This window comes from Rhinoderma darwinii, chromosome 7 (genome assembly GCF_050947455.1).
Source record: "Rhinoderma darwinii isolate aRhiDar2 chromosome 7, aRhiDar2.hap1, whole genome shotgun sequence".
NCBI classification, from domain to species: domain Eukaryota; kingdom Metazoa; phylum Chordata; class Amphibia; order Anura; family Rhinodermatidae; genus Rhinoderma; species Rhinoderma darwinii.
Genome location: NC_134693.1, coordinates 136,651,656 through 136,909,832, shown reverse-complemented (window position 1 = coordinate 136,909,832; position 258,177 = coordinate 136,651,656). Strand labels below are relative to the sequence as shown.

Sequence of the window (258,177 nt, the reverse complement as noted above, 5' to 3'; positions counted from 1 at the left end):
TCACGTGAATGAGATGAGAAAACTCTGCAGGAAGATTATGTGATGTCAGAACGGAATGAAAAAGAGCTAATCTCTGAGAAAACATCATTTTCCCTCAAATGAATACAATCCCCTGGAAATATACGACCTTGACTCGTCCTCTTTTGACAACTTCTAATTAACGGTTTCTGGGAAAGCTGGGTGACAGCCAATATGGCCGCCATAGCAGTTCTCACTGGGGTTGCTATTTCACTTTCACTGACCCCTAAATGGCAAATATACTTTTCTAAACCCTCTAAAACATTTATTTTTTTTTCACAAAAATGTGCAATTCATTACTGTAGGAAAGTTGGGTGACAAACTTGTAGGAGTAGTTTAAAAGTTTTTCTCAACTGTGTTGTATCTGCTTCTGGGAAAGCTGGGTGGCAACTAATATGACTACTATTGTACCTCCTACTCGGGTTCTAACTATACCTGGATTTTCTGATAAAACTTCTAAGGGACTGTTTCTTAGTTCTATCTGCTTCTGGGAAAGCTGGGTGACCACCAATATGGCTGCTATTACCATCTGGAGAATGGGGTCCCCCTGTTCTCCTGGCATGAATAGACCATAAATGTGTAAGAAACATAACAAAAAATAAAATTCTAATATACTTTGTATTTCAATTCCTTGCTGTCAGTGAATTGAATCTTTCTTGCAAAGTCTAAAACCCTGTAAAGACCTAATACTTCGCAGCCACAGTATTATCCAAAGGGGGGCAAATGTGACCCATGTCCTCCTGTCCCTGGTGTGAATCTGTATGTAGACCCTCGTTTCGTGGGCCCCCTTTTCGGGTTATTTCAGGTTCTGCTTTGTATATTGTTGTAGCTGCTGCTGCAAAAAATCTGTAGTTTTTAGAAAGTAAAGATTTCGCATTGAAACACCATCATCAATTACCTGAGAGGGAACACGTCTCTCGTCTCGGCTGCTTCTCTGTTACTTTGTAACGCTCCCCTCATAGATTTTCTATTACTGTGTTCTGAACTGAAGTTGTTAAAACGTTTTTGATTCCTTATAATTAGTGAGTCCATGGGCTACGAGGATCATTTTCCTATAATCCAAGGGCAATGAAATATGTGTCCAGCGCTGGGGAGTCGATCGTAACGTCCCTGGCGAACCAACCGAGGAAAACAATTCCATTAATATTTCATGCCGCATTTGTGGGGCTGTCACAGGCGCCCGGGAGTCCACAAAATAATTCTATATAACGGTACATATTTTTCTGAAACATTTGGGTGGCAACCAGTAAGTCCGCTGGTACAGCTCCCGCAAAGGTTGTCACCCATATCCAAGGCCTAGTCCTGTAGTAATACTCCCCTTAATCCTATAAACGACATGAATGTCGGGTTGGGTCTGCCACAGCGGGAGCCACGGATACTTGAGGGTTCTCCGGCTCATAGAGGGAGGTGCCACGTGGGGGACCCCCCTCTATGATGTCCAGACGCCCTAATAGGGTTTCCCATTTTTTAGGTTCCATAATCACAGACTTCCCTTACCATCACCTGTTATTACCAATGGCAGCAATACATTTTTAATGTCCCCCTTTGAAATCATTGGGTCACCTGCTTCCCCCTATTTAGGTTTACACTGCCTATGAGGAGCAATGTTGGGGCCCCCATCCGTCCCATAGCGACTGCCTCGACAGAGATGGAAGAACAAAGGGATATTCGAATTAGACAACCCCTTGTTATCCCACCTTAAAGGTCACATTGAGCTAATAAAAAAGAGACCCCCACAGTAAGGGAACCCCTCTGAGACTCCTCCACAGCTGCTCTAGATTCCGGGGGACGCAGACTTCCATACAATCAGCATTTCTATTATGGTTCCCTGAGCCAAAATCTAAGGAGGACCCAAAATATGATCAAGGGTTGTCCAAAGCAGAAAACCACTTGACTAATGACTGGAAGTGTTATCATAGCTTTATTCTTCCCGCCAATCACAAGACCTTTTGGTCTTTAAGCACCTGGTATGTCAGACAGATGCCCGACAATCCTCGTGTACCAGGACACCTGAGGAATCCTCACTAGGATCTGTACCCTGTGTCCGTTAGTATCCCCCTTTCTTATTCGCTGACTAGTATGATACTTGACAATGAGCCAGTGTTGCTGTCGGGATGTACGGGGTTAATCTCTATTGTAAGCCCTTTTTCCTATAAATAACTACGTTCCCATTACCAATTAATTAGGTTGCGCCAGGACCGTCCGTATTAATCATGATGGATTTGTTTGGTTTTCATGAGGACGGGACATTTGAATTCGATAAGAACTTCATTATCATTTAACAGTTCATTATTCTGCCATTATGGCGATGACTTCCCCCCTCGTTCTGCCGCAGCTGCTGTGACACGGAAACGCAGTAAATCATACTTATTTGCTATACAAACACTGGCTGAATCCATGTGGCTGCCATATGCTGGCGACACGGAAGACGCTACCTGTTAGCGATGAAGAATTTGGGTAACGCAGCATATATAGGGCGACGGGTACTAATATCGGGCTTGATAAATAGGGGGCGATTCGCTAAGCAAATTGCACCAAAAAATGACGTGAATGTTGTGCGCCAATGTTATTTCGCTCAAAAAGTGAAAGGGCGTAGGTACTGGTTGTAAAGTTTGCTCATTTTAGTAAAGATGTGCACCAGTTTGTGGCACAATACATTGGTTGTCATGTGTGCCAGACATTAGGTGGCACAAGGAAAGGCGTCTAACATGTTTAGCACCAGATCTAAGATGTCGCATACACCATCTTGATTAGTTTGGGCCAAGTTTACCCTCTACACAAGTTTTTTTTAAATTTTTTTTATACTTTTTAAATAGCTGCTTTTATATTGTATTTCTATATTCTACCTGTGCTACAAAAATATCGGAACGCCCCATATAAAAAAAATAAAATTTGTTTTGGTCTCCCTATGATCCGGCCCAAAATTTCCTAAAATGTGTCAAATTTGCTGATTCTTTTATGCAGATCTTATTTTTTTTTTGTATGCCCCATGTTGTAATTATATTGGGTTGCACTTGGGGCCCCTTTACCTGTGAGGGCTCAATGCCCCCCGATACCACTATAAACGTGTATGTTATGGTAACTTCACGATAATGTATTACTGATACGTCACTATACTACAGCCATGAATTCTACACAGTGTGATGTCATAGCACGTGTCCGCAAGGGGGTGAGCCCTGGTACAGATCTTGCCCCAGGCCCAGGATCTTCAAGCTCCGCCTCCAAGAAGCTACAGATGTAATAACGCCTCTGTAACCTCAAAGCTGGCGTTAGGTCCGATGTATCCCTGTGCGGCATGATGTCCAACCACAGAACTATCTGTGGCACCACCGCTATCCCGTGCCAGTCACATAGGCTAAACATATTGGGAAGGGAAAAAGTTGTTCCTCGTGTAAAAATAACCTTAGAATAATTGTCACTACTATTTTTTTTCTGGTCCTTTTTTTTTTTTTCTTTTTAATGAAAATGTTCTTGAATAATTACGGTTTAGACATCATAAGAATAATCAAGGAAGAGAAATCTCATTACATCTTAAGGCATAGATAGGTTTAGATAATGAGTTTTGCAAATGAGGCTTTGCTACATATTTCTTGGGTCTCGTATAGCTGGGACCGCTGATTATCATTGCATTTTCCTGCCAAAACTCCCAAGAAATGGACGAGTGAAGCAAACGGTGGAACTTTAAAGTCTATGGCCACATTTGATTACTATTTTATATTTAGCCTATAGAATGAATCTACATAATAAATTCAGTCACTTTGTAAATACATGACATTACTTATCCTGTACTGATCCTGAGTTATATCCTGTATTATACTCCGGAGCTGCACTCACTATTCTGCTGGTGGAATCACTGTGTACATACATTACATTACTTATCCTGTACTGATCCTGAGTTATATCCTGTATTATACTCCAGACCTGCACTCACTATTGTGCAGGTGGAGTCACTGTGTACATACATTACATTACTTATCCTGTACTGATCCTGAGTTACATCCTGTATTATACTCCAGAGCTGCACTCACTATTCTGCTGGTGGAGTCACTGTGTACATACATTACATTACTTATCCTGTACTGATCCTGAGTTATATCCTGTATTATACTCCAGAGCTGCACTCACTATTCTGTAGGCTTCAGAACTGAAATCTTCCAGCATCCATGCTCATTTCTTGGTTGACGCTCAGAGCTTATTCTCGTGATCTACAGTCTTAAAGTTTTAACTAGGTTAAAGGAGCCCATATAAGCTGTTAGCGGTGTGTCTGTCATCAAGCTTGTTGATGGTTTCCAATAACAACCAGCAGAATTGTGGTATCAGAAAATAAAGCATATATAAAAATAGCCTTTAGATATATTGTTTTGGTAGTAATAATAGTGCAGTTGAAGGGTTTGTCCTAAGGGGATATGGAGGTGATAAATGTCGGTGGTTCACACGCCAGAGGACCAGTTGCATCCATGTATTACACATCCCTATAGATTAAACTTCTCTGCAGAGGCTGGTTCTCCACCCCACTAACTCCCCACCCTCCCTAAAGTCACCTCTTAACTAGGACCCTAATACTTAAACAGTGGTAGTCCCTTTATAGCAATTGCCACACTTGGCCCTCCCTTGAGCTACTTACCTATAATTCTAGACTCTCACCTTTGAACAAGAAATGTAAAAAGTAAGCAGCTGTCATATGACAGCCACTCCATTCTCTATAATCAGAAATAAACACTTACTATCTCGTGTTGGCAGTACTACTCAATAAATATGGAGGCAGAGGGGGCCTTGATGTCCTTACCTTGATGTCCACTATGTAGTATGTCCAGCGCTGAAAATTGCTATAAAAGACGGGAACGAGGAGGTTTCAGTGAGGGGGGCCCCGAACAAGCCATATGTCGTTTATCTTCTGTTAAACACTACATAAGCCCGGCATTGCTTTCACGGTATATGACAGCTGTCCGTTTTTATGGCCTTGCGGGGGATAATTGAGGCTTATTTGTATGAAGCCTTGGTTTTTTTTTTCTCAATTCTTCGCAAAGATAATATTTTTTTCCCTACCATCTGTAAAGCAACCCAAACTCCTGCGTTTTCAGATGCAAATCACTCCGTGTTATCCCCCGGTGGCAGGACTTTTATTTTTTTCTTGTAATATGGCGAGATCAATAGAAGATATTACCATGCGAATAAGTCACTCCTGACTGTGTGCATGACTTCAGGAGCGGGAAAGGCAGGATTAGCCTTGACACCAAGTCAGAGCGCGATTCAGATATGTTCTAGTATCACAGCGTGCGTTGGAGATCTATGTATAGATCTGTATAGGCAGGAGGCTAAGTCTGCACTCAATCCTCTAAATCCATCTGCGAGGCCGGTGCATACAGCCGCATCCATGACACAGAAGGCGGCGTAGGAGCTTTAAAATGGCTGCCTTTTAAAACCGTTCTCAAAGCGTTTTCTTTATTCATGATATCGTCCCGGCAAAGGGACACAATTAAGTCAGATCTTAAAAAGAAATGATATGTTAATGGGAAAGTGTTGGCTCACTGGAGCAAGCCATGACGGAGGTCTGCGAGACGAGCCAGCTTCAGTCATTTCAGCTCCGTATGATTGAGGCCTATGAGAAACCGCACAAGGTAGAAATGAGAGTCATTTCTGTAGGACGCTCGAGTGTCGGCGAGGGGTCTGTAAAGGATAAAAATTAGGAGCTTTTACTGAATTTTTTGGTTAGAGAGTTTATCATTTAAAAAAAAAAAAAAATGTAAGCAAAAGCGTAGACCTGAGCGTGACCTATATTATATCACAAAACATTGGCGTACATAGAATACAGGGTGCCCCATAGCAAAGATCAAAATGGGCCTCTTTTATGATGCCAGGTTTGTGTCGTCCCCCCCCCCCCCCTTTCCCCAGTAGCAAAATGGATGTGATGAACCAAGGTTGGGCCCTTCCGAAAGGGAGCTTATGTAAATGTACCCTAAGTGGGCATTTTTGGGATGTTTTGTGGGTGTTCTTGGGCGGATCTTGGGGGTGGTTTATGATGTCCCACGAATAGGGATTCAGAAGCTGGGATCTATGCCCAAAGCAGCCGCATGGTCATCCCCTATTTATGTACTGTATACGTCTTTGCCACAGAAAGACTGTTGTAGAGATCTATAAACCTACTTGGGTGAATGAGCATCTTAAGTAAAACTTTTAGAAGTGTTAAACTTTTTTCACGTTCACTAAATGTTCTTTTTTTTAACCGTTTACTTTCCCATGTTAAAGGGGTTTTCCACCTTCTGACAACTGATGACCTATCCACCGGACAGGTCATCAGTATATCATCGGTGCGGGTCCGAATCCTGGGCCCTGCACCGTTGAGCTGCTCCGTTGGCCTGCGGACACCGGATGTTATGGCACATAATGCTATGTACGGAGCCCGGAAGCAGTTGGCTTCGTACATAGTGTAGCGGCCGCGCAGCCGAACTGCAGGTCCGCTCCCATTCACTTGAACAGTACTGCAGCTCGGCCGCTATTCCGTGCCCGGAGCCAACTGCACGGCATTGAGGCACCTGACCAGCTGATCTGTGCAGGGTCCGGGTGTTTGACCCCCACCGATCATGTATTGATGACCTAACAGGTGGATAGGTCATCAGTTTTCAGAAGGTCGAAAACCCCTTTGATGCTTGAAGTCTGCTGCGCCTTTATTCCTGTGTCCCTATGATGCCACTTCTTGTCAAATCATCATCTACATGAATATCCACATTGCCTGCAGCTCCTCCTCTTCTATGTCCCCATGACAACACATCCTGTCCTGTGATCTGCTGATTTCGTTATATCAGAAGGACTTTGTGTATATGTAAATTGCCATCTACATGAATGTGCACACATGTATATAGATAAATTTAAAAAAATAAAATAAAAAATAAAAAAAAAAATATATATATATATATATATATATATATATATATGTATGTATGTATATATAACCATATCTCTGTATTTTCAAGCATTGTTATGGCAGCCTCAGAGAGCCATGCTATGTTATCAATGTCTGCAATTTATTTTTTTTACTCAGTGAAATATAGTAGTGTGCGGTCAATAGCTCTTAACTATAATTAATATATTCTGTATAATCAGATTCGATTTATAAACTGGGTATTCAACTAATAAAGGATAATGGGCCTCATTACACAATTATCTCAAGTGTCCTTGGTACCCATAGCAACCAATCAGAGACCACATTCCATTTTCACATTGCAGTATAGAAAATGAAAGCTGGACTGTGATTGGTTGCTATGGGCAACAAGGAGACTTCTTCTCTGAGGCCTATTATTATGTCTCATGTAAAATAGACATTTTATCTGTATTTGAGACACATTTTGGGGTGCGATACAACATCCAAAACCACCTGATACTGGCAGCGGAGTAGCGTGGATCTCCTGGGCCGTATCGCAAAATCTGTATTGGAGCCCCCACATGATATTTATAGTACCCTCATATGTGACAGAAGTGTCTTTGGGCACCTGGTTTGGGTACAACTGCAACCCCTGTACGCCCTATAGCGATGACACGGGACATTTTTGACTGGTTGTCATTGACAATGTGATTTTGCTATAGTTGAACAACCAATCAGATCACTGCTTTAATTTCTAGCTTGCCCCAGAAAACTGAGCACTGTAATCTGATTGGTCACTAATGGCAAACGCACTTTCAAAAAAATATATATATACGTAAACTCCACCCTTAAGTATAGGCTGCGCCCACATATTGACAGCTAAAGTGCCTCCATTGAGGGCATTATCAAAGTGACCCCATAAACAGACTAAGCAGAGTGCACCTCCCCCACAAACCGTGCTAGAAGAGCGCCCCCTCACAAAAGTGCAAGCAGCGTGTCTCCCATGACAGAGCCATATAAGTACATGTAAGATTTTTCAGGCTGCTGCATCCATTAGGGGGAGCCCACTGTATATATGTAGAGCTCCTGTTGGCATAAATATAAATACATATGCAGCAAGCTCCCCCTAGTGGCGACTGTGGTGGGATATTTTTGCTCTGCTGGGGGTCTGGGAGATCTCTGAAAGGAAGGTATATGCTACACATTGTTCTACATGAGGCTCCTAAACTGACTGACTCCTTCCTCAGGCCTCATAACCGTTTTGCAGTTAATGGCGCAGTAGAGATGACTTTACCTCCAGCGCTGTGTCCATACAACGCACTGTGCATCAATATGATTGAAGCTGCCCGATCACGGAGACAGCCAAGTGTCAATGTGGTTTATTGTGCTGGCGAGTGGCGGACCACTGAATAAGATCTCTATTAACCTTCACTGTCAAACCAAACTCCAAAATCCTTCACGATTCATCAAAGTACAAATTCAGAGCTGTCAAAATCGGAGACATTTCACCATTTTAAAATATGTCAAGGGATTTACAGAAATACAGGAAGAACAAGGGGGAAAGGATGCGACGGGCCGAGGTCACACATGGAAAAATAAAGAGGCCATTTTTTCATGCATATATATCGGGGGAGATTTACTATTCAAAATGCGCCAGAATTTTTTGCTGTGCGCCACATTTATTAACCATTTTAGACAGTTTTTGTGATGCGCTTGTCAAGAGGGTGTGACGTAGCGGGAAAGGGGATGTGGTCTAACAAAAGGGTGTGGCTTAAAGTCAACACTGTGCCCCAAATTGCGCCAAAAAAATGCAGTCTAGCTTCTCACTGTTTGTTCTGTAGTGAAATGCAATCTATTATTCTCTGTTATCAGCCATTTCTGGCTAGGGCGCGGCTGACTGTAGTGTTCTTCAATGAGATTAGTGATAAGAGGTGCAGAAAACCTCCTGACCCCCATGATCATTTCTTTGTCACATATCTCCATTACTGGGAGCCGTCAAACACATTTTATATCCATATGTGTGACTGATATCAACCACTTCTCATAATCTTGCACTTTTTCTAAGTTAACGATTTTAGGCGTACTGCCCCTTTAAATCCGGTCCAAAATCTTTTCCATTTGTTTAATTAGAGCAGTGGCTATAACATTGTTCTTTAGTTAAAATATGAAGTTCTTGATATTTGTTGCATCGTTTTTTAACCCCGTCCCTTACAAAGGATGTCGGATTACAGGGGGACACATATTCACCAGCTGTCCCTAACTTATGGCCAAGTCAACAGCATCTCTTGTGCGAAATCTTTTTCTGCTCCTAAATGGATGTCTGGACTTTAGGGGCCCCTTTGATAACCCCAAACGCCCTTATTATAGTCGGCTCAATGCATTTCATAACCGAATATATTCGCCCTCAGAGCCCCATTATGATGGCAGGAGCGGAGGACGCGTTTCCTCCAAGTCACTGACTTCACCAGTGGTTACGATGATGTGACATCCTGTCGTCGGTCTCTCGGGAGCCACTTATTTCTCTCCTATGGCCACAGGCATGTTCCGGGGCTTCCCTTAGGAGAGGACCCATGTGAAACTCCACCATCTACAACAAGCTACACGTATGGCCCCGTCCCTGTCCGCTCCAGAGGAAAAATCCAAACTTCCCTTGTTAAACTAATTGCCTGGAACATGTCATCCCGGTGATATCGGAACGAGGAGATATTTTTACAATAACCCTTAACACTTCCCCTGCTGTAAATAACTGAGAAGAGCTAATTCCACCCGCTCTCCAAACTTATTCTGACATTCGAGAAGTTTTGTGGCTAATGACACGATGTAATGGACCTAACATATGTTCTGCGCCGGTGCCAAACGCCGTCATTAGCTTATTCCATTGAGTAAAAAGAAGCAGTTCACTTAGGAAGGCCTCAACTCACAGGTTTCATAAATTAGACCGAAGCTGCAGGTGTCCTGAATGCAAAAATAATCCTTACAGGAAGGTTTTCATTTAATATCTGGGTAATAAGTAATATGGCCGCCATTACAGCTAGCGCAGGAGATGATTTACTTGCTTCTACTGCATTTACTCTCCTATGAGAATTTGTAACTTCTCTTGTGCTGCACCTGCTCTCTGGGATGCACTGCCGCTGACAGCCAAATCCATTCCAGTAAAACAGGGCCACTGAAAATGTCTATTCTAAGAAATGCTTCTAAGTTCCCATTAGAAACTTTTTCAGGTTGTTGGTCATCAATCAGCTGGTCCCCGGGGTTTTAGCTCCATCAGTATAGACGGGACGTATAGCTGCATAGTGAGACTGGGCATTCAGAAGTCAGGGAACACTGGGTGACATGTAATGGCGGCCATATTGGTTGTCACTCAAATTAAATTTTGGAGCCATCTAATAGTAAGGCTGGATTCACACGAGCACGTTACGTCCGTAATGGACGGAACGTATTTCGGCCGCAAGTCCCGGACCGAACACACTGCAGGGAGCCGGGCTCCTAGCATCATAGTTATGTACGATGCTAGGAGTCCCTGCCTCGCTGCCGGACAACTGTCCCGTACTGTAATCATGTTTTCAGTACGGGACAGTAGTTCCACGGAGAGGCAGGGACTCCTAGCATCGTACATAACTATGATGCTAGGAGCCCGGCTCCCTGCACTGTGTTCGGTCCGGGACTTGCGGCCGAAATACGTTCCGTCCATTACGGACGTAATGTGCTCGTGTGAATCCAGCCTAAGCAAGTGTCTGTGAAGAAATTGCTGATATTTGTAGTTCCAGCAATGTTTGGTTACGCCACTTTCTAATAAGCAAAAGAGCTGATCGGATGTGAGATGTGGTTTACATTTACCGTATGGGAAAGGGCAATTAATTGCTGGTAAATATATTTATCTGCATTTGACATGTTCTCCTCTTTAATGATTAGTAATTAGATGTAAATTAATTTGCCCATTGGGAAGAGAAACGCACCGAGCTCCGCGCCGATATTCCTACAAAAAAATCATAAATCCACGGGGAATTACCAGACATATGTGAAGATAATCAAGCACACATTATACTCTCCCGTGGCAAAACTGTGATTAATTTATTAAGTCGTTCCACCAGATATTAATATATTCGCTTTATTTATTTTTTCATTTTATAGTAAATATTTTTTCTTTCTATTTTCTTGATCTAATATGTAATTAATCGGAAAACTCCACCTGCGGAGTCACATGACCAAATGTGTAACAATCCATGGGCGCAGAAGGCTATTCGAGTATAAGCAGTAAGGAAAGACCATGGGCATCACAACAGACATGGAGGCTATGGGCATTGGGGCAGGCATGCCATGGGCCATGCAAGGAGAATATGGGCATCGGAGGAAGCATAGAGTCCATGGGCATTGGGGAATGCATGGAGACTGTGGGCACTGGACAGACATAAAGACCATGGGCATCTGGGCAGGCATTGAGGCTATCGATATGGCAACAGGAATGAGGACCGTAGGCATTGGGGCAATTGACAAGTGACCTAAGACCAACGTGTCCTGAAAGCAGGCATGGGAAACACGGAAATTGGGGCAGACATGGAGATAACGAGGTGACAACTAAATCAAATGAGATACAGCTTGGTATATATGCCCTGGCCCTCCATAAGCTCAGCCAATCAGCAGACGTGAGAGTGGTCATGTGACATACTTCCCTAATCTCCCTAAAGTCCTGATTCTAAGGCGTCAGGGGGTGGGTCTCACTACTTCTGACCCTGGGGGTTCGGCATTTAAAGGACTAGATTTATTGTTGTTTTTTTTTGTAATAAAGAGATTTTAGAGACCGATTTTTAATATTAAAAATGTTATACAATGGACTCTATGTAGGTTTTTGCATTTTGGAATAAGAATAAAGATCCTGGCACGTAGGTTACATATTGGCAGGGATGGGGTTTTTCGCTGCCCAAAGCAAACCTGGCAAAATGCAGCCTTCATTGGAGTGTCAGTCACTATGCCGCCATTGGAGTGCCAACCGCAGTGCCCCCATTTGGAGTAGCAAAGAAGTGCCTGCCGAACTATCCCTATAAATGCTACTTGCACATAGCGATCTGCTCCTGTATTATCCTCTGTGATCAGGACAGGACAGGGCTGCCATTAAGTGAGCTCACTCTGTTCTCGGAAGGATGTGGCTGTCTTATGACCGCTGCATGTAATTATGACCCCACATTCCTCGAGGCAGACAAGGTAGCTGTGCCCTAAGCAGTTGCCTGTTATGCCTACCCTGGGCCCCAGTGCTGTATATTGGGCAGCCTTAAACTATAAACGCCTATAGGCATGTAGCATATCAGACGTTTCTGAAGACGCTCAATATCAGTCTCCGAGTAAACCCTGCCCTGTCTCTTCACATTCCATCAACCTATGAATGCACCTTATATCCCTCGCTGTAAACACTGGCCGATTCAGGGGTCAAATAATATGTTCGATCAAGCTGTATACTGTCACACGATAACATCTACTCCGCACACATACGAGTTCTGTAGGTTTTTAATGTCACCGCGCGGCCACAGTGCCCCCACATACACAGCCGTTGTCAATCACCGTTAATATTCAAAAAGACAAAGTAGCGACGGGGCTGCTGTAAACAGGAAACGCTGAACCGGTTAATAGGATATAGATTTTTATGGTCAAAACAAACACATTTCTTACAGTCGGATTCATTGCTCTCGCACACATGACGACGCCTCATTTAACACCGAACGCACACGACGCAGTATTCAAATAACGTGGAAAGCTGATCATCGCAAAGCTTTACTACTCACTGCACGTTACATGGTGTTGGCTCCCACCCCACCTCTGGCTTAGATCTGCTCTAATATATATATTATTTGAGCACTGTATAACACTGTTATATGTTCACCCTCTGGCAGTATATTATATAAGCTGTTTTATTCCTGTTAAGATCTGTACGGTTATATTATTTAGGTGCAGTATGGCGGTATAGATAATATTTGAGCACTGTATGGCACTGTTATGTGTTCACCCTATGGCAGTATTATGTACGCACTGTTAGGGTATGTGCACACACACTAATTACGTCCTTAATTGACGGACGTATTTCGGCCGCAAGTCCCGGACCGAACACAGTGCAGGGAGCCGGGCTCCTAGCATCATAGTTATGTACGACGCTAGGAGTCCCTGCCTCGCTGCAGGACAACTGTCCCGTACTGTAATCATGTTTTCAGTACGTGACAGTGGTCCTGCAGCGAGGCAGGGACTCCTAGCATCGTACATAACTATGATGCTAGGACCCCGGCTCCCTGCACTGCGTTCGGTCCGGGACTTGCGGCCGAAATACGTCCGTCAATTACGGACGTAATTGGTGTGTGTGCACATACCCTTATAGTCCTGTTAAACATTGTACGGTTATATTATTTAGGTGCAGTATGGCGGTATAGATAATATTTGAGCACTGTATGGCACTGTTATGGGTTCACACTATTGCAGTATTATGTAAGTACTGTATGAGAGTGTGGGGCTATATTTGAATACTAATATAGGATTATTATTGGAGCGTTTTATGGCGCCGTTACGCGTTGACCATATTGCGGTATTATGTAGGCACTGTGTGGTACTGTTATTAAGCACTATATGGTGGTATTTTGTAGGCATATTATGATACTATTATTTGGATAATATTACTCTCGCCACATTCCTCATTTCAAAACAGGGAGTGAGCCCTCAATACACACTTTGCCCACAGGCCTCCACTTATCATGCACGAATATCCGTAAACTTCTTCATGTCTATTGCAACGCCTTTCAATTGTCTGTAGAACAATCACATTATTGAGGTTCCTGTGCCTTTAATGATCATTAGTAATCGATAATTCCCCCGTAAAAAGTAATTGTAATGATTAGAGCTGGCCGTCTTGTAACCATAGAAAAAAAGAGCGAAGATTCTGAATGGACTGACATACAGAACTGAAGGGGACAAGTTTCCCGAGCACCATTGCAGTGCCAGCAAGAGGAGTCCAGATTGCGCAAACATATGTCTTTATCGGGGCTCGGAGTGACAAGCCAACATGGATATTTGTTTTCACCAGCGAAATGCAAATGATTGAAGCCACGTGGCGTGTAACCTGCGCTGTTACAAGATGTAGGCAGCAGTCAGCTTGTCTTGTAAGATTCAAGTTAAGGGGGAGGGGAGGGGTGTCTGCAATTAGTGGTTCATCAGCCAAAATGACAGGTCCCTGCTGTAGCCTGGTTGGCCATCTGCTCCACATAAACGAAGTGTTGGCCCTGATCTGCTTGTATTGGGGTTAAAGAGACAACGGCAGGAGTTGTCTTACTTAGCGTGACTTAACCCTTACTGTACCGTAGTGTCGTCCAGTGTGGGCTACAAGGGCTATATGAGAAAAAAAACAAAAAACGGCATGAAGTACATCATTTATATATTATGAGATGCAAGTCCAGTTCTGTTGTAGTTCACCAAAGGGAGAGAGCTGTAAAGCATTGATGCTGCAATATACATCCCCAGTGAATTCCCTGGTGGCCTAGGGTAATAAAGGGGTTATTGGTAAAGTTCCTGGTGGTCTAGTGTGGTGAATGGATTAATGGAAAGGTCCCTATTGGCCTAGGGTAATGAAGGGGTATTGGTAAAATACCTGGTGGCCTAGGGCTCTGAAGGGTTAATGGTAAAATACCTGGTGGTCTAGGGGAGTGAAGGGATAATGGTAAAATACATGGTGTCCTGGGGTAGTGAAGGGGTAATAGTAAAGTCCCTGGTGGCCTGGGGTAGTGAAGGGGTAATGGTAAAATACCTGGTCATTTAGGGTAGTGAAGGGGTAATAGTAAAGTCCCTGGTGGCCTAGGGTAGTGAAGGGGTAATGGTAAAATACCTGGTCATTTAGGGTAGTGAAGGGGTAATAGTAAAGTCCCTGGTGGCCTAGGGTAGTGAAGGGGTAATGGTAAAAAAACATGGTAGTCCAAAGCGATGAAGGTATACATGCTCCACCCTCAGGCCTCCTAGGAAATAGGGATCCTGGGCAACTGCGCAGTTAATCACCCCCTAAAACTAGTCTTGGCCGGAAGATGCTGGTGTGTTTCCATCTCTCCTGCAGCAACATTGTTTAATTCAATAGGTGGTTATAAGACCCCCCTCTATGACATCCATATGTCTTAATAGGGTATACGGGAAGGGGGTTCTCCTGATCGGAAATTATGTAAGCCAGTTACCAGTCTAAATGGTTCATTCTAGTTTTTTCTCCATATTTCTCATAGGACCACACAAGGTCTGAGTCTAGCAGCCGTACTCTATAGACCCTCAAATGTGGCCATATTACATCCATCTGAAATGGGCCTTGGGGTGTTACATTCCATCCTCATCGCTATGTGGGAGAAGAGTGGTGTGAATCCTCTCATCTGCCGCTATACAGTCAGAGAATAAGAGTCTATCCTCAGCCGTGGCTTTCACCGCAGGGGGCACTCTGGGTGGGTACATGGAGGAGGAGAGGGTGATTACAAGATCTAATTTTTGAGACGCCAGACTGTACTTGAACGCACAGATTTCACTTGGTAATAATGGGATTTAGTGGTTAATGAAGATTTCAACCTCATCAGCAGCTAAATCCCATTATTGCCCTAGTAGCTCATCCTATTAAAGCATTATCCCTATAAAAAGAACATGGAATAAGCCAGTCTTTAGGAAGAACTCTGACTGTGTGTACATTCCAAGATCTGACTTTATTAACCTGAAGATACCCAGGTTATACCAGCATGCTCCATATCACTATATACAGAAGATGTGTAACTTATACCAGCTGTACATATATAATTATATACAGAAGATACCCAGGTTATACCAGCATGCTCCATATCACTATATACAAGAAGATGTATAACTTATACCAGCTGTACATATATAATTATATACAGAAGATACCCAGGTTATACCAGCATGCTCCATATCACTATATACAAGAAGATGTATAACTTATACCAGCTGTACATATATAATTATATACAGAAGATACCCAGGTTATACCAGCATGCTCCATATCACTATATACAAGAAGATGTATAACTTATACCAGCTATACATATATAATTATATACAGAAGATACCCAGGTTATACCAGCATGCTCCATATCACTATATACAAGAAGATGTATAACTTATACCAGCTGTACATATATAATTATATACAGAAGATGCCCAGGTTATACCAGCACGCTCCATATCACTATATACAAGAAGATGTATAACTTATACCAGCTGCACATATATAATTATATACAGGAGATACCCAGGATATACCAGCATGCTCCATATCACTATATACAAGAAGATGTATAACTTATACAAGCTGTACATATATAATTATATACAGAAGATGCCCAGGTTATACCAGCATGCTCCATATCACTATATACAAGAAGATGTATAACTTATACCAGCTGTACGTATATAATTATATACAGAAGATGCCCAGGTTATACCAGCATGCTCCATATCACTATATACAAGAAGATGTATAACTTATACCAGCTGTACGTATATAATTATATACAGGAGATACCCAGGTTATACCAGCATGCTCCATATCACTATATACAGGAAGATGTATAACTTATACCAGCTGTACATATATAATTATATACAGGAGATACCCAGGTTATACCAGCATGCTCCATATCACTATATACAGGAAGATGTATAACTTATACCAGCTGTACATATATAATTATATACAGAAGATACCCAGGTTATACCAGCGTGCTCCATATCACTATATACAGGAAGATGTATAACTTATACCAGCTGTACATATATAATTATATACAGAATATACCCAGGTTATACCAGCGTGCTCCATATCACTGTATACAAGAAGATGTATAACTTATACCAGCTGTACATATATAATTATATACAGAAGATACCCAGGTTATACCAGCATGCTCCATATCACTATATACAAGAAGATGTATAACTTATACCAGCTGTACATATATAATTATATACAGAAGATACCCAGGTTATACCAGCATGCTCCATATCACTATATACAAGAAGATGTATAACTTATACCAGCTGTACATATATAATTATATACAGAAGATACCCAGGTTATACCAGCATGCTCCATATCACTATATACAGGAAGATGTATAACTTATACCAGCTGTACATATATAATTATATACAGAAGATACCCAGGTTATACCAGCATGCTCCATATCATTATATACAAGAAGATGTATAACTTATACCAGCTGTACATATATAATTATATGCAGGAGATACCCAGGTTATACCAGCATGCTCCATATCACTATATACATGATGTATAACTTATACCAGCTGTACATATATAATTATATACAGAAGATGCCGAGGTTATACCAGCATGCTCCATATCACTATATACAAGATGTATAACTTATACCAGCTGTACATATATAATTATATACAGAAGATACCCAGGATATACCAGCATGCTCCATATCACTATATACAAGAAGATGTATAACTTATACCAGCTGTACATATATAATTATATACAGGAGATACCCAGGTTATACCAGCATGCTCCATATCACTATATACAGGAAGATGTATAACTTATACCAGCTGTACATATATAATTATATACAGAGGATACCCAGGTTATACCAGCATGCTCCATATCACTATATACAAGAAGATATATAACTTATACCAGCTGTACATATATAATTATATACAGAAGATACCCAGGTTATACCAGCATGCTCCATATCACTATATACAAGAAGATGTATAACTTTTACCAACTGTACATATATAATTATATACAGAAGATACCCAGGTTATACCAGCATGCTCCATATCACTATATACAAGAAGATGTATAACTTATACCAGCTGTACATATATAATTATATACAGAAGATACCCAGGTTATACCAGCATGATCCATATCACTATATACAAGAAGATGTAGAACTTATACCAGCTGTACATATATAATTATATACAGAATATACCCAGGTTATACCAGCATGCTCCACATCACTATATACAAGAAGATGTATAACTTATACCAGCTGTACATATATAATTATATACAGAAGATACCCAGATTATACCAGCATGCTCCATATCACTATATACAAGAAGGTGTATAACTTATACCAGCTGTACATATATAATTATATACAGAAGATGCCCAGGTTATACCGGCATGCTCCATATCACTATATACAAGAAGATGTATAACTTTTACCAACTGTACATATATAATTATATACAGAAGATACCCAGGTTATACCAGCATGCTCCATATCACTATATACAAGAAGATGTATAACTTATACCAGCTGTACATATATAATTATATACAGAAGATACCCAGGTTATACCAGCATGATCCATATCACTATATACAAGAAGATGTAGAACTTATACCAGCTGTACATATATAATTATATACAGAATATACCCAGGTTATACCAGCATGCTCCACATCACTATATACAAGAAGATGTATAACTTATACCAGCTGTACATATATAATTATATACAGAAGATACCCAGATTATACCAGCATGCTCCATATCACTATATACAAGAAGGTGTATAACTTATACCAGCTGTACATATATAATTATATACAGAAGATGCCCAGGTTATACCGGCATGCTCCATATCACTATATACAAGATGTATAACTTCTACCAGCTGTACATATATAATTATATACAGAAGATACCCAGGTTATACCAGCATGCTCCATATCACTATATACAAGAAGATGTATAACTTATACCAGCTGTACATATATAATTATATACAGAAGATACCCAGGTTATACCAGCATGCTCCATATCACTATATACAAGAAGATGTATAACTTATACCAGCTGTACATATATAATTATATACAGAAGATACCCAGGTTATACCAGCATGCTCCATATCACTATATACAAGAAGATGTATAACTTATACCAGCTGTACATATATAATTATATACAGAAGATACCCAGGTTATACCAGCATGCTCCATATCACTATATACAAGAAGATGTATAACTTATACCAGCTGTACATATATAATTATATACAGAAGATACCCAGGTTATACCAGCATGCTCCATATCACTATATACAGGAAGATGTATAACTTATACCAGCTGTACATATATAATTATATACAGAAGATACCCAGGTTATACAAGCCTGCTCCATATCACTATATACAAGAAGATGTATAACTTATACCAGCTGTACATATATAATTATATACAGGAGATACCCAGGTTATACCGGCATGCTTCATATCATTATATACAAGAAGATGTATAACTTATACCAGCTGTACATATATAATTATATACAGAAGATGCCCAGGTTATAACAGCATGCTCCATATCACTATATACAAGAAGATGTATAACTTATACCAGCTGTACATATATAATTATATACAGAAGATACCCAGGTTATACCAGCATGCTCCATATCACTATATACAAGAAGATGTATAACTTATACCAGCTGTACATATATAATTATATACAGAAGACGCCCAGGTTATACCAGCATGCTCCATATCACTATATACAAGAAGATGTATAACTTATACCAGCTGTACATATATAATTATATACAGGAGATACCCAGGTTATACCGGCATGCTTCATATCATTATATACAAGAAGATGTATAAGTAATACCAGCTGTACATATATAATTATATACAGAAGATACCCAGGTTATACCAGCATGGTCCATATCACTATATACAGGAAGATGTATAACTTATACCAGCTGTACATATATAATTATATACAGAAGATACCCAGGTTATACCAGCATGCTCCATATCACTATATACAAGAAGATGTATAACTTATACCAGCTGTACATATATAATTATATACAGAAGATACCCAGGTTATACCAGCATGCTCCATATCACTATATACAAGAAGATGTATAACTTATACCAGCTGTACATATATAATTATATACAGAAGATACCCAGGTTATACCAGCATGCTCCATATCACTATATACAAGAAGATGTATAACTTATACCAGCTGTACATATATAATTATATACAGGAGATACCCAGGTTATACGGGCATGCTTCATATCATTATATACAAGAAGATGTATAAGTAATACCAGCTGTACATATATAATTATATACAGAAGATACCCAGGTTATACCAGCATGGTCCATATCACTATATACAGGAAGATGTATAACTTATACCAGTGTACATATATAATTATATACAGAAGATACCCAGGTTATACCAGCATGCCCCATATCACTATATACAAGAAGATGTATAAGTAATACCAGCTGTACATATATAATTATATACAGAAGATTCCCAGGTTCTAGCAGGAAGCCGTCCAGGGTCTAGTATATTTCTGTTCTACGTTCTTTACCTGCTGGGAATTCATCTGTTTTTGCTTTCCGTATAATGTACAGTTCACTATTATGGAGTTAGGCCAAAATAAGTTTAATTGAGGATCTGATGACCGGTTCTTCTTGAGGTTTGTATCAATGATAAGTAATAGGATATATATATGCTGTAGATGTAGGGTCAGGTGGAGGAAACTATTTGCGGAAACAGAAATCCCTTATGAACCAATTCAAATTAAATGGAAATGCCAAATCACAGCTTTAGGGCTTGGGGTGTACCTCGTATTGAACATGTGGGATCCTCTGGAGAACATTTCTGAAATACATTGAAACGCAACAGCTGGACTTCTGGACGTCACCTGTGTATCTAGGATTAAGCAAATCTAGAAAGAAAATTGCATATGCAGGAATTCCCTAAAATGTATTAAATATTGTAATTGCTCCTGTCAGCGGTTTTATGATGCCAGTTTTGTGGGATACAGGCTGCCATAAACAGCTGCTTTTACAAAAGGAGTAAATCGGATGACAGGGCCGGCTCCAGGTAGTGCCACGCACACAGCCCCCTGTAGATAGCGCGCCACGCACACAGCCCCATGTAGATAGCGCGCCACGCACACAGCCCCCTGTAGATAGCGCGCCACGCACACATCCGCTACTGTAGATAGCGTGCCACGCACACATCCCCTCCTGTAGATAGCGCGCCGCGCACACATCCTCTACTGTAGATAGCGTGCCACGCATACATCCCCTCCTGTAGATAGCGCGCTGCCCACACATCCCCCTGTAGATAGAGCGCCACGCACACATCCCCCTGTAGATAGCGCGCCACGCACACACCCCCTGTAGATAGCGCGCCACGTACACATCCCCCTGTAGATAGCGCGCCACGCATACATCCCCCTGTAGATAGCGCCCCACGCACACACACCCCCTGTAGATAGCGCGTCACGCACACATCTCGCCCCTGTAGATAGCGCGTCTTGTACACATCCCCCTGTAGATAGCGCGCCACGCACACATCCCCTGTAGATAGCGCGCCACGCACACATCCCCCTGTAGATAGCGCGCCACGCACACACCCCCTGTAGATAGCGCGCCACGTACACATCCCCCTGTAGATAGCGCGCCACGCATACATCCCCCTGTAGATAGCGCCCCACGCACACACACCCCCTGTAGATAGCGCGTCACGCACACATCTCGCCCCTGTAGATAGCGCGTCTTGTACACATCCCCCTGTAGATAGCGCGCCACGCACACATCCCCCTGTAGACAGCGCGCCACGCACACATTCCCCTGTAGATAGCGCCCCACGCACACACACCCCCTGTAGATAGCGCGTCACGCACACATCTCGCCCCTGTAGATAGCGCGTCACGTACACATCCCCCTGTAGATATCGTGCCACGCACACATCCCCCCTGTAGACAGCGCGCCACGCACACATTCCCCTGTAGATAGCGGGCCACGCACACTCCCCCCTGTAGATAGCGCGCCACGCACACCACCCCTGTAGATAGCTCATCACGCACACATCCCCCCTGTAGATAGCGCACCACGCACATAGCCCCCTGTAGATATCGCCATTGGGGTTCCCTCTGGGAGTGGAATCCCCAGCCAGAGCCTCGGCAACGATCGGCCGGGTATTCCACTCCCGGAGAAACCATGCCGGCAGAGTAAAGCACGTCTGGTGCTGATGCGGACCCTGTCGAATGATGTAAGTATAAGATGGAATTGCTTTATAAGAAATTACCTCATATACAATTGGAAACTCATTGTATTCACCAAAAGGGGCCACCTACCTCCTCATCTGTGCTACAATACCCTGACTCCACCACGTATGACATATTAAAGGGGTTGTACAGGATTATCATGTCTGCCTTCTTCCTGAAACAGCACCACAACTGTTTACAGGTTATGTCTGGTATTGCAGCTCTGTTGAAGTGAATGGAGCCGAGCTGCAATACCACAGACAACCTGTGGACAGGTGTGGCGCTGTTTTGAAAAAGAAAGCAGCCATGATTTTATAACTCCTTTTAAGACAAATTTTATTTGTAATTCCCAAGAGCTTATGCGCCTTTATCTGCTGAATATCTTGCTTTGGCATTTTCCTGAAATATGTTTTTCATTAAATGAAAATGAGCATTTTTACTCCACCATGCATTTCAAACTAGTGGCAGCGCATCACATAAAGGAGGCGTCAGTGAGTATTCTACATTGAAAACTGCAGATTTTATTTTATGTCCCCCCCCCCCCTCCTTCCCATTTATGTGAATTGAAAAAGCTCCCACTGCCCAAAAACACACAAAGTGCTTATCTTTACCAATCAGTTTGTCGGCGCCATCTAGTGTCCACAGACGACAGCGCCACCTGTCACCCTTCAGATTGGATGTTTGATCTGGTTTCTATGGAAACTGATTTTTCAAAACCCCTTTTAGCACAAGAGACCCGAGAAGACACATTTTTATTATATTCTCTCCCTGCATAGAAATGAATAGCTCGGCTTTAACCCTCTCCTCCCTGGAGCGCTCCCTCGTAGCGCAGGATGCTGACAGTCACCTTGTTCGCCTTCTTCTTCTCATGCAAATGATCGACATTTTCCCACTGATTAGATTCGTATTTTTTATGTAGCTCTATAATAGATGAAGGGAGGCCCGGGCTCAATTATCCGCAGGACCAGCTGTGAGCGGAGGCCGCATTCTATTAAATATTTTTTGGTGCCAGCATACAGATCGCTGCATGAATTTTGGAAATATGTCTAAGTTATTACAGGCAACATTATCTTTCCTCAGCCAGCAGTGGACGCCTGACGATGACGCTGGGCACAAACCAAAACGATCCATATGTATCTTACCTGACGGGGAGAAGGTGCCGTCACTACACAAGCTGCAGCAAATTGTACTAACATAAGCCAAGTCCTGAAATAACCCTAAAACCATAGCCACTGTGCCCCCCTATCACAAACTCTGTGTTCCCTTAACAGTCCCTGTGCCTCCATAACAGTCCCTGTGCCTCCATAACGGTCCCTGTGCCTCCATAACAGTCCCTGTGCCTCCATAAAAGTCCCTGTGCCTCCATAACGGTCTCAGTGCCCCATAACAATCCATGTGTCCCATAAGTCTCTGTCCTTCCATAACAGTCCCTATGTGTCTATAACAACCCCTGTATCTCCATAACAGTCCCTGTGTCCTCATACCAGCCTTAGTGCCCCCATAATAATCCATGTGTCCCCATGAAAGTCGCTGTGGCTCCTATCACAACCTTTGTCCTTGTAACAGCCCTTATACCTCTGTTACAGTCCATGTGTCCCCATAAATGCCCCTGCCTCCATAACAACCCCTTGTGTCCCGATAACAGCCCCTGTGCCCGATCGTAGTCTCTGTGCCCCATAAAAGTCAATATACCACCATTATAGTCCATGCCTCATAACAGTCTCAGTGCCCTACAACAAATGTTACATGCTTACTGGACTGTCTAGAGGAATCTGGTCCAACAAATTCGGACTGGGCGACGGCGCCATTTTATTTATGTTGCAGATTGGTTATTCCGATGCCTAGGAAAGCAGGGTGACCCACCCCCCCCCCTGTGGGAACTGTAATGGAGACCATGTTGGTTGTCACCCACATCTCCCAGAATCCCATATAAGAGACAGCAGAGTGAGCGCATTGTCTGTCTCATTCTATATCCAGCAGTCTCTGGGTCTTGATCCGACGTCTCGCCAGGGGGGCTACACACGGGCTGCATCCCTTTATGAGATAAGCGGTGGTATATGTCACCGGAGCCTCAATCCTTGAAGTCAGAATTCTATCGAAATGTCATATTTTTCATTTATTTTTTTTTGCCCAAACCGAAAACATTGAAATCTCGTCGCTCTTGGATCCTCAGACCTTGACAGTTGTACGTGCAGAAGCTTCTTTAGAACAAGGAAGGAAAAGCTGAAGATGCTACAAAGGAAACAGATGCAGAGAGAATATATATGAAAATCAAGGTATCTCCTTCTCCAAGTCCACAGCTGCTTAACCCTTAATAACCCGCTCGTTACTACTCTCAACCTCCGCAACTGGTAGCAGTGATATCGTATACCGTGTGTACATAGCTAGATGGAGGGGGTGAGGGGTGGTCATGAAGAAAATGGTGCCAAATCTGAAGCCGTTAGTGGATCAGCCGAATATCTCCCATTAAAGGAATTTTAAGGCTGAGTTCACACGTTGCAGATTTTATGTTTTGCGGCTTTGACGCAGATTGCATCCTTTTATATAGCAAATCCGCAATGGAAATCTGCGACGTGTGAACTCTCCCATGTCAGTACGTCTTAATCATAAAGAAAAGTTCTGTATCGTTCTAATATACTTTGCGTTTTAATTCCTCACCAATTGTAATATCTCTGCTTGTTGTCCGTGAATGAGAACTATCTTGTCTATAACTAGAAACTAAAAAATCCCTAATACTTCACAGGTGAGCGTTTGCTGCAATTATACCCAGTCTAGACAATCTAGAGCTAAACCCATCAGCCCCACAATCTTTCTCCTGTCCTGATAGTTTGTTATATTTCACCTGCATTGATACATTGTATCAGTCTGGAGTCTAGATTTTTTATCTCAAAGAGGACTGGATACAATTGTAGCAGATCCTCAGCTGTTAGGTGGTCAGGATGGGTGTACAAAAAGAATACTCACAATCACAGATCTTGAAAATGGTGAGGAATTGAAACAAAGTATATTACAAAGTAGCAGAACTTTTCACTATACAATGATTAAGCTTAATTCACTTTAGACTAGACAACCCGTATACGGGACCTCTCTGCTCTGGATAGGTGACATTACTGGTCTTTAGGGTCATCACATCCTATGGATAGATAGAACCAGCGACCCTATGGTTATGTAGTGATATGGCTCATGATGTATGGGGCATTGCAGTGCAGCCGGACTTCAGGGAAGGGACACTTCTGTAAGTTAATTATGTAAAGAAAGTTACTTATGCAGCTGTCTCTTTTGAGTATTACAGATTTCAGCAATATACTCATCACTCAAACAGGTATCATAATCCATCACTCCATAGGTGGCACTTTGGGAAAGGGGGAGCAGCCCAAGGTCACCAGGAAGACAACATGGGAGTTAGAACCCACATTGTATAGAAGTGATTCCTGCACTCAACTCAGATCACGCAAGCTGTGAGCTAGCTGCACGGCAGCCTTACAAGGACACATTTTTCACCTCTTTTAAAAACGGATAATCGGACCTTCAAAAAGAAAAACTTTAGATCACATTGAGGAGGGGGGGGGGCAGTATGACAGCATGGTGGCTTGGGTCTTAAGTGCCTAGGCCTGGCTTGCTATGTAGTTAGCCCATGTCACTAGGTTCACGGCGTCCTGCATGCTGCTCGTGTGGTGGATGCTCCTCACTTATATGAGTTTGTTGCTTGTGCTAAGTGATGTTTTTCCAACAATTTTGGCAAGCGGCTGACGCTCTACAGGACAACGCATTTCTCCTTTAAAAGGATGCCTCGCCTTGTGAACCTGCACTGGTGAAAGACGTTCAAAACTGACACACAAGTAGGAGATCCTGGGAATAGAACCAACACATCCCTGACACTTCTAGTTTATCAGCAGAGAACATTACCAGTGCGCTACCTCTGCTGTCAAGAGCTGGCCACAAACTCTTCCAAAGATGACTTTTTTCTTATTCCTGCTGGAAGTAATGATTTAATTTGGTCTTATGGGGACAATAAGAAAGCTAAGATGCCAATGTGAGCTGGTGGTGTAGTGATTAAGTGGTGTCTAAACAGTGAGTGTCTTCTGTGCATCCCCTGGTTCAAATCCTGATGTGTGGATTGTCCAAAATGGTACTTTGCTGGGTGGTGTTTATAGTGGTGTGGAGGCAGCGCAGTGAGATTGTTGCTGCATAAGAAAGTTAATTATGTAAAGAAAGTTGGTTATGCAGCTGTCTCTTTTGAGACAGCTGTATTTATATAGTAGATTATTACAGATTTCAGCAATATACTCATTACTCAAACAGGTATCATAATCCATCGGTGGCACTTTGGGAAAGGGGGTGCAGACCAAAGTCACCAGGAGGACAACATGGGGGTTAGAACCCACATTGTACAGCAGTGATTCCTGCGCTCAACTCGGATCACGCAAGATGTGAGCTAGCTGCACGGCAGCCTTACAACATGGACGCATTTTTTTTTCACCTCTTTTAAAAACGGATAATCGGACCTTCAAGAAGAAAAACCTTGGATGACATTGGGACACAACAGCACGATGGCTTGCGGGTTAACTGCTTTTAAGGCTGGAGATCCTGGAGATAGAACCCACGTGGTCCTCACACCTCAAATTTATTAGCAGAGAACTTTACCAGTGCGCTACCTCTGCTGGCGAGAGCCAAATGCAAACTTTTCCAAAGATGACATGTTCTTATTCCTGCTGGAAGTGACGTTTACATTTGGTCTTATGGGGACAATAAGAAAGCTCAGCAATCAGCCTGAGCTGCTGGTCTGGTGCTTAAGCAGTGTCTTCTGTGTGGACCCTGGTTCAAATCCTGAAGTGTGGCCTTGTCTGAGAGGAGTCCTCACTGGGTGTAGTGAGGAGGTTGCTGCATAAGAAAGTTACTTATGAGGCTGAACCAGTTCTCTTTTACAGAACATTATTGCAGATTTCAGCAATATACTCATCACTCAATCAAATATCAAGTATCACGTTCCGTCACCCCATAGGTGTTGCTCTATGGGGAAGTGGGATAGCTGAATGTTGAGCACATAAGCTGTGAGCTCGCTGCTCCACCGGAACGCATCTCCACCTCATAAAAAAGTGCAGTAATCTGACATTTAACAGAAGTCACTTTGGACCAACGTGCGCTGTGCGCTGTGACTGGGGGGCTTAGGGTCAGGGCCGGTTTTAGACAGTGTGTTGCTGGGGCTTGTGTGCCAGAGCTGTTTTTTGTCTCAGGCTGACCCTGATCCAGGGGCACGTTTATTGGGAAATGGCATTACAGTCTTCTCTGCAGAAAGGTCACAGAGGAGCTGGTTAGAGCAGGTAAAGCAGAGGATAATTTGGGAATCACTATTACGAGTGCGGATATTAATGAATAGACCAAATGGCGTCTGACTCTGCTCCATCTGCTGTATTGTATGAGTGCTGGAAATCAAAGGCAAGAGCAGCAGAGATGAGGTTTTAGTACCTCGCGGGATGTGACAATATCTCCGGCTCAGACAGCAGCTGCACCCCACTGATGGCACCCCAGAGATGAAAGCATGTACATTATGTCTGTGTGCTGGCAGTCTTGAGTTGGCACAGTGCCCGGCTTGGCAGAAGCTGTACGCAGAACTGGCATTTAAATAGATTTTTATTATTTTTTTTACAAAATTTCTCATTTACATTTATGGCCAAAGTGTATCCTGGGAGTTGTAGTTCTAGAATGATTATGTTCCAGCAGTAAAAATGTAAAGTATTGTACTTCACTCCCTATGGATGGTGTCTAGAGGGCGAAATAAGCACAGGTGACCAGATACCATCTACTTCTATGTACAATCAAATATCTGTCCGTGTTTAACTTTTTCTACGCCCAACAACATAACTTAGAGCTGGAAGGAAAAGTGCGAGGGTCACCTGGCTGCTGAAAATCCTGCGAGGGTGCCTGCGCCTTCAGACGACTTTAACTATATCACTTTACCAACTATCTGATTTATACAACTATGATTTTCTTAGGGTGTTCCCTTTTTTCACAAAAAAGGAGGGGGCAACGAGTAGCAAAAAAAGGGGTACTGTGGGGCAGGATGGAGTTTTTGGGTGCAGCTTTCTTTCATTTCAATTCTCTAGCTAATATAGTAGCAGATACACTTCATCTTTTTATGTTCTCCCGTGGCTCAATCATTCATGAGTTTGTCTGATCGGCAGAACATTTATTTGTGTTGCTTTTAGACATTGGTGAGACTTAAAGAGGACCTGTCACTAGGATATATAAGTTGAACTGGTTAACTGACCTGAATAGCGCTGTCTCCCTGATTCCAGCGCTGTTTTTCTTTTTTTCCTGTACCCTTCCCTTCCAGAGATATGGCCTGCTGTTGTGTTGGCTCCCTATATGCTAATTTGTTTTAGTTAGCCGATGGGGTGGAGCTAGCTTCCCTGTCTCTGATACTATCCAATCAGCGCCAGACAGCTTGAGCGTAGTTCTCGCCCTGTTGGCGAACTACAGCAAATTAGTATAGTGGGAGCCAACACAACACTGGGCCATATCTCTGGAACGGGAGGGTCCAGGAAAAAAAGAAAAACAGCGCTGGAATCAGGAAGACATCGCTATTTTAGTCAGTAAACCAGTTCTACTTATATGTCCTAGTGACAGGTCCTCTTTAATTGCCAGATATTGCCCACTGTGGAGGAAGGGGCATATTTATGCCACATTGGGGATGCGGTGTGACATTGCAGAGGGTGTGGCCAGCTCTTGGAAGTCTCTTATGTCTAGAATGCCAATATCTAACGTCTTTGACGCTACTGTCCCTTTAAAATTAGTCAGGAACATTTTTGCAGTTCCCTCTTCATTTGTGCTGCCTGTCAGCCCGTCTCGCGCCTCCGTCACTCATCTGTTTTGCCAAACCATTGAATTCTATTACCATAAGTGAACGGAATAAGGTGTAGTACAGAAGGCCGCTCCTGATTGTGGCGCTGGCAGGGGAGCTGCAGTACATGGACCTGTCAGTGCAGTTCTTTATTACCACTTTGCCTCCCTGGTTCTCATGTGCAATGTGATTGATAAGACAAGGACATAGATCTGCGAACATCTAAGATCCCGTCTTCCAGTCATCACTTCCCACAGCTGCCATGTTGTGCTCGTGCCAAGGAGCAGCCCTTATGCCACCAGCCCTGAAATACCTTATAGAAACCGGTGACAAAGCCTTTTAATTCATTAAGGGGTTCAGCTACTGCTCTCTGTCATCAACCAGTCTGTCCTATAAAAAATCCAAGCACATAGGGAAGATGTAGAAGAATGAGTGCAACCAGACGTATTTCCCAAAGAAGCCAAAGAGATTGCAGCTCTGTTTTCATGCATCCGTTCTCCATCTAGGACGCCATAAATAGAAAAAGTTCAACCTTGAACATCATTTACCAGCAGAGCACGGTTTTTCTGATACAGAGCTCCAAATCCTCTGCAGAGATAGTTACATGATAATCTGTCTACCTGCAGCCACCACTAGGGGGAACTTACTGCATACTGATCATACATTGAACTCAATAATAACACAGTATGCAGTAAGCTCCCTCTAGTGGTGACTTCAGGCAGACAGAATTTTATCATGCAGGGGATTTGGAGATCTGTATCAGAAAAACTGAGCTAGGACCCGTAAAAAGATATATAAGAATGTTGGTGGTCAAAATGACATGGTGTTAAAAGGTGGGGATTCACTTTTATGTTGGCTGAGGAAGCTGTGAAACTACAGACTCCTCGTTTTATGAGGCATTTTTTTCCCTCCGTCTATGTGCTGCAATTACCTGATAAGTTTAGTTGCCTGTAGTGCATGATCATTTTGTCCTTGCTGCAATGGAAATCATCTCTCCTTGTACGGACTTCCTGCTGAGCTTGTGCTTATATAATGCAGCCAATCTGAACAAGCAAAGCTGTAGTGTAAAGCATGGGGTAGAGACAGCAGCTTGACCCTCAGACTCCAACAGACAAGGCAGCTAAGAAGTAACTGTGCCCTGATGGAAATCCTATCTATCTATCTATCTATCTATCTATCTATCTATCTATCTATCTATCTATCTATCTATCTATCTATCTATCTATCTATCTATCTATCATCTATCGGTGTATAAGTAGAAAGTCTTTAAGGTTTGGTCCACAGTCTTCGCTTCCAGACAAGTCTTATTTTTTTGCATAACGCTTCTCAGGGGAAATAGTTTTAAAGTTCAGTTTCCAGTTTTTGGATTCCTGTGGTAATTGTTTCTTTTGCTATTATCTTTGTACGCTGATTACTCTGACATCATTAACCGCACAAAACAACAAGGAAAATAAAGTTGATGAGAAATCTCAGGAGACTGAAGCTGTCCATATCCTGTATCCGCAGTCTTGTATTCCTCTGCTCTGAGTCTCCAGGATTTGGTCGGGATACGTCGCATTCATTTTTGTTGCAATGGCGCCATAGGTGAAATTTTAAAAATGCCTCAAATTTTTTTTCTCCCAGATCTGCCTGAAATGACTGACAAATTACAATTGATCAGTTAGGATTAGTTGGCAATGAATGTAGATTTGCCCAGAGGCCCTACAGGCAAGGTGGCCCACCACGACCACTAAACTGGCTTTCCAGGAATAAAAACAGCGCCACTCTTATACATGGGCTATATCTGGTACTGCAGCTCAATACCATTTGCATGTGGTGCTATGGGGCCCTTGGAGAAAGAGGTCCAGTCCTGGTATTTCCCATCCCCATTGCTACCGGTTGACGTAAACCTGCGAAGGACTCCCCTCTCCAGAGGAACTGCATTGTTAGCAAACCAGGAGAGAAAAATGTGTCCAAGAGTAATTTAAAGTGCGTGGAGAGGGAAATAAACATTAGGTCCTCCTGGCAAACCCGGCATCACAATGGTGGCCCGCTCTCTACTATGTGCACGAGGGCACGTATCCCATCTTTCAGTTCAGAGCCCCCCTTCTCCACAGGCGTCTAAACTTTAACACACAAGTCAGACGAGAATTGTCCCGAGGGTCAAATGCCCAACTAAAAATGAGGGTTGGAGAGGGTTAACACATCTGAAGCATCCACAATACTGGGCCGTATAGAAACTTGGTGCCTAAGGTTCCAATAGAAGTGAATCGGATACAAGGCGACTGGGGCCTCGTGAAATTCGGAAAGTGACCAAGAAAGTTGGCGTGTTCTCCAAGGAGTAGATGACCATTTAGCATATAGGTGACCAAATCCTGCTGACCATACAGAGTGGAGCGGCTGTCATGTGACACTCTACTCCTGGTTGAATAGAATAGAGGGGGAACAGCCCCATCAGATACACACCAGGCTGGAGAGTGATAGGAAGTGTGGGCCATAGTCTATCAGTGGCCTTAGATGACAAGTTAGCATATAGGTGACCAGATCCTCACAGAGTGATTCTGTGGAACATACAGAGTGGAGCGGCTGTCAAGTGACAGCCTCTTCTCCTGGTTGCACAGACTAGAGGGGGAACGGCACCATCGGACGCGCACACACACCAGGGGATTGGCACTCACAGGGATAGTAGTTTTGCTCGTCCTATCACTAAAGATGGACATCACGCTGGTCTTCTATAGAACTGTGGTTTTTGTTTTTATGTTTCCTGAATGAGATAATTCAGCGCATTGTGAAATAAAACGCGTGGGTCACATGAGGCGTGAGGGGGTCATAGGAAAGACGTACTGCTTCTCTGAGCATTTCTTGAGTGCACTAATTCGATGTTGCTTTGTACAGCGCTGGTTTTATGCCGCTCTCTCAAGCTTTTTACGACGGCTGCGATTTCTGCCGAGGCCGAAACGGCGGCGGGAAGCAAAAAGAAAATAAATGTAATGGAAGTCTTAACACGGGAGACTGTCAGTGGCTTTCTGGCTTTGCAGAATGAACAGAAGCTGAGACGCGACAACTACTCCCCACTTACAAAATGCTTCGCGCAGCGAGTGACCAGGAAAGAAATAGGGACGGCATTAACCCTTTCAGGAGCACGTCTGGTCATATTAAATGGAAACTGCTATAAAATATAGTTCCAATGTAGTTTTTCAGTAGAGATTCACTTTAACTATCGTAGGAGAGGGATATTATGATCTATACAAGGAGAGGGCAGTGCCTAGCAACAGACCCGGCCTCCATAGGTGACTACCTCAGATTCACATGCCTTTGTGGAGACCAATGTGGTCATCTACAGTATAACAGATGTTTCATTGGTCTGTATTGCGGTTATGGCACGAGCACTACTGCCCCCTCCATCTACAGGTAAAAGATGGCCGCTGGAATATTCGGTAAATACACGAGTATATTGTTTTTATGTATGGGAGAGGGCTTAGCGGGTGATTGGCTGGATAGACAGGGGGTCAGATTTAATAATAGGCGCGCTGCACGATCAATTTGGAACTTCTAACTAGACGTGTATGTCACTTTTCCCTTCCTTACGCCACGCCTTGACTGGCATATTCCACATTAATAATTTGCGCCATAAATTGGCCCACGCCGTTAATCAATCTGGCGCATTTGATGACCTCTTTTTCTAGAAACTTTTCTGAACGGTTGAGGAGATACAAAAAGAGTCTAAAACACATAATAAATTTGGTCCGTTGTCTTCCTTTAAGAAATGTAGGATTACTATGTAAGGGATTATGTGAAGAAATACGGCTCTGGTCCTATTACGCTTGAGCCCGACCCGAGAAAGCTCCCGGCACTTTTACGTCAAACTTACCCAGAGGGCCCTGTTCACGGGGTTGCCAACCGTCCATAAATTTACGGACAGTGCGCAAAAATGGGTGTTTTTTTCTGCCGTCTGTAGCGTCCGGCAGAAAAAAAACACTGTCTGGGATTTTACCGCATTCTCCTAGGAACTTTACACTGCGCATGCGCCAAAACTTCTGCGGAATCTGAAAATATACAGGCCGGCCGCTGCCAAGTGAGGTCGGTGCCGGGAGTGGACCAATCCAGTAACCTGACATTAGGTTAGGTGACTGGACCGGTCCACTCCCGAGCCCAGTCAGAAGTGAACCTCCGCCGCATGACCACCTCCTCCTAACGGTGAGTCACGTCAGGCGGAGCGGAGAGTGGTAGCGGTAGGCTACCACTACCTGCTCTGTTTTCACTAAGTACAGGGGGGGCCTGTGTGGCGCAAAGTACAAGAGGGGGGGCTATTTACAAGGGGGGCTGCGCGGCACTATTTACAAGGGGGAGCTGTGTGCGGCACTATTTACAAGGGGGGCTGTGCGGCACTATTTACAAGGGGGAGCTGTGTGCGGCACTATTTACAAGGGGGCACGGTTACCGATGGGGCACTTTTATTGTGTCGAGCACTGAGGGATCATTAGTAACATCTGGATCACTGGATTACGAGTTTGCTTAGAGGATGGGGTATAGGTGTGGAGAATGCTGGAAAAGCGAAAAACCACCATGTCCGTGCGTCACATTCTGCAGAGACGAGTCGCGGCTGGAATAAGTCGTCACAGCGGTCTGGGCCGGATGGAGAAAAAAAGGGAAAGTCAACGACTAATTAGAGAAAACATCACCTAAGTTAGCGGGGGAAAGCTACAAGCGGAGCTGTGATTGGTGAGTCACTCCTAGCACCCTGCACAGGAAACGGTTGTGTAAAGTGTCCGTAAAAATTTTGTTCTGTCCGTGATTTTTAGCTCCGTTGTCCAGAAATTTCTGAAGTAGAGGTTGGCAGCCTTGCCCGTTCACCGCCGGGACGGCTTACATGCCCATACCTCCTTTTCCAACTGTATAAAAAAGCGTAAACTACTATGCTTTCCTATGCATAGGTCATACGCAAATAACTTACATGACGCAGTATACGTTCTTCTACAACGGGAGCATTTGTGCGATACAGTGGCCTACGTTGTAGGCTTTTGTCAGAAGTATAAGAGTCAGGAGGATTTCCGCCATATATCTCTGACAGAAGGCTTAAACGTAATGGGAGCAGAACATAACCTGTGGTGTTATACGTGATAGATGAGGGGCAGGGCTGAGGTGTAGCTTGCTGCACCCCCGGGACATTGTTTTATGGGCCGGTTTCCTGTCACCGGGTCACCTTGCTCTGTCCTCCTTTAATTCCCTGTTGGGACCACGACTAAGTCTGTTCCGTTGATATGAGATGGATGAACCGTCTTTCCTTGTATACCACCTGCAGCTGCAGAGGTGAACGCTTTCGTCCTTCTCCAACTCATCGTGTCCTCCCACCATCTGGGGCCGTGAGACTACGAGACACCGTGTGCCCCTGACAATAGAAGGAGCTTCAGAGAGGACGAGGCTCCTCTTATCTACCTTACTTTAGTCCGTATTAAAATATAACTTTTTGTACTTTGTAGTCTGTAAGTATGATGACATATAGTTCTGCATAGGAGCTGCATACACAAAACGACTACTTGTAAATTAGCCTCATTTTTTATTTTAGATGCATCGGGGCAATAAAAAATGGTTGAAAAATGTTCATGGAAATCGTTCACAGTGAATTTTTTTCCGTCCATAACTTTTTATATTATTATTCTTTATTGCGCTGCGCCCGAGTGGAAGGGAACGCACCTGTGTTTTATCACAAGGACAACATGGAGCCTTCGCCAGCGACAAAAAAAAAGTCCTAAGAAAAAGAGGAAATTAAAAATTACTGATGCTTGGGAGAATCTTTCGTTAGTTGCGCTCGAGTAAACGCCTCTCCGCGCGCCCGTGTTGTTATTTTCCTTTGATTCTACTATATCCTTCCCTTAACAGATTTCACCCACCGCTGATTCTCATAAATAGGAAAGTATGCCGACCAGGTGATGACGCCGATATCTCGCAGGGGCTGCAAACTTTGAAGATTTCAAAGAGAAGACGCTCAAAAGAAAGAAAGAGAATAAAATCATGGATATCAACTTTTTACAAATTTTTTTAAAACAAGTTCTGAGTCTAAAAAAATAAAATTATTCAACTATTTTGAATGCGGTGGCAGCCATTTTGAGAGCGGAGTGTTCCTATTTGATCTTTCTTTAGGCTACATTCACACGAGTGAAAAAATGCCGCCCAATGGCCGTTTTCAGAACAATGAAATTCTATGGGTGTATTTACACGGCCGTTTTTTTTATCGGCCCGTGAATACCAGCCGTCAAAAAATAGGACATGTCCTATTTTTGCCCGTTTTCACGGCCAGACGGCTCCCATAGAAGTCAATGGACCATTTTTTACCGGCTGTTTTTCAGGAATCAATCCTTGTAATGGGCGGTAGAAACTGATCCTGGCCGAGGACTCCCCGCACCCAGCGCTACTTTAAGCTCTGAGCCCCGGGGAAGCCCCTGACAGCACTGTCCATAAATGGCAGTGATGTCGGTCTTTCAACTATGGAGTGCCTGGCCAGAGCATCGCAAGATCTCTGGCCGGGGACTCCTGTCTAGGGAAAGCCCTTGACGTCACTGTCCATATATGGACAGTGGCGTCCGGGGCTCCCTCTGACCCCCTCCCTATAGATAGCATGCCCATGTAGATAGTACCAACCCCCCCATAAGATTATATGTGGACACTATGGCACTATCTACAGTGAGCACTGTGGTACTATGTGGGCACTATCTACATGGGCAGGGAGTTGGGGCAAAAAAAAAACTGACAAATTAAATCCATCCTTTTTATTTTTAATTGTTTTAATGGCCATGAAATACGGATAACAAACGGCTATTAAAAATGGACAGGTGGACTGGAAATGGATGAAAATTTGGCGACGCACTGATGGTCGTGTGAATGTGGCCTTAAGCTGATCACAGGGAATCCAGGCGATCAACAGTAATCTGTGGCGAAAACTGACAGTAAGCGTTAAATTTCCCTGCAGCGCCACCACTGGAGAAATTAAGCATTACACATTCTCATTGAAATCAATCGACTGTCTGTGTATTGCATGTACGTGTCGGGTCCCCCAGAGATGCATTTTATAGCCAATATTCACCCCAGCTAATGGATGGAGGGTATAAATTGGGGACTCCCAGCTTCGAATTTCCTAAAACGTGCTTTCTAAACAAGACAACCCCTTTAAGTGATTCAAGTAACAGATGGAGAAACCGCAGAAAAGTCAAACCTGGTGAATTGATCGGACACATGAATCCTATTGTCAAATTAGAAACCTCGTGAAACAGTTCATCCATTTCTTGTCGTGATTGTCCCAGACACTTCCAGTACTTTACATTGTAACCCGTCAGGATGCTCCAGGTTGCCGCGTGCCGCAGAATTATGGTTTAAGAATACCGAATCATTGGGTGTCTAGAATAATACCGGATAGACGGAACAATATGCGCCGAATTTAACCAGGGTTATGAGATTATTCACTGACAGGAATCTAGTTGTTAAAGGGCCATACACAACAAGAAAAGAGAGATAGAGAGGGATAAATAGTAGAAAGGTAAATCCACACCTACGAGACAGACAAATAGATATGAGAGAAATATAGGAGATAATACAGAGATATATAGATAATAGAAAAAAGAGAGATAACGAAAGGTATTAGATAGATAGATATAGTTTGGCCCTCCGGATGAGCCCGCTCTTGGTCTGGTTGGGGTCACTATAGACCGCTCCTCCCTCTGCAGACTCTCATCTCTGATAATTCAGTATATTTCTCCATCGTCTTTGTATACAGTTGCGTCCTCCATTTTATATGGATATTTCTTTCCCTATTTTTTTTCCAGCGGTTTATGAAATTGAATCCACAGAGCAGGTCCCCCCGCCAGGCGTCCCCAATTATAGCTGCCTCCTGCTATACCATTCAGCTTGTTAGCGGTGCGGGCCGGGCAGAGCTATTGAACATTGATCGGCACTGGTTGGATGTGGAGCCTTGAATCTCTCGCTCAGGAGCCGGCGTGGGGCTTGTTTGATGTATCAGAGAAACGCACACAGAGAGAGAAGCCGCGTTCTTCATATCTGCCACATTCACTGCCGCCATTAACCCATCTGCTGCTGGACAGTCTGACAACCTTGTGCCATAGAAGTGTGCAGTGATGCCCGCCCACCAAGAATCCTGATTGTGCCATATAGAATCAGCTCAATAGACTAAAATACCTGACCGTCCAGATACCGAGACTCCCGAATACAGACGTAGCAGTGCTGAGTATGTAATGCGGCAAATCTTACTGCAATATCTGTCGTTTTATATGGGACAGCAGCTAAACCTACTATATAGCAGAGTTCAGTATGTCATTTACCACAAATCACTGCGTTATCTCTAGCTTTACATAGGACTTCAGGTAAAATTTATGCACTAATTTATAGAGTTATGACAATTTACAGAAGTTCTCTTCAGGAATTTCAAAGGAACCACCGAGTGAGAAAGTAGATCTTAATTCAACATATTTTTGTCCCATGAAGAATTTTTTAATAAAAATAGTTTGACTGTAGATATATTCTTAGATATAGAGGCAGTATTATAGTAGTTATATTCTTGTATATAGGGGCAGTATTATAGTAGTTATATTCTTGTATATAGAGGCAGTATTATAGTAGTTATATTCTTGTATATAGGAGCAGTATTATAGTAGTTATATTCTTGTATATAGGAGCAGTATTATAGTAGTTATATTCTTGTATATAGGGGCGGTATTATAGTAGTTATATTCTTGTATATAGGGGGCAGTATTATAGTAGTTATATTCTTGTACATAGGGGGCAGTATTATAGTAGTTATATTCTTAGATATAGAGGCAGTATTATAGTAGTTATATTCTTGTATATAGGGGCAGTATTATAGTAGTTATATTCTTGTATATAGGGGCAGTATTATAGTAGTTATATTCTTGTATATAGGAGCAGTATTATAGTAGTTATATTCTTGTATATAGGAGCAGTATTATAGTAGTTATATTCTTGTATATAGGGGCAGTATTATAGTAGTTATATTCTTGTATATAGGGGCAGTATTATAGTAGTTATATTCTTGTATATAGGAGCAGTATTATAGTAGTTATATTCTTGGATATAGAGGCAGTATTATAGTAGTTATATTCTTGTATATAGGAGCAGTATTATAGTAGTTATATTCTTGTATATAGGGGCAGTATTATAGTAGTTATATTCTTGTATATAGGAGCAGTATTATAGTAGTTATATTCTTGTATATAGGAGCAGTATTAGGGGGGATTCACACGAGCGTGTATTCGGTCCGTGCGGGCCGCGTGGTTTTCACGCGGCACGCATGGACCAATACAAGTCTATGGGGCAGTACAGACAGTCCGTGCTTTTTGCGCAGCGTTTGTCTGCTGCGCAAAAAGCGCGACAGGTTCAATAACTCTGCGTATTTCGCGCATCACGCACCCATTGAAGTCAATGGGTGCGTGAAAATCACGCGCACCACACGGAAGCACTTCCGTGGGACGAGCGTGATTCGCGCAACAGCAGTGAAAAGGATGAATGAAAACCGAAAAGCACCACGTGCTTTTCTGTTTCCGAACATCCAAACGGAGTGTCTTTGCGATGAGCGAAGCCGGACAAGCGTACCGAACTTCACCGGGTTCGGCCAAACTCGTTTTGGCCGATCCCGGCAAAAAAATTATCGGTACGCGACGTCGGGAGAGATTCACTGTGCATGGTGCTGAAAGAGTTAAACTGTTTCAGCACCATGGACAGTGACTTGCGATCCCAAAATACATGAACCTGTAAAAAAAAACGAAGTTCTAACTTACCGATTACTCCTGTCTCCTCCCTGCAGTCCGACCTCCCGGGATGACACTTCAGTTCAAGTGACAGCTCCAGCCAATCACAGGCCAAGCACAGGCTGCAGCCAATCACAGGCTGCAGCGGTCACTTGGACTGCCGCGTCATCCAGGGAGGTGGGGCCCGATGTCAAGAGAGGCGCGTCACCAAGGACGCGTCACCAAGGACGCGTCACCAAGGCAACGGCCGGGAAGTTCTCGGTAAGTAGGAACTTTATCTTTTTTTTTTACAGGTTTTTCGCTGTTGTGTTCGGCATTCACTGTCGAGGGTGCTGAAAGAGTTAGCTCTTTCAGCACCTTGGACAGTGACGGGCGTCGACAAGCCTCATCTCTATGATGCCGGCTGCGCGAAAATCACGCAGCCGCGCATCAGACACGCATGACACACGCAGCTGTCAAATGGTTTTTGCGCTCGCAAAACGCCGCGTTGTTTGCGCGCGCAAAAACGCAACGCTCGTGTGAATCTCCCCTTATAGTAGTTATATTCTTGGATATAGAGGCAGTATTATAGTAGTTATATTCTTGTATATAGGAGCAGTATTATAGTAGTTATATTCTTGTATATAGGGGCAGTATTATAGTAGTTATATTCTTGTATATAGGAGCAGTATTATAGTAGTTATATTCTTGTATATAGGAGCAGTATTATAGTAGTTATATTCTTGTATATAGGAGAAGTATTATAGTAGTTATATTCTTGGATATAGAGGCAGTATTATAGTAGTTATATTCTTGTATATAGGAGGCAGTACTATAGTAGTTATATTCTTGTATATAGGGGGCAGTATTATAGTAGTTATATTCTTGTATATAGGAGCAGTATTATAGTAGTTATATTCTTGTATATAGGAGCAGTATTATAGTAGTTATATTCTTGTATATAGGAGAAGTATTATAGTAGTTATATTCTTGGATATAGAGGCAGTATTATAGTAGTTATATTCTTGTATATAGGAGGCAGTACTATAGTAGTTATATTCTTGTATATAGGGGGCAGTATTATAGTAGTTATATTCTTGTATATAGGAGGCAGTATTATAGTAGTTATATTCTTGTGTATAGGGAGCAGTATTATAGTAGTTATATTCTTGTATATAGGGACAGTATTATACTAATTATATTCTTGTATATAGGGGCAGTATTATAGTAGTTATATTCTTGTATATAGGAGGCAGTATTATAGTAGTTATATTCTTGTATATAGGGGGCAGTATTATAGTAGTTATATTCTTGTATATAGGGGGCAGTATTATAGTAGTTATATTCTTGTATATAGAGGGCAGTATTATAGTAGTTACATTCTTGGATATAGAGGCAGTATTATAGTAGTTATATTCTTGGATATAGAGGCAGTATTATAGTAGTTATATTCTTGTATATAGGAGCAGTATTATAGTAGTTATATTATTGTATATAGGAGCAGTATTATAGTAGTTATATTTTTGTATATAGGGGCAGTATTATAGTAGTTATATTCTTGTATATAGGAGCAGTATTATAGTAGTTATATTCTTGTATATAGGAGCAGTATTATAGTAGTTATATTCTTACATAGGGGGCAGTATTAGAGTAGTTATATTCTTGTATATAGGAGGCAGTATTAGAGTAGTTATATTCTTGTATATAGGAGCAGTATTATAGTAGTTATATTCTTGTATATAGGAGCAGTATTATAGTAGTTATATTATTGTATATAGGAGCAGTATTATAGTAGTTATATTCTTGTATATAGGGGGCAGCATTATAGTAGTTATATTCTTGTATATAGGGGGCAGTATTAGAGTAGGTATATTCTTGTATATAGGGGTCAGTATTATAGTAGTTATATTCTTGTATATAGGGGGCAGTATTATAGTAATTATATTCTTATACATAGGGGGCAGTAGTATAGTAGTTATATTCTTGTATATAGGAGCAGTATTATAGTAGTTATATTCTTGTATATAGGAGCAGTATTATAGTAGTTATATTCTTGTCCATAGGGGGCAGTATTATAGTAGTTATAGTCTTGTATATAGGAGGCAGTATTATAGTAGTTATATTCTTGTATATAGGGGCAGTATTATAGTAGTTATATTCTTGTATATAGGAGCAGTATTATAGTAGTTATATTCTTGTATATAGGGGCAGTATTAGAGTAGGTATATTCTTGTATATAGGGGCAGTATTATAGTAGTTATATTCTTGTATATAGGGGGCAGTATTATAGTAGTTATATTCTTGTATATAGGAGCAGTATTATAGTAGTTATATTCTTGTATATAGGGGCAGTATTATAGTAGTTATATTCTTGTCCATAGGGGGCAGTATTATAGTAGTTATATTCTTGTCCATAGGGGGCAGTATTATAGTAGTTATATTCTTGTATATAGGAGCAGTATTATAGTAGTTATATTCTTGTATATAGGGGCAGTATTATAGCAGTTATATTCTTGTCCATAGGGGGCAGTATTATAGTAGTTATAGTCTTGTATATAGGGGAAGTATTATAGTAGTTATATTCTTGTATATAGGGGGCAGTATTATAGTAGTTATATTCTTGTATATAGGAGCAGTATTATAGTAGTTATATTCTTGTATATAGGAGCAGTATTATAGTAGTTATATTCTTGTATATAGGGGGCAGTATTAGAGTAGGTATATTCTTGTATATAGGGGCAGTATTATAGTAGTTATATTCTTGTATATAGGAGGCAGTATTATAGTAGTTATATTCTTGTATATAGGAGCAGTATTATAGTAGTTATATTCTTGTATATAGGGGCAGTATTATAGTAGTTATATTCTTGTCCATAGGGGGCAGTATTATAGTAGTTATAGTCTTGTATATAGGTGCAATATTATAGTAGTTATATTCTTGTATATAGGGGGCAGTATTATAGTAGTTATATTCTTGTATATAGGGGCAGTATTATAGTAGTTATATTCTTGTATATAGGAGCAGTGTTATAGTATTTATATTCTTGTATATAGGGGGCAGTATTAGAGTAGGTATATTCTTGTATATAGGGGCAGTATTATAGTAGTTATATTCTTGTATATAGGGGCAGTATTATAGTAGTTATATTCTTGTATATAGGAGCTGTATTATAGTAGTTATATTCTTGTATATAGGAGCAGTATTATAGTGGTTATATTCTTGTACATAGAGGGCAGTGTTATAGTAGTTATATTCTTGTATATAGGAGCAGTATTATAGTAGTTATATTCTTGTATATAGGAGCAGTATTATAGTAGTTATAGTCTTGTATATAGGGGCAGTATTATAGTAGTTATATTCTTGTATATAGGAGCAGTATTATAGTAGTTATAGTCTTGTATATAGGGGGCAGTATTATAGTAGTTATATTCTTGTATATAGGAGCAGTATTATAGTAGTTATATTCTTGTATATAGGGGGCAGTATTATAGTAGTTATATTCTTGTATACAGGAGGCAGTATTATAGTAGTTATATTCTTGTATATAGGGGGCAGTATTAGAGTAGGTATATTCTTGTATATAGGGGGGACAGTATTATAGTAGTTATATTCTTGTATATAGGGGGCAGTATTATAGTAATTATATTCTTATACATAGGGGGCAGTATTATAGTAGTTTTATTCTTGTATATAGGAGCAGTATTATAGTAGTTATATTCTTGTATATAGGGGCAGTATTATAGTAGTTATATTTTTGTCCATAGGGGGCAGTATTATAGTGGTTATAGTCTTGTATATAGGGGCAGTATTATAGTAGTTATATTCTTGTATATAGGGGGCAGAATTATAGTAGTTATATTCTTGTATATAGGGGCAGTATTATAGTAGTTATATTCTTGTATATAGGGGGCAGTATTATAGTAGTTATATTCTTGTATATAGGGAGCAGTATTATAGTAGTAATATTCTTGTATATAGGGGGCAGTATTATAGTAGTTATATTCTTGTATATAGGGGGCAGTATTATAGTAGTTATATTCTTGTATATAGGAGCAGTATTATAGTAGTTATATTCCTGTATATAGGGGGCAGTATTATAGTAGTTATATTCTTGTATATAGGAGCAGTATTATAGTAGTCATGTTCCTGTATATAGGGGCAGTATTATAGTAGTTATATTCTTGTATATAGGAGCAGTATTATAGTGGTTATATTCTTGTACATAGAGGGCAGTGTTATAGTAGTTATATTCTTGTATATAGGAGCAGTATTATAGTAGTTATATTCTTGTATATAGGAGCAGTATTAGGCCTCATTTACACGAGCGTGTGCGTTTTGCGCGCGCAAAAAACGCTGCGTTTTGCGCGCGCAAAAGGCACTTGGCAGCTCCGTGTGTCATCCGTGTATGATGCGCGGCTGCGTGATTTTCGCGCAGCCGCCATCATAGAGATGAGGCTAGTCGACGCCCGTCACTGTCCAAGGTGCTGAAAGAGCTAACTGATCAGCAGTAACTCTTTCAGCACCCGCGACAGTGAATGCCGATCACAATATACACCAACCTGTGAATAAAAAAAGATGTTCAAACTTACCATGAACTGCCTGCTTCCTCCAGTCCGGTCTCCCGGCCGTTGCCTTGGTGACGCGTCCCTCTCTCGTCATCCGGCCCCACCTCCCAGGATGACGCCGCAGTCCATGAGACCGCTGCAGCCTGTGATTGGCTGCAGCCTGTGCTTGGCCTGTGATTGGCTGCAGCTGTCACTTGGACTTAACTGTCATCCCGGGAGGTCGGACCGGAGTTATCGGTAAGTCAGAACGTCTTTTTTTTTTTACAGGTTCATGGATTTTCGGAGCGGAAGTCACTGTCCATGGTGCTGAACCAGTTTAACGCTTTCAGCACCGTGGACAGAGACTGTCTCCTGACGTCGCGTACCCGAACATTTTTTACCGGTTTCGGTCAAAACGAGTTTGGCCGAACCCGGTGAAGTTCGGTGCGCTCATCTCGAATTTGACACTCCGTTTGGATGTTTGTAAACAGAAAAGCACGTGGTGCTTTTCTGTTTACATTCAGGAGTTTGACAGCTCTTGCGCGAATCACGCAGTTCGCACGGAAGTGCTTCCGTGCGGCATGCGTGGTTTTCACGCACCCATTGACTTCAATGGGTGCGTGATGCGCGAAAAACGCACGATTTTAGAACATGTCGTGAGTTTTACGCAACGCACGCGCACTGCGCAAAATTCACGCATCGTCTAAACAGCCCCATAGACTATTATAGGTGCGTACGACACGCGTGAAAAGCACGCGCGTCGCACGCGCGTATAATACGCTCGTGTAAATGAGGCCTTATAGTAGTTATATTCTTGTATATAGGAGCAGTATTATAGTAGTTATATTCTTGTATATAGGAGCAGTATTATAGTAGTTATATTCTCGTATATAGGGGGCAGTATTATAGTAGTTATATTCTTGTATATAGGAGCAGTATTATAATAGTTATATTCTTGTATATAGGGGGCAGTATTATAGTAGTTATATTCTTGTATATAGGGGACAGTATTATAGTAGTTATATTCTTGTATATAGGAGCAGTATTACAGTAGTTATATTCTTGTATATAGGAGTAGTATTATAATAGTTATATTCTTGTATATAGGAGCAGTATTATAGTAGTTATATTCTTGTATATAGGGGCAGTATTATAGTAGTTATATTCTTGTATATAGAGGCAGTATTATAGTAGTTATATTCTTGTATATAGGAGCAGTATTATAGTAGTTATATTCTTGTATATAGGAGCAGTATTATAGTAGTTATATTCTTGTATATAGGGGCGGTATTATAGTAGTTATATTCTTGTATATAGGGGGCAGTATTATAGTAGTTATATTCTTGTACATAGGGGGCAGTATTATAGTAGTTATATTCTTAGATATAGAGGCAGTATTATAGTAGTTATATTCTTGTATATAGGGGCAGTATTATAGTAGTTATATTCTTGTATATAGGGGCAGTATTATAGTAGTTATATTCTTGTATATAGGAGCAGTATTATAGTAGTTATATTCTTGTATATAGGAGCAGTATTATAGTAGTTATATTCTTGTATATAGGAGCAGTATTATAGTAGTTATATTCTTGTATATAGGGGCGGTATTATAGTAGTTATATTCTTGTATATAGGGGGCAGTATTATAGTAGTTATATTCTTGTACATAGGGGGCAGTATTATAGTAGTTATATTCTTAGATATAGAGGCAGTATTATAGTAGTTATATTCTTGTATATAGGGGCAGTATTATAGTAGTTATATTCTTGTATATAGGGGCAGTATTATAGTAGTTATATTCTTGTATATAGGAGCAGTATTATAGTAGTTATATTCTTGTATATAGGAGCAGTATTATAGTAGTTATATTCTTGTATATAGGGGCAGTATTATAGTAGTTATATTCTTGTATATAGGGGCAGTATTATAGTAGTTATATTCTTGTATATAGGAGCAGTATTATAGTAGTTATATTCTTGGATATAGAGGCAGTATTATAGTAGTTATATTCTTGTATATAGGAGCAGTATTATAGTAGTTATATTCTTGTATATAGGGGCAGTATTATAGTAGTTATATTCTTGTATATAGGAGCAGTATTATAGTAGTTATATTCTTGTATATAGGAGCAGTATTAGGGGGGATTCACACGAGCGTGTATTCGGTCCGTGCGGGCCGCGTGGTTTTCACGCGGCACGCATGGACCAATACAAGTCTATGGGGCAGTACAGACAGTCCGTGCTTTTTGCGCAGCGTTTGTCTGCTGCGCAAAAAGCGCGACAGGTTCAATAACTCTGCGTATTTCGCGCATCACGCACCCATTGAAGTCAATGGGTGCGTGAAAATCACGCGCACCACACGGAAGCACTTCCGTGGGACGAGCGTGATTCGCGCAACAGCAGTGAAAAGGATGAATGAAAACCGAAAAGCACCACGTGCTTTTCTGTTTCCGAACATCCAAACGGAGTGTCTTTGCGATGAGCGAAGCCGGACAAGCGTACCGAACTTCACCGGGTTCGGCCAAACTCGTTTTGGCCGATCCCGGCAAAAAAATTATCGGTACGCGACGTCGGGAGAGATTCACTGTGCATGGTGCTGAAAGAGTTAAACTGTTTCAGCACCATGGACAGTGACTTGCGATCCCAAAATACATGAACCTGTAAAAAAAACCGAAGTTCTAACTTACCGATTACTCCTGTCTCCTCCCTGCAGTCCGACCTCCCGGGATGACACTTCAGTTCAAGTGACAGCTCCAGCCAATCACAGGCCAAGCACAGGCTGCAGCCAATCACAGGCTGCAGCGGTCACTTGGACTGCCGCGTCATCCAGGGAGGTGGGGCCCGATGTCAAGAGAGGCGCGTCACCAAGGACGCGTCACCAAGGACGCGTCACCAAGGCAACGGCCGGGAAGTTCTCGGTAAGTAGGAACTTTATCTTTTTTTTTTACAGGTTTTTCGCTGTTGTGTTCGGCATTCACTGTCGAGGGTGCTGAAAGAGTTAGCTCTTTCAGCACCTTGGACAGTGACGGGCGTCGACAAGCCTCATCTCTATGATGCCGGCTGCGCGAAAATCACGCAGCCGCGCATCAGACACGCATGACACACGCAGCTGTCAAATGGTTTTTGCGCTCGCAAAACGCCGCGTTGTTTGCGCGCGCAAAAACGCAACGCTCGTGTGAATCTCCCCTTATAGTAGTTATATTCTTGGATATAGAGGCAGTATTATAGTAGTTATATTCTTGTATATAGGAGCAGTATTATAGTAGTTATATTCTTGTATATAGGGGCAGTATTATAGTAGTTATATTCTTGTATATAGGAGCAGTATTATAGTAGTTATATTCTTGTATATAGGAGCAGTATTATAGTAGTTATATTCTTGTATATAGGAGAAGTATTATAGTAGTTATATTCTTGGATATAGAGGCAGTATTATAGTAGTTATATTCTTGTATATAGGAGGCAGTACTATAGTAGTTATATTCTTGTATATAGGGGGCAGTATTATAGTAGTTATATTCTTGTATATAGGAGGCAGTATTATAGTAGTTATATTCTTGTGTATAGGGAGCAGTATTATAGTAGTTATATTCTTGTATATAGGGACAGTATTATACTAATTATATTCTTGTATATAGGGGCAGTATTATAGTAGTTATATTCTTGTATATAGGAGGCAGTATTATAGTAGTTATATTCTTGTATATAGGGGGCAGTATTATAGTAGTTATATTCTTGTATATAGGGGGCAGTATTATAGTAGTTATATTCTTGTATATAGAGGGCAGTATTATAGTAGTTACATTCTTGGATATAGAGGCAGTATTATAGTAGTTATATTCTTGGATATAGAGGCAGTATTATAGTAGTTATATTCTTGTATATAGGAGCAGTATTATAGTAGTTATATTATTGTATATAGGAGCAGTATTATAGTAGTTATATTTTTGTATATAGGGGCAGTATTATAGTAGTTATATTCTTGTATATAGGAGCAGTATTATAGTAGTTATATTCTTGTATATAGGAGCAGTATTATAGTAGTTATATTCTTACATAGGGGGCAGTATTAGAGTAGTTATATTCTTGTATATAGGAGGCAGTATTAGAGTAGTTATATTCTTGTATATAGGAGCAGTATTATAGTAGTTATATTCTTGTATATAGGAGCAGTATTATAGTAGTTATATTATTGTATATAGGAGCAGTATTATAGTAGTTATATTCTTGTATATAGGGGGCAGCATTATAGTAGTTATATTCTTGTATATAGGGGGCAGTATTAGAGTAGGTATATTCTTGTATATAGGGGTCAGTATTATAGTAGTTATATTCTTGTATATAGGGGGCAGTATTATAGTAATTATATTCTTATACATAGGGGGCAGTAGTATAGTAGTTATATTCTTGTATATAGGAGCAGTATTATAGTAGTTATATTCTTGTATATAGGAGCAGTATTATAGTAGTTATATTCTTGTCCATAGGGGGCAGTATTATAGTAGTTATATTCTTGTCCATAGGGGGCAGTATTATAGTAGTTATATTCTTGTATATAGGAGCAGTATTATAGTAGTTATAGTCTTGTATATAGGAGGCAGTATTATAGTAGTTATATTCTTGTATATAGGGGCAGTATTATAGTAGTTATATTCTTGTATATAGGAGCAGTATTATAGTAGTTATATTCTTGTATATAGGGGGCAGTATTAGAGTAGGTATATTCTTGTATATAGGGGCAGTATTATAGTAGTTATATTCTTGTATATAGGGGGCAGTATTATAGTAGTTATATTCTTGTATATAGGAGCAGTATTATAGTAGTTATATTCTTGTATATAGGGGCAGTATTATAGTAGTTATATTCTTGTCCATAGGGGGCAGTATTATAGTAGTTATATTCTTGTCCATAGGGGGCAGTATTATAGTAGTTATATTCTTGTATATAGGAGCAGTATTATAGTAGTTATATTCTTGTATATAGGGGCAGTATTATAGCAGTTATATTCTTGTCCATAGGGGGCAGTATTATAGTAGTTATAGTCTTGTATATAGGGGAAGTATTATAGTAGTTATATTCTTGTATATAGGGGGCAGTATTATAGTAGTTATATTCTTGTATATAGGAGCAGTATTATAGTAGTTATATTCTTGTATATAGGAGCAGTATTATAGTAGTTATATTCTTGTATATAGGGGGCAGTATTAGAGTAGGTATATTCTTGTATATAGGGGCAGTATTATAGTAGTTATATTCTTGTATATAGGAGGCAGTATTATAGTAGTTATATTCTTGTATATAGGAGCAGTATTATAGTAGTTATATTCTTGTATATAGGGGCAGTATTATAGTAGTTATATTCTTGTCCATAGGGGGCAGTATTATAGTAGTTATAGTCTTGTATATAGGTGCAATATTATAGTAGTTATATTCTTGTATATAGGGGGCAGTATTATAGTAGTTATATTCTTGTATATAGGGGCAGTATTATAGTAGTTATATTCTTGTATATAGGAGCAGTGTTATAGTATTTATATTCTTGTATATAGGGGGCAGTATTAGAGTAGGTATATTCTTGTATATAGGGGCAGTATTATAGTAGTTATATTCTTGTATATAGGGGCAGTATTATAGTAGTTATATTCTTGTATATAGGAGCTGTATTATAGTAGTTATATTCTTGTATATAGGAGCAGTATTATAGTGGTTATATTCTTGTACATAGAGGGCAGTGTTATAGTAGTTATATTCTTGTATATAGGAGCAGTATTATAGTAGTTATATTCTTGTATATAGGAGCAGTATTATAGTAGTTATAGTCTTGTATATAGGGGCAGTATTATAGTAGTTATATTCTTGTATATAGGAGCAGTATTATAGTAGTTATAGTCTTGTATATAGGGGGCAGTATTATAGTAGTTATATTCTTGTATATAGGAGCAGTATTATAGTAGTTATATTCTTGTATATAGGGGGCAGTATTATAGTAGTTATATTCTTGTATACAGGAGGCAGTATTATAGTAGTTATATTCTTGTATATAGGGGGCAGTATTAGAGTAGGTATATTCTTGTATATAGGGGGGACAGTATTATAGTAGTTATATTCTTGTATATAGGGGGCAGTATTATAGTAATTATATTCTTATACATAGGGGGCAGTATTATAGTAGTTTTATTCTTGTATATAGGAGCAGTATTATAGTAGTTATATTCTTGTATATAGGGGCAGTATTATAGTAGTTATATTCTTGTCCATAGGGGGCAGTATTATAGTGGTTATAGTCTTGTATATAGGGGCAGTATTATAGTAGTTATATTCTTGTATATAGGGGGCAGAATTATAGTAGTTATATTCTTGTATATAGGGGCAGTATTATAGTAGTTATATTCTTGTATATAGGGGGCAGTATTATAGTAGTTATATTCTTGTATATAGGGAGCAGTATTATAGTAGTAATATTCTTGTATATAGGGGGCAGTATTATAGTAGTTATATTCTTGTATATAGGGGGCAGTATTATAGTAGTTATATTCTTGTATATAGGAGCAGTATTATAGTAGTTATATTCCTGTATATAGGGGGCAGTATTATAGTAGTTATATTCTTGTATATAGGAGCAGTATTATAGTAGTCATGTTCCTGTATATAGGGGCAGTATTATAGTAGTTATATTCTTGTATATAGGAGCAGTATTATAGTGGTTATATTCTTGTACATAGAGGGCAGTGTTATAGTAGTTATATTCTTGTATATAGGAGCAGTATTATAGTAGTTATATTCTTGTATATAGGAGCAGTATTAGGCCTCATTTACACGAGCGTGTGCGTTTTGCGCGCGCAAAAAACGCTGCGTTTTGCGCGCGCAAAAGGCACTTGGCAGCTCCGTGTGTCATCCGTGTATGATGCGCGGCTGCGTGATTTTCGCGCAGCCGCCATCATAGAGATGAGGCTAGTCGACGCCCGTCACTGTCCAAGGTGCTGAAAGAGCTAACTGATCAGCAGTAACTCTTTCAGCACCCGCGACAGTGAATGCCGATCACAATATACACCAACCTGTGAATAAAAAAAGATGTTCAAACTTACCATGAACTGCCTGCTTCCTCCAGTCCGGTCTCCCGGCCGTTGCCTTGGTGACGCGTCCCTCTCTCGTCATCCGGCCCCACCTCCCAGGATGACGCCGCAGTCCATGAGACCGCTGCAGCCTGTGATTGGCTGCAGCCTGTGCTTGGCCTGTGATTGGCTGCAGCTGTCACTTGGACTTAACTGTCATCCCGGGAGGTCGGACCGGAGTTATCGGTAAGTCAGAACGTCTTTTTTTTTTTACAGGTTCATGGATTTTCGGAGCGGAAGTCACTGTCCATGGTGCTGAACCAGTTTAACGCTTTCAGCACCGTGGACAGAGACTGTCTCCTGACGTCGCGTACCCGAACATTTTTTACCGGTTTCGGTCAAAACGAGTTTGGCCGAACCCGGTGAAGTTCGGTGCGCTCATCTCGAATTTGACACTCCGTTTGGATGTTTGTAAACAGAAAAGCACGTGGTGCTTTTCTGTTTACATTCAGGAGTTTGACAGCTCTTGCGCGAATCACGCAGTTCGCACGGAAGTGCTTCCGTGCGGCATGCGTGGTTTTCACGCACCCATTGACTTCAATGGGTGCGTGATGCGCGAAAAACGCACGATTTTAGAACATGTCGTGAGTTTTACGCAACGCACGCGCACTGCGCAAAATTCACGCATCGTCTAAACAGCCCCATAGACTATTATAGGTGCGTACGACACGCGTGAAAAGCACGCGCGTCGCACGCGCGTATAATACGCTCGTGTAAATGAGGCCTTATAGTAGTTATATTCTTGTATATAGGAGCAGTATTATAGTAGTTATATTCTTGTATATAGGAGCAGTATTATAGTAGTTATATTCTCGTATATAGGGGGCAGTATTATAGTAGTTATATTCTTGTATATAGGAGCAGTATTATAATAGTTATATTCTTGTATATAGGGGGCAGTATTATAGTAGTTATATTCTTGTATATAGGGGACAGTATTATAGTAGTTATATTCTTGTATATAGGAGCAGTATTACAGTAGTTATATTCTTGTATATAGGAGTAGTATTATAATAGTTATATTCTTGTATATAGGAGGCAGTATTATAGTAGTTATATTCTTGTATATAGGGGGCAGTATTATAGTAGTTATATTCTTGTATATAGAGGGCAGTATTATAGTAGTTATATTCTTGTATATAGGGGGCAGTATTATAGTAGTTATATTCTTGTATATAGGAGCAGTCTTATAGTAGTTATATCCTTGTATATAGGGGCAGTATTATAGTAGTTATATTCTTGTATATAGAGGGCAGTATTATAGTAGTTATATTCTTGTAAATAGGGGCAGTATTATAGTAGTTATATTCTTGTATATAGAGGGCAGTATTATATTAGTTATATTCTTGTATATAGGGGCAGTATTATAGTAGTTATATTCTTGTATATAGGAGCAGTCTTATAGTAGTTATATCCTTGTATATAGGGGCAGTATTATAGTAGTTATATTCTTGTATACAGAGGGCAGTATTATAGTAGTTATATTCTTGTATATAGGGGCAGTATTATACTAATTATATTCTTGTATATAGGGGCAGTATTATAGTAGTTATATTCTTGTATATAGAGGGCAGTCTTATAGTAGTTATATTCTTGTATATAGGGGCAGTATTATAGTAGTTATATTCTTGTATATAGAGGGCAGTATTATAGTAGTTATATTCTTGTATATAGGAGCAGTATTATAGTGGTTATATTCTTGTATATAGGGGGCAGTATTATAGTGGTTATATTCTTGTATATAGGGGCAGTATTATAGTAGTTATATTCTTGTATATAGGAGCAGTATTATAGTAGTTATATTCTTGTATATAGGGGCAGTATTATAGTAGTTATATTCTTGTATATAGGAGCAGTATTATAGTGGTTATATTCTTGTATATAGGAGCAGTATTATAGTGGTTATATTCTTGTATATAGGGAGCAGTATTATAGTAGTTATATTCTTGTATATAGGGGCAGTATTATAGTAGTTATATTCTTGTATGTAGGGGCAGTATTATAGTAGTTATATTCTTGTATATAGGAGCAGTATTATAGTAGTTATATTCTTGTATATAGGGGCAGTATTATAGTAGTTATATTCTTGTATATAGGGGCAGTATTATAGTAGTTATATTCTTGTATATAGGGGCAGTATTATAGTAGTTATATTCTTGTATATAGGGGCAGTATAAAGGTTAATTCACTAGCAGGCAAAACAATGAGTACAGTGAGAAAGATCCTCCCAGAGTAAAGTGAATCTGAAATTTGTGTCCTTCCTATGTTTAGCAAAAAAAAGTTGATAAAATGTCAGCACCAGTAAAGTTGATATCCACTGTGAGTAGAACAGCCGTGTAATATCACACAGTATATGTACATGATATTGTATAGTGATGTGTTTGCCTGCTTTTTGGTGTAGACCCTATTCAGGAATTGTTGATTCCGAGACTCCGTCTGTTAAATGCGTCTGGCTGATTGAGCTCACAACCATTAGTCCAGACACACATCTCTATGGTATAGGGGCTTCCAGTCATTGCACTCGGTCACAGCAGGTCACAAAGGTACAAATTAATAAGAGAGTTGCATTCAGCAGGGTTTAATGTGCTCGGCCCTTCTTAAAATAATTGCATTGATCTGGGGGGCCATTTACGGAGCGGTCTGTGGGGACTTGATCCTGGGAAGATATTGATTCCTAGTTGGAGGTTTGCAGTGAGTCACCGGTCTGAGAGCACAGTTTGGAAATGCACAGCTCAGGGGCAGACGGCAGTAGATGGACGGGAGCTGGAGAGTAAATGATTGTCACTGGCCCACATAGCAGGACGTCAATAGCCCTCACATGTCCTGTGTAACCAGCCGGAAACCTACACGTATGGTAAAGCCCCAAACACAACGGTACAAAGTCCACGACAAACGGGCTCAATTATCAGTGAACCGAGAGCATGGATTCAACCCACAAATTACTAATATAAAATGGGTCTCCCTGTATTAGGCCCCATGCACACGGCCATAAAAATTGCCCGCAATTACAGTCCCATTCAGTTCTATTGGCCGCAGACACCTTTCCGTATCGCTACGGAAGGGTGTCCGTGCCGTAGAAATGTTCCGAAAATTATGGAACATGTCCGTTCCTTTGCATTTTACGGGCCATGCTCGCAATCCGTGCCGGGCCGTGATTATGGGCACGTCCGTGTGCATGGGGCCTTCATGCAGATAATACATGTGGAATTGGGGTTACCAGAACAATGATGCACTTACTCTTGGGGTACAGGACAATGACACTTGGGGGACAGGATAATGACACTGACACTTGGGGTACAGGATATTGACACACTGACACTTGGGGTACAGGATATTGACACACTGACACTTGGGGTACAGGATATTGACACACTGACACTTTCAACTTTTCGATCCAGGAGTTCTTTTTGATATTTTTTTATGTTATTATGAATGGGGGGGTGTTTAGATGGTGGGTGTACAATCAATTTAAGAAGTATTTACAACATCGACTCGGGAAAAGAATTGAAAACATTTAGCCGTATCTACAAGAAAACACAAGCGCTTAAGAGACCTGGAAGTTTATTTATTTATTTTTTGTTTAATCAAAAAGCAGAGTAACAAACTGCAAGGAAAGCGTTAAATCCCAAAAAGTTAAATCCGTACAGGACAGAAATGCTGCAGACTCTACCCCTTCTACACTGAAAATGGTGAAATCCTCAGTGATTACCAGGGCATGCTCTGATATTCGTCCATAATGGCTGGGACTGTAATCTGCTGCATTTTCTGCATGGAAATTCTGCAGCATTTCCATCCCGTGTTAATCTAGTTTAATAATAGTAAGTGTAAGGCTTCGTTCACATCTGCGTTAGAGGCTCAGTGCAGCAGTTATAGATCTGGTAAAAAATGCCGGCCAAAATAGCGCATGGCGGAAACCTGATTAAAGTCAATGGGTTCCGTTGAGCGCCAATAATGTACATCATGTAGCGTATTCGGCGCTTCAATGTTTTTGTTCTTTTGCTCCTATGACTGTGAAGAGCAACAGAAACACTGAATGCAGATCTGAACGAAGCCTAACAACGCGTCTCACAATGGAAAGTCAGGCGTGGATCGGATAGGTCGAAGCTCCCATTGCTAGCCCAGGACATTCCCACACACCCTCAAGAAAGTCAACCCCAGCGTGTCATGACTGCAAGAGAGAAGCCAACTAAAAATCAATCAATAGCCATCCAGAAATCCCTCCTTTAACGAGGCTCTATCCTTATTTCCCCCGTGGGTGCTTGTAGCAGGTATAGGGAGGTGAAGATTAATGGCGGAGGTGCAGAACGGGCTGAGCTCAAGTCTACTCTAATTGCCAGTTGTTGTCTATGTTTACAGACACCTGTATACCCCAGCAGGCTCAAGAAGGGTTAAGGCCACAGTGCAGGCTCTGTACAGTGTGGGGGATATATGGGAACAGGGCAGCTTTATGGGAAAAGCTGTGTAGATCAATGTGATGTGGATCAATGCCAGGGATGGGACATTTCAGGAGTGGACTAACGCCATAGAGATACAGATGATTTATCCAACCGATAAACAGCAAAAGATCAAGTGTTGATGTAGAAAAGATGATCTGTCGGCTCTCCTGTGTGGTGTAGTATAGAGGATCTGTCAGCTCTCCTGTGTGTAGTATAGAGGATCTGTCAGCTCTCCTGTGTGGTGTAGTATAGAGGATCTGTCGGCTCTCCTGTGTGGTGTAGTATAGAGGATCTGTCAGCTCTCCTGTGTGGTGTAATATAGAGGAGCTGTCAGCTCTCCTGTGTGGTGTAGTATAGAGGATCTGTCAGCTCTCCTGTCTGGTGTAGTATAGAGGAGCTGTCAGCTCTCCTGTCTGGTGTAGTATAGAGGAGCTGTCAGGTCTCCTGTGTGGTGTAGTATAGAGGAGCTGTCAGGTCTCCTGTGTGGTGTAGTATAGAGGATCTGTCAGGTCTCCTGTGTGGTGTAGTATAGAGGATCTGTCAGCTCTACTGTGTGGAGTAGTAAAGAGGATCTATCAGCTCTCCTGTGTGGTGTAATATGGAGGATCGGTCAGCTCTCCTGTGTGGTGTAGTATAGAGGAGCAGTCAGCTCTCCTGTGTGGTGTAGTATAGAGGATCTGTCAGTTCTCCTGTGTGGTGTAGTATAAAGGAGCTGTCAGCTCTCCTGTGTGGTATAGTATAGAGGAGCTGTCAGCTCTCCTGTGTGGTGTAGTATAGAGGATCTGTCAGCTCTCCTGTGTGGTGTAGTATAGAGGAGCTGTCAGTTCTCCTGTGTGGTGTAGTATAGAGGATCTGTCAGCTCTCCTGTGTGGTGTAATATGGAGGATCTGTCAGCTCTCCTGTGTGGTGTAGTATAGAGGAGCTGTCAGCTCTCCTGTGTGGTGTAGTATAGAGGAACTGTCAGCTCTCCTGTATGGTGTAGTATAGCGGATCTGTCAGTTCTCCTGTGTGGTGTAGTATAGAGGATCTGTCAGCTCTCCCGTGTGGTGTAGTATAGAGGAGCAGTCAGCTCTCCTGTGTGGTGTAGTATAGAGGATCTGTCAGTTCTCCTGTGTGGTGTAGTATAAAGGAGCTGTCAGCTCTCCTGTGTGTTATAGTATAGAGGAGCTGTCAGCTCTCCTGTGTGGTGTAGTATAGAGGAGCTGTCAGTTCTCCTCTGTGGTGTAGTATAGAGGAGCTGTCAGTTCTCCTGTGTGGTGTAGTATAGAGGAGCTGTCAGCTCTCCTGTGTGGTGTAGTATAGAGGATCTGCCAGTTCTCCTGTGTGGTGTAGTATAGAGGATCTGTCAGCTCTCCTGTGTGGTGTAATATGGAGGATCTGTCAGCTCTCCTGTGTGGTGTGGTGTAGTATAGAGGAGCTGTCAGCTCTCCTGTGTGGTGTAGTATAGAGGAACTGTCAGCTCTCCTGTATGGTGTAGTATAGCGGATCTGTCAATTCTCCTGTGTGGTGTAGTATAGAGGATCTGTCAGCTCTCCTGTGTGGTGTAGTATAGAGGAGCGGTCAGCTCTCCTGGGTGGTGTAGTATAGAGGAGCGGTCAGCTCTCCTGTGTGATGTAGTATAGAGGAGCTGTCAGCTCTCCTGTGTGGTGTAGTATAGAGGAGCTGTCAGCTCTCCTGTGTGGTGTAGTATAGAGGAGCTGTCAGCTCTCCTGTGTGGTGTAGTATAGAGGAGCTGTCAGCTCTCCTGTGTGGTGTAATATAGAGGAGCTGTCAGCTCTCCTGTGTGGTGTAGTATAGAGGAGCTGTCAGCTCTCCTGTGTGGTGTAGTATAGAGGATCTGTCAGCTCTCCTGTGTGGTGTGGTATAGAGGAGCTGTCAGGTCTCCTGTGTGGTGTAGTATAGAGGATCTGTCAGCTCTCATGTGTGGTGTAGTATAGAGGAGCTTTCAGCTCTCCTGTGTGGTGTAGTATAGAGGATCTGTCAGCTCTCCTGTGTGATGTAGTATAGAGGATCTGTCAGCTCTCATTCGTGGTGTGGTATAGAGGAGCTGTCAGGTCTCCTGTGTGGTGTAGTATAGAGGATCTATCAACTCTCCTGTGTGGTGTAGTATAGAGGAGCTGTCAGGTCTCCTGTGTGGTGTAGTATAGAGGATCTGTCAACTCTCCTGTGTGGTGTAGTATAGAGGAGCTGTCAGCTCTCCTGTGTGGTGTAGTATAGAGGAGCTGTCAGGTCTCCTGTGTGGTGTAGTATAGAGGAGCTGTCAGCTCTCCATGCTTGGTCACAGTTTTACTCATCCACCGTGGATCCTGCAGTACCATGACTGACCACTAGGAGACTGGTGCATGAACAACACACAGACGTCAGATTTTGTCATTGTAAATTTTATTCACTTTTTGGCAGTTCTACAAACAAACAAGGACTGGACTGTATATTGCGCGTTATTACCGCTCGAGCAAGACATGGCCCATAACCTAAAAAACCCCCATCACCCAGTCTTGCAGGAGGCAGCCATATTGTGGCCTGAGCCAGTACAGATTGGAGCATTATAATCAGACACTACTACAATCCAAATTTCTTGGCACATGCAAAACCCATTAGAGACTGGTTAAGCTTCCTACACTTTATTCTAAGGGACTGCGTGGACGGGACCATAGTATAAAGAGATAAAGGACGGCAGCATTAACAGAATATGGCTGAGATATAAAGGAGTTCTCCCCAGGCTGGGGGTACCTACTGCACCAGGCAGGAAAATAATAAGGCAACATAAATGGAGGAGGGGGAGCAAAACAGTAGGTGGTTCCTTTAAAATTAGCGCCATTGAAAGAGTGCAGATGAATAGGCCGGGTCTGTTTTCTATGTTGCAGAATGTGTTACATGTAGATACAGGACGACGGGCACATATGGCACATGGACGTGGTTTCCGCAGCTATGGACGGTCATATATAGATTATATGGTGCGGGAAGGCAGATAATACCTGGGTGTGTCCGAAGGTGGAGAATGCCTGCATGTAATGTACAACTATTGGGATTGTCAGGGGATGGACTGCAGGGGGCGACACTGAACTTATCTATGATCCCAGCGAAGGACGGATCATGCCAGCGGCGGTACTTGGTGCATTTCCAAAATGGACAGATGCAACAAGTTTCTCTAGACATTTACTAAAATCAAGAAACCCCCCCAAGTCCTTGAGTCATTCTCCTCTTAAATTCTAAGGGTATGTGCACACGGCCTATTTACGGACGTAATTCGGGCGTTTTTGCCCCGAATCACGTCCGAAAATAGCGCCTCAATAGCGCTGACAAACATCTGCCCATTGAAAGCAATGGGCAGACGTTTGTCTGTTCACACGAGGCGTAATTTACGCGCCGCTGTCAAATGACGGCGCGTAAATAGACGCCCGCGTCAAAGAAGTGACCTGTCACTTCTTTGGCCGTAATTGGAGCCGTTATTCATTGACTCCAATGAATAGCAGCGCTAATTACGGCCGTAATGGACGCGGCGTTCAAGCGCCTGCACATGCCGGTACGGCTGAAATTACGGGGATGTTTTCAGGCTGAAACATCCCCGTAATTTCAGCCGTAACGAACACCCTCGTGTGAACATACCCTAATGTTTTCTCAGTTCTGTCTATTCCTGGGAAAGATGGATGACAACCAATATGGCCGCCACAACCGCTTCCACCCAGCTTTCTAAGGCTTCGTTCACATCTGCGTCTGGGCTCTGTCGGACCTTCCCATCAGGGGAGCCCATGAACGGAATCCAAACGGAAACCATTGGCTTCCGTTTGCATCACCATTGATTCCAATGGGGACGGGTCCGGTGCAAATAGTTTCCGTTTGTCACCGTTGTGCAAGAGTTCAGTAGACGGAATCAATACTGTAGTAGACCGCGCTATTCATTCCGTAAAACGACGGAACCCTTAAACAACGGTGACAAACAAACCATTTGCACCGGTCCGTCACCATTGAAATCAATAGTGATGCAAACGGAAACCTGTTTCCGCTTGGATTCCGTTCATGGGTTCCCCGGACAGAAAGGTCCGACGGAGCCCAGACGCAGATGTGAACGAAGCCTAAGAGTTGGTTCATGGAGTGATATGTAATCAGGGAATATATTAACTCTATAAGGCAGAATGGTCATTCAGGACATTGGAAAGCTGGGTGAGAATCAGGTGTGAGGCGAGGTCATACTGGTTGCCATTAGGAAAACAGAAATGTGGGATACAAGTTTTTAACAACATGACAAAAAGGGAAGACCAAGACTTTTTTTTTTTTTATTAGAATATCCACTCCAGATATAACTGATACAATGTGTTCTGCCTGAGGGGGGCGGAGCATGACTACTCTATTAAGTGCTCTCTGACTCCCTGTGTCATGCTCCGCCCTCTCAGGCTCTGCCCTAGGTATAACACCGCATCAGTTTTATGTGGCGAGTTCCTTAAAAGAGGACCCCGTCCACCCTCCGGACATGTATGTTTTAGTAAATACTTGTATTCCCTACGAAATAACAATTCTGGCGCATCTTTTCTTAGAACTTTACATTGCACCGTCCCTCTGTTATTCCTCCAAGAAGTTTAGGAATAAATTGAGAACTCTGTTACCAGTTGGGGGTGTGTCCCTACACAGACTGACACTGTCCAATCAGTGAGGACAGTGAGACTGTAGGGACACGCCCCTTTGACAAGGGGAACGGTTGTCAATTTATTAATACAATTTCTAGGAGGAATAAGAGGAACGGCACCACGTAGAGCGCATAGAAAATTTGTTCGACAATTATTACTACATGGGGAATACAAGTATTTACTAAAACATACATCTCAGGCGGGGTGACGGGTCCTCTTTAAAGGAACATTCCAGATAAAACGAATATGTTGTGCAATGATCTGATATAGAGGTAATCCCCTCCGCTTTATCTGCGCGCCAACTTCAATATTGCAACGAATGCCTAAGATACAGATACAGCAGAGCGGAGTTTGCATAACCCATGGAGTCATCAGAGTACGCTATAGAGCAGTTTTACATAGGACTGCAGGTACAACATCTACACGATGTCACGATGCAGGTCGAAATTGTTAAATAACTAATTCAGCTCTGCTACATCTCTAGATCTATATATATAGATTTTCTACAAAACAGCCGCCACCAGTATATAATTCATATAATACATTCAAACATTCCAGCTTTATCATCTAGATTAACTCTTCATTTGCCTGCAGTCAGTCTTCAGCGCACCAAAAATAAAGACGGTCAACTCTTAATTTTCTTTCCTCGCGCTCACAATGGGCGAATTAGCCGTGATTGAAGAGCAGGTTCTGTAAGAGACAAGAGACGGCAGAGAGTTCAGTCAGATTCGTAACATTTCCACGTTAACAAGAGTGTGATTACGGCAGCGAAGTCATTTCTCGGAATTGTTAATTTAGAAACTTTACTCCGGTGCTGATACATATAATCAGTGGTTGTGGATATACAGAGCAATTCACCGGCGAGCCGTGCTCAATGGCTTCTTGACAGGAACGAGTTTCTTACATTTGCCATGACAACCTAGCCGGCCTGTCGCTATATCGCTATCAGATCAGCTTTATCCAAAACCACAATGAAGATACATAAGGCGGCGGCTTTACTAATCAGAAAGCACGTAACCCTGCCGACCTGGATTCTCAGACTCGGCAAAAAGTCAAATAAAAAAAATGTAGCTGGGTTCAGTAAGCTACAGCAGCCATTTTTAGCAGCTACAGAGCCGACATTTAGTCATAGGGTCACCCAGCTCAAACTTCCTCTTGGTTACTCCTGAACATCAGTAGCATACAGGGGATAGATGGGCCCTAGGGTCAGACCCCCCTCTGCCTAAGCCTTCCTGATAGCTCTGTTATCCTGGGAATCTCTTTGCAGACTAACTTCTGAAGACTATTTTTGTCCTGCCATAAAGCAAACCCATTTATGAATAGTTGGTTATAGATGTAACGATTAATTCCCCAAAACAAATAGATATTACCCATTATATGTTTGGATTATCAGACATATTGTATCTTTACATTACACATATAATAGACCAGGGGTGCAGAGGTAGGAGGCGTAACTGGGCCTTGTTATCTGAAGGGGGACCAAAAGCCCCTCTGCCACATAAGAAGACACCGGTATTATAAATGTAACATAGTAGGTGAGGGGTCCTGTTCAAAATTTTTCCTCGGGGACCAGGAGCTTCAAGTTTCACCTCGGATATTGAGATGTCCCTGGACGTAGCCATGACGACCATTGTTTACTCTAGATTCAGACAACTGGAAAATGCTGCAAAACAGAAGCAAGGTTCATGGAACAAAGCGACGTAATAGCTTTATATAAGGAGCTTACATCTATTAAAGGGGTATTCCCAGAATTTACATTTATTCACAGGATAGGTGAGAAGTGATCGCTGGGACCCCTTCGATCGCTAGAACAGGCCCCTCACCCTGCAATGTCTATGGGACAGACAAACGGACGAGCTCCGTACTTGGCTGTCTCCTTCAGTCCTACAGACTAAAGTGTAACTAAACATTTAAAATACTTTTGACATGTCAGAAGTTTTGAACAGCGGGGGTCCGAGTACGGAGACCCCCCCCCACCAATCACTAAAACGAAGAGCAGGTACATCGCTTGCAAATCTTTCAGAGGAAAGCCGATCAGAAACAAAGCGGCACAGCGTCTCAGTGCTCGGACCCCCACTGTTCAAAACATCTGACATGTCACACTTTTAAAAAGTTGAGGGTTTATCTGCAGCAAGACAGGAGACTGAACCCATGGATATTAATAATGGTCCAACTACACGGGGCCTGGATGGGGCCACAAAACTAAGGCCTCTGATGCTGAATGATAAACAAGCCTATAGACACTGTATATACTGTATATATATATGAAGTCATGGTTTAAGTGGTGAAGCCACAACTCCCAGCAGGCATGTACAGCTGGGAGTTGCAATCTCCCAACTGTTGCATAACATTGATATAAAGTAATATCCTCACACTACCATATGGCAAGAAGCTTAGAAATAGTCTTGAATAAAAAATATCCTGCCGTTTTCTGCCTACAGCTCCTATGCAGACTAATGTGTCTACAAAAAAAGTCCTGCACAGTCTGATCTGTTACTCCACTCTTCTTCTACTGTCCGTAGGTTACCAAAAAGAGGCAGATGGAAAAGAGTAACATGACTGCAAGATCAGACTACACATGGTTCCTGGAGTCTGTAACCTTGGAAACACATAGGTCTGCACAGGAGCTGTATAGACAAAACGGTAGAAACTTTTTAATCAAACGCACAAAATTATATCAATCTGATCAAAGATGTAATATGTCTGCGCCTCCTTTAACACCAGGGTCTTTATACTGGTTCTTAGGAGAGGAGGACGTTCCACCAGCGGAGTGAATATAATACAGGATGCAGCAGTGCCGCTTGCGCTCAGAGAGCAGGTAACTGGTCACATGGTCACCGAGCGTGCGAAATCATACAATGTGTGCAATTATTAATGTCCCCAAGTGTTTTCTGAGCTTCTCTGGTATTGAAAAAAAATAAAAAAAATATATAATAAAAACCACTCAAGTAAATCCTCTCAGTAGAGCAAAACCGGAAAACAATAAACTAAATATTATGAGGATATTGTTCATACGTCAATACTGGATAAGGAAATTATTCTTGTTTATTTGATGTTTTTGTTGACATTTTTTTATTATTTTGTGAAAATCACAAATAGTATAAAAAAAAAAAAAAAAAAAATGAGGAAATTACGGAGGAAATGTATTGAGACTGCGCCTGTATTATAAAAAAAACAGGATCGAGTAAAATATGACTAATTTATTTGAGGCAGGAACCTCTTAAGAAGTTTGTCGCATCAAAGCGACGCCAGCCGGGAGTTGTGGATTTCCTCCAGTTTCTGGCATAAATTATAGTAAATGCGTCGGGCCGCAGCCCCTTCTGCTGCGCTTCACCCACTTTTTTTTTTTTTTTAAATACCTGGTCAAGAATGGGAGAAACGGCCAAAAAGTCATGATTTTTTCCAACTTTTGTGCAATTTGCGACGATCCTACTCCAGAAAACGGGCATGGGAACGTTGTTAACTTCCCCCTTTAGGTCTGAAACCATTTTACTGTCATTTTATAATTGCTTTATCGGTGGTTTCAACCTGTGACTCTAAAACTGTAGAAAAACTACAACTCCCATCTGCAGAGACCGATGAGAATCCACTGCTGTACATCATAAAAAAACAAAAAAAAACACCGTACCACAATTTTTACGCGTGCAAAAACCATAAGAAAGAAAAGACTTTGTATAAAATGTATACGGACATGAAGGCCTCCCTGGCACAAAACGGACCTTAAAAAGTTACGGCCATTGAGGCGGCCAGTAATAAAACTCTGCAACGTCCGACCAATAGGACGCGTCTAGTGGATGGTTATTGATCGGACCCGTACAACGTAATGGACATCACTAAGAATCCCTGTTTATACAACAAAATGACCACAAGACCATGAACCATAAACTCTATAAAAAAAAAAAAAGGGGGTTCAGCCGACATCAGATCAGGGGCCCAACAAAGTCACCAATGATAAAATAGATCACAATCATGAACAATACCACAGATATGTCAGTATCTATAAGCTACAACTCCAAGGGCCACGCTGGACAATACAGGGATCACTTTACAGATCCCGCCTGATGATGTCACGAAAGAGATGGCGGGCGTCCTTGGATCTTGTGCTTAACATCTACAATCTGCCGTAGAACCAAGGAAAGAGAATTAAAGGAATTGTCCAGTAGTGCAAAAACATGGCTGCTTTCTTCCCGAAACAGCGCCCCACCTGTCCATGGGTTGTACTTGGTATTGCAGCTCAGCTCCATTGAAGTGAATACCACACAAAGTCTGTGGCCTGTTTTTGGAAGAAATGCTATGTTTTTTACTCCTGGACATCCCCTTTAATGATCATATTAAGAAAAACCTGACCATTCTCTTTTCTCCGCGGGAAGAATAAGATGGTCAGGGATGATCAAGGTCTGTGGAGGCCTTTGCTAAATGTGTTGCCACCCTCTTCCCATTTTTTTGGAAGGGTAAAATGGAGAGTAACACTGGTAGAATATTGAGCAAATAATAGTGCCATACAATGCTTAAATAATACCTCCATATAGAGCTCACATAATACAGTGAACACAACAGTAGCATACAGTGCAGAAATACTATAATACCACCATATAAATGTAATCACAGTGCTCACATAATACAGTGAACACATAGTACACAACAGTGCCATACAGTGCAGAAATAATACATACCACCATATAGTGCAAAATATCATCATACAGTGCCCACAATATAGGGAACACATTGCTCAAATAACAGTAGCATGCAGTGCAGAAATAATACACTACCAGCATATAGTGCAAAACAATATTAGACAGTGCCCATATAACACAGGGAAAAGAACAGTACTTTTACAGTGCTCAAGTAACAGTACCATACAATACAGTGAATACATAATGCATTACCACCATATAGTGCTAAATAACATCATACGGTGCCCACATAATACAGTAAACACAAACCGTGCAGAAATACTATAACACCACCATATATTACTAAATATAATCACAGGGAACACATAATAGTACCTAAAAGCGCCCAAACAACAGTACCATACAGTGCAGAAATAATACACTACCACCATATAGTGCAAAACAATATCAGACAGTGCCCATATAACACAGGGAAAACATAACAGTACCATACAGTGCTCAAGTAACCGCACCATACAGTGCAGAAATAATACATACCACCATAAAGTACTAAATAACATTATTATACAGTACCCCCCTAATACCGTGAACAAACATACCAAACAGTGCAGAAACAAGGCGTTACCACCATATAGTCGTAAATGACATCATACAGTGCTCACATAATACAGTGAACATCACCGTTCCTTATAGTGCCCAATCAAGACCCCATTCACACGAGCGTGACTCTCGTCCATGCGCTGAGTGTTGAAACGCACGGCACACGGATCCATTGATATCAATGGGGCCGATCACACATGCAGGTGTTTTCACGCAGCGAGTCCGCTCTGTGAAACTCACTGCATGCCCTATATTGGTGCGTTATCGTGCACCTACGCGCCCATTGAAGTCAATAGGTGCGTGAAAACCACGCACCACACACGGATGCAAATGCGTGTGCGGTGCTTGATTTGCGCATCAATTCAGTTGAAAATAATTAAAAAAAAATGATGTGCTTTGCGAGTGCGTGACTAACGCAAGCCCTCACAAAGCACACTGATGCATAACGCAACGCACACGGACCCGATTCACGCGCGTGAATCGGATACACTGGTGTGAATGAGGCCTAACAGTACTACAGAGTGTATACACATCACCATACAGCGCTATATTACAGTACCATACCACAACCTATAAGACTGCCATACACGGTCTATATACTACAGTGAACATGTAATATCTTACCGTGCCCAAATAATAGAGCCATACAGGGCATAAATAGCACCAAGACACATGTACCAGCAGAGAAGAAAATGTAGAGCGCGCCAAGTGGGCGGAGGTGTTAAATGCTGGAGGCCGATGCTGTAAACCGGTTCTGCCATTTTTTACATTTGAGATCCTACTAGGGGCACACATGGCATATGAGAATGGGTGTCACATTAGCATTGCAGTGACATGCCAGTTTATGCCGCCCATATACACTGTTCATAATAAAACACAAAAACACAAAGCCCCCTAGGAAAAAAAAAAAAATAAAATTTGGATTAATTTGAGCCAATCCTCTATGATTCCCATCCATCATCCTCGATGATTCTGCAGCATTTTACATGGGATAAATGGTCTATCCTGTTGTGTGAAGCCTTTAAACCTGTGCCTGCAAAAATACAAATGAGCGCGATGTGGGCAAACACGAACCATTAAAAATAAACCTGATGTATACAAGTGAATGTACAAGTGGAATCTGTCACGCTTAAAATAGCAAAAACTGCCCCAGGGAAAAGTGCCATTGTAGTCCTAATGATAAACCGCACTGGCTGCAACCACAGACGAGCCCTGGTCCCTGCCGCAGGGTTTCCATACAATGTTCTGGTTCCGCTAACTCCCCCTGCACCCTTGACCCCAAATCTCAGCAGGGGGGACTTGGAACAGCGGTGGAAAACTTCCCCTACCACCTGTCACACACATAATGGCTGAATTACTGATTGTTCCTCTGCCAGGGAAAAATAAAAACCGAAAAATGTGAAAAATATCAACTCGTGCTCCCTTCTAGAAAACATCTCCAGTCTGAAGGACGTAGTTCGCCTGTGGATATGGGAGTTATTATTCTAACATGACAAGATGCCTAAATCATCCGGAATGTTTGTCACTTTTTTTTTTTTTAGATTGTGAATGGATCGGAAAAAATCAGCGCGGCGTCTTTCTCCCATTTAAATGCCCTTGTAATTGTTTTTTATTCTGATGTTATTAATACCTGCAGGTAGCCATTTGTGTTTGATAGCTGCGCCGCACAACAGCTGCACACAAAGCTCTGGTTGTGTTACCGGCTACCATACAGGTGGATTCAATTGCGAATGCAGCTCTATATACCACCTTTTAGGTTCAGATAAGAATATGGTCAAGAATATAGCTACTACAATACTGCCCCCTATGTACAAGAATATAGCTACTATAATACTGCCCCCTATGTACAAGAATATAACTACTATAATACTGCCCCCTATATATAAGAATATAACTACTATAATACTGCCCCTATATACAAGAATATAACTACTATAATACTGCTCCTATATACAAGAATATAACTACTATAATACTGCTCCTATATACAAGAATATAACTACTATAATACTGCTCCCTATATACAAGAATATAATTACTATAATACTGCCTCCTATATACAAGAATATAACTACTATAATACTGCTCCTATATACAAGAATATGACTACTATAATACTGCCCCCTATATACAAGAATATAACTACTACAATACTGCCCCCTATATATAAGAATATAACTACTATAATACTGCTCCTATATACAAGAATATAACTACTATAATACTGCCCCCTATATATAAGAATATAACTACTATAATACTGCCCCTATATACAAGAATATAACTACTATAATACTGCTCCTATATACAAGAATATAACTACTATAACACTGCCCCTATATACAAGAATATAACTACTATAATACTGCCCCCTATATACAAGAATATAACTACTTAAATACTGCCCCCTATATACAAGAATATAACTACTATAATACTGCTCCTATATACAAGAATATAACTACTATAATACTGCCCCCTATATACAAGAATATAACTACTTAAATACTGCCCCTATATACAAGAATATTACTACTATAATACTGCCCCTATATACAAGAATATTACTACTATAATACTGCCCTTATATACAAGAATATAACTACTATAATACTGCCCCTATATACAAGAATATAACTACTATAATACTGCCCCCTACATATAAGAATATAACTACTATAATACTGCTCCTATATACAAGAATATAACTACTATAATACTGCCCCTATATACAAGAATATAACTACTTAAATACTGCCCCCTATATACAAGAATATTACTACTATAATACTGCCCCCTATATACAAGAATATAACTACTTAAATACTGCCCCCTATATACAAGAATATAACTACTATAATACTGCCCCTATATACAAGAATATTACTACTATAATACTGCCCCTATATACAAGAATATAACTACTATAATACTGCCCCCTATATATAAGAATATAACTACTATAATACTGCCCCTATATACAAGAATATAACTACTATAATACTGCTCCTATATACAAGAATATAACTACTATAATACTGCTCCTATATACAAGAATATAACTACTATAATACTGCTCCTATATACAAGAATATAACTACTATAATACTGCTCCTATATACAAGAATATAACTACTATAATACTGCCTCCTATATACAAGAATATAACTACTATAATACTGCTCCCTATATACAAGAATATGACTACTATAATACTGCCCCCTATATACAAGAATATAACTACTACAATACTGCCCCTATATACAAGAATATAACTACTATAATACTGCCCCTATATACAAGAATATAACTACTATAATACTACCCCTATATACAAGAATATAACTACTATAATACTGCTCCCTATATACAAGAATATAACTACTATAATACTGCTCCTATATACAAGAATATATCTACTATAATACTGCCCCCTATATACAAGAATATAACTACTATAATACTGCCCCTATATACAAGAATATAACTACTATAATACTGCCCCTATATACAAGAATATAACTACTATAATACTGCTCCCCATTATAAAAGAATGTAACTACTATAATACTGCCCCTATATACAAGAATGTAACTACTATAATACTGCTCCTATATACAAGAATATAACTACTATAATACTGCCCCTATATACAAGAATATAACTACTATAATACTGCCCCTATATACAAGAATATAACTACTATAATACTGCTCCTATATACAAGAATATAACTACTATAATACTGCCCCTATATACAAGAATATAACTACTATAACACTGCCCCCTATACACAAGAATATAACTACTATAATACTGCCCCTATATACAAGAATATAACTACTATAGTACTGCCCCCTATATACAAGAAAATAACTACTATAATACTGCCCCTATATACAAGAATATAACTACTATACTACCCCCTATATACAAGAATTTAACTACTATAATAATGCCTCCTATATACAAGAATATAACAACTATAATACCGCCCCCTATATACAAGAATATAACTACTATAATACCGCCCCCTATATACAGGAATATAACTACTATAATACCGCTCCCTATATACAAGAATATAACTACTATAATACTGCTTCTACATACAAGAATATAACTACTATAATACTGCCCCTATATACAAGAATATAACTACTATAATACTGCCCCTATATACAAGAATATAACTACTATAATACTGCCCCTATATACAAGAATATAACTACTATAATACTGCCCCTATATACAAGAATATAATTACTATAATACTGCTCCTATATTCAAGAATAGAACTACTATAATACTGCCCACTATATACAAGAATATAACTGCTATAATACTGCTCCTATATACAAGAATATAACTACTATAATACTGCCCCCTATATACAAGAATATAACTACTATAATACTGCTTCTACATACAAGAATATAACTACTATAATACTGCCCCTATATACAAGAATATAACTACTATAATACTGCCCCTATATACAAGAATATAACTACTATAATACTGCCCCTATATACAAGAATATAACTACTATAATACTGCCCCTATATACAAGAATATAACTACTATAATACTGCCCCTATATACAAGAATATAACTACTATAATACTGCCCCCTATATACAAGAATATAACTGCTATAATACTGCTCCTATATACAAGAATATAACTACTATAATACTGCCCCCTATATACAAGAATATAACTACTATAATACTGCTCCTATATACAAGAATATAACTACTATAATACTGTCCCTATATACAAGAATATAACTACTATAATACTGCCCCCTATATACAAGACTATAACTACTATAATACTGCCCCTATGTACAAGAATATAACTACTATAATACTGCCCCCTATATACAAGAATATAACTACTATAATACTGCCCCCTATATACAAGAATATAACTACTATAATACTGCCCCTATATACAAGAATATAACTACTATAATACTGTCCCTATATACAAGAATATAACTACTATAATACTGCCCCCTATATACAAGACTATAACTACTATAATACTGCCCCTATATACAAGAATATAACTACTATAATACTGCCCCCTATATACAAGACTATAACTACTATAATACTGCCCCTATGTACAAGAATATAACTACTATAATACTGCTCCCTATATACAAGAATATAACTACTGTAATACTGCCCCTATATACAAGAATATAACTACTATAATACTGCCCCTATATACAAGAATATAACCACTATAATACTGCCCCCTATATACAAGAATATAACTACTATAATACTGCCCCCTATATACAATAATATAACTACTATAATACTGCTCCTATATGCAAGAATATAACTACTATAATACTGCCCCCTATATACAAGAATATAACTACTATAATACTGCTCCTATATACAAGAATATAACTACTATAATACTGCTCCTATATACAAGAATATAACTACTATAATACTGCCCCCAAGAGAAAAGAATAAGACCAGTGATCAAAATGAATTATCAGAACCCCTTTAATACCTCATGCAATAATCACTTAAAGGGAAGGTGTCATGAATTATTTTATTTTTTTATCATATTGTTTTTAATATAATATTTAAAAAATTTTTTATTTAATTGTGGTCTCATGTTTTACTTTTTAATGGTTTTCTGACTTTCACTTCTCTATGGGGGCTGGCATTTATTTTTTTCATCTCTGTATGTCTCGATTAACGACACATAGAGAGATGGAATACGGCACATACTACCCCATAGAGAATGTCCCGTTCCATTCTCAGTTGCGTGCGCCGTCTGTGTGGGAACGGCGCATGCGCCGCTCCCACACAGACCAAAACTAAGCTCGTTCGTAGAGCGAAATCCGGCGCCATTTTCATGTGGACTGGAAGCCGCTGCCGGACAGTAAGATGATGACTTACGGCCATATGTTAGACGAAGCGAAGGCGCAAGGAATAGGAGCGTAGACCAGCGGAGTCGGCAGGAGCAGGTAATTTATGTTCGTGGATGTGATGTGTGTGTTATGTTCGTGTGATACTGTCTGCTGAGCCCTGTATCTAATCCTCCTACACTGTGCAGTCGCTCAGAAAACGGCGGCACACAGTGTAGGAGGTTTTAAGACATTCAAACCCTTCCTTCTCCTGGCACCAGCCAGAATAAGGGAGGGGGGATTGTGTGAGGACACTAGAGCGAGTGTGTCTACCCCAAATTTGCAGCATAAATCAATGAGGTTGCTTTACCACAGTGACCATGCTGCAATTTTGGGAACTGCTCCCTCTAGTGGCCAGCGCATGGAAATGTTATAAATTAGAATCTAATTTATAATATTTCCTGACTTGTGAAAAAACTAAAACAATGTGTAATCACTCAAATACTAATTGTTTAACTGAAAAAAAAAAAATAATTCTAGCGACACATTCCCTTTAACTTCCATATCTTGGACTGGTAGTCCCTCCTTGATGGGAGAATATCTCTGTAGATATGAATGTGTGTGAAAAAGTCACACTTGACTGAAGGTTTGGTATTTCAGATTTCTATGGTCACCATATTAAGGATCTGTACATCAAGAGGTCTAAGGATGCGCAGTCCTGGCCTATCAGGACCCTCGTACAGTTGAGCATAATACGCAGACCAGAGACCCTCCGCAAGTATTGATACCAGGGGAGACATCTCTGTATACATCTATAACAGCAGAATAAGTACCTGCCAGTGAAAAGCTCCCACCGTGTAAATAATAGTCAATGGCTGGTGCCCCGCAGGGAGAACGGAGAGGTAAGATGTTGTGTTTATACCACAACAAAGGACACGGATGGAAAGCGATTCTTATGTATTCTGAGCCGGGTCTCCTTATTACTTGGAAGGTTTATTATTAGTATTTAGAAAAGGTTAGTGACTTAGGATCTCCCTGCAATGAGAAGAATACATTTACATTGGGGGGGCGATCAACTCGTCCCCGCTTCAGCCTGGCCTCCTATAGAAGGTATAATAGTAAATTTAACTTTGCTGGTAATTTGCAAAAAAAAACAAAAAAACTTTGATAAAACTGCGAGTTTGGCCTGATTTTTTCAATAGAAAGCCTTGAGTCGGCAGCGAGCGGTACGCCTGGTGGCATTTAATAAAAGAGGCTTTGTTCTTTGAGACCTGAGTACCGTACACTTAGCTTCTGCACAACGGGCCGCCATGTGTCACTCTCCGTGTACAAGACGTTTTCAAGTAAGAACACACAAAAAAAAGGAGTTGGACTCCATTGTCTTGCCGCAATACACCGTGGTTTTTAGTGGGGGCCGAACCGCTGCGAAGCACAAAAAGCGGGGAAAAGATTCAAAGAAGGAGCCCGATCCCGTCTGTCCTCGGCAATGATTAAGTGTTGCTACTATTAATTGCCTGGCCCCTGAGCCGGAGGGGGGGGGGGGTGAAAATGGACTCCAGAGACCCCGTTAATTGTTGTTAAAGGGAAAAGCACTAACGTGGCAGCAGGGGGGGGGGGGGGGGGGGTATTATACACATTGTAGGAAACTTGTAACTATATCCACAGCCAATATGGAAGCCAAGTCTTAAATAGTCTGAAAAGACTCTCAGTCCCCACGAGATGCGCAGGCCTATACTGATCACCATCGTTTTATTATCTTCTGTTCATTGGAGAGATTGAGCGTGGCCGTTCTATAAAGAAGATGGTGCTGAAAATTTTTCAAAAACATTTTCAATATAAATGATTTTTTGGACTATAAGACATATGGAATGATTTAAAGGAGACCTGTAGCGCAAACAGAACTTTCAATCACTGCAGATTGTATTTCCAGCTCTAGACTTTTTATGTATATTGTACTCCCGGCCCTGAAGTCCGACCTCTTGGCATCTATTCAGAAGTAGACATCTTGGATTTTAGATTTCGTCCTCTCTCTTCCTTTATGTTATCAATACCATGATACCTCAGTACTGCATTACAGGAGCAACTAGCGCCAGTACCCTCTCTGCCTGCTAGGGAGGACAGTGTCATTATGCTTTCTTCAATATTTCTCATTTATAAGCTAGAAGATTAGGGAGACTGATCTTCTCCACTATAACGGTGTGACAGGAACCTGTCAAATCATCCCCAGTAACGAAGATAGAAGTTTGTGTCCCCATTTGTGGAGAGCCGTGTGGAACAGTCCATCTCATGACATCATACAGGAGGTTCTGGTGCCTGTATCAGTGACACAGGCTTACCCAATAGATCCAAGTAGAAAAAGTGTGTCACCAAAACCAGATTCAGACATTTGCTATGTAACGGAACGGATTTTCAGTCGCAGAAATTCCTTCAACAAAATCTGCCGCGTGTGACGGCACCCTTATAGTTCCAGGCAGAAGTATGCGTACAGAATAGTTTCCAAAGATGTGAACTAAAATACCCTGGTTAAAAAAAAAAAAACAGCTCTTACCCTTCTTTTCATTCAGTTAGGGCCACATACTGAAGAGAAGTTAGCTACTTCCTGTTGGCCACCTTCTGATGTCACTACTAAAACAAACTTCCCAGCATTCCAAACTTCCCAGTACTTCAATGCCTGGGAAGATTCTGAGATTGGACTGAAATCTCTCTTAAATGGTGGCAAGTTCCCTTTAAGAGTCCCTTGGAGACTGGCTACATCTACACAGCTCGGTATACACTGTAATCGATGGCATGTTTGTGGTCACAGATCATCATTACAGTGTAGTCATGTGTTACAAGTCGTCTTTTAATGACACAATGTATATTGTCTAAAAGTAACACGTCCTTCATGCTCGGCCTGTGTACCCGTGTACTCATCTGTGACACTCATTCTATATTTATAGATACAAGACGCAGACAAAACAAACAGACAAACAAACCGCTGATAACGTTTCAATTATGTATAAAACCGGAGCCTCTTGACCTCTCATAAGTGAAACGCGAGATGAGATTCATTTAGAGGTCGTTGGCGCCTGTTTCTCCCCTCGCCTGAGCACGGTGATTGAGCTTAGGAAGGTGCTTATGAGTGATCCATAATGTTCGGGTTTTCATTAGAAAAACCGATGTTCCCCAATACATCTCCGTTTAACGACATCTGTGTGACCTACTGAATAATGCAGCGAGGCGGCTGAGAGTACCGCGGTTTATTTTTGATGATTTACAGAAAAGGTCGCTCGCCAGCTGTAGAAAAAAAAAAAAAAGTTGGTAATTGCGGTGGTCTCATTTTTATTGTGTTCCCCAACCTTTAAAGGGATATTCCCAGTCAAGGGGTGGGGCCTGGTAACAGCAGGAACAACATGTGATCATCCTGGTCAGCCAATCAAGAGACTCTGAATTATTGCGCTGCCCTGTGATTGGCTAACAAAGTATCTGTGTGTCTGTGCAGTCTACAGTCACAGATGGAGAAGCAAGGAGTAGTCTTACAGCCTTTAGTGTTAACCCCTTCACTACACTACGCTACGCTAGACCACCAGGGAGGTCATCACAAACCCCATTCACTGCCCGAGTTGTTCTAATTAACCTCTTCACTGCCGTAGACCACCAGGGATGATGTCATTAGCCCCCTTCAATGCCCTAGGCCACCGAGGAGGTCATCACTAACCCCATTCACTGCCCTAGACTGTCAGAGTTGTTCTAATTAAAGGGGTAGTCCGGCCACGGGACCATTTTTCATACTGATGACCTATTCACAGGATAGGTCATTAAGTATATGAGGGTCAGACACCCGTACCGATCCGTTGCTCCGGCTCCTGACGGGCACAAGTTATGCAGGGTATGCAGTGTTCGGTGCCGGAAGCAGAAGATTATGTTGTTTATTTTAAAAATGAGAAGATGTTTTTGGCGGGACGCTGGAAGAAGGGGCCCAACATGATTTTTTCCCAGGGGCCCTCAGTTGTCTGTGATCAGCCCTGGAAACAACCACTAGAGCGGTGGGGTTGTCACATTATAGCTCCCTCTCTATTAGAGGAGTGCTGCTCTGAAGCTCAGTCACTGCAGATCACCCAGTTTGAATTGTTCTTTAATAAAGTATGGACAGTAAAATGTTGTATATGGCATTTCTGTATTAAAAATATTTTTATTTTTTTTAACAAAGCCGCACTGATGCATTTGGCATAAACAGATGAAATGGTGCAGTGCGTCTCAGCACATCTTTGTCAGTGATCTGTGACTGATACACAAATAGTGGTGGAGATGGAATATGAATGAGACACTTTAAAAGGTGACTAACAGATAGGAGTGGAGAGATACACAACCGGCCTAAATGAAAAAAGCCTCGCGCGTTGCCAGGCAGCTTTATTCAATCTTATAAGTAAATGAGAGTTACGGTTTCGAGAACAAGGCAGTCCGGGTGCTTTATAAACACTCATTCAGCCTTCTGGGTAAACAGTCCGATATGATCCTTGGTTTCGATTGTCCCGCGGTGGCTTACCTCACACCTTGACACCCCCGCTGGTTCTGCTCCATCCAACTAATTGGGATTTTGTGACTAATCACCACATGTGAAGAGGTGCTATTTTCTGGCGGCATGATCGATCGATTGGGGATTGTGAAGCTATTGATCATGGTGTTTGCACCCGATAATTTGGAACAACATGTGAAAACTAAAAAAGGGCCGATAACAGGCGTTATATAAACTAGATAAATAAGCCATATAAACAGAAAGGAGAGAATTGCAGATAATGGATCTCATCAGTGATCTCTAGCCTGTGCAAAAACTACAACTTCCAGCATGCCCTAAATCTGTGGCTGTCAGACCATGCTGGAAGTTGTAGTTTTGGCACAGCCGGAGGCCACTGATCATAAAAGGGCCTTATGAGGGCGAACAACACACAAGGTCTAGCTATATTATTTTATGATTTTTTTACTTATATAGAAATAGGTTTAGCAGCTATATGGACTTCTACTAAAAGTTAGCTACTTCCTGCCTCACTGATGTCCCAACTAACAAACTTCTCAGTATTCCTTGTAATTCAAAGTCTTAAAAAAACAAAACAATCCCGGGTCATTTTATAAAAAATAGATAAAAGGTAAATGCTCTGTTGTGTCCAAAGAGTCCATGAAGTATGTCTCTGCATAATGAGGGGGATGTGAAGGGAAAAAGATAGTGAAAGACCCTATGAGTGACCGGGTGACAGATAAATTTGCCCCATGAGGCTGACAATGGTAGGCATCAGAGAGCTACTTCCTGTCACATCAATTAAATGTAGGAGAAGTCTGGAGAAGACTGCTGAAGCATCTTGGGGATTAATAAGCTATTGAAATATTGAGTAGAACATAATGTGCAACTCAATCTAATCCGACAGGAAATGCGATACAAAAATCATCATCTACCTCTACCGTGACACATCAATTCTGGTATTATTTAGTTATTTTTTTAACTTTTATTCTCTTCGTTCAAAACGGAGAAATAGCAGCTTGAAAACAAAAACAAAGCAAAACCGATAAATTGCTTGCAGATTGTTCTCGCTGCATAGGATTGTGGTACTCACTGTCTCCATTAAATAATTAGAAGCCATTATAAAAACCCTTGCAGGTCTAGTGATGTCATGCTGCAAATGGCGAAGGATGGTTATATTGTTACATGCGCAGAACCAGACACATCAGATGAGAACAAGAAGAATTTATTAGTTTTGGCAAAACAAATCTAATGACTCATTGTTTCCGAAAACTGCAAATCTACAGAAAAGAGACGTTCCTTGGCATACACACCTTTCAGCTCTGCAGTAAACAGATTTATTTTTATTTTTCCGGAAATAAAAAATAATGAGGATCAATTCCAAGAGCTGAATATTATGCAGGTCCTGGTGTGTTTAATGAGGAAGCCTATGCTATACGGTGACTTCAGAAACACGCAACCAATACCCGGTGCCTGCGGCTTAGGTGCCCCCACAATACGGTCATTCTGATAGAAGCTAATGGGGACAACTTTCTCCCAACTCTTCAATGACCCATAAGTGGGGGTTGTCCCATTAGGACAGCCTTGGTCTATATGCACAATTAAGGTCTATGGATGTCATAGACCGAAGTCCCCTACTAAGGACCCCCATCTAAAAGCCAGAGCTTCTGCGAAGAGCGGCTCCCACTCTGGAAGACTTCAGGCAACCAAGTATTACATGGCCACCAATTTAAATAGCTTCCATGTAATACCATATTTGTCCTGTAGTGGCCGCAACAGGCGAAAAGAGCAGCTCACAGCTTTCCGTGGTAGTAACCTCTGATCGCCCGGGTTTTAGCTATCCGTTCCAAAAGGTTCACCCTATGGGACAATCCCTTTAAAAGGGGGAAAGTGTCATACAAATGACATGACGCATTTCAGGTTGGGTGGCCTTCCTATGGTCAGGATTGTATGGTTAAACTAATTCTCATCTGCATTGTAAGCAGCAGTAATCTGCGTAAGCATTTATTAATGCCCTGTGGCTCTTTGGATTTTAAAGGAACACTCCAGACAGAGCGGATACGGTGTTCTGCCTAGTGCCAGGGCCTAAATGGGTGGGGCATGACACAGGGATTTTCTCTTTAGTGCTTTTTAAATCCCTGTGCCATGCCCTGCTGCTTCAGACTCTGTACTAGGCATAACACAATACCGGTTTTGCTTGGAGTCTTCCTGTAAGATAGACAGATGATTTATAAGCCTAAAAACGAGCAGCGTAGACGTTCATATCTAAAGCTTAAAGATCAAACTATGCTCCTCAGTTTTCAGAAACTCTGCTATTTTATGAACTGGTGCTTGGTGAACGCTGATAAAGACACATCTGCTCTGCCTTCCTTCCACTGTCCACCGCGCTGCGGTGCTATAATGGATATAACGATGCCTTTGGGAGCATTTGTCATAAAACTGACAAATTCTGACATGACTTTGGCACTCGAATAGCTGCAGATTTATGCCAAGGAATGGATAATACGCCGTTCTTCAGCGGGCGATGGGCACATTTTTCAGCAGGGCGTCCCTAATTAAAAGGAGGAAGAAAAAGGCGTCCGCAGATTGATAGCTTTTGTGGGACGGCTTTTCACGCTCAATTTACGGGAGTATAAATCGTTGCTGGAACTTCTTTAAACACAAGAAGGGAAGAAGAGAGGATGTGGAACGTCTAAAATAAAAAAAAAGGAGAGCCTTTGAAAGTTTCGCTCCCGTCAGCTGAGCGGTTTGGAACATCAAGGGCTCCGGCGTGATCACAGAACGGGTGTCAGGAGGAGCCATTCAACCGAGAGATGAAGAGAGAAGCAAAATTCTAGGTTACACAGTCAAAGACGAAACGGCTCACAGAGAACCGAGACAGGATCTAGAGCGCTCCTGTCAGAAACTCTATAAAAGCCCAACAAAGACGGCACTGTCCAAAAACTTTTTTTTAAAAAAAAGTTTGAAATAGAAAATAAAAGTTCCTCTATAAATGAACTGACTGCAGAAAAATACAGGTGAAGCTGGCGTAGAGCAGAACATTTCTGAGTATATTATAAAATTGCTTGGAAAGCATCTACCTCTACAATAAAAGAAAATCAATAATTGAAAGTAAAGGGAAATTCTGGTGAAAACCATAGGTGACTTCTCACCAGTAATGATGATGTGTAATGTCCCTACTGTCTCCTCTTGGTTTCTAAATAATAAAATATCCGGTAGAATGTGCCTAAGCCGCTCCTCCCTGCTGTAGGCTGGATTTTGCACACTGCCTGTGACATACAGCATGCTGCTGCGCAGGGCACAGTCCGCAGCCTCTCCTGTGCCATAGACATGCATCTGTGTCTAACGATTTGTAATAGATTTCTTATAGGTGTTATCTGGACACCGCTCCTTACGTGATGCCAAGGCATCCTGGGACATGTAGTTACCATCACTACTGCCTGCAAACCACAATTTCTACAATCAAGTGTTCGCTGCACAGCCGGTGGCGCCGATGTGTAAACTTTGAAGTGGACACAGCACTAAAGCAGCCTGCTTCTCAGGATTAGTGGGGGATCCCTGAACTCAAACCACCCACGATGGCATATCTTAGGTAAATGCCATCACTATATAAGAGAAATGACCCTTTAAGGCAGGGGTCTCATGTGCAGACATACAAGCCCCGTGCACACAGCTCAAATAACATTTTGTTAGGGAGTTGCCTTTTTAGCGCTTCCCGAATACATTCTACGAAGTCGTTTCAAAGTGGAGCCGCAATTTATTTCTATGGAGCCAACGTTCAATCAGATTGATATCAGAGTCTGATTGCGTTTATGGACAGAGGCAATTTTCATTGGAGATTTCAGTAAAGGACTGCTTTAAATTCTGTTTATGTGCACGTTATGTTTAGATACATTTTAAATAAGACAAATTGACACGAGCAGGTCTGCGCTGAAGCGGTTTTACTTTGCAGTTACGAGATAAGAATCATCATTAAGCTTTTCTTAAGTAATAAAAACTGATAAATTGTTAATGTGCACAACAAGGCCGGGAAATATCGACTTTCATCTGGAAAGTATTCTTCTTATTTAACCTGCTGCTAATCATCATGTCCCTACTTTACATGTGCACAAGGGGAGAAAGCCTAGCAGCCAATCAGATCATGAAAATGGTCACCGCAGCAGCAGAGGAGTGTGTTGATTTTGTGGGGGGCAGTGACCTGTCCACTCGTGATATTAGTGACTACAGGGCTGCATTTGCGAGGGGCAGTGTATTTGTGAACGTGAAAGGACACTTGTGAAGTGAAGGAACAAAAAGATGCTTAGAGGAAGATAGTAGAAAAAGTATTGTATCTAAGCAGCACAGAGTATTTCTGTGCTGAACTTATGGAAGGTGGTGACCTGCCCACATATGTGATGCTAGTGAGGACAGGACCACAAGTGACAGGACAAGTATCAATTATGTCAAGAGGGGGGTGGAGACAAATTGGAGGTCACTGACAGATATAAGGGAAAGAGAATGGTCCCCAGCAGCACAAAGTATTTCAGGACAGGAGAGTCCTGAAGATGTTGGTAGAAGTAGTGACTGTCCACTCATGTGATGATGTTAGTGAGGACAGGACTGCATGTAATAGGGGCAGTGTCATGATGTGAGGAGGGGAACAAAGAGAATTTGGAAGTCACAAACATATAGTGGAATGAGTAGGATGCTCCGAAGCACAGAGTATTTCAGCAGGAAATTGTTGATCTTGTGAAAAAAATTGACCTGCCCACTTATGTACTGATGCTAGTGAGGAGAGAATTGCATATGATAGGGCACTCCTGTAAAGCGAGAAAAGAAATAAAAGGAAGAGAGTCAGTATCTAGTGACGGGATAGGTGCCCACAGCAGCACAGTGTATTTCAGGAGCGGAGTGTGATCATCTTGATGTAGGCGGTGAACTTTCCACTCTTGTTAACATGTTAGTAGGGACAGGACAGCATAGCATCAGCAGTGCCATGATATAGGAAGAGAATTGAGACATATCGGAGGAAACCATCAGATGATGCGATCGTCAGAATCACATATCAGAAGGTGGATGTGCTAATATTGTGGGGGCAGCGGCCTGTCCACTCGTGATTTTAGTGAAGGCAGGACTGCATGGGCATAGTTATGATGTAAGGAGTGGAATAGAAACAGCCGATCCTCAGAAAAACTGAGTATTTCAGCAGCGAACTGATTGACCTTCCCACACACGTGAATATGTTTGCGAAGACAAGGTCAATGCCATGATGTGTGGAGTGAAGGACAAGTGGGAAATCACATATTGGACAGGTAGAGGAAGGAATAAGGCTCCAGCAGTACAGAGTATTTCAGAAGATATGACAATGTAAGATTAAGGAGGGAGCGTGCAGGGTTATAAAGATACAAGTCTCCTGTCAGACTAGTACGGAAAGTGATGTCGGCTGAACCAGGGTAATACATTCCACGTGTTCTAGATCAGTTTACACAATTAGAAGGAGATTCCTGGAGAGTAACATTTGTCATCAGAATGAAGATGTAGCCGTCAAATCACAAGCTGCAATTGTAATTCCCCAGGTCCGTAGTGAACGCCTGCCGAGCTCGTAATATCTCAGGTCTGAAGCCGGGAGATGAATCCTGGAAGGAGACAGTTTTGGCTAATCAGCTAAATTCTACAACAAGAGTGATACGGAGCCTTAAAGGGAAATGCCAGGCAAACAGATTTGGTCTAATTGCAATTATTTCTCTCAACACTTCAGAGAAACTTATTTCCATCGACTCTGAAAACTCGAGATCGGCCTAAATGTGCCGGCTAAATACGGAGTAACATTCTGAACTGCTCATTACCCTTCATTGCAACCGATCGCCCTGATCCTGCATCAAGACGGCCATACACACCTCCGCGCCACACCCACACACCTCCGCGCCACGCCCACACGCCTCCGCCGCGCCCACACGCCTCCGCCGCGCCCACACACCTCCGCGCCACGCCCACACACTTCCGCGCCACACCCACACCTCCGCGCCACACCCACACCTCCGCGCCACACACACGCACTCCGCCACACACACGCACTCCGCCACACACACGCACGCTCCGTTACCTGCCTGACTGTATTGTGCCAGCTGTAAAGTTTGGTGGCGGGGGGGATAATGCTATGAGGTTGTTTTTCAGGGGTCAGCCCCTTAGTTATAGCGAATGGAAATCTTAATTCTTCAGCAGACAAGACATTTTGGACAATTGTCGCTTCCAACTTCGTGGGAACAGTTTTGGGTTCGGCCGTTTTCTGTTCCGGCATGACTGCTCCCAGTGCACATGGTCCATAAAGACATCGGTGGGTGGCTTTGATGTAGAAAATCTTGACTGGCCGCACAGAGTCCTGACCTCAACCCCATCCAACACCTTTGGGATGAACTAGAACAGAGATTACGAGCCCGGCCCCCTCCCCCAACATCAGTGTCTGACCTCACAAATTCTCTGCTGGATGATGGGACAAAAATTCCCACAAATCTTATAGAAAGCCCCCAGAAGAGTAGACAATGGCTTTGCTGCAAAGGGGGGACCAACTCTATATTAATGCCTATGGATTTAGAATGGGATGTCAGGAAAGCTCCTGTAAGTGTAATGTGGAGTTGTCTCAATACTTTTGTCCATATAGTGTATAATAATGGGCTGTTCGTAAAAGGCAGATTTATTTATGCCACTGAAAATCAGTTCCCTGAATCTAAACGAGGTCGTTTCTGCAACCCAATTCAGATGAGAGACAATTTCTGCAACAACTCTGCCGCGTGTGAATTCACCCTTAAGACTTAACACCGGTAATTGTTGGGTATGGTCTTTCCCGGTCAGATTTCCAGGTGGTGGTCCCCAGAGTTGGCACCAATTGGTGACGGGTGCCCCGTAGGAGAGATATGGAATCAGAGTCTAAGTGATGCCAGGGGTCGACCGCGAGAGCAGTAAAGATGTGAAAAACCAGAGTAGAGGAAGACGTAGGCAGAGAACGGGCCAAGGGAAAACAGTCGGTTGGACTACGCCAACAGGGCCGGCAGCTACGAGCAGAACAGCCCTGGATCGGTGTGAGGTGAGTAACATAGGCAATGTTTTGGCCCGAAATGAACTGTGAAAAACCAAGACACATACTGGCAATAATAAAGGGTCCTCTATATATTTCAATTTTTTTTTCTTTTTAGCCAAAACCCATTAACCGATCCCAGCAGAGAGAAGGGAAAGAACCCAAACCTTTCACTTGTACAATTTTTTTCTTGTCTCTGCGGGATCCGTTCTTGTTTTTCATCAGTATTATGTTCATGTAAATGAGACCTAAATGGAATTAATTAGCATTAAGAGTGTAATTAGGTGACTGTTTCCGAAAGGTTATACTTTAATTTATTGAATTATTATTATACTTTAACCTTAAGGCTGCAAATACTTAAAGGGGTTTTCCAAGTTATTTAAAAAAAATTAGCCACGGTAGGAGGGATGCAAACCAAAAAAAAAAAACCCACAAAAACACCCATTGCTCAACTCACGCATCCCCGTCGTTCCAGCGCCACCGCTCCATTCTTTCCCGTCACTGCGTTTTGACATGGCTGTAGCGATGACTTGCCAATATACCCATCCTTCTACATTGGCCAATTTTTTAAATAACTCGGAAAACCCCATTAACGTAGGATTTTTGCTGATGTGTATAACAGCTCTTAAAATGATAATTTAGAGGATCCGTCGCTGAATTTTGCGTTCTAATCGGCTTATAATATACACGTGGGGTTATTCAATGGAATGAGGTCTCTTAGTTTGTGGTGTCTAGTTGTTTTTCAGGAGCGTTCAGCCAGCAGTGGTTTGCCTGTCTTTGGAGAAGTCTATGGGGTGGAGTTTGTACGACTTGTTCAGAGGGGATTTTGACCAATCATATCTCCCTGTTGAGATCACATGACAAGCCAATCAGCTGTCAGCATCTCCTGGGGTCTGGACAGTGGTGAAATCCACAATGACTATTCACGAGGGGATATTTACGATAAAAAGGTGTTGTCTAGTCTTATACGGCTACGTCACATTTTATTGAAAAGTTCTGCAATGTTCTAATAAATCTTGTTGCTCGATTTGTTATTCGAAAGAGATCCTGACCTAGTCCTGCTCACACAGCTGATGAGAAAAAGCAAAAAACACGGCGCCACATAGTGCAGGTTACCCAGGTATGGAGTGGTGTACAAGAAGAGTGGTACTCACCTGGTAACGGATGGTAGAAGGCAATAAAGGATAAAGGTACAGCTGCTGCCAGGACTCGGGACCGGTGATTCAAATGAACGACCGCGAAGTTTATGCTGGTATAGCAGGAAAAGGAGTCACCACGGGCGCTGCTGCACTTCAATGGAACCAAAATGCTTGGAAGGTTCAGATCGTTGGTAATAATGTACGGAGGATTGTAAGAATAAATGGAATTTATTAATAATAGGACTACGCGTTTCAATGCCGTACTGGCATCTTCATCAGGTCATGGATGAAAAAACAAAAAGTCACTGTTTAAATAGCCATGTTGATGTTGAAAAACCCGCCAATGTGAACGGGGTCAAGGTGTTTAAGTGACGTCACAGTTCAAAGTTCAAAATACACAGGACCGGAGAAACACACAAAAACAGTAAAATTATGTCATATAATAAAAACAATAAAAAATGAATAGAGAAAGAAGAGTTTAAAATGTATGAAAAGAGAACATAATGAAAACCATGTAATTGAGAAGGTTTGAAATGTAGTACGTAATGTGTGCCGAAGCGACACTGGAAAAATTGCTACCCGATAATATAGAATAAAAATGTAAGTAATTGAAAATATAGGTATGTGCTACAAAATCCAGTGTATAGTACAAAGGTACTAACCTTTATGTACCAGAATTTATATAATTAACAGAATGATAACCATAATGTCGGCAATGATTCAAAGCGGCGATATACATATAAAAAAATGGGAATAGAACAACCCACTAGTTGAGGCAGGCTAAATTTCAGAAATATTAAATAACCAAAATTGTATATTAAATTAGAATATAAAACATTATATATATATATATATATATATATATATAAATAATATATATATATATATAAAAGGTAAAGGTGGTAATACATCGGCAATAGGAAAAAAAGATTATAATAAATAATTATTTTCATAGAAAGAAATGTCCATATGAATAATACAACAGTAGAAAAAATTACAAAAATTAACAGAACTGTCGGAAAATGACAGAGAGGTAATGGTCTTATAAATTAAAACAAAGTCGGCAAAGCCGATAAATTGTAATAGATGACAAAACGAAATAAGGAGAAAGCAATGTGTCATGAATGAAATTCAAAAAGGGAACATAATGAATAATATATCTGAGGGGGGGAGCATCAAGAATGTATACGAAATTAACTGGTAACATGGTAAACGGGTTATGTATAAAAGTGATATATATGAGATACACTGAAATGTAAAGTCGGCAGGGCTAAAATGTATTAGGTGATACAGTGAAATCGATATCATAGGTACAAGAATTTATGATCATTAATAAGTAGAGGCATAAAGACAAAAATGGTAATAATGATAATGGAAAATGAATAAATAGATTGAAATATAAAATAATAATAATAAAATTAAAAAAAAAAAATAATAATTAAAAAAAAAAAAAAATTATTAATAAAAAACAAAAAATAACCGGAAAGTAGCATCATAATGTACAAAAAAAAAAAAAAAAAAAATTAATAAAATATATATAATGTAACTGTGAAAAATGAAAAAATATAAATATAATTGACAATAATAGTGAATTTAAAGAAAACAAAACAAAAACAAAAAAAAAAAATATGACAGAAGAAGTATCATCATAATGTACAAGAAAATCACCAGAATAAGAGTAATATACCTTCGTAAACACAATAATATAATGATAAGTTGATAATCAATGATGTTTTACCCGCTGAAAACACAAAGTTAAATGAATAATAAAGTGATATACTAATCAAGAGTGGATTCGGATATATCATTAAGGCCATCCGGTTGGAGGGTCTTCATTTTAAAGATCCAGTAATTTTCGCGCTGCTTAAGCTTACTAAACCGATTGTTGATGTTAAGTGGAATTTGTTCTATAGGCGTGATACGTATACTACTAAACTGGCTGTTGTGCATGATGGAAAAATGTCGAGAGACACTATGTTTCAAAAAACCAGTGTTTATATTGAATCTGTGATTGTTGATCCTTGTACGTAAACATTGTGTAGTGCGACCGATGTATTGGAGATGACATGGACACTCCAACATATAGATAACAAACGAACTTCCACAGTTGAGAAAGCCATTAATATTAAAAGATTCTTTAGTTACTGCAGATGTGTAGGTAGATGTTTTGTGGGTTATATTGGTACAACACATGCAACGCTGTCGACCACATTTGTAAGAACCAAGAGTCCTAGGGAGCAAGGTGGTGCAGAGTGCCATGGAATTTTTTATTTTACTGGGTGCTAAAATGTTTTTGAGGGATTTGGATCGTCTATAAGTGATGATAGGTCTATCGGGTAATTCTGTTTTTAAGAAAGGATCATTTTTCAGAATATGCCAGTGTTTGTCAAGAACCTCACGGATTTTTTTACTTCCACTATTAAATGATGTGATGAAATTGTTACTAAAATTTTGTTTATTTTTCATTACCTTCTCATGTCGGACGCATGAATCTTGCGAGAGTAGAGCAGCTTTCCGACGTGCCCCTTTAATGAGACTCAAAGGAAAGTTCTTTTCCCTGAACCTTTTTTCTAATATATTGCATTCCTCTATGAAGTCAGAGTCTGTTGTACAATTCTTTCTCACCCTTCTAAATTGACCAAATGGGACATTTTTTATCCATGGGGGATAATGGGCGCTGTTGAAGTTTAAATAGCTGTTGACGTCGACAGTTTTGAAGTGAGTCCTTGTAGTAAATTTGTTAATACTGGTATCAAAAGCAATAGTCAGATCTAGGAAATCAATGGACATTGTAGAAAAGGTATGTGTAAAGGATAATCCTAAACTATTCGTATTAAGGGACTCAATAAAGGATATAGCCTCAGTCTCATTGCCCAACCAGATGAAAAGAAGGTCGTCTATGTAACGCTTATAGAATAAAATTTTGCTTCTGAAGGGGTGATCATGATAAATATACTGGTCTTCGAAATGTCCCATATAAAGGTTGGCATAGGATGGTGCGAACCTCGAGCCCATGGCGCATCCTTTAATTTGACTATAAAATTTGTTATCAAAGCTAAATGAGTTATGATTTAAGATGAAATCAACACATTTGATTAAAAATTCGGTTTGTTTCCCAGACATACAGGTTTTGGTGGAAAGTGTCGTCCTAATGACCTCGAGACCTTTGGCATGGGGAATGTTACTATAAAGGGCCGTTACATCAGCAGTGAGAAAATTGATGGGGTACATAGAGTTAGTGACATTTATTGAGTGAAGTTCTCTTATTATTTGGGTGGAATCTCTGAGATATGAAGGTAGGCTGGTTACTAGAGGTTGAAGATGAATATCAATGAAGTGTGAGAGATTACTGGTTAGGGACCCAATGCCCGATATGATAGGACGTCCAGGGGGATTAGTGATGGACTTATGTATCTTGGGGAGATGATATAGAAATGGCATATTCGGAAAGAGCACATTGAGAAAACCTCTTTCCTTCTTGGTAATAACTCCTTCATGAAAGGCTGTGTCTATTAGGTGAGTGTATTTGGGTATATGAGTGGGTAAGGGGTTAGTTTCTAATCTGACATAAAAACTATTATCATCCAATATTCTATAGGATTCGCCCAAATATTTGTCTTTGTCCATAATTACAATACCCCCTCCCTTATCAGCGGAACGGATAACTATATTATTATTTTTGGCGAGTGTCTTGAGGGAATTTCTTTCCTGATAAGTCAGATTGTCAGGTGTGTTAATGGGTTTGTCAAGGGATCTAAATTCATTCCCTACGAGAGCAGAAAAGGTTTCTAAAAAAGAACCTTGGTGATGTAGAGGATAAAAGCTTGATTTAGGCTTTAAATCAGTGGTAATGATTACAGGGGGAACCGTTGTGATAGAGGGTTCTGAAACAGGAGTTGGTACTGGAGAAATGGGGATCAATTTGGTCATAGAAAAATGCCTAGTCAGGGTGAGCTTTCTGACAAAACGATTGAGGTCCATGAAAAGATCAAAGGTGTTGGGTTTAGAAACAGGGCAAAAGGAGAGACCCTTACTGAGGAGGCTGATCTCATGTATACCGAATTCATATGAGGATAGATTGAAAAGTTTGACCTTTAGTGATTGGTCCGATGTTTCTTTAGGTTGATTGGTGGAGTTCTTTCTGTTGGCATTGCGTTTGCGCCCGCCTCTTCTTCCTCTGAATCTAATTTTCTTTTTGTTGATATTTTTTGAACCAAGGGAAAGAATTGTGTGATTGTTTGGATCTTGGGACTTATGAGGTATGTTATGAGGTGGTCGTTGCTGTTGATAGTGGGTGTGACCGGTGGCATTGTTAGTTGGGAAGGAAGTCCTAAAAAAGAGGTGGTGGTGTCCAAGAATGATACAGGTACTGAAAATGGAGGTTCAGATGTGACACAAAGTGCATCATTAGAAAATGATGCCGAGGTGACATTCACTGTACTGGTGGGTGGAGATAATTCAAAATGGTTAGCTGAGGTATTATGAATGGATAATTGTAGTAGGGAATGAGATATATCCTGGTCAGAAAAGGATATAGAATCATTAGGTGTTGGGGATATTGAAATGGGGATTGAAGGATTTTCTAAAGAGGATTGGAATTGTAGAAGACGAACTTCCAATTCCGAAGATTTAAAAGCATTAATCGGCACTTTAGTAAGATAATTGGTAGGAGGTGCAGGGATGGTATTAGTGGAGACATGAGTAGGCTTGGGTAAAAAGGTAATAGTATTTGAGGTGGGTGCATGAACCGTATTACATCCTCCTGCTGGTGATTCAATATGGTGATCAGAATCAATATTGGGTTTTGGAAAGTTCTTATTCCTAAGGCTATTGGTGAAAAATCTGTTGCGGGGCGAGTAAATCCGTGATTCACTCACCAAGGAACCGTTGGTGTGGGAGTGTTTATACGGAAGAACTGCTGATGGGGGACGTGAAGCCTCGAGGAGAGGATGTTGAGTGTTATATTTATTTGCATTACTATTAGGATTGCGTTTAACTACTATAGTTATCCGTTCCGCTGATAAGGGAGGGGGTATTGTAATTATGGACAAAGACAAATATTTGGGCGAATCCTATAGAATATTGGATGATAATAGTTTTTATGTCAGATTAGAAACTAACCCCTTACCCACTCATATACCCAAATACACTCACCTAATAGACACAGCCTTTCATGAAGGAGTTATTACCAAGAAGGAAAGAGGTTTTCTCAATGTGCTCTTTCCGAATATGCCATTTCTATATCATCTCCCCAAGATACATAAGTCCATCACTAATCCCCCTGGACGTCCTATCATATCGGGCATTGGGTCCCTAACCAGTAATCTCTCACACTTCATTGATATTCATCTTCAACCTCTAGTAACCAGCCTACCTTCATATCTCAGAGATTCCACCCAAATAATAAGAGAACTTCACTCAATAAATGTCACTAACTCTATGTACCCCATCAATTTTCTCACTGCTGATGTAACGGCCCTTTATAGTAACATTCCCCATGCCAAAGGTCTCGAGGTCATTAGGACGACACTTTCCACCAAAACCTGTATGTCTGGGAAACAAACTGAATTTTTAATCAAATGTGTTGATTTCATCTTAAATCATAACTCATTTAGCTTTGATAACAAATTTTATAGTCAAATTAAAGGATGCGCCATGGGCTCGAGGTTCGCACCATCCTATGCCAACCTTTATATGGGACATTTCGAAGACCAGTATATTTATCATGATCACCCCTTCAGAAGCAAAATTTTATTCTATAAGCGTTACATAGACGACCTTCTTTTCATCTGGTTGGGCAATGAGACTGAGGCTATATCCTTTATTGAGTCCCTTAATACGAATAGTTTAGGATTATCCTTTACACATACCTTTTCTACAATGTCCATTGATTTCCTAGATCTGACTATTGCTTTTGATACCAGTATTAACAAATTTACTACAAGGACTCACTTCAAAACTGTCGACGTCAACAGCTATTTAAACTTCAACAGCGCCCATTATCCCCCATGGATAAAAAATGTCCCATTTGGTCAATTTAGAAGGGTGAGAAAGAATTGTACAACAGACTCTGACTTCATAGAGGAATGCAATATATTAGAAAAAAGGTTCAGGGAAAAGAACTTTCCTTTGAGTCTCATTAAAGGGGCACGTCGGAAAGCTGCTCTACTCTCGCAAGATTCATGCGTCCGACATGAGAAGGTAATGAAAAATAAACAAAATTTTAGTAACAATTTCATCACATCATTTAATAGTGGAAGTAAAAAAATCCGTGAGGTTCTTGACAAACACTGGCATATTCTGAAAAATTATCCTTTCTTAAAAACAGAATTACCCGATAGACCTATCATCACTTATAGACGATCCAAATCCCTCAAAAACATTTTAGCACCCAGTAAAATAAAAAATTCCATGGCACTCTGCACCACCTTGCTCCCTAGGACTCTTGGTTCTTACAAATGTGGTCGACAGCGTTGCATGTGTTGTACCAATATAACCCACAAAACATCTACCTACACATCTGCAGTAACTAAAGAATCTTTTAATATTAATGGCTTTCTCAACTGTGGAAGTTCGTTTGTTATCTATATGTTGGAGTGTCCATGTCATCTCCAATACATCGGTCGCACTACACAATGTTTACGTACAAGGATCAACAATCACAGATTCAATATAAACACTGGTTTTTTGAAACATAGTGTCTCTCGACATTTTTCCATCATGCACAACAGCCAGTTTAGTAGTATACGTATCACGCCTATAGAACAAATTCCACTTAACATCAACAATCGGTTTAGTAAGCTTAAGCAGCGCGAAAATTACTGGATCTTTAAAATGAAGACCCTCCAACCGGATGGCCTTAATGATATATCCGAATCCACTCTTGATTAGTATATCACTTTATTATTCATTTAACTTTGTGTTTTCAGCGGGTAAAACATCATTGATTATCAACTTATCATTATATTATTGTGTTTACGAAGGTATATTACTCTTATTCTGGTGATTTTCTTGTACATTATGATGATACTTCTTCTGTCATATTTTTTTTTTTTGTTTTTGTTTTGTTTTCTTTAAATTCACTATTATTGTCAATTATATTTATATTTTTTCATTTTTCACAGTTACATTATATATATTTTTTTAATTTTTTTTTTTTTTTTTTTTGTACATTATGATGCTACTTTCCGGTTATTTTTTGTTTTTTATTAATAATTTTTTTTTTTTTAAATTATTATTATTTTTTTTTAATTTTATTATTATTATTTTATATTTCAATCTATTTATTCATTTTCCATTATCATTATTACCATTTTTGTCTTTATGCCTCTACTTATTAATGATCATAAATTCTTGTACCTATGATATCGATTTCACTGTATCACCTAATACATTTTAGCCCTGCCGACTTTACATTTCAGTGTATCTCATATATATCACTTTTATACATAACCCGTTTACCATGTTACCAGTTAATTTCGTATACATTCTTGATGCTCCCCCCCTCAGATATATTATTCATTATGTTCCCTTTTTGAATTTCATTCATGACACATTGCTTTCTCCTTATTTCGTTTTGTCATCTATTACAATTTATCGGCTTTGCCGACTTTGTTTTAATTTATAAGACCATTACCTCTCTGTCATTTTCCGACAGTTCTGTTAATTTTTGTAATTTTTTCTACTGTTGTATTATTCATATGGACATTTCTTTCTATGAAAATAATTATTTATTATAATCTTTTTTCCTATTGCCGATGTATTACCACCTTTACCTTTTATATATATATATATATATTATTTATATATATATATATATATATATATATATATTATATATAATGTTTTATATTCTAATTTAATATACAATTTTGGTTATTTAATATTTCTGAAATTTAGCCTGCCTCAACTAGTGGGTTGTTCTATTCCCATTTTTTTATATGTATATCGCCGCTTTGAATCATTGCCGACATTATGGTTATCATTCTGTTAATTATATAAATTCTGGTACATAAAGGTTAGTACCTTTGTACTATACACTGGATTTTGTAGCACATACCTATATTTTCAATTACTTACATTTTTATTCTATATTATCGGGTAGCAATTTTTCCAGTGTCGCTTCGGCACACATTACGTACTACATTTCAAACCTTCTCAATTACATGGTTTTCATTATGTTCTCTTTTCATACATTTTAAACTCTTCTTTCTCTATTCATTTTTTATTGTTTTTATTATATGACATAATTTTACTGTTTTTGTGTGTTTCTCCGGTCCTGTGTATTTTGAACTTTGAACTGTGACGTCACTTAAACACCTTGACCCCGTTCACATTGGCGGGTTTTTCAACATCAACATGGCTATTTAAACAGTGACTTTTTGTTTTTTCATCCATGACCTGATGACGATGCCAGTACGGCATTGAAACGCGTAGTCCTATTATTAATAAATTCCATTTATTCTTACAATCCTCCGTACATTATTACCAACGATCTGAACCTTCCAAGCATTTTGGTTCCATTGAAGTGCAGCAGCGCCCGTGGTGACTCCTTTTCCTGCTATACCAGCATCACACAGCTGATGGGTTTGTTGCTCTATATGATTCTGACCAATCACCCGTCAGCTAAACGCAGCAGCACAAATCCTGTCCAGAAAATCTAGGTTGAGATTGCCGATGCAGATTCTACACAGATAGGTCTAGGTCAGGACAGGTTTTGAGCCTCTAAATGTCAAGAATGTTCCCATTCACAAACAGCAAGCAGAGATCTTGATAACGGTGAAGAATTAAAACACAAAGTATATTAGAAAGTTGCAGAACGTTACATTATACAATGATTGAGCCTACATAAAAAAGCAGAGATTAAATTCAAGGGGGATCCTACAATGTGTTAAGAAAATAACGCTCCTATAATGGAAATACATTAATCTATATGTTGCATTGAGCTCCGTTCTAAGTCTGCACGAGAGACAATGTATAGACGGCGCTAGTCGCCCCCGCATCACCCACTACGGATGTAGATCTGCTGTAACGCAGGTCTGATTCATACATACAGACTGTTAACCACCACTATAGCGGAGACATACCGTATATCTGCTGCTTGTGAGTTCCTGCCGGTGACATCATCACCTTAGAAGAAGAGTCATAAAATAACGCTACTCATTAACTAAGCGTCAATCGCACCATCCCGCCAATGCAATGTTAACCGGTCATATTGTTGTGGCGTGTCCCTATGGAGATCAGGGGCGACACTAGCGGCGCCTGCTCCCCTATTGGAAACATATCCAGGTGAATAACATTAACGTTGCGCTGTAAAGTTAAAACTACTGAGAACGAATCGTAATCGTAGTGGATGATTTACGGGGGTCACGGCGCCGCTTAAGTGTCTGACAGTCAGAGGTTTATTAATGCACAAGTGCCAGGCGACCAAAAAGGAGCGCGACAGGTATAACCCAGGGGCAAGGCGAAGGTCAAGGTGAATGCAAGAAACAACTAGACAGAATGCAGCTTATTCACAAGGCAACAATGCGCTGGCGGATCCTCCCTCTGGAACCACCCGCTAGGGTTCGGTTATCAAAGCGAACCTATCGTCATGGAGACCCAACATAGCGGAGCAGACGGCCAGGAACCGCGGGCAGGGGAGCGGCGCTGTATCAGGACATTCCAGCTGAGAAAGAATGAGACGCTGCAACATAACACTACAAAAAGGGATAAACTGAGGAAATCTGTACCTACGTAACGGACAGGGAGGCAGTACTATCTGAACCTACATCACTTACATGGTGAGACGGAGGCAGTACTATCGGTACCTGCATCATTTACATGGAGGCAGTACTATCTGTACATACATCATTTACAGGGAGGCAGTACTATCTATACCTACATCATTTACAGGGAGGCAGTACTATCTATACCTACATCACTTACATGGTGAGACTGGGAGACAGTACTATCTGTACCTACATCATTTACATGGAGGCAGTACTATCTGTACATACATCATTTACAAGGAGGCAGTACTATCTGTACCTACATCATTTACAGGGAGGCAGTACTATCTGTACCTACATCATTTACAGGGAGGCAGTACTATCTGTACCTACATCATTTACAGGGAGGCAGTACTATCTGTACCTACATCATTTACATGGCGAGGCTGGGAGGCAGTGACATCTGTACCTACATAATATACATTGAGAGAAAGGGAGTCCGTACTAAATATACCTACATCATTTACATAGTGAGACAGAGGCAGCACTATCTGTACCTACGTCATTTACTTGGAGGTAGTACTATCTGAAAGTCATTTACAGGGAGAGACAGGGAGGCAGTGCTATCTGTACCTACATCATTTAGGTGGAGACATAGGGAGGTAGTACTATCTTTATCTACGTCATTTACAGGAAAAAGACAGGGAAGACAGTGCTATCTATACCTAGATCATTGGAATGAAGTTTTGCTACCCTTAGAATGGGGGTTTAAGCCTGAAATGGTCTGTTAATCTGTAAGTGAAGGGATGTTACTTGGATTTTCTGATGAACAGAACTTTAATCAGAACGGTTACTCCCGAGGTCCTTCCTGGACAGCACTGGACGGTCTCAATGCTACATTTGCTGTGAATATTAGATATCCTTTGTGTCCCTTGTTACTGAGTTTTCAACGTAAGATTTCAGGAAGAAGTCGTCATTCAAATGTCCGTACAATTCAGAGCTGGGACTGCAAATCACATGAAATTGGGTCAAACAAGAATCAGGATTTCACAAGCAGGGTCTATGGATACCCCGGAGAACACCCCAGCAATAACGGAGAAGAAGCAGGAACAGCACATAATATAATAGTGGGATAATGAACAGCGCTTAAAATCAATTGCTATAAGCCGGCAGCCGTTATAACAGCGTTTCTATTAATATTGTGTCTGTTTTAGGGTGTTCTACCCAGGGATGAATCTTACAAGGATATGCCATCACTTCCTGATCGTTTAGGGTACAACCTCTGGGACCCCCACAATCCTGAGAATGAAGCGGATGCAGCGCTGCTTTAAAAGGAAACCATAATGCGACTCCCCGCATACCCAGTGGCGCCACAGTAGCCCCTTCATTCTCCGGATTTGTAGAGGTCGGACCCCCACTTTATAGAAAGTGATGGTGTATAACCCCTTGTATAGTGAGATGGGAATAACCCCTTATGATAACCAGGAAGGTGGTAAGTTTTGGCTGGATCTTCTCTACAGAGCTTGCACTCTACCAGCACTGTGTAATTCTCTGCTTGGCAGATGAATGTGATCAGCAATTAAATAATGTAAGAAAACTCCCAGATAATTAATTAGATAAAAACTGTTAATGGTTTACACCGGCTGAGAGCAGCTCACAGATGGCTAAACATTTGGCTGAAGAAAACGACATGAGATTATTGTTTCTGAACTTCTACTGAAATAGGCAAATGGTAACGCAAGGCTGAATCTGTCTGATCGAAATCTCAGAAGATCTGCAGGAGCCGAGGTCGCTGGAAAAGTCAAATGATACTTTCTTTTTCAGACAAGTCAGATAGAAATTTAGCAAAAGGATGGCGGGCATTTGCTCTTTGGCTGGTCATAACTGGCAACTCCCTAATTGTTGTGCAGCAAAGCGAAGATCTCTGTTAAAGAACCCCCTTTGATGGCCAACCATGTAGTACACAGATGGACAGGGTCTGCTAGAGTGAGCGACTCTTTCCAGTGACTCCACCAGCAGAATAGTGAGTGCAGCTCTGGAGTATAATACAGGATGTAACCCAGGATCAGTACAGGATAAGTAATGTATGTATGTACACAGTGACTCCACCAGCAGAATAGTGAGTGCAGCTCTGGAGTATAATACAGGATATAACTCTGGATCAGTACAGGATAAGTAATGTAATGTATGTACACAGTGACTCCACCAGCAGAATAGTGAGTGCAGCTCTGGAGTATAATACAGGATGTAACTCCGGATCAGTACAGGATAAGTAATGTATGTACACAGTGACTCCACCAGCAGAATAGTGAGTGCAGCTCTGGAGTATAATGCAGGATGTAACTCAGGATCAGTACAGGATAAGTAATGTAATGTATGTACACAGTGACTCCACCAGCAGAATAGTGAGTGCAGCTCTGGAGTATAATACAGGATGTAACCCAGGATCAGTACAGGATAAGTAATATAATGTATGTACACAGTGACTCCACCAGCAGAATAGTGAGTGCGGCTCTGGAGTATAATACAGGATGTAACCCAGGATCAGTACAGGATAAGTAATGTAATGTATGTACACAGTGACTCCACCAGCAGAATAGTGAGTACAGCTCTGGAGTATAATACAGGATGTAACCCAGGATCAGTACAGGATAAGTAATGTAATGTATGTACACAGTGACTCCACCAGCAGAATAGTGAGTGCGGCTCTGGAGTATAATACAGGATGTAACTCAGGATCAGTACAGGATAAGTAATGTAATGTAAGTACACAGTGACTCCACCAGTAGAATAGTGAGTGCAGCTCTGGAGTATAATACAGGATGTAACTCAGGATCAGTACAGGATAAGTAATGTAATGTATATACACAGTGACATCACTAGCAGAATAGTGAGTACAGCTCTGGAGTATAATACAGGATGTAACTCAGGATCAGTGCAGGATAAGTAATGTAATGTATGTACACTGTGACTCCACCAGCAGAATAGTGAGTGCAGCTCTGGAGTAAAATACAAAATGTAATTCAAAATTACAACAGGATAAGTAATGTATTTACAAAGTGACTCTTAAGGTGCCCATTTCTTAGTATACAAGAGGCAGATGGTCCAGATGTTTCTTCTGGATAACCAGAATGTTCATATAATAAAGTTCTTCCCATTCTGATAGACGGCACTTGTTGAATTAAATTTTTCAAAAACACCACTGCCTCTATGTCCATAGATTTCCTAACTCGCATTAGGGCCGGACATCACTTTGCCAGTTACTTCACTTAGATCCGGCAACCAAACAAAACTGGTTGCTCAGACAACAAAATGTCTTACATAACGGATAGGCAGCAGCCTCAAGTTTACGAGTAGGTCTTTTACGAAATGGTTACCTTCCAAACAAGAGAACAAAAATAAGCCGACGGCACCGATTTCACATTTATTGCAGCACACAAACAACGTAGGAGAACGCCCACCACTCCCGCGTCTCCCGGGGAGAACAATTTTTACATTTATATCAGATTGTGAATTTTTTTCTTTGCTGGATAAAAGAGCGTTGCGTCCTCCTGTTTGCCGCATGGTAAAAGGCCGGTTGTGCCGGTATTCAGCACAAAGTAGAAATATGTAGGGGGGCGTATGTGGTTCTTGCTTCCTTTCTGTGTGCTGGAGAGATTAACAACAAAGTTATTTACAAACCTGACCCCCTGCGGAAGATCGCAGCTACAACGCGAGCGAGGCTACAAAATTCATTTGGCAAGACGAGCGCAATCAGTATATTTGGAGGAAGAAAGGAGCAGAACACAAAGAATTGTTATTTTTTTTTCCATCTCCAAGAACATTCTATGATCAAAAACCCAGGGTGCAAACCTCAAGTAAAAAACAAAAAAACAAACAAAAAATAAAAAAGCGTCTAATCTTAACAGGATCTCCGGACGTAAATGCAAGTCCCCTGAGGAGTTCTGGGAAGAATGAATAAATAAGCAGGTACAGTCACAGCCGGCTCAGACTCAGTTACAACTTCAACATCGTAATCATCATTTCACTTTATGGAACGCTAATAATCTGAACAGAGAACAACAAGCAGAATAGAAATCTAGTTCACGTTTGGCACGGTAAAAATAAGTAAATGCCGTCTCCAAGGTGGCACGTTTGAGACGGAGACGCTCTAATTAAAGGAGTTGTCTATTTTAAAAAGAAAAACATTTCCATACACCCTATATGGGAACTCTAGATTAATATCGGGGGGTTCTCTGTTCAGGATCCTCATCCCTTAGAGCGTCTCTAGGGGACCCATCTTGTCCTGTATTACACAGACAACACATTGATATGAATGGACACGGTGTAATACTTAGTTTCTCCTGTGGTGGCATTGCAGGGAAATTAAACACTTCCTGCAAGGTTTCCCCACAGATCACAGGTGATCGCTGGGGGTTCCAACAGGAGACTTATCAGCTCATTGTCAAAGGACCGTTCTAATAAGTAGAAAATGTCCAAAAAAGGAGAATCTCTTTAATGACCAGGCAATTCACAGCCATGGCACACGCAATGCTTACAAGCTAAATCATGAAAAAAAGAGCGAATGTAATTGATTAAAACAGAGAACTTCAGTACCATTCAGGGAGATTCTACACAAGTAAAACAAAGCAGTTTTAAGATCACCGGTTATTACCCCTTTATCAGGTCGGTGACGTTTAAAAGGAGGGGAGGGGGGGATTAAAAACCAAAATGGCAGCTTTCTTCCAATAACAGCGCCACACATGCCCACAGGTTGTGTGTGTAGCAACTCTGTCTCCTTTACTTCAATGGAGCTGAACTGCAATACAAGACACAACCCACGAACAGGTGTGGCGCTGTTTCTGGGAGAAAGAAGCCATGTTTTTCTAATCCTGGGGTGCCCGTTTTATCACAGACTGCTCTATCTACATTACTGAAATCCATTCTATATTTCAATCGATTTCGCATGAGAACCACAGACAGATCATGGACAAGAGTGATGCAATTGTTGGGGGAAAAAAACGCTTGTTTTTCATATCTCGTGTGTCTTTAAGGAGTTATTCCAATTTTGTTTATTTTAACGCTCACAATCCCCTGAACTGAAGAAAAGTTTCAAACACTACAGTTGCCTTGTTCATCCTGAGCTCTCTATTTCATGACTAAATACTTGACTTACATTCAGGCTACACTCACATGACAGTGAAGATTAGCTGTGTGATGACTTTTTTAATGGCCATCACACGGCTGTTATCAGAACAATTGAGTTCTATGGGTGTATTGACACGGCCATATTTTTAACGGCCCGTGAATACTAGCCATAAAAACAACCAAACAAGAACACGTATTTTTGTCAGTTTTCAGGCCCCGACAGCCACCATAATAGTCAATGGATCAGTTTCTAATGGACGTTTGTCAGAAATCAATCCTTGTGACAGTAAAAACTGATCCTGGCCCTCACAAGAAGACTCCCTGGGCACATCGCTACTAAAAGTGCTGAACGTGGGGAAGCCCGACTTCACTGTCCATATATGGACAGTGATGTGAGGGCTTTCAACCATGTAGTCCCTGGCCAGAGCATCACAAGCTCTCTGGCTGGGGACTTTGGTCTTGGGAATGTCCTTGATGTCACTGTCCATATATGGACAGTGACATCAGGGCCTCCCTCCATAGCAGAATTCCCAGCCCGAGCTTTGCCAACGCCCTGGCTGGGGATTCAGTTTCTAGAGGGAGCCTCAGTGGCGCCATATACAAGGGTAGTGTGGCATTATATGGTCACTATCTACAGTGGGCACTGGTACTATTTTGAGTGGGCACTATGGCACTATTTACAGGGGCACTGTGGTGTTTTCAAGGGGTTGAGACAAAAATAAACAGACCGTGATAAATGAAATGCACACTTTTTTTTTTATGGCCATGAAAAACAGATTACTTATAGTCTATGGCTGTAAGTTACGGGGAAAAAAATTCACTTTTCCTGTGTTGGAAGCTGATCGAGTGGCATTTGGCTTCTATGTTCCCTTCCTTGAGTTCTGTCCAAGGATCTGCACTGGGAGCTTCAGGTATTAGAGATGCACAATGCAATGCAGGATTTTAACTGAACCTTAAGGGCCCGTCATCTGATCACGTGCATGTTAAGGAAAGTAATAGTTTTCACTTGTCACAGATCAGCGCTTTGAGTTGTCCTCCCCTCCAAACATCTGCCAAGCTTTCTAAGGAAATTAAACAAGACATACATGGGAATTGTATAGTGTCCGTCTAAAACTCTCCTGATTGCATTAGCGGTTGAGAGAGGATTGTAAATTACGTATGCAAGAAAGAATGATGTGTTATAATGACCAGCAAGACGGCCACAATGTAAGGAAGGATTTGTGGTCACTTAACAGCTAAATGGATAATATTCTATCAAAGAACTACGGTTAGATTATCTGTACAAATCCAAGATCTTATTTATAGGGGGCAGTATTATAGTAGTTATATTCTTGTATATAGGGGGCAGTATTATAGTAGTTATATTCTTGTATATAGGGAGCAGTATTATAGTAGTTATATTCTTGTATATAGGGGGCAGTATTATAGTAGTTATATTCTTGTGTATAGGGAGCAGTATTATAGTAGTTATATTCTTGTATATAGGAGCAGTATTATAGTAGTTATAGTCTTGTATATAGGGGCAGTATTATAGTAGTTATATTCTTGTATATAGGGGCAGTATTATAGTAGTTATATTCTTGTATATAGCGGGCAGTATTATAGTAGTTATATTCTTGTATATAGGGGGCAGTATTATAGTAGTTATATTCTTGTATATAGGGGGCAGTATTATAGTAGTTATATTCTTGTATATAGGGGCAGTATTATAGTAGTTATATTCTTGTATATAGGGGCAGTATATAGTAGATATATTCTTGTATATAGGGGCAGTATTATAGTAGTTATATTCTTGTATATAGGGGCAGTATTATAGTAGTTATATTCTTGTATATAGAGGCAGTATTATAGTAGTTATATTCTTGTAAATAGGGGCAGTATTATAGTAGATATATTCTTGTATATAGGAGCAGTATTATAGTAGTTATATTCTTGTATATAGGAGCAGTATTATAGTAGTTATATTCTTGTATATAGTGGGCAGTATTATAGTAGTTATATTCTTGTATATAGGAGGCAGTATTATAGTAGTTATATTCTTGTATATAGTGGGCAGTATTATAGTAGTTATATTCTTGTACATAGGGGCAGTATTACAGTAGTTATATTCTTGTATATAGTGGGCAGTATTATAGTCGTTATATTCTTGTACATAGGGGGCAGTATTATAGTAGTTATATTCTTGTATATAGTAGCAGTATTATAGTAGTTATATTCTTGTATATGGGGTCAGTATTATAGTAGTTATATTCTTGTATATAGGGGGCAGTATTATAGTAGTTATATTCTTGTATATAGGGGGCAGTATTATAATAGTTATATTCTTGTATATAGGGGCAGTATTATAGTAGTTATATTCTTGTATATAGGGGGCAGTATTATAGTAGTTATATTCTTGTATATAGGGGGCAGTATTATAGTAGTTATATTCTTGTATATAGAGGGCAGTATTATAGTAGTTATATTTTTGTATATAGGAGGCAGTATTATAGTGGTTATATTCTTGTATATAGGGGGCAGTATTATAGTAGTTATATTCTTGTATATAGGAGGCAGTATTATAGTAGTTATATTCTTGTATATAGGAGCAGTATTATAGTAGTTATATTCTTGTATATAGGAGCAGTATTATAGTAGTTATATTCTTGTATATACGGGGCAGTATTATAGTAGTTATATTCTTGTACATAGGGGGCAGTATTATAGTCGTTATATTCTTGTACATAGGGGGCAGTATTATAGTCGTTATATTCTTGTATATAGCGGCAGTATTATAGTAGTTATATTCTTGTATATACGGGGCAGTATTATAGTAGTTATATTCTTGTACATAGGGGGCAGTATTATAGTCGTTATATTCTTGTACATAGGGGGCAGTATTATAGTCGTTATATTCTTGTACATAGGGGGCAGTATTATAGTCGTTATATTCTTATATATTTTATTTGGTCTATAGAACAACTGAATAATGAGCTCAGAGCCGTTGTCACCACCATTCCCCACACTCCTCTTAGCATCTGATAAGAAACATACTCCACAGGGGGCAACAATGAGCATAGGATAAAATTCCTCCTAGTGTAAAGGGCGTATAAAATCTGCGCTCCATGTTGAGGCATGATCGGAGGGACGTTCAGAATATAAAAGTTGTTTTTTAGATTCTTAAAAACTCCAGATTCTATGTACATGATCTACCACTACGCACCCACATGTTGCTGCCCATGTGCTGCAGATTAGTTATATTTCTCCTATTTAGCGCTCACTGGTTTTATGTCCTCCCCTGAAGATTTTTTTTCCTTATGCGAATTCAAAGTTTAACGTATTTCTATAGTACTAGAAGTTCTGAGCAAAGTAGTAGAAGGTGATGGGAGAACATGGGATTTCCTGTGGTTGTTTAAACTTAGTTGATGCCCTTTTAATCCTGGCAGGCAGCAGCATTGGGCCAGATGGGTGGAGGTAATGAAAAGTGACAGCACGGCTCTGGGCAGGGAGCATGAAGGACACAGACAAAAAACATTTTACCGAATGGCAAGTGGAGAGGAGTGAACTCTATGTGGAACAGACAAAGACGGTAACAATGATGATTTTGCCTCAATCGGCTCAGGCACTTTTCCAACTGCACAGAGCATGCTGGGACTTGTAGTTGAACATTTTAAGAGACAGAAGTTTTTCTCGGCAGTGATAAAAAGTTTCTATAATTTATAGCCATAAGGGAAATCTTGGTCCAGACAGACTACAGTAACTATTTTTGTATCGTCCTCATTGATCACACTTGGCAATTTTTTTCTCTAATTTTAGCTTCTTTTCTCCGGCCGCCACCTGCTTTATCTTTGCTTTGTGAAACGGTCATATGGACTGAATTCTTATACAAGTTTTGGGGGGGGACATCTGTTGTGCCCTACAACAAACTTGGTCTACAAGCCTGACAATTAACTCATTGGTTTCCGCCACCTGAAGTTTGGCGCGACGTACTTTTTCCTTTAACTATTTGACCAACTAACCATCGGATTATAGGATGCAATGATTTGATTTGCCGTTACTAGTAGTCCCTTCTCTTTCTAGTACCCAATGGAATAAGGAAAAGTCAGAAAAATACTGGAGAAATTTAAGAAAAAGTTGCAAAAATATCAACACTTAATGATTATTTCTGATGGAAAAATGGAGTCATCTGCGAATAACGAACGTGGTCTTCTAGTGGGTGCAACTATTGGATATTAATGGCTATAAATCCGCGCCCTGTTGTAAAGATTAGACCATGTTCACACGACTGATTTTTCGGTCTGAAAAGTCTGTTGGGAACTTGGCCGAGAGTTGCAGTTTTATCTGCTGTGGATCCACTGGCTGATCAATGCCATCCAAAGTGGCTAATCTGTGTGTGGCTACCGGACGCGGTTTCCACATGGAACCCATGTCAAGAGGTGTCACGTCACTACTTATTTTTTTGCGACGTGGACATTATGATCCAATGTGATTTGGCGCAGGTTCTGCGTGAAAATCAGTGGCGTGAGCATGGCCTTAGAGCACAGTGTATCCAAGTTACTTTCTATTCTGTAGCATTTACTTATAACTAAGCCGTGTCCATCCTGAACCACCTGTTTCATGGACAGAATGTCAACAGTAAAAGTGAAGGCGGATACTTTGCAACTATCTTTCTTGTGAGAAGCAATGCTGCATACTAGTATAGATTTGTAGGTCTTTCAGGGTCTATGTACAGTAGAGTCCAGGTTGTAATGGGAGCCTTTAGTGGTAGTCACCGAGCATCTGTTACCTATGTAAAGCTTCAAAATGAGTCACTGGACCAGCTCAATAGCAGATTAAGGCCCCATGCACACGACCGGCCGGCCCGCAAAATGCGAAAGAACGGACATGTTCCATAATTCCCGGAACATTTCCACGGCACTGACACCCTTCCGTAGTGCTACGGAAAGGTGTCAGTGTTCAATGAAAGTGAATGGCTCCGTTTTTGCGGACCGCAGCTGCGGTCCGCAAAAACTGAGGTTTTTTGCTGTCGTGTGCATGGGGCCTAAAAGTTTCGAACTGGACGATTCAGGGACTTATGTCATTAGGTAATAATTAAACTTTCTATTTATAAATTAGCGCTGCGTCCATTTTACCATCCTCAAGGAAAAGGCGACTGAAGGCCGGAATACATGAGATTAACAATTAGTAATGTAACAATGTATCAGCACCTTAATTAGTATCGTTCTATAATAAGGTTTGGATTATGAATAGCACATTGACTTGGTTCAATTAGGTGTCCATTCTTTCATCCCAGCGATTAGTCAGAGGTAACGCAGTCCATCACCCCCCGAACGATATGACTGTACGAACGGGGTGCAGGTGGAGCAGACAGGGGCATACAAAATAAAATGCAAGCTCGGTGACCTGTGGACGGAGAGACTCTCGCTGCGGTACAACTCTCGTAACCTCAGTAAGAGCTGAGTGGTGCACTCATGGGCATCTATGGTTCCTCTCATGGAGAATGACCATAGATGCAAGGACACATCTCTGAAAAAGAAGTCCAGATGTCCCAGCCCCTCTATTCTCTGGATTACCGGGGGGTGCAACCACTGAGACCCCCTCCTGCCAGAGGAAAAGTGGCAATATATGCACTCCCTCTCCATTAAGGCTAATGACCAATACAGCCTGAAGAGCCATCAGGGAATACTCCTTTAAGAGAAGCACTCCAGCATTTTCTCCCCCCCCCCCCTACATAGTGCAGCATAGGTGATTATTGAAGAATAATGTAGCAGCTCCTGTGTATATCCGTTTTAGATGGTGTGTCATTTATGGGCTGTGTGCCATCTTGGTTCCTTCTTACTCCTCTAATATGATTCTTCTAATGCAGAATACATTTCCCATCATGCCTCCGGCTTTGCAGAGGGGGCGGAATCATCAGACTGCACTGTCTCTGCTCCGAGTCCTATCTAAGTGCAGTCAGTATTAGATCAGTAACATAGGAATACACAGAGACTGCAGTGTGAGAACAAAGTTCTATGTGATGCAGCTTTAGGTGGTCTCCTCAGCATCCTGTTAGTGACAGATTTCTCCTTGCAAGCAGGATGCAGGGGAGCAGTGAGAAGCTGCATCTCCTAGAAATATACTGAACTCCCTGCACTCACAGATAGTATGAACAGTTAGTGTTGGTCAGGGGAGGTGTATAACTCTGCAGCAAATCATTGTATGGACTCATCTATTATATCACTGCACACCTGGTGCCTTAGATAAGGCAGAAATCATCTCCTCAGCAGTACTATATGAATCGGGGGCATACAGAGGAACAAAAAGAGTGGGGCTTGGTGGGGTCTCAGAGCTGCCAGGAGGGATTTGATTGGTCATGGTGTAATCTTGTAGTTCACAGGAAGTCATCTACACAGGAGAGACATCCTGTCTACACATGAGAGCATGGTCTATTTGGGTGGTCAGACTGAGATAACATGACACAGTTGCCCATAATGCAATGGTTTAAAATGTACAGATGCAACCGAGTGTGGAACAAAACTACACTGCTAGAATGTTGTCGACGAGGTAAAATTATACGTGCAAATTTTATTAAATTTTTTGCCGGAGTGCTTCTTTAAATCAGATAAACAATCGCATTTGTCCTTGGTTCTAAATGTCCATGTGTTCCCTGTACAAGAAGTGCACATCCCCATACAGGCACAAGACGGAGCCTATTGTCATTTTAAGAAGTTGTTTCGGTCAATGCATCGGTACCTGTGACATGAACGGGCTTCGCAATACCGTATAGACTTAGTGGCACGAGTACAACATATTCAGCGCTTGGCACTTTCCTACCGCACTTTATTTTCATCTAAATTGACAACCGAGATGAAAACAAACTGAAAATAATTACTCAGCTATGTAAATATCAGGAGTCTTCATGCGCTCAGTCCCGTATGTTACACTTCTGCTTACAGTCGCTCATCGCTGGCACGGGGATGGGCATGGGACCAAATTACTTGTCGAAGCTTCTTGCTTCAAGCGCTAGGTAAAAAATACGGCGCTGGCTGTATGGTCGTCTGTGTCACGCACACAATGGCCAAGAGACATCATCGGACGGCTTTTCAGAGTTGTGTATGAAATGAGTTGGCACTTAGCGTCCACTCTCTAATACATAGGTGTCCTCATCACGCCGGGTGCAGAAAAAAGTATATATAATAATAATAAAAAAAATAAAAGTGGTCGCTATTGTCGGGGCCTGCCAAACTAATTGGCAGTCTCAGCAGAGAGTCAGAGAGAGAGAGCAGAAAAAAAATCCAGAGACGGCATTACCCTTTGTCACCTAGCAAGCTTACGGATGCCAGCGCCGCTCAATGCCAGTGCTTTGTGGGTAAGTGGAACACTTGCGTTTGGATCTGGCAGGCAGGTACCGCACAAAAGCCGTGATTACTGGAAACGAGACACCGAGGAATTGCAGGAAACTAATGATAGAGGGGGAGGGGGGAGAGTTCAGTCTTTAATAATATTGGATGCTAATTTACTTCTCAGTGATTGTTTTCAGGCCACCAATGCTCGAGCAGTCGCACAACAGGTGCGCAAGTGCTGGCGGCGGTATAGTTGGACATTGGGTTTAGCGTTCGGAAAAGGGCAGGACAGTTTAAAGCGGTTATCCGATATAAGAAAAAAGATCTGATTTTTTTCCCCCAAAAAAACAGCACCACTTATGTTTGCTGGTTGCATCTGGTATTGCAACTCAGACCCTAGTGGCGCAGTTTCTGGGTGAAAAAACATTGTTCACATCTAAAAGAAGAATTCATGATTCTGCTGGTTTCCTGTTAACTCCCAGGCTGCATTATCTGACATCTCCCTGATGCCCCTACTGGCTGCAGGTCTGTACAGATCACGCTCGGCTGTGTTTCATTCTGGAAAATGTAGTCGTGCATTTATAAAAATGCTAGTTTGTTTTTTTTCTAATTTAATGACAATCCGTTTGGATGTATCTGCAGCTTTGGGTGTGACTGGAGAACAAAACGTGTAATTGATAATGCAAAGTTTAAACTGTAATGCAGTGATCCCCATGTCTAAATGTTAGCACGCTGCACTCAGAGACGGTCCCTATAAAACAATCTCAGCACTGCTTGGGACTCTTCGGTAGGGACTTCCAGAATCACGAACCTCCAGTAATTACTATTAATTTACTTGCAGAAGCTATAGCAGCTCCTCTAAGGTCAGGGCACAAGGTAGCTGGCCAGTACGCGCCCCCTACCCCACAGTGCACATGCTCATCCCTAGAAAGAACTGCCCGTGCCTTCTGAATAGTCATATAGGAAAATTGCAGTTTAAGGTTGGCGTCGATGAGCTGAAAACAACCCCTTTGCCAACTTATTGGGCCAGATGGAAAATGTGGGTGCAGTGGAGCCTACAGAGCAAATCAGCTGCCAGATCTCTTCCCACATGGCCACCTAGGAGTTTGGTTGCATTTTAACCCTATCGTTCGGCATGGAGGGAGAATTGTTCTGCAGGTGTCAGTCTTCAGGAGCTGCACAAAGTTACGTTGGTCTGTAAACTTATATATGAAGGTTTATTAATAGTGTTGAGGGCAGGTAAAGACAAGGGGTTATCAATCTGGCCACCTTTTTACAACCAGAGCAACCATTATAAAGGAGGAGATTGGTCACCTGCAGAGCAGCATTCAAAATTCTGCCTCTTGGAATTCACTACCACTGTACCCCTAGCATACGTACCGAGATACCCATACACTGGAATACTCCATTTATCTACTATACCAGCCTGCTGTATTGTAAACATGAAAGTTCTCAGTAAAGCAAGCATAATGCAGACACTGAACAAGCAGGGGATGTAAAGAGATATAAAGCTGTGCAGCCCAATGGCTTGCAGGAAACCAGCAGAATCTTCAAGGCAGCTCTGGATGTGACAAGAGAAGAATAAGGGCTTATCCACATGTAACAGATTTGCTGCGTATTTTCCGTCTGGAATTGGGGATGGAAAATACACAGCAGAACACAGTAGCAGCAGCAAAGTGGGTGAGATTTAGCAAATGTCATCAACACGCTGCGGAAAAATTCAGTCCAGAAATTCACCTGCGGGGGGTATATTTAGTTCTGCAGCATGTCAATTATTGCTGCGGAAAGTGGACGGATTTTCTGCGTTTTTCTTACGTAGTACGGAATTTGCGGCGGAATTTTACAGGGGTTGGAAATGACATCACAGGATGAAGAAATCTCACCATCACACAGCCCTTTAAAAAACGCACCATAAAAACTGCACTATTTTCCGCAGTACCAAACGCATGAAATGGTGCGGATTTTTCACAGCGGACGGTCATCTAGCGGATAAGTAAATGCTGCGGAGATTTTCTGCAGCAAATCCGTTACGTTAAGTCCAAATAGCGCCGCAGTGTTATAAGAGGAGCGGCTGATATCAGTCACATATATGGATGTAAATGTCTCTGGGGGGGGGGGTAATCGGCACTGGAGATATGTGACAAAGTGGTGATCATAGGGGTAGGGAGTTTTTAATCGCACAACCTATCCTGTAATGGCCGATAACAGAGAGCAATAGATTTCATTTAGCCACACAATGGCGATAAGATTGACTTTAGGTTTAGTGTCCCTTTAACTATATTTCCCAGCGTCTTCCAGAACGTGCACATCACAAAATGCCTAATAATATACAATGGAGTTGAAAAAAAAAAGTAGGAGAAGCAAATCCACAAAAGTAAAGTATACAGCGCTGCCAGTAACGTTACAGTCCGCCAGGCCGCGTTACGAGCCGCTCCTTAGAATATTCACAACGGCAGACATCTTAAAAGTGCTGCGTAATATTTAGCATTATATGGCGGTTTTTATTTTTTTCCTCCAAACCTCAAAAGATTGCAACTAAAGGGACCGGAGGACGTGACCCAGAGAAGGAAGGAAAGGCGACGGCGGATCAGGACCAGGGGGTGGCACTGGGCAGCGCCACCATAATGCATCATCACAAGGAAAACGGGTGATCATTTACACGGTGCTCGATCTTCTTAACAGTAGCGGCCACTCTAATGTACAAGGACGGTGGCGTCTCTCCGGGATATTGATGCGTTTCCTCTCTTGTATCTCTCGCTTGTTCTCGGCGCGGTGAAGATTTGTAGACTCTTTCAGCTGCTTCCAGTTTTGCTTAACTAACGTGACATCTGTTATATATTAGCACCCCCTTCCCCCCGGCACCTTCTGCAGAAGATGAATTGCTCTCCATACATAGGTGAGGCGATACAGGTAATTGGAGCAGGGCTGGTAACGCTGGGGATCGAGGACACCCCCAGGACATCCCTGTAAGGTCCCTGCTCCACTCCGGTATTTCTGCAGCTGCAGATTGAAAGTCAACGGGTGAGAAGAACGGTTTTCGAGCTGGACGGTTCAGCGCCAGTGACATTTTCTAAAGCTCAGTGGGTTTTTTTTTTTCCCCCTTCGCTTCCCATATGGAAGGTCTTTGTCTTGTAACCGTAAAGAATTATCCAGGAGGTGACACATATTGTAGCTCGCTTTATAGTGATCTTGTAGAAATAATCTTACTGCTTACATTGCAATTTCCTTAATCTTTCTTTTGCTTAAACCGTATTAAACGATCTGCTGCTTTTTATCCTTTAATGAATGTAATGCTAGAATTAAAAGTAAAGACTGACACATGAATAGAATTCCAGAATTAAAGTGAAGACTGACACACGGGCTTAGCACTAGGAGAGAGAGAAGGGGGGGTGATGTAATTTAAAACAAAGATATAATAGAGATAGGGTACCCTAATTGTGATCCCCCTTTCTTAGAACACAGCATGTAACACCTGTACAGAACTAATAATTCTTACAGCTGAGGGTTTGCTACAATTGTATCTAGTCTAGACAATCCTATGACCTAAAAAGTGATCAGCAGATCTTTCCTGCCCTGATAATTTGCTTCAATGTATCGGTGGAGGTAAAATGTATCATCTTGGTGTCCAGACTGTTTAGCTCACAGAGTTTGGGAAAAAAGAAACAATTGTAGCAAATTTTCAGCTATGAGAAGTATCAGGTCAAGACAGGAGATAGAATTAAAGTAAAAGACCAACACATGAGCTGAGAAGTCAAAGTATTAGGTCTGTACAGGTTCAGACTACAGAGAATGTTCCCACTCACTGACATCAAGCAGAGATCTGGAAAATGATAAAAAATTGAAAAAGAGGAAGATTTACTAATCAAAATGCACCACAAATCTGGCACAACTTGCCACAAAGAACTGGTCTACAGGACGTCATCCGAATTTATTGTGTATACACTTTCTTCATTGACCGTTCTAAAACGTGTCTGGAAAAGGAGGCGTGGCTACAAAGTCCTAAAATGCGCCACATTTATTAACCGCGCGCTTCTTTTTCTTGCACAAAATACTAGTGTAGAGTAAACCAGCCAAGAGATGGCATAAGAGAGAAAAGCGTCATACATGTCTAGCAGGTTGTGCCAGATTTATAGTACAGCGCGCACCACTGTGATAAATTTGGCGTGGCTTCTGCCCATCTGGTCTAGTTTTATCCTGTCTTACGTAAGAACGCCATTAATAGAGAGTTGCAGAACTATTCAGTATATAATAAATAGGATTTATTTGCCACAATTGGGAACCTGTCCCAATCATTGCAGATCTAGTACAATGTATGGCCCATTAATGGGGCTAGGAGTGATGTCCGCTAACACTGCAGCTCTGGGTTCAAATCAGAAACAGGGCAACATCTATGTGGAAATGACACCGGGAGGTCAGATCTATATAAAGAGCGATAGATTAATGAACAGATAAGAATAGTCTGAGTATCCAATACACAAAGTATTCACAAGCAGACAACAGATTTGCATGTGTGGAGCAGCGGAGTGAAGATCCTAATAAATAACTGTAATTAGTGTCATTATAAAGCAGCGCCTGCTCTCCCCGACACTAGAGGTGAACTTCACAATGCAAACACAGTACCCGGGCTCTGCGCTGGGCCTGCATACTCAAAGCAATTTGTCTTGGGTAATCCCATTGTGGTAGAAAGAGAGAAAGTAATAAAGATATATGGGTCAAGGAAAGATGTACTGCTGAGAGAGCCACAATAACATTAAGAGACAAAGTAAACCTCCCTAATTGACATTGGCAAAGATCAAACCCTCCTCAATCAGATCACTCCACACATCACAGGATCCATCATGGCCTTCATGTTTAACACCTTGGTTACTGGATGACAGAGGACTCCTAGAGGATCCGCTCAGTATTAATAAATAATAATAGTTTGTTTTATTATCATTTATATAGCACAGACATGGGACATATCCAGTCCATTTTGCATTAGCTGGGAAAACATTTCAAGACCATAAAAGTGATTGTCACTATTCAAAAACAGATGCATACTTATACCACATTAGCAGTAGTTGTACACTGCCCCCTATGTACAAGAAAATAACAAATATAATACTGCCCCCTATATACAAGAATATAACTACTATAATACTGCTCCTATATACAAGAATATAACTACTATAATACTGCCCCCTATATACAAGAATATAACTACTATAATACTGCCCCCAATATACAAGAATATAACTACTATAATACTGCTCCTATATACAAGAATATGACTACTATAATACTGCCCCTATATACAAGACTATAACTACTATAATACTGCCCCCAATATACAAGAATATAACTACTATAATACTGCCCCCTATATACAAGAATATAACTACTTTAATACTGCCCCTATATACAAGAATATAACTACTATAATACTGCTCCTTATATACAAGAATATAACTACTATAATACTGCCCCCTATATACAAGAATATAACTACTTTAATACTGCCCCTATATACAAGAATATAACTACTATAATACTGCTCCTATATACAAGACTATAACTACTATAATACTGCCCCCAATATACAAGAATATAACTACTATAATACTGCCCCCTATATACAAGAATATAACTACTATAATACTGCCCCCTATATACAAGAATATAACTACTATAATACTGCTCCCTATATACAAGAATATAACTACTATAATACTGCTCCTATATACAAGAATATAACTACTATAATACTGCCCCTACATACAAGAATATAACTACTATAATACAGCTCCTATATACAGGAATATAACTACTATAATACTGCCACTATATACAAGAATATAACTACTATAATACTGCTCCCTATATACACAAGAATATAACTACTATAATACTGCTCCTATACACAAGAATATAACTACTATAATACTGCCCCTATATACAAGAATATAAGTACTATAATACTGCCCCTACATACAAGAATATAAGAACTATAATACTGCCCCTTATATACACACAAGAATATAACTACTATAATACTGCTCCTATATACAAGAATATTACTACTATAATAATGCCCCATTATACAAGAATATAACTACTATAATACTGCCCCTACATACAAGAATATAACTACTATAATACTGCCCCTATATACAAGAATATAACTACTAAAATACTGCCCCCTATATACAAGAATATAACTATTATAATACTGCCCCATTATACAAGAATATAACTACTATAATACTGCCCCTACATACAAGAATATAACTACTATAATACTGCCCCTATATACAAGAATATAACTATTATAATACTGCCCCCTATATACAAGAATATAACTACTATAATACTGCCCCTATATACAAGAATATAACTACTATAATACTGCCCCTATATACAAGAATATAACTACTATAATACTGCCCCTATATATAAGAATATAACTACTATAATACTGCCCCTATATACAAGAATATAACTACTATAATACTGCCTCCTATATACAATAATATAACTACTAAAATACTGCCCCTACATACAAGAATATAACTACTATAATACTGCCCCTATATACAAGAATATAACTACTATAATACTGCCCTTATATACAAGAATATAACTACAATAATACTGCCCCTATATACAAGAATATAACTACTATACTACTGCCCCTATATACAAGAATATAACTACTATAATACTGCCCTCTATGTACAAGAATATAACTACTAAAATACTGCCCCTACATACAAGAATATAACTACTATAATACTGCCCCCTATGTACAAGAATATAACTACTATAATACTGCCCCTATATACAACAATATAACTACTGTAATACTGCCTCCTATATACAAGAATATAACTACTAGAATACTGCCCCTATATACAAGAATATAACTACTAGAATACTGCCCCCTATATACAAGAATATAACTACTATAATACTGCCCCTATATACAAGAATATAACTACTGTAATAATGCCCCCTATATACAAGAATATAACTACTAGAATACTGCCCCTATATACAAGAATATAACTACTATAATACTGCCCCTACATACAAGAATATAACTACTATAATACTGCCCCCTATATACAAGAATATAACTACTATAATACTGCTCCTATATACAAAAATATAACTACTATAATACTGCCCCTATATACAACAATATAACTACTGTAATAATGCCCCCTATATACAAGAATATAACTACTATAATACTGCCCCCTATATACAAGAATATAACTACTATAATAATGCCCCCTATATACAAGAATATAACTACTATAATACTGCCCCTATATACAACAATATAACTACTGTAATAATGCCCCCTATATACAAGAATATAACTACTATAATACTGCCCCCTATATACAAGAATATAACTACTATAATAATGCCCCCTATATACAAGAATAGAACTACTATAATACTGCTCCTATATACAAGAATATAACTACTATAATACTGCCCCTATATACAAGAATATAACTACTATAATAATGCCCCCTATATACAAGAATATAACTACTATAATACTGCTCCCTATATACAAGAATATAACTACTATAATACTGCCCCTATATACAAAATATAACTACTATAATACTGCTCCCTATATACAAGAATATAACTACTATAATACTGCCTCCTATATACAAGAATATAACTACTATAATACTGCCCCTATATACAAGAATATAACTACTATAATACTACCCCTATATACAAGAATATAACTACTATAATACTGCCCCTATATACAAGAATATAACTACTATAATACTGCTCCTATATACAAGAATATAACTACTATAATACTGCCCCTATATACAAGAATATAACTACTATAATACTGCCCCTATATACAAGAATATAACTACTATAATAATGCCCCCTATATACAAGAATATAACTACTATAATACTGCCCCTATATACAAGAATATAACTACTATAATACTGTCTCCTATATACAAGAATATAACTACTATAATACTGCTCCCTATATACAAGAATATAACTTTTATATTATTCCTCCATTATTCTGCTGTAAAGCAAAGATTTGGTGGATAATTAAGAATAATTCAGGTAGTCAGTAAATACTGTATATGCTTTAATAAAGGGGTTGGCCACTGTTTATTTTCACATATGGTACTTACTAATACATAGTTATAAGATGATTGGCGCTGGTATCTTCCACCGTGAAAAACACTGTGCATGGGTTAGAATCCCTTGGCGTGATAGGTGTTTCTCAATGGAGGACGCGCCTGGTCACATGCCCCTCCATCAGCGGCCATGTTCAGAAGGGGAGCGCTACACAGAAGGCTGTACTAACAACGGGCGGCGTTTCACAGAGGAAGACATCGGCGCGGATCTTCCATTAACTATGTACTAGTACGTGGCACATATTGCGGTTTCCCGTATATTAGCAGAAATCAGCATTAGGTGGACGGCCCCTTTAAGGGTCTTTCATAAACTACATTTAGGACACTTTTGCTCTGGAATTGGTTCCTCTTATTTAGAATTTTTTTTTTGGGGGGGGGGGGACTCTTAAATTTGAATGCTAGAAATTACACATTGGAGGAGCATGAACGTTTTTAATCAACACTTCAGCACTGGAACACTTTGTGTGTGAATAAAGTTGTCTGACAATAAAATTTGGGAAAAAAACAACTTAAATATGATGAAGTAAACGTTCGCCTGACTTAATTACGGATGATCGCACATGAGGCAGAGATTGCGGCTTCACACGTTTCAGGGACAAGTTTATAATAACTTTATATTTAGTAATAAAACATTTTTGCAAGTATTTCCACAACTTTTTCATAGTCTATCACTTTCCTGTTCTCAGGGTGCGCACAATCAAAAAATGGGGACATTCAGCTTCCCATAATCCCTTAAAGGGAACCAGACAGCGACTTCATGCCGCCCTCTCAGAGTAGCATAAAGTAATGGCAGACATGCCGATTTCAGCGGTCTGTCTCCTACCTGTGAATGTGATGTTATTTTTCAGAACTTAAATCGTTGCAGCGCGATGCGAGGTAGGAGTCCGGCGTATTCATATAATGCCGCTCCGCCCGCCCGTTGCCGATTGACAGCATTCTCCCTATTACGGTGAATGAATGAACATTGAAGTAGAGAGCCGAGAGCGATCTAGAGAGAGCCTTAGCTCCTTAATTTTGCTGACTGGTGTAAGTCGCAGGGGGTCCAATCCCACCGATCACACATTGATCGACAGCTTTCTCTCTATTACTGTGGATGGCCTAACATTGAAGTGGAGCCCAGAGAGAGCCGTAGCTCCTTTATTCTGATGATTTGTGGTAGTCCCAGGGGTCGTACCCCACCGATCACACATTGATCGTCAGCTTTCTGCCTATTACTGTGGATGGCTGAATATTGAAGAGGCGCGCCGAGCTCGATCCAGAGCTAGCCGGGACTCCTTCATTCTGCTGATCGATAGGAGTCCCAAGGATCGAATCCCACTGATCACACATTAATTGACCATCCTAAAGGATAGGCGATCACAAATAGGCGATCACAACAACAGGGGTTATTTTGCCACGACAATTTTTTTCCTATTCGCTCATATGGGCATCAGGGTGGTACCCCATTCAGGAACCTATTTTTTGCCAGATGGCCCATGTACATATTACAAAGTCAGCCATTCATTTTAATGTCCGGCATGCAATACTACATTTTGGTTGTAGTATTATGGGGGGGGGGGGGGGGGGGGTCAGCAGCTGGATCCTCAGTGATCAACTGATCACTGGGTTGGCTACTTGATCGGACATTCCCTTTAACATATATAAATGATCTGCCCCAGAGAATACTTGGATGAGGGGGGTTCTAGTAAGATTCCCTGGACGGGGACGTTTTTCCCCCCGCAGTGTAGTCGAGATGTTTTTTGTAAACGGATGTTACAGTCGTCATGATTAAAAGACAAGCAGTGACCTTCTCAGTAAACAACAAATAGGGGAAAGAAAAGTAAGTTGCGTTCCCACGGGGCGTCCGCGAGCAGCGCTGCCGCTAACAGAAGCTGACAATTTTCTCATCTCATTTCATCTGAGCTTCTGTGGGGAACGTTGCTGGCAGCTGGTCTCACGCAAGACTTTAATCAGGAATACAGCTTCTCCGGACATGCTAATGGAAATGAGAGATCCTCTGCCTCAGACATCAGGCTCAATAAGCGCAGATGACTTCTAGTACACGCTGGCAAGACCCCTCCAGGGACACGCGGCCCCTTCCCCAGCGGCATCACTATGTGCTGTTTAACCGTACGCGGGCCGACCCGCTGGACTAACAGGCATCTTACACATCGACTATGACAGGCAGGAAGCTGGAACGTAAAACATGTCGGCAATTTGTCATCATTTACATTTCTTATCTTTAAAGGTTATTTGTAGGATAAAGCCCTCCGGGCTGGCACACCCTGCTGGCAGCCTCTGGTATAGCATCATCTGAAAAAAACAAAAACCCAAAAAAATAAATCTACAATTCAGCACTGGGTCCTGGGCGTCATCTTTCCCGACAATTACAGCGGACCGCGGGGTCACTTTGCAGGTATTGTCCAAATTGGATCATGTTGATTGATACAAAGTGATTTAATTCTTTCAACAATTGCCTAATCCACGTTGATTAATTTGGAAAAATTGGACCCCCCCCCCCCTCCGATCAATAATCAGTATCACAGGTCACTCGAATATCAGTAGATTCCTTTCTCGAGAATAAACAAATTCTTATTTGTTGCTGAAGTTTTTGATTGTCAGTGAATGGAACGGACAGAGTATAAGAGTCAGGGACTCTCGTGCGAGATATTTTTCAGAACAAATCTCCTTGAACGGGGGGTGCAGCATTGTAGTCGTCTGCTGTATGGAAAGGGCAAAGAAGGAGCAGAAAAATTATATCCGCTCAATTGCACATGAAAACAACTCAAACCGATCGAGTGATGTCTCCAACAGATGCACTCAGGGTGGAAATGAACTGCTGCCTATTGTATCTGAGCTACATGTCAGTGACCGGAACAAGTCAGGCCACCTCTCTGGCAGGTGGGAAATATTTGCAACTTTCTCTTTTCAGCAGTTTACTTTGCTGCAGGCCGTACAGCGATGCTGTAAAGCCGAGCATACACTTACGTTCTTGTCGGCGATTGCGGATCCTCGCAACTCCCGGCCGAGCGTACATGTATTCTCAATGGGAAGAGCGTAATAAGCCGCCGCCAAACCCTTTTAAGATCCAACATGCCGGATCATTCTTTCGGCAGATGTCGGAGGAAAGTCAGGATACCCCCATACAAATCAGATAGTCTGCCGATCCCGTCGACTTCCATCTATTGTGTATGGCAGGATAACGAGCTCTAATGGGGTAGGAGCGTATTTATAGAGGACTAATATTCTTCTGCGGAAACTATATCTTGGTTGTGCCAGGCTAGGACCTTCCAACCCCAATGACATCCCCACATAATTACATTACCCTGCATGACGGCACAGTGCGGGCTCTGCTGGGCTCTCACTTTGTACCTGTGCACTAGGACCCGGCGATTAGGACCTAAATCACGATTAAACATTTAAACCCTCGATTTTGATTACTCAACGATTATATAGGCCACACCCCTTTTTGCATGCTACGTCATTATATATTTATCCCCTGAGCCTGCTATATACTAATGTATATAATATACCCCGATACTGCCCCACACGGTATAATGCCCCATTGCTGCCCCTCCACAGTATAATGCCCCTAGATCTGCGCTCCACACAGTATAAAGCCTTTATAGCTGCCCTCCACACAATATAAAGCCCCCCATAGCGGCCCTCACACAGTATAATGCCCCCATAGCTGCCCTCCACACAGTATATCATACCCCATAGCTGCCCTCCACACAGTATATCATACCCCATAGCTGCCCTCCACACAGTATATCATACCCCATAGCTGCTCTCCACACAGTATATCATACCCCATAGCTGCCCTCCACACAGTATATCATACCCCATAGCTGCCCTCCACACAGTATATCATACCCCATAGCTGCCCTCCACACAGTATATCATACCCCATAGCTGCCCTCCACACAGTATATCATACCCCATAGCTGCCCTCCACACAGTATATCATACCCCATAGCTGCTCTCCACACAGTATATCATACCCCATAGCTGCCCCTCCACAGTATAATGCCCCTATATCTGCCCTCCACACAATATAAAGCCCCCCCATAGCTGCCCCTCCACAGTATAATGCCCCTATATCTGCCCTCCACACAGTATATCATACCCCATAGCGGCCCTCACACAGTAGAATGCCCCCATAGCTGCCCTCCACACAGTATATCATACCCCATAGCTGCTCTCCACACAGTATATCATACCCCATAGCTGCCCTCCACACAGTATATCATACCCCATAGCTGCCCTCCACACAGTATATCATACCCCATTGCTGCCCCTCCACAGTATAATGCCCCTATATCTGCCCTCCACACAATATAAAGCCCCCCATAGCTGCCCTCCACGCAGTATATCGTACCCCATTGCTGCCCCCTCACAGTATAATGCCCCATAGCTGCCCAAACGCTGTATAATTCCCCACATCTGCCCCCTCACACTATAATTCCCCACAGATGCCCCCACACAGCCCCAATAGTGCCTAATAAATAAAATACACACTCGCCTAACCCCATTCTAACAACGAGTGGAGGAGGTCCCTCTTCTTCTCTGGTCTGTGTGGCTCGACGCAGACTGGCGCGATGACGTCACTGCCTCAAGTCTGTCTGAGCCATGAGCGTCCGGCGATACCTTACGGCCCCCGGCTCGACCGTTGTATTCAACTGTATCAGAGACCGTTGAAATCAGGGGGAAAAAACGAAATGCGCAGGTTGACAATGGTTAATGGAGCCAAAATTCGTTTTTTTTCTTTGATTAATTTCCCAGTCCTACTCTGCACCCAATAGGAAGCAGAAGGGGCGACACAATTACTGATAGAGAAATAAGAGGATGAGGAGAGGGAACGTGCTGATGAAGTCCCGAGATGGAGGCCGGGAGACCAAAGCTCCAGCCCCATGAATATTTTGGGGACACATCCTAAAAATTATGGCGGCATCAATGTAATCAATTACTGTGAAATCTCTTAAATCCAGCAACTAATAATCCAGGGGGTTTGATAATCCGGCACCCGTATTCCAGCACAGAAGAGCAGAATAATGTGGCATTTCAGAGAGAAGACAGCGCAAAGACGACCAATCAGGAAATTGCTCTAATTATACCTCAGATTTCTGTGTTAACATCTCATCCTGAAGAAGGGAGTTTCAGAACTTTCTACGACCGTCCGATAATCCGGCACCAGTTAAACTCCATTGATGCCGGAGTGAAAACTTTGTTTTGGAATTAAGAAACACCCCCCTAATATCCCCCTCCACAGACAGGAATAACATGATCATCTCCATCCACGTTACCTTCTGAGCCTCCCGCACGCAGCTCCGATACTCTTTGGCGAGGTCGCCGCAGTTCAGAAGCTCCTGGCGATTTTCTGTATAACACTTGAGAATATTGGATTGAAGATTCAAGCAAACCGGGTCATAACTTCTCTTCCTAGAGGGAACAGAAAAGACTATTAGTACAAAAAGGTAAAAAAATTATACAAAATTCCTCCAGCACCACGGACAGCGCCCTGAACCCCGAGCGTCGATAATCCACAGCACAATCTATTACAGTAAGGCTCTGTTCACACGCTTAGCAAAAACCGTCTGAAAACACGGGAGCTGTTTTTCTAGAGAGTCAATGAAAAAACGGCTCCAAAAACAGCTCAAGAAGTGACATGTGCTTCTTTTTCGCAGGCGTTTTTTTTATGTAGCCATTTTTTTAAAAACGGTCACGTAAAAAAACGCCCCGTCTGAACAGAACGCCGTTTTTACCATTGAAATCAATGGGCAGATGTTTGGAGGCGTTCTGCTTCAGATTTCTCGGATGTTTGGAGGCCGTTTACTGCCCGGAAATAAGCCGTGTGAACATATCCTAAAACAACGGCATGCACGACACACGTCTGATTATTAACGTTCTGGATTATCAGACAGAAATATGGTGAATAAACGGAAAAATCGAGAGAAAAGACGTAGCAAAATCGAATAATCCTAACACACGTCATTCGACCATGCATACAGTGCCCTAATGAAAGCTGAATTTGTAGGCTCCTTAATTTGCCCCCTTTGTACTCCCCAAGTACCATTCAGGGGGCCGGAAGAGACAAGCCCTGACCCCGACTCATTAGCCACAGGACTCTTATAGTGAAGTGGATCCTGTGACTACTTCACCGCCGACTGGCTAAGAGCTCAGAGGGGAGGCAAATCTTATCACAATCCCCCATCCTATTTGCCCATTTCAGGGGTATTTATTGGGCACAAATATGGCCACTACCGGTAGTTGTACTTTGATAACGCTCGGATCTAAAAGGAGTGACGGGTTCTTTTTTAGGCCCTGTTCACACAGTTTTTTTTGCAGGCAGAAAAATAATTGCCTTGGGGCAGATTTTGCCCTGCCTGCACTTTCTTTGCTGCGTTTTTTGGCCGCGGCCATTGAGCAGCGCGGCAAAAGATACAGCGAAAAACGCTTTTCTCTGGCTCCTATTGATTTCAAAGGGAGATCAGAGACGGAACCGCGACAAGAAAAAGAGCATGCCACTTTTTCTTCCTGCAAGCGTCCTTTTCCGCTTGCGGAAAAAAACCTCTGCCGTCTCCCATTGAAATTAACGGGAGGCGATTTCGGACGTTTTTTTTTGGACCGTTATCCGATTCGGTTTCCACGTCAAAAACCGCACTAGGCTAAATACACACATTACGGAATTTGGTGCAGAAAACGTGTATCAAAATCACAGCTATACGCCGGTAGTTTCGCTGTTAAAAACGTTTCTTTATGCGTTTTTAGGTGCGGTTTTTACATTTTGATGCGGATATAGGTGCGTTTTTATGCTGCGTTTTCTTTTAAAACTGGTCAGATACAATTCGCACGTGGAAACGCAAGATTAATTGACACGCTGTGGATTTTAAAATAAGCAGTTCAATTTACCTGCAGAATAAAAAAAAATTGTAGATGCGATTTCTTGAAATCTCATTTCATTTGCTGGTACTATATTACGCCGATTTGCCACATCATGTGCATGTGGCCTGAACACTAATTGGATTACCGGACAGTGGTGGTATTGATGTGGGCGGGGCATTGACAACTATGCATTTAATAGAGGTTGCATAATATTAGAAAACATGGCGGCTTTCTTCCAGAAACAGCGCCACTCTTGTCCATAGGCTGTGTCTGGTATTGCAGCTATGAAGCCGAGCTGCAATACCTAACACAGCCAACGGCACACCAGTGGCGCTGTTTCCGAAAGAAAGCCGCCATGTTAGCCTAATGTCATTTAACCCCTTTAAAGATAAAGATGATGATTCTCACTCTTCCTGTAGTATCAGCGGCTTGTGAACACGTACCGAAAACCATATAAATGCTTCATAGTGAAAAGGGCCCCAAAAAGGACGATTTCTGGGGGTTTACCATGTGACTATCGTATGTTTGAGGAAATGCTGCTTGGATTTAAATGGTCTCTAAATTTAAGTCCTTTTTTTTCTCTCTAATTTCTCTTTAAAACTCTGCCACGCGAATAAATTGCTGGTTTTGTGTCGGTTTTAAAGCTCATTTTCCTCACAATGTGGATTGCCAGCGCACGGTGTAAATAAATCATGGTTCTCCTGCGGTTCTCTACTGCGAGAGAGAAATAGATTTGATTGTTCATTTATTTCCTTTCTCAATTTATCAGCCTAGACTCGGAGCGAAGTGCGAACCGGCAAACTGGGATCTCAAAGAATTTGCAAGGGTTTCTCTTTTTCAATTCCAGTAAATAAAAAAATAAAAAAATAACGATAAATAAAATACAGGGAGTTCAGCTCTTTGGGCCACAGCTTTATTTCTAGAGCGAAAGACTTTAACCTTTTGTAGGAAAATGACATTTATTAATTTACTAGGAACGCGCTCCATGGCCGCGCTCTGCTCCTCAGGTCTCAAAATGGTTATCGTGGATTTTACTTCGTTTATAGGGTACGTAGACTTGTCACTTCTGATTTTATTTCTCTAATGCATCTAAAATAAAAATTGAAACAACTTTGCAAACAGTCCTGATTTAAAAATCGATCGTTTTTCATATACAGCTCCTATGCAGAATATGTGTCTCCATGGTTACAGACTACAAGCAAACCCTGTGTAGTCTGATCCTGCAGTCATGTGTTACTCCACTCCAACTACCACCTCTTCTTGGTACCCCCGGACAGTAGATCACCATATAAACTCTGGCGGATTCCAACTTCTAACCATTGGAGGAAGCATCAAATCTCAATCCACCACCGATTTGGCATTTATCACCTACCTAGTGTATGGGTGATAAAGGTTATCCATTGGAATACCCCTTTAATATATCTGTATAACAGTCAGAGCTCTGTTTTTCTGATACAAAGTTCCAAATCCACTGCAAAGCCACAGAGTTGAGAGTTAAAATTCTGCATGCCTGCAGTCACCACTAGGGGGAGCTTACTGCATACTGTGTTATTATTAAGTTCAATGTATCATCAGTATACAGTCAGCTCTTTTATGCAGTATATCAACCTGTAAAGGTGGATGACGTCTTTGAGCGGTCGTTTAGCAGCTGTAGTTAACCCTAAAAGGCCTGGTTCCCACATAGTGTAAACACTGCGGAATTTCCACAACGGAATTCTGTGTGGAAATTCCGCCGCATTTACAGTGACCGCAGAGTGGATGAGATTGTGAGGATCTCAAGCCCTTGCTGCGGAACAAAATGTAGCAAAAACGGTAATAAATTGGCCTGCGGCGCAAAATTTCATTTTTGTATGAATATATTTTTTTCTTTGTCTTATTCAATGGAGAAAATTTGCAGGCGAATCTTGAGGAGTTTCCACCAACCCCGACCTAGAGAGACTCCGCAGAAGACACGTCCAGGAGAACACCCTCTTCTAAATGAAATCTCATCACCATATCCTTCTCTTATTATTACAGTCAACATCAATCAGGTCATTTGGTCTCGGTGTGGAATGGCGCGGTTTTCCGTTCTCCTTCTGCAGCAGGGTGAATATGAGAGGCGAGCGTTTTATTACTGGAAGCAGAACGCACGCTCTCAGTGAATTAGTCATTCATCTTAGTCACAGCCAATCTTGGGATTCCAGGAAGATGTATCATTAACTCACAAGTGGCTGGGGCGCACCGAGCCAACAATGCAAAATCATAGTAAGATTTAGGAGGCGCCAACCGGAGTGGGATCGTCAAGACGCTGGCAGGATGAACGGGGGAGCCACTCGCAGCTTTTACACCTGAATGTACAAGAGGAGGGATGTTTACTGAAATTATTCCAATAAAGTATCTGGTACGGTGTATAATCCTAAATCCCTGAATGCACTGGAGTTAAAACACCAAATAAAAGTGCAGCTCCGTCTGTGAACATCATTTATTAACCTCAAATTGACATTACAGTTGCATTATGATTTATGCACCATTCACATCTAAAGCTGCGTTTAAAATTCTGCTGGTTTCCTTTTAGTGGTGAGGTTAGGACATCTTATCCTGCTTTCACCCCCTGCTAGTTCAGTGTCTTTACACTGCTGAGGATCATTTTTAGGAAATGTTGTGTTTCCACATGAAGCAGTAAAGTCATTTGTTCCTATGAGGACATCCAAGGATTGGGAAAACCAGCAGGTTGTACGTGTGTTAGCAGATTTCCATGATAAGTTTACAGCCAGGGAAACACCCACATGTGAGCCAAGTGGAATTATTGAAGGGCAGGGTACCCAGTTATCATATAGGGCACTTCTTAGTATAGCCTACCCACTTGTTCCCAGTCTTTAAAGGCTATATACACCTTTGAAAGGGATTTTATTTTTTTATTAAGACCCTGTCCACACAGTTTTTTGGCGCTGATTTTAATGTGGAAACCGTGTCAGAATCCGCGCCAAAAAATTCCCACAACCACCTCCCATTTATGTCAATGAGAGGTGGAGGAGTTTTTTTCTCGCTCGCAGAAAAGCGACATGCTCTTTCTTCCCGTGGTTCCGTCTCTGACCTCCCATTGAAATCAATGTCAGGCAGAGAAAGTGTTTTTCGCCCGCGGCGCTCAATGGCCGAAGCCAAAAAACAGGCAGGTCAAAATCTAAAAGGAACTTTGAGGCAGATTTTTTCTGCCTGCAAATTACTCCGTGTGAACAGGGCCTAAAAAGGTCAGTGTGTTTGGAGCAACTTTATAATTAGTTTTTATTAAAAATATTTTTTACTTTTTGGAGATACAGCTGCTTTGTATTCCGTATAGAGAGCAGCTGTATCCAGCGCTGAATCCTGTACCCGTCAGGTCCACGGGACGAACTGGTTCATTGAAAGCGAAAGGAGCCACCTATTATCTATCACATCTAAGTTTTTATAACACGTCAGGACCGCAGGACTGACGGATAGAGGTCTGAGCGCACGATACAGATACTCTGTATACAAGATACAAAGCAGCTGTATCTCAAAAAAGTAAAAAGTGTTTTTAATAAAAACTAATTATAAAGTTGCACCAAACACACGGACTGAATTTTATTTTTAAAAAAAACTTCCCCAAAAAAAACAAACACCCTTTCAAATGTGTACAATCGCTTTTAAGGGGCTTTATGGTTTGTTGGGCACCAGAAAACTTAGCGCCCATGGCCATCGACTGGTTGGGTAGAGGGAACGTTGTAAGGAGGTGAGGACTACTACTCCTCGTGGGCTGTGGCCATTTGCTCCTTGAACTCCGCTGGGTGGGGTGAGCAGTGGGTAATAGAAGATCTTTCTCGCTCCTCCGACCTCTTGAAGGTTCTGGTCTCAGTCTACCCACTTTCCCTCCCTAGGAGAGTCGTTTTCTCTATCCTTGTACTTATTGTTTGTTTGTTTTTTTGCAGATGTCACAGCGGGCAGTCGGGGAGCCTTGATCAATAAGAAAATTCCATTTGGTTGAACATCGAAGAAATGGCCAGCGCGGGTGCGGGAGACTGGCATACAAGATGGTTGTTATTGTATTATAACCCAGCAGGAGACGGCAAGGCTCGCTTTACCCAATCAGGTCAATATTCTTGGTTACATCTAGATGCTGAAAACTTGTATAACCCTAGTCCTGTTCACATAGCTGAGGGTTTGTTACAAGTGTATCCAGTCTAGACAATCCTCTGTGAGCTACATACATCAGGACAAATCTGTCCTGATAATTTGCTGCAATGTATCAGTGTAGGTAAAACGTATCAGTCTGGACTTCAGATTGCTACAATGTATCAATGCAGATAAAATGTTTCTGCGTTTAACTCTGAGGATTGCGTGCGTGATACATTGTAGCAAACCGTAAAGTGAAAAATTGGAGCGGACAGCAAGCACAGATCTTGAATATGGAAAGCAAATTAAAAACAAAGTGTCACACAGATTAATGTATATGACAGAACACATTTACCATGGAACGTCGCAGTGGGGAACACTACTGATTTTATTTATATATAGCAGCAACATATTCTGCAGCGCAGTACAGAAGTTGCCATCACTTACTGTATCCAGTAGAACTTACAATCTAAATTCCTTATCGGTTTATTTTTTAGAGTGTGGGAGGAAACCGGAGAACCGAGAGGAAAACCACGCAACACCGGGCGCACATACAAACTCCATGCCCCTTAGTTCCTCTTACACCAGCCAATTTTGGACGGTGCAATGAGCGCCGATCAACGAGACAGATCGTTGATCGGCGCTCGTTTGCTCTGGTCACACGGAGCTATGGATGGGGACGAGCGGCTGTTACTCCGATCGCTCGTCCCTATACATTATCATGTCGGCAGCGCGTCTCCGATTACACAACAAGATGAGCTGCCGACAACGATATTTAACTTTTTTAAAACGATACGACCAGCGGATGATCGAGCGTTTCCTCGTTCATCTGCTGATCGCTGCGCGGTTTACACAGGGCAATTATATGGAACGGCTTTCTATGTAGCCTTGTTTGCCCGATAATTGGCCAGTGTAAAAGGGCCTTGTGTCGGACTCGAACCCGGGACCCCAGCATTGTACAGCGCTAACAATCGAGCCGCCGTGCTGTCCCACTAGGATTCAGCGATTGCCTTTCCGCTCTGCACATTTGTGAACTGGGATTTTTTTTGCCAAGATAATATTCAGAACGATTATAAAGTTTAATGGAGTCTTCGTGCATTTCTCCGGGATCCGTCTCCACTGCTTATCTCGGCGAGTGTCTCATTTACCGCCTTATCTCTCCTGGCCACGGCCTATCTTTTCTTGTTAGTCTGTAATCAAGGAAGATATAGCATATCTCTTGCAGATTGATTCTTCAATTATTTAGATATTTAGCAGGGATCCTACATCTCTGGAGCACAGAACTCGCACGGACTGCACGGCTACAACCGCCGTCTAACAGTTTTCATACCTTTCCCTTTCCTGCTTACTTTAAATGTAAAAGAAGTTTTTAGGTAAAAGAATAAATAGTAAAATGTAGAAATGTATTAGGGAATTGCATGAGTGGTGCAGCGTCCGCAGGCACGGACCGTCGATATTACTCACCCCCCCCCCCCCTCCCGACGGCCACAGCCATGGATCTGTGAGCAATCCTCCCTAGGAGACGCCAGCGCTCACTTCCACTTTCCATTCTGCTGTGTCCCGTAGAGGGTCACAGCAGAAAATCAGCTATTAGCCCATGATCACCCTAGACTATAAGAAGGGCCCTGCCCCTTTACTCATTGCCTGAACGTTGTTGTGTTTACCCGTGTTAGTCTTGCAAACGGTCCCTTAGTGTTATCCTGTTCCCAGTGTTCCCGTACCTGCTACCTGTATCCTGTATCCCATGCTACCTTGTTCCTGTGCCTTAGAAAGTTGGAGTCATGTTGTGTCACCGGTCACGCCTGCTGTGTTACACCACGCCTGGTGTCTGCCGCCAAGTTCCCATCTGAGCCTAGCCCTTGCTACTGTCTGAACTTCTACAGGTACCCTTGTGCTTGGACTATATATACATGGACTTGGTAACTGTTCGGCCAGCTGCTATCCCGCTACAGCGGTACGGCCCAGTGGGTCCACATACCCACAGATCGCGACAAGTGGTAAATCCTCAATATGTTTGGCTACAATGAAAAAACGGCACAGTCTGCTGCTCTACAGAGAAAATAGCGGTTTCTATTAATTGCGACCTGTATTTCAAATGATAGATTTGCAGTGCCACAGCAGGCATCGACAGGGCAAGTTCTCTTGCGGCAGAACGACCCGAGGCAGAATGACCCGAGGCAGAACGACCCACTGCCACCCAACACTCACTCATCACTTGGCCGCTTCTCTCTATTGTTAAGTTCTGATTGGCTACAATGGACCCATGTCTAAGGCCTTGTTCACACAGTGCAGATTTGCTGTAAATTTTGCATGCGTTTTAAGCTGAAACCAAAATTGGATCCAGGAGGATAGACCTATAAGGACTTCCTTTATAGATTTCTTCTGTTTAGGTTCGGTTCCAGATTTTGGCTTAAAAAAAATACAAGCAAAATCCGCACTGTGTAAACAAGGCCATACAGTAAAAGTCTATTCCTGTGCGTCAGGCACCGTTCATTTATCAAGACACTAAAGGAAAGCACTGGTCATACCCCGGGAACCTAAAGAATCATAACAGTGCCTTTAAATTTCTTTATACAAAAATTGGACAGAGTGTTTAAACCATAATCGCCTCCTAAGTGACCGCCTTCTCCACCAACCCCCAGTACCGGTCCCGGCAGTAGGGACTATAACTTGCCCTGATCCCTTATTAACAGATTGCTTGTGCCCAGATTTGCAATCTTCGGTTTCCTAATTTGTTTATGGCGTTTCCTACAAGGTGAAATCTTTTGCCTATGAAATAATCCCAATAGTAAAACAGGTAACACAATAGTAAGATCATTAGTCGTAATGTCACATCTGACCTCCTGCATGTTCTTCTCGCAATTTGCTATGGATTAAAATATGGTTTTTCTTCTGGTTTCCTTAAAGGGGGAAGTGCCATATAATAGACTAGATTTGTTTGTGGCTTTGCTGTGAACGCCGTTGCAGGTTGTGTCAAATTTAGTCAACGCTTAAAACCAAGAAAGCAGAACCTGATACGGCTTGCAGAATTCAATGCGACACGATCTTGTCTGAATTTGGAAACAGGACTTTCATCTCATTAATCTTGTTACCGATTCAGGACAGTCCCCAGGGCAGATGGAATCGGAGAAAGTTCTTCGCTCAACCTGATTGTGTCACTTTGCACAAAAGAATGGGAGGTGGAGAAAACAGATGGCGTTCTATAGCAGCGGTAAAGGTGAGTGGAGTAAAACATCTCCAAAACCGAAAAGGAAATGACGCTGCTCTCCACAATCCCGAGCGTGCGCCAATGTCATTACAGGGACCCTACTGTTCGGAGCAGGGCAAGAATGAATATTTTATTCATATAGATATCAAAGATAGGAGGAGCAATTTCGGACCAGAAAACCAGTTAGGCAAACACATCTGCTTTCTTCCAGAAACAGCGCCACACCGACCCATGGGTTGTGTCTGGTATTGCAGCTTAGCTCCATTGAAGTGGGGCCAGACACAATTTATGGACAGGCGAAGTGCTGGTCTTGCAAGAAAGAAGCTGTGTTTTTCTAATCCTGGACACCCCTTTTTAAATGAGCAAAAATGCAGTAAATTAAAAGAAATTATAATCTGGAGAAAGATGAGATGTACGTAGAACTGAGATACAGTGAAAGTCCTTTGAGCTTCAATAGAACCTGGATAGGTGCCGGATTATCAAATATTCATCAGACAAATCTAGAATCATAGAAAATTATATATAAAAATACTTACCTGCAAGGAGAACAAAAGCCAAAATTCATGCTAATGAGCATATCAGTGTCCGGGGATGTTTCCTGTATATTTGATGGCAAGAACAGTGAAATCTGCAGCTGCTTCCAAGCTGTGAAAAATACCAGAACCCCAAATAGACCCCAATAAAGTAACTCAGGATCAGTACAGGATAAGTAATGTATGTACACAGTGACTCCACCAGCAGAATAGTGATTGCAGCTCTGGAGAATAATACAGGATGTAACTCAGGATCAGTACAGGATAAGTAATGTATGTACACAGTGACTCCACCAGCAGAATAGTGAGAGCAGCTCTGGAGTATAATACAGGATGTAACTCCGGATCAGTACAGGATAAGTAATGTAATGTATGTACACAGTGACTCCACCAGCAGAATAGTGAGTGCAGCTCTGGAGAATAATACAGGATGTAACTCAGGATCAGTACAGGATAAGTAATGTATGTACACAGTGACTCCACCAGCAGAATAGTGAGAGCAGCTCTGGAGTATAATACAGGATGTAACTCCGGATCAGTACAGGATAAGTAATGTAATGTATGCACACAGTGACTCCACCAGCAGAATAGTGAGTGCAGCTCTGGAGTGTAATACAGGATGTAACTCAGGATCAGTACAGGATAAGTAATGTAATATATGTACACAGTGACTCCACCAGCAGAATAGTGAGTGCAGCTCTGGAGTATAATACAGGATGTAACTCAGGATCAGTACAGGATAAGTAATGTTATGTATGTACACAGTGACTCCACCAGCAGAATAGTGAGTGCAGCTCTGGAGTATAATACAGGATGTAACTCCGGATCAGTACAGGATAAGTAATGTAATGTATGTACACAGTGACTCCACCAGCAGAATAGTGAGTGCAGCTCTGGAGTATAATACAGGATGTAACTCCGGATCAGTACAGGATAAGTAATGTAATGTATGTACACAGTGACTCCACCAGCAGAATAGTGAGTGCAGCTCTGGAGTATAATACAGGATGTAACTCAGGATCAGTACAGGATAAGTAATGTAATGTATGTACACAGTGACTCCACCAGCAGAATAGTGAGTGCAGCTCTGGAGTATAATACAGGATGTAACTCAGGATCAGTACAGGATAAGTAATGTATGTACACAGTGACTCCACCAGCAGAATAGTGAGTGCAGCTCTGGAGTATAATACAGGATGTAACTCAGGATCAGTACAGGATAAGTAATGTATGTGCACAGTGACTCAACTTTTCATATAGATTTATTCTATATGCAAACTGTAACATGGGAATAGTTGTACAAAGGACAACTCAAAGCAATAGTGGACTGTTCTTCCTGCACGGCAGTTTTGGCTAATATCTCTTGATGCATCTCTAATGGGGCTAGTACAGCAAAACCACCACATAGCCCTAGTGTAATAACCTATAGTAAAGCAATGTGTTTTGTTTTTTTTTACCATAACAAGAACACTTTCTAACCCCCCCCCTCCTTAATTGCAATCATTTCCTATTAGTAACTCCGCAATCTTTCTTTTCAGTAACAGTCTCCTTTAAACATGCAAACGAGCGCGGCTTATTTCGTTGCAAAAATTCACGGTGGATAAATAGGAACAAATTAGGTAGAGTTGGGCCGGGTACTTTTCACTTTCCTATTGCTTATTCCATCTACAAAACGGGGACAAAGGATTTAATGAGCCTGAATGCAATTGACTAATTCTTTTCCTCATTTTATATGCATAAAGGGAACGTGAAGTGAGGTTAATAATCAACTTCTAGTCCACAGAGTGGGTGGTTCGCACTTAATTAAGTGTCTTCTGCTCCCAGTCCAATAAAACAAACCAGATCGGAGAGTAAACATCACTCAGAAGTGCGACACGTATGGCGGAATAAGAGTCACGCACCTACAAACCGCCTACTACAGCAGAACCACAGTGATGGGGGCTGTAGATCAGACGGGGTCCCTATGCCGGAGGAGCCCCCTGCCACCTATAAGTGGGTATGGCACAGGCATGTCAGGCTTATTACATAGTGATGTAACCATGCTATATACTAATGAATTATACTGCACTGTATATAGGTCCTACTGCAAAAGATGCTGGACCCCCTCAAAGATAATAGGACCCCCCAATCTCCCCTTATAAACATGTATATGTATATCTCCTAATTATTGTCTGTTAAACTATATGCGTGGCACGTCCTTTCTTGCCGCGGTTCCGTCTCTGACCTCCCATTGTAATCAAAAGCGTTCATTGCGGCAAAAAAGAGCAGGCAGGTCAATTCCTGAAGGAATTTTGAGGCAGATTTTTTATACCTGCAAAAAAAAACTCAGTGTGAACTGGGCCTTAGGGCATATTCACACGGCGCTCAAAAAAAACACAAAAAAAAAACACGTGTAAACGTGTCAAATACACTACAGTTTTTGTGAAGCGCTGTTTAAAATACAGGCGTGTTTTTGACGCTTTTTGTATACCGGTGTTTTGGCGCGTAGTTAAAACTCCAATTTGCTATGGGAACATTTGACACAATTTTTTTCCGCGACGCGTAATTGAATAGTCTCGCATAAAAAAAAAAACTTGTATGTACTAACAGTGCGCTTTCCCATATATGTCAATGGGAAGTTTATTTCGGCGTATAAAACGTGCCAAAATACGCCTAAAATACACGCCGTATGAACAGGGCCATATGGGAGCTGCCATATTTGTCCACACAGCTTTACCAGTACCTGAGAAAAAAGTCTGAATGGAATTCTTAACTTCAGTAACACCGCATTCAGACAGCCAAAAAGTGGCTGCATTTTTGCGTCCGTAATAAAGCCGCTAGACCCGAACTAAACGAAGATCACCATACAACACGGACTTCACGTCAGAGTTGCACCCGTGCGGGTCCCTCTTTCACGGATCCCCATAGAATGGAGTCTATGGAGGGATCCGTGAAGAAGGAACAAAATATGACATGTTCTATTTTTCAATGGACCCTTCACACGGCCCTTGAAACAACGGGCGTGTGAACGGCCCCATTGAAATACAGCACACAAGAAAATGGTGACCGCGCACTGCGAACACTGATGTCACCTAAGCCGCTAAATATAAATAAATCTGCATTACTGCTAAATCTTCTTACAATAGGGAGGTTCTTAGCGCACATTTTGATCAAATTGTGTAAGCCCACCTGCCACGACAAGGCGACCTCTATGAGGTGGGAACCTACAGTGCACATACACCCAGAACTGGGGCTAAACCTACATATTCTTGGGGATGGCAGGAACCAGCGTTAAACAAATTAAAATCACCCAGGGCAGAATGGGAGGAGTGCAAGATCAAAAATGGAGGCAATCACTAACCCCACATGAGTCACAAACAATAAAAAAAAGTTTGAACAGCGCATTCCAACAAAATGAATCGGTAAGTAGATTTAGCAGTAATGCACGTTTATTTATAATTTAGTGGCTTAGGTGACATTAGTGTTCGCAGTTTGCGGTCGCCATTGTCTTGCACCTGTCTACACGGAGACATCTGCCTGTAATACTCTCTACTCCATATTGTTTGCAACGCGATTCCCTAATGACAAGTCTCGATCATTCCTGACCGCTCGGCAATTTTACCTTTAAGAAACCAACGAGGAATAAGCCTGAACCCGATTAGTACTGCATAACGTTGGCCAAATCAGAGTGGGATCCCGCTAAGCTGCCATTAACCTGAAAAGCAGTAACGGGCGCCGAGCACTTTTATGTTTTACATTTAAAGAAGGGGCCATTTGGATCAGAGGTGTAATAAAGGGCTTATGGAAACTCCAATCTCTGGGACGGGCAACGAGGGCTTTAAGTTGAGTCAAATACTGGAATCAGACGCACTTGTTGGAGGGACAAGACCGGGCCAGTTAATGAAACCTCTATTAACGCGAGAAGCTCTCAGCATTTAATCATCCGGCCGAGGCAACGGGGACTTGTAGAGCCAGACAGCCCATTAAATCGGCGGATGGGAAGTGGAAACGTGCTGAAGGTTGGCTGCGGCGCCAGTTTTTCTTTGACACCGTTGAGCATCTGCTGGGTTAGTGAACGATATGACAGATACAAAAAGGGAAGGAATGGCTGCTGTCCAGGGTTCTGGAGAAGGGATAATAACAAGCGCTACAGTCATAAGATACAATGGGATATGGAGGGAGGGGGAGAAGAATAGGGAAACTCATTAAGGATGCCTGTGAGGCCGCACGTACTGCTGCAGTGTTTGGCCGCTGTGCGTCACCTGTAAGCCACGTGGCAAAAAAAACGCATCACAAAGCTGCGGCTGTGTGTACGAGGATCCCAACACTGATATTCTGCAAATATATGGTGGACTCATGATGTAGCCAATGAGATAAAACACAAACAAGTATATAAGACGCTCCTACCCTTGATCAAATGTAAACCGGTCCCGGAGTTGTAGTCGGCTTCTCATCAGGGGTCGTTCAATATTCTCTTTAACCATTTCCAAGTTATTTCTGTTTTCTAAATGGATGACCACGACTATGCTGGCTTTAAAGGGTTTACCCGGTGACAAAGTTGATGGCCGTACCTCAGCATAAGCCAGGGGTCCGGACCAGTGGCACTGTCGGGCGGCTGTCACATTCAATTGCATCTGTGTCCTCAGGATGCAGATACAATTGAATAATATGGCGAAGCAGCGAGCGATCGGCTCCCTGCTCCACCGTCCACTAGACTACAGGCAACGTTATGCCTGCAGCCTATAAGACGCTGGGACAGGATCCGTGCACAGGCCGGCTTGATGACATCACTGCATCGCGCCGGCCTACGCAAGTGTCCCGTCATGTGATAGGCTGCAGGCCTAACGTGGCCGAGGAGGCTGCGCAGCTGGTTTGTTGTGGGAATGGGGCTAGAGGAGTATATGGTTTTTTTTTTATTTGTTTGGGGGGCACTATCTACAGGAGAGGGTGTGTGGGGCACGATCTACAGAGGGAACTGTAGGGCACTATCTACAAAGGGCATTGTGTGGCATGGTCTACAAGGGGCACTGTGTGGCAACTATCTACAAAGGGCACTGTGTGTGGCACTATCTACAGTGGGAACGGTGTTGCACTATCTACGAGGGGCAATGTGGCAGATAAGCTTTGGATTTCTGCCGCAGATCCACAGGTCAGGTTGCCTATGGCAAATCCGAACAGTGGGAATATAGCCCTACTGTTGGTGTTCAGCTCGGACAGTCACCTGATGGCAAACCTAGGTAAATGGACCTCCAATAAAGGCAATCAATATCTGATCGGGTGAGGGGAGCCGACTCCCGGCACCCCCAATGATCAGCTGCTGTTTGAAGTGCCCGCGGTGATACGGCGGGCGCTGCTTCCCCTTCATTTGGTACACAGCTTAGCACTGCTCAACATCGTCACATTCGTAGCGGCTGTGCACTCCGTTACAGCTTCCTTCCATTCAAGTGACAGAGGCTGCTATACCAAGTCACTACCCTCTGCTGCATACACTGAATAGAAATCACACGTTACAGACCAAATCCCAGAAAACGATTTCAAATGCTCACAACCAGCAAGAGAAACCTGACCAAGAACAGTCAGCAATTATTATTCCAGAGAGAAGGACACCGCTGAATTAATGGCCTGATTGCTTGGAGAAGGTCCCCGGCCTCGCCTGGGGCGGGTAATTACCAATCAGGTCACTGCAGTCCATTGTAAACAAGTGATTTCTCAAGTGCCGTTTCGGATGGAGCTGTCGTACAAGCCTCTCATGTTGTTTTTCCGTCTGTTCGGTTTCTGGGTCTTTTCAAGAAAAGCGCATCAGTGACCACTCTGTGTCCTATACCCGGGCCGACGGGGGTAAATACCAAGAGGACACGTTTGTGATTCATCTCTGCGCTGATACGATCGGCTGCCCATGATACAACTACAAAATAATAGAGTTGTATTTCTAGGGTGGCATTGGGAGATCCAGTATCCCACTCTTCGGGTATATTAACATGGTGCAATTAAATTGCGATTACCGCAAAACGAAGAATTTTTCCATTTAGCAGCGACTTTGCTGTAATTGTGGCAAATAAACCACGATTTGACCCTTCGGTCTCCTTAACACGGGGCTTTTGTCTGGCGTTTTGAACTGCATGATGAAACATGTAAAAATGGCAACGTTTTTTTTTAAATGTAACATGCAATTTTTTCATGCCATTTTTATGGTGTTTTTTTTTATTTAAAGTGTCATTTTGTACTCGCGTTTTTAAAGTCCTATAAAGAAGCCTATAAGAAAGACGGCAGAAAAAAAAACCCGCCAGAGCATGCTGCATTTTGGGGAGAAAAGAAACCCGCCATTTCCAATAAAAGCACCACTTAAAAACGCTGCAAAACAAATGCTTTGCACGTAGACTTTTCAATATTTCACTCTGGATCTAACATCTCGCGGCAAAAACAAAAAATTAAAGACCCCAACGAAAGCGCCATAAAATATGCAGCAAAAAATTGTGAGTTCAGACGTAAGCCTTTTTCTCTTACTATTGGATCCGAGCAGGAATAAGTAGCATTAGATTTGTTTTAGGAACGTTAAGGCCATGTTCACACAGAGTTTTTTTACGAGTTTTTTGGCGCGGAAACTGCTCCGCAAAACTCGTCAAAAACCGCCTGAAACCCTCATCCCCACCTTTTGGTCTTGTCCGCTGCTCGCAGAATTCTGGGAAGGAGTGAAGAGAGTGATCTCCGAGGTAACAGATACCAGTTCTCGTTTGGACGCGGCCTTCTTCCTCCTACATCATTGTGACATCCCAACAAATATCTACAAAAGCTCGCTGCTTCACTTTTTAGTGACGGCCGCTAGACATTGCATTCCATTAAGATGGAAAAACGTCTCCCCACCTACTCTGTCCCTCTGGGTTTCGAAGGTCAACGACCTAATGCACATGGAGGATCTGACCTCAAGCATTCATGATACTAACGCTAGGTTTTGCCTAACGTGGTCCCCTTGGATAGTGTTCCAGGACACTGACACCTATAAAGACATTCTGGGTGGGTTGGAAGTTGGTTGATAACCCGCAATGGATCTTCTTGGGTGCTGCAGGATCTCCTCGGTGGGGAGTGGTGCCCCTTCCTCCTCCCTCTACCCTTCTCATTTATCTTTCTTTATCTCGCTTAGTCTCTCTTGCTCCTTTCAGATCACGTGGGAGATGTCACATGTGGTTATACCTCCCTTGAGGTTTTCAGTATGTGGTTAAACACTTTGTATCTTCATTATTGGTTATGTGCTTCATTTTCCTTTCTGTATTTGCTGTAATCTTGTTTTTTATTATGTAAAAATATGGTTGTCGGCCATGAAAATAAAGAATTAAAAAAAAAAAAAAAAACGCCTGAAAATGCCTCCCATTGATTTCAATGGTAGGCGGACAAGGTTTTTTTTTACCGCGAGTGGAAAAACCGCGTTGTGGTAAAAAGAAGCGACATGACCCATCTTGAGGCGGTTTCCGCCTCCAAAACCCCATTTCAATCAGTCAGAAACGGGAAAAAAACGCCTCGACGAGTGTTTTGACAAGTTTTTGTCAAACCACTGTGCAAAAAAAGTCTGGAGCAGTTTTTGCAGGAGGAATTTTCCTCCTGCAAAAAACTGTGTGAACACAGCCTAAGGCTATGTTCACACGGAGTATTTTGCAGGAGGAATATCTGCCTCAAAATTCCGTTTGGAAGTTTGAGGCAGATTTTCCTCTCCCTGCACACCGATTTTCGCGGCGTTTTTCGCCCGCGGCCATTGAGCGCCGCGGGCATAAAACACAGCGAAATACGCTTTCTCTGCCTCCCATTGAAGTCAATGGGAGGTCAGAGGCGTAAACGCCCGAAGATAGGGCATGTCGCTTCTTTTTCCCGCGAGGCAGTTTTACTGCTCACGGGAAAAAGACGCCGACGCCTCCCATTGAAATCAATGGGAGGCATTTTAGGGCCGTTTTTGCGACGCGGTTTCCGCGTCAAAAAACTCGGCAAAATACTCTGTGTGAACGTAGCCTAAGGCCTCATGCCCACTTCAGTTTTTTCCTTCAGGGTGCTATCAGTTGTGGTCACAGATAGCACCCTGAACCCATGCACCCTTCCGTTGTTTTAACGGAACCGTGCGGCCGTTCTGTCAAAAGTAGGGCATGTCCTACTCCTGCCCGTTTTTGACCGAACAGTCTCAGCCTTTGGATGGAATTTGGTCCGTGAAACGGGCTGCACGCGGAAGCGATCCGTGTGCAGCCCGTGTGTGACGGGACAGTCATTAACAGCTGTATAACGGCCGACGGAAGTGTGCATGAGGCCTAAGGGAAAGTATGAACTAGGGCCGCATGTATGACCGTGTAAACACATTTGGGTGGTAGGTACCCCCCCCCCCCCCCCGCTGATTGGTGGGGGGGTCTGGCTGCTGGAACCCCAAAGATAAACTATAAAGCTTTATTCAGGCGAACGTGTGTGAAATCGGCCGTGAAAAATTGCAGTTTTTTACAGTCCGATTAGCACGAATCCCTCAGACTTGAGTCTATTGAGGGATCCATGAAAACTGACAAAAATAGGACATGTTCTATTTTTTCACGGGGACAGGGTCCGTTAAAACATCCGTGTGAATAGCCCCATAGAATTACTTGCAGCCGCGTGACCGACGTTAAATAACATGGCCGTCTCACAGCCGATTTATACGTTAGTCTGAATAAAGCTTTATCCTTAGAGGAATCTGCAGGCGTGTCTACATCTTCCCTGTAGCAAAAATGTATGATCACACTCGCCCAATGAGATAAATGGGCTACCACGTGCACCGATCCCCCGATGCTGGAGGATAGCTTTAAAAATTGTAAACACAAAAACTGTCCCATATATTAAATACGTAAATATGTAATGTGCCTGGTATCTACTCGCAGACTCACCAAGTTTTTATTTTACCAGAGGTTTAGTATAACCTTGTGGGGTTTCTAGAGCAGCTGTGGATAAGACTAGACTGGGGATGGGCAGTTCTGTCTGCCTCTCTCCCAGCAGGAAGTCCCAGCATTTTATCAAGAACTAATCTTGCAGCTAAATTACATACAGCTCTAGTCTCTGTTCTAGTCATCACCTCCCACACTAAACAAGAATTCACACATCTCCCCAAAAACCCTGGCAACAGAGTCCCAACAAAAGAAATCTACAGTACACAAAAGTAGCCCACATTTACGAAGGGTACATTTACACGGCCCAACGTGGATCGGCGCTCATTTGCTCCTTTCACATGGAACTATTTATGTGGAGGAGCGCTTGTTACTCTGATCGCTCATGTCGGCAGCGCGTCTCCTGTTAACACACCAGCATGTGCTGCCGACAACGATAATATTTAAGGCATTTAATGTGACTCAAATCAGCCAATGAAAGAGAATTTGCCCTTTCATTGGCTAATCGTTGCCCTGTTTGCACGGGGCAATTATCAGGAACGAGCGTTCTGTGAGCGCTCGTTTACCCAATAATTGGCAAGTGTAAAAGGGCTGATTTGGGACATATTTCTTCAATGCTGCACGAATCTTTATGATTGATCTAGTCTTTAAAAAAAATATATATTTCAAAAATTTCCAAAAACAATTGAAAAAAATATTCCCTTGAATCTCCATTGGTCCCTCTTTACCTATAAAGCAAACCCCAGGAACGTTTTTTTCTTCCGTATTAGTTTCGTAGCGCTGTAGCGGACAGCCTTCACCCTACATGGAGGAATTTTCTATATGCTCTAAGCTCTGCACACAATTAAAGGCAAAAAATAAATAAATTAGAGGGAAAAACGCCGCCTCTCGAAAGGAGATTCATCCATCCATTCATAATGAGGCGCGAGGATAGAAAAACATAATTTAGCTCTGAATAATTTTATCGCTTAACAACTTCTTAATCCTCTCTCTACAGCGCTTACCTTTCAAAAGTAATAATGAAAGCATGCCTACCAACACGCACACGGCGAGCCGCGCAAGCCCGGTGCAAGACGTAAAAAAAAGATAAGACGCGGAAGAAGAAAAAAAAATTGAGTGGGGGTGGGGGGCGGCGGTAAAAAGCAAGAGAGCACTTTAAGGGTAGTTTTTGTAGCGTCTGCAATATCCTCCAACCTCTTCGCTGATTTTATTTTACCGATTCAGCAGCAGTAATAAGGTTTAATCCGTGGCAAACTAATCTAAATGTAACACTCAAAAGGAGACAAAGGCGACGCAAAACATTTGGCCGGAGTCTTTTGGGAGCCATGCTTTATCCTCGGATCCAGCACATTAATAGAGCTGGAAATGAAATGGCATTTTATTCCCTGTGGCTGGGGGGGGGGGGGATTAAAGAACTGTCCTTTCTAAAGCAGGGACTGAGTCATGGATCCCTGAGCACTGAGAATAGGCAAAGTGCAGAGAGTCTTCGTGCACTTAAGGAGGGGGGGGGGACGACTCTGTTTATTGTCTGGATGGTTTTAACGGCGCCAAAAAGAGGGACACGAAAAAGGAATATACTAAACGAGGGTGTAACAAGAGTCGCAAGACGTAAAATCAGTCGTTGCTGGTGGTAAATCTCTCTCAGTGCAATATATTGAGGAAGCCCCTCCCACAAGACCCTTTACATTTCAAGGGATTGTCCATTCTGAACAACCCTGCTTCATATTAACATAAGCTGAAGGTGGTGAGTCCAGCTGTAGTGGTCAGTCAAAAGATTTAAATATTAACAAAAAAATTTCTGTGATAATTTATCCCTGCTTTACCCTGTCCCATCAATGAGCACCGATTTATAAATGATGATCCTTTTACAATGTCACATGATTAAAAAAAGCAAAGAGAACGAATTCTGCCACATCCAAAAATCTGCATGCCTATTTATTATTTGTCACCGTGGAAACAGACTACAGACAGACCCCGTGTAGTCTGATCCTCCAGGTCATGTGTTACTCCCCCCCCCCCCCCCCACCCCCTCTGCCTCCTTTTTTCTGGTTTCCTACAGAGAAGATAGATGGAAGAGCTAGGGTATGTTCACACACAAAATCAAAAACAGCAGAAAAAGACGGAGCGGTTTTCAAGGGAAACCAGCCTCTGATCTTCAGCCATTTTTGTACCCGAAAACGTTTTTTTTGGAGCCGTTTTTCCATTGACCATGAAAAACCGCTCCAAAAACGGCACAATAAGTTTTTTAAAACCGCACTGTAAAAATAACAAAAAAAACTCCGTCTGAACTAAACGCCGTTTTCCCATTGAATTCAATGGGCAGATGTTTGCAGGCGTTTAGCTAGCGTTTTTTCAAAGCGTATTTCGAGGCGTTTACGCCGCAAAATACTCCTGAAAACACTGTGTGAACATACCCTAACACACGACTGCAGGATCAGACTACACATGGTTTGTTTGTAGTCTGTAACCATGGAGACTCATAGGCCTGCATAGGGTTTGTATACACAAAGCAGTAGTATGTTTGATATTTGCAAAGTTGCTTCATTTTTTTTTTTTTTATCTTAGATGCAACCTTAGTTTTTAAGTAGTATAACTAGCGGGAGCATTCCAACCCCCCCCCCCCCCCCCCCCCCCCGACGTTCCCAGACTGTACTTAATCTCTAACCTCACGCTCGCCAACGATGTCTTAAGAAAAAGTTGCTGCTTTGGCTGTGCTTCTCCAGTAAACCGAAACAGAAAAACAGCGCCACACCTATCTATGGGTTGAGTCTGTTATTGCAGCTCAACTCCATTAAAGTGAATGACGTTGAACTGCAATACCACACACAACCTGTGGACAGGTGTGGCGCTGTTTTTGAATGAAAGCGGCCATCTTTCTATTCCTGGACGACCCGTGTACCCTGGACTATTACTGCAGCCACAAAGTCTCAATACTTTACTACATTTCAGATACGATTATCCGAATTGGCCGCTACAGTTCCAGCCCCACAGTGTTTGTCTAGTCTGACTTTTCTATCAATCAGCTTATCTGCGTTTTAACCTTTCCTTCTAGGAAACGCTCTGCCCTTTCGAACGTGTGATGCTTTTGCTGCATTTATTTGGCCTTTTTGCTTATAATGTTAAGCGCAAATTATCAGAACAAATGAAAATTCGGGTTTATCGCTTGGATGTGAAGCGTTGCTGCCGCCGTGCACGCCTCTAGGTCATAGCAGGATGGAAATGACAGTGCAGACAACACCTACAACAGAAGCACATCAGTGGCCTACACTGTTCACTCAGCTTTCCACAGACTCTGAACGGCACACTGATCTGTAATGTACCTCATCATCTCATTCAATCCCATACAATAAATATCCATCATCGAAGACCATTTGGGTTTTTTCTAGCTTTAAAGAGATCCAAAATTCTTTGCCAATTACTTTTTTCATACATCTTTCTAGCGGTTTTAGGCCGAGTTCACAAGTTGCGTAAATACTGCGTTTTTTTCCGCAACGTATTTCGTTGTGGGAAATCCGCAGCATAAAACAGTAGCAGCGTGGAGGACATTTGAACAAATCTCCTCCACATTCTGCGTAAATGAAAAGTTCAAAAAAATGCTCAGAAATTGTCTTGCGGTGCGTTTTTTTTTATTCCGCAGCATGTCAATTGTAATTGCTGCTTTTATTGTTGCGGGTTTTCCCCCATTGTATTCAATGGGGAGCGAAAACCCGCAACAAATAGCAGGCAGGCGTTGCGTTTTTTGCAGCGGAAAAGCTGTGATTCCGCCGTAAAAAACGCAACTCAGGAAAAAAAAAATCTTATACTTACCCAGAATTCTGTGCATCTTCGTCCGGGCCGGCCTCATGGGATGACGTTTCATCCCATGTGACTGCTGCAGCGGTCACATGGGATCGAACGTAATCCCAGGAGGCCGGTGTGCAGGATGTCTGAGGGTAGGTACTGCATTTGGTTGTTTTTTTTGTTACATGCAGTTTTCCGCAGTGGACATTTCGGCCAAAAAAACTAAACAATTTGGTGCTGTTTTTCGTCCGGAACTCCCTGCGGCCACCAGGGAGGATACGTTGTGCATCTTTATGCAGCGTACTCGCCCTGTGTGAACATACCCTTAGAGTTCCAAATCCGCTGCATAGCCATAGAGATAATTGAATTTGAAATGATGCCACCACTAGGGGGAGCATACTGCATACGGTTTATACATTGAACTCAGTAATAAAAAAGTATGCGGTGAGCTCCACCTAGTGGTAGCAGAATTTTGTCATTTAACTGATGTCTATGCAGGAGATTTGATGCTTTGCAACAAACGAAAAAACAAAACAAAAAAAAAATAATTCTCCGACCGCAATCAAGAATGAAGAAATTCTGCACATAAAAACCACAATGTTAGAAAGGTGGTCATTGGTTGTTTTAGGTCGTTGCAGAAGGTAATTTCCATGATAACCATGTTATCCGCTGCCACGATCCCGACAGAAATCACGGCAACGGAAGTCACGGAGACTTTCAGACTACCGCTTTCCTGCCAGAGGCAATATGGGGGTAGCGGCAATTTAAGATTGTAGCGACACTTGTACTAGACGTCAGCAGTGATGAAGCAGACGGGCACAGCTGGTGACGTCACTCCCCAGCGCCTGCCCGCCCGCCTGCCCATTCTGTGGGGGTACGGAGGAGAGGCGAGTACAAGTCAAGCCTCCGGGAAAAAGATGCGCAAAATTAATGCCTGGAATAGAGGAGAACTAGACACCAAAAGTAACGTATAAAACACATACCGTTACAATGTGCAAGTTTACGGCATCGGATAAACAAGTGACTTTAATGGCTGGTTCATGAAAAGTAGAAAAAAAAGGGGAGAAAATAAAAAAACACGTCAGGAAGCAACCTAGCAACGAGCGCCTCCTCCGATCTGACCGCCGGGAGACGTGGGCTCCAAAATAAGGATCCCTGAGACATATTCAACGAGACTTCTTCTATCAAATGACTTTCGAGCACCTCTCGTCAGGCGCTGCCGCACAGGGGTTAAGATACAATTAACCACTAGCGGGGACAGAAGTCTAGAAGCGTCTCTTCATTTGCTTCTACGACTACCGGTGTAACTTAGTTGCCTGGCAACCACCTCTCCCGACGCTTTTTTTTTTTTTGTGCAATGCGGTGGTACCGTAGGCATGGAGGGGGTCAAATATGCTGGTGGGTGCACAAGGGGTTAATTTGCCGAAGCAACGGTCCAGTCTTAAAAGGAAAAAGGTTTTTGCTTTGAGGCTGGCGGATTCTTCACTCGGCGCATCTACTGGTGTTTGTGGCTTTTTATGATCAAGCTCTTGGCTGGGGTCAAGGCTTCTTAAGGGCAGCGCTGGTCAGCAGATGCACAGACTTGGTGTGAAAGGTCCCTGCGTACAAAAACAACAATCCGCATTTCTTCCCATACGTAAAAAAAACTTACAGTAGTGGTGTGGTAAGCAGTAAAGTTTAATATACGTAATCCCAGCAACGGTACATACATTATATTGATGACATAGGTGAGAAAACCTGTACAAGAAAGGGGGTTGTGATGTCACCGCTGATAGTTTGTGAAGTCATCAATATAATGTATAATAGGAAGACGTTCTAATAATATAAAACTACTAACTCTACATTATCACACACACACACACACACACACGCGCACACACACGCACACGCACGCACACACGCACACACGCCCACAATTCCCTTTTCTGTTGAAGGAATAGTTCTGAGTTAATAGAGGGGGGTCCTCTGCTCAGGGTCCTCATCTCTTAGCCAGAGTGGAGAGCGGTTATGAAGAGCGTCTCTCTCTCTCTGTCTGGAGGACCTGTCCTGTATTACACAGACAAAACTTTGATATGAATAGACACTGCGTAATACTTCATTTCACCTGTGGTGGCGCTGCAGGGAAATTAAGTACTTACTGCCAGGTTAGCCCACAGATTACAGCTGATCGCTGGGGGTCCCAGCAGGGGGGAGACTGTGATCAAGTTATGGTCAAGGGATTCTTATAACAAATAGGAATTGTCCAAAGCGGAGAACCCCTTTAATACAAGAGACCTCACTAAAGATATAAGGCGTCTTTGCTTCCTGACTCCGTAACAGTCAAAAATCCCCAAACTCCTGACAACGTGGCAGCTCCACTCCTCTAATAAAGTCTTCTTGGCCATTAAACAGAACTAAGAGGGCCCACGTGTTCCAGCATTCCCATATAGGGCTACTCTTTCTCTTCCCAAAAAATCATAGGAGACATGGAAGCCTGGACCCCGGGGGCACAGATGTCCCAAAGGTAGAACAAATCATCACATCATTAACCACCTCACCCACAGGCGTAGCTATAGGGAGCGCAGGGGTAGCAGCCTCATCCAAAACTTTATGTTTGAGGGGCCCAAAGGCCCCTCTGTAACATAAGACACCAGTATTATAAAAGGCACATGGTAGGCGGGGGTCCGGTTACAGATTTTGCATTGGGGGCTTGGAGCCTCACGTTACGCCTCTGCCACCCAGCCCAAAACCATTCAGCAATTTGGAGGGTCATTAGGGGAGTGCAATCCCACTCACCAGCTTAGAAAGTCTTTTAGCGGGTTCCTCAATAAGGACAACCCCTTTTTATATGCTTTTTTTTTTTTAGGAATAGCGGGTGCCCCTCCCATTAGTCCACTGTAACCGCTCACCGGTAGGGTCTGTTTTGTCTCCTTAAAAATACCTGAACCCAAATGGATCATGCCCAGCGTCAAGTCCCCTTTAAACAAGCTTCCCATATAATGATTCTTCCTCACGGCTGGGGATGTAGGTTATGAATAGAAAGGAAGACGTCTGGATGTATCACGCTCACCAACGTCGGCCTCTACATTTATTACCTTTGATGGCGACTGCGGGCGAGTACCACAGGAGAGTAATTAAACGTGTTACTGTAGATATCCTTTCATTATTATAAATAGGCAGAACACCTGAAGTGCAGAAGCGACACATCTAGAAAGCATTGCGAATATCTATACCAGAGACGGGCGGGGAGGGGGGGGGGGGGCGCGCGCCATCAAATACTGCAAGTTGTCGCTGATTACATGGGGATGGTGCAGGATTCTTAATCAAGGGAGAAGTCAATTATTACAGACACACAATTATCTATGTTGCAAAGTTACTTTCTGAGGAAACGGTCCATTATGACGTATGGTATTGGTATGGCCTAAGCAGAGCAATGGAGGTCCCAGCCTTTGGGCCCCAGATATACCTCTGACTGGGGCACTTGATCGGTATTTAAGCTCATTTGGCATCTTATAAGAGTTGGTCGAGCTTAATATATTCTATACAGAGTGGCCTTTACACTTTTACCAGTGTACTGTAGCTTTAAGACCGATGTAAAATATTCCTTAAAGGGGTTGTCTACTTTTGGACATCTTCTCAAGTAAAAGGGCCCTTGATAGATGAGCTGGGAGACATACCCACACCTGCTTTAATCTTGGCAGCGATTGTACGGATTATATTCTTACTAAAAAAGTTATTTTTAAGACCATCTAAACAGAAAAATAGAATTGTAGGAAAAAAAACTTAAAAAAGGAGTCGTACAGGATTATTCCAACAGTTGCATTTTTTTTACAGAAACAGCACCACACCTGTCCACAGGTTGTGTCTGGTACTGCAGTTAGGCTTCGTTGAGGTGAAAAGGGATAAGATGTAATACCACACACAACCTCTGGACAGGTGTGGTGCAGTTTTTGAAAAAAAACATCAGCTGTGGTTTATTTTCCTAATACCGTACAACCCCTTTAAGGAATATTATTAAGTAAAAAAAAATCACGTACTTTACTCGGAACTCTGCATTGGTCGCTGCAGTGTGGAATTGTTCAGCCGTCAGTTTGTAGATTTCCAGGTTCTAGAAAAGATCAAAATAATGAAAAAGTAAATGTTTATTCTTTAATTCTATTGAGAAAACTACTGTAAAGTCTATGTCTCATTTCATCATTACTTTAACATTATCCTAAAAGGGTATTTCCATATTCCAACACAAGTTTACATATAGAATGAATCGACATAAAAAGCGGAGTCACTTTTTTAATACATTACTTATCCTGCACTAACTCTGTATTATACTCCAGAGCTGTACTCACTATTCTGCTGGTGGAGTCACTGTGTACATACATTACATTACTTATCCTGTACTGATCCTGAGTTACATCCTGTATTATACTCCAGAGCTGCACTCACTGTTCTGCTGGTGGAGTCACTGTGTACATACATTACATTACTTATCCTGTACTGATCCTGTGTTACATCCTGTATTATACTCCAGAGCTGCACTCACTATTCTGCTGGAGGAGTCACTGTGTACATACATTACATTACTTATCCTGTACTGATCCTGTGTTACATCCTGTATTATACTCCAGAGCTGCACTCACTATTCTGCTGGTGGAGTCACTGTGTACATACATTACATTACTTATCCTGTACTGATCCAGAGTTACATCCTGTATTATACTCCAGAGCTGTACTCACTATTCTGCTGGTGGAGTCACTGTGTACATACATTACATTACTTATCCTGTACTGATCCTGAGTTACATCCTGTATTATACTCCAGAGCTGCACTCACTATTCTGCTGGTGGAGTCACTGTGTACATACATTACATTACTTATCCTGTACTGATCCAGAGTTACATCCTGTATTATACTCCAGAGCTGCACTCACTATTCTGCTGGTGGAGTCACTGTGTACATACATTACATTACATAACAACTAGCAGAATTATGATTGCAGCTCTCTATGATACAGGCTGTAACTCAGGATCAGTATAAGTTACAAAGCTGCTCATCTTCTTACATATCGGATATCAGTATACAAGCCGTAAAATAATGCTCAAAAGGTAGTTTTACTATTTCGACAATACATGGCAGTAAATGCTTGAAGTGCGTCCGTACAGAAGTAGTCGTGTCTCTGGCCGGCTTAACTACTTGTAACAATGCTGCGGATGCCGGGCTTGCAGCACAGGAGATTACAATGTGACGCCCCATTTCCTGCGCAGTGCACACTGTCAGCTGTCACTCAGTCACTGTCACTGTCACCGCGGGACACATACAAGCGCCAGGAATCAAGCGAGGCTTCCATAACCTGTTCTTACTATTTATAGACGATAAAAACGAGTGAGGGATGAGTGAGGCAGCAGGTCCTCTACAAGGGGCTTATCAGCAGGGGGCAATAACATCCCCAGAATGATAAGAACGACACTGGTTTCATTCCTTTCTCATCTCAATGACTGGTATCAGCATGGATCACATGGCTGATAACAGAGAGCAACTAATTGCATTCAACTGTACAGCAAACAGAAGACGGATTTTAGGTTTCGTTTTCTCTAAATGATCGCGTTGCACATGCAGATCCACTTAGGCCCCACGCACACGACTATTTTTCATCCATCCGTAAATACGGATCCGTAATCATTTATAGTCATCCGTAAATCATCCGCATATACGGAAGGGTGTCCGTAAATACGGTGCGTATTGCATCCGTAATTATGGATCCACTAAAAAACAGGGAGGAATCTCGGGTAAACCCCTGGCGGTGCATAGAAATGCTTCCCTAATGGACGGCTACAGATGCACATACGTGGCCGTCCGTAATTAAGGAAGCGCCCATAGACTTCTATGTGGTGGGGCCCGTGCCGTAATTACGGACAAAAAAAAAACATGTTCTATCATTTCTACGACACGGATGCCCATCCATAAAAATACAGAAAGGTGACCGTAGCCCATAAAAATTAATGGGTCCGTAATTACGGATGAGAAATACGGTCCCCTGCATAGGGCCTGAGCCTAAGACAACGGTGTTACGACCAGCATAGACCTTCAAGAATGAGAAAAGGGCTCAAGTTACGGAGGCAAACCTCGTGGGTGGAACGCGCTTTTCCTTGGCGGAAGCGGCTGACTTGCAGGGAAAATATTACTACACGGAGTCAACGGGCGACCATGCAATATAGGATGAGACTAAGTCTCTGTTCACATCCGCGTCACAGATTCCATCAGATCTGATGGGAAGAACATCCCTATTATTCTGTCAAAGCTTCATCGTGATGCGGCGCAGACAAACAAGGTCCAATGACAAAACTGCTGTACTAGCGCTATTCATCTCCGTAGGCCATGGAATATAAAAAACAGTCAATGGCCACATTCATTATACAGTATACAGTATTTGTCGTAAATTGCGCCACAAATGATTGTAAACTGTGACGTGCAACAAATTTGCTGTAAGTGCGATGCGAAAAACGAGCGTGGTTTCCAAGAAGACGTAGTTTAGGCCACATTTATTAAGAAAAGTAGGTGAAAATAGCGCAAATTTGGTGAAAGCAGGTGTCGATTTTATTCTCTGTCAAACAGTTCAAAATGCGCCAAATTTAGGGGCAAGCGGGTGAAACGGTCCTAAGCTCAGAACTCATTTGTTCTTAAAGGGGTTGTCTGAATTTCTGTAAATGATGCGTAACCCCTTCCTGTCCTGTGACGTACTGTTACGTCATGGAACTATGCAGGTCCCGCGAACTAACGTAATACGTCACAGTGATGGCGCGAGCAGGGGAGCTGTGCCAACGCCATCACTAGCGGGTGCCAGCTGTGTTATACAGCCAACACCCCACTATAACAGCCGGGTTTGGGGAGAACTCCGGCCCTTTGACCCCTTAGATGCCACCTTCTGCATCCGAGTGGTTAGACAGCGATTGCGGACTCCGGATGGGATGCCATGCGTCTATGTACATGGCATAGGCTGTGGTGTTAGGAAATGACAACTTGGCACTAAACGGGTCCGGTCCCTCCAGACCCTTTACACTGTTAATTAAATTTGTCATTAAAAATTAAATAAATCGGAATAAGTAGGTGCGAGAATCTCTCGTCTCTGGGAGCGCCATAAATCAAATTGTTGTTTGTTTTTTTTTCTGTTGCTACCACAGGAGGGGTTTTCATCTTTCATACGGTCGGATTTCTCAAAGGAACTGAATCCAGGAAAAAAAAAAAGGCAAGAAGAGAAGAATTAATTCATTTCAGAAAAGTATTTTAAGTCTTTGGTTTGCAAAAAAGGCAGAAAAATCTGCAACAAATCCGACACAGATACCGCAGGGAACACCGGTCGAAATTCCGCACCAAATCGTGTTCCATTCCGTGTAGATTTTCGGCCATATTTGCCGTTGCAGAGAAAGAAAAAAAAAAAAAAAAAAGGACCACTCACCTCCCCTATCATTACTATAGCGACACATCCCCGATCCCCCATCTGGTCTATTTTGGGCCGCCCTCCTGGGATGACATTACATCCCATGTGGCCGCTCCAGCCTGTGAAACGTCATCCCAGGAGAGCAGCAGCACTGACCAGACGGGGCAGCAGTGAGGCATCGCTAGGGGAGGGGAGTATCAGCTTTTTTTAAGTTATTTTAACCTTGAAAAAGGGCTTTTTTAAATTATTTTCTTACTTGTGATTTTTGCTGAATGAATTGGGAAAAATTTGCAAACAAACATGCAACCATTCCCCAGCATAAACAGCCATGCTGCAGAATAAAAAACAAAAAAAAACTACCTACATGTCAATTTCTGCAGGTGTGGAGGATATTTGTCAAATCTCGTATAGTTTGCTGCTACTGTAACACGCTGAAAATTATCCAGCCGCAGATCTGGACAAGAATCCTCAGCAATTCTGCGAATAGTGATGGAGAACAAGCAGAGCTGCAGTATAAAGCATGGGGTAATGTAATGACACGGGATGAGGATTGACTCCTAAAAGATAATTCAGCTCCGCTGGAGACACTGCAGTCTATTCAACCCTAATGCTCAGCTAAAAGTTCTCAAGGAGGGGAGGGGAGCACAACCTATGGTATTTTAAATGGTTATTCCCATCTTGGACATTTAAGGCATATTCACGGGATATAGGGAATCCACATGGGACCACCCACAGATCCAGATAATGGAGGTCCCATGTCCCTTGTTTGCAGAAGAGATGCACACGCATGCACACTTCATTATACTCCGCAGAGATCTGGGAATAGCAGAGAGGGAGCGCGCGCTCGGCTGTTTCCGTATCCTCCTAAAGCTGGCCATACACTAGCGATTTCATATGGCCGATTTCTGTAGGACTTGTCGTCCAAACCGACCATCACTGGTCAACCACGAACGACAACTCCATAAAGTTAAAACAACAAATCGCCGATTGATCTCTGGCTCGATCTGAGCTTCTATAGATGGGATGAAGATCTGCGCCAGAAAACGACCGGAAAAGTCCAACCCTGCAGATCAACTTTCCCACATGTATCAGTCTCTGTTTTTCACACAGGTCACAAAAATGCACCTACAGTCGGCAGAAACCTGCCTGTCTGCCATCCAAAATCTCTAGGGTATGGCCAACTTTAGAGTATATAGCGTATGCCTGTGCATGCACGGACATCTCTGCTCCGCAGACGGGGACCCCTGTTATAAAGATGGGTGGGGCTCCCACTTTTTAGACCTCCAATCAATCAAACACTTACGACAAGGGACAAACTAAGGATAGCGCGGTCCTGACAGCCCAACATCTATTTCCATGCATTGCATCGTATACCGGTCCTTCTCAATGAATTAGAACAACAAAAAGTTAATTTCAGTAATTCAATTCAAAAAGGGTTACACAGAGGGATCTATTTCCAGCATTTTTTTTCTTTTAATGTTGATAATTATGGTAACAGTTAATGAAAACCCCAAATTTTGTGTCTCAGAAAATTAGAATATTATATGAGCCCAATTTCAAAAGTTATAATTATAAAAAAACTTTTAATACCGAAATGTCGTCCTCCTGAAAAGTCGGTCCAGTATCTGCCCTCAATACTTGGTCGTGGCTCCGACTCTGCATGAATTACTGCATCAATGCGGCGTGGCATGGAGGCGATCAGCCTGTGGCACTGCTGAGGTGATATCAATGCGGCGTGGCATGGAGGCGATCAGCCTGTGGCACTGCTGAGGTGATATCAATGCGGCGTGGCATGGAGGCGATCAGCCTGTGGTACTGCTGAGGTGTTATGGAAGCCCAGGTTGTATAAGATCGGCCTTCAGCTCATCTGCATTGTTGGGTCTGGCGTCTCCTCTTCCTCTTGACAATACCCTATAGATTTTCTATGGGGTTTAGGTCGGGTGAGTTTGCTGGCCAGTCAAGCACAGCGTTACTATGGTGATTACACCAGGTATTGGTACTTTTGGCAGTGTGGGCACGTGCCAAGTCCTGGTGGAAAATTAAATCAGCATCTCCATAAAGCTGTCAGCAGAGGGAAGCATGAAGTGCTGGGAAATGTCCTGCTAGACGCTGCGCTGACTCCGGACTTGATATAACACAGTGGACCAACACTGCTGCTCAGTGTCCAAAGTCCTGTTTTCAGATGAAAGTAAATTTTGCATTTCATTTGTAAATCTCGGTCCCAGAGTCTGGAGGAGGAGTGCAGTCCAGTGTGAAGTTTCCGCAGTCAGTGATGGTTTGGGGGCCGTGTCATCTGCTGGTGCCGGTCACCGTGTTATATCAAGTCCGGAGTCAGCGCAGCGTCTAGCAGGACATTTCCCAGCACTTCATGCTTCCCTCTGCTGACAGCTTTATGGAGATGTGGATTTCATTTTCCACCAGCACTTGGCACCTGCCCACACTGCCAAAAGTACCAATACCTGGTGTAATAACCACAGTATCACTGCGCCTGATTGGCCAGCAAACCCACCGGACCTAAACCCCATAGAGAATCTATAGGATATGGTCAAGAGGAAGATGAGAGACACCAGACCCAACAATGCAGACGAGCTAAAGACGGATATCAAAGCAACCTGGGCTTCCATAACACCTCAGCAGTGCCACAGGCTGACCGCCTCCATGCCACGCCGCATTGATACCACCTCAGCAGTTCCACAGGCTGATCGCCTCCATGCCACGCCGCATTGATAACACCTCAGCAGTGCCACAGGCTGATCGCCTCCATGCCACGCCGCATTGATAACACCTCAGCAGTGCCACAGGTGGATCGCCTCCATGCCACGCCGCATTGATAACACCTCAGCAGTGCCACAGGGTGATCGCCTCCATGCCACGCCGCATTGATACCACCTCAGCAGTGCCACAGGCTGATCGCCTCCATGCCACGCCGCATTGATGCAGTAATTCATGCAGAGTCGGAGCCCCGACCAAGTATTGGGGGCAGATACTGGACAGACTTCTCAGTAGGACAACATTTTGGTATTAAAAAACAGTTTTAAAATTGGGCTTATATAATATTCTAATTTTCTGAGACACTAAATTTTGGGTTTTCAGTAACTGTTCCCATAATCATCAACATTAAAAGAAAAAAATGCTGGAAATAGGTCCCTCTGTGTGTAATGAATCTATAGAATATGTGAGAGACACTTTTTGAATTAAATGACTGAAATAAATTCACTTTTTGATGATCTTCTAATTCATTGAGCAGGACTGGTATACCGCGCTTCTATAAATTCACTGAAGCACCAGAGACATGACACAAATGTGCACAACAGGTCAGACCGGCCAAGTATGAGCTCCTCGCACAAGTTTGCCTTTCACGATTACGGACGCACTGTTGTGCGAGCAATGTAGTGTGACAGGTACAGGTACACCGCCCTCCGCCAGGCAGACGAGCACCCGGCCTCCCTGCAAACAGCTCTGGATAATTCAGAGCATCAGGACGTAGCCCGAGGCGCAGGGAGAAAACCTTTTCATAATCTGACGTTTCTTCTCTACCCTTTATTTTATCAGGTCCTGCGTTTACAGAAAATACTCATTGCGAGGGGGACTGGTGTTAACCACTTCATGACTGGGTGGACTTTTTCGGAGCAATTGAAAGTGCAGAAATTGAAGGATTGTTACACATCAGGGACTGTACTGGGATGTCATTACGCCCTCTCCTGTCCAGTAGTTAAATATTCTATTCAGGAGCTTCTATCCGTGTCTAGTAAAGCTGGGTGGCAGCCAATATGGCTAATCTAACAGCTTCTATAAGCATTGCCTGTCCTGAATAGTAAATCTCCCACTCAAATGCTCCACCTCTGCCCTGCAGACGCCATCTGCAGAATACCGGACGTGCCATCCAGCTTTCTGAGCCCTAGATGGCAAATCGATATACTCACCCTTATATAACTAGGCAGCTCTGCAGATCAGAAGTCTAAGAAAGTTGCATGAGAACTTTTGGTGTGGTATAATTGTGGCAATATTAGTGGTCAGTCAGCTTTCAATATATATATTCAAGTGCAAGCGTTACACTGGCTGCATGCCATGGCGCACTCATGCTTTGCAAATGGTCCAACTAGTCAGAATGTCCCCCTGAAGGTAAGATCGATGCAGACAAAACCGTATATGCCCCAGGAAATTGCACTTTAGCAGCCCTCGATATGTAACCAATTGTTGGCACAGCTACCCCGAGGCATGGATTATAAAACAGGTACCCACCCGCCCCTTACCAGGGGTCTACACAAAGGAGTTAGTTTGGTTGGGTGTCACCTACAGCCTAGTCACTATTCTGCTGGTGGAGTCACTGTGTACATACATTACTTATCCTGTACTCATCCTGAGTTACATCCTGTATTATACTCTAGAGCTGCACTCACTATTCTGCTGGTGGAGTCACTGTACATACATACATTACTTATCCTGTACTGATCCTGAGTTATATCCTGTGTTATACTCCAGAGCTGCACTCACTATTCTGCTGGTGGAGTCACTGTACATACATACATTACTTATCCTGTACTGATCCTGAGTTATACTCCAGAGCTGCACTCACTATTCTGCTGGTGGAGTCACTGTGTACATACATTACATTACTTATCCTGTACTGATCCAGAGTTATATCCTGTGTTATACTCCAGAGCTGCACTCACTATTCTGCTGGTGGAGTCACTGTACATACATACATTACTTATCCTGTACTGATCCCGAGTTATATCCTGTGTTATACTCCAGAGCTGCACTCACTATTCTGCTGGTGGAGTCACTGTTTACATACATACATTACTTATCCTGTACTGATCCGGAGTTATATCCTGTGTTATACTCAAGAGCTGCACTCACTATTCTGCTGGTGGAGTCACTGTGTAAATACATTACTTATCCTGTACTGATCCTGAGTTACATCCTGTATTATACTCCAGAGCGGCACTCACTATTCTGCTGGTGGAGTCACTGTACATACATACATTACTTATCCTGTACTGATCCTGAGTTACATCCTGTATTATACTCCAGAGCTGCACTTACTATTCTGCTGGTGGAGTCACTGTGTACATACATTACTTATCCTGTACTGATCCTGAGTTACATTCTGTATTATACTCCAGAGCTGCACTCACTATTCTGCTTGTGGAGTCACTGTGTACATACATTACATTACTTATCCTAATAATAATAATCTTTATTTATATAGCGCCAACATATTACGCAGCACTTTACAATTTTGAGGGAACATGAAACAAACAATATCAGACATTACATAGTGACAAAGTTAATTTACAATTCAAACCAGAGGAATGAGGACCCTGCTCGCAAGAGCTTACAATCTATGAGGAAATAATGGAGACACAAAGTGTAACAGTGTTTGTTCTGTACAATGGTCCGGCCATTTTTATACACATCGGGTGGTACACAAAGCTGCACGAGCCGGTCACCAGCCAGTATCCGTGTATGACGGACATGAAGAGAAGGAGTGTGAGGGAATCTTATTCTGATGACTAATCTAAAAGGAGGGCCATGGAAAGGAGTCAGATTAGGGAATGTTATAGGCCGGTCTAAATAGATGAGTTTTCTGGGCACGTTGTGGATATTGGGAATTAATCAGATTGTCTGGGGTAGCGCATTCCAGAGAACTGTGCGGATCCTGAGTTACACTACCGTTCAAAAGTTTGGGGTCACCCAGACAATTTTGTGTTTTCCATGAAAACTCACACTTATATTTATCAAATGAGTTGCAAAATGACTAGAAAATATAGTCAAGACATTGACAAGGTTAGAAATAATGATTTTTATTTCAAATAATAATTGTCTCCTTCAGACTTTGCTTTGGTCTTGGAATTCTCCATTTGCAGCAATTCCAGCATTGCAGACCTTTGGCATTCTAGCTGTTAATTTGCTGAGGTAATCGGGAGGAATTTCACCCCATGCTTCCAGAAGCCCCTCCCACAAGTTGGATTGGCTTGATGGGCACTTCTTGCGTACCATACGGTCAAGCTGCTCCCACAACAGTTCTATGGGGTTGAGATCTGGTGACTGCGCTGGCCACTCCATTACAGATAGAATACCAGCTGCCGGCTTCTTCCCTAAATAGTTCTTACATAATTTGGAGGTGCTTTGGGTCATTGTCCTGTTGTAGGATGAAATTGGCTCCAATCAAGCGCTGTCCACAGGGTATGGCATGGCGTTGCAAAATGGAGTGATAGCCTTCCTTATTCAAAATCCCTTTTACCTTGTACAAATCTCCCACTTTACCAGCACCAAAGCAACCCCAGACCATCACATTACCTCCACCATGCTTGACAGATGGCGTCAGGCGCTCTTCCAGCATCTTTTCAGTTGTTCTGTATCTCACAAATGTTCTTCTGTGTAATCCAAACACCTCAAACTTCGATTCGTCTGTCCATAACAATCTTCCTCTGTCCAATGTCTGTGTGCTTTTGCCCATATTAATCTTTTCCTTTTATTAGCCAGTCTCAGATATGGCTTTTTCTTTGCCACTCTGCCCTGAAGGCCAGCATCCCGGAGTCGCCTCTTCACTGTAGACGTTGACACTGGCGTTTTGCGGGTACTATTTAATGAAGCTGCCAGTTGAGGATCTGTGAAGCGTCTATTTCTCAAACTAGAGACTCTAATGTACTTGTCTTGTTGCTCAGTTGTGCAGCGGGACCTCCCACTTTTCTTTCTACTCTGGTTAGAGCCTGTTTGTGCTGTCCTCTGAAGGGAGTAGTACACACCGTTGTAGGAAATCTTCAGTTTCTTGGCAATTTCTCGCATGGAATAGCCTTCATTTCTAAGAACAAGAATAGACTGTCGAGTTTCACATGAAAGCTCTCTTTTTCTAGCCATTTTGAGAGTTTAATCGAACCCACAAATGTAATGCTCCAGATTCTCAACTAGCTCAAAGGAAGGTCAGTTTTATAGCTCCTCTAAACAGCAAAACTGTTTACAGCGGTGCTAACATAATTGCACAAGGGTTTTCAAGTGTTTTCTAATCATCCATTAGCCTTCTAACACAGTTAGCAAACACAATGTACCATTAGAACACTGGAGTGATGGTTGCTGGAAATGGGCCTCTATACACCTATGTAGATATTGCATTAAAAACCAGACGTTTGCAGCTAGAATAGTCATTTAGCACATTAACAATGTATAGAGTGTATTTCTGATTAATTTAATGTTATCTTCATTGAAAAAAACTGTGCTTTTCTTGCAAAAATAAGGAAATTTCTAAGTGACCCTAAACTTTTGAACGGTAGTGTACATCCTGTAATATACTCCAGAGCTGCACTCACGATTTTGCTGGTGGAGTCACTGTGTACATACATTACATTACTTATCCTGTACTGATCCGGAGTTACATCCTGTATTATAACTCAGGATCAGTACAGGATAAGTTATACATGTACACAGTGACTCCACCAGCAGAATAGTGAGTGCAGCTCTGGAGTATAATACAGGATGTAACTCAGGATCAGTACAGGATAAGTAATGTAATGTATGTACAGTGATTCCACCAGCAGAATAGTGAGTGCAGCTCTGGAGTATAATACAGGCTATAACTCCGAATCAGTACAGGATAAGTAATGTAATGTATGTACACAGTGACTCCACCAGCAGAATAGTGAGTGCAGCTCTGGAGTATAATACAGGATGTAACACAGGATAAGTAATGTAATGTATGTACACAGTGACTCCACCAGCAGAATAGTGAGTGCAGCTCTGGAGTGTAATACAGGATATAACTCAGGATCAGTACAGGATAAGTAATGTATGTACAGTGATTCCACCAGCAGAATAGTGAGTGCAGCTCTGGAGTATAATACAGGCTATAACTCCGAATCAGTACAGGATAAGTAATGTAATGTATGTACACAGTGACACCACCAGCAGAATAGTGAGTGCAGCTCTGGAGTATAATACAGGATGTAACTCAGGATCAGTACAGGATAAGTAATGCAATGTATGTACACAGTGACTCCACCAGCAGAATAGTGAGTGCAGCTCTGGAGTATAATACAGGATGTAACTCAGGATCAGTACAGGATAAGTAATGTAATGTATGTACAGTGATTCCACCAGCAGAATAGTGAGTGCAGCTCTGGAGTATAATACAGGCTATAACTCCGAATCAGTACAGGATAAGTAATGTAATGTATGTACACAGTGACTCCACCAGCAGAATAGTGAGTGCAGCTCTGGAGTATAATACAGGATGTAACACAGGATCAGTACAGGATAAGTAATGTATGTACACAGTGACTCCACCAGCAGAATAGTGAGTGCAGCTCTGGAGTGTAATACAGGATATAACTCAGGATCAGTACAGGATAAGTAATGTATGTACAGTGATTCCACCAGCAGAATAGTGAGTGCAGCTCTGGAGTATAATACAGGCTATAACTCCGAATCAGTACAGGATAAGTAATGTAATGTATGTACACAGTAACTCCACCAGCAGAACAGTGAGTGCAGCTCTGGAGTATAATACAGGATGTAACACAGGATCAGTACAGGATAAGTAATGTAATGTATGTACACAGTGACTCCACCAGCAGAATAGTGAGTGCAGCTCTGGAGTATAATACAGAATATAACTCAGGATCAGTACAGGATAAGTAATGTATGTACACAGTGACTCCACCAGCAGTATAGTGAGTGCAGCTCTGGAGTATAATACAGAATATAACTCAGGATCAGTACAGGATAAGTAATGTATGTACAGTGATTCCACCAGCAGAATAGTGAGTGCAGCTCTGTAAGAAACCTGCACCAATGGTGTTATGTTGGACCTCACAATACTCTAAACCAAAATGCATAGCCAGTGGTAGAGGGCAGTACTGGATTGAGGATTGTAACATATGAAATTACATATATATGCTCAATCCATCCATAAATGTAATATTATTTGCCAACAAAGTAAAAAAAATGTAAAAAAATTACGTTTCATGCCCTTCTAGCAGGACAGATCCTCAAACAGTTAACAGGAGCCCGACAGAAAGGTATAAACGGCCGATTCCTCACACACGGCTCTTCCTGCTCCCTTGGGCTCTAAACAGAGGCAGGAGCCCACGCTGACTGCAGTTCGCTCGCTGCTGTTAATTAGGGTGCTTAAACTCCTCGTATTGGTGAAGTGATGGCTTTATGGGAAGGCTGTAAAAAAAGAAGCCATAAAGGAGATGGGGGGGGGGATCTTAAGGAATGTATTTTACTCCAAGGACACAATTTAAAATAAAATAAAGAGGAAATACGGAGAATAAAGAGGCAGATACTTAGTAGTTATTTGCATGCGAGCGCCATGTAATTTGATGTAATGTACTGTACATCAGTCAAGCAGGCACTTAGATGGGCATCGACAGGCACGACCATCTGACATCTGCTACATTTTATTTATCCTAATAGAAATGTTTCTCGAGTTCATCGAATTACCAGCCATTTTCTCTGCTAATGCTTTGAAAGCAAAACATGCCGCTCGCTCTTCCCACTTCCACCGAAGTTTATGGGATTCAGAAAATATTTGTTAATGGCGGAATTAGTGAGATGGCGCCCTAAGCCGGCTTTTTATTCCGACCAATCATCACCGGCCCCCTTGGCGGCTGATGAGATGCACATAAAATAACATAAAAAAAAAAAAAGTGAAAAAAAAAAAAAAGTTATGACAGTAGAATTGAAAAAAAAAAAAAAAAAAAAAAAAAGTTATTCCACGATGATTAGAAACGCCAGAATATGGAGATCGAGGAGGAGAGGATTTTGTGGTAAAAGCAAAACGGTGTTAAAGGGCCATTGACAGGAAGAGGATCAGTGACCTCAAATAGGTGAACTTCCAAAAAGGACAATCCAAATATTTTTTCCCTGTACATGGGGCCTGAGAAATTCGTTTCAGAAGATTCAGGCCAAAAGCAGAGGTGCGTCTCTACTCCTGGTCCTGAAGAGAACACTTTGAGCTCTTGCCAGTCAGTGTTGTCACAGGGAACACTATGGATAATAAATCCCAATTTACATTAATGTTCCTAGTCCGCTAGATATGACCTTCATGTGGATCACAACTCTGATATGTGCAGAAAAAAAACGGACCCGTTACACGTAATGCATATATGATACAAACGGATGGCATATCAGTTTGTATTCGTCATCCATTGACTTCAATGTTAAAAAAACGGAAAGCTCCTTTCCGTCAGGTTTCCGTCATTTTTTATGGAAACAGTAGCGCAGCAGACTACGGTATTTCTGCTGTCAAAAAAAACGGAAACCTGACGGAACGGAGCCTAACTGAGCACAACTAAGGCTGCGTTCACATCTGCGTTGTGGCTTTCGTTTTAGCGTATCCGTAAGAGAAGCACAAGAACGGATGTTAACGTTTCCGTAAAAAAAAACATTGATTTCTATAGGTTTAATTTTTGCATCAGTCGTGCTCAGTTAGGCTCCGTTCCGTCAGGTTTCTGTTTTTTTTTGACAGAGGAAATACCGTAGTCTGCTGCGCTATTGTTCGCGTCAAAAATGACGGAAACCTGACGGAAAGGAGCTTTCCGTTTTTGTTTTTTTAACATTGAAGTCAATGGATGATCAACGGATACGATGTCCATTGTTTCCGTTTGTCTCGGTTGTGCCGAATTTGCTTCCGGCAAAACAACGGAGCACAACAGAGAAACGGAAACCATGGGCATCAGATCCGTCACCATTGAAATCAATGGTGATGGAAATGGAAACCCCTGGTTTCTGTCTTGTCAGTTTGTGTCTGTTCAGGGTCCCGTACTGACGGAAAGCTCCGACAGAACGTCAGAACGGGACCCCAACGCAGATGTGAACAGAGCCTAAAAATGAAAGCAAGAAAGATGCAAAGATAAAAACTGAGTATATAGGACCTGTTCACATCACCGTTCGTTTTCCGTTCCGGGGTTCTGTCAGAGGTTTCCGTCGGGTGAACACCCGCAACGGAAAGTGAAACTGAAACCTGTTTCCGTTACCATTGATATCAATCGTGACTGAAACGGAAGCTGTGGTTTCAGTTTCACTTTCCGTTGCGGGGTTCACCCGAAGAAAACCTCTGACGGAACCCTGGAACGGAAACGCTAACGCTGATGTGAACAGGCCCTTACTGATGACAAACTGAAAGAAGAGTCCGTTTTTTTGAGGGATCCGGTAAACTGATCCGTCAAAAACTAACATATTTTACCTTCTGTTGCATTCAGTCTGGCATCAGTCAGTCGGTCAGTTTTTTTTTTATTTCATCGGATCCGCTATAACGGATGCCACAATGCAGATGTGAACGAAGCCCAATGCAAAAACAAAAACCCATTGAAATCAATGGGTTTTTTGATGAAAACATTAACATCCGTTCTTGTGGCGCTCTGACGGATACGCTAGAACGGAAGTCACAATGCAGATGTGAACGCAGCCGAAGATGAGCTCAGCTCCAGACGTTTCGTTTTCAGGACCAGAAGGAGAGAAACACAAAAAAAAAACATTTGGAAACCCCCCCCCCCCTAACAGGCTTCTACAGGGTGGGCCATTTATATGGATACACCTAAATAAAATGGGAATGGTTGGTGATATTAACTTCCTGTTTGTGGCACATTAGTATATGGGAGGGGGGAAACTTTTCAAGCTGGGTGTTGACCATGGCGGCCATTTTGAAGTCGGCCATTTTGTATCCAACTTTAGTTTTTTCAATGGGAAGAGGGTCATGTGACACATCAAACTTATCAAGAATTTCACAAGAGAAACAATGGTGTGCTTGGTTTTAACGTTACTTTATTCTTTCATGAGTTATTTACAAGTTTCTGATCACTTATAAAATGTGTTCTAAGTGCTGCCCATTGCGTTGGATTGTCAATGCAACCCTCTTCTCCCACTCTTCACACACTGATAGCAACACCGCAGAAGAAATGCTAGCACAGGCTTCCAGTATCCGTAGTTTCAGTTGCTGCACATCTCGTATCTTCACAGCATAGACAATTGCCTTCAGATGACCCCAAAGATAAAAGTCTAAGGGGGGTCAGATCGGGAGGCATTTCTTCTGCGGTGTTGCTATCAGTGTGTGAAGAGTGGGAGAAGAGGGTTGCATTGACAATCCAACACAATGGGCAGCACTTTGAACACATTTTATAAGTGGTCAGAAACTTGTAAATAACTCATGAAAGAATAAAGTAACGTTAAAACCAAGCACACCATTGTTTCTCTTGTGAAATGCTCGATAAGTTTGATGTGTCACATGACCCTCTTCCCATTGAAAGAACTAAAGTTGGATACAAAATGGCCGACTTCAAAATGGCCGCCATGGTCAACACCCAGCTTGAAAAGTTTCCCCCCTCCCATATAGTAATGTGCCACAAACAGGAAGTTAATATCTCCAACCATTCCCATTTTATTTAGGTGTATCCATATAAATGGCCCACCCTGTACATTAACTCCTTTGGAATCAATCTATAAAAAGAGAGATTGTCATTTAGAAAGACTGACTACTTGTGACATGAACATTTTAGTTTCCATTCGATCCAAAGATATAATCTCCAGATATTTTGTCAGAATGTTTAAATTACAAGATTATAAAATTGAAGTAATTTCAGTAAAATCTGTATACCATGTAAGTCAGCACATAAAGAGCCAGTCATTTAACTCTTATAGGGAGGCTTGTGTCACCCGGTCACCCTCCCTCTCTCAGTTCTCCCTGGCAATCAATCATCCCACTGTGCAGAGACCTCCCTAATTACCAGTCAAGTGTGCGACATGATCCGGCGTTAGTTACCAAATGTTAATTTCTCCATCACTGATGTGTCATAGACCAGAGCCTTCACTCATTTATAGTCTATAGTTTAGTCTTTTTCTTTAGTTTTTTGTTCTTTAAAGCAGTGTTTCTCTAAACTCGAGATAAATGGCAACCTCAGTGACAGAGGAAGTAGCTAGCTTCTCCTCCTACTTGCGTTTCTATAGAGATCAATACAGTTGAAAGCCAGGTACATCTGAGAAAAGTTTACATTTCTGGACCTATGCCTCCTTTTACCCTAAATATAAAACAAACTAAAAGAAAGGTAAAAGGGTTTCACAAACACCCGTAAAGGGGTTTTCCCAGAAACAAATGATCACCTATCCACTGGATAGGTGATAATTTTCTAAATCGCTGGGGGCCTCCACCACTAATCCCAAACCACCAGATCCTTCTCACTGCACCCCTTGCAATGAGGAGCTTGAATGGAGCGGAGAGTAGCGCTGTACTTGGCTGCTTCCGTCATTACCATAGACTCTGAATGAAGGGGCGGCGCACGTGCTCGACTGCCGCTCCATTTAATGTTCTCCCCACTGATCGGTCAATCAGTGGAGAAGGATCTGGGGGTTTGGAATCCATGTTCTCACGATCGGTGGGGGTTACCAGCGGTGGAGCTTCCATTGATCAGAAAATGATCACCTATCCTGTGATTTAGGGAGAACCCATCCCAACCCAAGCTATCCCAACAGTTAATTTCCCGGACCTCTCTGCTAAAGCCAGGCTTCCTGCGCCTAATTGCCAATGAGTTTGTGGTGCATGCTATATATGTTTTCAATAAAAAAGTACTCACAATGCTGGCAACATATGGGCAAATACCAATGGGCAATCCGATGGAAAACGAGCACCAGATCCTTAGGATCAGGGTCGGAGTTCTTGCAGTCGGAGATGGTGCCGTAGTCTTCATCCAATACTTCTATAGCTCAATGCTCTCATAGAGGAATGCTTTGCCTCTGGCGTAACGTTTGGTTATCTATGGAGAGGTGGCCGTGTCTCGGAGATCCGATACGATGTATACATGTACGGTAAGTGCATGTAAACCGCCCGCTTATAGCGCCACGTTTTTCTTTAGTACCAGGGAGAAAAATTCAATTCTCTTTTTATTGCTGTTGATCTATGTAGACTTTTCTCAAACCCTTATGGATCATCTCTATATCAGATTGATATCCACAGATGGAAGTCTTTTTTTTTTTTTTTCCGAACAGACGTGAAGGACATAAGCACGAGCGCTCTAATAGCCGACGTATTCGGCAGAGGGTCTAGGGAGCACCACATGTATTTTCAATTAAGAATTTTCGATGACCAAGTGGCAAGTCTCTGTGTGAATCTCTTCTAGCAGGATAATGATATCTCGATAGGAGGGGAACAAACGCGAATCCTAATGTTACCCTCCCCCAGAGACGGGAAAAGAAATTATCATATCATTTCATCCCAAGGACAGGCCGCCAAGATGATTACCACTCGTATCCCTGAAGGAAATCGGCAAAGTCTACAATCAGTCTCCATTTCGACCACAATGTGGAAAAAAAAAAAGAATCGTAAAACCAAAAGGCAACAAGACGAGGACCCGGCTCACTCCTGTCCCCCAGAGTCATCACTTATTATATGAACCCAGTAATGGCTGCGGCCTCCAAAAGGATCGGAGAGGAAATGAAGGAATTGCTTAATTTATTGAAATTTGACATCCATTGAGAGTTTTCAATTACGGTCGGACTGTTCTGTATCATTTCCTGTAAAGGAAACGTCTCGGGTTATTTCCTCTATAAATATATATGCCGCAATCCTCCATCTATAGAGTCCTTCAGGGAAATATGAAAAGTTCTGAACGCTGTTAATCCAGGTGACAGGAACCTTAAAGGGACCGAGAAGCTTTAGAAAAAATAGGATTTCGCAATGTGAAATTACAATAAAACGGAGGCGGGTCGGCGAATCGGGCTCGGTTCCTCACTGTACGGTAACAGCTTGTTGATCCTGATCCTAAAGGGAAACTCTTATAAAAGGGGAGTCTGTTAGACTTGGCAAATAGAATAGAATTGGCCACTTGCTTAGTAGCCAGAGATGCGGCTGCAGAGTCACAGCGCAGAAGCAAAGGAAAAACTGGAATCCGATCTGGTCGCTGTCCCTCATCTATAGCCGTGTTTGCTTGAAATAATCGAGTGGTAGAAATCCCATGGACAAGATCGGATACTACAATTTTGTTTACTGGTCCAAGAATTTATTACAATGCTCAGATAGCAACGCGTTTCGAGACGGGACGGGTCTCTTCCGCAGGCTAAAAATATACGAGCAGTGCACTGTCCTCAGTGGTTCTTATAGCTAGATAGATCTCCATATGGGGGCTCTACGTCATAGCTCCCACTGTGCTACGATCTGAACTTAAAAAAATACCAACGAACTATAATTGGTTGGTGGTTACAAAGTTATAAAATGGTAAAATCAATATATAAAAACAGACATGTTGTACTCTATCCGCAACGCTGAACGAAAAACTCAATGGAAAAAAAAAAACACATTTAACCCCTTCCCGCCGCATCCATTTTTCAGATTTTCAATTTAATTTTTTTCTTCCCCACCTTCCTAAAGCAATCATTTTTTATTTTTTTTCCTGTAGATATAGTCCTATGAGGGATTGGATTTTTGCGGGACGAGCTGTAGTTTTTCATGGCACCATTTGTTGTACCATATAAAGTACTAGGAAACGGGGGGAAAATTATTTGTGGGGTAGAAAATGAAACAAAACAGCGATTCCTCCATTGTTTTTCGCTCTTTGTTTTTACAGAATTCACAGCGCAATTAAAACGACAGGTTAACTGTGGTCAATACGATTACGGCGATACCAAATTTATATCGTTTTTCTGTATATTTTACAAGTAAAAAGACTGATTGTTTTTCCGTCGATTAAGCGGTATGAGGGCATATTTTTTTTAAGGGATAAGCAGGCGTTTTTAATGGTACAATTTTAGGGTACATGCGAGGTTTTGATCACTTTTTATTCCATTTTTTGTGGGAGATGAGGTGACCACAAAACAGAGATTCTGGCGTTTTACTTTTTCCTTACGGCGTACACCTAGCGGGTTAAGTAATGATATATTGTAAAAGTTCAGAATTTTACGGACGTGGCAATACCAATTCTTTTTATTTCATTTTATTTACAATGCTTCAGGGGGAAAATGGGAAAAGTTGTTTTTTTTTACTTTTAACGGATTTTTTTTTTTTTATCAGTCCCCCTAGGGGACTTGAACCAGCGATCGTTGTATTGCAGTATATCGTCTTTCTGACAGGCTTCTATTGAGTCCTGAGGCTTGATAGGAGCACAAAGATGGCAGACCTGGGAGCGATGAGCTGTTAGAGGTGGTCGGCCCCCTTTTTCGAATGATTTAACTGCTGCAGTCGCTATTGACCGCAGCATTTAATGGGTTAAGCGAGCGTTACTTTGAGGTGCCGAAGATTCAGCCGATCTCTTTATATCTTATTTTAAACATTGCAGCACCAGGTAGATCAGGAAAGTAGAGACAAAGGCGATGATCTCCATTCAAAAGCTTCTATGGTCAAATTCAAGCCTAAGCCCTTCAATCCCCCAAGCCACAACACTGCCTCACGGCAGTACAGGGGACTCCAACCTGGAAGAAGAGTCCAGTCCCAAAAACATCAGGTGAGAACTTTCCTCCGGGGAAGAACAAACCAATGAAAACCAAAGTTGTGATAACACTTTCAAAAATGTGCACCAATAATTCCAAAGATGTAACAAGGTTGGATAATGGGACTACACATTGGAATGTCTTGAAGCAAAATTTGCACCAGGTTGCTACTGACGGTCACTCATAAGGCCATGTTCACACAGGGCGGATACGCTGCGTAAAAACACACAACGTATCCACCCTGGCGGCTGCAGAGAATTTCGGCCGGAAAACTGCATGCAAAAAAAAAAAGTTCATACTTAGCTGTTTCAATAGCGACGCGTCCCCCTGCCATCCTGCAGCCCGGCCTCCTGGGATGACGTGTCATCCCATGGGACTGCTGCAGCGGTCCCGTGGGATGAAACGTCATGCCAGGAGGCCGGCTTGGACAAACAAGAATTCTGGGTAAGTATAAGATTTATATTTTTTCTGAGTTGCGATTTTCGCGGGGGAAATCGCAGCTTTTCCGACACAAAAATTGCAACATCTGCTATTTGTCTTTACCTCCGCATTGAAATCAGTAAGGAAAATCCACAACAAAAAAAAGCAGAGATTACGCAAATACAATGGACATGCTGCGAACTAAAAAAAAACGCACTGCGAGTCAATTTCTGAGCGTTTCTTTCCGCAACGTGTGGAGATTTGTTCAAACCTCATCCACTCTGCTGGTGTATTATGCTGCGGATCTTCCGCAAATCAATCAGTTGCGGAAAATCTGAAGTATTTACGCTACGTGTGAACCCGGCCTCGGCTTTTGGACCTCCAACCGAACCACAACCTGGATGCATCTGCAGCCGGTGCACATCGCGGGTACAGCCTTGAGTTCTGCAGCAGTTACAGGGCCCGTTACTCACAATGACTCAAAAACACTGAAAAACTCGACTTGCCGCCTAATTACTGCTCTTGCATAAAGAATTCTTGAGCAGGAGACGTATATCTGTCAGTCACAGCCGCACCGCGCAGAACCGCGGATGAAGCCAAGCCGGCTGTATGCTTGTGATGATAAGCAGAACGCGGTGCCGCAGCCAATGCCAACTGTCTATATCTGCAACTGCGCCTCTCGAATTGTTGGAAATGCAGGAGAGACAAGTCCCCCATCCCCCATATTCATACTGTAACATTATAAACTCAAGAAGTTTCAGTTTTATGTTCTTTATTATTAGAAATTAGTAAATCAATCTGGTTTTGCTCCATTATGGGTCCTGGTGACGTGCGACGTGGTGTCCCTTGAGTCGGTCAGCATTCTCTGGTCCTTGGGGAGGCGAGGGAGATCTCCAGTCAAAATTAAAGGGGTTCTGCGCTTTGGACAATCCTTGTTAGAAGGGCCCCTTGATCATAAAGTGCCTGAAAGTAGGTGCTCAGTTTTCCTGCAGCTCCACCACAGGAGAAATGAAGTATTACACAGTGTCCATTCATATCAATGTGTTGTCTGTGTAATACAAGACAGGACAGGTCCTCCAGAGAGAGACGATCTATGTAACCGCTCTCCACTCTGCCCAAGAGATGAGGATCCTGGTCAGAGGAACCCCCCCCCCCCCCCCCGACATTAACTCAGAATTCCCTAATAGGGTGTACAGAAATGGGTTTTCTAAACTGGACAATCCCTTTAATTCACTGGAGAACGATGCCAGTATGTTACACGTTACCTAGGTGTTACAATACTGCTATTTCTTGGTTTATTTTTTATATTGCAACCTCAACCACCAGCCCCAAAAGCGTGCTCGCACTGCCCTCGGAAAAACTAACTCTTATGGCAGCAGGTTGCTATATACCATGGGCACAGCCTAGAAGATGCCTCAACAGCACCTTTGCAGTGGCCATCAGCAGTATACTTACGCCATTTAGAGCAGCCTGTATTCTTCAAACAACGGCACCACAGCAAGCTGTCCCCCAATGGAATATGCATTTACTTTACAGATGGCAATTTAATGGGGATCAACCAGAGGAACATTCACCATTTATTCACGTATTTATACATGAATTTATATCTGTAGATCGATATTACACGCGGAGTAGCCGGAAGTGTTGCGTTAACCTGCAGATTCAGAGTTTTTCCTTCCCTCTGCTGCTTTCTGTGTATACACATTTATTTACATTGCTTATACAGCACAGACCTATTCTGCAGTGCTGTACTGGGATTGTGGCCAATCACATCATACCCTGTCCACAACGGGGCTCACAATCTAATTTCCCTATATCAGACACACACTTTTTGGAGTGTGGGCGGAAACTGTAGTATGTGGCGGAAACCCATGAAGACACGGGGTGAACATACCAACCCAGGACCCTAGCGCTACAGGGCAATAGTGCTAACAACTCAGCCACCGTGCTACCCTCCGTGGCTACTGAGTGGGCGGGCTCTGCCTGGCGTGATGTCAGGGGTGTGCTTTGGGATCTGATCCAATCAGATGTCTCCCGCTGCTGTTCCCCTCCACTCATAGCACACAGTCTCGCCTACAAACTGAGGGAGAAATACTGCAGCTGCATCCCCCTCCTCCCTGTTTTCGATTTACCGTTTCACACTAGATGGATTTTTGGCGACCGAGAAGGTTTGTGAACATTTACAGAAAGTCGGCATGGAACGTAAAATGACCTGTACTAACGACGCATGCAAAAATAAACCAATCATACCGAAAGTTACGCTTCAACTCCCCCCCCCCCCCCCCCCACAGCTGAGATCTTATGATATTTCTCACTTCTGTAAAAGCAAACAATCGGGTCGTAAAATTGGGGGAATTGCTTTCTACGCAATTTCCTAATACACTTTTTAAAGTCGCTGCAATGCAAGATCAATTATTATTCAAGGGAGGATTTATTTTAGCGATTTTCTGCATTGCTACAAATGGACTACTGCTCTTTATTCCACCACTTGACGGGACATGATGCACTTTTTGGACGCCTTATCAATCGCTCTTTCTGAATAACACGCTGGTGACGGTAAAGAATGGCTGCCAGCTGCTACAAGGAACCAAAAGCTTAATTACGCATTGAAAAAATTAAACTACTAGAATGAACCATCAATACTTATTGCGGTGTTATTGGACCGGAAAAACGTTACACGCGATAATAATGTGATATCTCAAAGAACTGTGCGGTTACTGATGATAATCACTCAGTAATGGCAAAAGTAAAGGAACCAGGGGGAAACCTAGCGAACAGGGTGTCTACACCCCCTAAATCATAACAGGGGAGAGCATAGAAGTCTTTTTTAAATTAATGGGCATCTTAAAAAAGGTTGTATAAAATTGGGAAAAAAATTAATAAAAATGGGAAAAAATGATGAGTGCCCTTTAAATCCCACCCATCATTAGGTTATAAAAGTCCATTATGTCTTTCAATAAACTTTATTAAAGTTTTCAAAACATGACAAATTGCAGAATCATTACCGGTAAAGGGAACTAGACGCCATAAGGAAGAATATTTTTCCGAATATATATGAACCGATTAAATCCTTAAATGCCCTTTCAAATCGACTGTGCCTCATTCCTCCCACTTAGAAGAGCGAAAGAACAAAATCTAAATTAACATGCCAAAATGTATAGCATAACAGCATTAACTGCGAGCCAGGGCGTTAATTAACAGCAAGCCGTCCACAAAGCTTTTATTTTTCCACTTTCCCTGAAAACGGTGAGAATATTAGACTTAACCCAATCTCTCCTCTGTCTACCACCACCAGCCAAGTGCTCGGAAAACAGGGACGAGGACGCGGCGTGAAAGAGGGAGGGGGGAAAACACAATAAGTATTAGAAGCTGTATGGTCGTGACTATAGAAACGGAAAATGTCAAGGTCTGTGTACATTCCGTATATGAAAGTGAAATTATATAAAAGCAGTAGCTAATAAAAGAGAATAAGTGTTCTGTGTCTCTGGCTCTTATTTATAAAAATAACCACTAAAAAGCAAGAAGGTTGTTGTTTCCTTTCGCTTTTTGACAGAATTAAGCTTTATTGCGGGATTATGAGAACCGCTGTCTGGATTTTTCTTTTTCCATTGCTGCCAAATAGGCCCTTTCTACTGTTTACAGACCTAATAAACACACTCAGAACCAAGTTAGAGGATGAACCGGAAGGCATTCAATGTGTGACTCTGGGGTGGTCACACTACAAGTCACAGGATCACTGTAAAGGGAGGGACATGGGAGATTTCTCCAGAGCTCATTGTCGCCACCTGCAGGGGGTAATACACCATATACGAGCTGCCAAGAAGAGTGGGGAAGGGAAGTGACAACTGCTCTGTGCAAAGGTAATAGGTCTGTTGCCCTGAAATTAAATGCTCATTATATTATTTATAGACTGCCCCTATACACAATATAACTACTATAATACTGACCCTATATACAAGAATATAACTACTATAATACTTCCTCCTATATACAAGAATATAACTACTATAATACTTCCTCCTATATACAAGAATATAACTACTATAATACTGCTCCTATATACAAGAATATAACTACTATAATACTTCCTCCTATATACAAGAATATAACTACTATAATACTGCTCCTATATACAAGAATATAACTACTATAATACTGTCCCTATATACAAGAATATAACTATTATAATACTGTCCCTATATACAAGAATATAACTACTATAATACTGCCCCCTATATACAAGAATATAACTACTATAATACTGCTCCCTATATACAAGAATATAACTACTATAATACTTCCTCCTATATACAAGAATATAACTACTATAATACTGCTCCTATATACAAGAATATAACTACTATAATACTGTCCCTATATACAAGAATATAACTACTATAATACTGCCCCCTATATACAAGAATATAACTACTATAATACTGCCCCCTATATACAAGAATATAACTACTATAATACTGCTCCTATATACAAGAATATAACTACTATAATACTGCCCCTATATACAAGAATATATCTACTATAATACTGCTCCCTATATACAAGAATATAACTACTATAATACTGCCTCTATATACAAGAATATAACTACTATGTTACTGCCGCTATGTACAAGAATATAACTACTATAATACTGCCTCCTATATACAAGAATATAACTACTATAATACTGCCCCCTATATACAAGAATATAACGACTATAATACTGCCCCTATATACAAGAATATAATTACTATAATACTGCCCCTATATACAAGAATCTAACTACTATAATACTGCCCCTATATACAAGAATATAACTACTATAATACTGCCTCCTATATATATACAAGAATATAACTACTATAATACTGCCCCTATATACAAGAATATAACTACTATAATACTGCCACCTATATACAAGAATATAACTACTATAATACTGCCCCCTATATACAAGAATATAACTACTATAATACTGCCCCTATATACAAGAATATAACTATTATAATACTGCCTCCTATATATATACAAGAATATAACTACTATAATACTGCCCCCTATATACAAGAATATAACTACTATAATACTGCCCCTATATACAAGAATATAACTACTATAATACTGCCTCCTATATACAAGAATATAACTACTATAATACTGCCCGTATATACAAGAATATAACTACTATAATACTGCCCCTATATACAAGAATATAACTACTATAATACTGCCACCTATATACAAGAATATAACTACTATAATACTGCCCCCTATATACAAGAATATAACTACTATAATACTGCCTCCTATATATATACAAGAATATAACTACTATAATACTGCCCCCTATATACAAGAATATAACTACTATAATACTGCCCCAATATACAAGAATATAACTACTATAATACTGCCCCTATATACAAGAATATAACTACTATAATACTGCTCCTATATACAAGAATATAACTACTATAATACTGCCCCCTATATACAAGAATAGAACTACTATGCTCCTATATACAAGAATATAACTACTATAATACTGCCCCCTATAAACAAGAATATAACTACTATAATACTGCCCCCTATATACAAGAATATAACTACTATAATACTGCCCCCTATATACAAGAATATAACTACTATAATACTGCCCCCTATATACAAGAATATAACTACTATAATACTGCCCCTATATACAAGAATATAACTACTATAATACTGCTCCTATATACAAGAATATAACTACTATAATACTGCCCCCTATATACAAGAATAGAACTACTATGCTCCTATATACAAGAATATAACTACTATAATACTGCCCCCTATAAACAAGAATATAACTACTATAATACTGCCCCTATATACAAGAATCTAACTACTATAATACTGCCCCCTATATACAAGAATATAACTACTATAATACTGCCCCCTATATACAAGAATATAACTACTATAATACTGCCCCCTATATACAAGAATATAACTACTATAATACTGCCCCCTATATACAAGAATATAACCACTGTAATACTGCCGCCTATATACAGGAATATTACTATAATACTGCCCTTATATACAATATAACTACTATAATACTGCTCCTATATACAAGAATATAACTACTATAATACTGCTCCTATATACAAGAATATAACTACTATAATACTGCCCCCTATATACAAGAATATAACTACTATAATACTGCTCCTATATACAAGAATATAACTACTATAATACTGCTCCTATATACAAGAATATAACTAATATAATACTGCTCCTATATACAGGAATATAACTACTATAATACTGCTCCTATATACAGGAATATAACTACTATAATACTGCTCCTATATACAAGAATATAACTACTATAATACTACTCCCTATATACAAGAATATAACTACTATAATACTGCTCCTATATGCAAGAATATAACTACTATAATACTGCCCCCTATATACAAGAATATAACTACTATAATACTGCCCCCTATATACAAGAATATAACTACTATAATACTGCCCCTATATACAAGAATATAACTACTATAATACTACCCCTATATACAAGAATATAACTACTATAATACTGCCCCTATATACAAGAATATAACTACTATAATACTGCCCCTATATACAAGAATATAACTACTATAATACTGCCCCCTATATACAAGAATATAACTACTATAATACTGCCCCTATATACAAGAATATAACTACTATAATACTGCCCCTATATACAAGAATATAACTATTATAATACTGCCCCCTATATACAAGAATATAACTACTATAATACTGCCCACTATATACAAGAATATAACTACTATAATACTGCTCCTATATACAAGAATATAACTACTATAATACTGCCCCCTATATACAAGAATATAACTACTATAATACTGCCCCCTATGTACAAGAATATAACTACTATAATACTGCTCCCTATATACAAGAATATAACTACTATAATACTGCCCCTATATACAAGAATATAACTACTATAATACTGCCCACTATGGTTATTTACAACAACAAGTTCTCCATAACATTGCACGTGACAGAAGTCAGAAGGAGAGATGTTCTATGAATTTCAGAGCAGCCTCAGGCTTTGGCACTCATGTGAGCATCTCTCAGTGTAAATCTATGTAAAAACAGTTTTCACAATTTTGATTGTTTTCTTCTGGATAATCTCCTTTAATACATTACATAATAATGCGAAGTAAAAAAAGAAAAACGGAGAAAGATGACATACTTAATCACTATAATCCTGACTTGTGGAGAATTCTTACAATGTGATGTATAAAACATAACCGCCGTATCCGGCTTACAAGCTGCGCTATTGTGTTCCCCAAACAGCAGCTCCAGTTTTTCGATCCATTTCACTCTTTACACAAAATAATCAGCCAAGTTCTGAAGTCAAATAACGGCGTGTAGGTGTCACGGCCGCCGTTCAACTTTGATGCATTTTTTATCATGCAAGGAAAATGCAGAAAACAATGGGGAGGAGGGGGCACAAAAAGAGCAGAATGCATGTGTTCATGAGTGTGGAAGTTTATATGTATGATATTTATGTTGATTATGTTATTAAATGACAGCAGACAATTTGGAGACTTAAAGGGGTTGTCCACTACTGGATAGGTCATCAGTATATGATCGGTTCGGGTCCGACACCCAGATCCTGCATCGGTCAGCTGCTCCGGCTGCCTCCGGGCACCGGTCGTCCATGCCGGCAGCAGAGCTATGCTAGGTACAGAGCCAACCGCTTCCAGCTCCGTACATTCCATAATGTGGAATAACTTTCCGGTGCCCGCAGGCAGCAGGAGCAGCTGATCGGGGCGGGTTCCGGGTGTCGGACCCGCACCGATCATATACGGATGACTAATCAAGTGGATATGTCATTAGTTGTCCGGCAGTGGACTACCCCTTTAAAGCGTCTCTCCAGTGAAACATAAAAACTTCACATTGCTCTTAGATCTTCATTTAAAATAACTCTGTAAAAGTGGTTTCCTTCAAAGCTCAGCAGTTTAAGTTACAGACCTCTCTCCGTTTTCCTAACGGTCTGTCATGTTACAGTAGAGCTGCAGCCCGGTCCCGGTCACCGTCTCTACAAGCCAGCCACCTCTCCCACAGCAGAGACTACTTGCTTGAACCAGTGTAATCACATCACTTTATTAACTAGCAAGTTGTGTCTTCAGCTAATACTGAGCGCTTGAGATGGATCACCCTTTCCGACCTCCGGACCATCAAAGCTGGAAGGGCCACTTCAAGAAGATCTAATCTAAAGGGGCCTGTAGTGACATATTACATCTCTTCTCAAATGGAGTCCAAATATTTCTGGGTTCTGTATGGTTTATTTACGGTGTGTGTTGAGCACTTACCTTCTTCTCAATGCTTGTCAGTTGCTCCTTGTGGAAAGAATCCAGTTTTTTAAGCTCTTCTTCTTTGCGTTGGAGTTCCTTGGCCTATTAAAGCAGAAAACAAAATCAGTCATATGAGGAACATGAAGTTGCTCTCCAAGAGGACACCATGTGGATAAACACAAGAAAAATGGAATGACAAGCCTATTCGTGGTTTTTTAATTACCCTTTATATTATTGGTTCCTGATAAATTGTCTTTCAGTCTTTATACATTCTGCATTGCGCACTATGTAACGGCCAATATAAAAGCATCTGAATTCTCTTTTTGCCTCCTTTGGTTGAAGAGAACCAGTGAAAGTAGACTTTCAAAGGCGATGTCCAAAATGAGAAAAATATGGCTGCGTTCATCCAAAAACAGCGCCATACCTGTTCACAGGTTGTTTGTGGCATTACAGCTCAGCCCCATTCGCTTCAATAGAGCTGATCTGCAAAACCAGACAAGTCCTGGACAGGTGCGGCGCCGTCTTCGGAAGAAAGCAGCCATGTTTTTCTAGTCATGGAAAAATCTTTTAACCTCAGCTGGTCACACTGCCTGGACTATTTTGTGGCCTCTTCAGTGATTGTCCAATTTTTTTTCTACTCGTATTCAGTTACTATCTGCTACAATGTAGAAACCATACTGTTGTCTTCATGATAGTAAATGTGTCAGGCTCCACCCCCTTAATTTATTTGCCTTTTGCTACATTAACTCCATATAGCAGGTATACAGAGCTATGCAAATAATTTTTTATAGATTGCCATTATACAATTTGCAGGACTTTGATAGATGTCGTGGGTCACCAACGTAGCATTATCTGATGACTTTAGTTCGCTGAATTTTAAGGGGTATACATTGAGACGGCACCACAAGGATGCTTTATGGGAAGACCTAAATAGTGAGATTGAACTTTTAAAAACTAAGAAGACGTTAGGGTGAAAATGACATTGTAAAGTGATAAAGGGGCCTGGGCGCAAGTGATCCCCGAGGTCGGGAGCTGTCTTTCGGAGGCTGGCAGGGGTCGTTAGGAAGAAAGATTGTATCTGAAGGCTGACTGCTTCCTGTATTCTTCCCAAGAGCAGCGTGCAATGGGTAGACTGGGACACTTCATGAAGTTTAGGCTGAACGTATCTGGCAAGGAAAAAAGCCCTGTCTGGCTTGCCGTATTTTAAATGTCAGCTTCATCTGACGCTCAATGAGCCTGACAGGCTCCTGCAGAAGACCTGGAGGGGAGGCAAGCTTCACTGGGAAGAGACCGGAGTAGAGATCACGTAGGCTATGCGATGCCTTTTCCAATTCAGATCAGGACGTGGGGGGACTCGGGACATCCCAAAATTACGAGGTCTCAAGCGTGAGTCTTGCAGCTATTCAAATGAGTGATGAGAATAGGTCGTATTATTTGCCATGACGGCGGTGACGGGAGAGACACTCGGCAGACACAGTCTTATTATGGAGAACATTTTCGAAACATTTTTTTTTTTAATGCTCACCTACTTTAACCCCTTAACGCACCATGACGTAACTGTACGTCATGGTGAGCAGTAAGTTCGCGCACCTTGACGTACAGTTACGGCAGTGCTTTGACAGTTAACCGCCGCGCGGCGCTACACCGCAGCGGCGGTTAACTGTGCAGGGTGTCAGCCCTGCTCTCCCCGTTGCCGATCAGCGGCCTGTCGCCGCTGATATCGGCAGTTAACCCCTTAATTGCGGCGCTCGATTTTGAACGCCACAATTAAGGTCTTTAGCGCCGATCGGCAGCCCCCATGTGAAATCACGAGGGCTGGCGATGGTACCCATGGCAACCGGACGCCAGACAATGGCTTCCGGGTTCGCCATGTACAGAAGCCTATGAGGACCACCCCGAGGGTGGTCGTCGTAGGCTTCCTGTCAGTGTGACAGTCACGTCACAATGACAGTTGAAATGCATTACACTACGTGTGTAGTGTAATGTATTCCAGCAGCGATCAGAGCTGCAAGTCTAAGTGTCCCCTAGTGGGACAAGTGAAAAAAGTTAAAAAAAGAATAAAAATGTTTTAAAAAAAGTGTAAAAATAAAAGTTATAAGTGATATAAACAAGAACTGCTTTTTTTCCTATAAGTCTTTCATTATAGGAAAATAAATGAACACGTAAAAAAAAATTACACATATTTGGTATCACTGCGTTCGTAACGACCCCAACTATAAAACTATAATATTATTTTTCCCGCGCAGTGAACCACGCAAAAAAAAAAAACGAAAAACAATGCCAGAATCACTATTTTTTGGTCACCACACCTCACAAAATATGTAATAAAAAGTGATCAAAAAGTCGCATGTACGCCAAAATAGTACCCATACAAACTACAACCCGTCCCGCAAAAAAACAAGCCATTACACAGCTTTTTTGACTGAAAAATAAAAAAGTTATGGCTCTCAGAATATGGTGACACAGAAAATACATTTATTTTCTAAATAAGTTATTTTATTGCTCAAACGCTGCAAAACATAAAAAACCTATATACATATGGTATCGCCGTAATCGTACCGACCCGCAGAATAAAGTATAATAGTCATTTATAGCCCAGGGTGAACGCCGTAAAAATAAATAAAAATCATTGTCAGAATTGATGGTTTTTGGTCACCTGGCTTGCCGAAAAATTGAATAAAAAGTGATCAACAAAATCGCATGTACCCCAAAATGGTACCAATGAAAATTACAGATTGTCCCGCAACAAATAAGCCCTCACACGGCTCCGGTGGTGAAAAAATAAAAAAAGTTCCGGCTCCCAGATTATGGCGATGCAAAATGTACAGAGTGTTCCAAAAGTGGATAAGATCGGGCACCATTTATCAGTGCGACACTGGCCACATATCTGTGGGTTATTATTTATTTACAACCATTATTATACCCTCTTATTATGTCCTGATGTACTTTGCCCAGCCTACATGTGCCCCAACATTATAAACTGAAATACCAGCAAAACGCCAGAGCTACTACCAAGCAAAATATGCGCTCCAAAAGCCAAATGGCGTCCCTCCCTTCTGAGCCCTACAGCGTGCCCAAACAGCCGTTTATGTCCACCGATAAGGCATCGTACCAAAAAATGGTACCAATAAAAACGACATCTCGTCCCGCAAAAAAATAAGCCCCCACACCGCTCTATTGACAGAAAAATAAAAAAGTAGTGGCTCTTGGAAAGCGGGGAGGAAAAACTAAAACGCAAAACATGAATCAGTTCGTAAAGGGTTAATTACTTTCTAATGAAAAAACATTTATGACCACATGTGGGGTATTGTCGTACTCGGGATAAATTGCTTTACAAACGTTGGGGTGCTTTTTCTCGTTTATCCTTTGTGAAATTGAAAAAATTAAACATTTTAGTGGAAATAATGTTGATATTAATTTTCACGCCCTAATTCTAATAAATTCTGCAAAAGACGTGTGGGGCCTAAATGCTCACTATACCCCTAGATAGATTCCTTAAGTGGTGTAGTTTCCCAAATGGGGTTACTTTTGGGGGGCTTCCACTGTTTCGGTCTCTCAGGGGCTTTGCAAATTCGACATGACACCCAAAAACATTCCAGCTAAATTTGAGCTCCAAAAGCCAAATAGCGCTCCTTCCCTTCTAAGCCCCGGTGTGGGTCCAAACAGTAGTTTATTACCACATATGGGGTATTTACGTAATCAGGAGAAATTGTTTTACAAATGTTGGGGCGCTTTTTCTCCTTTATTCCTTGTAAAAATTAAAAATGGCTACCTTTTTTCAGAAAAAAAGTAGATTTTCATCTTCACATACTAATTCAAATAAATTTAGCAAAAAAACTGTGGGTTCAAAATGCTAACTATACCCATAGATAAATTCCTTGACGGGTATAGTTTCCAAAATGGGGTCACTATTGGGGGGTTTCCATGGTTTTCTTCCCTCCAGTGCATTGCAAACGCGACACGGCACTGAAAACTATTCCAGCAAAATCAGAAATCCAAAATCCAAATGGTGCTCCTTCTCTTCTGAGGCCTGCTGTGGGTCCAAACAGCAATTTATTACCACATATGGGGTATTGCTATAATCGGAAGACATTGCTTTACATATGTTGGGGTGTTTTTTCTACTTTATTCCTTCTAAAAATTTAAAATTTCCTAATTTTTTCACAAAAAAGTAGATTTTCACCTTCACATACTAATTCAAATAAATTTAGCAAAAAAACTGTGGGTTCAAAATGCTAACTATACCCATAGATAAATTCCTTGAGGGGTATAGTTTCCAAAATGGGGTCACTTTTGGGGTGTTTCCACTGTTTTGGCAGCACAAGGCCTCCTCACACCTGACATGGTACCTAAAATATAGCCTAATAAAATAGAGGCCCAAAATCCACTAGGTGCTCCTTTGCTTCTGAGGCTTGTGTTTCAGTCCATGACCGCGCTAGGGCCACATGTGGGGTATTTCTAAAAACTGCAGAATCTGGGCAATAAATATTGAGTTGCATTTCTTGGGTAAAACCTTCTGTGGTACAGAAAAAATTTATTACAAATGAATTTTTGAAGAAAAGAAATGAAATTTGTAAATTTCACCTCTACTTTGCTTTAATTCCTGTGAAACGCCTAAAGGGCTAAAATACTTTCTGAATGCTGTTTTGAATACTTTGATGGGTGCAGTTTTCAAAATGGGGTGATTTATGGTGACTTTCTAATATATAAGGCCCGCAAAGCCATTTCAGAACTGAACTGGTCCCTGAAAAAATAGCCTTTTGAAATTTTCTTGAAAATATGAGAAATTGCTGCTAAAGTTCTAAGCGTTGTAACGTCCTAGAAAAATAAAAGAATGTTCAAAAAATGACGCAAACATAAAGTAGACATATGGGAAATATAAACTAGTATGTATTTTGTGTGGTATTACTATCTGTTTTACAAGTAAATACATAAAAATTTAGAAAAATGCTAATTTTTGCTAATTTTCTCTAAATCTTGGCGTTTCTTACAAATAAATATTGAATTTAATGACAAAATTTTTTTAGTATCATAAAGTACAACATGTCACGAGAAAACAATCCCAGAATCGCTTGGATAGGTAAAAGCATTCTGGAGTTATTACCACATAAAGTGACACGTCAGATTTGCAAAAATGGGGCTGGTCCCGAAGGCCAAAACAGGCTTAGACTCTAAGGGGTTAATTTACTAACTTTACCCCCTGCCGCCCTGGAATTAGAACATCTTACAGAGTTTTAGGTTAGGGGATATTCGAGCAAACAGTTCATCCTATTCTCCCTGCTGCAGGTTGTGTAAATCTGCACAGAGCATCAATTTCTCACAACTGCAGTGTCGTTCCTGTGTCATTACTCTAAATCTATGTATGAATTCACCTCTGTTTACCATTCCCCTATTTCAATAGGGAGTGTCCCTACACACCGACACCTAGCACTGGTTGGACAGTGTCAGACAGTGCAAGGACATGCCCTACTGAGAAGAGGAATGTTAACATTTATGCACTCATTTACAGGAGGAATGATAGAGGAACAGCACAACCTAGAGTTCTAAAAAAAAAAAAAAGTTGCTATATCAGGAATGAACGTATTTACTAAACCAGACATGTCACAGGAGATCTGACAGCTCCTCTATACTACACCACACAGGAGAGCCGACAGCTCCTCTATACTACACCACACAGGAGAGCCGACAGCTCCTCTATACTACACCACACAGGAGAGCCGACAGCTCCTCTATACTACACCACACAGGAGAGCCGACAGCTCCTCTATACTACACCACACAGGAGAGCTGACAGCTCCTCTATACTACACCACACAGGAGAGCCGACAGCTCCTCTATACTACACCACACAGGAGAGCCGACAGCTCCTCTATACTACACCACACAGGAGAGCCGACAGCTCCTCTATACTACACCACACAGGAGAGCCGACAGCTCCTCTATACTACACCACACAGGAGAGCCGACAGCTCCTCTATACTACACCACACAGGAGAGCCGACAGCTCCTCTATACTACACCACACAGGAGAGCCGACAGCTCCTCTATACTACACCACACAGGAGAGCCGACAGCTCCTCTATACTACACCACACAGGAGAGCCGACAGCTCCTCTATACTACACCACACAGGAGAGCCGACAGCTCCTCTATACTACACCACACAGGAGAGCCGACAGCTCCTCTATACTACACCACACAGGAGAGCCGACAGCTCCTCTATACTACACCACACAGGAGAGCCGACAGCTCCTCTATACTACACCACACAGGAGAGCCGACAGCTCCTCTATACTACACCACACAGGAGAGCTGACAGCTCCTCTATACTACACCACACAGGAGAGCTGACAGCTCCTCTATACTACACCACACAGGAGAGCTGACAGCTCGCCTATACTACACCACACAGGAGAGCTGACAGCTCCTCTATACTGCACCACACAGGAGCTGACAGATCCTCTATACTACACCACACAGGAGAGCTGACAGCTCCTCTATACTACACCACACAGGAGAACTGACAGCTCCTCTATACTACACCACACAGGGGAACTGACAGCTCCTCTATACTACACCACACAGGAGAGCTGACAGATCCTCTATACTACACCACACAGGAGAGCTGACAGCGCCTCTATACTACCACACCACACAAGAGAGCTGACAGCTCCTCTATACTACACCATACAGGAGAGCTGACCGCTCCTCTATACTACACCACACAGGAGAGCCGACAGCTCCTCTATACTACACCACACAGGAGAACTGAGAGATCCTCTATACTACACCATACAGGAGAACTGACAGCTCCTCTATACTACACCACACAGGAGAGCTGACAGCTCCTCTATACTACACCACACAGGAGAGCTGACAGCTCCTCTATACTACACCACACAGGAGACCTAACAGCTCCTCTATACTACACCACACAGGAGACCTGACAGCTCCTCTATACTACACCACACAGGAGAGCTGACAGATCCTCTATACTACACCACACAGGAGAGCTGACAGCTCCTCTATACTATACCACACAGGAGAACCGATAGATCCTCTATACTACACCACACAGGAGAGCTGACAGCACCTCTATACTACACCACACAGGAGAGCTGACAGCTCCTCTATACTACACCACATAGGAGAGCGGATATGTGCTCTCATCACATTCTTCAACTTGGCCTCGTGATGTACATGCAAGCTGCAGCCAGTGATTAACTGCAGTGTTCATGTGGCTGCACCGCACGTCATCGCTGACAGCAAAGTAAACCAAGAACGGAGTGGACCACCTGAGCCTCGGCCCTGGAGCGGCGGGGAATTTAAAGCTGTGCGCACATCTGAGTCGGAGGATCAGTTAGGATCCTTCTTTACGGATTTAGTCATATTTGCCGGACAAAAATACTTTATTCTGGCAAAATGACGGAAACCTGACCTTACTCAAAGTCAATGGGTTATGTTGGGCGAAGTTGGTGTCTGTCATTTGACCGATCCAGCCCCTCCGTAATATTCGTTATTCTGTTCCTATGACAACATAATAACGGAAATACAAGCACAGAGCCAATAGGAGAGTAATGGTTGTTTTTGGGGTTTTTTCTTATTTTATCAGATTTCCTGCTTTTTAGACTATTTTTTTAAACTCAAGGACAACCCCATAATTAGCCTGATTTGCCATTCAGAGTCTTGGAAAGTTGTATAACAGCCATATCAGTTGTCAGCAATCTAACCAAGAAGGGTGAACAGAAGAAACGACTCCCGGACTTATAGGTGATTTTATTTTAGGAGAAAATGATTAATTTATACGACTTTCCATTTGATCGCCCATCTAGATCTCCTTGACAAAGAAGAATAAACAAAAGCAGGACTTCCAATTTGTATGTTCCCCTGTATTGTCACTAATGAGATTGGACAGTTGGCAACCCACTTGCCTATTGTTTCCCCCATGTGGCCTGCAATACAGCCCCTCTGGCGCACAAAGGGTTCAGTCCAAATAGTTGGAGTCGCTGCTAATAATTAAGCCGCACGTGCGCATCTGCATACGGTTTTCCAGCATGTCGCACGTTTATCACGGGGAAGGGTGTAAATATTTCCCTCTGCCAATGATTAATAATAGGCACATGGGGCTTTCTTTTTGCCTGAATTCCCGTGTAATTTGTATGTATATTTTTACTTGTGCCAACAACTAATCTGCCGCAACAATGGGCGGAATTATTCGAATCCCCTTTTAAACAAACAATAATGGGTTCAGAATTGCGTTCTCACGGTAAATGAGAAGCTGCGACCACGCGTATTGCATGGTAAACGGATTTATAGCGAAATCGACTGAGCCGACGAGGGAATCTGGGCCGTTCTGCGGCTGACCCAGCTACTTACACGCTCAGCGACAAACGAAGCCAGACGGTGCTTAACCTTTCCTGCTACCATGAGCCTTGATTGGGAAGAAAAGCAAAAATGCTGCCGGATTTAATGAAGATTATGTATGCAAAAACTCATTAGGGAAAGTGACCTGTGATCCGCAGCTTGCAGACTCCATCCAATAGGAAGGTTTTTCTTGGTAATCACCGTCCGATGCCAAAAAGGTGTTGGAGGGTGTGAAGCCGGCACCGGCAATTAACAACCTTTTATTTATGAAACGCTAATTTCCCTTTCATTATTCTCTCTCAACCATTTTACCCATGAGAAGGTTTTATAAATTATCAGGCTGCGTATATCTGCAGAGGAGTCCGTTCTATAACATATATTATTTTTCATATATGTTTAATGATCCATAGAGTCATCCGATGAATGTACAGCCATTATACCGGGTACCTAATTATTTGCGCCACACGCCATAGTATGGGCTCTTTCGCACAATGAGTTCACGGGGTCCATGATGGAAGCGGTGATGGTGGCGGCATGCATCAACTTTTGCTAAAAATATAGGTTATGTCCTGCTTTGTAACCATTTTTAGGTCTCCTACGCATCTAAGGCCGGGTTCCCACGTAGCGTAAACGCTGCGGAATTTCCACCACGGAATTCTTTGTGGAAATTCCGCAGCATTTACATTAGCAGCAACGTAGAGTAGATTTAGAAAGTCTTCAGCCCACGCTGCGGAAAAAACCCGCTGTGTAAACGTTAATAAATTGACCTGCGGTGCAGAATTCAAATCCTCAGCATGTCAATTTATGCTGCTTTTTTGTTGATTGATTTTCTGCTGCGGTTTTTCCCCTATTGAATTCAACGGAGATGAAACTTGACTTGAGGCGGAATCACAGCGAAAAAAAACGCAACTCTGGAAAAAAAAAAAATCATACATACCCAGAACTCTCCTCTCCTTCCTGTAGTCCGGCCTCCTGGGATGAGGTTTCATCCCATGTGACCGCTGCAGCCAATCACAGGCTGCAGCGTCACATGGCCTGCTACGTCATCATGGGAGGCCGGACTATGCGCGGAGAAGAGGGAGGGGGTAAATATGAACAGCTTTTATTTTCCCACAGTGCTGCTTTCAGAGTGGAAATTCTGTTTGAAAAACTGCACCACAATGTGGTGCGATTTTTCGGACGGAATGTACTGCAGTTTCCAGGTCGGATTCGAAGCGTGATTTTTACTTTGCGTATCTGACCCGTGGGAACCCGGCCTAAAATGAGAAATTAAGCAACTTTGCAAATAGCTTGGTTTCATAGTGTTGTGTCTACAGCTGCCATGCAGACCTATGCGTCTCCATGGTAACAGACAACAAATGTGTGGTCTGATCCTGCAGTCATACTTTCTTCTATCTGTCCTTTACTTCCTGGTAATATACCAAATGCATGTTAAGAAGAAGTAGAGGACAAATGGGAGGGGGTGTATGACTGCAGGATCAGAGCACACAGGGTTTGACATGTTGTCTGTTACCATGGAGAAACATAGATCGGCATTGTAGCTGTAGATACAAAACTCTAAGTAATTTTTGATGCCAACTATTTGCAAATTTGCCTCACTTTTCATTTTGAATACATGAAACAATAAAAAAAAAAAATGGTGGACAGACTTTAAATCGGATTTTTGTTTATATTTTATGTTACTTTTTACATAGGCCTACAAAAAACGGAAATGGATAAAAACCATAGCCTCCCATGTGAATTTCTCGCCTGTAATAACAATATCTGATGTCGCTGCTTTTTTTAAATAAAAAAATATATCAGGCAGAATGTGCCTGGGCTGTTGGGGTGAGAACTGCAACACTTCTTAGCCCTGTGTATTTTTCGCTCACTGAATCCACTCCAGATTTTTCCCGTTTCCTATAGATGATGTAAGGCTATTGCCAACCAGTCCTCTCGGTGCCTTCCTGCAGTGGGATAGTTTTCGCACTGCCTGTGACATGCTGCTGCGCAGGGCACAGTCTGCAGCCTCTCCTGTGACTTTTTCCTGGTGATGTGAACGATTTCATGTGACTGCTGGAGTTTCTCGGATTCTCTTGCCTATATATCTTTTGTCATAATTTTGCCTCAACTCAACTCTGTACAAACACCCCTGTTGCTTGACGTGCCCTCTTTGTAATGTGGGATGGTACATTATTAAAATTGCCATAGCCGACTGGCAGAAGCTGCTCAAGACCATAGAAATCGCCCGTAATTGCGGACCGCAATTACGGACGCATTCACTTCTATTGTTCACGGACACCTTCCCGTTTTACGGGAAGGTCTCCGAGCTGTAGAAGTGTACTGCAAAAGATAGGACATGTCCTATCTATTGCTTTTTACGGTCCGTGCTCCCATATTTTGCATGGGAGCATGGGCCGAAAATGCGGGCGTCTGTCTGCGGCCAGCCGTGCCTGCAATCGTGGCCTGTGGTTACGGGCACGGCCGTGTGCATGGGGCCTTACAGAGGATTGTCCATCTGAGGTTTGTGTCTAGAACCAGATTTAATGAGCTCCCAAGGCTCAGCCCTCAAAATTGGTCACCACCATTACATCTATTCCACCCGTCCAAACAAAAATTATAAAGTAAATGAAGTGGGAGAGCACAGAAAGAAATTAAATAGACTACAATCCCCACACAGTGACAATCTGACGAGTTAAATAAGCAGGAACACAAGCCAAACAGTGCTTACCCAATCATCCAAATCCGCAGGCTTGCAAAATGAAAAAAAGGGGAGAGGGAAAGAAGAAAAGGAGAAAAAGAGAAAAAGAAAAAAAAAAAGGAAAAATGTCAGTGATTTATTGAGCCAGAGATTCTACGGCACAAAGCCTGGTGTTCAACCAATGTAAAGGGAGCTTAAGGAACAGAGAAGAGAGAAGCAGTGAGCAGCGATTATTCCATAAAGCTTCCTATTCCGGCAACATGGCCGAACACACGGCTTCTACAAAGCCTCCAAACGCACCGCCTGGGAAGCCGCGCTGCCGGTGCTGGACGAGGCCAGACACAAACCCCTTACACACCTGAGACCCGCATTTATTTGATTGCCACATTCTTATTTTATGTTCCCTTTTTGAATGAGAGATAAAAATACAAAATGTAAAAACCTTGAACTTGGTATAAAAAAATAAAAATAAATCTTTTATGAAATTTTTTTTGAAATTTAAAAAGAAAAAGCAGGGAGGGGGTGTAGGGAGTAATGTATTCATAACCCGACCTAGAAAAGATAGAAAGGGCCAAAAATATCAGCCGGAGAAGCGCAGCAGTTAAGGCTTCTGACAGAGTTTGCTGTGGAAGATTTGTACAGTGGTTAGACCTTTCATATGAGGTTAGACGTCTAGCTCTCCATGAGCGCGGATGTCCAAAATTGCCAATTGAAGCGCAAGGAAGAAATGAGGGGGGGGGGGGGGTTATAAAAAAAAATAAAAAATACGAATGAACGAACTACAAAAAGACATTTAACAAAAATGTAAAAGAAAAACGAAACTTACAATCTTTACAGGAACGTAAATCTAACCTTTTAACACCGTATCAATTTTAGGTCCAACATTCTGTGCTGAATAATTTCTAAATATAGGAAGTCGGAGCTCGATTTTTCTGATACAGAGCTTCAAATCCTCAACATAGAAAGTTAAAATGATAATATTCTAGCTACCTGCAGCCACCACTAGGGGGAGTTTAGGAGCTGCATACGGCTTTACTATTAAGTTTGGCGTATGAACACTATGTAGTAAGCTCATGAGCTCCCCCTAGTGGTGGCTGCAGGCAGAAAGAATTTTAACATTTAACTTGTTATCTATGCAGGGTATTCTCAGAATAATGGTGACCTGACTGCGATAAAAGATAGATTATAAAATCAGTATAGAATTAGGGACTCATTTAAAAAAAAAAAAAAAAAAACTGTGTTCAACGGTGGACATTCACTTAATGAAGACCTCCAGTCACACAGCTTTCCATGTCTGCACCCCCCACCTGACTGTATACCACTCTACACCTTTTATATATACTGTACTTACTTTTTGAACTGCTGCCTTGTCTGTGCATTAATAAAGCCTCTATCTTGATACTTACATTTCCCCAGCTTTCTCTTCCTCTCGGCTTTGCTATCAATGTCATGATGCTTCAGCACAGCATCACGTGATCAGCTAAGGACCATACCATTTCTGCATGCTGGGGGACACTGTGATTATCATTCTCTCTATATTCTCCTAAATACGCTGAGAAACCATAAGTATACGGACAGGGAGGCTGCACTAGATTATTCTACATTATACCTGTGTGATAGGAACCTAAGTATCAGTAGCTGCTGATGATAGAAGTTTCTGCCCCCCCCCCCCCTGCGGGGTACAGGAAATGATGAAGCCTGTGATGGGTGACACAAAGATCTCCATAGACTCAAGTAGAGAAAGTAGTCACCGAGCCGGAGTCATACTGCTGCTAAGCAACCAACCCAGTCTGATATATAGAGATAAATAATAGGTGAGAGACCGACACATGGAATACCAGAATGGTGCACATGGGAAAGTTTTGTTTTGGCCGGAGTGTCCTTTTAAAACAGTGCAAAAAGTTCTCTCCCAACTTTTATTTTTAGCAAGTTGGAGCTACCCATATTCCGCCAACACAACAGTTTATCATCACTCCTGGATTAAATGACCCGTTTATATCTTCTACGTAGACTACATGACCTGATCGTGCTCAATCCCAGGTGAGAACCCTAAATATAGAGATTATGACCGCATGGTCTTCCTTCTGTGACATCATCCAGTCACACGCTTAGGTCAGAGGAAGCACAATGAGGTCATAAAACGCAAGTTCCCATCAACCTGGCCAGACACATGAGATTTCATCAGTAGAATCCACCACCAATCCCATATCTATGGGGACAGACTGTCCTCCAACATCGACCTGTTCAATCCGATTGTTTTTCCGGACATAAGTTGCATATGACAATGGCTCATCTTCTCCCCCACCAACAAAAACGTCCTTTATAGCAGAGCAGGTTTATGGGGAGTTAGGGAAGGTAGCTGCTGGCCGCACATAAAATTATCTATGTTTAACTCTGGTCTTGCAGAACCCCCCCCCCCCCCCCAGGTCATCTAGCAAACAATTGATTTCCGCTCAGAATTTCTATCTGCTATACAGTGGACTGCCTCTCCATGCTGCACAGACCTGTTCCTATTTAAGGTGACAACCATGAGATTTCTTTTCAACTTGGTTAATTATGTTACATGCTACCTGTAAAGAGGGGGAGGCATTTTAGGGAGATGGATTTTAACCAACCCTATAATCACAACGCATCAGAAATGATTATTCTAAACAATATATTGATCAGGTCGCAATGACCCGCAGCAGAGATTACTTATAACTTCAGTCAGCAGAAGACATTTATGATCAGTAAAACAGAAAATTCTTAATCCTTTCTTTCAAATAAATCACATATATTTAAGAAAATAAAACGGAATTGAAATTACTTTCATAAATCAGCACAAAAATACATAAAAGGGAAGACGGAAAGAGCATCGCAACGTTCTTCTGAAAAAGTAGGAGAAATAACGGAAATCTACATAAATCGTCTGCTACCTAGCCGGGATTTGCTAACCCAGTAAATCAATCCTTAAATTTAAAAGCCACATTTATCAGAATCTGCCAGACGCGGGGGAGGGGCAGATGCTCAAGAAGAGAAATCGCGGATTTTTTTTTTTGCAATTACGGAAATGGTATCCGGTGTGAAGTTCAGAACAAATGACGACATTAAGTCTATGAGAATACACGAGCGTGGTAAATCATGGCACCATTATGCTTGACTAAGTCAATGCACCACGCCACCGACTAATTACCCCCCCCTAGCGACGTCCTGCAGAATGGGTGAAAAACCATGGCCACTTATTTGCAGCGCCTTTCCCGAATTACTGTTGAGTTCCTGGTCATCAAAATTCTTAATTCTTCACACCTTTACACTCCACTGAGGCAATCTGCGGTGACAGGAGACTCCTCACCCCCCACCCACCTCCCACCCAGACGTCTCGGTCTCCCTCGCTAATTCTCTGCTCAAGTCCATGAAGCGCAAAATTACAGACATTTCAAATTAAAGAGGGAGAAAAAGCAAAGGAACCTTATCAAATCAACATTAGCATCATCGGAGTCTTTAACGGAAATAAGGCAGTGAAATATTACAAGCTAGGTGAAGCAAGGCGATGATTATCCAAGACTGAAGGTAAATATGCAGAAGGTGTAGGGCCCCATGCACACGAACGTTTTACTTTTTCCAGTCCGTAAATACAGGTCCTTTGTCACCCGTTTTCTCTGCTATATTGCACTGCACTAAATCGGCAGCCCCTTCTCTCTATCAGTGCTGGATAGAGAGAAGGGGCAGCCCTTTCGAGCAGAGTTTCTGCAGCGGAACACAGCGATTGAAAGTAAAAGAAGTTCATACGTACCCCAGCCGTTGTCTTGGTGACACGTCTCTATTTTGACATTCAGTCCGACCTCCCTGGATGACGCGGCAGTCCATGTGACCGCTGCCGCCTGTGATTGGCTGCAGCGGTCACATGGGATGAAACGTTATCCCAGGAGGCCAGACTGAAGGAAGATGCAGGGAGTTCTGGGTAAGTATTAACTTTGCTTTGTTACGGGTCTATATTGTGAGCGCCGCGCATGGTACTCACGGTCCAGGGTGCTGAAAGAGTTACTGCCGATCATTGCAGCCCCTTCCCTCTATCCCGCACTGATCGTTTAACGCTTTCAGCACCCTGGACAGTGACTATCCCGACGTTGCCTAGCAACGCTCCCGTAATTACAGGCACACACACATAGACTTCTATGGGCCTACTGTGCCGTAATTAGGGCCTGAAATAGGACATGTTCTATATTTGTCAACGGTCCGGACAACTTCACGTAAGCAAACGGCAAGGTACCCGTGGCCAATAGAAGTCTATGGGCCCGTACGCGTTTTAACATTCGTGTGCATGGGGCCTCAGACTGTAGAAGACCCGCACATCTCAAGGAGATATCCAAGTCCATCGTGCTGGTGATTAACCGGACAATTGGTCAGTGGTGACCAAAATGAGCAAAACGCATCCAATGTTTATGGCCAAGTAGCCGGATAAACTCTTTTACTACAGAACAATTTTTTTGAAAAAAAAATGAAACATTGCAAAACATCTGGTTTTAAAACCTCCTACCATTTGGTGTATACAGCTCCCATACTGACCTATTGTCTCCATGGTGACAGACTACAAACAACCCTGTGTGTAGTCTGATCCTGCAGTCATGTGTTACTTTATCATCTACCCCCTCTGCCTTGACGGTCTATATGAAAGCCGGGTGCAACCAATAAAAACCTGCTTCATCAGTCAAAAACCTTTTTTAACTGCTACCTTTCCCCCATAACGAAGCCAATCACATTGACTCCATAACAGAGCCAGACTGCAACAGTGCCCCACGTAACTGGGCAGGATTATTATGTTTTCCCCATAACAGAGCCAGCCTGAAAGTGTTACCCAAAAGTCATTCTACAATAGCGCCCCCATAAGACACAGACCACAAGGCTGCCTCACTGATAGAGCAACAGGCAGCTGTACGGGTTTGTCCACACGTAACGGAATTGCTGCAGAACATTTCTGTAGCAATTCCGCAGAAAGTAGCAGAAATTCTGCTGTGAAAAAACTTCATACTTTCCAGCGTTTTTTACTGCAGAAAATGGTGCGTACTTTGCTGCGTTCTTCTCAATGCCGGGGGATGGTGAAAACGCAGCAATTCTGTCCACTTTCCGCAGCAGAAATCGACATGCTGAGAGCCGAAAATTATGCACCGCAGGTGAATTTACGCAACGTGTGGATGACGTTTGTTAAATCGTACTCATTTTTCTGCTATTCTGCTGCGTATTTTCCGTCCGCGATTCCGGACAGAGTTGGCTTACAGCAGTGGAGGAGGAAGAAGTCCGAGCCAAGAGTCCGTCCTGGGGAAGCCACACATCCTAGCCAGGCGGAGGGTCTTCCTAGGGTACAATATAAGAGGTCGGAAAACTATACAGTAGACACTGGCGTATGGACTTCCATACAATGAACAGCCCCCTATACGGCACAATGGGAATGTAGAGACCACTATATGTAATAAATACACGTCACCTGCCACAGAGTCCTCCCGGGCACCAGGCGTGCACCCTTCTCAGTCCTTGTGACTGGCAAACATGGCACAGGCGATTTATATATAGGGCATGCTACGTTCCAGGGAGGAGGTGTGGTGGGGGCAGCTCTTCTCTATAAGGGCACCTTGTACATGCCCTATTGAAACATAGTTCAGTATTGGCAGGACAGAGGGTTATACATCAGCCACATTGTAAGCCGGAGTCACGATGATCTGTGTGTTCCGAGGATCTATCCGCTCATGTGACAGATACAGATGTACAGATAATAGCTGTTTATCTTCTCCCGATCATTATACATGGATGCTCTAAACTGTAATAGTCCTGGGTAATGAATGAGGCATTTCAGCAAATAGCTCACGGGGTCATTACAGAAGCTTTCCCTAGATTCACACACTAGAGCAAACTGAATGATTACTAGTGAGGAGTCGTTCTGAAAATGTTCTATTATTTTCGACAATTGTTCCCCTTGATATCACTGCAGACATAACAGGGGCCGCATAGAAGACAACCAAGCTGCCGGCATGCGCATGACTAGCAGCGATATAAAAGTGTCCCTTCACCCTCCCCCCACACTGCCAAGGAAAGCGCATGAAGACCAGAGTGGTCAGATAATCACTTACATCTCAGGGGCGCACAGCCTGCCCAGTCCTTAAAACAGAAGGACGCAATATCAAAATATCCATCACCTGACATACTCTGTGCTGCTGGAGAACCCTGCTCTTTTGCCTACCTAGCATTTCAGTGTGATCTCTCATGGTATCCATTACACTGCCCCCCCCCGCCACAATGTCAGTAAATCCATGAGCTGAAATACTCTGTGCTGCTGGGGACCCTACCCAGTTCATGATCTAGCTCCTCAGCCTTTGATCAACCACTTGTCTCCGTTTCGCTATGCACCTCCACCCCAGATCAGCACATCCATATCCTCAAATACTCTGTGCTGCTGGGGGACCTAGCTCATTTAATGGTCTAGCTCCTCAGTATGATTTCCCATTTGTCTCCTTGCATTTGGCATTGCCCCTGTCACGTGCAACCGTCCTCTAACAATTATTGCAACCAGGGCCAGTTCTATTAGCCAGAGAAGAAAGTTGCTGCAGCTCAGGCCCTAGCCGACCTGGCATGAAGATGTATTACATGGTCACCCATTCATTTGAATTGGCGTCATGTAAAACCTCATTTCCCCTGTGCCGTTTTTGCAGCTTCCTTTTGAGAAGGGGCTAAAGGGCCCTTTAAATGGACACTGCCTCCGTCAAAACCAGTAATTTCGCTCCTGAAATACTCTGTGGTGCTGAGCCCTCTGCTCGTTGTACTTTGTAACAGAGTTTGTGATCTCCTGCAGGTCCGTACTCTCCTCCTCACACCATCTCCATCATATCTAGCCCCTGCCCTCACCACATGAGCGGACAGGTCACCCTAATGTGCCCGGTCGCGTGTTCTCCCAGATATGTCGAATATGCACCCTTAAAAAGTAGAGTCAAAAATGACATTCTATGCAAAAAAAAAACGCAACGCCAGTCCAGGTCGCCATACAGGTCTATCAGGTCCTCCACGGTAAAGAGGGGGTTAAACAAGCCGTGGCCGTTCTCGCAGTTCAACATAAAGGAATAGAAAGCGGGCGCAGCAACTGAAAGAGCGCCTTATGATTAATTGGCCTTTTTAAATTGCAATTATGTCATTCAACAGAATCCATGAACATTCATTTACAATTTTCTGAGTGAATAATTGAATAATTACCGGCTCCCTGAATACAGTCCACACGCCGAGCGGTAAAACCGAACACAAAGAAAAAGGTTTAAAATTATCCTGTAAAAAAAATAGGCAAAAAAAACAAGTGCTGCTGGTTCAGTCGGCTGCGCCGGGTACGGATTCTTCACACACACACAACGGCTCAGGAGCAGACCGCGCGCACACAACCATGTATTATTCGTCCGCATACGATACACAATTGCGGATAGTATAGGGCACAATATATCCTATGGGCCAATGGACACGACCGTGGTTTCCACAGTCCGTGCATTGCCCAGAGTGCAGACTGCAAAATAGGACAAGTCATTTTACGGGCCGCATTTGGGAACCGGGCTCATTAAACTCAATGCACGGTCCATGATTGGCCCACACACTCCTCGGGCCATCCGTGCCGTGATCACAGACCGTGCATTTGTTTAAAAAATACAAATGCATCCGAAAATTAGGAATAGGCTTCACTGGGGTTCACACAGGTGCCAGGTTTCCGTTGTTCTGCTCCGTCAGAGGATCTGTGTCTTCTGCCGGTACGTTATACGACGGACACCACCGGCGGCCGACAAAACCCATTGACTTCAATCTGGTCTGTTGGATTTCCGTGGTTTTACCGGAAACAATAGTGAAGCACGCTGTGCTATTGCTTCCGGTATTTCGGCCAAATCTGCAAAGGACGCTCCTAACGCAGATGTGAATGAGGCCTTAGGCTTCATTCACGCAGACTTTGTTTGGCTTTTTTTGGACCCAAAAAAAAAAAAAAATGCATGTCCAAATACAGAAAGTTTTTTAGTAAAATGGTACATGCGTTTTTGGTGGCGTTTTTTTCTAACACTGTATTTCACTACGTGCGATTATCTTAGGTGACGTTTTTTACATTGCAAATCATGTGATAAGATTACGTGAAGATTCCTCTTTGCAGCACATTATTTATTCTGAAAAACACAATAAAAAATACGCAACACAAATTGACACTTGTGTTTTATTTGAAGAGGAAGAACCGATACTATACAAAGCCAAATACTCGGATTCACTGGCCAACGTTTATTATGCAGTTTACACCAGGAAAACTGCAACCAAAAAAGACAAATCGCAACATGCAACAAATTTGCAAAAAAATTGGCAACTTTTCTAGTCACTTGCCAAAATTGCACATAGTTTTATCCAAAATGCATATAGTAGTAATAAAAATGGCGCAATTTTTACACACATCTACACCTCCTCATAGAAGACAGATTCATTTTTCTGCCTCAGCACAAAAGGTGCCGGATTTCTTAAGGGTGCGCCTTTTATTAAATTTGGCGCAAAGGCTCCTAACTGTATAATTTACTAAGACGGACACTAGATACGCGAGTCTTTGCGTTTCAATTTCTCACCTTTTTCAAATACTCAGCTAGACGTCTGTAAATGGGACCAACTCCGGCTCAAGCAGCTGATGAGTTAGTTACAGTGTCAGTCTAGGCACTTCGTGAGCTCGCTTCCCCACAAATCTCTCCCCTGTCCTGGACTCCAGGCTCAAAGCTCTTAACTACACTGATACATTGTAACAAACCCTGCTGAGCAGTGGCAGAACTCGCTTGGAGAAAGCGTGCAGAACTCTCTGAAAACCCGTCTAGCTGGTGCCAGTGCTTTTTATTTGAAGTTTCGTGACAGTGGCGCTTTAATAGGTCAGCACTAACCTGATGAAGACAGTCACCCACACTGAAGAGGAATTCATGTAGGAGAAAAATAAAAATTCTAAAAATACATCACCAAATGCAGAAAAAATATAAATAAAACTTGTCACAATCTCAGCGGGAAAAAAAAGCAAGAAACTTTATCTTACCAGCAACGAGGCATCATTAGCAAGATGGAGACAAAGGAAAAAAATATAAAAAAAAATAAATGTAAAAAAAGATAAAAAATAAAAATCTGCCTATCCCTGGAATCTAGCCGGAGATGACAATCATAACGAATACGATTAAGTGACACATTAGTGGACTAATTATTATGAATGTATTAGAGATCCTTCTGGGAGATGCCAAGTGTGTTTTACACTTTTTCCCTTGGGGACGGCTGATGTCTGACGGCGTGCGCTGCTTTACCAGGATGATCTCTGAGGAGACGCGCGGACTGTCTGAGGAATCATTAGCAGATCAGCCACCGGGGGAGAAACAAGAGGTAAAGTTAGAGGAGTATATAAAAAGTCTATATATAGGCAGTGGCGAGAGGAAGGCCGAGGCGACATTAAAGAAGACAAAACTATCGCCAACGAAAAAAAATTGTCATAAAAAAACGTTGCCAACAAATATTTAAAAAAAAAGTGTTTGAGACAACTATCGCGTCATTGTAAACTTATATTCAACAGTTTCTCCGCTGTATCTGATCCTGGGAAATCTGAGTGACAGCGAGTATGTCCGCCATTACAGGTACATTGAAGTGCATATTCTTCTACATAGGAGGAGTATTATAGTAGTTATATTCTTGTATATAGGGGCAGTATTATAGTTGTTATATTCTTGTATAATGGGAGTAGTATTATAGTAGTTATATTCTTGTATATAGGGAGCAGTATTATAGTAGTTATATTCTTGTATATAGGAGCAGTATTATAGTAGTTATATTCTTGTATATAGGAGCAGTATTGTAGTAGTTATATTCTTGTATATAGGAGCAGTATTATAGTAGTTATATTCTTGTATATAGGGGGCAGTATTATAGTAGTTATATTCTTGTATATAGGGGGCAGTATTATAGTAGTTATATTCTTGTATATAGGGGCAGTATTATAGTAGTTATATTCTTGTATATAGGAGCAGTATTATAGTAGTTATATTCTTGTATATAGGGGGTAGTATTATAGTAGTTATATTCTTGTATATAGGAGCAGTATTATAGTAGTTATATTCTTGTATATAGGGGGCAGTATTATAGTAGTTATACTCTTGTATATAGGGGCAGTATTATAGTAGTTATATTCTTGTATATAGGGGGCAGTATTATAGTAGTTATATTCTTGTATATAGGGGCAGTATTATAGTAGTTATATTCTTGTATATAGGGTGTAGTATTATAGTAGTTATATTCTTGTATATAGGGTCAGTATTCTAGTAGTTATATTCTTGTATATAGGAGCAGTATTATAGTAGTTATATTCTTGTATATAGGGGCAGTATTATAGTAGTTATATTCTTGTATATAGGAGGTAGTATTATAGTAGTTCTATTCCTGTATATAGGGGGCAGTATTATAGTAGTTATATTCTTGTATATAGGAGCAGTATTATAGTAGTTATATTCTTGTATATAGGGGGCAGTATTATAGTAGTTATATTCTTGTATATAGGGGGCAGTATTATAGTAGTTATATTCTTGTATATAGGAGCAGTATTATAGTAGTTCTATTCCTGTATATAGGGGGCAGTATTATAGTAGTTATATTCTTGTATATAGGGGTAGTATTATAGTAGTTATAGTCTTGTATATAGGGGCAGTATTATAGTAGTTATATTCTTGTATATAGGGGCAGTATTATAGTAGTTATATTCTTGTATATAGGGGCAGTATTATAGTAGTTATATTCTTGTATATAGGGGCAGTATTGTAGTAGTTATATTCTTGTATATAGGAGCAGTATTATAGTAGTTATATTCTTGTATATAGGGGCAGTATTATAGTAGTTATATTATTGTATATAGGGGCAGTATTATAGTAGTTATATTCTTGTATATAGGAGCAGTATTATAGTAGTTATATTCTTGTATATAGGAGCAGTATTATAGTAGTTATATTCTTGTATATAGAGGGCAGTATTATAGTAGTTATATTATTGTATATAGGGGCGGTATTATAGTAGTTATATTCTTGTATATAGGGGCAGTATTATAGTAGTTATATTCTTGTATATAGGGGCGGTATTATAGTAGTTATATTCTTGTATATAGGGGGCGGTATTATAGTAATTATATTCTTGTATATAGGAGCAGTATTATAGTAGTTATATTCTTGTATATAGGGGCAGTATTATAGTAGTTATATTCTTGTGTATAGGGGCAGTATTATAGTAGTTATATTCTTGTATATAGGGGCAGTATTATAGTAGTTATATTCTTGTATATAGGGGCAGTATTATAGTAGTTATATTCTTGTATATAGGAGCAGTATTATAGTAGATATATTCTTGTATATAGGAGGCAGTATTAGAGTAGTTATATTCTTGTATATAGGGAGCAGTATTATAGTAGTTATATTCTTGTATATAGAAGCAGTATTATAGTAGTTATATCCTTGTATATAGAAGCAGTAATATAGTAGTTATATTCTTGTATATAGGAGCAGTATTATAGTAGTTATATTCTTGTATATAGGAGGCAGTATTATAGTAGTTGTATTCTTGTATATAGGGGGCAGTATTATAGTAGTTATATCCTTGTATATAGGGAGCAGTATTATAGTAGTTATATTCTTGTATATAGGGAGCAGTATTATAGTAGTTATATTCTTGTATATAGGGGGCAGTATTATAGTAGTTATAGTCTTATCCACAAGTGGGCAGTATTATAGTCAGTCTCAATTTGTCAGGCCAACAGGCTAAATGCATAAGTGACAATCACTTTTACGTGGCGAATAGCCTCATAGCAGTTGTCAGTTGTCGTCCCGCCCACCCCCCTCCTCCCAACGCCTTTGGTAGCTTATAAAAAAGTACATTACTCAGCAGGGGGAGACAATGAGCACAGGATAAATCTCCTCCCATAATAAAGAATATATGAAATCTGGGTTTTACCTCGATGTTTGGTGGAAGGGATATAAAAGTTTGGAGCAATATGATTATTTTTAGATGTCTATAGCATGTAACTTCGGAATGGATGATATTAATTGTGACTGCGGTGGAATGTCGAGGTAACTGTACAATATGTTTTTACCTTCATCTCTTCACAGATCAATTCTAGGGTTCCTGCGCTCCTTTATGGTAACAATCAGACGACCAGCACTTGTTTTAGCCAGAGCGGCGCCGCTACTCTCCCTTCTCTGTGTAGAATACTGGTCTTTGAAGTTGACATTCAGCTGAAAGGAATTCACCTTAATCTTCCCACTGAGCAAACCGGCCGATTATTAGCGGCAGCTCATGAATAAAAATACATTATTATTAAGAAAAGATTAATTACATTTTTAAAACTTCCCTAATGTGAATGCTGAAGAATTCAGACAATATCTCGTTAATGAATGGGGAACGAAAACGACAAAAATATCCCGGCTTATCTGATGGGTGGCGGGCGGGCGGGTACAGCCGCAGGAATCATTACTTGGCAGTGGGGTTTTGCTTCCATTCAAAGCATTTTCTGCATGTGATGATGCCACTTAGACACCTACATGCAGCCTGGCACGGCCGGGATGGTGGGCAGAGCTGTGCGCTCACAGAGAACATTTCTGCCAAATACGTCTGCCCATTTATAGAAAGAACGGGCAAGAACCGTGTAATAATCAGCACATTCATGCCACAATGACCTGGCAGAGCAGAGAGATAAAAATTATATATATACACACACACACACACACACACACACACACACACACACACACACACACACACACACACACACGCGCGTGTTCTGATAATTCATCCTCCAGGGAGGAGGGGAGTATTTACTCCTGCAGGGGGGGGACGGGGGACGCTGGCGCTGCTACTGGTATTATGGCCGGCAGCGTAGCCGAAGTTCATAATAATCAATTAGTGATTGACCTGGAGCTTACGCTTTCTCTTTATGAAGAGGTTCCTCAGCAGGTGTGACTTCATACTTTTAGGTTCAGTTCACACAGAGTCCTCTGTGCTGATTTTGGACGTGGAAACGGAGTCGTAATCGGCGCCAAAAAAAAAAAAAACAGCCCAAATCACCCCTCATTGATTTCACTGGGAGGCAGAGGCGCTTACTTTCCCGGGCGGGTTTTGGCTGCTCGCGGAAAAAACAAAAATCGCCATGCTCTCTCTTTGAAATCAATAAGAGGCAGAATAAAACCCGGCAAGCGATTTTGAGCCTTTTTCTTCAGCGTTTTTTAGTCCGGGTTCTTGCATTACATTCAACGGCCGCAGGCAAAGAATGCTGAAAAAAAAGCGCAGGAAAAAAATAATAATTGAGGCATATTTTATTCTACCTGCAAAAAAATGTGTGTGAACTAGGCCTTACATGGTCACTGAATTCCTCAGCTACGTCTAATATTGGAATTATTTACAGCAAGTTCTACATTATCCCAGACGCACCGACAGATAAGGGCCTGTTCACATCTGCGTTGGAGGCTCCGTTACAAATTGGTCCGAAAAAAAAAACCACTAAAACAATAGCGCCGCATTCTGCACAATTTTTTCCGGTAAAACCACAGACATGAAGGAAACCTGACGGAACTCATTAAACTCAATGGGTTACAACGGGCGCTGATGTGTCTGTCATGCAACGGAACCGGCACTCGAGGTTTTACTCGTTCTGCTCCTCTGACCGAACAGAACAGAAACACAGACATAGGTGTGAACAAGCCCTAGGTTTTACACACTTTATTCAATATTCCAGATACACCAGAACCCAATCGATGGATAATTTTATTGTACTATAAAACATTATTGGGCTGTGTTCACACGGGGCGGATATGCTGCGTAATAGCATGCAGCGTCTCCGCCCTGTGCACCGCAGGGAATTCTGGGCGAAAAACCGCACCAGACTATGGTGCAGTTTTTCGCCCGAAATGTCTGCACGCGGAAAACTGCAGTACTTTTAACCGGCCTGCTAGCAGGCCGGCCTCCTGGGATGACGTTCCATCCCAGGGGACTGCTGCATCCTGTGATTGGCTGCAGCGGCGGTCAAATGGGATGAAGAGTCATCCCAAGAGGCCGGCCCCCTGAGGTCAGCCAGGCCGGCCCCCTGAGGTCAGCCAGGCCGGCCCCCTGAAGTCATCCAGGCCGGCCCCCTGAAGTCATCCAGGCCGGCCCCCTGGGATGATGTTTCATCCCATGTGACTGCCGCTACAGCCTGTGATTGGCTGCAGCGGTCACATGGGATAAAAAGTCATCCCAGGAGGCCGTGCTGGAGCGAGAAACAGACTTCTGGGTAAGTATGAGATTTTAATTTTTTCCTTAGTTGCTATTTGTTGCGGGATTTAATTTCCCATTGAATCCAATGGGGAAACCCACAACAAATAAGCAGCGTTTATGCAAATACAATGGAAATGCTGCGGAATAAAACTCTGCACCGCAGATTAATTTTAGCGTTTTTACGCTCCGTATTTACGCAATGGGTGGATGAGATTTGTCGCTACTGTATTTGCTGCAGATTTTTCGCAACTAATTCCGTTGCGGAAAAAACGCAGTATTTACGGAACGTGTGAACAGACCCTTACAGTAGCCAGTAGTTCATGATTTCTGCTCATCAACAAATCTACGGGAAATCACTTAATAGGTCAACATGTCCGGATAAGAAAACTTCAGGTCAGCGGTAGGAAGTGTTGGGATCGCGCAGAACGCCAGAGGTTGGTTTAGAATGACATAAAACATCCACAGACCGGATACTCTGGAACACTATTTGCCGGGGGATCGGAGTTTACGGAAGGTGTTCGTACGATGACAGATGGAGGCCCAGCCGGAGATGAAGGTTATGGGTAATGGGGGACATCGTATACAGCAACGCCGCTCTGTATTCTGGATAAGGCTTTATTGATCTGATCATTTATTCTGTTTTACACCAGTAACGATGCAGCATTTAGGGTTCCTAGAAATGTTAAAAAATCGCTGTGTGGAACCAGTCTGGGACATCCACTCTATGGACAAAAGTACTGGGACACCTCCAGGTTCCACCTGCAGAAGCCTTTATGACGTCCCATTCTAAATCCATAGACATTAATATGGTGCTGGTTCCCCCTTTGCAGTAAAACATCTTTCACTCTTTCTGGGAAGACTTTCTACAAGACTTTGGGGTGTCTGTGGGAATTTTTGCCCATTTATCCAGATCATCATTTGTGGGGTCAGACACTGATGTTGGGGGAGGGGGCCGGGCTCAATCTCCGTCCTAGTTCCTCCCAAGGTGTTGGATGGGGATGAGATCAGGACTCTGTGTGGCCAGTCCAGTTCTTCCACCCCAAACTCCCCCAACAACCCATGTCTTTATGGACCTTGTGCACATGAAGGAACAGAAAGGGCCGAACCCCAAACTATTCCCACAAATATGGAAGCCACAATTGTCCACAATGTCTTGTATGTTGAAGAATTAAGATTTCCCTTCACAGGAACTGAAAATCATCCCCATACATTACCCTCCCCCACCAAACGTAACAGCTGGCACAATGCAGTCAGACAGGTAACGTTCTCCTGGCATTCACCAAACCAAGACTCGTCATCAGACCGCCAGATAGAGAAGCGTCACTCCACAGAACACGTTTCCCCTGATCCAGAGTCCAGTGGCGGCAGCTTTACACGCCTCCATCTGACGCTTGGCATTGTGCTTGGTGATGTAATCCTGGCATGCAGCTGCTCGGCCCCCATGCCATGAAGCTCCCGGGCACAGTTTAAAGCCAGGGGAGGTCTGTACTCTGAAGTGGAGTCAGCAGAGCGTTGGCGACTTTTCTGCACTTGTTCCCCAGCACTCGGCCCCCCACTCTGTAACTTTAGGTGGTCTGCACTTTATGGCTGAGTTGCTGCGGTTCCTCTTCCACTTTACAATATCACTCGCAGGTGATGGTGGAATATCTAGGAGTGAAGAATTTTCTGGAACCGACTTGTTACACCGATGAGGTCCTATTACAGGACCGCACTGGAGGTCAGTGATCTGTTTACAACGACCCATTCTATCACGAATGTCTGTAGAGACGACCACATGGCGAGTGCTGGATGTCATACACGTGTGGCAAGGAGACTAAAAGAAACACCTGGAATCAATAGTTAAGAGGTGTGTCCTAATACTTTTGTCCATTTAGTGTACCCGCCACCAGGCGCTCTGAGGCTCCGGCCATGGTAGACTTCAGCCAACAAACTAGTCTGCAGAATCTTGCAGATCTCCTCTACATGATTCTTCAACTTACAGCCCTCCAGCTGCTATGAAACTACAACTCCCAGCATGCCCAGGACATAGGGAGACTAGGTTTCCAGTGCAAGTTTCTGCAGCCGAGACACATTTGCAGCTGTTATTTTAGGTTACACAATATTGGTGACCCTTGGTTTGGACCTTTAAAGTGGCCGCTTTATGGCATGCAGGGGTCAAGTGCTCTTCAAGGGATAAAGAGATATTACTAGCACGGTAAGTGGAATCGTTTATAAAGAAGAGGCTTGCCGGATTGCGCAGTACTACCTGCATTGACGTGACAATACACAGAAAACATTCTCGGATGCAAAAATAAATAAATAAAGAATACCTGCAAATGTATATACTCTGCGGACCTCACAAACAGCCAAATGGTTAAGTGTCTCATGGAACAAAGCAGCTGTTTGAAGCCTTTGAAGTCAGGCGTGTAAATAGCAGAAGCCAGAGTCAACATTTCTGGGTCTCTCCCAGTTATTACTCTCCTTGAAATTAAAGCAGAAATTGTCAGTCCGGCTGTGTCCTGTGACTGCCATCTAGTGGTGAGAAGGGGGAAGTGCAGAAAAGAGCATCGGAATGCGTTCTCTACCCGTCAATGTCACGATTCCCCAAATTTTATTTCAAGGTTACGGATGTTGGAAAGTGGCTTCTTCCCGAGTCCCTAGAAGCGGATTTGTTTATCGGAGATTTTACAACATGGGATGATGAAATGAATCCACTACATTAGCAAAACGTTAGGACAAATTGAACGTACACCAAAGATAATTGCCCTATGAAAATGATCAAAACAATCAACGATTACAAAACTGATCATTCACACACAAAATCTAGTGAAAACTCCATCATTCCCTCTCGTTCGGTGTATACAGCTACTCAACTGTGTCAGTTATTGGGGAGCAATTTGTGTAAACGGGGTTGTAGTCTTTGGGCAGCTTTAGGCTGAATGCACACGTTGCGTATTACGTGCGGATTTGCCACGTGGATTTTCATGCGGCAAATCCGAAGCGTAATATAGTACCTACCAGCAAAGTAAATGAGATTTCAAGAAATCTCATCTAAACGGTGCAGATTTTTCCTGCACGTAAATGGACCTGTAGTGCGGATTTTAACGTCAATTTATCTTGCGTTTCCGCTTGCGAATTGTATCTGCCTAGTGTTAAAGAAAACGCACCAAAATACGCAGCATAAAAACGCACCTATAGCCGCATCAAAATATAAAAACCGCACTTAAAAACGCATCAAATAGCATCATTAGCTGCAGAATTACGTGCGTATAGCTGCGGTTTTGATGCGGATATTCCACATCAAATTACGCAACGTGTGCATGCAGCCTTATACTTCAGGAACTAGCATTTGAGGTGACTATATGACCGCTGAATATTCTACCTGTTCACAACCATTGCAGAAGCAACACCCCGAGGCACGAGGCAATGGTGTCATGTCCCAGCAACACCACTAGAGTCTTTTTAGACAAGTCCAAGAGAACAATGAAATAGTCTCCGCCGTTGCAACCCATCAGATAAAGTGACGTGACCTCTTCGGTGCCACTTGGATATTGTAAAACATTTGTGCCAGATTTCCAGCTCAGAGAATTGACCGATGTGTTCTTCTATGACATAGCAGTAGATCACCTTTGGGTGGATTCCCCTTTAAATCTGGGACTACAGGTAGATCTTTACTTCATTGGGGTACAGAATGAGGCCTCTACTCGCTCCCATCTTTTGGGCCATTGACCTACCTCGGCTGAGATACCTGCCGCACAGATATAACATCCACCAAAAATCTGCAGCCCGTAGTTTCTTGGCGGTTGAACAACCATAAGATATTGCACTTTGGTGGGTGCCTGACTATGGCTGCTATTCATAGACATCAAATGAAAAGGGGGAGGGGGGATGTCTGGCCCAATGGTTGTCCACCCTTGGCCGTAAAAGTTCCATTGTAATAGCGGTCAGCAACTGAATAAAAGGAGGAGTCAACACAAAACGGTTATTGCTTTTCATTGGCTGAGAAGTGATCGGTGTACGAGGCTCATGTAAGACATTGTGATATCTCATCTATGGGAACGGAGCCTAAACCACGGGGGATGGGGCGGAACACCGTGGTCCCTTCTGTCTGGAGTTACTATGTTGCTAAGAGACGCCGGTCCCCCAAGAGCTTGCCACTTTAAGAGAATGGGGGCTGATGAACAAGATGCAAAAACGAAAGGGCACATTTTATTGTTTCGGGTGGGGGTTGTAGTTTAGATTAAATGCATTGCCAGAAACACACAGTGGTGGTCATTTGTCAAGTGCGACACTTGGGGAATTCTGATACAATTTACGTGAATCGCAGAGTTGACTGATACAATGTAACAAGAGACATATGGACAGTGGGACCGAGTCTGACGCCGGGATTACAGCCGGCGCTGGGGAGGAGGATGAGCGCCATATAAATGATGATAAAATGCGTGGGATCAGATTTAATATTCACATGTTATGAGGAGAGTCCATATAAATAATTCAACACGGAGAAACGCATTTCAGGTGAAAGGCTCTGGATTCCGAGAACAATTAGAAGAGATTTTTAGATTCCTATATTCAAAGAGGAGCTAATAAACAGATAAAGTATTCATGTGCAGAAAGAGGGACCCTGACCGGACCTCCCCTACATTAACCCCTCAATACCAGGGGCCTAATGAGCCATAATTCCCAGGTACGGCTGATCGATTGTTACCATTGATGGGCTTAATGGCTTTCACTTTTAAGGCCAAGTTATTTTTTTGGGGGGCTTTATACCATATACAATTGGTTTTAGGGTTAGAATTGGGGCTATACTGGCCTCTATTGAAGCCTACGAGTCCCCTCCCCCACTAGAAGAAATGAAATAACCTAATATTTATCACCCCAATGCATTGTCAAAAGAAAGGAAAAAAATAAAAAAAACTCTTCTACGGTTTAAGAATGGCTTATCCTCACATAGGACGCCAGCACTAGAAGACACAGGATGGACACAGTGATGTCATCCGAGAACAGGGGGAAGCGTCGCAGACTCCCAAAGAACAATGTGTATAGGATAGATGGAGAGAAACCGGGAATCAGCGGTAGAAACACTAAATAGTAGGGACCGGGTACTTTAACTATACATTTTCCATATTGTGTAGAATTTTTAGGGAGAACCGGAGGGTCGCTTTAATGTACGCTGGCAGCTTTATATATTTGGGGACGTGACGGGTGTTCTTTAAAACAGGAGGGTTTTAAAGTGTTTTTCTGACCTGTAAGAATATGTTCTCCAGACTCGCAATATAAAAAAAAAAAAACATAAAACTTTATAAAATACTTTTACAATTCAGCAGGATTCCCACGTGGCGCATTATACAGCATGTACCGATGTGTGACCGCTGCAAGATTAATGGCACATGATTAATCACACACAGGAAATGTGAGGATTTCAGGTGAAAAGAAAAAAAAAAGGACTAAAAATCTCATAAACGTGGGATTAATATTCCGGCCAAGAGAAATCTGTGCAAGTGATAAATCATTAAAGTTTTCACAATGAGATTAAATTGTGACATTGTGTGACTTTACATGATAATCACACTCCAAGGAGATTAAAGAGCTATTCTGTGTCAAATCCTATAGAAATCTGCCAGTAGACACAGTAATGCAACCCGGGGTCAAGGTGGCCGCAGAACTCAGGTGCTGTACATTACCGGATCTGATCAGGCGCAGAGCTGCGGGGTGGGATCAGGCGCAGAGCTGCGGGGTGGGATCAGGCGCAGAGCTGCGGGGTGGGATCAGGCGCAGAGCTGCGGGGTGGGATCAGGCGCAGAGCTGCGGGGTGGGATCAGGCGCAGAGCTGCGGGGTGGGATCAGGCGCAGAGCTGCGGGGTGGGATCAGGCGCAGAGCTGCGGGGTGGGATCAGGCGCAGAGCTGCGGGGTGGGATCAGGCGCAGAGCTGCGGGGTGGGATCAGGCGCAGAGCTGCGGGGTGGGATCAGGCGCAGAGCTGCGGGGTGGGATCAGGCGCAGAGCTGCGGGGTGGGATCAGGCGCAGAGCTGCGGGGTGGGATCAGGCGCAGAGCTGCGGGGTGGGATCAGGCGCAGAGCTGCGGGGTGGGATCAGGCGCAGAGCTGCGGGGTGGGATCAGGCGCAGAGCTGCGGGGTGGGATCAGGCGCAGAGCTGCGGGGTGGGATCAGGCGCAGAGCTGCGGGGTGGGATCAGGCGCAGAGCTGCGGGGTGGGATCAGGCGCAGAGCTGCGGGGTGGGATCAGGCGCAGAGCTGCGGGGTGGGATCAGGCGCAGAGCTGCGGGGTGGGATCAGGCGCAGAGCTGCGGGGTGGGATCAGGCGCAGAGCTGCGGGGTGGGATCAGGCGCAGAGCTGCGGGGTGGGATCAGGCGCAGAGCTGCGGGGTGGGATCAGGCGCAGAGCTGCGGGGTGGGATCAGGCGCAGAGCTGCGGGGTGGGATCAGGCGCAGAGCTGCGGGGTGGGATCAGGCGCAGAGCTGCGGGGTGGGATCAGGCGCAGAGCTGCGGGGTGGGATCAGGCGCAGAGCTGCGGGGTGGGATCAGGCGCAGAGCTGCGGGGTGGGATCAGGCGCAGAGCTGCGGGGTGGGATCAGGCGCAGAGCTGCGGGGTGGGATCAGGCGCAGAGCTGCGGGGTGGGATCAGGCGCAGAGCTGCGGGGTGGGATCAGGCGCAGAGCTGCGGGGTGGGATCAGGCGCAGAGCTGCGGGGTGGGATCAGGCGCAGAGCTGCGGGGTGGGATCAGGCGCAGAGCTGCGGGGTGGGATCAGGCGCAGAGCTGCGGGGTGGGATCAGGCGCAGAGCTGCGGGGTGGGATCAGGCGCAGAGCTGCGGGGTGGGATCAGGCGCAGAGCTGCGGGGTGGGATCAGGCGCAGAGCTGCGGGGTGGGATCAGGCGCAGAGCTGCGGGGTGGGATCAGGCGCAGAGCTGCGGGGTGGGATCAGGCGCAGAGCTGCGGGGTGGGATCAGGCGCAGAGCTGCGGGGTGGGATCAGGCGCAGAGCTGCGGGGTGGGATCAGGCGCAGAGCTGCGGGGTGGGATCAGGCGCAGAGCTGCGGGGTGGGATCAGGCGCAGAGCTGCGGGGTGGGATCAGGCGCAGAGCTGCGGGGTGGGATCAGGCGCAGAGCTGCGGGGACATCTGGGGGGGGAGGGAATCAGGCGCAGAGCTGCTGTAAGTCACAGGTCGGATGAGACATAAAGCTCTGGGACATGCCACAAGACTCATACTTGCGCAAATTTTAGAGGATGCCAATTGACAAGTGTATTCGCGTGTGTCGCAGATGGGGAAATTAGATTGCAAGCCCCACTGGGGAGGATGGACTGATGTGAGCGACTTCTTTGCACAGAACTACAGAACAAGTTAGCGCTTTATAATAAATGGGATATGGGCTTTACACACACGAGAATCACTTGTGTGCAGCGTAACATGGAATCATTCACTTCATAAGGGCCTGCGCCATCGTAGTAACCATTGCCTATTTTTTCATTTAATTCTGTATACATTGTGAAAACCTCTTGAATGGTTCCACTTGACTTAGAAGAGACATCATCACTCTGCTCTGACAGGAAACCTCTCTCAAGTGTTTTTAATTAGAACGTATACAAGCCGGGTGTCAGGGTGTTGTGATCATCTATCAGAAAGAATTCACAGACAGATCATATTTATAGACATATTGCTTTATTAGCAGTCAATCAGCGGGGAGGTGATATTTAGGGAGACAGGACACCTCCTCTGCTGATCTCTGTACCCAAAGATGGAGATCATAAGCAGGTAATGGTAAAGTTAAGACCATCTAATAAACATAACGTGATCATAATACTCGAATACAAGTAAGAACCTCCAAAATACACATCAAAAGAACACGGGAAAGTATAAATATTATAAATCCCTAAGAGTTACAAACTATTTAGGGTATTCTTGTATATAGGGGGCAGTATTATAGTAGTTATATTCTTGTATATAGGGGGCAGTATTATAGTAGTTATATTCTTGTATATAGGGGGCAGTATTATAGTAGTTATATTCTTGTATATAGGGGGCAGTATTATAGTAGTTATATTCTTGTATATAGGAGCAGTATTATAGTAGTTATATTCTTGTATATAGGGGGCAGTATTATAGTAGTTATATTCTTGTATATAGGGGCAGTATTATAGTAGTTATATTCTTGTATATAGGAGCAGTATTATAGTAGTTATATTCTTGTATATAGGAGCAGTATTATAGTAGTTATATTCTTGTATATAGGAGCAGTATTATAGTAGTTATATTCTTGTATATAGGAGTAGTATTATAGTAGTTATATTCTTGTATATAGGGGGCAGTATTCTAGTAGTTATATTCTTGTATATAGGAGCAGTATTATAGTAGTTATATTCTTGTATATAGGAGGCAGTATTATAGTAGTTATATTCTTGTATATAGGGGCAGTATTATAGTAGTTATATTCTTGTACATAGGAGCAGTATTATAGTAGTTATATTCTTGTATATAGGGACAGTATTATAGTAGTTATATTCTTGTATATAGGGGCAGCATTATAGTAGTTATATTCTTGTATATGGGGGCAGTATTATAGTAGTTATATTCTTGTATATAGGAGCAGTATTATAGTAGTTATATTCTTGTATATAGGAGCAGTATTATAGTAGTTATATTCTTGTATATAGGAGCAGTATTATAGTAGTTATATTCTTGTATATAGGAGTAGTATTATAGTAGTTATATTCTTATATATAGGGGGCAGTATTATAGTAGTTATATTCTTGTATATAGGGGCAGTATTATAGTAGTTATATTCTTGTATATAGGGGGCAGTATTATAGTAGTTATATTCTTGTATATAGGAGCAGTATTATAGTAGTTATATTCCTGTATATAGGGAGCAGTATTATAGTAGTTATATTCTTGTATATAGGGGGCAGTATTATAGTAGTTATATTCTTGTATATAGGAGCAGTATTATAGTAGTTATATTCTTGTATATAGGGAGCAGTATTATAGTAGTTATATTCTTGTATATAGGGGGCAGTATTATAGTAGTTATATTCTTGTATATAGGGGCAGTATTATAGTAGTTATATTCTTGTATATAGGGGGCAGTATTATAGTAGTTATATTCTTGTATATAGGAGCAGTATTATAGTAGTTATATTCCTGTATATAGGGGCAGTATTATAGTAGATATATTCTTGTATATAGGGGGCAGTATTATAGTAGTCATATTCTTGTATATAGGGGCAGTATTATAGTAGTTATATTCTTGTATATGGGGCAGTATTATAGTAGATATATTCTTGTATATAGGGGCAGTATTATAGTAGTTATATTCCTGTATATAGGGGGCAGTATTATAGTAGTTATATTCTTGTATATAGGGGGCAGTATTATAGTAGTTATATTCCTGTATATAGGAGCAGTATTATAGTAGTTATATTCTTGTATATAGGAGCAGTATTATAGTAGTTATATTCTTGTATATAGGGGCAGTGTTATAATAGTTATATACTTGTATATAGGGGCAGTGTTATAATAGTTATATACTTGTATATAGAGGACAGTATTATAGTAGTTATATTCTTGTATTTAGGAGCAGTATTATAGTAGTTATATTCTTGTATATAGGAGCAGTATTATAGTAGTTATATTCTTGTATATAGGGGCAGTATTATAGTAGTTATATTCTTGTATATAGGGAGCAGTATTATAGTAGTTATATTCTTGTATATAGGAGGCAGTATTATAGTAGTTATATTCTTGTATATAGGAGGCAGTATTATAGTAGTTATATTCTTGTATATAGGAGGCAGTATTATAGTAGTTATATTCTTGTATATAGGGGGCAGTATTATAGTAGTTATATTCTTGTATATAGGGGGCAGTATTATAGTAGTTATATTCTTGTACATAGGGGGCAGTATTATAGTAGTTATATTCTTGTATATAGGGGCAGTATTATAGTAGTTATATTCTTGTATACAGGGGCAGTATTATAGTAGTTATATTCTTGTACATATGAGGCAGTATTATAGTAGTTATATTCTTGTATATAGGGGCAGTATTATAGTAGTTATATTCTTATATATAGGGGGCAGTATTATAGTAGTTATATTCTTGTATATAGGGGCAGTATTCTAGTAGTTATATTCTTGTATATAGGGGCAGTATTATAGTAGTTATATTCTTGTATATAGGGCAGTATTATAGTAGTTATATTCCTGTATATAGGGGACAGTATTATAGTAGTTATATTCTTGTACAGAAGCATAAACACAAGCAGCATAGGAAAATCAACAGAATCTGAAATCTGTACTTCATCCAGAGACATGACACAAATGCATGCATTTAGCAAAACGAAGTAAAAAAAAATCTAAACTTGTCTTCATCTGGGTATTAGGGGAATACTAGAACTACAGCCAGTGGCAGGAACACACTGAAGGCAGCACTTGACTGATCCAGCCTGTGGAAGAGAGCGAACGAGGCCCAGAAACCTCATTGAGATTCTGCACATACCGCGGACACATGTTTTTCTATTAATGTCCAATGTGTGTCAGCCTAAAGATAAGGCTTCCTACATCATGTCCGAGCAGTCACCTAGAGAATGGGACTCTGTGTAAGCTATTGCCCAGTACTTAAATCCCAAGGAAGAAGTCACTGAGCTATCTCCCCGACACACGTTCAGGCGTCCCTAGATAAGACCTATGAAGAGTGTAACGAGGGGGAAGGGGGCTGGGGACGGCACCAAAATTAATGATGTGACTGTTTTGGGAGAGGTAGAGGCGAGAGACACAAATCAATGTCATAGCCGGGTGCCCTTACAAATCGGCAAGTCGGTGCCGTATGCCATGAAGGTCCTGGTCGAAATTGCACGAAACAGATGCCGGATAGTTCAGGTGTAATCTTCATATTAATCTTTGTCATTGTGAACAGCCCGGGGCATAATCAAGACAGACAAAGGCCGGCCATGAATCTGGATGATGATTATTATTATTCAGGCCATTCTCCCTTTTCAGATGCGTCATAGTCAGACTGGGTTATTAAGCCACTAAGGGGCACGAGCGTCGTAGTCGATGGAGGGGGCATAGTTATCATTGATTATATATCATCTATTTTACATGTGTTAAGGCGAGGCAGGGAGAAATGGCAAAAAGTAATGAAGTGACACAGATCAGCTATGGATCCGGCTTTAAAAAGAACTATGAAGCGGAGGTTTTCTTGTGGCGATCGGTCATGGTGGACTGGCACAGTTAGAATACCCTGCAAACTGAAGTATTGTTCACTGGCACTCCAGTAGAGATCTAAAAATGCAATTCATAAAAATAAAAAAAAGGACTATACTGTTCCCTAGAGCTGCATTCTTAATAAGCAGTGCAGACCGATGATGTCATCAGGCTCCAAGTCCCACACCTCTCCCCGTTTTAGTGTTGAGCCTGCCTTTATCCCCCTACAGAAGTCTGATGATATCATGGCACCAGGGTATCTACGTTTATCTCAAGCTACTATGTTGTTCAAACCCAACTCCAGCTTTACGTCATGTACTGCTCTCAGGTTTACGGCTCCGTCACTCACTCTTCTTGCTCACGCGTTTCGCTAATTATCTGGTGTGACTCAGGATTACATTCTTTGGTTTCAAGTCAGCCATTGGATTAGCTTCTGGTCATAACTTTGTCTTATTTATTTGGTCTCTGCTCTTGTCTGCTACATTTTACCCACTGGCGTTCTACTAGGTAACGATTCCGCCACCTACTGTAAGATATACAGAGGAGATATCGGTATATGCTGCATTGTGTATAAGGTGAATGTAATTAGATGTATACAAATGAAGAGTCAATGATATAGCCAAGGGTCTGAATACGGTCCTAAACCCCGTGTACTGGCAGATGCCACTGATCCAATACTATTCCAAAAAGGTGCCCATACACATTAGATGACATTCAGGCAAACCAGCCGATATCAATAGGACGGGCTGACTAATGTGTATGGTGAGGTCTCGACTTGGTTTTTAACACACTATTCTTTATTCCCGTGGGGGATAAGCCGCTGCCAGAATAGTCTGGCACCAGCTTATTCTTCTCTCCCTACTGAAAACACGCAAGCACATGGGGGTAGTCAGGAGGAATAGCGGTCAGGACGATCAGGTTGATTTTGCACCATAAATCTGCTCTTACTGAACTGGATGCCTATTCAATGCAGAGCACAATTGAAAGCTCTGGTTCTGAAAGTTAAACAGTTCAGCCCCCTCATACCCCTCTGTTCTGCAGATGACCTGAAACCATCAACTTGCTTTAATCAAAATAGTAAACTTTACTTCAAGACTTCTCCTGTGCTGCACCTGTTCTCTGGATGGGGCTTCCCGAAACTAATCTCTAACAATCACTCTTCTATCAAACAAAGAAATACAGAAAATAGGTCGACGGAGAAACTCTACAAACACTCGATGGATATTCATAAGGGGAGAGGAAAAAAAAACCTGGACTAGGGCTGGGCGATGACATCAATCAAAATCACGAGTAAATGAACATGTAAGCTCGATTAAGAATAATGATGAACGATCATTTAGGCCACACCCCTTTTTGCATGCTACGCCATTGAATTAATATTTATCCCCTGAGCCTGCTGTAAACTTGTGTATAATAAACCCCGACATTGCGCCCACACGGTATAATGCCCCTATATCTGCACGCACAGTATAATGCCCCCTGACACTGCCCCCCCACGGTATAATGCCCCTATATCTGCTCGCACAGTATAATGCCCCCCTAACTGCCCTCCATGCAGTATAAGGCCTAGTTCACACAGTTTTTTGGCGCGGTTTTTGACCAAGAAACCACGTCAGAAACTGGGCAAAAAAAACTGCTGAAATCGCCTCCCATTGAAATCAAGCGAGCGGAAAAAAAATGCTTCACGCTCTTTTTTCAGGCGTTTCCGTCTCTGAACACATGATCGGAATCCGAACGGAAACCTTAAACAACGGTGAGAAACGGAAACCATTTGCACCGGATCAGTCACCATTGAAAATCAATGGTGATGCAAACGGAAACCTATGGTTTCCATTTGTTTCAGTCGGGGTTCCCCTGATGGAAAGCTCCGAAGGAATCAATGAACTGAGCCCCGACGCAGAGGTGAACGAAGCCGAATATATACATCGGTTCATTGTCTAGTAATGCGAAGAGCAATAAAGTTGCCCATAGACAAACCAATAACTCAACAGAATCCATAAAGAGCGCTCACACCAGTAACCAGCGTCTATTGCGACAGAATGATCGTTTACAACCAATTAATTTATTACCTCGTCATTACATAGTTACAATTGTTTATTGGCTGCTCACGGTCATCGTTGCGATCATAGAGGATAACATCATCTTATATAGGGCAAGGATTCAAGAATACAGATTTCTGCTATGATCAAGAACGCTACGTTTCTAGAGATCTGTATTTGCGATTTTTGGATGGAAGAATATTTCGAATAATGAGACTAAAGTTTGCGGAGAGTTGATAATTGACATCTTAAAGGTTGAAGAATCATTTATTACCAGCTCAGAATCTGCTTACGGTAAAGAGAGTGACATTACCATTTTACGAGGTTACAACTACGTTCAATGCTTCGGCTTTGAAAAATAGGGATCTGAGCAGACAGAACAAATTTGTGACTTCAAAAGAAATATAAAAGCTTTATTTTCACAGAAAGTGCAGGATTGAAAACAGTGAACGTGACAGTAGGGGGGGATGGGGAGGGGAGGGGGTACCGGAGTACAATAACTTCACCAGCCATTAAAGTCACTGCAAGAACATCAGCTGCTGAAATCTGCACAAACCCTCCGAACGCAAATTAAACTTCAGAGCGACGAGATAAGAGTCTGAGCAGAGCAGGAACGGGTACAGCGAGATTGTTGTAAATGCCTTTGACAAATCAACTGAACCGGGATAGAAGAGAAAGGGGGGAGGGTGGGGCGGCGAGAGCGGAAAAAAAAAAACACAAGACAAACTCAGCTCTTCGAACGCTACACTGGTTCGGCATTAGGTCCTCAGCAAAAAGAAGAATATTCTAATATTCGGAGACAACCTTGGGGAAATGATTAGCGATCCATGCACCTGCACCTTCTTAGGGGGGTTGTCCCGTGTGGACGTAATGTGGCGCTGCAGAGCATAAGCCACTGTGAAGACCCAATCCTGCTCTGCCGGACTCAACGTGGCCAAAATATGGCACGCTTGCAGACACTTTTTAGACTCAGACACACTAGTAAATCTGCGCCTTCGTGTTCGGACGCCTTTCTATCACAACCAGCAGTAACTTTTTCAGCAATTTACGATAGAGTAGATCTGTGGGATCGGAGCAGAAGCGCTAGATTTCGCTCCTCGCCCGCATCAATCAGCCGGTCGTGGGTTTCCTGGGTGAACTTTTTTGGACGTCCATCTGCACCAGATACAACTTAAATATGGCAGAATAGTTTGTATAACAGTTGACAGAAGAGACTCAAGAATTTATAATACAGGGAATATTTTTTGCACATTGCTTAATACTTTTTGGAAAACAAAAATGCTTTCAATATCAAGCACTGGCGCGACCGCAGCAGTCTGGACGGTTGTCCTTCCTTGGAGCACTTTTGATAGGGATTAACCACTGCAGGCCAAGAACACCACACAAAACAAGGACCACCCCACAAAACCGGCTGTTTCGTTGAAATTTGGAGACAGACACACACACACAAAATTTTAGGGTCACTTAGAAAAGCACAGGTTTTTTTTCAATGAAGATAAAATTAATCAGAAATACACTCTATACATTGTTAATGTGCTAAATGACTATTCTAGCTGCAAACGTCTGGTTTTTAATGCAATATCTACATAGGTGTATAGAGGTCCATTTCCAGCAACCATCACTCCAGTGTTCTAATGGTACATTGTGTTTGCTAACTGTGTTAGAAGGCTAATGGATGATTAGAAAACACTTGAAAACCCTTGTGCAATGATGTTAGCACCGCTGTAAACAGTTTTGCTGTTTAGAGGAGCTATAAAACTGACCTTCCTTTGAGCTAGTTGAGAATCTGGAGCATTACATTTGTGGGTTCAATTAAACTCTCAAAATGGCTAGAAAAAGAGAGCTTTCATGTGAAACAGTCTATTCTTGTTCTTAGAAATGAAGGCTATTCCATGCGAGAAATTGCCAAGAAACTGAAGATTTCCTACAACGGTGTGTACTACTCCCTTCAGAGGACAACACAAACAGGCTCTAACCAGAGTAGAAAGAGAAGTGGGAGGCCCCGCTGCACAACTGAGCAACAAGACAAGTACATTAGAGTCTCTAGTTTGAGAAATAGACGCCTCACAGGTCCTCAACTGGCAGCTTCATTAAATAGTACCCGCAAAACGCCACTATCAACATCTGCAGTGAAGAGGCGACTCCGGGATGCTGACCTTCAGGGCAGATTGGCAAAGAAAAAGCCATATCTGAGACTGGCTAATAAAAGGAAAAGATTAATATGGGCAAAGGTCTGCAATGCTGAAATTGCTGCAAATGGAGCATTCCAAGACGAAAGCAAAGTTTGAAGGAGAAAATTATTATTTCAAATAAAAATCATTATTTCTAACCTTGTCAATGTCTTGACTATATTTTCTAGTCATTTTGCAACTCATTTGATAAATATAAGTGTGAGTTTTCATGGAAAACACAAAATTGTCTGGGTGACCCCAAACTTTTGAACGGTAGTGTACATATATATATATTTTGATAGCTGCTGGTGGCCAAATCCGGAGGTCCAGAAAGATTCATTAGATCCCACTCGCAATCTGCCAAGTTCTGCCGGATACAGCCTCATAAATGTATCAGCGGTGGACGTTTTTTTTTTTTTTTTAGTACGCTGGATGCTCTTGATTCCAGAGCAGTAAATCTACTTCTTCAAACATCTACTTTTTAGCCAGCAGGATTTAAAGCACAAAAAATTAGATTGACATTATTATTTTATATTATCATAGTTTCTGATAGAGCAGTCAGTCTAACCTACCTGTGAATTTATCCCCATCAGCTATTTAACGCCCCAAATAGAAAGAACAGGGTTTGCTGCTAATATACAAGCCGATAATTAGTGTTTTTACTTGCGGTGTTATTGTTCACCTGTACAATTACACAGTGAGCAAAGGACTCCATGAAAGCTGCATGTAATACATTACTTATCCTGTACTGATCCTGAGTTACATGCTGTATTACACTCCAGAGCTGCACTCACTATTCTGCTGGTGGAGTCACTGCACATACATTACATTACTTATCCTGTACTGATCCAGAGTTACATCCTGTATTATACTCCAGAGCTGCACTCACTATTCTGCTGGTGGAGTCACTGTGTACATACATTACATTACTTAGCCTGTACTGATCCTGAGTTACATCCTGTATTATACTCCAGAGCTGCACTCACTATTCTGCTGGGAGTCTCTGTGTACATACATTACATTACTTATCCTGTACTGATCCGGAGTTATATCCTGTATTATACTCCAGAGCTGCACTCACTATTCTGCTGGTGGAGTCACTGTGTACATACATTACATTACTTATCCTGTACTGATCCTGAGTTATATCCTGTATTATACTCCAGAGCTGCACTCACTATTCTGCTGGTGGAGTCACTGTGTACATACATTACATTACTTATCCTGTACTGATCCTGAGTTACAACCTGTATTATGCTCCAGAGCTGCACTCACTATTCTGCCTGTTGTCAGATACTCGCCTAACAGTTTAGCAGAGATACAGTGAAATTCTTTATTGAAAGCTTACAGCCTGTATTCTTGTAACAATCATTTCCCATCATGCAATTGAAATGACATCCTAGAAGTTTTCGTCTCAAGCGCTCGTATCTCGCTGCCTCGCACAGTAGCCTACATCTACACTCTACAAACCCTTATGCTTCTTGTAATCTCCTCAACAATCGTACCGTTCGATAATCCCTGAAGTTTGACTTATTCATTAAAATATTAAAAAAGTTTTTAAAAAAATTAAGTTTTTATAGAATTTTATTTATTTTCAAACGTAAACCTAAGAAAGCGTTTATCCGTTTCGGGATTAAACTCCTAGAGATAACCACCCAGTGCTGGTCTACAATCCTATTAGCTCCTCGGCAAATCCCACACGAGGCCTCATCTCACGGAATTAATTTCATTGTTCTATTAGGTAGATACATTTCCGGATAAGATCTATCTTCAAAAGGGAAAGCACCGTCAGCACAACCAGCTGGAAATACATTACTGAGCCCGATTTCAAAGGGTCTAATCCTCCCTCTCTGAACATCTCAGGACCTCCCTGATTAGTCTCGCTCGCAGCTTCTTTTTAATCATGATGCACTTCAAGAGCGCGGTTACCGTCCATAGCGCTGGTACCGATGGTAAGCCGTCGCTGCAATTAAAAAACTGGGTTTTAAGCAACTCAACGTTTGCAAAAATAACTTCCAAAATTTTAAAAGCAGCATAAAAATAAAGACTGCTGCGGTACAAGTGATGTAATGTGGAAATCCAGTATTGACTGGAGCGGAAAGCATATTTATATCAGACGACGCAAAAGGAAACCTCCATGCTTTACACTGCTGACTGCATTGAGAGAAATACTGCAAAATAGAAAGGGAAAGTCTCTGGACGTATAGGTTTGTTGTTTTTTTTTGCGTGTCACCAGGCTTTTCAATACAGTTGAGAAAAAGAGAGCGAGAGAGAGAGAAAGAGAGAAAGAGAGAAAAAAAGAAAGAGAAAGAGAGAGAAAAAGAAAGAGAGAGCGAGAGAAAAAGAAAGAGAGAGCGAGAGAAAAAGAGAGAGAGCGAGAGAAAAAGAGAGAGAGCGAGAGAAAAAGAGAGAGAGCGAGAGAAAAAGAGAGAGAGCGAGAGAAAAAGAGAGAGAGCGAGAGAAAAAGAGAGAGAGCGAGAGAAAAAGAGAGCGAGAGAAAAAGAGAGCGAGAGAAAAAGAGAGAGAGAGAGAGAGAAAAAGAGAGAGAGAGAGAGAGAGAGAAAAAGAGAGAGAGAGAAAGAGAAAAAGAAGAGAGAAAGAGAGAGAGCGAGAGAAAAAGAGAGAGAGAGAAAGAGAAAAAGAGAGAGAGAAAGAGAGAGAGCGAGAGAAAAAGAGAGAGAGAGAGAGCGAAAGAGAGAGAGAGAGCGAGAGAGAGAGAGAAAAGAGAGAGAGAGAGAGAGAAAAAGAGAGAGAGAGAAAGAGAGAGAGAGAGAAAAGAGAGAGAGAGAGAGAGAAAAAGAGAGGAGAGAGAGAAAGGGAGAGAGAGAAAAAGGGAGAGAGAGAGAGAAAAAGAGAGAGAGAAGAAAAAGAGAGAGAGAGAGAAAAGAGAGAGAGAGAGAAAAGGGAGAGAGAAGAAAAAGAGAGAGAGAGAGAAAAAGAGAGAGGAGAGAGAGAGAGAAAAAGGGAGAGAGAGAGAGAGAAAGAGAGAGAAAAGAGAGAGAAGAGAGAAAAAGAGAGAGAGAGAGAGAGAGAAAAAAAGAGAGAGAGAGAGAAAAAAGAGAGAAAAAAGAGAGAGAGAGAAAAAGAAGAAAAAGAAAGGAGAGAAAAAGAGAGGAAAAAGAAAGGGAGAGAAAAAGAGAGAAAAAAAAGAGAAAAAAGGATGGGAATAAATAGATACCAAATGCTATAATCTGCTCTCTAAAAAACCAGTGCGGTTAATAGAAAAATAAAACTAGCCTCACATCACATCGCACTATTTCTAGCTCTGGAGATGATGCCGCCACGACTCACCGCCGCTCATCCATCTAAATATTAATCATGTCAAAGGAAAAGAGAAAAAAAAAAAGTTGCATTGTTCAGCCAATTTCATCCAGCTGCTTCTACAATCCGGGTCACTGAGACAAGACAGGTGAGAAATCCGTAGAACAGCCAGCGCCGCCATCCAGCCACCTGACGCTGTATAATTCCAGCCAGTCGAGCGAGGGGAAGTGATAATTACATGTAAGCTAATAACATTTAAGAAAGGAATAAGATTATCTCTACAAGCGGCAATTAATTTTTCAGATCAGGGTTGGAGGGGGGGGGGGGACGCGCTGTCACGCAGGAAGCACTGGACGTCCTTAGTGAAGCTCTGGGTGTCCCCGTCCTGACTGTTTACTAGTGACAACTTGTGTCAGGTGAAATGAATAAATGACGTGTGGTCCTGTTACTGTAAGTGCGTCGTACACCGCACTCCGAGGCAACCGCGTCCCATCAATAGGGGACGACGGGCAAATTTTATCAGTGAAAATTGTGCGTGACGTTACTGCCACTAGGTGTAATCTGTAATCCCTCCCTGTAATCTGCTGTCCACCCCGTTGTCAAGCAAAATGTATCTCAAATTACAGAGCAAAATTGATGGACTGCAGAAAGTGGGGAGTGACTCTTTGCAGCCTGCCTATACAAGTCCACAGAGAAGGGAGGGGGGAGCAGGAGCAGAGTGAGAAAGAGACACACACCGACGTGCTGCAGCTTCCTGGTAAGTGTTATCCCTCAACCCAGTGCTGGATTCTCAGCTACACTGCTCATTACTGCTGCATATTCTCCTCCATGCTGCTGCAGTTTGTATATAAAGGTGATAGATAGAGATAGGAGAGCTCCTCTACATGTGCAGTGTATAGAAGACATGATAGCCGTTAGCCTCCGCCCATAAAGGGCACCATTCCAGCTTCCATTGGTTGTGTCTGGTATTGCATTTGAGCTCCATTAAGGGGATTGTGGCTGAGCTGCAATACCAGACACAACCTATGAACAGGTGTGGCGCTGTTTATGAGAGAAAGCGGCAGTGGACAAGTAATAAGGTGGTCACATGGCAGGAGTATGTGTTACAAACAACGAAGCCACGGGAATAGTAAATAGCCACATATCCTGCCCCATAATCGTTCAGGTTGGCCACCAAAGACCTAGGACTACCACCAGCATAATGCATCCGGTCAATTTAATCCTAGAGCTTTTGCACACAATCCGGCAAAATTCCTATAATCACATTGAGAGCATTCGGGAACGAATAGTAGAATAGTAGTTACGGAAACAGCATAGCTCGCATGCTACGCGGCTTACGTAACTGCCATTCACTACTATGAGAGTTACGGAAACAGCCTAGCTCAGCGAGTTACACCCCACCAATGTAATCAGTAAGTGACCGGGAGTCAGCGTGAGCACAAAAAGCTAGAACGGGTTTAGGGGGCCCCGTTCTAGAGATAGGTGCAGGTCCCAGAGGTGGGACCTGCATCTATCTGACATTTATGATATATCCAGTGGAAATCCCTTTAACCCAGAGTGGATATTTAAAGAAGTTACAACAGCAATGGAACAACCCCACCCCCACCCATGCAGATATTTATTATCGTAACACAGAGCCGAGGCCAACGGGGATTGATCATGCCGTAATTCAGCTTGTCACCGCCCTGGCGTGTTTGTCTTTATAATAAATCCAGAGCACAGAGTAATGATGGAGAGACCCAATCAACAAGGGGCGCAGCGCGGAGCTTGCATGTTAATATCTCTCAGGGCCTGGAGGCTGCTGCAATTACAAAGCAGAATACAGCGAAGCATTTAGAAGAGCAGCGCTCGTCCCGCTAAATCCTCTCCGAATATTTATGTCTTCTGGAGCGGAGACAGACACTGGCCCCAAACCACAAAAACAAAGATGGATATTTGTCACTGTAAATTTTGAGAGAAGAGATTAAAGTTGAAATAGTGTATCAGTAATTGGGATATCAAATGGACATCCAAGTGGTCGGATCTCGGTTCTGAAAAGCGCATTACGTAAAAAGAAGAGAAGATGGGATTAAAGTAGTGCAATAATTGGGGTAAGACTAAGTAAGAAAGTAAAGCCAATTCTCCCAAGTAAAAAAATAGAATAAATCGATTGATTTTTATTTTCATCTATAAGGGTGTGTTCACACGAGGTCATTACGTCCGTAATGGACGGACGTATTTCGGCCGCAAGTACCGGACCGAACATAGTGCAGGGAGCCGGGCTCCTAGCATCATACTTATGTACGATGCTAGGAGTCCCTGCCTCGCTGCGAGACAACTGTCCCGTACTGTAATCATGTTTTCAGTACGGGACAGTAGTTCCACGGAGGGGCAGGGACTCCTAGCATCGTACATAACTATGATGCTAGGAGCCCGGCTCCCTGCACTGTGTTCGGTCCGGGACTTGCGGACGAAATACGTCCGTCAATTACGGACGTAATGACCTCGTGTGAACATACCCTAATAGGGAGTTTCTCCTCAATATCAATGGAGGGGGAGAATTTCAATGGTGACAGCAGAAATTTCCGCACATCCCACATGCACATTGCGCGACCAATGATACTATGTTGTGCAGCCTTTGGTGGAATTGGCGCTCTTCTGAACATAGCCCCGCCTCCTGGTATGATGCTGTAGTCCATGTGATCGCTGCAGCAGTCACATGGGATGAAACGTCATAGCAGGAGGCCGGGCTGCACTCAGAGCAGAGGATCGCGTCACTGGGACTATGGCGGGGGGGGGATAAGTACGAGCTTTTTTTATTATTTTCAAATAAAGGAAAACAAATTTTTTTTTTCTTCACTTGCGATATTTGCTGTGGAAAGTTTCCACTGCAAAACTTGATACCGCTATTTGTTGCGGGTTTTTCCTTCATATTTAATTCAATGGGGAAAACCTGCAACAGAAAAGCAGCGATTCCATAGCACAAGGTGACATGCGGCGGCTTCAAAAACCGCACAGCAGGTCAATTTATGGACGTTTTTTTTCCGGCAGATTTTTTCCACTGCTACTGTATTATGCAGTGGATTTTCTGCAATGAAATTTGTTGCTGAAAATCCGCAGTGCTTTCGCCTGTTTTTTTCCAACCCTAAGGGTATGTCCACACGTAGCGTAAACACTGCAGATTTTCCACAACGGATTTCATAGCGAAAATTCTGCAGCATAATACAGTAGAAGAATGGATGAGATTTGAATAAATCTCATCCACACGCTCCGTAATAAATACATTGAAAACGGTTCATAAATCGACCTGTAGTGAGTCTTTTTAATCCGCCGCATGTCACTTTAGGCTTCCAATCGCTGCTTTTTTGTTGCAGGTTTCACTCCTTGAATTCAATAGGAAGGTAAAACCAGCGACAAACAGCAGATGTTGCGGCAGAAAAGCAACGACTCCGCCACAAAAATCGCAACTCAGAAAAAAAAAAAAAAGTTATACTTACCAAGATCTCCATACTCCTCCGTGCAGTCCGGCCTCCAGGGATGACGTTTCATCCAATGTGACTGTTGCAGCCAATCACAGGCTGCGGCGGTCACATGGGATGCAATGTCATCCCAGGAGACAGGGCTGCAGGACGTCAAAGGGACGCGTCACCATGACTATGGGTAAATATAAGCTTTTTTTCCGCTGCAATTTTTACCCTGCGGGCTCCAGAGCGGATACGCGGTGTACTTTTAAGCCGCGTATCCGTCCTGTGTGAACATACCCTAAACGGTAGCACATAGACTGTAGAAGAAGCAATGGAACCAACAATAAAAGTCTCTGGATCTTGTGCTATTTTCACCCCCCTAAGGGGTTTCCACTGAGGGGTTACAAAACATGTGGGCAGTAGTAAAGACCATTTACCCACCCAAATAGCCTCATAGCGGGCACATCTCCACCCACCTGCCTTTATTTTTTGACCTTCTGAATGTACTGAGGTAAGTGACCTGCATAGCGACAGACACTCCTCACTCACCAGATGTTCTGCCCTGCTGCGTTCCTGGTTCGTGTAGTTCTTCTCACGAAGGATGGCAGAGCTGTACTGCCCCTGAGCGGTCTCACGCTCTCTCTTGGCTAAGCGGGCCAGTTCCTCTTGGATGATTGCTTGTTCCCTCTCATATCTGCAGAAATTAAACACAAATTTTATGTGTAACTCGTTCTAGAAAATTGCAGGGATCTTATAGAAAGTCAGGTGATGTGCGCGAACAGGAAACCAGCTGAATTCTGAATGCAGCTCTGGATGCAACTGGAGTAGAAGAAGATTGTTTCTCTTATGTTGTACTTATTTTGAATCGTACCCTAAAGGATTTGCACAGTACTGTACATTTAAGTATAAATACCCTTTAATCCCTAGTTTCCGGTACAGACACTAACCTCCTGTATAGCTCATCCTCTGCATACGTTGGCTGCTTGCTCCCTCCTGCAGCGGGTCGCTCAGAGCCTGCAGTTAAAGGGCGACTCATTACTCCATGTATCAAACAGAAAAAAAAGCAGGTACAACATTTGGCTATAACCGACCTTTAGATTCGGATGCATGCTCCACCCTGGGAGGGAACGTCTGAGCGGATGAGGTCCCTGGAGTCTTGTCTTGCTCTGCTTTCTGCGACGCAGACGCTTTCATACGGTTTATAATGTCATCAGAAAGCTGCAGGAAAGACAATGGAAGAAACGTCTTTTGCACGGTCGCTACCTCTCGGTAAAAGTGCTGCTCTTACCTATTAGGACACAGCTATAATCTGTGACTCCAGATTATCTGCATTGTCTATTGGAGTCGGAGGTAGTCTGAAACCAGCCTCCAGTCTTATCAGAGGCTCAGGCTGCTGCTCAGTCCCCTTCCACCATGCTTTACACTGCGGCTATATCATTTCCCCACACATATACTGAGGTATACCAAGATATGGTTTAAGGTGTAATTTCTTACTTAGACATTTATGGCATATCAACGGGTCCCCGGCTTGCTTGGCTGTTTCCATAGAACAGAATTGAGAGAGGAACACACATGAGCAGCCACCTCTCCATTCTTTTCACCTGGCATGGGCAACTCCCATTCTCGACATCGGTATGGGTCCAAGAGCTAACATTTACGGCAAATCCACAGGATAGGTCTAAGACGGAATAACCCTTTAGAAGGGGTTGTCTTTATGTCTGTTTGGATATGAGGCTTCGTTGGTCTACCTTACTTTGTATTATTGTTTTATTATATGTGTGACGCTTCGAGTCTGTTCTTTCTTTTTGTTACATTTTCAGAAAATGTTCAATAAAAATCTATTGAAACTAAAAGGGGTTGTCCCGGATTAGATAAATACGGCTGCTTTCTTCCAGAAACAGTGCCATACCGGTCCACAGGTTGTGCGTGGTATTGCAGGTTAGACACTTTCACTTCAATGGAGCTGAACTGCAATACCAGATAACTCATGGACAGGTGTGTCACTGTTTCTGGATGAAAGCAGCCATGTTTATCTAACCCCCTTTAAAGTTTAACTAAAAACTTTTAAAAAACTTTGGACGTCAGAAGTTTTGGTCGCTGGGGGTTCGAGCACTGAGATCCCCACCGATCGCTAAAATGCAGCGGCAGAAGCGCTCGGGTGAGCGTTGTGCTGCTTTGTTTCTGATCAACTTTCCTCGGAAAGCCGAGTGACCAGTGTGCGGACTCATTGAATTATTGAGCCCGCTCCAAGGAAAGCCGATCAGAAACTAAGCTGCACAGTGTTCACTGATGCCCGGCTGACGCTTCGTTTAAGGGATCGTTGGGGGTTTCAGTGCTCGGACCCCTACTGATGAAAACTTCTGACATGGCAAAAGTTTTTAAAACTTTAGTTACACATCTCCTGGAACGGTCGCTGTTGGAGGAGCCTTCAACACACAGCTATACTGCAGTAACCTGCTCAAATCCCTTTAGCGATGATAAGAAATTCTTGTAACTTAAAATCAAAGAAACAGTGCAGCTTCAGAAGTAATGCGGATATCATGGAAGTCATGTGATACTTCTATGAAAAAAAAAAAAGAACATTGACTCAAAAGGCATAGAAGTTAATAGGAATTTCATGTGACAATCACTCCACAGTGTAGGATGAGGAAAGATCATTGCAGGCCTGAGCTGCTACGAAGAAGTTGTCTCGCTGCCTAATGACCCAACTCTGTGCAATGACCACACACAAGTCTTTGCTTCGGCCAAAGAATATAGTTTATAACTCAATACAGTATTTATGTACACCTTGTGTTGGTGTAATACAATATTTTACCACTAGAGGGGGCATGAGGACCCTTGCAGCCCTATGGAGAAAATGTCATGAGCCCATACGAGGTCATCACCCATGTAAACATTAAAGGACGGGTGTCGCGGAAAAAAATATTTTTATATTAATTTGATTTTAGTGTGTTATTTAAATAAATTTTATTTATTTGTGTGTTTGTGCTTTACTTATTTTATTTTTTCTAACTTTTACTTCTCCATGGGGGCTGCCATTTTTTTTTTCATCTCTGTATGTGTCGATTAACGGCACATACAGAGATGAAATACGGCACATACATCCCCAAAGAGAATGCAAACGGGAGCCGTTCCATTCACTATGGTGTACGCCGTCTGTGTGGGAACGTCGCATGTGCCGCTCCCACACAGTCCAAAAGGAAGGTCTTTGGCCGAGCGACATCCGGCGCCATTTTCATGTGGCCTCGGCCGGACAGTAAGATGACAACTTCCGGACATGTGATTAGAAGCAAGTACTAGGAGCGGAGCGAGCGGATGGACCGGCGGCGGCAGGAGCAGGTAAGTTAGGTCTGTGTATGTTCGTGTTTTACTGTGTGATTACCACTGTATCTAATCCTCCTACAGCATATTCGCTCAAAAAATGGCGGCACACAGTGTAGGAGGTTTGAACATTCAATCCCCTCCTTTCTCCTTGGACTAGCCAGGATAAGGGAGGGGGGATTGTGTGAGGACACTAGAGCGAGTGTGTCTACACCAATTTTGCAGCATAAAGCAATGAGGTTGCTTTACCACAGTGACCATGCTGCAATTTTGGGAATTGCTCCCTCTAGTGACCAGCACAGGGAAATGTTCTAAATTAGAATCGAATTTATAATATTTCCTGACTTGTGAAAAAATTCAAAAAAATAAGACAATGTTTAATAAGACGCACGTGAAAAAAAAAAGCGTGAATCTGGTCTGTTATGCATTAGAGCGCGTAGCGGGTGGCATGTGTTATTCACGCACGTCTTTTTTTTTTTAATCATTATTATTATTTACAATTGAATTGATGCGCAAATCCCGCACCGCACACGGATGTGCAATGTTGGGGGATGGCGACGTCTCCTCTGAAAAACACAGCAATTCAGTCCACTTTCCGGAGCAGGAATTGACATGCTGCGGCACGAAAAAAAACGCACGGCAGGTGAATTTCTGCTCGGAAATTTTACGCAGCGTGTGAATGGGATTTGTTAAATCGCACCCTCTTTGCTGCTACCGTATTCTGCTGCGGATTTTCCGTCCGCTACGTGTGGACGAGCCCTAGCAGTGCAGGTAAAATGTATCACTGTGGTTAGATCGTGGGGCGTTTTCTAGACTGGATACAATTAGGCCGGGTTCCCACAGGTCGGATGCGCTGCGTAAAAATCATGCAGCACATTCTGTCCGAAAAATGGCACCACATCGTGGTGCGTTTTTTCGGACTGAATTTCTGATGTGGAAAGTAGCGCTAGGAAAAAACAAAAAAAATCCTTGATACTTACTTCTCTGCGCGCAGTCCGGCCTCCCATGACGACGTAGCAGGCCACGTGACGCTGCAGTCTGTGATTGGCTGCAGTGGTCACATGGGATAAAACCTCATCCCAGGAAGCCGGAAGGAGGAGAGAGTTCTGGGTAAGTACGATGTTTTTTGTATTTTTCTGAAGTTGCGATTTTTGCAGCGGAATCGCTGCGAACCCGACGCAAAAAAACGTAACATCTGCTATTTGTTGCGGGATTTACCTCCACATTGAATTCAATGGGGAAAACCCACAACACATAATCAGCGTTTACGCAAATACAATTGACATCCTGCAGAATTAAATTCCGCACCGCAGGTCAGTTTCAACGTTTTTTTCCGCTCACTATTTACGCAGCTTGTGGATGAGATTTGGTTTCTCATCCACTTCGCTGCGGATTTTCCGCAACGAATATACGCAAGGTGTGGACTGACCCCTACTGTAAATGCGGTGGAGTTTCCACACACAATGCCGTTGCGGAAATTCCACAGGGTTTAGGCTACGTGGGAACCCGGCCGCAAACAGCAAACCCTCCGCTAAGGCCCCGTCCACACGTGTCAGATCTGACAATCCGCATGTATGTGAATGGGGTTTCCGCAACTGCAGTCACATGCTGTGGAAAACTACCGCGCTCATTTTTAACCGCACTGTGGAAAAAAAAAAAAAAAAGATATTCCGCGGAGAAAAGTAAAATACTATAGAATATGCCCAGAATAGTGAAGGAATAAATAATAACAATGAGGTTAATGCTCGTGCGGATCGGCACATCCCATGGCGCCGTGTGAACAGAGCAGAAAAATTAGATCAGAATTGGATTTTAGGCCTCTGTCTCTAAATAAGAATGTTCCCATTCATTGACAGCAAGCAGAGATCCACAGGTAGTTATTTGATACACCAACAAAACAACACACACCAAATTTCTTATGGACTAGCAGAAGTTTTCGGCGCAGAAAACTAACGTACGCGTTTAGCCGGCCGGTGTAAGAAGCAGAACGACGTCTAGTGTACCGCGAGCTGCGCCATCTTGATAAACTCGCGCCAAAACCCACGACCGAACGCAGTCACATGGATCGTGTACTGAAAGCCACGCCCCCTTTTCGCAACACAAACTAAAGTTATGAAGTTTAAAAAAAGTAGGGGTGAGGGGGTGGAGCTTAATAAATATGGCGCTGGTAACAATCGCATTGATATTTGGCGTAATTCACCACATATGAATCTCTTATATAACCTCGTAGAGGCTCTAGACGTAAGCCGATATTTTGCGCCAAATTAGTGCTCGTACGTAACGGTTGTTTGTCCACTTAAACGCCACTTTCCTGGCGCATTTCGTTTGATAAATCCCCCCCCCCCCCCACAGCTTCTATCGTGTTTGCACCATTTTCCCCATAACGCACAGCATTGATACATGGAACCCGATGACGTCATCATGCAGCTAGATATACAATATACCATCTAATATATATATATATATATACACAATACAGGCAAATATGGCGGACAGGACGCTCTCACCCTGACTCCTCGCAGTACCCGGACCCTCTCCTCCTCATCCATCCCAAAGGACACCCGCCGACCGCTGCTCTCGCTTCCCCCCATTATTATCACCAGGGTAACCACCGCCAGGAGCACCCCAGACTGACAGACTAGCCGCATGCGCAGAACCCCCAGCGGCCATTGGAGACCATGAAAGCACGTCAGCCAATCAGCGAGGCCTTCCCCTCTCCGCCAATCAAAATAGAGCAGGGAGAAGCGTGGTACGCCGGGAGTTGTAGTCTTAATGAGCTATGGCCGGATGTGGCTTACTGTAGCTGTGTCCTGTCTTATGACTTTGTTTCCCTTTTATCTAACAGAACAATGAAGAGGATTTTATTTCTGATTATTGATATCATGTTATTGTTTATTTAGTCGCTGTTCGCGTTAACGTCGAATTTCCATTTTTTAATGTATTGAACTAGAAAGCGTATTTCATGATAATGGAGGAATCTTCATAGGCTGCGCTATTCTGTATGAAGCCGTGCAGCCACCATGTGGTAACGTGCACGCTCCGCCGGACTCCGTATGTACTGAGATATTCTCATGCAACTCTTCCTTATGTCTCCAATGGGACGTGCCACCATTTTTTTTTCTATCGGTTTTGTATGGAATCCTTCAGAAAAAAAAACCTCTGTGTGAAACCGGAGGCAAACGAAGATACAGCGCAGGCCCCGTGCACCTCTACGGCAGCCATATTACATATCAGCCGCCCTAAATAGGGCAGATTCACTCATGTGATTGCGCTCAGACCTAGTCGTAAAAAGCGCCAAAAGGTGGCGCATTTCTGTCACATCTAGTTTTAGACCTATTTAAGAAACAAATGTGCCGAAAAGAAGAGATGTTGTCAATAGCGACGGCGGCGGCGGATCTAAGCCATTAGAAAGAGAGGGAATACCATTTGCATCGGATCCGTCAACATTGAAATCAATGGCGATGCAAACGGAAACTTATGGTTTCCGTTTGTTTTCAGTTTGGATTCCGCTCCTGGTTTCCCCTGACAAAAAGGTCCGACGGAACCCACGAACGGAGCCCCGACGCAGATGAGAACGAAGCCGTAGTACTATAAAAAATGTTCAATTAATTCAATAAAGTTTTTATTATTAAAATATTAAAAGTAAAAAAACTATTTCACAGTTTCCCCTAAAGGAACGTAAAAAATAAACGTAACTGGTATCGCCACGTCCGTAAAAAGTCCAAACTGTTGCGATATAGCATTTATTCCGCTCGGTGGACGCCATAACAAAAAGGAAAATAAAAAGACAACAGAATTGCCGTTTTTTGATCACCTCATCTCAGGGCTTATTCAGACGAACGTGATATACGTCCGTGCAACGCGCGTGATTTTCATGCGCGTCGCACGGACCTATGTTACTCTATGGGGCCGTGCAGGCAGTCCGTGATTTTTACTCAGCGTGAGTCCGCTGCGTAAAACTCACGACATGTCCGTTCTTTGTGCGTATTTCGCGCATCACGCACCCATTGAAGTCAATGGGTGAGTGAAAATCACGCATGGCACACGGAGGCACTTCCGTGGGACGCGCGTGATTCGCGCAACAGCTGTCAAACTATGAATGAAAACAGAAAAGCACCACGTGCTACAAACATACAAACAGAGTGTCATAATGATGGCGGCTGCGAGAAAATCACGCAGCCGCGCATCATATGATCATGACACACGGAGCTGTTAAGTGCCTTTTGCGCACGCAAAACGCACACGCTTGTGTGAATCCGGCCTTACCCAAAAAATTGATTCAAAACTTGTATGGACCCTGAAATGACACCAATAAAACCGACAGATTGTGCTGCAAAAAAAAAAACAAGCCCTTACACCACTTCAAACGGAAAAAGTTATGAGTCTCAGAATATTAAAAAAAACAATATAAATTTGCTATCTCCGTAATCGCATGTGATTTTTACCGCAAAACCCAATAAACAATGGAGGAATTGCGTTTTGTTTTTTTATTCCAGCCCCCAAGTCATTTTCTACAGTACATTATATGGTGCAATTAAAAACTACAATTCATCCTGCAAAAAACAAGTCATCATCCCGCTATATGAAAAGTAAAAAAAGTTATGGCTTAAACTAAGGCCTCATTCACACGAGCGTGTGCTTATTGCGCGCGCAAAAAACGCTGCCTTTTTTGCACGTTACCGTTTTTGCCTCGTTTTACGTCTGAAAAATACGTCTCAAATACGTTGTCAAACATCTGCCCATTACTTTCTATGGGTATAACGCTGTATTGTTCCCACGACGCGTAATTTTATGCGTCGTACGGCAATTACGACGCGTAAAATTACGCCTCGTAAAAAGAAGTGCAGGACACTTCTTTGGACGTTTTTGGAGCTGTTTTCTCATAGACTCCAATGAAAACAGCTCCAAAAACGGACGTAAAAAACGCCGCGAAAACGCCGCGAAAAACCCGAGTTGGGGTATGTGCACACACACTAATTACGTCCGTAATTGACGGACGTATTTCGGCCGCAAGTCCCGGACCGAACACAGCGCAGGGAGCCGGGCTCCTAGCATCATAGTTATATACGATGCTAGGAGTCCCTGCCTCGCTGCAGGACAACTGTCCCGTACTGTAAACATGATTATACTACGGGACAGTTGTCCGGCAGCGAGGCAGGGACTCCTAGCATCGTACATAACTATGATGGTAGGAGCCCGGCTCCCTGCAGTGTGTTCGGTCCGGGACTTGCGGCCGAAATACGTCCGTCAACTACGGACGTAATTAGTGTGTGCACATACCCTTGCTCAAAAAACGTCTGAAAAGCAGGGGCTGTTTTCCCTTGAAAACAGCTCTGTATTTTCAGACGTTTTTGGTCACTACGTGTGCACATACTCTTAGGCTGGGTTCACACGACCTATTTTCAGGCGTAAACGAGGCGTATTATGCCTCGTTTTACGCCTGAAAATACGGCTCCAATACGTCGGCAAACATCTGCCCATTCATTAGAATGGGTTTGCCGACGTACTGTGCCGACGACCTGTCATTAACGCGTCGTCGTTTGACAGCTGTCAAAAGACGACGCGTAAAATTACAGCCTCGTCAAAAGAAGTGCAGGACACTTAGGGTATGTTCACACGGCGGGGGTCCGTAACGGCTGAAATTACGGGGATGTTTCAGCCTGAAAACATCCCCGTAATTTCAGCCATACCGGCATGTGCAGGCGCTTGAACGCCGCGTCAATTACGGCCGTAATTAGCGCTGCTATTCATTGGAGTCAATGAATAGCGGCTCCAATTACGGCCAAAGAAGTGACAGGTCACTTCTTCTACGCGGGCGTCTATTTACGCGCCGTCATTTGACAGCGGCGCGTAAATATACGCCTCGTGTGAACAGACAAACGTCAGCCCATTGCTTTCAATGGGCAGATGTGTGCCGACGCTTTGGAGCCGTATTTTCAGACGTAATTCGGGGCAAAAACGCCCGAATTACGTCCGTAAATAGGCCGTGTGAACATACCCTAAGGGTATGTTCACACGTAGTCAACAAAAACGTCTGAAAATCCAGAGCTGTTTTCAAGGGAAAACAGACCCTGCTTTTCAGACGTTTTTTTACCAACTCGCATTTTTCGTGGCGTTTTTTACGTCCGTTTTTGGAGCTGTTTTCATTGGAGTCTATGAGAAAACAGCTCCAAAAACGTCCAAAGAAGTGTCCTGCACTTCTTTTTACGAGGCGTAATTTTACGCGTCGTAATTGCCGTACGACGCGTAAAATTACGCGTCGTGTGGACAATACAGCGTTCTACCCATAGAAAGTAATGGGCAGATGTTTGACGACGTATTTGAGACGTATTTCCAGACGTAAAACGAGGCAAAATACGCCTCGTATACGTCTGAAATTTGGTTTCAACTGTGTTTTTATTGAACATTTTTCAAAAATATACATATAACTTAGAGCAGCATGAAGGGCCATGCAATTCACATAGTAAGACAGTAACTTTCAATAGACAGACAAAACATCTGGGAAAAAACACAGGGGTTTAAGGGGGTGAGGGGGGGGGGATAGTCGGAGCTCCACCTACCACCTAATCTTGAGTTCCCTGTATCCAATACTTGTCCCACGGGTCCCACCACGTCTGAAATTTGGCCGTGTGAACATACCCTAACAAACATAAAACCAGGAGGTGCTTTTATTTTTTCATTCATTTATTTTACAACTGTAGCGCGAATCACGAGCGGCACACGGAAGTGCTTCCGTGTGCGGTGCGCGATTTTCATGCACCCATTGACTTCACACGGACGCATGTATTTCAATGGGGCCGTCCACATGACCGTTGTTTCAACCGACCGTGTGAAGGGTCCTTTGAAAAATACAACATGTCCTATTTTATTTCATTTTTACGGATCCCCCCATAGACTCAAGTCTATGGGGATCCGTGAAAACGGGTCCCACACAGGTGAAGCTCGGATGTGAAAAACGGTCAGAAACGTCCGAGTTTCCCCACGTTTGTGTGAATAAGCCCTAACAAGCAGGTTTTATATACTTCTTTTTTTTTTTTTAAATTGTCTGATAATCTAGAATATTTGATAATCCGGCACATATCAGGTCCCATTGAGGCCGCATTTTACCCTACTTGTATATTTTCCGTAGTATTTCGCCTTCATACAGCCAACGCTCTATAAATAAGAAACGCGTTTCCCCTTCCTCTGAACATTTCCAGATTTCCATGCGCTGATTTGCGGTCATTAGTTACATGGCGAGGTGTCGGCAGACAGCCACAATATGAGCGTTTTGATTTACGGATGCAGCGAGATGAACATCTGTTAAATATGACTGTGATCTCCCGGAGGATTTTAACACAATCCATTTTATTAACGCAAAGGCCAAAACACGCAGCAAATCCACAGATGGCGGCTCGATGTGCCTCAGCCGGCGCGGGTAAATTCTCTCTTTGATGTTTGCGAAGTAGAAACTGTGACAAACGTCCTTTTTTTCTTCCTCCGGATCTTTGTTCACCGCTTTGGAGCCTTGAAATGAGAAAGTCGCGTGACGACCGCTTATTAGAGCCAGAAAACGTACGAGTAAACAGAAAAGGCGTCTGCTTGTTAAAGGGGAGCTCCGCTTTTGAACGTCATTTAACAAATTAAAGGGATTTTCTGGAATAAAGTTGTATCATTGTACAATAGAAAGTTCTGTGACTTTCTAATATACCTAGTTTCAATTCCTCACCGTGTTCAAAATCTCTGCTTGCTGTCGGTGAATGAGGACATTCATTAGATGAAATATGGTACAGCCGCGTGCATGGTGTCCTTTGTAGCTAAACATGTAGGCACTCCGTGTGCCGCCATACGGTGCCTCCGCATAGCACTGGATTACAGAGACTAGGGGAGAGTACCTCCATAATACAGTGCCCGATTTAACATGCCACCAATTTTTTTCTGTTGGAAATACACGGAATCCGTCCGGGAAAAAATCTCTATGACATTGGAGACATATTGAGACAAAACGCGTGTAAATCTGTCCGTGTGCTTTGCGAGGGGCATGGGTTTTTCACGCACTCGCAAAGCACATCTTTTTTTGTTTTTCGAACGAATTAATGCGCAAATCACGCACCGCACACGGATGTGCGTCTGGGTGCGGTGCGTGGTTTTCACGCAGCCATTGACTTCAATGGGTGCGTAGGTGCGTGAAAACGCACCAATATAGGATATGCAGTGAGTTTCACGCAGCGGACTCTCGCTGGGTGAAAACTCGCGCATGTGTGAACGGCCCCATTGACATCAATGGGTCCGTGTGCTGCGTGTGATTTCCATGCGCAGAGCATGGACGATATTCACGTTCGAGTGAATGGGCCCTTAGCGTCCCGTTTTTCTACAGAAATGAGCTTAGATCACTATTGATACCTACAGGGTGTTGCGGCCCTAATGGGTTGCTTTACGGGCGTAGGAAACGACTGATAGTTTCGTACAATTGTATCAAAGAAAAATCCTAAGAAAATGCCCGTGTAAGGGTCTATTCACACTACATCGAGAGCATCCGTTGGACATATTTATATATTTACCTCTGATGGATGCCAACGATGTATGCAGCTGAATGCCCATTGAGCGCCATTGTAAATAAAATTATACCACGCGGTAGTTTTTTGTGCTGCCCAGCTGTATAGGAAGCATGCTGCGTTTTCCAATACAGCAAAATCAAAAAGGTAAACCGGCATATACCAGCCCAAAGGACATTTTTAGCATCAGTTGGGCCTATAGGGATCTATGGACATGTTCAGCGTATGCGCCAGGACCACGTGCCGGTACATACGCTGAACATACATTGCAAATGCAGCGCGAATACATCCTAAAGGTCCCTTTACACGGACCAATATGGGTCATGAAAACGAGCGCCGATCAACGAGACAGCTCGTTGATCGGCGCTCGTTTGCTCCTTACACTAGGAGCAATGATCGGTTGTGTACGAGGACGAGCGATCATCACTACGATCGCTCGTCCCCATACATTTCCATCATGTCGGCAGAACATTGTTTACACAGGGAGACGCGCTGCCGACAAACATATTTATTGCTGCATAAACGATACGATCAGTATTGCAGTGTATTATAAATGCGATCGGATAATCGCATAGCGAAGTCCCCTAGTGGGACTCGTAAAAAAGTTTAATAAAAAGTGAAAAAAAAAAAAATGAAAAACCCACTTTTCCCCCTTACAAAATGCTTTATTATTAACAAACAAAATAAAGTAAAAAAGTTACAAATATTTGGTATCGCCGCGTTCGGAATGACCCCGACTATAAACTTATTTCATCATTTAACCCGCACGGCGGACGTCGTAAAAAATAAAATAAAAAAACATTTTCTTTGAATCAAAAAAAATGTGATAAAAAGTGATCAAAAAGTCGCATCTACTCCAAAATGGTACCAATAAAAACTATAAGACGTCCCGCAAAAAAAAAAAGCCCTCCTACAATTGCATCGGCGACAAAATAAAAACGTTACGGCTCTTCAAATATGGAGACACAAAAACAAATAATTTTGAAAAGTGTTTTCACTGTGTAAAAGTAGGAAAACATACAAAATCTATACAAATTTGGTATCGTTGCAGTCGTAACAACCCGCTGAATAAAGTTATTGTGTTATTTATACCACACGGTAAACGGCATACATTTAGGACGCTAAAAGTGTGGCGAAATTGCTGGTTTTTTTTCTAATCCCCCCCCCCCCAAAAAAAAGTTTATAAATAAATTCTATGTACCCCAAAATGGTGCTATTAAAAATTACAACTTGTCCTGCAAAAAACAAGACCTTATACAGCTATGTCGACACAAAAATAAAAAGGTTAGAGCTCTTTGAATGAGACGATGAAAAAATTTAAAAAATGGCTGGTCATTAAGGGGTTAAAAACAATAAAAAAATAATAATAATAAGTCTTATGTTTCATCAAAGCAGCTTTATTTATTTTTTAATCTTTTACAACCATAAAAATATAATATTTACATTTCATAAAGTATCTTCATATTTACAGTCACATCAATAGATTCTCTCATAAGCCTCAGGAAAAAGCAAAGAAACGCGTGTGGTGCACAGACAGCGAATGAGCCGGGAAGGATTCAGGACACGCGACCCCGTGCGGCCTAATGGATGAGAATTACGTCAATCCTACAAAATAAGCGACGTGATTGGGAAGATGAAACCCAAAATACAAGTAGAATGACCCCACGTCGGTGGTTCCCATCCCTGGATACAGATGAGCTGATAGTGGGGGGGGGTGACTGACGTCTTATATAGCGGCACATTCACATGCAAGACAAATTTACAAATGGAAAAAAAAATTGTGACATTGAGCGGGCGAATGTAAATGTATCGCAAGACCGGGGCCTTCTAATAAGTCACACTGGTCTGTCCGGACATACCCTGGCGGTAAGTGCGTTTAAAATTTGGGACAAAGAAAAACATGGCAGCTTTACGCCAATTTGAACTCCATGTATAGAGCCTCGGAGTCTCATAAAAAGAGAGGAGTCCGTGGGATTGCCCAATGGGCCGTAGAATACAAAGAAAGATCAATGATTATTGGTTTTGATTGGCCAAAAGGAAACCACAATCTAATCCAATTAATTTGGCGGATGCATCGTAATGGCGGACAGATCCAATCGACTCACCTCTACTACTGTCCCCTACTGAAAACACAACTACAGTACGGGACACTTGTCCCCAGCGAGGCAGGGACTCCTAGCGTCATAGATAACTATGAGGCTCGGAGCCCGGCTCCCTGCAGTGTGTTCGGTCCGGGAAATGCGGCCGACGTACGGACCGTATATCACGGACCAAACACGTCCGTGTGTGAGAGGCCTAAGGGACCTTTTACACCAGCCAATTCAGGCCGTAAAAACGAGCGCCGATCAACGACACAAATCGTTGATCGGCGCTCTTTGGCTCCTTTAACAAGGCGCTATGATCGGTAATGTGTGGGGACGAGCGATCGTTACTACAATCACACTATGCATTTCCATCATGTCGGTTTGCCCGATCATTGGCCCGTGGCTTTAAATCAGGCACTGGAGAGATTAATCAGGGAATCGGTAAACCACTAATTATAGTCACACAAAACTTTGTTACTGGGGTATACAAAAATATGGAGTCTGCAACCTCCGGGAAACTAAAACTCCTAACATGAATGTCATGCTGGGAGTTGTAATTTCCCAACAGCTAGAGATCCAATGGCTGCAGACTACGGCTTTACATGGAAATGACTTCAGATTTTCACCTGTAATATCATTTTACGCCTGACCGGAGGCGCCGGAGATAACACGTTCGTGTCCTTATTACAAAACGAACATAAAAATACAGCATTTCAAAAATAGATTTCACATAAGTGCTTAAAGTTTGGTCTTGAACCCGGGGCCTCTCCAGCTGCTGCGAAACTACAACTGCCGGCATGCTCAGACGGTCAGGGTATGCTGGGGGTTGTAGTCTTGTAACTGCTGGAGAGCCACAGGTTGGAGACCACGGATTGTATATAGTTATTATGGTATCTGTACTTCTATAACGTCATTGCCTTCAATACTGCAACTTAAAGAGGTTCTCCTTCAAAGACCTCATATTAGGGTCCATAACATGACCGCAAGACCCAGACGCCATGTGACCTGATCTTCGATCGCCAAAGGATTCAATGTTGATTTAAGTTCGGTTCACTTGAACCACAGGGGGGGGGGGGTGTCTAGGTCCTGCAGCCGTAACATGGACCCTAAATGATCACTATGGCAGTAGGAGATAGTGAGATGTGTGATCTGCCGAGTCTTTCTAGCCTCAGCTCAGTCTAAAGCTAAGGATCTGAGTACCAGACTGGTTGCTAGGGACTTGCTGCCTGACAAGCACATTGACAATAGTTGTTAGGCAGTGTATCCCTAGCAACCAGTCTGTCTTAAGTGACTGACAGCAGAGCAGCAAAAAGCAGCTTAGATGCAGTCACAAGGCTATGTTAACATCTGTATCGGAGCCTCCACAGCAGATTTTGTCAGATTTGACAGGAAGAATTTTGTCAGATTTGATCGGAAGAACCGCGTTATTTTTCCCTGTGGAAACCGCTGATACTACAGATGAACCCATTATATGTCAATAGGGTCAGACGGGCGCCGGTGGAATCGGTTCTACGATACGATGGATTCCATTTATACGATGGGTAGTAATGAAATCCACGACACAGATGTGAACAGAGCCTTAATCTGTATTGTTAAAGGGCCGGTCCAGTCTATTGTAAATAACGCCTAGCCATTGTATAATGAAAAGTTCTGTTTCCTTCAAATATACCTGGTGTTTCAATTAATCACCCTATCCAAAATCTCTGCTGGTGGTCAGTGAAAGGAAACATTATTGTTTACACGCATAGGCTGAAAAATAGTCCTGCTCACACAGCTGATGGGTTAGTTGCAATGTATTAGCGTAGATAAAGCCTGAACAGCCTGAAGTCCGGGACATGAAACTGATTTATCCTACAGCTGTGTTTAGTTCCCAGAGGATTTCTGATACACTGTAACAAACTGCAGCTCGGTGAATACCACTAGGAATGGCCTCTGAAAGTAAAGGTTCACATTCACTGATAGCATGCAGAGATCTTGAAAATGGTGAGGAATTGAAACACAAGGGGGAGAATTTATTAAGATTGGCATTTCATACGCCGGTCTTAACATAATTATAGTAAGAATAAAATGCACCTCATTTATTAGGCGGTACATGAAAGCGAAATCTCATAACTGGTGTCGATTTGCGCCATAATTTACTCCATTCACTGGCGTAAATCATGGTCATTTTTTTGGCTGCTGGTGACCACGCCCACTTTTTTTTATAAAGTGTCAAGTACGGCGTTAAAAGTCCCAACGTTTTTCACAAAATAGCCATACGCCAAAATGTGCTACTTTTTTTCGCCAGAATATTCTCTCCAAAGTAGATTAGAAAGTTGCAAAACTTTTCATTATACGATTGAACTTTATTTATAAAAGACACCAAACCCCATTGCTGAAAAGTTTCTGAATACAGAGTACCCCTTTAAGTTCCTTATATACCAAGGCAACCGTAAACTTTGCAGCGATGACAGGATTTGCGTTCGGAATCTACAAGCGCTGAAATTCACATGATTTTGGGATCTCCCTCTATACAGGCACCTGTCTACTGTATATAGGGCTCAGAAGCAGTTTTATACTGGAAGCCCCTTGTACCCACATAAAATGACCCTATCAATGATGAATGTAATAAGGGATATTGATTGTCCTAACACAAAGACATTATATACAGATATGCAGAATACTACTACCCTCAATATGGAAACGAATGATGACCGATCCATACTCCCGTCAATCCGTGTGGTTGAGAAAAAACTGAAATGTCCTTTTTTAAAGGTTACCTATAGTATTAATCTACATAAAAAGTTGAGTAGCTTTGTAACTTATCTTGTACTGATTCCAACTTACAGCTGATACTACATTCCAGAATTGCGCTTACTTTTTTATTGGTTGCTTTTTTATTGAAAACAGTCAGCAAGTAGGTGGACAGAAACACAGAGCGTAGAAGCGCTCCTGAGATGCAGGTGACAGTTCGTATTTTTTCTACATCAGATTATTGTACAGAGTTGGTGTAAAGAGGATGTTTCTCAAAATTCAAATCAAAAGAACAAGTTCACTACGGACACTGAACAAGCAGGTGATGTTGGAAGATTTCAGCTCTGAAGCCTGCAAAATAGTGAGTGCTGATCTGGAGTATAACACAGGATGCAACCTGGGATCAGCAATGTAATGTATGTTCACAGTGACCCCACCAGCAGAATAGTGAGTGCAGCTCTGGAGTATAATACAGGATGTAACTCAGGATCAGTACAGGATAAGTAATGTAATGTATGTACACACTGACTCCACCAGCAGAATAGTGAGTGCAGCTCTGGAGTATAATACAGGATGTAACTCAGGATCAGTACAGGATAAGTAATGTAATGTATGTACACAGTGACTTCACCAGCAGAATAGTGAGTGCAGCTCTGGAGTATAATACAGGATGTAACTCCGGATCAGTGCAGGATAAGTAATGTAATATATGTACACAGTGACTCCACCAGCAGAATAGTGAGTGCAGCTCTGGAGTATAATACAGGATGTAACTCAGGATCAGTACAGGATAAGTAATGTAATGTATGTACACAGTGACTACACCAGCAGAATAGTGAGTGCAGCTCTGGAGTATAATACAGGATGTAACTCAGGATCAGTACAGTATATGTAATGTATGTACACAGTGACTCCACCAGCAGAATAGTGAGTGCAGCTCTGGAGTATAATACAGGATGTAACTCAGGATCAGTACAGGATAAGTAATGTAATGTATGTACACAGTGACTCCACCAGCAGAATAGTGAGTGCAGCTCTGGAGTATAATACAGGATGTAACTCAGGATCAGTACAGGATAAGTAATGTAATATATGTACACAGTGACTACACCAGCAGAATAGTGAGTGCAGCTCTGGAGTATAATACAGGATATAACTCAGGATCAGTACAGGATAAGTAATGTATGATGTATGTACACAGTGACTCCACCAGCAGAATAGTGAGTGCAGCTCTGGAGTATAATACAGGATGTAACTCAGGCAGGATCAGTATAGGATAAGTAATGTATATACACAGTGACTCCACCGGCAGAATTGTGAGTGCAGCTCTGGAGTATAATAAGTGGATGTAACTCAGGATCAGTACAGGATAAGTAATGTAATGTATGTACACAGTGACACCACCAGCAGAATAGTGAGTGCAGCTCTGGAGTATAATACAGCATGTAACTCAGGATCAGTACAGGATAAGTAATGTAATGTATGTACACAGTGACTCCACCAGCAGAATAGTGAGTGCAGCTCTGGAGTATAATACAGGATGTAACTCAGGATCAGTACAGGATAAGTAATGTATGTACACAGTGACTCCACCAGCAGAATAGTGAGTGCAGCTCTGGAGTATAATACAGGATGTAACTCAGGATCAGTACAGGATAAGTAATGTAATGTATGTACACAGGGACTCCACCAGCAGAATAGTGAGTGCAGCTCTGGAGTATAATACAGGATGTAACTCAGGATCAGTACAGGATAAGTAATGTATGTACACAGGGACTCCACCAGCAGAATAGTGAGTGCAGCTCTGGAGTATAATACAGGATGTAACTCAGGATCAGTACAGGATAAGTAATGTAATGTATGTACACAGTGACCCAACTTTTTATGTAGATTAAACGCTAATGGTATTTTAAGGTGAACAGGCTGTGAGACATATTACAATAAATGATTGATAAAGGCATATATATATATATATATAATAAAAAAACACCAATAAAATAACATCATGATATTCCAGGGCCTTAAGAAAATAAAAATCAGCAGTACGGCCAAGTCAAAAATAATTTTCTACACTATTTATAGACAATAATCTAATATAAGCTGACAGCAGTAGCGGCAGGTAGATCAGCAATGTTTATCGGCGAAACAGCCTTTCTTTACTGCCATATTAAGAATACACATTACTAGGTGGTCAGTGGGATTGAATGAGGGCAGTTTGACCTATATTCAGCCTCCTATTAAAGTAGGGACATCACCGGGGGAAGAAGCATAAATAATCAGAAATATCATTGCACCATTTACGGCAGCCTGTACTCTTATCATGTGCGCTGCCCAGCAGACCATTTGACATCACAACAGCCCGTCACCAGCACATCATCACAATACAGTCTGCCGGAAATGGTGTCTGCAGGGTAAAGGAGGAAAGCCTGAGTGGCAGGTGCATCACTTCGTAACAGGACACATTTGCCATTCAGGGCTTTAGGAAAGCTGGGTGACATTTATATCGGCCATATTGGCTGTCACCCAGCTTTCCTAGAATACATATAAACTAAGAGAAGTCTAAAAAGATTTTTTTTTTTAACATCTAAAAGAGGACAAATCAAGGTCTCTTTTTATGTTATGGGAATAACTGTTCTAAAATATTTTTTAGAAGTAAATAATTTAAAGGGATTGTCCATTTTTATTTAAATAAAACCTAATCATTGTCTAATGAAACGTTCTGAAACTTTCTAATATACTTTGTGTTCCAATATTTCACTGTGATCAGGATGGCTGCTTGCTGTCAGTGAATGAGAACATTCTAAGACTAAAAACCTGTCCTGATCATGTCCAACTAAGACCGGTATCTTTACAAGAGGGAGGGACATGTGATCATTTGTAATGAACCCTGCATCTGTTGGACGTGATCAGCACGGCTTTTCCTCCTCTGAATATAGACAAGAAAGTTTCTATTCACTGCCGGCAATCCGATATCTAGGAAACGGTGTGGAATAAAAGCACAATGTATATTAGAAAGTTTTAGAACTTTTCATTGTACAATGACTGAGCTTTATTTAGGTCAAACTTTTTTTCTGCCAATTCAAAGAGGAACAATCTCCAGGTATGTCCCTACTTCAACCTGAAAATCCAAGGTCATCAATAGTCAAGTGTTTCTTGCTTTGGATGACAACAGCCGCGGAGTCGTCAGCTGCCGGTGTACTCTTTCCTAAAAAGCGGATTCAATGCCATGAGATATACTCTGTATAGCCTGGCACATGTTAGGGTCTTCTCTGCCACAGGTACCACAGATATTGTATGAACCATGTGTGCATTCGGCGCTGCGTACTGAAAACGGGAAAGGCCAGGGAAGCCGATGCAGGCAAGGTCCCAGCTAGTCGGAGAGACCAGCATTCATTGAAGGGAGGCGGCACTGATCACGTCTGTACGGATGATCGCCACTCATTCAAAATCTGTGCCATGCCGGCCTCCACAATCACCCTCAAGGCTGACATTGGCACACGGGTCCTGGGTCAGCGACGTTCCCTCCTCCGACTGAAAGATTGCAAGAGCTTAGCAGCATTAGAGGTCTCGGGTATGATCGGTCTGATTTCCATGTGAGATTCGGCAAAAGAGCGTTGTTCATAGAGAAGGAAAAAAAATTATTTTTTTTTTACAGAGATTTGTATTCGTAGGAACTTTTTGCATCTTTTACCAACAACTGTAAACCCAGAGAATAGAGGTTATTTGGGCAGCACCTCTGTGAGATGTTGAGTGACTCTACCAAGAGCGGAGACTTAGGCGTTTATCGCTTTCCAGCGGTCGCTGTCAATGCTGTTAATGCTCCCAACGTGCGGCATGGAGGCCACGTCGTCTAGATAAGCGGCCGTGTCGATCTGAGTGTTGGAGTAAAATCCAGAGTCTGTGCCCTCTTTCTTTGCCACGGCATAGGGATGCGGGAGGTGGACGTCTGTGTCGTCCGGCTCGTCCACTTGGGATTTGTAGGAGAAAAGAATCTTGGGCTCGGATCTGGAATAAAGGAGACATCAGTAATGGAGAAAGGGACTGAACAGGGATTAGGACAAAGAATTATTACGTCCACCTCGAAGCACCAGGATACCATGTACAAAGAGAAACCGTCATTACATCCAAACATAGACGCCACCTCTAAAAGGTTAAAAGAAAGTTGTCTCATGAAGAGAACCCCTGTCCGCGTAATAGTAAATAAAAGGTCCTCCAGCACCTCCTGATGTCAAATCAATTTTTAAGAACAGTAAAAGTGAGATCGTGGTTTCTGACGCTTATGGGTTTCGAACACAAATCGAAGCTGATCATAGCATATTAGAGCCTATGGTCCGCCACTTCCCTCCACGAGCGAGAATGGAGTCATTCCGTAAAAGGGTCCCGTATTCTGGCAGGCACAAGCCATCCATTTATTACATCGGAATGGCCGCCATGTAATACTACATTACCCCAGCAGTGGGCGACGCAGGGGAAATGTCTGATTGGCCAAGGCTTTCCTTGGGGTGTCAGGAGCAGGGGTTGTATGTGATGAGACAAGCCTTTTAAGAGTCAGATATAAAACGGCCTGTAACAGGGAAATCTGAGACACTGTGTGAACCCCAATAATAGCTAAATTGCCCCATTAACAGCCGTATAGGAGATCCCATTAATAGTGCCAGCAGAGTTCCCCCATATACAATAGTGCCAGCAGTGTGCCCCCATAAACAAGTGCCAGCAGCGTGCCCCATAAACAATCATGCCAGCAGTGTGCCCATATAATCACAAGTGCCAAGAATGCCCCATAAACAATAGTGCCAGCAGCGTGCCCTCATAGTGCCTGCAGAGTGCCCCCATATACAATAGTGCCAGCAGAGTGCCCCATAAACAATAGTGCAAGTAGTGTGCCCCCATAAATAATAGTGCCAGAAGTGCCCCCATAAAGTGCCAGCAGTGTACCCCCATAAACAATAGTTCCAGCAGTGTGGCCCCATAAGAAAGTGCCAACAGTGTGCCCTCAAACAATAGTGCCAACAGTGTGCCCTCAAACAATAGTGCCAACAGTGTGCCCCAAAACGATCATGCCAGCAGTGTGCTCCCATAAACAATAGTGCCAGTAGTGCGCCCTCATAAACAATAGTGCCAAGAATACCCCCTTAGCATTGGTGCCAGCAGTGTGCATTATACCAGCAATGCTAGAAGAGCGCTGCCATTATGTTGTGGGTCTGGTCCAAAATCCTGTGCTGGTCGCCAGTTTTGATTTTCTAGCATGAACGGAGTCTACACGTAGTGATTATTGTCCATTTATAAGTCTTATTTAAATACTCACCCAAAAAAGCTTTTCAGGAATGCCACATACATGAGAGGAGCAAACAGGCTGAAGTATAAAAACGTGGTGATGTCGACGAGGCTGAGGAATAAAGAGATGCGCTGGTAAGTAACAACAGTCATGTCTCTTAAATAAATAAATAAATGGACAACCCAAGGATCCCAAGAGATAGTTTTGCAATTTTTTCTATTGCTCTGATGCATCTAAAATACAAAAAAAGCAACTTTGTATATAGTTTTCATTAAATATCTCCAACCGTTCTGTGTATACAGCTCCTATGGTCCCCATGGTAACAGACTACAAACAAACCATGTGTAGTCTGATCCCGCAGTCATGTGTTACTCCACTGCCTCTGTGTTCTCTCTTCTTGGTAACCGACATACCGTAGAGAAGAGGCAGATGGAAAAGAGTAATACAGGACTGCAGAATTAGACTACACATGATTTGTTTGTAGTCTGTTACCATGGAGACATATAGGTCTGCATATATTAAACTGTTTTTTTTATTTTTTAACCAAGACTTTTTGCAAAGTTGCTTACTTTTTTTTTTTACATGCATCACGACAATAAAAATATGGTTGCAAATATCTACATACCCATTACCATGTATATTATTCTGCAACGCTATCACCAGTCCCAGATGCAGAAAATATTCCATGTATTATCTACTTTCTGTGGGTATTTCTTTCGTATTTGTTCTGTAATTTGGAATAAATGTTCTGACGGGTTAGAGTTGAATTCATCATCAGATTATTTTTGCTCCCACAGTCTCAGTCTCGTACATTTTCATTTGCAGGGTGGCTGAGAATCTGATGACGGGGTGTCAAGTAATATTTGCCTGATGAATGTGCTCAACCGGTGCTATCCCGATACCGGACTGCTAAAAATAACGTGGAATTAACCATTTGTTATAACATACAAAATCGAAAAATGTAGCCATCTATATTTCAGGGTATGAACTGGATTTGACATCACCATCTGATCTTGTTCCATTCACTTGACCCTTGTATCATTACATCCTAACCCCATGATCTTTCCACTTTTTGTCACCGACCTTCCTTACATGACACTTCCATGCAGCCCTGTCCTCACTAACATCATCAAGAGAAAACAGGCCACTGCTACCCACTCAATCAGCAATCACTCCCTGAAATACTCTGCGCTGCTGGGGACCCTGCTTCTTCCACTATAGAACTGTCTCTAACCTCCCATTTGTCTCCAATCCCCTCCTCACAGCGTGACTTGCAGCCCCGACTCCACTAATGAGTGGCCAGGTTACTGCTCCCCCCACTCCTCTACTGAAATACTCTGTGCAGCTGGGGACCATGCTCCGTCCACTATGTATCTTTCAGTCTGTGATCTCCCACTTGCCTCTATTCCCCTCCTCACAGCATGACACTGCCCCTGTCACCTGCAGCCTCATCTCCACTAATGAGTGGACAGGTTACTGCTCCCCGCACTCCTATACTGAAATACTCTGTGCAGCTGGGGACCGTGCTCCGTCCACAATGTATCTTTCAGTCTGCGACCTCCCACCTGTACCTATTCCCCTCCTGACATTAGGACACTGCCTCTGTCACATACAGCCCCGTCCTCACTAACATCATCACGAGTGGTCAGGTCACTGCCCCCCACTAGATCAGAACACTCCTCTCCTGCCGTTACCACAATCTTCTTGGCTGCAGGTTGTCATATTTCCGTCCATATCAAAAGCACTGAACGCACAGAAAAGTACTAATAAAGACGCTGGTCAAGAATGGTAATAAAAAGCTGCACTTTGTAGAACTTTACTCACCACAGCCCATTAATGATTTCCGCACACAGCAGGGCGCTTCCTATTCCTTGCACCAAATTCAGCACAGCCAGGATTATGGCGTACACATAAAAACTCTTCCTTGCTGCAGGAGACACCCCAGAATACATAGGCAGAAAGGTTAATATCATGTGATAGTGAAATCTATCCCGACAGGGGATGGATATATAGATATATATATATACACAAGCTGTTACATTCCCGGTGTCTTTGCCGTATATAATTATCTATAGCTACCAACAGCTAGAGGCCAGGAGGTTACTGGTTGGGGAACACTGGCCTATACAATGGCTCAACCTCTTATGTGGTTCATGGACTATGCAAACCCGAAAATCAAATTTTGGGATCTGAGCTTTTGATACGGGTTACGGACACATAATAGAGGAAGCTTAGATCAGATATACAGCAGAGTTAGTCCACCACGTATACAGTCATGGGCATTATGGACCCGGAATATGGACTTCACGTACAGATGGGCTCATGCCCTTCACTCACATGGTAGAGAGATCCGGTCTTTCAGTGGAGTTTTGGGGAGTATGGAAACCAATGTATAAACCTAGAGACGAGAAAGGACAGAAGAGAATGCTAAATATGAACAGATGTGATAGACAATTCTAAGGAAGCAAAACCCCATAAGACTTACATGAGAGCCCACCCCCCCCCCCCCCCAAAAAATAAAAATAAATATTCACCCAGATTCTTAACCCACTTACTTTTATGTCTACAATTATGGTGCTAAAAACTATCCAAATACTATACAGCAAAATCCATCTACACCTGAATTAAAGGGGTTGTACAGGATTAGAAAAAACATGGCTGCTTTCTTCCAAAAACAGCGCCACACCTGTCCAAAGATTGTGCGTGGTATTGCATCGCGGCTCGATTCACTTTGACAGAGCTCAGCCGCAATACCAGACGCAACCCATGGACAATTGTGGCGCTGTTTCTCAAAGAAAGCAGCCATGCTTTTCTAATCTTGTACAACCCCTTTAATGGGATCTGATGAGTGCTGGAATATCAGACGGTCATAGTGAGCCTCCAAGAGACTCCTACTCTGGACGAATTAGCACGACCATGTATTACATGGTCACATATTCATTTGAATGGGCACCATGCAATACACACTGAAATGTGTTGCTGCCCGCAGCTTCCCCTGATATTAGCAGATGATCACTGATGGTTACAGTAGATGGATGACTCCTTTTCATAAGCGGGCACACTGGTGACTCAGTGATTAAGGGGGACCTGCTGCAGGGACCACATGTGATCTGCCGTTACCACTGGGGGGATCGCTTGTCCACTGAAATCAATAATACACAGATGCCGGAAATCCTCTCTACTCTGGCTAATAAAGGGTGCAGGGAATATATAAAGGGGATGCCCAAAAGGAGAAACCCCTTAAAAGGGTAGACAATATTACACCATTATGGACGATCTTACCAGGAAGAAAAAGCAGGAGCTAGCGAGCCAGAAGTGCCTGCCGCCATGTCCATAGATGTTAAAGTCCTCCGCTGACAGATGGGCGTCTGGGTAAAGGATTTCCAGAGTCCCCTAAATAAAGAAAAATAAGACCAATAATACTTTATATTTATAGGACTATGTTTGTATTACTTGGGGGAATTGTTCAAGTCAAGACAAATTAATTGACTTCTGAATGAGAAAAAATAACATTTCAGGAGAGAATTCTCACTATTGATTCACCTACAAAAACATAAAACTTCTGAATAATTTACCTGCGTTACAGAGTAACCCAGTGAGAGCACGGCCGTGATCGCCAGCACCCGCTTTACACTGGATTTACTTTCAAGATGACCTGCAAAATAGGACGAGATTATCACATAGAACAAGGTTAAAGTACAACAGCGAGCGTGTGTATTCCGGCTGTGCTCCCTCCAGTGACTGGAGTGGCACAATGGCAATGTCTGTGCGATTACCATGACGCAAAGTACATGAAGGCGCGGAAACTACCTCCCTTCCTGAACATACTATTATGTCAAGAGGGGGATAAGGTGTTATAACAAACCAAAAAGTCACTCACCGAAAGCAATACCCAGGATGATAACACTCAGTTCTATGGCCAGCAGGAAAAACCTGGTGATTTCCCACAAAACCTAAGAAAACAAAAAAGAGAAAACAGTGGGAACCATCCAGGACGACATGGCCTTATCTCCACAGCACCATAGACACACACACAGATGTAATTGGCGGCATGGCTTGCTAAGAACAGGATCTTACCTTGTCTGTGACAGTAGCCGCACTGGATGAACTGACCGTCATGGACACAATCGCTCGGGCGATCCCCACAAGGGCCACGACAAAGACCTGCAACAAAAATAAGAACAAAAAAGGTCCAAAATTCTCAGCAGATTAATTTTAAGACCTATGAACATATGTATAGAACTCCCTTTATAAAGTCAAAAAGTTCTATCCGGCTGAAGCTACCACTAGGGGGAGCTTATGAGTGTACTGAAGACAGATTTATTTTTGAGTCCAACCTCCGGCTGCTGTGCATTTTTCTCTGATGCCTCATTCCCCCTAGCTGTCAATCACCGGTAGCACTTCCTGTATCGGTGACTACTCTGCCTACTCATGTAATAAACACAATAGCTGTGGTCCCTGATAGTTATTCTGTGCATCAAAAAGACCTGCTCATAGTGCAGCGAAGGGAGCAGCAAGATGGTGCCCGGTCATTGCATAAACTGGGAGGTGATAGAGAAGAATGAAAAGAAAATACAGATATTGGGGGTTGCGTGCTGTTGGCAATAACTCAGCACAGAACTAGGCTTTTGTATCTACTTTTAAATGTTAAAGGGGTTTTCCACGACCGGACAACTGATGACCTATCCACCAGATAGGTCATCGGTATATGATCAGTGGGGGTTCGACACCAGGACCCCATACCGATCAGCTGCTCCGGCTGCCTCTGGGCACCGGAAGTCCATGCCGGAAGCGGATGGCTCCGGAATAGCGGCCGAGCAGCAGTACTGTATTCAAATGAATAGGAGCAGAGCTGAAGTTCTGCAAAATGGCCAATATGCAGTAGTCGGAAGCCATCTGCTTCCGGCTCCAACTACTGCATACCATTGAAAACATCCGATGCCGGGAGGCAGCTGCTCGGTTGGGGGGCTGGGTGTCGGACCCGCACCAATCACCTATCCTGTGGATAGGTCATTAGTTGTCAGGTCGTGGAAAAGTAAAAAAAATAAAAATAAAATTGTCATACACCCTATTAGGGAATTCTGGGTTAATATTGGGGGGTCCTCAGTTCAGGATCCTCATCTCTTGTGCAGAGTAGACAGCAGTTACATAGGATATCTCTCTCTCCGGAGGACCTGTCCTGTATTACACAGACAACACATTGATATGAATGGACACTGTGTAATACTTCATTTCCCCTGTGGTGGCGCTGCAGGGAAACTGAACATTTACTGCCAGGTTTCCACACAGATTACAGCTGATCACTGGGGGTCTCAGCAGGGGGACACTTTATGATCTGCTTATTGTCAAGGGACCCTTGTAACAAGTAGAGATTGATCGAATAGGAGAACACCGTTAGTGGGTTAATCTGATCTCACAGAAAATAAAATAAAAAGGGCAGACTTACGAGGATGTAGAAAGTGGTGAAGATCGGACTTGATGTGACTCTAATTTTCGCTCTGGCGGAGGGCAACTTCCACAGCAGGAACATGAAGAAGACGACATTGGGAATTAAAAGCAAGAGGTCCCAATATCTCACCCTGAGAGGAGGACAAGTTGTCAATGTTTACAACAATAACATTAATAACAAGCTGCACTCACTATTCTGCTGGTGGAGTCACTGTGTACATACATTACATTACTTATCCTGTACTGATCCTGAGTTACATCCTGTATTATACTCCAGAGCTGCACTCACTATTCTGCTGGTGGAGTCACTGTGTACATACATTACATTACTTATCCTGTACTGATCCTGAGTTACATCCTGTATTATACTCCAGAGCTGCACTCACTATTCTGCTGGTGGAGTCACTGTGTACTTACATTACATTACTTATCCTGTACTGATCCTGAGTTACATCCTGTATTATACTCCAGAGCTGCACTCACTATTCTGCTGGTGGAGTCACTGTGTACATACATTACTTATCCTGTACTGATCCTGAGTTATATCCTGTATTATACTCCAGAGCTGCACTCACTATTCTGCTGGTGGAGTCACTGTGTACATACATTACATTACTTATCCTGTACTGATCCTGAGTTATATCCTGTATTATACTCCAGAGCTGCACTCACTATTCTGCTGGTGGAGTCACTGTGTACATACATTACATTACTTATCCTGTACTGATGCTGAGTTATATCCTGTATTATACTCCAGAGCTGCACTCACTATTCTGCTGGTGGAGTCACTGTGTACATACATTACATTACTTATCCTGTACAGATCCTGAGTTACATCCTGTATTATACTCCAGAGCTGCACTCACTATTCTGCTGGTGGAGTCACTGTGTACATACATGACATTACTTATCCTGTACTGATCCTGAGTTACATCCTGTATTATACTCCAGAGCTGCACTCACTATTCTGCTGGTGGAGTCACTGTGTACATACATTATATTACTTATCCTGTACTGATCCTGAGTTATATCCTGTATTATACTGCAGAGCTGTACTCACTATTCTGCTGGTGGAGTCACTGTGTACATACATTAGGCCTCATTCCCACGACAGGGTTTCCCGGCCGGATGCCGGCCGTTCATAAATCGGCCGGCACCCGGCTGCATTAGGAATAATAGACGACCGATTTTTTGCCGGCCTGGAAAACCGGCCGTCAAAAAATAGGAAATGCTCTATCTTCGGCCGGGTACCCGGCCCCCATAGAAGTCTATGGGGCCGGGTAATACCCGGCCATCACCGGGATGTGTCCCGAGTGATGGCCGGGTTTTCCGGCGCTTGCGCTCTATCTCCTCCTCCTCACAGCGCAGAGTGCATGTGAGGAGGAGGAGTTGATGCCGTTCTGACGAATGGCATCGCTGCACACTGTGTGGCAGGGCCGGGGTGTACAGCAGGTGGAGGGAGCGCTGCGCTGGCTCCCTTCCCCTGCTTGTTTTAAAAGCGCCCTGGCCCGGCGACACCTTCGATGGCGCCGCTAGCAGCTGCTGCTGCTGCAGCTGCTGCTACTACTGTAGCGACGCCACTATAGCAGAGCAGGGAGGTATCTCCCCGCTCTGCTATGTGCTAGCCCCACTTTAACTCCTTGAAGGAGCGGAATCCCCGTGTTTTCGGGGATTCCGCTCCTGGACAGAGCGCTTGATGTCTCTGTCCATATCTGGGCCGTGACATCAGGGAAAACTCCTGAAGCGGAATCCCCGAACACATGGGGATTCCCCTTCAGGAGTTGCCACTGATGTCACTGTCCAGATCTGCCCGGCCCGGCACGGATGCAAAACTTTATGCAAACCGGCCGGGCAAAATGGACGATTTTACCGGCCGGCACTCGGGCTCGGGCGGCACCCTGTCGTGTGAATCCCGCCTTACATTACTTATCCTGTATTGATCCCGAGTTACATCCTGTATTATACTCCAGAGCTGCACTCACTATTCTGCTGGTGGAGTCACTGTTTACATACATTACTTATCCTGTACTGATCCGGAGTTACATCCTGTATTATACTCCAGAGCTGCACTCACTATTCTTCTGGTGAAGTCACTGTGTATATACATTACATTACTTATCCTGTACGGATCCTGAGTTACATCCTGTATTATACTCCAGAGCTGCACTCACTATTCTGCTGGTGGAGTCACTGTGTACATACATTACATTACCTATCTTGTACTGATCCTGAGTTACATCCTGTATTATACTCCAGAGCTGCACTCACTATTCTGCTGGTGGAGTCACTGTGTACATACATTACATTACTTATCCTATACTGATCCTGAGTTACATCCTGTATTATACTCCAGAGCTGCACTCACTATTCTGCTGGTGGAGTCACTGTGTACATACATTACATTACTTATCCTGTACTGATCCTGAGTTACATCCTGTATTATACTCCAGAGCTGCACTCACTATTCTGCTGGTGGAGTCACTGTGTACATACATTACATATACTGTACTGATCCTGAGTTACATCCTGTATTATACTCCAGAGCTGCACTCACTATTCTGCTGGTGGAGTCACTGTGTACATACATTACATTACTTATCCTGCACTGATCCTGAGTTAGAGCCTGTATTATACTCCAGAGCTGCACTCACTATTCTGCTGGTGGAGTGACTGTGTACATACCTTACATTACTTACACTGTACTGATCCTGAGTTACATCCTGTATTATACTCCAGAGCTGCACTCACTATTCTGCTGGTGGAGTCACACTGTACATACATTACATTACTTATCCTGTACTGATCCTGAGTTATATCCTGTATTATACTCCAGAGCTGCACTCACTATTCTGCTGGTGGAGTCACTGTGTACATACATTACTTATCCTGTACTGATCCTGAGTTACATCCTGTATTATACTCCAGAGCTGCACTCACTATTCTGCTGGTGGAGTCACTGTGTACATACATTACATTACTTATCCTGCACTGATCCTGAGTTAGAGCCTGTATTATACTCCAGAGCTGCCCTCATTATTCTGCTTGTTGTCAGACAGTCCACTAGCAAGTTTAGCTGAGGTACAGTGACATTTTTTTAATCCGACACTCAATAATCCAGAAATGTAGATAATATGGCACTTGTTTTCAGCACAAAACTGCATGACTATATTAAATTTAACAGCACTGGACCCAGAAGACCCTCATAAATGTCATATTAAGGGAAATGTTCCTGTTTAGAATGTGTGGGAAATTGCATCAATGTTATAATTCTGGATATAAGTAAATCCCATACCTGGAGCTTCTAATGTCTTCATACAGGATGACCAGACACACATGCGGTACAGTAACATTGGCGCCGCTGATGCCAGGAGACGTTGCTGGCTGCATTGATGTCACGTATGATGAGGGAGTGAAGGACGAGGAGGTGACATTGGTGACAAAGCTGTCCTGGATCTCCGAAAACATCCTGAGTGTGATCTGTGCGGGACAAAGGGCAAGAATGAGCGGAGAGAGTCAGAGGACTTCCTGCGGAGATAAAAATCACAGCTACAAGAGAAAAACGGACCATAGCACAAGCCCCAGGGCTAAAAATGTCCCTCCCAATAGATCATGTGACGAGGTATTCAATTTACTTAGAGGCGTTGTCCAGTTCAGAAAACCCATTTTCATACACCCTATTAGGAGCGTGGAGGGGGTCCTCTGTTCAGGATCCTCATCTCTTGGGCAGAGTGGAGAGCAGAAAACACATTGATATGAATGGACACTGTGTAATGCTTCATTTCTCCTGTGGTGGCGCTGCAGGGGAACTGAACACTTACTGCCAGGTTTCCATCCCAGATTACAGCTGATCGCTGGGGGTCTCAGCAGGGGGAGAATTTGTGATCAGTTTATTGTCAGGAATCCTTCTAACAAGTAGGGGTTTTCCAAAGTGGAGAACCCCTTTAAAAGAGGAGGAGTAGTCCGCAAGTGCAAGGAGGGGTTGTCTACATTCAGTCCTTCCACAGCTTTAAACGCTCATGTCTGTGCTCCATGGACAATATTCATTAAAAACTAAGTAATACCCACTGTATAGAAATATCCATCTCTAGAGAGGGGACATGTTTAATCAAAGCCTAAACCTGGATGCTGTGGCCCCCAATAAAAGCAATTGGGGGACAATTTTTAACAAAAGCTGCAGTGGTAATTCAGAACACACGTGCTTGGATTATTTATAATCCTTATTTAATAAAAAAAGTTCTGCAACTCCCTAACATGCTTTGCATATCAATTCCTCACCATTTCTAAGATCTCTGTTTGCTGTCAGTGGGCTAAATTATTATTCTGCCCCTTCAGAGGCTAAAAGAAACGGCCCCATTCATATTTGTATTGTAACGAGCCCTGCAGCTGTGTGTGTCAGCACATGATCAGGACAGTTTTTCCAACCGCTGTATGTAATCAAGAATGTTTCTATTGACTGATGGCAAGCAGGGATCTTGAAAACATTGTAAGTTATTGAAACATGAAATATATTAGAAAGCAGCAGAACTTTTCACTATATAATGATTAGAGGGGTATCCTAACTAATTTTAAGGGTATATTGATAGGATGTGCCCCCCTATCTCTGAAAGGTGGGGGTCAGACTGCTCAGTAGTCGGAGAGCGTTGGTGGGAGGCGTAATCCTTGCAATATTACTGGTCACTCAGCTTTCCCATATTCCTGAATAGCAAATATAACTGAATAAATAGTCGGATTTGCCTTTCACCCCCATAGAAACTTGGGTAACAACCTGAGGGGATTGTTCTGGTGGCCAGAGTAGTTGTCACTCAGCTTTCCCAGAAAAACAAAATAAAAAGTGTATTTATATACAATTCTATAATAAAGTTTGTGTATCAATTCTTCACGGATTTTAAGATCTCTGCTTGCTGTCATTTAAGAGACTAGTTAAAAGGGTTTGCTTTTTTTCCAGAAACAGCTTGACTCCAGCCTATGGGCTGTGATCAAATGGGGCTGAACTGCAATACCAGACACAGCCCACGGACAAGAGTGGCGCTGTTTCTGAAAAAAGTAAGCCTTTGTTTTCTAATCTCGAAACCCCTTGAAATGGGAACCTTCGCGTCTCACTTTCATCTCAGTGGAGCCCGCTGGAGAGCCGCACTGTAGCGATATAGAGAGAAGATACAATGTAATCATGAAACTCTCAGAACCTCCCGCAGGATTTCCTAAACTCAAGGAATGAGGAAATCCATCAGAAGTGGCTGTAATTGCGGTGACGGTTGTGAACTTGTTACTTGTTACGATGGGAAATTAACCCATTGGTGACTGGTTTAGCATCAAGACGATCAAGTCATTAAGAAATGAACATAAACCCTCATCCTCCAAATATCTTTAGCGTCCTCTGTACCCCCTCCTCAGCCTTCTCTGTGCCGATCCTTAACCCCCAAGTTTGCCTCCGCTGTGCCCCCTCCTCAGCCCAGAATTTGTCTCCTCTGTGCCCCCCCCCCCCCCCTCAGGCTAAAACCAGCTTTGTCTGTGCCCCCCCTCAAACCCCAAATAAGGCTTTTCTATATTCAATCTTTAGACCCAAAGTGGCTTCCTCCGTGCCCCCTTCTCAGCCTCCTCCGTGCCCCCTCCTCAGCCTCCTCCGTGCCCCCTCCTCATTCTCCCCTGTGCCCCCTCCGTGCCGCCTCCTTTGTGCCCCCTCCACTATAGCCCTCTTCTCAGCTCAGTCTTTTCTGTACCCCCTACGTGCCCGCTCCTTAGCCTCCTCTGTGCCCCTTCCATAGCCTCCTCTGTGCCCCCTCCTCAGTCTCCCCCCTTCACCCAATTCCTCAGTGCCCCCTCCTCAGCATAAAACCAGTGTGTAACCCTGTATTACCTCTCTATGTCCCCGGAACCCATCACACTTTCTATACTCCGCAGACCTCCTCTGTTTACACTCCCGCCCCCTACACCGCGCTCCCACTTCTCGTTCTGCCCGCTCCTCACCCCCTTCCCCCGGACACACACACGTTACCCATGGTTACCTCTCATGAACTTGACAGCGGATCACGGGTGTTTCTGTCCCGCCCCCTGTACGCAGAAACCCTCTGATCCGGTCTCACCGTGATCGATGACTCGTCGCTCTATTGTCACTCCTGCGGAGTGCCGAGCGATGGATGCAGCTGCATCCGGAACACAGATCCTGAATCGTTGACACGTGATCTGTGACTCCGCAGTGCTGCCTGTCAATGAGAAGAAGAGTCCAGAACTGTCAGGAGAATGTGACACTGTAATCTATGAACATCCAGAAGAACAAGCACCAACGTGATCCACCATAAAATACCAACATGATCCTCTATAAAACACCAACATCATCCACCATAAAACACCAACATCATCCACTATAAAACACCAACATGATCCACTATAAAACACCAACATCATCCACTATAAAACACCAACATGATCCACTATAAAACACCAACATCATCCACCATAAAACACCAACATCATCCACCATAAAACACCAACATCATCCAGCATAAAACACCAACATCATCCAGCATAACACACCAACATGATCCTCTATAAAAGACCAACATCATCCACCATAAAACACCAACATCATCCACCATAAAACACCAACATCATCCACCATAAAACACCATCATCCACCATAAAACACCAACATCATCCACTATAAAAAACCAACATGATCCACTATAAAACACCAACATCATCCACCATAAAACACCAACATCATCCACTATAGAACACCAACATGATCCACTATAAAACACCAACGTCATCCACCATAAAACACCAACATCACCCAGCATAACACACCAACATCATCCAGCATAACACACCAACATCATCCATCATAAAACACCAACATGATCCACTATAAAACACCAACATCATCCACTATAAAACACCAACATCATCCACTATAAAACACCAACATCATCCACTATAAAACACCAACATCATCCACTATAACACACCAACATCATCCACCATAACACACCAACATCATCCACCATAACACACCAACATCATCCATCATAAAACACCAACATCATCCACTATAAAACACCAACATCATCCACCATAAAACACCAACATGATCCACTATAAAACACCAACATGATCCACTATAAAACACCAACATCATCCATCATAAAACACCAACATCATCCACTATAAAACACCAACATCATCCACCATAAAACACCAACATCATCCACCATAAAACACCAACATGATCCACTATAAAACACCAACATGATCCACCATAAAACACCAACATCATCCACCATAAAACACCAACATCATCCACCATAAAACACCAACATCATCCACCATAAAACACCAACATCATCCACCATAAAACACCAACATGATCCACTATAAAACACCAACATCATCCACTATAAAACACCAACATGATCCACTATAAAACACCAACATCATCCACCATAACACACCAACATCATCCACCATAACACACCAACATAATCCACCATAACACACCAACATCATCCATCATAAAACACCAACATCATCCACTATAAAACACCAACATCATCCACCATAAAACACCAACATCATCCACTATAAAACACCAACATGATCCACTATAAAACACCAACATCATCCATCATAAAACACCAACATCATCCACTATAAAACACCAACATCATCCATCATAAAACACCAACATCATCCATCATAAAACACCAACATCATCCACTATAAAACACCAACATGATCCACTATAAAACACCAACATCATCCACCATAACACACCAACATCATCCACCATAACACACCAACATCATCCATCATAAAACACCAACATCATCCACTATAAAACACCAACATCATCCACCATAAAACACCAACATGATCCACTATAAAACACCAACATCATCCACCATAAAAAACCAACATGATCCACCATAAAATACCAACATGATCCACCATAAAACACCAACATCATCCACCATAAAACACCAACATCATCCACCATAAAACACCAACATCATCCACCATAAAACACCAACATCATCCACCATAAAACACCAACATCATCCACCATAAAACACCAACATCATCCACCATAAAACACCAACATCATCCACCATAAAACACCAACATCATCCACCATAAAACACCAACATCATCCACCATAAAACACCAACATAAGGGAAAATAAATTAAATTCCACAGAGCATTAGGGCACGTCCAGACGTGGCGGAATTGCTGTGGAATTCTCCAGAGGACGTTTTTTACCTTTGTTTCAATACATTTTTAGCCAAGTTAGTTCAGACGTTGCGGAAAACTCCGCTGCGGACCATCGGCTGCAGTGCGGAATTTTCCCTCCGCAGCATGCACTGGCTGTTGCAGAGAAGAAGCGGAATTTCACTGCGGATTTCAGCCTTTGCAATGCAAAAACTGAAATCTGTGGCAAGTCCGCTGTGATATCTGCAACGTCTGAATTACCTGTCAAATATGCAAATGTTGCTGCAGAGTCGTTGCGTAATTGCCCCAAATCTGCACCAACATTTGCAGCGGAAAAACTCTGCCACGTCTGAACATGGCCTTATAGTAGCATCAAAGTTAATCTAATTCACATTCTGCGGATAAAATCCACATAAAACATGTGCGGAAATTCCATAGCATTTCTGTCCCATGGGCAGGAGCCGGGTTTCCACGAAAGGTTCCACGAAAAGGATACGCTGCGTAAAAACCACGCAGCGTGTCCGACCTGGAACCCGCAGGACTTTCTGTGCAAAAAATCGCACCACATTGTGGTGCAATTTTCGAACGGAAATTCGGCTGCGTAATTTAGGGCACATACTTACCTCCTCTGACGTCCGCTCCGGCCTCCCAGGATGATGTTTCAGGCCATGTGACGCTGCAGCCTGTGATTGGCTGCAGCGGTCACATGGGCTACAACATCATCCCGGGAAGCCGGACTGCACAAGGAAGCAGGGGGCGTTCTGGGTAAGTATGTTTGTTTGTTTTTTTGCAGCGCTTCGATTTCTGAAGCATAAACGCTGCGAATACGACGCAAAAGTCGCAACACTTGGCTTTCTGTTACGGATTTTGCATTCCCATTGAATTCGATGGGGAAAACCCGCAACAGAAAATCAATGAAAACGCAGCATAAATTTACATGTGGAATTCAATTCTGCACCGCAGGTCAATTTATTAACGTTTACGCTGCGGTTTTTTTCCCACAGAGTGGGCGTGAGATTTTCCAAATCTCATCCACTTTGCTGCTACTGTAAACGCTGCGGAATTTCCGCACAGAATTCCATTGCGTAAATTCTGTAGTTTTTACGCTACGTGGGAACCCGGCCTTAGGGTTTAGTCACACGTGGCACATTTTGTTGCAGAAATTTCTGCTACTAAAAATCAGTCCTATTCATCTGAACGCCATGCACCTGCTGCAGACACAACCCCCGTCATATGAATAGAACTGATATTCAGTCGCAGAAATGTCTGCAACAAAGGGCTCGTTCACATCAGCGTTTGGTTTCCGTCTGAGCTTTCCGTCGGAGGAAACCATCAATGTAAAGGCAACCGGAAACCATCAATGGTAACGCTTCCGCTGCTATTGGTTTCCATTTGTCTGTTTTCCGTAAGGTTTCCGTTTTTTTTAATGGAATCAATAGCGCAGCCGCGGTTTTCGCCTCTGAGCTCTCATTGAAATCAATTGGAGGCAGAAAAAGCCAGTGGTGCTCGTTTCCGAGCGCTTTTCACTTCAATGGCCGTGTGCGAAAAACGTGGAAAAAAAAAAGGACAGACAGTTCAAAATCTGCCTCAAAATTCCTGAAGGAATTCTGAGTCAGATTTTTTTCTGCTTGCAAAAAAAACTCTGTGTGAACAGGGCATAACCCTTCATGCGCACAATCCAGTATGGCGGCTCATGGAGTCCCTGCGGCTCTGTATTTTGGAGCCATAGACACTCTGTATGTCGCTGTACGGTTCTTCCTTACCATATTACATAGGTGTTCTCCCCTAC

The 258,177-nt window shown here is 42.2% G+C and overlaps 2 protein-coding genes across 3 annotated transcripts; both read right to left on the bottom strand.

The window, feature by feature from the left end:
• Positions 1-56,998: 56,998 nt before the first annotated feature.
• On the bottom strand, positions 56,999-226,775 carry CHCHD6 (coiled-coil-helix-coiled-coil-helix domain containing 6). Of its 2 annotated transcripts, XM_075831796.1 has the most exons (9): positions 226,617-226,775; positions 221,880-222,006; positions 221,736-221,802; positions 221,338-221,482; positions 184,428-184,448; positions 173,372-173,455; positions 144,747-144,817; positions 118,663-118,798; positions 56,999-59,945 (listed from the first exon to the last, which is right to left on the bottom strand). In XM_075831796.1, exons 1-9 carry the CDS (start codon positions 226,755-226,757, stop codon positions 59,922-59,924), a joined length of 816 nt encoding a protein of 271 aa, XP_075687911.1. In that variant the 5' UTR covers positions 226,758-226,775; the 3' UTR covers positions 56,999-59,921. The 2 variants fall into 2 exon arrangements, with proteins under 2 accessions (XP_075687911.1, XP_075687912.1); XM_075831797.1 differs by lacking the exon at positions 184,428-184,448 and having other exon boundaries at positions 226,617-226,774.
• Positions 226,776-234,019: 7,244 nt separating this feature from the next.
• TPRA1 (transmembrane protein adipocyte associated 1) lies at positions 234,020-254,350 on the bottom strand. Its single transcript, XM_075831795.1, has 11 exons — positions 254,186-254,350; positions 251,476-251,660; positions 248,182-248,314; positions 246,813-246,899; positions 246,616-246,688; positions 246,311-246,390; positions 246,018-246,128; positions 245,073-245,133; positions 244,560-244,662; positions 242,766-242,846; positions 234,020-241,465 (listed from the first exon to the last, which is right to left on the bottom strand). Exons 2-11 carry the CDS (start codon positions 251,646-251,648, stop codon positions 241,234-241,236), a joined length of 1,134 nt encoding a protein of 377 aa, XP_075687910.1. The 5' UTR covers positions 251,649-251,660; positions 254,186-254,350; the 3' UTR covers positions 234,020-241,233.
• Positions 254,351-258,177: the final 3,827 nt, after the last annotated feature.

Coding starts and splice junctions, on each gene's coding strand:
- CHCHD6 (XM_075831796.1), bottom strand. CDS start 226,757: ATGCGGCTAGTCTGTCAGTCTGGGGTGCTCCTGGCGGTGGTTACCCTG. Junction 221,803..221,879: donor GCATGCATCCGAATCTAAAG/GTCGGTTATAGC, acceptor CTTTAACTGCAG/GCTCTGAGCGACCCGCTGCA. Junction 184,449..221,337: donor GCAGCAGGGCAGAACATCTG/GTGAGTGAGGAG, acceptor TCATTTTGCAAG/CCTGCGGATTTGGATGATTG.
- TPRA1 (XM_075831795.1), bottom strand. CDS start 251,648: ATGTTTTCGGAGATCCAGGACAGCTTTGTCACCAATGTCACCTCCTCG. Junction 246,391..246,615: donor CATCCTGGGTATTGCTTTCG/GTGAGTGACTTT, acceptor CCTATTTTGCAG/GTCATCTTGAAAGTAAATCC. Junction 245,134..246,017: donor GCTCCTGCTTTTTCTTCCTG/GTAAGATCGTCC, acceptor TCTCGTCTCTAG/GTTTATACATTGGTTTCCAT.